This window comes from Anas acuta, chromosome 1 (assembly GCF_963932015.1).
Source record: "Anas acuta chromosome 1, bAnaAcu1.1, whole genome shotgun sequence".
Lineage (NCBI taxonomy): Eukaryota > Metazoa > Chordata > Aves > Anseriformes > Anatidae > Anas > Anas acuta.
In genome coordinates, this window is record NC_088979.1 from 2,516,854 (window position 1) to 2,802,868 (window position 286,015).

The window sequence follows — 286,015 nt, forward strand, 5'->3', positions numbered from 1 at the left end:
TTTTCAAGCCAGGGCAGAAGAATTACACAGATAGATAAGCTCAGCTTGAGCACAGGCCAAACACAGGCAGTGTCATGCATCCACCCAAACACCTGGCCCGTGGATGAGGACTGAACTCTGATCCCTGCCAGGCTTTAAAAATAGGGCAGTTTCTGCTGTTAAATAACCCTATAGGAACACGCTACTGCTCCGTGCGCCAGCTGCTGGCTCTGAGTCCCGCAGTCCCATCCACAACTTACCTATGATTCCCAAATCCCTGAATGGAAGAAGAGAAAAAAATATATATGTACAACATTCTCAAAAGCTTTAAGAGGCATTGCCCTAAGGAAACGTGCATTAAATAAAAATGTGACTGCATGAGGGTGTGTTGCTGCTTTGCTGCCAGGTTCGGCTGCTGCTAAAACCCAGGAAAAAAAAAAAGAAAAGAAAAAAAAATGAAAAAAGAAAAAAGAAAAAAGAAAAAAAAGAAAGAAAGGAAGAAAAAAAGGAGCCTAAAACTTTTGTGAATTGTTTTGGGTGCCCGGAGCTGGAAGGCTGCCTCCAGCCCATGTTTCTCGGTTCACAGCCCATGTTTTTCAGGCACAGGTGAAGTAATAGCAGGGTATTTGAAAGGATGTTATTGTTGGGGAATAATCTCGCCGCACATGCGGGTTAATAATAGACAGGGTCGTATGGCTGCTGAGCCAAGGGAAGAATGTAAGCACCGAGGAAAACAAACCGTGGGCACTTGCAAAAACATCTTCGGAAAGAGCACCGCCGTGCATGTCTTCCTGGTGGGAAACAATATCTGCGTGGGGAACAGAGCCAGGGTGTCTCTAATCTGTCATTCGGGGCCGCTTTCTGATTTTCCCCAAGCTGAACAGGAGAGGAAAAAATGTCACAAGGGGAACGCTGGTGAAAGGAGAGGGGCAAGGCCTGGGTGGCCGCCAGTTCCCTGCCCGGTTGCATGAAGGCAGACGCTGTCCCAGGGCTCGGCCGTGTTTCCACAGGTCTAGGATTGATTTTTCCTTCTTCCCAAGAAATATAGTGTCATCGTTTGTGCCTCCAAGTCATGCGTCCGAGCTGCTGCTCAGCCGGATGATAGCCTTGGTGCTCTTGCACAACCCTCTGCTCCATTAAACTATGAAGTTTTTATTTTTATTTATTTATTTAATTTTTTTATTAATATATATTTATGAGATTTACTCCCATGTAATGAGCTATTCTCCCAGGCTGGGACCTTACTGTGGCGTACAGAGCATGGAAATGATCAGGATTGAGAAAATTTGCCCCCAGATTGTACAATGAGGTGGGTATCCATCAAGAGAAGGGCGATGGACAACCCTTAACCCTCCAGAGGTCTCAGCTCACTAACAGCAAACTAACACTGACCTGTTCACCTGCCTCATGCTCTCACCACCTGGCAATGTGATTTTTTGCAGGATTTATCCTGGTTATGGTAAAAAAAAAGCTACCATGGTCCTTGCTTTGCTCGTGGGTAACCCTAAGCCAACAGAGTCGTGCAGGAGATCATTCCCCTTTCACTCGGCAGTATTTTTGTCGGTGATTTCTTTCTATTCTGGGCTCCCCTTTGGAGCTCTTATCCAAGAGCTCTTGGGCAAGACCCTTTCTACAGACAGGCTCTTGTAATTTTCCATTTTTGTACCGATTTCGACAGGCCATTACAACCCTTGGAAGACGTTCCCTGGCCAAATGGGGAGCAAACAAGTCCCGGGCCAGCTCAACTCCGAAAGAGGGGATTGAGAAAAGCAAACAAACAAAACAACAACAAAAAAAACTTTTTTCACCTCTGAATCCGCAATTTAAGCTCTCCACAGCTGAGAGTTGGCTGGAAATGTGAATTTTTACGAAACGCTTGGTGGACTTGTCTCTTTGGGCCAAAAAGTGGTGGTTTTGCAGCGGCAACACCGGGAGGCACAGGACAAAGTGCTGCCTCAGCAGGGCACAAACCCGACAAAGGCAGGCAAAAGTTGAAGCATTTTTGGGGGGTGTTTATGTGATTATTATCTGTCTCCTGTGTACAGGGAGCCCACAAATGCTCATTGATTTCAATGGGGTTTTCCTTGTAGGATCCCAAAGCGCTTCTCAGATGTAGGTTGGTTTTATTTCCTCCACATTACAAAAGGTGAAATGAGGTTGAGGAAGGGCATAAGCCTGTCCCAGAAGTGCAGCAAAACCCCTTTAACAACAGGGCCAGACATGACCCCATTATAGTGAACCTGGTTTTATTTTGTGGGATCTGGGATAGACTGACCTGGCCCCATATGTAAAAATACACAGAAATGGTTCAGCAGGCAAGGTAAATTAATACCTTAATTCCTAAATAACACCTGGATGGCTATAGATTCATAGTTCAGCAGTAGATACTTAAAATTACTTAAAATTCCCTGTTAGGAGAACAAAAAGAGTCTTTTTGGGTGGCTTGGGCATACCTGCAGGCTCCCTCCCATGTGATGAAACCCGAGGGCTGCCGGTAAGCACATTTCTAGGATTTTCTCTTAATTTCCTGAACCTTCCAGGAACCCAGATCTCCCCAGTCCCGCCGAAGACCCTGAAATAAGCACAGAGCAGGGCGGGGAGAGCACGGGAACAAGAAAGGGACCCCAAAACCCCAACGGGCACCCTGCTAACGGGGGGCTTGGGGGATTTCCCCCCCGGATATAGGGCTGGTGGCTGGGGGAACGAAGCAGAAAGGAGAAAAACCTTGGGGTCAGGGTGCTCCCCCCCCCCCAATAGCCCAAAGGTGCCAGGGCTGCTCCGCCCCTCCCCGCCCTCTTCCTCCTCCTCCTCCTCCTCCTCCTGCCGGGGCTATATAGGGATGCGCTCCCGGCGCCTTCCCTACGCCCCGGCGGTACCGGGCTCCCCAAAAAATCCTCTCCAGCCCCTTCTGCTTCCATCCCATGGGCTCAGCCAGTACCTGAGCCCGGCTCCGCGATGAAGACCATCATCGCCGCCTACTCGGGGGTGCTGCGAGGTACCCGGGGGTGGCGAAAAAAGGGGTCGGGGCCGGGGGGATGCTGCGGGGTGCGGGGCTCGGCGGTGATTTTAGGGACCCCCTCCGTCTTTTACCTTCCTGAAGGGTTGCTTTGTTAAGAAGGGGGACGGGAAAAAGCGCTGTGCAAGGCCGGGGGGGGGCTTCCTACGGCAGCTCCCCACGCAGTTTTGCTTTTAAGGGATCTTAGGGAGCCGGGCTGCTTCCCTGAAACTGCTGCAAAAACCGGGGCTGCTTTATTTAAGGGAGGCTGCACCCCGCAAACATGCGGCACTTGCTTCAAAACAGGCCTTTCCTCTTTTATTTTCTTTATTTATTTTTTTGCTGGTGGTGGTGGTGGGAAGGGAAGTGCGGCTTTATCAGCGCTGCCGGCAGAGCCGAGTGTGCAGCAATGAATTCAGCCCGGTTTTGTAACGCCGGCGCTCCCATCAACAGGTTTAAATCAAAATAACAGCAATAATAATTAAAAAAAAAAAAAGCGTCGCTGTTTCTTAGTGCTTTGCAATGAGGTGCGCAACGCTCCGTGGGAAAGCGAGGGTTTGGGTTGCAAAGCGCAGCAGAAAGGTTTTTTTTTATTATTTATTTTATTTTTTTTTTTTTTTTTGCTTTTGCACCCTCGGTGACTTCCTGAGTCGAGCTGGGTGGCGGTGGCGACACCCTGCAGACACCCAACGCTTCCTGCTGCCGGCTGGGGAGGAAAGCATGGGGCAGCCCTAGAGATCTTGCAGGAGGAAACTCAACCAGGCTTTATAGGGTTTGCTCGTCAAGGGCTCGTAGCCCACCTCGTCTTTTCCGGAGGAGCATCAGGGCTTGCAAGGTTTTTGCAGGAGGGTTTTTGCGGAAGCTCCCCGAGCAACCCTTGTGCTGCAAAAGGCTGCAAGAGCAAACTGGTAATTCCTCCTGGGCTGCAGAGAGCTGTGCGAGGCTTGTTGACTGAGCAAAATCCTTCGCAGGGCTGGGAGGACCCAAACCTTGGGGAATTAAGCCCTCTGCTCTTGTTTTTACCCCGTGTCCTGACCGGCCTTGCATGTAGTGCTGTGGGTGCAGAGCTGTGCCAAAGAAGTGGCACCCGGAGATGTTGGGGGTGCTGTCAGGTCTGGCTGTAGGATCAGCCATGGACTGATTGGGAAAAGATCTGTGTGCCTTTCCCATACACGCTTCCAGTTCCTAAAGCAATTTAGCTCGTCTGTGTAATGGGCAGGATGAGGCAGGTCGCCCGAATTAACAGCAAGCCAACAGTTAAACCGAGACCTAACTACAGGCCAAGCGCAGAGGATAAATCATTCAGGAGACCTATAAAATATGTAGGGCTGACCCGAGCCCTCAGCGGCCGCCCCGTTATGCGTTAAGGATGGATCTGGGACACGTGCATAATGCAAACCGGAGCGTGGTTTAGGGACAGCGATTGGCCTCATCTCTAGCTAATCCCGCTTAGTGCTGGAAAGCTGCCTTAGCTCTCCTCGGGTCAGTTCCTTCGAGGTGCCTTGCGGGGGTCCTGCGGTGATATTTGTGCTTTTTGCCTTGTTTCTGTGTGTGTGCTGTGGGATCCCGCAGCTCTCAGGTGGGCAGGGGCAGTGTGGTACTGTGATTTGTGCACAGGACCTTTGACGCTGCTTGATTGTGGGTTTTAACCTCTTCCACCACCCTGAGGAGTTAGAAGAAGCCTGCCAGGCTTCTCGCCACCTCCCTGGCCATCCTTTCCAAGTCCCTTGCCTGTTCAAAGGCCTGCTGGCCTCTGAGTCCTGCCCTCTGCTCTCCAGCCTTTATGCTCCGGCATCTGTTGCTGTCCCAGTGCCCCAGCACGGGGCATCGTCACCAATCTGTCCTCATCCCGATGGTTTGGCAAAGTGTGAACATCAGTGACCCTTCCTTAAAAAATTAAAATAATAAAAAACTTGGGTGATGGCATCTGCCTTTAAAAAATGCTGATAAAAACCTGGGTGCTGGCATCTGCCTGCCCATCCATCCCTGCAGGGGACCTCGCTCAGGCACCAGCCCCGTGTTGGGAGTGGCAAGGAGCAGTGCCCAGGGGTTGGTGGCACTTTTGGGTAGGAGGGCGTTGTCCCCTTCTCCTGATGTGACCCACTTTGGGCAGAGGCTGCCCTACTTCCCTGGCAGGGCATTGAGGAGGTGCTGGCTCTCAGGAGGGATGCTAGCATGGTCAGAGCACTCGAGGTTGTCCTTAAGTGTCTGTTTTTATTGTGCTGTCACACGGCCCCCGCTAGCTCTGTCGCTGACCTCCAGAGGCGTTATTTACTGCAGCTAATACAGGATTATTCAGGTGCACATATAAAGCAGGACAGGATAACTGCACCCCACGTAGCAAAGGTTCGTGGTGGTAGATGGGGAACCCACAAGGCTGGAAGAGCAAAAATCCCATGTCCTGCAGCAGGCAGCTGAATCAGCCCAGCCCTGGAGCAGCTTTTGTTGCTTGAGGGGGGTTTTTATAGACATCATATTCGACGTGGCAGCCTGCCGTGCAGGATCCTGCTCTTGGACAGGAGGCTGGCTCCTCTCAAGCATCCTAGTACTGGTTTGTTTAGCTTAGCTTTGCCAGCTTTGTTGCTGAAGTTGTAGCTCCCAACGTCCACTCGCACCTTATCCTCAGCCCCGGTTTTCATCCAAACAAGCCGGGCGATGCAGCGTAACTCCTGGCGGAGAGTTAACGGGCTCAGTGTCTTGTAAACGTCGTGGTTAAAAATACCCCGAGAGCTTGTTAAAAGCCAGGCTGTATCTGTGACATTTCGGCTTCCTCTCATCTAGCTCAGCCCGAGTGCTGTGGGCTGGGTTTTCGGGTGCCCAAGCGTCGAGTTGTGTTGATTTCCTCTCCTGGAGCCTTTGGGTCTGCCTCGGTGCCTGGATAAATGGCAGTGCTCAATTTGCAATTAGCTGGGGTGGAAGCACTCCAGGTGGTGCCCCTGGCTGGGTCCTTGCTGGGGTGTCCCTCCTTGGCCAAATTCTTCGCTGTCTCCATGAGCCCCTTGGTAGCATCTCCTGAGCGCTGCTGGAATTAAATAAATGCACTCAGCCCATCACCAGCTGGGACACGGCTGCCTAACAGCCCCGAGCTTCCTTGGATGGCTCCAGATTGCTGCTACCACTCACCAGCAGCAAGAACTCCCATGGAGAAATCACTTTTTTTGGCCATCTCGCCACGGAGCATCCTCCCGAGCTGCCACCGAGGGAGCTCAGCATCACCCCCCAGGCCAGGGATGGTGGCGTTGGGATCTCCGCTGCATAGGAACGGGTTGCCAGGGGTGTGAGCCCAAACAGGCGGCTGTCCCGTTCTGGAATGGGCAACCATCCACCAGGACAGCTGGAAAAGGTGCTGGGGCTGGCAGCAGAGGAAGATGGGGGGGCTGCGTTGCCCCAGGATTAAACATCTTCCCTGGGGAAAGGACTGATGCGGATGGATGCCAAAGGCTGGGGGGTGTGGTGTCCTTCTGCCTCAAGGTTCATCACGGGTACGTCTAATAGGCCTCATTAAACTTGGTTATGAAACTAATGAGCCCCCCGATGATTAGAGAAATTGCATCTCCTTCGCTCATTTACCCTTTGGGTCTTTAATTTGTGAGCAGTGCTGGGTGAGCCCTGGGAAAGAAAGGGTTTTCTTCAAGAGCTGTACCCAGGTACCAGAGTGGGGTTTTTCCCCTGGGTTTAGTCCTAAAACCACATCTCTAACTTGTCAAGGTTCTTTTGCTTCACACCAGGTCTGGAGCATCTTCTCCAGCACTCCTGCTGGCTGCTGAGGCTGGCAGAAGGGAGGTGGGGGCTGCAAACCCCATGTGTGAAGCCTCCTTATCCTCAACCAGGAATTTAGTGTTAATGTAACGTGGATGCCCGCGGTATCTACTGGCTCTTCTGGCATTGGGAAGCTTGACTGCTGCCAAGGATGTTTTTGCTTTCAGCAAATAGCTGCCCCTGGGGCACCACTTGTCCAAGGCAGGTGCTCAGCAGCCTGCTCAGAGCTGTCAACCCTCTGCAGGGAGCAGCAAAAAGCTTGATGTGGTTCGAGAAATGAGCCGAGATGTTGACTTATGCTACCCAATCCGGTCTATTTGTGGGGCTAGCGATGCCTATGATTTGTTAAGCATCTAGAAAATGCTGCAGCCCAAATGCATTCGGAGGGTTAAACAGTTGTTTGCTCCAGGGGAAGGGGATTTAGGCGATCCAGGGCTGGAGTGTTGGGTTCCTCAGTCCAAAGATGTTTCAGTGCTGTAACTGCAGGTGCTGGAAGGATCAATTACATGGAGCTGGGCTTTTGTTATGGGTCACAAACCAGCTCTAAGACTCTGGGCTTATTTTGAGGATGTAGTGGTGTCACTGGCCATATCCCTAAAAGCTTTGCTCCTAAAATCAGGCTGGCCAGACCTCGTCAGAGGCATTCCCTTCTAGCTGGGAAACTGCTGTAAAGAGAAGGGTATGAGTGACAGCATCCTTGACCTCACCTGGGAAATGGGTTTAATTATTGCTAGGAAAAAAAGAAAAAAGCTTTCTTGCCAGCTGTGCAATAGGGATGTATAACTGCAGAGATGCAGCTTGCCTGATACTGCGTTCAGGTGGCAATGCAGGTTAATAAAAATAAATTAAATTAAATATCACCTAAGCAGGGGAGAGCTGGCTCTGAATTTAGGCTGCAGCTCCCTGTTGGTGTCCTTTAGTAGCAGAAACGCTCGGGAAGGCAGCTCTCAGCCCTCAGGACCATGTGGCACTGAAGAGGAGCAGCAAAAGGAGCTGCAAGCAAAGATGGTAGAGGTGTTTTGCATATTTAAAGCATGCCTTGGTGAAGCTTTCTTTGTAGAAGCTACCAAAGCTCTAGAGGCTCGTCTCAACCAGATTCTTGCTGCATGAGCACTTGCATGGTCCCCAACACCAGCAGTGTACTTAGCAGCACTGCAGCCCTCCTAATAACAGGGAAGAAAGGGAAATATGTAAACACCCATCCCGACTTGCTCATAGGCCAGCAGCTGGATTTGCATTTTAGCCTGTAATTAGGGTGCTCGTAAAACACAGTAATGTTGAGAAGTGAAGGAAAACCCACTTGCAGGTGCTTCTTCCTGGAGGTTGTCTGCAAACCCTGCAGTGGGAGGTTCCTCAGAGAGAAATCTGGTCTTTCACTTCAGTTTTTTTATGAGGCTTCTCCCCGCTTGAATGGTTGAAAAGTGCTTGGAGGCTTGCTCAGGTGGGAACTGACGTTACCCATTAAATCCCTGCCAACATCCCCAAAACAGCTGGATGTTTTCAGATGGCAGAGCTTCCAAGGTGCTTAAACTCCCTGGGAAATGTCAGCCCCTGACAAGCCTTGCTCCAAAAGCAAATGGCATGGATACTGATTTTTAAAGTCCGATTTTTAAACGTAACTTGGTTATTATTTTTTTTTTTCTGTAGGTACAGGATCAAGTATTCTGTCTGCTCTGCAGGACTTGTTCTGGCTATCCAAATCCAAAGTAGAGAAACAACTGCAGATCATCTCCGTGCTGCAATGGGTCCTCACGTTCCTTATCATGGGTGAGTAGCACCTCGTGGCCTGAAGCAAAGCTTTTTGGCTTTTAAATTTTAATGCAGAAAACATTGACTTTTATATAAGTGTCAGTGGCTGAGGACAGCTCCTGGGGCACGTGGCTCTCAAAGAGCACACTCGGGGTGATATTTTGGCAAGGATGAATTTGCCTGGCCCTGGAAGGATCACAGAATCTGTGGATATCTGTGGTGTCTTCCATGCAAGCAAGACTGAATTCAAGGGCAAAAACTGCAGTCTATGAAGCAAGTCTTGCTGTTCCTTCCCCATTTAGTGATAAAAGCCCAATATTTGTGTGTGGGATCTCTGGGAACCTGGTGGGATGGTTGGTGTAGAGCTGGTGTAATGCGCAGCAGATTCATGTAGGTGAGGAAGAAACACCCGTGGTGTATGGCCACGAAGAAATCTTGGTGCTGGTGGAGTTTTTACACTTGCCTGGTAAAGCAGCTGGATGTATTAGGAAAGAAATACTTGCAGACACCAAAAATTGGGTGTTTGTGCACTTTCTTCAAAGCAGGTAGCCTTGGAGGAAGCGCTCTCCATCCCAGATCATGATTTTTTTTAGCCAAATCCGATTTGATTGAGGATTAATGACATCAGGTTGAGACTAAGACATCATGGAAGGGTCAAAAGGCAAGGGGCTCTTAGTGCAGGGGTAAATGCCCTCTGCAGCCCGAAACCTGACACCTCTTGGCTTTCTTTCTTTGCCCTATCCAGGTATTGCTTGCACTTTAATCCTCATGTACATACTGTGCACAGACTGCTGGGCCATTGCTGCTCTATATTTAGCCTGGCTGGTGTTTGACTGGAACACACCAAAGAAAGGTAAATAAGACAGAATTGATCCCCGATACCCACATCCTTATCTCCCTGTTTGGACAAAGCAGCGCTTCCTCGTGATGGGTGACTTCTCTCCTTGTCATCACCCACTGGGAGCTTTGCTCAGTGAAGCGTGCAAATGCCAGCCCTTGGCAGGAGCAGCGGCTGCAGGCTTTGTAGGCGCTGCTGCTCGTGCAAGACGGTGCTCACAGCACATCGCTGCGATGGGTTTGAGGCTTAGGTTTTCGCTATCAGGAAGATCTGTGTCAAAATGCAAGGGCTTGCTGCCCTACGGCTCTTGCAAGGTGCAGGTAGTGGCATGGGCATTAGGATACGGCTCCCCTGCAGAAGCTGTGTTGCTGTGAATGAATCAAAAAGTTTTATTTCTGCTTTCTGAAACCCTGCAGAAACCAGCTCCGAGACCCACTGCAGCGATGGCAGGGAGCTTTGGCAATTCCTTCCATGGCCACATTTAAGAAATGGAGATTTTTTTTTCTAAAGACTGCTGAAATCTTCCAGCATCTCAGCCTCCCTTCCCCAGCGGGGCAATCTGAGATTAACCTTGAGCTGTTCTGACCTTGACTTGTCCAACACCCAATGACAGCAGAATACCAAGTCTGACCCACCCCAAATTTGTCATCAGGCCTCGCTCGGCTTGTTGAAGTACCTTGAAGTGCTCAGCACTGCTGGTTTCACCTGATCTTAGTGAATGATGGAGGTGTCACACTCCCTTAGAAAGAAGCTGTTTATTTCCCCAGGGAGGCAGCGACCTGCCCAGAGCCCTCTAGGTTTCTTGGTGGGCACCCAGGTGGAAATGGCTCTAAAAATGACTCTTAAAAGCATGGCTTTTTCTCTCCAGGTGGCAGAAGATCCCAATGGGTGAGAAACTGGGCTATATGGAGGTACTTCAGGGATTATTTTCCTATAAGGGTAAGCACCACCTTGACTCCGTGCAATGAGATTTTCTGGTTTAGACTCAGTTTTAACAACCTCTGTGGAGATGACTTTGGTCACCCGCTATTTCTATCCACGACACTGAACTTGAAGCAGGATGTGGCTTATCTAGCATTGCCCTAGCACTGCTTGGAGCAGCTGTGGTTACAAGAAAATCTGGAACACGTGGCTCGTGATGGTGGTAACATGATTTGCAGAAGATTTTTGCTTCTGATTTTATTGCCAGACATCTTGAGGCAATCTAACTGAAGAACAGGGAGCCTGGGAGCCTTACTGCTGCCTCTCTAGCTTTTTTTTTTTTTTTTTTATTCTGGTCTCTGCTTGTAAACCTAGCTCAGCTCTGGTCTGTTTTCCAGTTATTCCCATAAGACAGCAGGGAGATGGGTCAGAATAGCTGGGAAGCCCATGCACCAAAAGCCTTATTTCATAGCAATCGGTGAAATTAGTTGTAAATTCTTTGGTTTGGGGTGTTGGGGTCCAGTGGTGGGGATAGCTCCAAGTCCCTGGATTGTGCTTGTACTTTCCCTGGTAGTTCAGGCATCCTGCAGACAGGACGGGGCTGCCAGCCTGCTCTGGGGGTTTCCAAATTCACCAAAGGACTTGGAAGGAACCAGAGGGCAAATTCAGCAAGGGGGGAACTCGATGCTTCTTTGGAAGGACACACAGGTGGAAGGTCTATTATATAAGGCTGTTGGCAAGTGTTTGATCAGGCCGAGCAAAAGGGGGGCACCTTGGATGGCTTTTTAACGAGCCGCCCTGCTCCAAGGGGGTTGGAGAATCCCATTCCTGCAGGAAGCCAAAGCAGCACAGCCTGGATTCCTTCTTCCCAAGTCACTTGAACTCCCAGGGGCATGACCACGCTGCCGGCCAACCAGCCTCTTGCCATGCTCTTGCTTCTCTAAATGGGTAATTCTGGCAGGTTTAGGTGTACGTGGAAAATATTGCAGCTGCACAGGCTGCCAGGTCGGCTCCATAGCTAAAGGGGAACAGGGCAGGCTGTGGTGTGGGAGATGAGATTTTAAGGGCTTGCCACAAGCCTTAATACTGCAGAAAACCAAAGCAGGCAGGTTTCTCCTGGAGACTTTGAGCCAAGGAAGCCACCAGTGGTGGCTGGTCCCTTTGCATGGCACCCATCTTCCAGCCCTGTGGCTCAGCCCCACTGTGGCTATTAAAAGCTCAGCAAACACTGGGCTGCTCAGGTATGTAAACTCTGCAGTTTTAGGTAGATAAACTGAACTTTTCTGCAGTTTTAGGTCAATCCTTGCTAGTTCACACACTTCCAAAGTCCCCTTCTGGCTGTAATTCCTGTTGCTGAAGGGGTGGAGTTGTGCAAGGTTTGCAGAGCCAAATGGTAAATGGGAGCTGAAGGGCAGGACAGGAAGGATGACAGCTTCTATTTGGGCTCATGAAAGGCCTGGGAATTCTTTAGATAAACTATTTATCTGTCTTCGGTTAAGTGGGAGACTGGTGTAGAGACAAACATTGAATCTGCTGGCTGCAAAATTCATCTTGGCTGGATCCTCAGCTGCCCGTAAGGGCTCTGCAGGGCTTGGTTCCTCCCTTGGGCTGGATTTTGGGTTTCCCAAATCACTAAAGCCACCTCCCAGGACTGGAGAGCCACCTCCTGTTTTTACAACACCAAAACTGTGGGTGTGGAGGCCGAAAGGCTGCTGTCCTCGGAGGCTGCAGGTCCGGGAGCTGAGATTTCCTCCTGCCAAGCTGCTGTGAGCTCCAGCTGGAGGATCAGGCAGGATCTGGCCAGGCTGAAATGTAACTGGCATCCACCTGACAAAGCTGTGTTGTAACTCGGGGCTAGACCTGCTGCAACCCTCCGTGGGCTTCCTTTACGGGAGGAGCTGCAGGAGAAGCAGGCTCTGCTCTGGTCTGGTTGTTCATGATGATTTGCTCAGTTTTACGCTTCGCTGAGCAGCATCTGCCTCCTGAAACACCAGGGCTATCGTACCTGGAGGTACCCGGGTTGTGTTTTGTAATACCAAGCAGATTTGGGAACCAGCCTGAGTTTGCAAGAGCTCGTCCATTCTCACTGGGGCTTCGCGCGTCTGCTCTGGCAGTGATGAGCTATTTTAGGGCACCAGGAGCTTAAGTTCGTCTGCTGCTTAGTGGCTGGCCTTGCAGAGAGTGCCTTAAGCACTAAGCAGTGCACAAAGTAGCTGAGGAAGCTGCCAGGGAGCTAAATCCTGCTGCTGAACAGCCAGGTGGGACCTGAGCTCTTGTAGACGTGGGCACGGTGCTGTGCCTGCCTCGACCCTGCAGAGGCAGGAGAGGTCCCAGCAGCTTCCCCAGCACCTTTCATCACCCAAAGGTCTTGTTTAGGCAAAAAGGAGCCCTCCCCCATGCGTGTAGGAGCTGCTGCTGTTTACCTCCAGGGGAAATAACGCTTCAGATAGCGATGACTGCAGACCTTTGGCTCTTGGTGATGTCAGGCAGCGAGACTTTCTCCGTCTCCTGCTCAGCTGGAGGCTTTGCTTCCCATGGGGGATGTCATATATCGGTGATACCCAGAGCCTGGAGGGGTCTCCAGGTGCTGGTTTGCATCGCTGGGAAGGGGAGAGCAGCTTCTTCCACCGTGCTGCTGGACAGGATGCAGCCAGCTGCAATCCTTCCATCATTTTGCAAGCTCTACTTGTGGATCCTGAAGGAGAAGCTGTAAATTTGTGCTTTTTGCATGCTTCAGTGGTCACTGCAGCTGGATGTGAGCCCTCACCTAAACAACTCGCCATCATCCTGCTCTCTGCTGGCTCCATCTCTGCAGCCCCCTTTCTCCACGCTTGCACACATTATTTACTCCTCCTGTTCCTGCAGATGCAAGGGGCAGTGCCGTTCTTCGGCTCCGCTTGGCACTCAAATATTTAACTCGGCGTGGTTTGTTTACCCCCATTACGCGGCTTTATGGCTGCTGCAGGCAGGCTTAGATCTGTTTGAAGAAATTTGCCTGGGCTAATGGGCGAGCAGATGGATGGACCTTTGCTCCCACTGCGGTGTGCTCAGCCTCGGGCTGGGTTTCCAGCAGCTGGGACGGGTGCGTTGGCGCAGTGGGAAGCGATCAGCCTCCTAAGGAAAGCTTTGGTCGTGCTCAAGGCCAGGAATAATTGCTTATAGCTCTTAGATTTCTGCTTCTAGACCACGTTTAGGGAGCCATCGGGGTTCTGCCTTTGCTGGCAGCTCAGCCCCAGGCTGAGTTTATGCAGCAGCAGCTCTAAGCACCTCTTGCAGGTGCTGCACGGGCAAATTTGGCTGGTGCCTGCGGTGTGGGGCTGTTCTGGCTTGAACTGGCAGGAGGAGGATGTTCTCTGTTATGTGGATCAGACACAAAATGTGGTCACCTTCTGCTGGCCCATCCCAGGGGGACATCCCAGTGGCAAGTGCATGGGACAAGCTGCTGGGGCAGAGCATCGATCTGAGAGGCAGAATGACTCCGAGCCTGTAAATCCCCATTGTGAGCCTCGGGAAAAACCTTCAGAGAGTGAGAACCTTTCTGAAAAAGGGCTCCCGAGCACTGAGCGTATCCTTGCCAAGAGAAGCACAACCCCACGCCTCTGTAACGGGAGATGTTGGCAGGCAGACAGACAAACAGACAGGCTGGTCTGGCCAGGCTCATGCAAGGAAGGAGCTCCACGTGGGAGCCGGGTGTCCTTGCACGTGGCCGAGGGGCTGGCAGCAGCAGGACAGCACGCATGGTGTGCCTCCTGCTCCAGGGGGACAAGGACAACCCCTCTGCTCCAGGGACCTTCCTCCGAGAGCAGCGATACCCAATGCAGGGGGAGGATGAGGTCTTGGGTTTCTCCTACAGCTGAGCAAGAGGTGATGGATAACTCGGGTTACTTGTTACGTTGCTTCCTTTCCCTCCTCTCTTCCAGGGAAAGAGGTTTCCAGTCTGTGGTCTTGGAGCCCAAATTGTCCAGGGTGGTCAAATACCCCAGAGGGACACCCCTTGCACCCTGGGGATGAAAAGCAAATTCACCTCCTAATTAAGCAAAAACAGAGAGGGATAAATGTGTGACATAAGCCACGGGGCTCTACGGAGCTGCTGCAACCCCAAGCATCTGCAGACACTTCCCAGAGCCCTACGTGACCCTAAATCAAGACGAAAGTGTGCAGGGGAAGGGCACCCAGCTTGGTGAACCCCCTGCAGCTGCTGTCCTAAACCCTGCAAATGCTGCAGGGAGCAGCAGGAGCGTGGGGAGAGGAGGAGGAGGAAGGAATGGCATTTCTGGGCACTCGCTCAGCATGTCGCAACTGGGCTCCAGCTCCCCGTAGCATGATTCAACAAAACCTGCTTGCGTGCTGCTGCTGCCAAAGCACTTCTTGGCCACGGTGCCGGGGTGCGTAACGCGTGGCTTTCCGCAGCGTCACATCAAGTTTTTTCCTCCAGGGGCTGACACAAAGCGTGACCTTTTCATGTACAATCGGGCTGCAGAGATGGTCAGGGAGTCGTGCTGAAGGGCAGCCAGGGCTTGTAGGTGCTGTCCTGGTCTGTGAGCTGCTGGGGCGCAGCAGCCAGCAAAAAAAAGGTATTATTGCAACTGGAAAAGCAAGAAATTTTGATTTAAAATTCCCTACTCCTATATAAACAGAGGAAACGAGGCTAAAATCTGGTTTTTCTCTGGGCTATAGGGTACAGGGTGATGGAGCAGTCCTTTAATTTGCTCACTTGCCCTGCTTGCATACAGGGAAAGATGCTCTGCTGCATGGGACACTGTTACTTACAGTAGGGGGGAAATTTCCTGGCCCTAATGGAACCAGGGCATGGGTTGTGCTGTGCATGGTTAAGGAAAATTCAGAGCATCCGTGGTGTGAAAACAGAAGGGAATATTAGGTTGGGAACATTGCACAACCCCAAACAGCACGGCCAGTGCTGCTGGAGCGCATCCTGCAGAAACCTGAGCACTGCTGTGGATGGCTCGAGGTGTCTTGTTGGCTCTTTTGGTGTGTAGATCAGCGTGAAATCTCCTACAAGGAGGACAGTTTCCAATGGTGAGCCTCCCCTCCATGCCTTTTTCCATCTTGGAGGGTGACCAGAAGGCGTGTTAAGCAGCTAGGTCTCTTTTCAGACATTAAGCAAACTTGCTCGTGTTATAGGACACTAATTATTTTTTTTTCCCTTCTCACTGGGGTGTGAGCCACTAATGTGCCGAGACGGGGTTTGGAAGGAGGCGTAGCTGTGGCTAACAGGACCGTGAAGAACTGGGTTGGCTTGGACAGGAGGCTTAGAAGAATACCTTTGGGAAGAGTGGAGGAACAAAGGGCACAGCCTGCTGCAACCAGCCTTTGTTCCTGCTTGGCTGCCTGTCCTCTTAGTGACTAAGATCAGTCTGTTTGTTCTGCTCACTCAGTTTTAGGAGCCAATGTTTAACTTGCAGCCCTTAATGCAGCTTCTGAAATCCAGGATAGCCGATATCCTCAGCCCTTGGGCTGTCCTCGGTGGGAAGGGGGACAAAAGTGGTGGACTTGTACTGGGGACTTCTTTATTATTTATTTACTTATTTTTATTTATTTTTTTTTAATCATTACATTACATCTGCCTTCATGTGAGCTCGCTGTGTTTCTATCCTAGCTGGTTAAAACCCACAATCTGCTGACCACCAGGAATTACATTTTTGGGTACCATCCACATGGCATCATGGGCTTGGGCGCCTTTTGCAACTTCAGCACAGAAGCCACAGGTGTCAGCCAGAAATTCCCTGGGATCCGACCGTACCTTGCTACCCTGGCTGGGAACTTCAGGATGCCCATTTTGAGGGACTACTTAATGTCTGGAGGTAAGTGGAGGAGCTCTTTGCTTCTCCAACCCATGCCTTTGCCCCTCTTTCACAGTGATCTAGTGGTGGTGATACTGCCCATGGCAGGGGGTTGGAGCTAAATGATCTTTAAGATCCCTTCCAACCCAAAGCATTCTATGATTCAAGTGAAAAAATGTGGGAGAAACCTGCACAACCCCTTCTCCTTGGTAGCATCACGCAAACTATGCTTCCATAGTTGTCAAGAGGAAGCTGTGAATAAATGCAGCAGGGGCTGCTGCTTCTCTGCATTCATCCTTAGTTCAAAGATACTCTGGTCCAAGGGCTATGCCCTTGGATATCTTAGAGATATCTTGGATATCTTAAACATATCTGGTGCTTTTCTAACATCTTTCACATCCACAACTAGGTAAAACAAGTCATCCTAGTTAGCAGTAGGAGGTATGGCTAGATGAAGTTGCACTATGTGAAAATATCAAAAATTCCCTAGTCTTTGAAATATGAGCTCCTGGGTCTGATGGCACAAGGTGGCATGAAGCCAAGCTTCATGGTGATGGTAGATGCCCTCTTCATCCAATTGATTTTAGATGCCTGCCAGAATTTGGGTTATTGCATGGTTTCAGCTGCTCAGACAAGCCCTTTTCCTGGGGATATTCCTACAGATGGGTCACGGAGAATAGGCAGTGATATAAATTGCTGAATGACGTTATTAGGTGTTGTGGTTTTTTGTTTTGTTATTTTTTAATGGACTTCGCTATTTTAATGATGGAGGGTTCATAGGTTATGACTGGGCAGAGGAAGCAGTGCTGATAACCTCCAGAAACAGGTTGTGTGGCCTGAACTTCCCTTTTGGAGTAAGGGTGCTCAAGAGTTAGAAAGAGATGAGGAAGTAAGGTTTGAAAGACCATGACATGAGTAATGAAGTAACCTCTTTGCTGCTCCTGGAGCAATCAATAGATAATCAATACCATTTACCATCAATAAATGTACTTAAAACAAGTATTTTAATTTAGCCTTCTGGCTAAACTTTAACTCATGGCTGGGAAAAGTGAGGAAGTAGCAGCATTTGGCTTGTCTAGGTTTGACTGCTTCTAGACTACTGCCTTAATTAAGTGAGGGAGAGGGAGACTGCTTAGACATGGTGTGGAAAAGATGCATGCACCTGCCCAGGAAAGGCAATATCTGAAGCAAGCTGGTTGCCATCTGCCTGCATTAGATGGAAATAATTCAGAAATTCTGCAGGACAGCAGTGCACGAGAAGCTGGGATCTGCTTTCTGGACTATTGCACAGCTGTAGACTTCATTTGGCTGTGCATCATCAACCATTCTGCTTAAAAAAGACCCTTTCAATCTGCACAATATGAGTGGTAGGACAAATCTTGTCTTTACTCTTCCTATACTGAATCAGGAGGGTGTCAATGCAAAGGCTTGGAAGTTGTTGCTTGCAGAGTGGTGACAGTTCCCTAAATCCTTTGTTTTTGTGGACAAACCACTTTGAGTGAAATCCTGGCAAATCTTACTGTACCAATACACAAACTTAGCCATTTTGCAACCACTGTTGCATATTATAGTGTTACAGTGGAGATTTAAGCTACAGCAAGCCTCCTCTGAGGCACAAGGAGATGACCAGAAAATCCTATATACTGTATAAATGTGCTAAAGAGCACAAGTCTGCCTTCACCACTTGTCTGTATGTCTTGTCGCATTTCCTGGAGGAAGGATTTCCATGCTCAGTGCTGTGAGCAGCAGTAATCTCCTTCTGCTGACAAGTGTGAGGGGGATGAACGTAAAGCAGAACTGCTGTTAGCTGGGGCTGTGTCATTGATGAGCCTTGGTGGGCAGAAGTACCAAGGCTCTCATAGAGTCATTAAGGTTGGAAAAGCCCTCCAGGATCATCTGGTCCAACCAACCCCCTACCACCAATGTCACCCCCAAGCCCTGTCCCCAAGCACCACGTCCAACCTCTCCTTGAACACCCCCAGGGACGGGGACTCCTCCACCTCCCTGGGCAACCCGTCCCAAGGCCTGAGCGCTCTTGCTGAGCAGAAATGTCTCCTCATTGCCAACCTGAGCCTCCCCTGGCACAACTCGAGGCCGTTCCCTCTGCTCCTGGCCCTGCTTCCCTGTGAGCAGACGCCTCGATGTCCTTCTGGTAGTGAGGGGCCCAAAGCTGAACACAGTACATCCTACTGGGCAGCCAGCACAGCTGAGCCTTTCAGAGAAACGTGGTCAGGGACAGCTGTAGCTGTGCCGAAAGAAGTTGGATGTTTTTTCCATCTTCAAATCCAGCTATCTCGAGAAAGGTCTACTCCCCTGTGGCCTGGAGCTGGGGTGAGGTGGTGACCTTGGTGTCCTGTACTTAAAGATACGCACAAAGGCTTGCAGGCCGGCCCTGCGTAATTCCAGGGGACCCATTCATCACTTCAGTTCTTGCCTCAAGTGACTACCATGAGATGTGCAGAATCCGTTTCTAAAATTAAATGGCATGTACTACTGCCCTTCGTGGGGCAATGACCTTAAGTACTCGGCGCAGCTCAGACAAGTTGCGTGGATGGGAATGTAAATGATGGCATCTCGTTTTTCCTTGGCTTGTGCTAGCCAAAAATGTGAGGCATGAGCAAGCTCAGACAGTAACTGTAGGATAAAGCCATGACTTTCAGAGGTGGAAGTTAGCACTTCTTCATATTTTTAGAGCAATAATGGAGAAGTCAAAAGGTCCCTTTTTCATCTGGCTGAATAAGATCAGCAGAGTGAGGCCTGGTGCTTCAGATTTGCAGAGCTCTCCCTGCCCTGAGGTGCTGTGGGTGGTAGTACAGCCCTGTCCCTGCCAGCACACAATAGAGGGAAGGATCTTCCCAGGCACTTATCCCAGAATATGGACTTACCTAAGCACCTTACACTTCTCATGCAAGGGCTTGAGATGTTATTTTGGGAATTTGAATTATTTTTCAAATTAATCCACACTGGATGCCTCAGAGAGGCTTGTCTATTTGTTTTCTTTGTATCACTAAAGCATCCTCACAGGCTGACTTATTCCTCTGGTTGCTTTTGCTGAGAAACTGGTCAGATTCAGACTTGTATCCATCAAAATCACACATCTGCTTTGCTTCTACCCTAAGGATAAACCAACTCCAGTTTGCATGGAGGAAGTCTTAAACAACTGCCTTGCACATCACTAAGCACAGAAGGAAATCCTTGCTGAAATCTTGCATTTAAAGGCAAAGTTTTGAGAGATGGTGGTGGTGGAGTTTGTCTATGACCAAGTCTAATGCTGTCCAGTCCTATTAAATGCTTGTGTAGTCAAGGAACAGGCTGCCTGATAATACACCCAGCCCTTTTCCATGACCACGGGGAAATTTGGCAACTCAACTAGAAGCAGAAAGTTTGTGCCTTGATTGCAAGGGTGGCTGGTGTCTTCAGGGTCATCCAGGCTGTTCCTAATCTTGCAGCTGGTTCTTTTGTCTCCCCTGACTCTGCAGGTATATGTCCTGTGAATCGTGACAGCATAGACTACATCTTGTCCAAGAACGGCAGCGGCAACGCCATCATCATCGTGGTGGGGGGAGCAGCAGAGTCCCTGAACTGCACCCCGGGGAAGAACTCCGTGACGCTGAAAAATCGGAAAGGATTTGTAAAACTGGCTCTACGGCACGGGTAAGAGGCAACCTCGATGTTCGAGCAGTAGTGTTAGCATACAAAAGGTGGTCTCACCCCCTGAAGGAGTTGATGGATCCTTCTTTCTGCAGTCGTGCCACGTTGCACGGCTCCATGCCCAACGCCTCAAACACATTGAACCTGTCCCATCTTTTGCCAAGCTCTGGGCAATAAAATCTGAGTGTGCAGCCTGGAAGAGTGCGTGGCAACGTGTGGTGCTGCAATACTGACCGCAGCCCAGGGGCACAGGGGTCCTAACACCTCTCCATCCTTCTAGTGCGGACCTGGTTCCTGTCTACTCCTTCGGGGAGAACGAAGTGTACAAGCAGGTGATCTTCGAGGAGGGTTCCTGGGGAAGATGGGTTCAGAAGAAGTTTCAGAAGCACATTGGCTTTGCTCCGTGCATCTTTCATGGCCGTGGCCTCTTCTCCTCCAACACGTGGGGCTTGTTACCGTACTCCAAGCCCATCACCACTGTCGGTAAGGTTTTGGGGTGAATATGTTGTGTGCTTCTCTAGGTAGCAGCATACTTGAATCTGTGCCATATCTTCACTCTAGCTTGGTCTTGGGGTGTTGAAAAACTCTATTTATAAAGCTCCATTTTCCCTTTTAAACAAAACCTCCCAGCACAAGCTGAGAATAAGCCACAGTAGCTTCAAGAGGCTGCAAGACTCCAATCGTATTCTACCAGCCAGTTGAGCCAGTGAGCTCATTTTGGAAAAAATGCTGTGGCTGCTACCTTCTCTAAGCCAAAATAAGAAGCAACCTGTTATGTCTGATAGCTGAGCCTTAATACCAGCCCTAACGAGTGCCTCTGAGTCTTCCACTCCAAAGAAACGAGGCTTTTAGGGAAATAAGCATTTCTTTGCTTTTGTGTATAGGGGAAGTATGAGAACCGCAGCTTTTAGCCTTGGTTCCTGTTAGCTGGGGGGGGATTTATCATTAGGCTGCAGGCAGCAAGTGGGACTTCCCCACCATTTTGCACACAATTGGGGAGGAATCAGGCAAACATCTACCACGATGGCAAGCAGGGTGGACATGCTGAGCTAATGCATCTGTAGCCCTAGAGGACAAATCTCCAGGGTGTATAGGAGCATTTAACCTAACCTGTGGGTCTTTCCCTTTTTTTTTTTTATCAGTTGGCGAGCCCATCACCATCCCCAAAATCGATAATCCATCGCAGAAGGAAGTGGACTTCTACCACAGCATGTACGTGGACTCCCTGATCAAGCTCTTTGACAAGTATAAGAGCAAATTTGGTCTGCCAGAGACTGACGTCTTGGAAGTCAACTGAAGGGACTGGCTCAGCAGCAGCACCTCCTTCTCTCAGATTCAGCCCATCTTCTCCAGGAGTCCAAACTGTCATCACGCATTTGAAAGCATGTGTGGGTGTATGTGTCTTCTTAAAGAAAGTGTTTAAAGTATTGCTAGACCACTTGTAAAAGTAATAATTTAAAAGAAAAAAAAAAAGTCTTTACTTAGGATAAATCCCATTACAAACATCTTTCTGTCCAAAAGAGCACAACTCCCCATTGCTGTGAGGATTTGGGTGGGGGAAATGATTGCCTTTGTAATCTGCTCTGTCGTGCTGTTGGATTGCCGGTGGTGGATTAGAAGCATTCCTACAACTACTGCACAAGCTATTTTGGGGAGGGCAGCATCCAGCTGGTTCTCAACCAGAAAGCAGCAGGCTGATTTGACCAGGAGAGCAGTATTACAGGCACGTTGCACAAGAGCCATGCTGAGAGATGCTTTACCTAGCACAAGGGCTTTTCTGCTTTGGAAAAGCCCCTTCTGAAAGCACCAGCAGGCTGCCAAAACAGGGCAGGGCACCTGCCCTGCGTGGTGCGGGGAACCAAAGGATGTGTGAGTCTAGAGGACCTCAATCCGTATCGATATACCGGATACTTTGGTGGCTGTAACTTCACTCCTTGTGTCTGGAAAGTCACTTTAGAAGCAGGTCTGTCCCAGGTGCTACTCGCACAGTGGTACGTAGCAGGAAAGACAGGACTCCTTCATAGCCACGAAGCTCCGAGGACAAGTTCCAGGAGCGGTGGGACGGTGCAATGGTGTGGCCCCAGTGTTGCAGACCCTTAGGGTAGCCAGTAGGGGTAAATGCAGCAGGACTGTTCGTGTTTTGGATCCCAAAAAGAAGCATTTGGGGAAAGCTTAGGAGTTATTTCTGCCCAAAGATGGCTTTTAAATATTCTGTCCAGTGAATGTAAAGGAGTAGCCTTCTCACGCATAGGATCCGAAGTGAGCGACTTTTTAAAGTGTTTATAAAATGTTTACGTGGCTGCTAACAGTGCTTGTAGTGAGATTTCTTCAGAGTACAGCGTGTTTGTGTAAACCTGAAACATTGCACTACTTGCATGTCTGACCTGCCTTTGCAAACGTTCGGTGAGTGTGTTTGGAGCTCTGAAATGTGCCTTTCTGCCATGCAAGAGGACGGTACTTCACATTCCTGGAATCTTGCCTCTGACGACAAACGTCCATCTGTCACATTTGATAGACTTGTTGTGTTACAGAGTACCGATTTTTGTACAAATTTCTAGAAATAAAACTTGAGCAAAAACAAAAGCGGGCTGCTTTGGTCTCTTCCGTGTTGTGGTATGTGGTTGGGTTTGTCTATCCAAAAGGAGACCCGTGCTTACCTGCGTGATTCCTACATGATATACCCATGAGATTAAGCAAATCTTTGTGCTTTAAGGGGTGTGGGTGTGTAAGGAGTTATGCCTGCCTACTTACACCTCTGGACCTCGTTTGCTGAGCAGGTAAAATTCATGCCCTCTTGCTCCTTCCAGCAAGGGGCTTGAATCCTCCCAGCTCCTGTCTGAGCCCCCAGCCTCCCTCCACAGGAGGTACAAACACTCCAAAAATAGCACACATTATTTTTTGCCTTTTTTTAACGCTTGGCCATGGGCTTTGAAAGCCTCCTGGTCTAGATGATAAACCTGGCTACCTCCTAGTAAATTTGGTCCTGGTTTCTGCTAGCAGATCTTGACGCTGGGTTGCTGTGACTTGGCTGGAACAGCCCAGGGAGGAAAGCCATGAAACTGGGAGCAGAGCCCTGGGATGCTCTTCTCCAAGCCCTCCGTGTGACCTGGAGGAGGTCGGCTCTCTCGGAGCTTTCTCAAAGCTGTGTGCTCGGTTATCAAGTTTTATATCAAAGCACAGCTGCAGCTTACAAATTCCTTAAAACAGAGGAGGGAGGGAGCTGCTCCAAACAAAGACCCTCTCCTGCGCAGGGCTGTGCTAACGAATCTCCTGTAATTGTCCCTTCTGCAAGGTGGGGCCAGCTCTGCCCAAAACTGGCTGTGCTTGAAGGGGACACCCAAGTCCTATAAATTAAGCTGTAATGTGAAACCGCTCCTGAATAGTGTTATTTTCTAGCTGCTTACCACCGATGTAGGAGGATTCTTTCCTTTGATCTCATCTTGTGCCCAAGGTCTGTGCTGGGCTCATGTTTCAAACCCTGCTCTGGGTTGATCTCATGAACAAATGACTCCCTCTGAGCTGGTTTATTTTATTTTTTAATTTAATTTAATTTTTATTTTATTTTATTTTATTTTATTTTATTTTATTTTATTTTATTTTATTTTTCCTGTGGTTGTTTTTCCCTTCTCCAATGGATAAGAGCCTTATCTAAAATTCACCCGGCTTGTGTTTTGCTTAAGGATTTTAACTGATTTAGCAAAACACTATAGGCACCTATAGAGGCACCTGTATCTCCTGCTTCCACCCCAGCCTACATAACATGTGCACTTCTTGGGGAGGGGCTGCCTTGGATACACACAGCATCAGGACAAGCGAGATGAAAGTGTAAAACAACCTAAGCCTTAACAGAAATTGAAGTTGCCACCTCTGGCTTGGTGATGGCACAGCACGTGTTGGTGGAAGGATGGAGATGGTGTCAGGAGCACTGTGCTCTTATTGCCTTCTTGTCCAGGCATCTTTTGTTGGCCACAACAAGAGGTGGGATTCTGCTTCTGCTAGACCAGACAAAGCTGTTCTTATTTTTTTTTTTTCCTCTTTCTTTTTTTTTTTTTCTTTTTCTCTTTCATTTTTTCCTTTTCCTTTTCCTTTTCCTTTTCCTTTCCCTTTCCCTTTCCCTTTCCCTTTCCCTTTTTCCTTTTCTTCTTCTTTTTCTTTTCCTTTTTCTTTCTTTTTTTTTCTTTTTCTTTCTTTCTTTCTTTCTTTTTTTTTTTTTTTTCTTTTTTTCTCCTTCTTTTTCTTTTTCCTTCTTTCTTTTCTTTTAAAGAAATGCGCATCTTTGCTCTCTGGTGGACCTGTCTTGCCTTTAGCCGAGCAACTTCCTTTCCTCTGCTCTTGTTTAGCTTGGTGTTAAAGTGAATTTGCACTTTCCTGGTGCTTTTAGACCTCCCTGCCCTGCTCACATACCTTGTTATACCTCCAAGAGTCCTGCTGCCCCCTGTCCCGGTTTCAGTCTTCCTGCTCTCTTTGTTCACCCCTTTCCAAGGGTGCTCTTCCCTAAGGGAAGTTGCCCTGCCTCACAAATCTGCCTGTTCAGAGGGGAAGGAAAGCAGCTGGGGACCTTTCAACCTGTTTTTGTGCCTGTTTGTGCCTCCTTACAGGCTGAAAGCAGGGGGATTTTCACCGTCACCTCTTCTTCCTTGTGCTTTTAAGTAGCTTATGTCCTTTGCCTCAAATCAGAGATCTCCCTCCAGCAAACAGAGCTGTGAAAAAAAAGGCTAGGTGGCTAATTTTATGGAAAAAAAAAAATAAAAATATGGGAATAAGATGCAGGCCACCTGCAATGATTCCCACCTCAACTGCCAGGCACAGGGCATCCCGAGCATGTTACATGGGATTATTTAGCTGCTTTTTCCCCAGCTGCAAAGCAGGGTGGAGATTTTTATTTTTTTTTTTATGGCCCTAGCATGTCAGCAGGAAAAATGTTGGGATGTCACCAGCTTGCTTTGAGACCCTCCTTAACTCAGACTGAATAAACAAAAGTGTCATTGGCAGGGCACAGCCATTTGGGTTGAAGGAGCTTTTTTATTAAGTCTGGAAACAGAGCAGGGTCTAAGGAAAGGGGTGGGGAAAAAAAATAATAGAGGACATGCTGCCCTCCAGAGGTGCCTGTCAGTAACTCCACGATAAGAAAAACGCATTTTGGGGAAACGCCAGGTAGTAATGCCGAGAAACCACGAAGCCAGCCAGGAATGGCTTTGTACTAGGCAGAGTGGATGCATTACCCTCTGGATAAATATTTTGTCAGGTTAGCCCAAGCAGCAGCGCCACACGGAATAACAAATGAATCTCTACAGGGCAAAGCCTCCTGAGCTTCGCACAGTAAAATGATCCTCGGGACAATGGTGCTAGTTGGCAACAGTTCAGTTAAATGAGGTTTTCCCCTTTCAGGAAGAATCCTGGTATCATGAAAATGGGCAAATTTCTGCCAGGGGTTCATGAAACCACCTTTTGGAGCTGAAAGGGCAAGAAATAAAAAGGTTGATGCAGAGATTGGTGGGTTTCTTTTCTCCTTCTGTCTTGGGAACATAGGGATGAGGATGTTTTAACAGGCTGTAAAAGGCTTTAAAAGAAGCCTGGTGAGGATCTGAATTCTGTGCATGGTCTGATCATTGTCTGGTCCTCTGTTTTTTTCCCAGATCTGATCCACTCATACCAGCTGATGAGACATAGGGAGTTTTTCCTGGCTTTGCTCCATAGAGCTGGGGGTGCCCCAGCCCTGGCAGTGCCCAAGGCCAGGCTGGATGGGGCTGGGGCAGCCTGGGCTGGGGGCAGGGGGTGGAATTAGGTGGGCTTTAGGGCCCCTTCCAACCCAAACCATTCAATTATTCTATGATTTCATTTGTGTGCTATCCCCAAAGCATTCTTGCTGTAGGCTCCTTAATAAATAGCCACAGTTCTCCCAGTCAGGCATCAGAAAGAACTGGAGTCACATTTATTTCTATTCTTCCTGCCCTGAGAGCATGAGTTTGGGCAAAACCAGCCTGTTTTTTGTTGCCTGTTACCCCTGACCAAGTGGCTGGGCTGCTGAGTGTCTTGAGACACGTCTCGTTCAATGAAAGACCAGGAGGGTTAGGAGTCCTTATCAGAACAGGTATCAGAACCACAACATCCATTCATTCTCCCTCCTTGTTGTGTTGGGGGGCCTGGATGTGCCTTCCAACCACCTGGAAGTAAATTGTGCTAAATGGATGTATAGGATGTATGTGCTTCATCCGTGAAGAGTCAGTCAAAATGTTTTGACCTAGAAATGATACCTGGCGAGTCAAAGATCAAGAAAGATTTCAGTACAAATGCTGCCTTGGGGATGCTTTACAGCCAGAGGGCTCCCAGCCAATGCCTACATCGATTTTTTTTTTTCTTTCATATTCATTAATGGATCATCCTGCAGAGGCTTTCAACTCAAAAGGCTTGAAAGAGCTCTATAAATACTCCACACAAGGATTTGCTTTGCTCATTGGTGAAATGCAACCACTTACGGGGTGGGAAGCACCCTTACCCATCAGGGAGGCAGAACAGCACCTCTGCAAGATGGAAACGCAGTAAAGGGAAAGGACTTGATTGAAATCAAGCAGAAGATAAATTTCTTTCGGAGACTCCTGTCAATGTGGCAGGGGATATTTCATGACCATGCTTGTGCAGGAGCTTAGGTATTTTTGCATCTTGCTTGGATGAGTTGTTGCAGTGATTTAGAGACCCAGTACTTCTTCAGTGGTGACTTGCTAACCTCTGGCCTTGATGTAAGGTTCACTGAAATCAGAAAAACTCTTCTGCTTGGTTCACATGGGCTTTTAGTGTAGTCCCCAGTGAGTGATTTGGGAACGAGCACTTTGGGGTGGCTGGGTGTGATGGAGCCCATGTGCAAAATGGTCACGCAACTACTTCGGTGCGGGTGTCCCTGTGCGGACACAGCATCCTGCAAACAAGCAGAAACCTCCAACTGATTTAATTTCTCTCAAATTAGCAAAGTTCAAGGTGGTGGATTTGCTTTCAGAGCAAAGAAGCTGCCTGTTGTCAGTTCCTTCTCCAGAACAATGGTTCGTCTTCTAGATCCACTTAAATTTTCTATTAAAGAATAATTATCCCAAGGGAAAATAACATTTGAGCTTTTTGTGTCATGCATTTAGGCTATTGGACGGTAACACTTCAGCTCGATGTATGACCCTGTAGCAGTGCTTCCAGCTTCTTTTCCATCTCCTACCAATTAAATCCCACACAGGAGACGTGACGTGTTAGCGATACCATCAGCACACGTGTTCGGCTGGGGAGCTGCAGAGGTGTCCTGCTTTCACCTGCACAGCCCTAGGACTGCCCCCAGAAGGATCAACACCACGGTATATAAGGGAAGACCTGTAATTCCTCTGTCTGCTGTGGTCCCAAAGCATACAATTTGGTGGATACAGATACAGCCTTCTCCTATAGCCAACTGAAAACCCTGAGGGAAAAATACTGGTAAACACCATTCCTTATCCCAAGCTGATTAATTCTCTCCCTTATTTTTTGTTTCCTGCTCTGCCTTTTAGTCCGTGACACATTCATTTTCTGTAGGGTGAAATAAACCTGTTCAGCAGTCTCTGTTAACTTACCAAACCTATTCAGTAATCATGTCGATTCATCCAGCATCTTCTATTTTGGAGCACATCAAATGGCTTTGCCTGGAATTTTGGTTTTATATCTGAGTCAAAACAGCACCACGTTTTCCCAGCTATTCTGCAACAGCATTCAGAGGGCAAAACTCCACCTTGCCAAGCCCTGATCGAGCAGGAGGCAAGCCATCCTTCACCCTAACCTCATACATGGGTCCTGGGAAGCCAAAAACTCATGTGAGTTTAATGCAGACGTGTCCCTGAGTAAGCATACCACAAGCTCATGGCTTTAATCCCAAGTGCTATTTCCAGGAGGCCTTTTTCAAACATCTCAAGCTGTCTTGGCCCAATTCTGCCTTGCCTGTGAAACCTGCTAAGATCACAGCATGACTTCACGTGGCAGCAATTCTCGTTTACCACCCCAAAAACACAACGTATTATCAAGAGCTGGCTCTCACTGCTTCCAAACGGAGAAGGTTTTTGTGAGGTTCTTTGAACATTTATTGAACTCGTTAAACTTTTCCTGTTAAGAGCTTTTCTTTACGGCAACAGTGGTGAAGCAATAACATCCTTCTGAAGGGAGTTTTTACAACCCCCTGCCACTTCGCCCCCCTCCAGCTCTGTCAGACAATAAGCTTTTGTTTGGATTTTTTTCTGCCAGCCAACTAAAACAACTTCTAAACTAACCAGCAACACTCTGGCTGGAGTAAATGGGCTGAAATGTCTTCTCCAAAATAAAAAATCAGGTTCACATACAGTTTCTACTGTAACCCAGTGGGTGAGGTTGTGTCAGGGCTGATGGATGGACTGGTACTGTTGGAGCATCCCCCATCGAACTGGACCCCACCACCCTCATCATGTCGTAGCCATCTGGTAAACCTCATCCCAAGCCAGTAGGACTGGATGAGGTGTGTTTTTTGTTTGTTTTTTTTTTGGCAAACCCTCCCTTCATGATACACCTGATCCAAAAAGCACCAAAGGTGTTCAATTTTGATCTGTTGACTTCGGTAGGTTTGAGATCAGCCTGTCTTGGCTGGGTGGCTTCAGTCTGTGAACGCATTTCTCGAGCTGCCCAGAAAAACCAGCAGGACAAACAACACCCTTTCCCCCAAACCACAATGTTTTACTATATTGAAGGCTTAAAGGAAATAATACACGCACGTTTTTAGAGCAGTATGGTTGAAAGCATTGCATGTTTTCCCAGAAATAAGTTTTGTTTTCCTGGCAGTTACTCTCTATTTAGTGATTGTGCTGTGAAGATGGGAGAAGAACCCTGGTGCCAAAAGCTAACATGCCCATGGCAAAGAGACACTCACAATTACAGCAATTACAAAACAATTCTTCTTCTACAACCTTGTCCATATGGGAACAAGGGCAGTTTGTAAGGGTTGAAGCAGGGATCCCCTTGTTCTGGGGTGCTGCTGCTGTTCTCCCTCAAGAGTTTATCTCATTTAAACATCTGTTTGCTCTGTGAGTCTGAGCAGGAAGTTTTTCCATGAAAACAATGGAAAATAATGTAGATACTCTACACACCAAAGCACCAGGAATCCCCTTCTATGCTCTCCATGGAAATTGTCTATCAGTTGTGAGCTGACTTAAAGATTGCTTTTATTGAAAGGGGACTTTGTGCACATAATGTGACCAGAATAGCTTGATTGCATGTCAAAGATACAATGAAATCTATCGGATATGGGGTTTATTTGTATTGGGACACTCAGGAAACTTATGACAAGTTAATGAAATCAATTAACAAAACCACTTATGCATCTGACAGCGACTGTGAAGTGCAAATGAATGGCAATTTCCTTGCAAATTAATAAACTCTCCTTGGGATTTAATGTGGTTTAACTCACCTTTGCACATTTTCAGCATTTTTCTGAACATTTTCCATGTCGAGCAGAGCCAGCACGTACCCTGACAGCCCTTCAGTTGATGACCACAGATATACGTTGCTATTTATTCAAAAATAAACATCCTCATTAGGTAGCTGCAAATGTCCTACAGCAGTTTAAGATAAGCTCTGGGGACAGTGCAAGCGTATCAGCCTGCAATTAGAAACACAGACTCAAGAACACTCTGTACATACCAGGTCCAGGGTTTTGCACCCACAAACACAGCCCCTTACGTTAGTCCCTGTTGCTCAAGCTTGATGTCTTCAAAAGCAGAGCTGGACAAGCTCTTTTAACCCCCACTGCTGTGGTTGTAAGTTACATTATTTAACAGGCATTCGGTGGCAAAGCTCAAGCTTTTCCCACTTCTTTAAATACATCGAAAAAGTTAAGTGTTTAGCTCTGCACTTGGAATCCTTTCATGTGTCAGTGAAGTGTGTTTGCTCACTTGAGTGGTTTTGCAATGATCTAATACCCCATAGAAGTATAAAAAAAGCATATTTGAGCCGATCTAAGGCAGGGGTAGGAATTAGCCACAAGGCCATTGCTTCCTTTCCCTATGGTTCTGGCATGCCAAAATTTGCAAATAAATAAATAAATAAAATAAAATAAAATAAAATAAAATAAAATAATAGTAAAATAAAATAAAATAAAATAAAATAAAATAAAATAAAATAAAATAAAATAAAATAAAATAATAGTAAAATAAAATAAAATAAAATAAAATAAAATAAAATAAAATAAAATAAAATAAAATAAAATAAAATAAAATAAAATAAAATAAAATAAAATAAAATAAAATAAAATAAAATAAAATAAAAATAATATATTAAATGGAAATGACCTGCAGTTAGACCCTCTCCACCATGTTTTGTTTTAAAGGACACCATCCCTTGTGTCTCACACTGAGTGCCACCAAGTAAGAGCAGTACTGAGACAGGAGTGTGAAGAAATACAACACAAAAAGTTGCAAACAGCACTTCTGGCAACACTTACGTCTTCCTGAGTGGCCTTTCATCTAGCTTTCCACAGAGATTTTTGAAAATTTGCTTTATTCTGCAAGGCAGTTTACCTTATTTGGTTAAAAATACATCTTAAAATTCTCTCCACGATAATTTCAAGTATTTTCTGGCCTTGCTTTCCAAACAAATGCTCAGAGGAAACCATTTCTAACTTTCTAAAGAAGTGAGTGGCTGATGATGTGAATTCAGACCACGTGTGAAGACTGCGTGTGCAAGTTAGCATCTACACACTTTTCCGAGAAATGAGGTGATATTTCTGAAACCTCCTTCTTTCCCTGTTAGCTTGCTGGATTCACTTCAGCAAAGCAGCAGCTGGGCAGGTAATGGGAGCGGGCTGCTGCATGCATCGGTGCATTTTGCTGCAGCCGCAGGAATTTAATCTGTTTTGCTAAACAGACCCAAGAACATCCACTGGGACGCAATAAAGGTGGTGCTGTCATCTTCCAAACTATGCGGACAGATAACACTGGCCTTTTCATGTGGTTAGAAATTCAAATGGCAAGTTCCTAGGGCGTCACTAAATTACACAGGGTCCTGCGTAATGCCGGGTGTGCAGCTGAGATTTGCAGGACTCTTCCAATGTGACCGCTCCTGTGGGACTGCTGATGCGCCAAGGATAAAAGAAGCCACGGCCCTCCCCAGGTGCAGCTTGCAAATACTCTGGTTAAAATAATCCGCCAAGCCTTATTAATTAGCAAACCAATTATTTTAAGCCCAAAAGGGATGATTATTTTGTTTGCACTCGGACCTTATCCAGGTTATTAAGTGTCTCCAGATTTCCTGATTAGGTTCTTTATCATGTTGAATGGTGACGTGAACTAGGCAAGGGCTGGACTTAACCTGTCAAAGCTGATGGAAATCAAATGTAAAATGAAAACCTTAGCCCTGGTATTCCCCAAAAAGACCTCACTACTGCTGTGGGTATGGTATTGTGTTTAAGGGCCATTCTGTAATGTCCTTGTGTGAACAGGTCCTTGTCACAATAGGGCAGGATAATAATAATAAATAAATAAATAAATAAAAATTTAGGGCAGGATAATAATAAATAAAGGGCAGGATAATAGTAATAAATAAATAAATAAATAAAAAGTGTAAAATATGAGGCCAAAACCTCAACTAGCATGATCTGGAAATCTGCAACAAGGACTTTTTTTTTTTTTTTTTTTTTGGAGTTATATCAGTTCCACTGCTATGAAATGAACATGGGCTTTGCTGATTTGGGCTTATGTCTGAATTTTCCTCTGGGGGAAATTTTGCTCTTTAGTACCTGAATTAAGGGTTAGATCTCTTAGTGCATGTTAAGCAGCAAATTAAGTGCAATATCCATATACAGGGCATGAGAGATGCTATGTTGAAGTAAGTCACATTACTTTGCTAAACAAAACCTGTATTTCAAAGGAAGAGAATTCAGAGGATTTTCAATGAGAAATTCATTAAACTGAATAAAAATAGGAAAGCCCTGCTATTGCTCTCCACAGCATGGGAGTCTTTCTGCAGGTAATGCCTACTGTAGTGTAGCGTGGACTTTGAATTCATGAAATCAGCATAAATTGGTCACAGTGCATTAGTTTACTGAGGACAGAAAGCACTTGAAGTTGCTTATATCCTACAACACGATTAATTTTTTTTGTGCAGTGGTTGTGTTTCATTGTTTAGTGTTTCTCTGGAACCTGCAGGGGTGTCACAGCAGCTGGGTTTGTGCAGCGAGGCATTGAATTTCTGCTGCGAGTCCAATTGTTCGCGTCTGTATTAACCAAGCCCAGAACAACTCCAACTTATGACACCCATCATCTCAGGATTCAATGATTTTTTTAAATCCTCTGATGCTGTGGGCAAACAAGCAGCAGCACGTTCATGCTGTTTCCATAAACCATTTTAGTGATTTATCTAGGAAATAGCTCTATTCCTACAACTGTGATTTTCTCTGATATTGTACGTAATTCTGAGCTGGGTTAGTTTTGCTGGAGGAAGCATATCTGAAGAATTTCTAAGTCATAAAGCATTACTAAGTCTCTTGATTTTATGAACAATTTTGCTGTTCCAAATGTTTTCACACCTTTGGAACAAAGATTGAAACAAAACAAAACAAAAACAGATTTCATTCTAGAAAGCGAGTTTCAATCTTCCATCATAGAGTTCAAAAGCAAGGAGCACGTGCATCGTAATGAACCAGAAACCAGGAGGTGAATAAAACTGATACAACAGGTCCAAAATTACTATGTTTAAACCTCAGGCTTGAGAACATGGATCAGGAGTCTGAACGCTCGAAAATAATACACTTTACTATAGTAAATACTGAAACAGAAAATATTTTTTTTTTTTCACAAGAATGAAAAATGAGATTTCACCAGTTCCCAGAAGATTTCCCAAAAATACATCACTGTTTGGAAATAATTCTTCTAAACAGAAATGGCAGCATCCAGAATTCAAACACAGCTCCAGGCTCACGGTGTCTGAAACTCAAGCTCAAGGTATCAAATTTGTTGGGCACCCCCACACAGAATCACCCGATTCAGTTAAAGTTTTGAAGAAAGTCCCCACTCACATGTCACTGTGTGGTGAAACCACCCACACTAATCAAGGGACAGTCTGTCAGCTTTAATTTTCACTCCTAAGAAGTATTTTGGGGAAAGGCAGAGCATGCAATGGAGGGTGGAGTATGAAAGAGCATGAATTCTGCAAGGATGGCCATCAAGCTCCAGAAAACTTCACTGTCCACTTCATTTTTCCTCTTTAAAAATGTTATTAATGCATTCTCCATAAGCTATCCATGACTGAAATGCATGCTATAGAGAATATTGGTATAACTACATCAACACAGCATGAATATTGCACAACCACGAACGGTGGAGGTGCATGAAGACACGATGGTCTTCCACCGGAGGTCTTCCTGGTGAGGACATCTGCACCAACAACTGTGGCTGGAGGCTGAACGGGGCCACGTGGAGGAAAGGACAGGAGTTTCCAGCACTGCACGCTGTGCTCAGCCCTTCCAAAGCCTCCCGGCCTGGTGGGAACAGGCATTTCCAGTGCCGCGGCGCACTGGGGACAGGCATTCCCAGTGCTGCTGCTGGGGCGGCAGGACAGGCGTTCCTGGTGGAGCGCTGCGGTGACGGCTGCTTTGCTGCAGCCACACTGGGGTCCTGTCCCTGCAGTGATGGGGACGAGCATTTCCAGCGTGGCTGCCTACACTGGGAAGGCGTTCCCAGCTCTGCAGGGTGCCGTGGGGACTGGTGGCACCAGTGGGACGTGGGGACAGGACTGGCGGTCCCAGTGCTGCGCGGTAGGTGGACGTGGTATGGGGATGGTGGGGACGGTCCTCCTGTTGGGGATGGAGGTTGCCCTTGTGGGATGGGATGGGATGGGATGGGATGGGATGGGATGGGATGGGATGGGATGGGATGGGATGGGATGGGATGGGATGGGATGGGATGGGGTGGGGTGGGATGGGGTGGGGTGGGATGGGATGGGGTGGGATAGGATGGGGTGGGATGGACAGCATGGAGAGGGTTGTGTCAGGCTTCCATGTCTTGGTGTCAATGTTGACCTGATGTGGGGTGGGTTGGCATGATGTGGGATGGGTCAATGTGGGGTGGGTCGGTGTGTTGTGGGTTGGGTCAATGTGATGTGGGGTGTTTTGGCATGGTATGGGGTGGGTTGATGTAATGTGGGGTGGGTTGACATGGTGTGGGGTGGGTTGATGTGATGTGGGGTGGGGTGACATGTTATGGGATGGGTTGGCATGATGTGGGGTGGGTTGGCCAACAGTTGGGTTGGTTAGTGTGGGTTGGCCAACTGTTGGGTTGGTCAGTGTGTTGTGGGGCATCTTGGTGTGACTTTTGGAGTACATAAGGAGTGAGCTGGTGTCATGTGGGACAGCTTGGCACAACATGGGGTGGGCTGGTGTGCATATGGGGCAGACTGGTGTGAGCACTGGAATGACAAGCGGCGGGTTGGCGTCCTGTGGGGTGGTTCAGCCAGCTGTTGGGCTGGGCAGGATAATGTGGGGCAGGCTGTCGAGAAGAAGGGGAGGTGGATATGACGTGGGGTGGGATGGCGAGTTGTTGGCGTGACGTGGGACAGCTTGGGGTGGGCGAGCATCGTGTGGGGCACTTTTGCACAACATGGTTGGTGCATATATGGGGCAGAACAGTGGGATATGGTGCTTTTTGCTGGGATACTGGGTGAAATGGTGGAATATGAGGTGGATTACTGGCTGAACCAAGGGACCGTGCCCTTTAGGACTCAGCACCCACCCCATAAGGGACCCTAGGCCCGGCCGCCCCTCACCAGGGCCTAGGCCGCTCCCCGTTGCCATGGCGACACCTCCCCCCTCCCTCCCCGCCCCCGCCCCCCGAGCAAAATATTTTCGTCCCCCCCACGTGATATAAACAGCTCCCCCCCCACCACCACGTGACGCGGGCGTCAATCAAACCCGCGCCTCCACCAATCCCCAGCCGCTCCCGCGGGCGCCGTCCCGCCTTCCGGCAGCCAGCGAACCAATCACCTCCTCGCTCCCCCCTTTCCCAACCGTTTGACAGAGGCGGCCGGAGCGCGGCGGGGATTGACGCGGCCGCCAGCCTATAGAAACCTCCGCAACCCACCCGCCCTTCCCGCCTCCGGGGAGCTTTGACCAATGAGAGGGCGCGCTGCTCTCTTAGCCCCGCCCCTCGCCCCGCCCCCCGGCACTGCGGTAATATGGCTCCGTAGCGAGCGGCGCGGGTCGCTGGTGCCGCCGCCATTAACCCCTTCGTGCCCGGCGGCGGCAGCAGCGGCGCGGGGGGGCCCCGCCGGGTCCATGCACAGCAGAAGCAGCCGCAGCAGCCGCCGGTCGGCCGCCGCTGCTGCTGCTGCCCCGCCGCCGCCCCTAGGATGATGATGAGCTCGGCCGCCGGCCCCGCCGCCTTGCCCCCGGGCTCCGCCAGCCGGGCCTTGCATGTGGAGCTGCCCTCGCAGCAGGTAAGGCGCGAAAAGGGGGGAGTTTGTAAGGGGGGTGGGGTGCCCTGAGGTGAAAAGGGGGGATCCATGAGGTGAATACGGGGGTTATTGAGGTGAAAAGGGGGTTTATTGAGTTGAAGGGGGGGGTACTGAGGTGTGAGGGTGCTTTGAGGTGAAATGAGGGGGACCCTTGGGATTTGGGGGTGTGTTGAGGTGAAGGGGGGGAGCTCTGAGGTGAAGGAAGGGGAACCTGAGGTGAAAGGGGGGGTTCCTGAAGTGTGAGGGTGTTTTGAGGTGAAATGGGGGGGGTCCCTGGGGTTTATGGGTATGTTGAGGTGAAAGGGAGGTTCCCTGAGTTGAAAGGGGGGCTCTGTGAGGTAAAAAGAGGGGTTATTGAGGTGTGAGGGTGTTTTGAGGTGGAATGGGGGGTACCTGGGGTTTATGGGTGTGTTGAGGTGAAAGGGGGGCTCCATGAGGTGAAAGGGGGCTCCCCTGTGGTATGAGGGTGTTTTGAGGTGAAATGAGGGGGATCCCTGGGGTTTGGGGGTGCGTTGAGGTGAAGGGGGGACTCTGTGGAGTATGGGGGAGCTCTGAGGTGAAGGGGGGGACCCTGAGGTGAAAGGGGGGGTTCCTGGGGTTTGGGGTGTGTTGAGGTGAAGGGGGAGCTCCCTGAGGTGAAAGGGGGGACCCCCTTGGATTTGGGGGCTCCCCTGAGGTGAAGGAGGGGGTTCTACGGGGTAAGGGGGAGCCCTGATGTGAAAGGGGGCTCTCCTGAAGTGTGAGGTTGTTTTGAGGTGGAATGGGGGGGGTCCTTGGCATTTGGGGGTGTGTTGGGGTGAAGAGGGGTGGCCCTGAGGTGAAAGGAGCGTTCCCCTGAAGTTTGGGTTATTCTGAGGTGAAGTGGGGGGGATCCTGGGTTTTGGGGGTGTATTGAGGTGAAAGGGGGGCTCTGTGGAGTATCGGGGAGCTCTGAGGTCAAGGAGGGGGACCCTGAGTTTAATGGGGGGTCTGCTGAGGTGAAGAGGGACTTCCTGGAGGTGTGAGGGTGTTTTGAGGTGAAATGGGGGGTCCCTGGGATTTGGGGACTCCTTGAGGTGAAGAGGGAGACCCCATGGGGTTTGGGGGGGGGGGTTCTCCTGGGATGTGGGGGTGTACTGAAGTGAAGAGGGGGGCTCCCCTGAGTTGTGGGGGTGTCTTGGGGTGTGAAGGAGGCTTTACCTTAGATGTGGGGGTCCCTTGGGGTGATGAGGGTGCTCTCTGGGGTACAGAGATCCTTTGATGTGAAAGGATGGGGTCCCTGAGGTGAAGGGAGGGCTGGGAGGGCTGACTGTGGGGCGTATTCTGGAAAGGAGTGAAAACTTCCCTCCCCGGCACATCCTTCCTTTGCTGAGCTCCGTTTTTCCTGTTTGCTGATGCTTGGCTTTTGGGTTACTGGGCAGCTGTCCCATGGAGCCCGGCGCTTTCATTTCGGGCAGTGTCGGGAGCAAGGTGAAGCGAGGCAGCCTGGACTCCGCTCGAGGGTTTAGCAATCTTTTGGCCTGTGCCCTTTCCCCTCCTGTGGCTCCAGCTGTGCTAGAGGGGGGGTAGTGACCTAGCACGTTTTCGTTTTTCTGCAGAAATTCAGTGCTAGGGAAGTCCTGGAAGTTTTGGGGCGCTGTTGGTGGTGTTACGATCCAGGCACGTGGCCTGAGCTGCTTCAGCTGGGTGCTTCCAGGTGTGAAAACGAAGCATTCCTGGAGGAAAAAATCAACAGATCACCTCATTTCTAGCTGCCACAACCTCTCCTGGGGTGGGAGCGACTTACCAGGCCCTCACTCAGGGGCAGAGGAAGGATGGAGGTGGCTCTTGGCCGCAGGAGCAGCGCCAGTACTGACCCTGAGTTGAGGGTCTCTCTTCTGGGTGAACTTTGCAGGGTGCTGAGCGTTGTTCAGGGGATCAAGTACTGCCTTCTGCCTGCTAAATTCCTGGTTTTATTCTTTCCCAGGCTTGTGCAAGAACCGAGTGCACGCTGCAGGGAGAAGCCTTAGTATTAGTCACTGGAATTCATTTGTGAAAGTGAGACCAAAACAACCTTTTTTTTTTTTTTTCTTTTTTTCCTCTGGGAGTAGAAACTCTTGTAGGAGTTCGTAGGAACAGAAACTGAACCGTCAATTAGAGGCTGCTCCAGCCAAGTAAATATTTAGTTTGAGATCTGTAGGATGCTGGTGGAGATGCTGCAGAAATGTGAATTGTAGCAAGCAGCAGCCTGCAACAGTCTGAAGTGTTTTGTCGTGTGCTCTGCAAATCCACGGCCTGTGTGTCTGTGTTTTGTGCCAGTGCTTGCCATCGGATTGAAAAGCTCTGAAATTACTGTCTCATATGCAGATAATACAGGGAAAGAGGAGGATTTGTTATCTGAGCTTAAAAGTCTCTTACTGAACTGCAAAATGCCTTCGAGGGGCTGTCTCCCGGAGGGTGTTTTACTGCAGAAATGAGAAATTGAATGGAAAAGTCATTGCAGTTCAGTGCTCCACCTGAATAATGCAAGAAATGTGTCTGATCTGAGTGGGTGCTGTGTAATACGAGGTAATGTTTGCTACCTGCTAGCACAGAATGTGACCCAGTGATTTGTTTCACTAGGCAGTTTTTGGCAGAACACCTGGTGCTGCCTTTTTGGAGTATAAGGATGAACGTGAGGTGGTTGAAGTCATGGTTATAAATCTCTAAAGAGTAAATTCTCAATTTGTGAACTTGAGGTGAGTGCTTTTAGTGGCCGAAGGTGTGATTTCAGTTTAGATTTAATATGACCTGTAGATGTAGATCTCAGTTTAGACTTAATATTACCCATATCTTAATGTGATTACAGGTAGGATGACCTGGCCTAACAGTGCATTTTGCTTTTTTCTCCCTTTTAAATGGGAGAAATAGATGGTGGAGCTGTAAAGAAATGCATCTGGTTAAGCATAATTCCAGTTTGTGTCCTTAATTGTTCCATGATGTCCCCTGTTTTTTTTTTTTCCCCTCCTGAAGTATCTTGAAACAACTGCAGTTGAAAGCAGAAATTCTTCAGCATTATCTCTTCCCAGCTGCTTGGTGCAAGAAAGCCAGGAGCGTCGTGATAACTTCTTACTGGTTTGTAAAAGCTTAGAAGAAACTTTTCTGTCCTGTCTTTATAGATACTTCAAAGGAATGGGGGGACTCAGACCTTTCAGGCTTACCATCGAGGTGGAAGAATTTGGTCAAAAAATGCAGTCTTTAACGTAGAGCGGGCAGTCACGCTGCAGTCAGATGATCTGCTGGATGTTACTGTGTTAATTACTGACCAAAAAAGATATCGTGTGGTTGGCTAGGGGCAGGAGCTTGCTAGAGCAGCCTGCTTGGACTTCAGCACCAGAGCTTCCAGCACTTAAACTTCTCCTTCGTGCTGAAATTGAGAAACTTTTGCTGTTGATCCCAGCTTTACTCCTTTCTTGTGAAAAAGGAGAATTACGATGGGGAGAGGCAAACAAAACCCAGTGTGGATTTTAGTGTAACAGGCGGGTGCACATTCAGATGTGCCTCTTTGCCTGGGACATGAAATGGCACTTCTGAAGTGATGCTTCACAGCTCATCCCCGAGCAGTTTCACTCTACACCAGCCCCAGGGGGATAAAAAGCTCATCAGCTGCTTGACTATCATCCAGCTAGGAGGTAAAAAGTTGGGGCTGCTCCTGTCATGATGTTCACAGGTCTGACTGAGCAGCTGCAGGAGGCTTTCTTCTGGAGAACACCTGTGAATTACTTCCGAATTATTGGAGAAAACCACGTGTGGTGTCTTGTTACTGTAATGGGACCAAGTAGCACTTCCATCTCTAGTAGCAAGACCCGTGTTTTCCCTGGAAGTTGTTCAGCTCTTGGGCCCCTACTATTTGATAACTTGATGTAGAAAAGAATTCTGCTCTCTGGGTAATGGACAGGGGAAAAAAAAGCCAGCTGTTACAGTTACTAGGAGCTGTACTCAGTTAATTTTCTTCTGTCAGAGGTTTTAATTCCAACTCAGTGCTGGAAAATTGTGTTTCAGTGTGCCCTGTTGTGCTTATTAACTCCTAGGTGGGTTTCAAAGGTGAGTGATTTAAAGGCTTTGGATGTGTTGCTCAGGAGGGTGCGTCTGGGGGAGCTGTGAATGTGGACGTGGTGGTAAGAAGGGAAAGGGTGAGCTGTGTCACTCTGCGTAGCCATAAACGTTGTCAGGCCAAAATCAGGTAACCCAGCATCTTCTGTGTCTTTCAGCGTGTAGCCATCTGCTGTCAGGTGACGAAAGCCTCTGTGGAGTGGAGCAGCAGAGAGTTTTCAGCCCCAAAGCTCAGAAGCAGGTGCTCAGGCAGAGCAAACGTTCAGTGAAACTTCACAGGGCCATTCTGTAGCCTTCAGTCACTGGACTAGTTCCATGTTGAGCCACATGAAGCTTCCTTGCTCTCCATCACCTCTGTTTACACCCGGTGCTGATAAGGACTTGTCAGGCTAGATGTGGGCTGGTTTCGTGGAAGGCACATTGGTATTTCTAGTAGTTGGGTAAAACCATCGTGTGGCCAGGACATATTTTCTCTTATCCCAGTATTGCTCAAGCAATTGGTTTTCCCTGTTCTAAACATTCTTGGCAGGGAAAAAGTCCCTTGTTTTGACTGCTGAAGATGAAAACCAGACTGAGGAATTGAAGAACTTCAGCCAGCCAAACGAGGCTCTGAAGCAAACACCTAGTGGTAGGAAGGAAGTCCCCCAGAAATCTTTGAGTGTGAAACCACATCATAAGCTTTCTCTTCCATAACTTGCCTGTTATGGAAAGGGATTGAACTCGAAGACCATGAAGGGTTTTTTTTTGGGTTTATATTTTTATTCTGTGGTTCTTGCTGTAAAGAAGTGGGTAGCTGTACAAGAAATTTCCCATTGAGCTACATTTATTTAAATAATGTATGCTAAACATCGAGGAGTCGTGGAGCTTTTGGTGTTTCTAGTAGTTGGATGAGCTTGAGATACTTACCTCAGAAACGTGTTACTGTGCTGTGTGAAGCCAGGATACAAAGGAATGGAAGTCACAAGTGAAGTGAACGGCAAAGCAAGAGGTGGAAAGAACTTTCTAGGAACAAAATTAATTCTTGACTGAAAGTATTTCTGGCTTTTGGTAGTAAATCCTGGCTTACTTTTAGCAGTCAGAAGCGGCGATCCAGGGTAATTAAATACCTCAGGTACGCACATGCTTTTGATATTTGATGCCATCAAAGCGAGTTGAGGTAAAGCAACATGAGGTGAATTGGAATGAGCTGAAAATTTCCAAATTCCTTGCTTTAAAGATGTATGCAGCTCATAAATAACGTGGGCACTGTGGCATAGACGGGTGATTGAAGGTGTTGGCAGCTGAGTTTGCGAGGCGTTGCACGTGGGAGAAGTGAAGAAACCTGCTCCTTGGGTTTGTGGCCGCACACGTACCAGTTCTGCAGCGAAAACAGTCTGGAAAAAGCATCTCTTCTGGAGGCAGCTTTCTGTTGCTATTGTTACATACTCCAGTGAGTAATACGAAAACAAATCTGACTCTTAAATATTTGACTTCCTCTTTCCTACGAAGTGTGCTGGGGGAAATTTGAAAGGCAGATGGAAAGTGGTGCATTTGAATGCTGCTTTCACTTCTCTCTGACACACACGGTCTACAAACATGGAGCGGGGAGGGAAGAAACCCTCCAGTAAAACACCAACGTGGGAGCGTTGACCTGGTGATCGCATACACCGCTTTCTCCAGCTGCATCGAGGTCTGGCACTTGGCAGAGACAGATGCCAGTTAGGGGGAAGTAGCTGCTGTGAAACTGGGAGTGTAGCCGTAAAATTGCAACTAATCTGGTTTAGGTCTGCCTGTTAATCTGGGGCTAGATTATTGCTTTGTATAATGTACATTCCTCCCCAACCCCCTTAGGGGTGTGTTTTTTGTAGGCTGATTTCTAAATATGATCTGTAGGAGACTGCTCCGTCAGCTGTAGTAAATCAGATTTGATGCTTTATTTAGGAAATATAGAGGGGGGGGCATCAGAAAATATTCTTAACCGGGTGAAGGAAAGGTTTCCATAATTGATAAAGACTCATACTGTATTTATAAAGAGAGGCTTACTGCTTTGCCCTCGGTTTGTCATCCTCTAAGATCATAAACATTAATAAGCTTCAGGTTATTATTAATCAGCACGTGCTGTTCCTTGTGTAACATGTTGCATGTCTAAAATTAGGCGGTCCTTTAGGGTCAGAAGGGCCTTTGCTTTGGTTTTGTTGATGCTCGGCTCCATCAGGCCGTGTGTAATTTTTTTGGGTCATCCTTCTGAGCATCATGTTCTCCTGTGGAATACCTGGCTCGTTCTCAGAACTCCCGTGGGCGAATGCTGAGCTGCCTGAGGTGAGGTTAAAGGCTTGAGATTTCTCCAAAGTGTCACAGCCATTGTTTGTGGGGTGAGGATTGTACCTCTTCTTTCTCCTACCCCGTGGTAGGGGTCCCTTCTTGCATCAAAGAAGTGGTTCTGGGTTTGGTCTCTCCTCTTGTGAGGGAGTAAATATTTATTTAGGCAAACTCCTGTAAAGAGCAGCGGTCCTTTTAGCTGCTTCTTAAAGGTGTTTGTTTAAGATGAGAGTATTTTATGTGTGTAATCCCTTGTTATTTGTACCTTAAATAAGCAGCCAGCAAGAGGGGCTTTGTCTGGCCAGTGGGGTCAGTGCCTGTAGGATTTTCTCAGCCTCAGAGCAATATTTTTGTGCACACCAGGAGTTCTTGCTCTTTGGAGTTGGGTTGTTTGCCAGCTCGCTTGGGCTGTTGCTGTTGTGGTGACCATAACCAAACACAGCTGTTGAAATAATACAGAGACAGAGCTTGATTTGCCTAAGCCCCTGCGTGGCCTTAGGATTTTGATATTGAATCCTTCCTGCTAATGTTAAATTGAAGTGAAGTGTGTTTTTGTCACACTAAACCATCCTCATTGTATCCTGAGACTGAACAGCCATGCCTTCTGGCCCTGTCCCTACCTCACCTTTTAAATAAGAGGTTCTTTCAGCCTCTTCCTGCAGCGATGAGCACAGATCGATTTGGGACGTGGGAAGAAGGATGAAGATGCAGAGGACCAGCGAAAAAGCATGAACAGTGAGCCTGCACTGCATTTCCATCCTCTTCTTGGTTGTCTCCTTGGTTCTGACTCTAGGAAAGTGATGTGGATTTTCGGTGTGAGATAATGGTGTATAAAAAGGAAGTTTCTTGCTGCTGCATGGTTGCTGGCTGCTCACCCCATCGCTCTGAGGTACAGCTTGGTTTCTGAGGTGCTCCCCAGGGTAAAGTCAGTTACTTAATGAGGAAAAGTCTTCATGGCCTTGCTCAGGAGAAGGGTTGAGGTGAGGAAAGACCAGAGGGCTTAGTTCCTTTTAAAAGCAATATATAGCCATTCTGAAATTAGTTCCCCTAATTGTTTTGTGATACTGCTGTTTTAATTGGCATTAGAGGCGTATTAGAGGTTGTGTCACAAACTGCCACGTTGTGTTGAGATCGTGAATGGCTCCTTTGCTTTCCAAGAACAATTTTTCTCCATCTGTGTCTACATATGCCGTGTCAAATATGGAGCCTTTCCTTATTCCTCCTTCATTTTCTCCCTGAATCAGCAGGGGAAGACTTGGTCTTTTGGACAGCATCTTTAATGTCCTGACTGCTTGTGCTGAGCTTCCCAGCGCAGGGACAGGAGGAGCTGTTGCAGAAATGGATGAGTGGAAACCTTCAGCGAGTCTCAGCATGCTCAAACGAGAGCTTCAGAGGTTTCAGACCCTTCAAAAGTCTTTCAGATGCTTGCAAGTGGTTTAAATCAAAAAAAAAAAAAAGGAAGCACTTTCATTTAAGGAACTGTAAACTACAATCCAGAATTAAACAGCTGTGCAAATATTGAGGCCATGATGAAAGTAGTCTTGTGCTCATTTAGTGTAGGTAAATAGCACTGCACAGAGCCAGTGTGTCTCGTTCCTTCCATCACATCTCGAAGGACATGAGAGAAGAGTTGTCTTTTATATATGTTTTATATATGTTTTATTTTCACAGGAAAAATGCAGCTACAGTCCTGCAGTGTCTATGAACTGGTGCGGGCCTCAGGTGTTACTCATAGAGGTATAAAAGGCAGTTGTCAGAAGGAAATTAAGCATTTAAAAAGGCAAAGAAGCTCCTGAACTGCTGCTGGATCCCATCATTTGTCACGAGGAGACTGAGATACGAAGGGGGTGCAATTATAGGGAGATCAGCAAATGGCTTGCTGACCTATTGATGGTTTTTGACCTAGTGGTGGTTGTGTGAGGGCCTCGCTGCCTCCAAGTGTGTGCTGAAAAGACGTGAAAACAGAATTCCCCAAATTCCTTATGGTTTGGCCTACAGAACTGAGTAGCAAACGCTTCTGCTTTGCTCCTGAAATAGACCCGAAGTCCTGTTTGATTCTCTTGACTCAGAGCTGTCAAAAGATGAACTGTGGAAAGTGAAGTTGCAAAACCTCTACGTAGATCTTCCCAGCAAGCGTGTAAATCAGAAGACAGCATTTTCTTGTTCAGTTTATTGAGTGCTGTAAGCAGGAGTTTTAAGTAGCCATGCAGCTGAAAAGCTTTGCTGCTAGAGGCTTTGCCTACTACTGCAAGCTAGGCCAGCCCTTTTGGGAGGTCTGAAAATTTAAGGCAGGCTGAAAAATTCATGTGAAATTGATGCTGTATGAATTCATGTCTACCTTTTGACTGCTGAGTACTCGGGTCACACGGCTGCTGCTCACTATTCACACTGGTGCAGGTAAGGGAAAGCAGGTGGATGGTGAAAATCTGGGGAATCAGCATGTTGTGATATCAAGGTGCTGTGATGACATAATGCCCAAATAATGCCCATGTTGGCTAAATACAGCTTGTTATTTTGATAAACTTGTTAGAACTCAAGCTTTTATGCTTTAAAGGAAACGAAAATATGACTGAGAGCCACACAAGTGTTCAGCCCCACACAGCTGATCTGAAAAGCTCGGTTCTGTCGAGTTTGAAATAATGAGATTTGCTGCAGTGACATTTCTGTTCCGAGCTAATCTTTGCACCCTGCTTTCATGCTAAAATAGCTGGAAGGATTTTGCTTAAATTCTTCCAGAGTCACTGCGGGTCATCAAGCATGCGAGCTAGGAAAATCTTAAGGAAGCTGGGGGAAACAGGGAATGTGTGGCAGCTTGTGCAGAGGTCAGGCTTGATCCTGGCCTGGAAAGAATTCATGGAATATTTCTTTTAAAGAAAGGCAACAGGCTGAAAACCGGAGAGAGTGTCTGAAGGCAAAGACAGTATCTTGGTGTTAAAAATTCTTACAGGTAGGGCACCCTATTCGTGGCTAAATACACAGAATTGGTGCTGAAGCTGTAGCCCCTGTTGAAAATCTTTTATAATTAACTTTTTGGAGAAAAATGGATCGCTTTTCAGGTAAGCAGGCTGCTGGGAGAACCCCCAGGGCTGAGTTGCTTTTGGCAACGCCACGCTCCTGAAGTCATTTCTGTAAGTTTAGGCTTTGCTTGTTCAGGATGGCTTCCAGCCTTGTCATGCTGGTTTCACCCCGGTGTTTACACTATGAAAAGACAAGGTTGTGCCCTCCCTGTCCTCCCCCATCTGCTGGTCCTTTCTTGAATTAGGCAAAATTGAGCTTGTAAGATGCCTTGCCCTTGATATGGGCTATGTGGGGTGTCACTGTGGATTATTTGATAGCATCAAAGTGGAGGGGCTGTGAGGAGGACTTTTTTGTTGTTGTTGTTTTTTATAAACCCATAGCCGGTTTGGAAAAACTCTTCCTGGCCAAATTTAAACTTCCTTCAGGAAGATGTGTTCACCTTTACTGGGACCCGGAACAGTTAGATTATCCCAACAACTCATGAATCCTGCTCAGGAGCGTGGATGCAGCAGGATGCTGACATCCCTGTAACATCTGGAGGAGTGCTAACGTGTTTGCGAAGAGCAAGAACTCCTGAGCAGGTTTGTTGAAAGAGTGGATGTGAGAGAGGGCAGTAGGAGAGAGGTGAGTGATAAAGACCAGCAAAGCCTCTTCCTTTTCCCAGCAGCTCATCCCAGGGCTAATAAAACAGTAGGCTCCACGGCAGGAAGAATGGGCTGAACGTTGCCCAAATTTATCATCTGAGCTTCACAGTTCATGGCTGGAGCCGGAGCTGGTGTAATAGATCAGCAGCAGAGACAGCAAACTGTCTGCGTTCTCCTCCAGCCTGCACAGAGCTGTGTTTTCTTCTGGGGTCACCGGATTCTTCTGGGAGAATAACAAAGTGATGCAGACGGGGCAGGAGTCGGAACTCTGCGTTCCTGGTTTTGCTGCCCATTGTGTGACCTTGAGCAAATAATGAGGAAATGCCAGGAATGCTTGAGGTGCTTATAGGTAGTCCCTGCTCCGTGTGGCTCCCTGAGCAGCTGAGTTCAGGCTACAGCAGCACACGGCTCCTCTGTTTTTTGACTCTGTCCCTCTTTTCTGCTGCCCTCTCCCCCATTTCTGCAGGGATGTTGTTCATGGTAAGGGATTGTTAGCCGTATTCACTTGTGTTTTTGTTGGATTAGCTTTATCGTTTCAGCTCCTCAAGCCCAAAGGGAAGCAGAGCGTGGCGTCTGGATCAGTTTAAGCTGCTGAATTAAAGAAAAAAAAATTATCCTTCCTCTCCTCCTGCTGTTCACTGCTTTTGTGGTGGGTGCATCTGTGGTGAGCTGAATTGGAGGAACCTGCTCGAGTTTAAAACTAGCTCTTTTTGCTTGTTTTACCTTGGCTGTATTCTCTGACCCTCACCACGAAACAGCACAAACCCACAAGAAAACACTGAGGGACGGGGGGGCAAACAGCTGGATCTTCGTGGTGGTATTTTAGGTACTTCCAGATCATGGTATCTGTGTGTGGAGGGAAGTGAAACGTGAAGGGACTGGGTGTTTTCAGGCCTTGAAAGCTCAGAAGACTTGGTAGGCTGAAGAGCTGTGGGATCATCTGGTGAAAAAGCAGAGCATTAACAAGGATGTTGGTCAAAACGCTTTATTCTGCAGCGGCCTGACTTGTTTATGGCCTGCGGTAAATCTGGAAGGATTCCCGGAAGGTCATTGAATAGGAACAGCAGATACATTAACCAGCTGATAATAGTTCTTCAGAACGATGAAAACAGAGTGCTTTCCTTAAATAAAACGAGACCCCTGACTTTTGAGAGGATCTGGTCATCACTGTGCATGGAAAGTCCCGTGTTGTAGCAGCTCCAGAACTAACTTCTTTTGTGTAGGTTAAAGAAACTGAGGACCGGTGGTCCGTGGTGCTGCTCAGGGGTTGGTATTGGGACTGGAGCTGTTTAACAGGTTTGATGTGGACAGTGGGATTGAGTGCACCCTCAGCGGGTTTGCTGATGGCACCGAGCTGATGACATGATGCTCAGGGGCTGGGAGAGCTGGGGGTGGTGGGCCTGGGGAAGAGAAGGCCCCAGGAGCAGGAAAGCTGGGGAGGGACTCTTGGTTAGGGCTGGGGGGCCAGGATGAGGGGCAGCGGCTGGAGCCTTGCAGGGGAGAGGCTTCGGGAAGAAATTGGGAAGAAATTCTGCCCTCTGAGGGCCTGGCCCAGGCTGCCCAGAGGAGCTGGGGGTGCCCCAGCCCTGGCAGTGCCCAAGGCCAGGCTTGGGGGCAGGGGGCCCTGACCATGGCAGGGGGTGGAATTAGGTAGGCTTTAGGGTCCTTTCCAACCCAAACCTTTCTGTGTCTCTGTGGCTGTAGAAACACTACGTAGCAGCTGCTTCTACTCAATTACAACTCAGGCTAGCAGTTAAATCAAATGATAATAAGGCCTACCGTGCAATTTCACTGCTTCGTTAACTTTCTTGTGAAGTGCGATGGCTGAGGACAACTGTGGCAATCAAATGAACTCGCATGTCACAAACCCTAACGTCAGCTGCTCGACCTGCTCCTGCTCCACCACCGCACCAAGCAGCGATCCAGACTCGCCGTCACCGCGACTGCGTGTGCCAAATCCAGAGCTGCTGGAGAAGTCGAATTTCCTTTCTAATGCTGTCACTTCTGCCTGTCAGAGCTTAGCTAAATCAGGGCTCTGCTGAAAAAATAATATTTTTACAACAAGAGATCTTATTAAGATGCCTAGCGTGGTGGCTGAGATCTTCGGTGCTGTGTTGCTGATAGACTGTGAGCTGTTTGAGGAGCCCGTGGTGAGAATTATCTGTCCTTATCTGCATATTTTGCTTATCTTATTTTAAGAAAGCAAATCCTGAGCAATCAGCTTGTGAGCACAGCTGGCCTCTTCCAAGTTTTGTGACTCAGGAGGTTGCCAAAGCCTTTTTTTATATCTTATTTTTTTTAACGCTGGTGTTTTGATTTTAAATTGGGCTTTTTGGAAGGGCTCTTTTGGAATGGTTGCAGAACATCTCATCTGCAAGCGATCCCTTCTTGAGATGAAGATTTTTTGGCACTTCTATAAACAGAACAACTAGCTAAACGTATCTCTAATGAGAAATGACTACTTTTTCCTGCTTCACCTGAAAATAAGAGAATTATTTGCACCTGTTGTATTCAGGGTGAAGCGTAATGGGTCACTTCTTTATAAAAACTGGCTTCTGTACTTCACAGTGCCTGGCTGTGAGCTGCTTTTCCCTTGGCTTCTGAAAGCCCCAGGCTGTAGCCTCACCTGTAGCTGAAGCTATTTCTTGTAATAAAAATTACGAGACAGATAGGAGGTAAAACTTAGCAGAGACCTCAGAAATAAAGGTCACTGTCACAGGACAGCTGCAAGGCTGCGAAGGATTTTAGCGCCGGTTTGACTCGTCTCTTGGATTTGCCTCTGTAGCTGATGATCTCCTGGCTAAAGCTAATTATCTTTGGTCAGGAGAGGTTAATTAGCTCCGAGAGCTGCCTCCACAGAGCTCCGAGGGAATCTGAATAATGCGATGTGGCATCAGTGATGTCGTGGGCAACTGGGAGGTGCAACTGGGAAGTCGCACAGCACGGAGATAAGAACTTGGCTGAGGTCTTCAACATGCAAGTGCAAGTTATGATGCTTGAGAGCTTTTTGAAACTATATAATAGAGGAGGAACTTGTTTGACTTTACTCGAGGGTTATTTCATTGTAATGCACTGCTTGAACCAGTCACGCAATGAGCTTGCAATCCTAAAAGGACCCAGAGAAAGTTGCCCTCCTTGGGTGTTTTGGTATCAGAGTTGCTTTTAGGATTTAGGAAGTGGGCAGGAGAACTGCACAGCTTTGAGGTTAGATCTGAAATAATGTACAGGGTCCATATAATTTTTAAGTGAACCTTATTCTTCCAGTTGACATTCTTTATACCAATTTCTAACACACAAAAAAGTGTAGCCTTGCAATTAAGCTGCTTACAAGATTACTATTTTTTAAATTTTATATCACATGCATGTACTATCAAGCAGTGGTGCTGTGATGTTTCTTGGCATCCTGTCTCAGGCCCTGTTGTTACAGTCTTAAGTCGTAAATAGACTCCAGAAACAAGGCTGGAGCTTATTCACCAGTGGCTGTGGGTCTGTCATGTGAATAGAGATGTGAGAGTCCTTCCAAACGTGATGCTGGCCTTTCAGCCCTTGTTAAAAACCCAGGACAAGCTGCAGGCAGACAAGTTGCTGTCTCTTGGTTTTGCGAGCGTTTTGAGTCCTCTTCTGGCAGATGCAGGAGGGTTTCTCTGAAGGTAGATCCAGACAGGCAGCCTAACACTGTTTTTGGGGAGAAAGAAGCATGCTGTGAAAGGAAGCACGTGGTAAAAGGACGTACTAAACCAGTTGTTTGAGGCTTGTAGGTGGTTTGTGGCCATCCCAAAAGGACAGGGAGCCATTTGTCCACATCCCTGGGGTAGGTGGGGTAGACACTGGTAAGCTGAGAGGTTGTCTGGGGGAAGGGTTTTGCAACACCATGCTGGAGGGTTTGGGGAGAGCTTCGTGCATCCAAAGTGGCATCTTGCTGATGGTCTGTGCTATGCACGCACAGGTTTTCAAAGCTGAAACAAGAAGCAAACCTTAAGCAATAATTTTAGAAATACTAGACTGCCCTACAGAATTGCTTGAAGTAGTTAAAACGAACGATAACTTGGTAAGGATCTCTACGTGCTTTGTTTTTTATTTAGGGATGCTCTAACAGTTTCTGGGATTGCTGTGACTTCAGGAAGCCTTATTCAACCAATTTCACGTGGTTCTGGACTTGGTGGTGGATTATGTTAGAGATTTATCTGCTAGTTTGTGTTGGAAATAATTAAAAGTATTCCTAATGTGCAGAACACCTGGGTGATATTGCTGCCGTTCAGTGCTACTGGTGTCACATATGGGTGGGAATTAATTAAGAGTTGAGATGATTTGCATGTTTTGAGTAGAAGTTACGTACAAGACACGAAGAATAGCTTGTTTTGTGTATCAGCATTGCTTAATCTGAGCTCATGGGGGATTGTTGTTGCTCGCCCAGACAGTTTATTGTGGCTTTGCTGCATGCTTAATGTTCACACTAGCTTTTTGCCAAAAAAAAAAAAAAAAGTGAGAAAGTGGAGCGTCTGGTGTTTTTGTGACAACAATGCTTTGGAAATCGTTAAAATAATTAAAAAAAAAAAAGTAAATAATGTGATCTCACACCAAGAAATTTCTTTCTTCTTCCTTTTTAGCGCCGACTTCGTCATCTTAGGAATATTGCAGCACGCAACATTATCAATAAGAATGGCTATCGCCTCCTGGACACGTACTTCACTCTTCACCTGTGTGATAACACCAAGATATACAAAGGTAAACCGGGCTTCTTGCCAACTCTTTTACCAGGTGGAATTCTTATGCTGCTAATTTTCTGTCCTTTTCAGGTCTCGATAACCTGCTGCCATTATTTGCTTCATCTACACTAATGGTGGAAAAGAGCTCTTTAGCTTCTTGAGCCTCATAAAATCTTACAGGGTAGGTAGGGAAGGAAGCAAAACAGATGGCAGCTCTGGTAGAGCTTCTTAGATAAACCTATTTTTGTTGCCCTCCTTTCCCCCAGCCAAAAATTGGAGTTTAAGGAACTTCGGAGCTTCCAAGTGTGCAGAAAAGCAAAAGCTTTTGGAGCAGGAGTAGCTTTGTGTGGGAGAGAGCATTCTGCTCTGTGGGTACCAGATATTTTACAGAGCATACACCAGTACTTGCTACTATCGAAGACTGACAAAAATAGCATTGTCAGCCAGTGGCAAGAATCATCCAGTCATCTGTGCTGCTTTTGATAACTGAGTGTTAGATTCCATTTTTCTTTAATCCTTTTTTTTTCCATCCCAGCCTATAGCTCCTCATTATGGAGAGATGTTATTAAAAATATATTTTCATGCTTTTTTGATACTAGTAATGCTTGGAGCTTTGCAAGTGACTTTTGTTGCTTCCACATTTTATTTCCAGGACTAGAACCTTGCTTTTTGAAGATGCTGTTGTAAGAATATGTAACTTTTGAGCCTCCTGCTTGGACTTTCTTGTGGTGGTTGGTCGAACCTGTAATAGATTTCTGCATCTGAAGTGTGGTTGTCAGCCTGTAGTTGTCCACTTAAAGGCTTCAAGCTCTTTTTGGCTGGGAGAGCCAAGGTCCATGTGTCAGCAGTTGCTTATTTCCACTTAAATACAGGGTTCTTTGTACCTCTGTGAGGTGATTTGGCTGTTCACTTTCTAAGCATCCGGAACAGGTCACCCTTGCTCTTCAGGAAAGGAGTGCAATTAGTTTATCCCTTCTGCACTCTTCCAGGAAGATGTCACGTAATAAACTTGTCACTTTGCAAATGGCAACCAAGTGTTGTGAAGTGCTAAACAGTTTTTTTTTCACAGAAACCAAAGGCACGGGAATTCCTCAGGATCATCTTGTGTATAAAGATGAAACTTTTACATTGAAGTAATGACTTCTAGTAACTAAGTGTCAGTGGGTAGTTTAAAATTAAAGAAGTTTTTGACTTAAAGTTACTTGTTCTAGCTTTTTTATTTCAACTATTAAGATTTATATCAGTGTTTAAACTAATTTAAAGGTATTTTTTACTTTTTTTTTTCTTTAGAATTTTATAAGAGTGAAGTGATCAAGAATTCTCTGGTAAGTTACTTTCATATAAGAAAACCTTTCCTTTTGAAATTGTTGCTTGCTGCAATATATAGGTTTCTCTGCTGAGTGCTGTGACCATTAAATGCATATTTTTACTCTGTTTCTGTTAGGAGCATCACGTTCTCATCCTCCCTTTTCAGGTTCTTTCCACAAGGGTTGGAATAGAGTGGGTGACTAGTAGAAATGCATGGTTTTTATTCCAGCTGTGGAACAAGGGCCTGTTGATACCTCTGCATTTGGTACTAAACACTCCAAAGGCAGAGCGTTTTCCTGTGAAAACTGATCAGTGTTCAGGTTAAGCTTTACAGTATATCAACCCTTTAAATGCTGAGAATGCCAAATAAGCCAAGTAATGTTAGCTGAATTTTAACTCGTCCCAGTAAATCTATTTCTCTCACTGAAGTATTCTTTCAGTGTCTGGGAACTGAATGTGTCATGCCTAAGGTCTGTTTACAGTTCATCCTTTTTTTTTTTTTTTTCCTGTTCTCCCTGGTGTTAGCAACAGAAGCAGCTGCTTTTATTTAAATGTCTGCAATTTGCTTATTCAAGGATGATTGTATATCACTTGCTGGGTGTACAGATTCATTGGAAGTGTCGTGTAGTTTAGCAACCATGGTGTAGAAGCAGAAACAAGGCATAATGTCCCAGATAAAGGGAGAATCAGACAGTGCTGTAGGATATACCACTAGATTCTTTAAAAATCTTTGTAGTGTAGGTGAATGGTAAGGAACATCTACCTGCATGTATAAATAAATATATATTCTTTGCAGAGCTAATAGGTTTAAAACTCCAGAGTATAGGATCATCTTATTTACTAAATTCTCCAGTTCAGAGCAGTGGAAGGACCAGAACTGAACAGTTTACTACAATGGAGGAGGGGTAGGTCTCTGGGAGTAGGATGTTGCAAGTGTTGGGCAAGGCAGTCTGAAAACCTGCTGAACAGTCTCCAGTGTCTGCATCAACGAGGTGGAAGTGCACCGTTAGAGCACACTGAGCTATAAATGCTTCAAAAGCCTCCTGAATGGAGGAAAAGCTGTCTGCATCTGCAAGGCTCTTACCTTGCTCAGGCTTGTATTTCTTGAGACCTTCGGATTTTCAGTTCTGCCTATTCCACATCAGGAAAATAAATAACAAGAAGGGAATCGAACCGAAGGAAACAGGATGACAGAAATCTATATAACGTGTAGCACTGAGCAAATTCCATACATCTTCTGTGGGCCTGGTGTTAATAGCCTGGTGTCTTTGCTGAGTAGCTACCAAGCATCTCTTTTCCTTAAGGAAACTTCCTTAAGTTTATTCCTTCTGTGAAACTTACTGGCTAGCTTTGCTCCTGCTTTTGTTGTGGAGGAGTTTTCATCTTTGAGACCAGGAAATCAAGCAAGAGAGGGATGTATATATTTTTTTTTTTTCCTATTTCTGCGTTTTGGACACCCAGTGGTTTAAGGCCTGGGGAAGTCCAAAAGTTGCATACTGGCTCTTGCCCCTATCAGTGTTGGATTGACTCTGTTTTGGTTGTAGCTTGAGCCAATTACAACAGATTCTGTAAGTCCTTATTTAAATGTTATCAGACGTGAGTCAGTTCTTGGAGTGCTTCGTGTTTGCAAATCTGGGTCCAAGTGGAATAGGAGGAAGTTCATCATTCAGCTTAACATATGCTACTTTCTTGCTGAGATGCAAGCTTGATCCCTCAGAACAAAGAGGAGCTCTTTGTGGCAACACTTGGGGATTGCCATCAGCATCGGTCAAAGAGGAGGAGAATGGAAACAAATCTGTAAATAAATTATGCCAACTTAATTATTGGGGGAATAGATCAGAGTTTTAATTCAACTCTTGCAATGGAAGTTATACCTTGGCTTTCAGAAGCTAAATTGTAACATGGAAAATAATGTTGCTTCCAGTTTTAAAGTTCTCAAATTGGCTGTACTCAATTAATGAAGTAATTCTTCAATGTTTTATAATAGAAGGCAGCAGAGCTCATGGAGTTTCTGCAGTGCTTTACAGAATATAGTATTTAAGATATTTCATTTTCAATAGACAACTAAGGAAGCAGTTGTTAACCTTGTTAACCCTGAAATGGCTAATGTTTAAGTGTCTTTTTTTCTTAAAATCCATGTTTGATATGGGCTTTGCTACATTCTGATATTGTGCCTAGATGTTAAGTCTGCTTTGAGCTTAAGTTGTTCTTATTTCCCTTTGCATACCACCAGAATCCAACGTGGAGGAGTCTGGACTTTGGAATAATGCCTGATCGTCTCGATACATCCGTCTCGTGTTTCGTTGTGAGGATCTGGGGAGGCAAGAAGGAGCACTTCCAGCTTTTGATCGAATGGAAAGTCAACCTAGATGGCTTAAAGTACTTGGGACAGCAGGTAATGTGGAACAGTTTGTCTCTACTTCTGACTTAGAGAAATGGAACGGCTAGATAAATATAGAATACTAAGAAAGGAAATGTACACATTTGAAAGGTGAACGTTAAAGTCTTACTGTCTAGATTTGCATTAGTTCACTTCAGGGCTTTAAATCCTGACTGGCTGAGTATTTATTTAGTTTGCAACCATTGCTGAGTGAGCCTCCAAAATGATACTGCTAGCACTTGGTGCGTTAAATTGCAATGCAGAAATTGATTCAAGGAAGTAGCAGTGTGATTGTACACACAGTTAAATGAACACAGGTCTTAATATTTGTGTATATTACAGTTTCAGTTCATTCTTCTGGGAATGGCACTGTCAAAAATCTTCATTTTGCAGAGTTTACCTTACAAGATTTAGAGAGTTGATAAAAGTTTGGTATTTGTCCCTTACTAGGAGCCTTTTGAAAGAGGTGAACAGTGTTTTCTGTGTTAAGTTTACGGTAAAAGTGGCTTAAAAGAAACCTCTATCACACAAATAATAAAACCACAAAAATCTGGTGCCTTCTGAATCATACATGTTCTAATTCCAACGGGCACTTCTGGACTGATTAGTTGATGAGATCTATCAGAAGAGCAAGAGTGAGGAAAAATTCGTGGGTTGAGATGAAGACAGCTTAAGTGAAAGAAAAAAGAGGAGGGAAGGTGGAAAACAACACAGAAGGGATGCGAAAGTAGTCACCACCTCCCACTGACAGACTGATGCCCAGCCACTTGAGCAACAGCTGCTGTGGACAGACTAAGCCCTAATTTTTATTTCGGAGGGTGATGGTTGTGTGGCACGCAACTTCCCTTTGGTCACTTCAGGTCAGCTGCCCCCTCCCAACCTGCTGCTGCCTCCCCCAGTGAGTAACTGCAGGGGTGGAGTGGGAAACAGAGGTGGCCTTGATGCTGTGTGAGCACTGCTCAGTGATAGCTGAAATATTGCTGTTACCAACGCTGTTTTAGTCACAGATCTAAAAGACAGCACCATATGGACTGCGAAAAAGAAAACTCCCTCCTAGCCAGACCCTGTATGCCTCAGTGTAGTGTCTTTTAATATTCCCTTTGTTTTTACTCAACAGAAGAAATGGCTCCCTAAAGAATATTCCCTAGTGCATGCTTTTATTTGAAATAACGTTCTTTACATGAACAGCAAAATATTAGACACAAAACTAGTGTATATTATAGCAATTATGACCCCAACAGCCTATTTCTGAGGTTTTAGGTTCATATCACGTACATGCCAGTTACTCTTGAGGCTTCTTTGATTCATTTGCTGGTCTCTTAATTTTTTTTGATAGCTTGAAATGCAACAGTAGGAAAGATGCTCTGGCTGCTGTACCTTATCTCAAGGTAGAATGGCTGAACATAATCTGTGACTGTTACTAAAGCTGTAAAGCAAATGTTTTTTTCTCTGGTTAAATTCACTTTTCTGTTTCATCTGCTCCTGGAATTACAGGTGCTGAGAAACTGCTTGACCATCAGTCATGCAGAGCAATTTATGCTCAGCTGGAGTGTAAAACCGTATTAAGTTGACCTTAAAATGATTTTTCTTCTCTTGTAGATACATGCAAGAAACCCAAACGAGATTATTTTTGGTCTCAATGATGGTTATTATGGAGCTTCATATGAACAGAAGGTGAGGATCTCTCTTATTTGTTCTGGCTCGTTAGTGCTGGTGACAAGCTGAAATTCAACTTCTAAACTTAAATTTTCACACTTGAGTGCTCAGAACATTAAAATGCTTTGTTTTGAGGAGTGTTTTTTTTGACATGACAGAGCTGTTATCTCACTTCTGTTGCTTGGACAGTTGGAGCTATACATGGAAGACTTAGAGCTTAGCATTTTAGGTCCAAAGAAACCCCGATGACTGCAAATAAGCTTTGAGACTTTACTGCTTGAGGCAGACACTTCATTCACACTTAAAGCATCTTGAAAATGGTGGGTTATTGAGACTGATTTTCATGGTGAATATAAAACCGCATTAAGTGGTGGTTATTGATCTTAAAACCAGAATTTGTAGATCTTCAATTGAAGCTATTTGACCTATTGCAACCATTTCACTGTAATATATGTTTGTCTGGCTAGTGAATGCAGCCTAATTATTGTATAGCAGTGCTGATTACTACACAGATGATGAAAAAGTTTAAACTTACCTGATATAAAGGGCACAGCTAACAGCTTTTTTCATCCCAAATTGCTGGTGGCAGTGCTATTCTATGGATAGGTTGTGTAAGGAGTCTGTGGCTGGAGAGAAAATGATTTTTGGCATAGTTTCTTCGTGTACTGGAACCAGCAAGGTCCAGTCTTGTGGGGACAGCCAACCCCATGAGTAGCCATTCCTATATGGGGAGAGTGCAGCAAGTGGCAAGGTGGCTGCATGTGCAAAACTCTGACCATGTGCAAGCCTTCAAATTGTGTTTGGTATTTTGGTGGTTATTCTTCAGGTACAAATGCTGTGGTAGGCAGCTCGGGCTCTGCTTTCTGGTGCTGTTAACTCAATTTTGCTGAAGCAGGATGCAATTCCAGGTTTTCATGATTTTATTGTTAGTAATCCAAGCCTGTATTCGGTGTTGGTAACGCCGTCCTTAATCTTGCTCCCAGGTGCATTTTGGTTCTTGTATATGCTCTTAGCAAAGTTGCAAGTACTGTCCTAGCGTATGAAGAACCCATCTCTTTTTTTCTGTCCTTCCCTATAACTTATTCTAGCTGCAAGAGCTAGAAACTTATTTTGTCATCCTGTTCTTGAGCTTCTGGTTGCCTTTTGTCAGTTCCTCAACCTAAATATCTTCTGGTATAGTACGTACCTCCTGTATGTAAGCGACTTGTGTGCAGTCCAAGCCCAACTTCTTGGCACAGTCTTCCTATATCCTTCAGAAGCTCTGTGTTCCTAAGGGGTACTTCTGTCTTAATCTCTTCTGCTTTCTAATTTCGCAATTATTGATGCTGGCTATCCCAAATACAGCCTCACTTTGAGTATACTGACTTGTGTATAAAGCACTACCTGAAACCTTCTGTATGGAGGGTTTTTTTTTGTGTCAGGTGTGTGGCTCTGTCACTGTGGAAGCTGCACGACACCGTTTCTGCTTGGCTGTGTCAGTGTTTTCTGATTTCTTGGGATGCTTTTTATTTGATGGGGGGGTTAGGTCTTCATAATAGTTCAAGACATAAGCCTCATATTGAAATTTTTGATGTAATAAGTGGATGGGATAGCAGTTCTGGTTTCCTTGCACTGGCACATAATAAGCCTTGTGAAATTAGATGTGTACAAATGCTATTTTGCAAGTCTAATGAAAACCCTGTGCACAAAGACACTTCAGTGTTGGATGTGTCCTCTGTTCTTACACATCTCATTATGAATAAAGTTATAGCATTGTACTCTTAGCTTATTTTTTCTGTGCATTGTTCCAAATAAGCCCGATTATTTTAATAATCCTTTGAGCTACCATTTAAATAGCCAAACTAGATTGATGGATTCTTACAATTAAGTGACTTTTAATAATAGGGAAACTAAGTTTTTATGGTATAAATGTCTTTTTCATTCATTAATGCCTTGTATGGGCCAAAATAAGGAAATTGTTGGAAGCTGACTAATATTTTGGAGACTTCATGAACTCAGTTTTTCAAAAAGCACCATGGAGGTGCTACTGAGCACTACTGGATCCATAAATACAAGTTCCTATTTGCTGTGTTATCCTTTTATTTATAGTGAGAGGTGGGAGCCTGAAAACAATTGTAGCAGAGCAATCTGAAGTAGAACAGGAACAACTAGCATTGTCACAGCTATTTTAACACTGGAGATGCATTGATCAGGTGGGTGCATCCCTGTTAATCAAACAGCAAGAACAGCATGCCCGTGTAGGAATGCTGTAGTTGCTGAATTGTGAACTTTGAAGTGAAAAAAGAAGGTTACACCTTCAAAAAGGAAGGTTACGTCTTCACTAGGTGATGCATCTAAGTCGTTTAGAACCTTTAAGCCCACTTTTTTTTATAAGGTAACCTCCAAAATACATGTGTGTATGCTCAGAAAGCTTGCTCTGTAGGAGGCTCCTGTCCTGTAAAGGAGCAAAATAGAACTGGAACAGAAATTGTAGGTAAACCAGGCACTTACAGTATAGCATTTGTTGTGTTAGCAGGATAAGAGTCCTATCTTTGTTGTTAATAGAACTGACTCTGTAATATTTAATATATGTTAATATAACTGACTTTTTTTTTCTTTTTTGCACTGAATGGCAGAGGGCCTTTAAATTCTGTATTCTTGAGAGAGAGATTTGGGATTTTACCACTCTCATCCCTTCTGTCCAGCAGCAACATAGCTTTTCCTGGTACCCAAGGAGAAAACAAACACTTCCCATGGGTGATGTTCTTAATCAAGTTGTTGTTTCCTTTTAACATTGGATACTCGGATCACAATGAGAAAAAGGTTGGGAAATGAAGTTACAAAAGCCTTTCCATGTGCCTTCTGAGCCCTGAGGGTTTTACTTCTTTGCTGTAGGTATCTCACAGTGCTCATATAACTCCTAGCATTTACAATGAGGTTGGGTAAATGAATGTGTGCTTAAGGTCAAAGCAGCTATTGCAAGCAAATAAGCTTTGACCTTAATCACATTTGACTTTCCACTTAAGCAGAAGCTGGAGGTACAATTTTGTTCAAGATTTTTATTATTCCATACTAAACCATGCAGTGATTTTGCTATAAGACTTCACTAGGACTGTTCCTTTTGCAACAACCACGTCCACCTTACTTTCCTGTTTCCTTAAATTTTGATACAGGACCATTAAAACATTTGTTCATTATTAGTTCCATTCTCCCTCAAAATCATACAGAGAAACTGTCTGGAATTGCTTGAGCTGAACCAACATCTGAGTAAGAAATAGATGGGAACTTCAGAGATCTTTGAAGCTGTCAGCCTGGATTTAAAGTATTCCAGACCCTTGAGCATTCTTCTGAATCCTCTTGGTTTTACCTGAGACTGCATGTTTCTGTGTAGTACTGCTTTTTGGACAGCTTTGATAAAATAAAGTCTAGGTGCTATACTGGCTTTCCTAAAACCACCTTTTTCCTCCTCTTTTCCTCAATGTCTTCCTGGCTTTCAAAAATTTTCAACAATTTTATGTTTACTCTTGCTAGCTAGTAAGACTTTCCCTCTCTCCTGTGGTGATACCTTTTCAGAAAGTGCATTTAGGGAAGCAGGTAAAGCTTTTACTTGGACCAACTTTCTGTTGGTTCCTTAAAGAAATAAAGCAGGAGCTAGCCTGTAGGGCTCTGCATAACTCAAAGCATTTGGCTGTGCTCAGGGACAGACCAAACAGTAAGTTATAATCCAGGGACACTGAGCTGTAGCTACATTTTCCAACAGTCAAGCAGTAAGACTTTTGAAAAGCTGATCTCTCTCTCTCTACAGCACGTGGTCTACATCACGTACATCTACCTACAGGTCAGAGATACCTACATCTACCTACAGGTAGAGGCTGCACTGACTATATTTAGTAGCTAAATCCTGGCCAGTTTCCAGAAGGAGGGCTTTTATGTGTGATTGCAAAGACATGTGCCTGTATCTAATAAATACTGCTGCAGAAAAGTAGACAAACGCCACTTCTAAAGGGTAAGCCTCTGTGATAACTAAACTTGAAACCTTTCATTTGCATCTGCAAATATCCTCAAGATAGAATAGTTTAGGAGTTTGTTTGGACCACTGTATCTTCTTTGTTGGGCATTTCTTTTCAATACAGTCATACAGCAGGAGGAGAGGCTAAAACATGCAGCTACTGGGAGCTCTTTTCTTCCTGCAGCAACTTCTAGGCCATTCCACTTGTTCTCTGAAAAACTTCACTTTCTGAAGGCAGTGTTTGATGAGAGTGACTTCATGGTACAAAATGTTTTCAGTTTTTCACCATCCTAACTGATTCAGGGATTATGGTGTCTTCCTTTTAAGATTTTTTTTTTTTTTTTTAGGGGATATATGTATGGATTTCACCATGTAAGATCAATCTAGCATCTTGAGAACAGGATTGAGGAGCTGAGGCAGTGCTGCTATGGTGCCTCTATTGCAATATGATTCATATGTAGTGTATAGATCTCCTGATTTATTTAAGTGGAGCATTATTTTTGGTGCAAAGTCATGTCAGCTGCATGGCCTGTGGCTCATACAGTTGTCAGGAGATGTTGACATGTAACTCTGCATCTCAACATCTTGAAATGGAAACAGCCTGTTGAGGCAGGCAAAATATATCTAGGTAGGGGTTGCTGCAGTCATATCAGAGCACATCCATATCACCATTTGAAGAGTTTGCTGGTCATGTGTACCACCTCGGGCTGTTTCATATTCTAGAATAACGCCTTCTTTCTGCAATCCGTTAGGTCTCTGGCAATGCTGCTGGCTTGTTTGACCTAGTTAGAATTCACTTCGTCATGTGAAGAACCAGTTCTGAGCGTTTGTGGTGTTTCATGGAATTTGGCATATCAGGCATAGCCACACAAAGTATGATATTGGACCCTTGTGACATAAAGAATGGCTCTTGGCCTGTATTGGTGTCATGCTTCTAGTGCAGCACGTAGGCTTTGGTTTCCTAGGGATGACGCAGGGTGTTTGTAACTTCCAGAAACTGGTTCATATCTTTCAAAGCTTCAGATTGCTTTGATCTTTTAAACACGTGGAAGCATGAGTGAAGAACAGGACTTTATCTAATGGTCTTGTGCATCTCTGGCACGGTGCTGAATGCGTAATGGGCTTTCAGCTTTGAAGAATGGCAGTACTGTAAATCACATCCTACGTATAAAATGACTTTATGCAGTAATGGATTAGGAAGTTCAAATTCTGTGTCTCGAACACAGATCAATATGCTACTGACCTATCCTTTTATAGGTAAGTGTTCCTGTAGGCCAGACTTGAGCTGCTGCTGTTGCCTTCTTTAATTGCTTCTGCCAACAGTATGTGAACTTGTATGAAGACAGATTTAAAATGCATTAAATGCAAGGTCATTTATTATCAAAGTGCATGCTCATAGTCCAGATGGAAGCTTTTTTGATTTCTAAATTACCATTTTTTTCTTTGCCTTAAGGATCACTCAGGTGCCCTGAAGAATAGTCTACTCCAAGTGGATCAGAACTGCGTTCGTAACTCTTACGATGTCTTCTCTTTGCTTAGGTAAGATTTTGGAGAATATATCTGCATGGACATTTTAACTTATCTGGGTATGTGGAAGGAGCCTTTTGAAATCAGTAAAATTCTGAACTGGACTGTGCAAAGGAGCTATTTAGGTAGTGTGGGTTTGCTACTAGTGATGAGGAGGTGAGTCTTGATACGTGTTTCTTGGTATCCTCTGGGCTGCTTCCAGTGGACACTGACCTAGAGCTGGCCCAGGGACTGCCTTCCAAGTGTTGAAGGCTTCTATGTTAGGGAATCTCTGTGGAAAGCCCTTACTCTGTGTTCCTCAACAAAATGAGAACTGATTTAAATAAAATAATGAAAAGTAGCATCTTGCTAAAAGCTGCTTGAGTGATGGTATAGCTTATGCAATAGCTGCACAATAAGGACTATATTTTTTCTGTTAAACCACTGAACTGAACTTACATTTTGTGTACTCTTCCCCTGTAATCCAGAAGAGAACTGCTTAGTGAGGAAGCAGTTATTCCATGGCGTGTAGTACATGACGGGTATAATAACTGCACTCTTGTTTTAGCTGTCTCTGGTGAAAAACATGAAATACTGGTACAAATGTAAACACAACAACCCTTTTCAGATAGGTTTTAACTACAGCTGTTCAAGAGTGTTAGCTGTGGGGAGGTATAATAGCATTAAAAGGAGTAGGTTGTGTTTAAAAGGCATTTTACAGCACAGTTTGCAAACTCCAGTTCTGAAATTACAACAGTAGGTATGTTACAAATGAACACTTTTAGAAGCAAATGTGTAGTATTTCAGAAGTCGTGTTTGGCTTTCATTTGTAGAAGTTGTCTTTCGGTAGTGCTAGCAGTAGATGTCACTGTTGGCTGTGTGAAGCAGTAGCCCCAATTCTACAGTGAAGAAAGTGGCAGGGAAAGTTGGCTCTAGATCGCTTATTCGGAAGTCAATCTTTTATAAGTTCTCTTAAAATTTAAAAGTGCTTTTTCTTGATTCTGTAAAACACTTCAACATTTAGAAGGCAGTCTGTAGTTTGTCTTGTTTTTTAGGGGAAAACAACCAGGGGACATGAAGAAGTTCTGGTTACACTCAGACACAATCCATTGGAAGAGAACTTTTATATTACATTTTCTCTTAACAAAAATGTAACATTAGGTATGTTGGTCATCCTGATTGTTTTGTTCGTGAATATTTTCCCTGTTTCCTTTATTTCTTTGTAGTGTGAAGCACAAACCAGAGAAAACATTCACTATGATACCAGCTGGTCATGAACGTGACCAACTGGAGCCCTGTCAAATCTGAACTTTTCTTCTGAAAGTGTCTGTTATAAAGCTGAATAGAAATGAAAACATCAGCTTTCCTAAACCTTCCCTTGCTGGGTGCCCATCAGTGCTCTTTTGAAACCTGATTCCTGGAGCTGTGTGCTTTGATCAGGTCTGGGGAGGTGAGAGTCCAGGTGCATTCTTGCAGTTTCTGGGTATGCTGTTGGGTGTAGCTCCTGTTTAGCTCTGCCTCTGAGCTAAGAGGTACTCCTTTATTTTGGCTTGTCCTAAAAGGAATATTTTTTTCCAGTCCTCAGCACCAGGCCTGATGCTGATTATATTTCAGTGGATTCTGTGTGCCTTATCAAGGATATATTGCATTGTCTAGTTCCAGGAAAAGCTGAAATTTTTAACTTATGGCCTTATATAGGTGCTTTTTTTTTTGCCTGTTTACTTGCTAGCTGGGAGAATTCTTTGGGAATGGAAGAGAGGTCCTCCACGTAGTCCTGAATTCCCCTCTCATCTGTCACATTAACTCAGCTTTTTTTTACAGGTCCACTTTCTCTACCCTTGCTTACCCTCAATACCTATTTCAGAAGCCTGGTGATAGCATTTACTACTTTCTAATGATCTCAGGTCTCTTTTTGTCAGGTGTGCTTTTTCTCTTCCCACCCAGTCTGGTTTGTCACCTCCTCCAGGAGTCCAGACTTGAGTAACAAGACTGTGAACTCTTTCCAAAGATAGTTCTTTTTTTTTTTTTTAAGTGCATGTTCCTCTTACAACCAGAAGAGAGGTACAGGCATAACTTGAGTTGTGAGTCATTTGACAGGACATGCACGTTGGGAGGAAACGTATTGCTGTCTGCCTGCTTCTGTCCACTGGCTCTAAAGAGAGCAGGGAGGTGTCTACACTGTAAAGGTTTGCATCTGGTTGTATAAATCCCATGTTTTGAAGCCTTTCCCATGATGTGGTATATTTGTAGTAAAAACTCACAAATTGCACATGTGGTTTTGTAACGTTTCTGTGAGATTGTGAATGTGAAGAGCAGCTCGTACTGGCTTTTCTTACTTCTCACAGCAGGAAGCAGGTCCCGGTGCTGGTGGTATCCATGTTTGAGTTACTCTGAACGAATTGTGCTGCCAGGTAGCCACAGTGATCAGCTGTACGATGTGAAGACTGCGACCACGTTCTAGTTCAGCCCTTACCTCTTAAAAACTGCAATAATCCATTACTGCTCTGGGGTTAGTCTCTGTCAGCTGTCAAAACTGCCTTTTGGGGAAGAAATTATTTTATTTTTTAGTTCTCAATTGAAGAATAGCTAAAACTTAGGAAGCTTGTGAATATGCCTTTATGGAAAGCATATGCTTGGCTCCAATTACGTTGATTAAAAAAGAATCAATTAGGAATGCCAGAGTGTGTGAACAGTAGAAAAACTTGAGTGTTAGATTAAAATGGTGCCTGTGTGCTCCGATGCTTAATTAACTCGTAAACCCATATAATTAAGCAAGAGGAAAAGTTTAAATACCCAGGCAGCTCAGCTTTACACGAGGAAGTTCTCAGCACCCCTGTAGCTCACGAGCCTTCATGTTTTGGGGCAGGAAAAAGAACCTCAGGCAACCACAGAGCAGCTAACAAGTTGCTCATGCCATATGGAGATGACGAACGTTCTTCCAGTCGGTTGTTTTAAAAAGGCTAACAAATTAACCACCCCAACTGGAAAGCTAAAATTTTGACTTTCCCACCCCCCCTTGGCCATATTGTCATATTTCCTAGAAAGAGGTCACTTGAAGGCTTTCTAAATATTATGTAGCTGGTAGTAATAGGTTGTACAGAAACACGTTTCACCTTTCACATAACACTCAGGACGGGCCAAATACATCTGAGGTCATGTTCTGGACATGTCTCCATAATCAAGCTCTCGGCACATTTGCAGTACGAAAGGCAAGAGATTTATATTTAGTATTCACTGAGTTTTCTCTCCTTGTTTTCTTTAATTTGTCAAAATAGACCTTCCAGTGTTAAGTGGTGTTGGGAGGATGGGATATGCTGACGAATCACTAAAGAAAAGACATAGTTTTGTATGTTAAAATTTTACTTAAGTCCCTAAATAGAATACAGAACATTACTTTTTCTACAACAGTTTTTTTCAGGGTATTGTGACACTTCGAGCAGTTGAGCTTCTGGTAGTATTTATGCCTCTAAATATGTGAGTGCATGAAATCCTCTCAAGGTCAGTATGACACAAAGAGTAATGGAAAGGCTAGTCAAACTTGTCCCTTTGTGGTTTTCCTTCCTATATCCTTCTCTCCAAACAAAACCTGTTTCTCTCTGAGGGCGCTGAGGCCCTGGTCCAGGCTGCCCAGAGGAGCTGGAGGTGCCCCAGCCCTGGCAGTACCCAAGGGGCTGGGGGCAGGGATTGGAATTAAATGATCTTTAAGGTCCCTTCCAACCCAAACCATTCGGTGATTCTCTGGCTTTAACCATTCCTTCAGCAGATGTGATGGCGTGTTTTTGCTGTTTGGCAAGCCCGTTAGAGCAAATTGGAAACATTTTAGCTGTATTTTTTTTTTTTTTTGCTCGGAATAAAATGAAAAAGGTTGTAGGAAGAATAAAAAGAAAAACCTGAAGGTAGTACCACATCAGTGCTGGAGATGTGTGTAAAACAGCAGCTCCGGGCAGCTGCTGTAACGTTAATAATATCGAACCTAGGTGATACTGATTTAAATGAACCTACCAGGGTGTGAAAAGGCTTCTGCTGCTAGTGTGGCGTGCATCTGACCTGGAGGATTAAATATTGAAATGAAGAGTAGCTCCAGAGAGCATGTAAGTTGTGCCTTTGTTAAACAAAACAGCTTCTCACAGCTCTGCTGATAAGAGAGTAAGTCTGGTTGCAGTGTCCCAGACAAGATTTATCCAAGCAGGGTGAAAAACCCAGTGAACAATTGCCTTGTGCTTCACTTTACAGCACTGATGGCCCAGGTTTGCTGATGTTAAGTGGCCCAACATGGCCAGTGACAAGACATTGCCCTGCAGAAGAGCAGAGCTCAACTTTTGAACTGAATTAATTATTACTTTCTGGTTGGGGGTTCAAAGAAACCTGCACAAACCACATTTTTCTTGGACTGAGTCAACTGCACAGCTATGCAGTATTGAGCATGGTCGTGTTGATACATGACAAGTAGAAATAGGAGTTGTTACGGATTTCTTCCATCTCAGTGTTGTGAATATTCTCACTGTACTTCTCATGATCTGTCATAGTGCAGGGATTTGCTGGAAGTGAGGCTTTGTTGCAGGATTTGCTGTTTGAAATGTAACTTAATTTAAAGAAAGTAACTTAAATTGAAGAAGAATGCATGACTCAGGGCTGAAGAGAATTGAAGAACACAAATGCAGGCAGTTTGTCAGCAGGCTGAAATCTTGGGGATGTTTGCAAAATCAACTACCTTAAGAGATCAAGACTAAAATGTCAGGACTCTGTATAAAATCAGGTTTTGTTTGGCTCTACCTTGCTTAGGAAAGAAGCTTTTTAACAAACACGCTGCTTGCTGTTTAGATTCTTCTGTCTTTAGCAGTGGCCTTGACTAACAGAAGCCTTAAGCAAGTTAATCCCTGAATCTAGGAGTAAAGAGACGAAGCGTGCAGCCTGTGTAAGCAGTTACAGTGTTGAAAAACTCATTAGTAGCTGGGAGTAGTTTCTCAGAAACCACAGAGTCTGTGGAAATGCACATGCTAAACGTGGTAATTGACTCGGGGCAGCTATTTTTAGCTGGAAACTATGAAAAACAGCCTCGAGCTCAGCATAAGCTCTACGAGTGGGGAATGATGGAGTGAGGGAGGCCTTCCTGTGCTTCAAATGCTTGGTGCTAAGGTGTGTCATTGGGGCACTGGCTTCTTTCCAGCCAAGGAGATGCACGAGGCAAGCCGTGAGCAGTGCAGAAGCGTCCTGTCCTGACAGCCAGCAGCTCAACCAGACTTTGCAGTTGTGTAGTTGCTGTAAGCAGGCATTCTGAACTTCTGGAGAGGTGAAAATGAAGAAAAACGGTAAGAAAACAGCTATCAGCTTTCCCAGCAGTGGTAGAAATACTCTTCCGAGTGTGGAGTGGGTTGTAAGCTTCCTCTTAGCCTGACTTGTGCTCTTAAATCAGTAGGTTCATCCCCTAAAACATGCTTTTGCTGGTGATAAGCGTGGTGGTTTTTCTGCGACGGCCAGACTTGATGTTTCGAACCGGGAAAGATCTCCACCTGGAAGACTTGGCTGTCCACACTGAGTAGGCAGCCAAGAGCAGGCAGGCATCCCCTTGGCTTTGGACGTGAAAACCCGGGTGGCTGAAGGCCAGCATAAATAAATAGGGACTGTAATCGGACCTCTTGAGTGCCTCTGTGTGCTTTTAATAAGCAGCCCTGAAATGGATGAACAGAGCAAGGAGTGTGAGCTCTTCTGGCTTGGAAATCACGTGGGTTGGAGTCGCAGGGTGACGTCTTGTTGGGAGGTAGTGATGGAGAAGGAAAGAGGGAGCTGATTTTTTTTGAGAGGCTCCTTGGGGATTTTGATCTGTAGAAGCAGACTTTCAGAGAAATTAGTTCCCAGGCATTTTACTCGCGTGGTGCTAAGCTATCCGGACACTGAGGCTAATCAGTCATCAGAAAAGCCAATTTCCAAGCCTGATTTTTGCCAGAATCTGTAGGAGAGAGCAGCGTGGGTCACAGCAAGTTGAAACAGTCCATGAAGCACAAGAGATTTGAACGTAAATGGAGGCTTGGTAGCCTTCCTCTGCTGTTGGTCTTATCTTCAGCTTGCCTAATGCACCATGCAGAATAAAACACCCCTACAGTAGCAGACCTTCAGTGTGAGTTGGATAGGGATGCTGCTAGCTTTGGATCAAATCCAGTTTGAGCACGCTATTTAGGGGAGAAATTACAGAGTCGTGCAGAACTTCAGCAATAGCTTTCTTTTTTTTCTTTTTCTTTTTATGGCATGTAAAACATGATATCAGTGAAGTGGATCAGTTCAATTAGATCAGAAGTCATAAGCCAGTCCTCGTCTCTGTTACAGTTTTACTAGAGTTGATGAAAAACAGAGTATGTCACACCTGAATAACTTTCTGAAAGCATCTAAGAAGGAGGATTTTGTGAACAGTTGCACTGGGGTCTCTTCCTTAGTTTTGTTACACCCTTATTCGGGGTATGGCTGTAAGAGTGGTAAGATAAGTTCTTTATCTGTCCCCCTGGGCAAAAACTGCAGTGAATGCATGTCTCAATACGTAACCGCATCAAGGAAGGTCTATAATCCATTGTGCTTGTTCTCAAAGTGTAATAAAAATGCTCTTGATAACCAAAAACCCAGCAGGGTGGGAGCAATGCACTCATGATGGAGAAGTAGCAGAATATCCTGTAAGAGTTAGGATCATCCCTCTGCCCTTTGATGGTAAAGCTCTTCTACTTCAGCCCCAGCTCCGTACTTCTTGGAATCAAACTTTGATTTATCAGATTTTGGGGATTGCTTTCAGAAAAAACACAGCAATATGCAGCTTGAAGAAAGGAGTCACCTGAATATTGACTGTTTTTTTTCCTCCTCCCTCCAGAGGGTAAGGCCTGTGCTCAGCTGTTGCAAACACCTTATCAGGCTTGTGGACTTTGTCTGGAAGAACACAATTAACTTGACAGCAGCTGTTTCCCTTTTTGGGTGGAGCCTGTAATCTATTAAACCTAAATTAATGCATCTTCCTTTCACTTGTGCAGTGAGCTGTAGTCTTAGCCTTGTTTACTGCCTTGGAGCTACAGTTGAAACTTAAGATTTGTTGGCAAGTTACATGTCAGCAAAAGCCAGCAGGCTTCTACCAGCATCACTGTCCTTCTGGTAGGGATCATCTTTACATGTTTATGCCCTTAGAAATTTTAGATTTTCATGTGATTTTACCTTTCTGCCATGTGCAGCATCTGGAATGTGATCCTGTCTGTTGCCCTGGCAGCAAGGTTTTTGCAAATACAAACAATAAGCGTGAGTATAAAGGAAAAACCCACAAACTTTCTACGTTATTTGCCACAATTTCATTTGTTCTTTGAATGAAAACAATAAGCTGGAAATCCATCCCAGCGGCGGAGTCATATCCGTGAATTGGAATAAGAGGACTGGAGACATCTCAGGTTTTGTGACATCATTTCTGGAGGTTTGTGCTTCACTTCAAGACTTTCTCCTTTTCTGCTCATGCCTGATGTAGTATTGAGGGTGATCTGTATGTTAGCTCCTTCAAATGTTCCTCTGCTGGAGGCTAAGACCTCCCCTGCTGCCAGTCCGGTGGATGTCTCTTTTTCCTCTTCTTCTCCCTTTGCGGATAGCTCAAAGCATTCACTATTGCAGTGTCCACATTCAATTCAAGTCAATTATTCAGAAACTTAATTTGTCCTACCTACGTAAGTCAATTCAAAACTGAAAGGGTGATGGAAAGTATCTGTGCTCCAAAAGCTTGGTCTTCTGTGAGTTCCTTCCTGCACCGACTGCTGGAGAGGTTTAATGCCATCAGTGAATGAGTCAAACATGATTTAATTCTCTGTTTACTCCCTACTGTCTTCTCTCATCCTCCATCTGCTTCCTACAAACTGTAGGAATGGGTTTCTGAGGGAAGTGGGGAAAGGGAGTAGATGAAATAAATCAGGAAAATTTTTCTTGTGGGAAAGTAGATGTAGCAAATGGTGGTTTAAGGGGCTGTGTAAAAAAAAAAATCTATATATGCTATAGCTGGCTGGCATTCCCTACAATATAATTTCTGGACTGATATAAGAAGCGAGCATTCAATTTTTTGTATTTATTAGGAAAGTCTTGGCTTTTTTTAATAATAGGATTGGGTATTGTACTTCCAGGATCCTGCATCTCGCTCGTCGCCAGAAGTGTTCTGCTCCGTTTTCTAAATCCCTGCTAATAATTCTCAGTTTAAATTTAGGCTCATTGTAAACCGAGGTTGTTCTGGCAAATGGGACTAGAGGCATTTGTTTCTTCTTGGGAGAAGTAGCCATAGTATGTGACTGCTGTAATTAATGGATGTATTTATGGCTTAAAGTTGTGTACACGAGAAACCCAGATGTCTGATAGAAGCAGAGAGATACTTGGAGTGTATGATAGAACTACGAAACAGCGTATCAAGTGTCTAATAAAGCTGAGATTTGATTAATGTGAATATAAACTTATGTTAGCTTAATAAGCACAACTATCACAGGACTCCAGCTTTTGTTTTTTCAAGATTGTAGCCAGGAATGAACTTGCTGTGTAAAGCAGTAAATCAGCAGAGCAATGCATGACCGAGAGGAATGCCTCGCTTACAAGAGGATACAGCAGTGTCCTAAAGGAAAGGGGTTCAGCTGAAGCTTCAAACGTTGCCTCGAGCTTGTTGCAAGCTGGAAGAGAGCAAATGTGGTGTTACAGCATGTTCCTGAGCTGTAAAATCATGTCAGACCCCTTCCTTGGGAAGTTGGGAAAACCGCTTTATTGTGCAAACAAGACAAGGGTGATGTTGCAGAGAAGTCCTGTAACAGTGAAGAAGTCCCAAACTTGGCAACTTGCTTTTTCCAGGTCGATACCCAAGCAGAATCGATTGCCAGAGCAATAAATCCAACCCTAAAGATGTTCAAAGATGTGAAATTACTCAGCTTTTTCTTGGCAGGATATCATATGCTAAAAATGTTTCACATCTTACAGCCAAGGTAAAGAGTAGCTTTTTTGGGGGGAAGAGGAAACACTTATTTTAGACTTGAAAAGCGTTGAAGAAATACCCCAATTAGCCCATATTTCATCAGCTCGGGAACTGGGAAGCGATGAGGGTAGATGTTGAATTTTTGCCTGCGGGTTCTTGTTAGATCAATTAGGGATGCAGATTTTGCTGGTCTTAGATTACAGCACGGGGCTGATGTTTTGGTATCCAAACTAGTTTAGGGTGGCCTCCCCCTGCAAGGAATTTTAATGTTTGCTTTGATTCCAGAGCTTCCCCAGGCAGCAGCGTGCGACTCACCTGAGCCTGGACAATTACGCAGCAGCTTTCGGGGCCCCAAGCTCCAGCAGTAAATCTGCCACGGTTACGTCCCTCTGACTCTGCTGCAGGGACACCAGAACAGCCTGCAGGCGCAGAATGACGACACTTTTGGCTAAATTCTCCTTAAAAAGACCTGCAGTTCTGCTGTAACTGGCTTGGCTTTCCTGACCACTGAAGGAAATTTGATAGCGAGCCAGCGGTGGCCTCTCCAAGCTCTAAATTAGCTCTTAAAGTGCTGTGTAAGTGCTAATTTTAATAACAATAATACTAAAACTCCCTCTTAAACGATGTAGGAAGAATCCTGCCTTGGCTGATAGCATGCAGGTTATGCCATCAGTTGGCTGGGAGCTGTCGATTACTAAACCCAGGCGGATTGCACTCAAGGCACAAACTGTGCTAACTTCAGCCCGTGGCCTTGGACGTGCTTTCAGGCTAGAAATGGAAACAATATGTGGACAATTAGTGTTGAAACTTCTCTCTGCTAATTATATCTAACTTCTAATCCAGATTTATGGCCTAAACTTGGTGATCTCCGTTCACTGGTGCAGGCATAATTTATTCCTCCAAGCCTATTGTGCCTGTGAAGATGACAGATTTTCCAGTTGATGTTCTTCGGGCTTAGCTTGTGATCCTACAGTTGGATGACCGCAGATTTCCATGTGGGTGCAGTTGGGTCTCTCTTTTTTTTTTTTTTTTGGCTGGAGAAATAAGATTTCTGACTGTTCTTGCTTTTGCAACATGAAGTCCCTGAAACTTTCAGCTTGGAAGGCTGAGCTTCAGATGTGGCTGTGACCTTTTTGTTGCCATTTTAAAGTCCTCGCGTACAGAGGCTGCAGGAACAAAAAACCTGCTGATACTGGTCGACTCAGTGTAAATGGCTCTGTTTGGCATCAAGGCAGCCAAGTTTAACCGTAGGACACTTTTAATCATGCAAGGAATGTCAGGATGATACTCAGCTTAAAAAGAAAACCCATTTAATATTAAAAACGAGTTTGATTGCAGAATTACACTGTACAGTAGTCTATAGATTGGGAATATACTTTTAGATAGAGATTCACCAAATTATAGAAGCATCCTAAGGTATGTACTGGTGTAAAAGTCAGTCCAGGTAGGTATTTGTTCCTTGTATTTGGGTGTAGGTAGGACCTGACGGTGTTACAAAACTTCAGGTTGGTAGCCAAGCATTGATTAAAGGAAGCAATATGGCAAGCGACCCTCTAATAAGTTTTCAGGTTCACAAATGCTTTTTCAATGAGTAGAAGGCTTCTCAGCAGTGGGATTTTGCTACCTAAGTGGTGTGATGTTGATAGTGTACCACAGTGCTTTCTTGATGGCCTAGCAGACTTGACGAGAATGCTCTTCAGTGTAGAATGAGATGAAGGGAAGAGAAAGGGAAAGGTACGTTTCACTCAATTATTGCTCTTTCCATGTACATCTTACGTCCAGGTAAGAGTTCCCAGTGTCTGGAAAGAAAACATTCCAGAGCTTCCCAAAAGGACAGCTGGAAACCGTTGGAGTAGGGAACCTAAGCCCTGCTGTTTGATATGGCAGCAGAGCCCTGGGTGACCTTTGGGACAGGCAGCAAGCCTTGGTTTGGGCCCATGTAAGCACATGTTGGGTAGCCAACAGCCTCAGGATATTTTGGTGCCTCCGCAGAAGGTCCCAGGGCTTCATTTATGATATGGGACTGGCCTTCAGGTGACCCAGTGTTAGCCTCAGCAGTTTCTTTTATTTTTATTATTATATTTTTTTAAGCCCCCCAGCCTGGTGGCAGCTAGCAGAGCCATTCTGCTTTGTATATAATTTAGGTGGGGTACAGCTGCCCCCCAAAAGACCATAAGTGCCTATCTTCTGAACACTGAGAATCCTAGAAGCATTAGGGTTGGAAAAGCCCTCCAAGATCATCTGCTCCAACCACCCCCTACCACCAATGTCACCACCAAGCCCTGTCCCCAAGCACCACGTCCAACCTCTCTCCTTGAACACCCCCAGGGACGGGGACTCCCCCACCTCCCTGGGCAACCCGTCCCAAGGCCTGAGCGCTCTTGCTGAGCAGAAATGTCTCCTCATTTCCAACTCTTTAGTAACAATTTGAAACAAAAATCTATTTCGGAGGGTGGTGTGTAGGAGAAGCAATGGTGTGAAGGAACTGAAGCTAGCTCTGGATTTAATGTATTCACCATGAATGTTCTTGCACAACATGCAGGAGTCCGAATTGGTAATGACCTTGTTTAATATCACTAGCACTAATTTTTCCCTGTTGTCTGTATTATCTCTGTGTACTGGTTTGCTGGGTTAGCTGGTTTGGGTGATGTCCTCACGGTGATTAAATTAATTCCTAATGTCTGCTGTCGCCTAAAGGTAGGGCGCTAAGGGGAGGCAGTGTGAGAAGGGCAATTTTTTGGGGTTACTTCAAGCACGTAGCCTGGCTATCTCAATCTAACTGCATACAGACCATGAAAAACCTCTAGCCAAAAGCTTTAAATAGCAATGCCTCAATTGCTCGTAAATCTGGAAGGTATTAGAAAACGTATAAAGAAGGAGCTGAGCAGCCTCTTCTATATACTGCAGTGCCTTGGTCCTTGGCTCACAGAAAACGTGCAGCCTTCCTTTTAGTAAAAATTAATGTTCCTATAAGGCAGAGTTTAATTTTGGCTAAGCAGAGGTGGTCATTAAAGCTTGTATTGGAACAGGCTTGGTCCGTTGGTTGTGTTTGCCTGGCCAAATGTTAACTTCGTGCCGTGGGTTCTCTGACTGCTTTTCTTTTTTTTTTTTTTTTTTTTTTTTTACTGTTCTGACCAGGCATTAGCGGAGTTAAATTCTTACTCCAGCACCAGGGCTGCCTAAATAATGCTGTAACAAAGGGAGAAAAACTTAATTGTAAAGCTGTGAATGGGAAAAGTGGACATTGTGCTTTCAACTTGGGTACCTCTGTGTTATCTAAGGGATGTTTGCACTTTAAAATAAAGTTAGGTCATGTTAATGATGCTCATGGTAACTGCCACGTGTGTACCCATGTCTTCACTCTATTAATTGTGCTATAGCCTAAATATTACATGAGAACCCTGTAATTATAGCTCTGCGTGATCTACATCTATTGAATTTGACAAATGAAAGACATCTGTCACTTTTGATTGAAATTAAAGACTCTCTGGTTTCTTTTGACTGCTTATTTGTAAAATATGCAAGTTGTAACTCCTCTTCTAATGTTTCATTCATTTCAAAATAGAGCCTGGCAATCCAAATTCCCACTGCCGCTGCTGCTTTTGACGTGCCTGATGCATTCATCACCAGGACATAGGGGGAACCTTTAGTACAGGAACCTTTAGTAACAGCTGTGACTTCTCTTTACAGGCTTCACAGAGCCCAGTGTGCAATTAAACAGACTCAGGTAACTGTTCAGAAAATAGGAAGGGAGATTGAAGAAAAGCTGAGATGTACATCGACAAGCAATGAACTGGTAAGTTTGATCATTTAAAATCTTATTCTACAGGCTTCTTAAAGCACCGTGATGTACTGACCATAAAATTGCTTTTGTAAAAAACACGCGTGTAAAATCTTCACTTAAACCTAGCATTTCAAAAGGAAACTTAACCGAGAAGTGTAATGTAGCAGATTTCAGGTTTGTGTGAGCTACTCAAATGGGTTTATAGATTGCTTGTGCTGCTTTAGTTGTATTATAATTGCTCTGATACTCTCAAAGCATAAAAACTGTATAGGAAATACAAGAGTTTTATCAGGAAAAACAAGCTTTTAATGATAAATCTTGATGGGTTCTTGTGGTGGATTTAAAGTGGAATGAGTCTATCTTGCTGTATCCTGCTCCCTATGCAAAAACAGAGCGTATTCAGCTAGTTTTAAGAGGTGTCAAACTAAATTAAGGGTTTGATAAAATGGAAGAGTGGGGAAGACCCCTAATTGCAGCGTTGCTTTGTAGATGAAGTCAACTCCCTTAAGAGCAATATAACATCTCCTGTCAGTGACTCCAACCTGGAGCTTGTTTGCCTTCTGCTGGTATCTTGGCTGTTAAAAGGCTTTTAATCATCTTCATCATCTTTTTCCAGTTATGGATATCCTTGTCTTTCCATATGAAGGCTTTTCCTTTATAAATATGTGGAGCAAAACTACACGAACAACATTAAAACCAGAAATGACACTGATAATGCATGTGATACAGCTTCTTAGTGAAATGGCACATGGTATAAGGAAATGATTACCCATTTTTCTTTTGTTTAGCAGTCAAAACTCTTCCTGGGCTTCCATCCCTCTTTATAAATGTGCGAGCTGTAGTTTCATTCTTTAATCCTGAGTCACGTTTCCTGCTGGAGCCTTGAACCAGAAGGCTGGGCGCACACATGTTACTGAGGCGAGTAAGGAGAGGGAAGAGTTCAGGAAGAGCTGACTTTTTCTCATGCAGTTAGCGTTGAAGTAACATTATCTCCATGAGCTGCTGGGAAAAAGTGAAAGCTGGCAGCGTTGCATGAAGTGACAGTGTCTGGTGCTGCTTGCAGAAGCCGTGCTCGCAGAGATGTCTTCACATTTTGAGCTCTGTCCAGGGGTATGGCTGGACTAGAGGGATGCAAGTTCTTTTTCCGTTTTGAATCAATCTTCAGTTATTCTTAACAAGTATTCCAAACTGAAAATGGTGGGGAAAAAATATAAATGTTATATTTTCTCCCCATCTCTCCCCCAAAAAAAACAACCAAACAGGAAAACCAACCCACCCTTTAATAGAAGAAAATTCTGTTTCACTGTTCTCATGGAAGCGTAATTTCTTAGTGAAGAAAATGCATCAAATAAAATAAATCTTTAAAGACACAGGAAAAAAAAGCCTTAATTTTAAAGGAGAGATCCTTCTAATATAACTATGCATAATGACATAATCTGTTCCCTGCTCTGTTTTCTTCTCATGTGGATCCTCTTTTCTCATTGCTCTGAAGCTGGGAACAGAATTTAATAGCGCAGCTCAGACACTTCCAGCCTTTTTCCTGTTCCCTATCTCAATTTAGCCCAGGCTCCTCATTGCTCAGCTCCTCTCTTGTTACCAAGCCCTTTGCCAGGGAATTCTCGTGCTGTTAGCACTCTGTTACTGTCCACATACTCATCCTGCAGATATTTCCTACTGCATCTCCTTCATCTCTTAATTTCTGCCCTGGGCCAGGCTGCATCACTGAGCACAGGAGAAGGGATATATCCTATAGGACGAACAAACACTCCAGACCAAAGCTGAGGGTTTTTTCTTCCAAAGCAGCAAAATGATTCAGGTCCCTCGTTATCTGTTGTCTCACTTCTTAGTCTGCCAGACACTAGTCTTGTCCTACTTTTCCCTTTCTTCCTATCATCGCTTTTACAAAACTACTTATATGAAGAAAAACTTGAAGATGAATAAAATACTTTAAATTTTTACCTATTGGAGTCTGGTTTTCTTCCGATAGAAAAAGGAGAGTGAATGTTTACAGCTGAAGATCCTGGTGCTACGTAACGAACTGGAGAGACAAAGGAAGGCCCTTGGTCACGAAGTAGCCTCGTTGCATAAGGAAAAAAACACTTTGCATGACCGAGGTGAGTGTACAGGTGTTACTGCTTCTGCTGCAGGTGTCTGTAATCCATTGATCAGAAGTGTAGTAGCCTAGCTGTGGTGGTTTTACCCAACTGGGCAGCTGAACTCCACCACAACCATTCCCTTACTCTCCCTCCTCAAAGGGGAAGGGGGAGAAAATGGGATGGAAAGGGCTCAAGGGTTGAGATAAGGACAGGAAGATCGCTCAATTATCATTATGGGCAAAGCAGACTCAGTATTGGAAGATTCAAATAATTTATTACTTATTGCAAACAGGCTAGAGCAGTGAGAAACTAAAAGCAAAGTAAAAATACCTCCCCACCCCTGCCCACCAGTTCACCCTCTTCCACCTCCTGAGTGGCTCAGGGGAATTGGGGCTGCAGTCAGTCCTTGGTGCTTCGTCTCCACTGCTCCTTCATGGTCCTTCTCTGCCCCTGCAGGATGCTGTCTTCCCAATCTGAGCTTGTGGGATCCTGTTCAAGAACTGCTCCCACATGGCTCCATCCCATGGGATCCATCCCCCAGGAGCAAACTGCTCCAGCACAGGTCCCCCATGGGTGGCAGCTCCCCCCAACCTCCTGCTCCTGCGTGGGCTCCTCTCCATGGGCTGCAGCCTCCTCCAGACCACATCCACCTGCTCCACCAGGGGTTCTTCCACCCATGGGGGGGCTGCAGTGTGGAGATCTGCTCTATGTGGGACCCATGGGTGCAGGGGGACAGCCTGCTCCACCAGGGGCCTCTCCACGGGCCACAGGGGAACTGCTGCTGCGTACCTGGAGCACCTCCTGCTGTACTCACCTTGGGGGCTGCAGGGCTGGGTCTCACTCCCCACTCTCCCAGCTGCTACATCACAGCAATTTTTTTTCCCTTAAATCTGTTCTCACAGAAGCACAAACAATATCAGTCACTGGTTTGGCTCTGGCCAGTGGCAGGTCCCTTTTGGAGCTGTCTGGAGCTGGCTCTGATCTGACATGGGGCAGCTGCTGGGCTCTGCTCACAGAGGTTGCCCCTGCAGCCCACTGTTACTAAAACCTTGTCCAATATAACCACTACACTATCTTATGATGAAGGTGCTGTTTGTTTTTTTTTTGATCAGGCTTTAAAGTGCTTCTGCCTACCTTTAGTTAAACTTTACAGTCAGATAAAATCTCTTCACCATCTGTTATACCGAATTCTGGACAGCCCTTTCTTTTATTCTGTCTCTAAACAATTTCTTATCGTGATGCCTCTCTAAAGCAGCCTTAAAACTGTGCTTAATTAATTTTCTGAAGAAAATGAGAAGAGTTATACTGTAATGCAGTAAACAGTGGCATGATGCAGCCATATTTTAATGTCACAAGGGATTTTAATGTACTTGTTAGCCTAGGATCCCATTCTAAGAGTTGGAAGACAAAAATCAATCTTAAGAGCTTATTACATAAGTGAAAGGTGAAATGCTTGGCCTTTTTGGCATTTTATTTTACCCTGGAAGTGTTTTACAGTAAGACTCTACATGGTTATGTCTTGGTTGGAGCTCACCAGCGACCAAACTATGTGGCTGGCTGATCTTGTTGCAGGACTTTTTTGAATTCCCAGTAGAGTCCAAAAATAATGAGTCACTACTAAAAACGAAGTGCGTGTGACTTGCTTAACTCTGCCAGTGCATGTACTTGAGCTGCCTTAACGGAGTTACATTACTGTGGATGTGAAGGGAACAGGTGTAAAAGGAGAATGAGCTTTCATAGGTTGTGCTTGGCTGGGTGAATGGTGTATGGGGCATGAAGGCAGGTGTGCCTCCTGCACTGTCATTTCCCAGCTTGGCAGCATGTCAGAGCAAATGGGCACCTGAGACTAAATGGAGGGTTACTGCCAACACTCGTGTCAGTATCTACTCTTACAGCTTCAGATTTAACAAAATACGTGATGCTAATTGTGTTTTTCCTGTTTCCTCATATAGAAAATGCATTTGAGGCTGAGTACCAGAAGCTTCAAGAGTATAATGAATCCTTGTATGAATTAAGAAAAGAATGCACTGCTAAGAGGTAAAAGGGCCCGTGATTTTTTTCCACTAGTCCACAATCAGTAAAGACATACAGGTTTGAGAAGGGACTTCTGTTGCACCCAATTCTTCCTTACTGTTGCCCTAAAACTTCTGTTAAGACCTCTCTGCTACAGTTTTTAGTTATCTAAAGTGATAATTAACAGTAGCAAGTCTAGAAGCAAAGGAAATGGGATCTGGTGCAGGTGTAGGTTCTCTAGGAGAGAACCTATGTTTATTTTGGTGAAGCAGTGCTTTGTAATTGTTAATTGTTGTAGTCCAAATATGCTTACAATATAAGATAGAACTGAAAATGTTGTTTTGTCCCTTTAGCCATCCTTGTAGAATTCTTTTTGATGGGGGTGGGGCTGATGGGGGTTGATGGCTTTGCTTAAAGCTTTCCAAGAAACTAATGATTTTGGTTTCTTTTCCCCTGCAGAGAACTGTTTTTGAAGACAAATGCCCAGCAGACCATTCGATGCAAGCAGTTGCTGTCAGAGCTGTCTTACATCTACCCTATTGATCTGGTATGTTTCAAATGGTCTAAAATGTATTCTTGTTGTAAACAGGAAGCTCGTTTCACACCTGGAACAAACCTTGCTTTTCTGTAGGATCAAACTTTTCCCTCATATTGCTTTTTACAACCTTTTCTTGGATCTGGTCCTTAAGTTGTAAACCTCACACAGAGAGGACTTATGCCAGCATCGTTCAAATAGCCTCAACTATAGGAGTAGAATGTATATAACTACAACTTAATGGATACTTGCCACTTTGTATGTAATTATTATAAAGTAACCTTGACAGTAAGCTAGCTGAACTTTACTAGAGTGCACAAAAACAGATGGCAAAATACAGAACTCCTAAACCTTTTTCTGCAATGAATTAAGGTAAAGCTCTTCCCTTAAAAAAAAAAGTTGCTTTTGTTTTTGTTTTTTTTTTTGAATTATTTGAAGTGTTACTAAAACATTATCTCGGTCTGGGTTTCATTGAATATTTAGTTTTTCTTTACGAGATGCTTTGTTGTCATTGGGTTTTTTTTTACAGACTTCTGGCTGTTGTCTCATTCTCACTTTCCATTGTTGGTTTTAAACTTGCAGAATGATCAAAAGGATTACTTTGTTTGTGGAGTCAAGCTTCCTAATTCTGAAGACTTTCAAGGTAGCTGGATATTCTTAACTTAGTTCTTACAGTTAACACTGCTTCTAAACATAATAAAATTAAGTAAATTGATAGTAATGGCTACGGATCCACATTTCTGATTGGAAAGGTTTGGACTGGAAGAAAGCTTGCTCACTATTTATTCTTACAAACTGCCTTCATGCTAGCTAGGAACTGACTCTAAAGTACTTCTGTATTCAAAGTTTAATCAGTGATATGCTGTGGCAGGTTATCCAGAGAGGATGTGGAGCCTCCTTTCTTAGAAATACTCAGAGCTCAGATTGTGCTCGTTGGTACCTGCTGTAGCTTATCCTGCTGAGAGCAGAGGGGTAGGAATAGGCAATTTCCAGAGCTGCCTTCTAAACTCAGTCATTCTAGGGGGGAAAAAATTGCATTTTCCCAGTTTCAATCTATAAATAGTGCTCAGGCAATGTGCATGAGTCTCCATTTAGTTTGTTGCAGTTCCTGATGAACATACCAATAAACATCTTGCATAAATGACTTAAAACTTCCTGACACTAATTCCTGCTGTGGTATGGCAGGATTTTACGAGTCGGCTTCTACTGTAACTTTGCACATCATCTTTTTGCAGAAGCAAATCCATATGCCTGCCTGTGTAAGGGTCATACAGGTAACTGTGTGCATTCACCTGTAGGTGTTGGACATGAATTGGAACTTCATTAAAATCCCCTTGGGAATTTCTTGCTCTTAGTACTTGTTCACTCTGCCAGTCATACGGTTTCTTGGGCAAAAACCTCAATTGATTATCTAACATCCAAGAGGAGTTAATTTGTACTAACAGCGGGTATATCGAATGCTCGAATAATGGAGGAATAATGTTTAACACATTAATTTGTTTTCCTGGTTGCACTTGTGAGAATGAATTCAGTTCTGTAATTCTTGAGAAGGCAGTGGTGTGTGTCTTTTGGCCTGTTTTCAGTTTATTGCTATTAACTCCTCACAAAAGGATGATTTAATTCTTTATCGAAGTCTCTGGAAATACAGTTTTACAGGGAAGAAGTACTTAGCATTCAAATTAGTGAAATACGGAGTTGTCTGAGTTGCTGTGTCTTGGTTCAAACTCTTGGTAGAAAATATTAAAAAATAAAAAAAAGGCATCTCAAGGATCAGTGATTTTATTTGCAAAAATAGTGTTGCTTCAAAGGTTGAATGTTTAACAAAATCCTTTTTTAAAAGGATTTAACATTTTAAATCCATGTATCATCTCTTGTTGTAGAAGTCAGCATGATTTCAGACATTGTTGAGCATCGTTAAAAGCTTTCTTAGAATGCCCTTGGTTATTTGCCCAGGACTCCCTTGTGCCTCAGTAGGGATGATTCTGTCGTGGTGTTTGTATTGGTATGCTCACTTACAAGGAAGAGGGGAAGGAAAAACTGAATCAGAAAGGAGAAGCCTTTACATGGCTAGCATTTGCATTCTAGAAAGGATGTAATTTGAATCTCAAGACCTGTTTATTCCCAGCAGGTGAAGCTTTAAGGCTGCAACCTTAAATGTCAAATTGGAAATGACCCTTTAAAACAATGGGTTAATCTAACTTCTTCGCCTTACTGCCAGACAACAGAGCACAGAACCTGGGGTCAGTCTCTCTCTAATGAGTAAAGCTATGGAGGAATGCAGCTTTTTTCTGACCCTGGTAATATATGTCACCTGCATATTGAGAAGTGCAGAAAGTTTAAGTCTTGAGTTATGTCTTGGGATTTTTTTTCCACTTTTCCATCTCTTCTTCACCCTCCCTGATCCAACGAAACTTTGGAAAGAGTAACTTTAAGCTTCAAAAGTGTAAAATTGGACGGAGGATATGTCATTAGCCACTTTGTCACCTTTAATAAGAGGCAAAGGGTGAACTGAAAATAATTGCAAAGCAGTCTAAAGTTGTTCTTACTTGTATCCGTGTGTTATAATTTCTTATAACTTCCTGAAGTGCTGAGTCTGCACTGAGATTCAACTGATTTATTTAATGGATTTTTTATTATTATTGACAGCAAAAGATGACGGAAGCATTGCTGTTGCCCTGGGCTACACCGCTCATTTGGTTTCAATGATATCGTACTTCTTACAAGTGCCACTCAGGTATCCCATAATCCACAAGGGCTCCAGGTCTACAATCAAAGATAACATCAATGACAAACTGACAGAGAAAGAGCGAGAGTAAGTACACCATAGATACTTCTGTACTTCTTTCAAAACAACAAAAAACACCTAAACTCAAACGATTTGGGGTACTGTGATGGGATACTGATTTTGAAGTTATTTGGTACGGTATTCAGTAGTTGTGGGACAGGAGCTTCTGAGTTTCTGGGAGCTACCTATAGTCCAGTTTTGTCATTCTACATCTATTGATAGCCAAATGCTATTGATTAGGCATCTAATAATGATAGAAAAACCTAATTAGTGGACCTTGTAGGTAAGTTGTGGCTTCTGATTGGAAAATTTGCCTTTTGTGTTTCTCTACTGGCTATGGGAATAAACTGCAGACACCAGAAGCAGCCTTCAATGGGGGAGTTGCTGCAAATGCTGTTGTGCTGCTTGATTCACCACAAAATAGCTGTCTTTAGCACAGAGGAGTTTTTAAATGGTTAGGAAAGAGTTTTGTGAATTGTTACCTGCTAATAAATCAACTTAATATTCAGTGAAAAATTTGTCATCTGGCCTATAATCATTGTCTTTCAACATGGAACTGGGTTATTGTTACTGTTAAGCTACTCGGAAGCTATCTTGCTGTCCTTAAATCCACTCCCCGAATGCCTCCTGCGTTTTGGCACTTTGCCTGTTTTCCCACTGTCTTTGCACCTGTGTGCTCGAATATGAAAATAGGGGCAATTACTGGTTAAGCTTTGCTTTGTAGCCTGCAACCACAGAACTCAAAGGAATGCAGCGCTGACCAGCTGCGGGAGACCAGCTGCTCCACTCCGATCCTCTCTGTGTCTGCGGGCGGTTGCAAAGTCAGGCTTGCAGCACCAGTAACCTTGTTTGTTTTTCACTTGTAAGATTTGAAAAATGAGCGAAAGAAATGGCTGGAGGAAAATTAACTTGTGGAAAATTGCTGTCTCTATTGCCTCAATTTCTTGATCTCTTTGGGTGCATACAATCGAAGTCTTTTAGCGTTTATAGTAGCATTTCTTACAAGTCCCAGTCGAAATGGAAGGGTCTTTTCATACTGTGCATAACTGGGAGGGTTGGGATGCTTGGAAGTGTCTGATTTCTTTTTGAAGCTCAGTGACCTTTGGCAGCTGAGGTAACTTGCCTTGAGTTAAGCTGTTGCTGAGCTTTAACTGTTGTGATGTGATAAAATAGGGACTATAGTAATTCTGAAAATGATTTTGAGGTGAGTTATCCAAGAAGTCTTTGATACTATTTTAATAACTTAATAGAAAGTTAATGTGTTTAGTTTCAGCTTTACTTCTCTAAGCACATGATCGTCCTCTTGCCTGTTCATCACTTTCAGACGGGTATCAAGCTAGAGCACTTATATCTGGAAAACACATTTCTGAGGAGCAGAGCTGCCTGTGTGTGGGAGTATAAAGATTAAACCAATTTCCTGTTGTCTGAGACAAAGTGGAAGGTTTAGTCCTTTAGGCTGGAGCCTTCCAAACCCTCATGACTTAATACTTTATTTCACAACAGTTTCTGAAAAGGAGAAAGTTTGGCTAAGTATATTAATCCCTATTGGGCTATTTACCTGTGTTCTGCAAGATTTTTTCAGGATTAACTCCTGCTTGAGGTCTTCTCTTCCCAGCTATTGGAGAGTCGATCCTGCCAGCTCTCAGAGGACTTGAGTTGCTATAGAAAACCTCAAATGTCTGAACTTGCAGTTTTCTTTCTAAACTAATAGCTCATGTTTCTCATGTGCTCCTAACTGAATAGAGCATAGCAATTAACGTGTGTTATTAAATTTCTTTACTTCAGTAACCTGTCCTTAAACAGCTTTTCTAACTCCAATGTAAACTGTTAAGTAATTACACTGAGGTTTTCTGTGTACTCAGTCTTTATTATAACACATTGCATCGTAATTATTTACTAGATAAAGCATTTGATTTGGCTTCATACTGTTTTCTGGACTTCAGGGTTGCCCTGAATTCTTATTAAGAGATTTTAAAAATTGGGCACTGGGGGGTAGAGCTGATGTTTTCATTCAGGAGAAATTTCAGCAGTACATGTGTTTGTTTTTAATGTTATACTATATTATGAGTGTATTACTTCATGCATCTTTCAGCTTTCTGCATCAGCTTCTTAAAGTCCTTCTAATAAGCTGGTCAAGAATTTTGAGAGCTTTCAGAATGTAAGTTATATTTGGGGAGTATTTTATCCACTTCAGATCCGTTTCCCTGAACAAACCAGGCTACTTAAGTCACAAGATTCTTGTGGAAGCCTTCAGTTTTGTGTGCTGCCATTATTGTTATGTTGGTACTAAAGAATGTACAAAAGTAAGAGGCTGTGGTGAAAATTTCTCTTGCATCTGGCCCCATTACTGATGGTGGAACAAGATAGGGAATACCTGCCAGTGATGTACAATATATGGTCTTGTAGATATTAGTATTTATTATCTATTTGATAGCTTTTCTCTCTGTATTCCATTAACTTATTTTGATACTACTGAAATGCTGTAAGTTTTCTCCCATAAATCTGCTTTTGTGACTTTCTGAACCTAGGGAAGGAAAGAATACAACTTTCAGTAAACAGCTCACATTTCTTCAGTGGTCTCTTTGAAAACCTTCAGAGTACATCCAATATGTGAGAGGAAGGAGTACCCTTTCCAGAAGTTCTGGATTCTGAAAGATCACAAAGAAAATGATGGATACAGAACTCCCAAATTTAAGCTAGTTAGCAGAGCAGCGTGTTCCTCTAGTGACAAACATACTTAATAACCTTACCTTAATTCCTTGGTACTGTTCTTGCAGAATAGGAACATAGCACTTCATCTTGTTCTCATAAACCTGGTAAGAATGCTGAAATTAAACTATTTAGGACATGTTCTGATGCTGTCTGTCAAGCCCTGAATTTAATGCTTCTGTTAGTCTGCTCCCAGATTTTTAAATAAAGCAGTTTTTAATATAAGAAGAATAAGGGGTGGCATGTCTGGAGCAAGATTGTCTACGTTGGCGTTGTTGCCTTTGTCATAAGGTTTTTAGATAGTCTTCCCTTCAGGTCTCTTCTAGTAATACGAGTTAAAATCTTACAAGGTAAATGTCTGCATTTTGCAAGCTGGGAGCTACTGCATCTTTTTAGACAGTATCGGTCTCCTTGTACCTTCTAAAGTAAGTTCAGGAGCATACATATGTCATCTGTTTGGGAGTATTTTTAGCTTCCACGTTGACTCAAAGCTACTTGATTTCTTTATTTTATAATTGAAATTTCATATGACTCTTGTGCAACCTGCCAGTTGGAGATTTAGGAATAGAATACTCGTTTCATCAAATCACATTAGACAGCTTGGATGTATGTATGCTTACCAAAGAAAAGCCATGCTCTTCAGAGTTCAATCCCCTTTCCTTTAGCTTGTGTGTGTCTGGGAAAGTGAAATGCTTTTTCAGAGCAATTATTTGTTGTATTTTCACATTTTCATTCATACTCAATCTTTGAAAAGATTTTCAGGGACTCTTCTCTGTTAGATGTGTGTACATTCATCTCTGATGCTGCATTCAAAGGCTACCTCAGGAACCAAGCAGTTACGTGAAGCAGCTTAAGGAGGAATGAAGTTGAACATACTGCCAGTTACCTGGGGTTTGGCTCCTGGGGGCACTGAAAAGCTCAAGCGTGACAGCTTTGATGGTCAGTACTGTCTTGGGGCTGAAATCAAAATTCAGAAGGACTGAGTATTGAGAACAGTTTAAGCAATTTGTTCAGGGGAAAAAATAGCTGTTTTAATTTCTGCATGCAGTAACATCATTGAGGAGCAATTGAAGGACTTACTTTGAAGCAAATCTATGCAGGTGATGAGTGTTTTTCATTTTTGATGAAATAACTCTATGGCATAGTAGGAATAGGTTGTTGCATGTCAGTAGATAACCATGAGTCATTGGAATTATGTCTATTCTACACCTTTTTTAAATAATGCTAATTCTTGTCCTCACTGAACACTTTCTGTTGTCATTAAACATAGGGAGCATCTGTCTATGATTGTGTTACTGGATTCTTATAAAAAATAGGATTAAAATTGTATGCCTTGTTTGCAGTTTAAAGTGATAGATATGATCCTGAAGAAACTTTCTGGATATTTCTTTGATGGGTTATGACCCATAAGTAGTCTTTTTTTTTTTTCTGGAGGTCAGCTTCATTATTATAGCAAACTTCAAGTGTGCCAGAAGATTATAATTAGGAGTTAGTTTTTATTGTGATGTTTAGGTGGGTATTGCAGAAGTAATTGAGCCAGGATCATGGAGCGCTGCTGGCACCTGACTTGATCTGGGAACAACATCTGAATGCATCCAACCTCTTATATTATTACATATACTTTAAATTTGCTGCAGTTCTGTGGCTGCCAAAGGCTTTAAAGCCTGGTTTTATTTCATTGCTGTAGCCCGTTTGGTAAGTGGCGAATGTCTGAATAATTAAAACCAGGTCATCTTTCACCAGGCTGAGGCAGTCTTGTAGCAACAGAAGACCGCAGCACACAGGAAATGCAGGTGACCTTGTCAGATCTTCAGAATGCTTCTGGACTCCTCAAGGATGTAAAGTTATGAGTGAGTTTTTCCTAAGACAGTTTATTTATAGCTGAAGCTGACACATGCGAGTGCTTGGCCGAGGGTCTGCAGCCTGGTGTACGGTGAACGTTAACATACTTGCATGGCTTGTTGATTGAGCCTTGAATTCGAACCAGCAGGTTGGTTTAGCCTAGTTTGGGGTGCTCTTAATTGGTTGAAGAGGCCAAGCTTGAGAGAAATGGAAAAGTTAAGAATAGTTCAGGCCAAGTGCACTTTTAATCTGCACATGTTTAAGCAGTTCATTTGGTGGGCTGGGGTTATGTTTAAGGCATCCTCATTTGCACTAAGAAAGCAAGCTTCCAGTTTTCTGCGTGTGGTTCATGCAGAACTAAGTCAAGCAGTCCCGGTTATTGCCAGCTCGAGTTCTGATGCAAAAAGTTGCTCTGCTTGGACCTGAATAAAGCAAAACTTACATCCAGACCAGTTCTGCTACGAGATTGCTTCCAAATTCCCTATCTTGATGAACTGTGATGTCTTTTGCTTCAGTGTGAAGAGCTGGATTTGCAAGTAAGAGGAGAAGAGCTGAGCAGGCACGTGGATAACTTTTTGGAGTGTTTGGAAACCACTTGTCGAATGAGCTCAGTCTAAACACGGTCCTCGCTTCTGTGGTCTCACTCCCGTTTCTAAGAATGTGAAAGCTGAAAGTCAGGAGGTGGTTATTGCCTTGTGTCCAGTAGCAGATAAGCCATTTGCAACACAGCAGTCTGAAAAGTCAGGACACAAGTGAGTGAAGAATAACTTTTCACTGATGCTGACATCTTCCAACTCGACAGAGAAATCTTTAATCATCTTTGGTACTTCAGCTGAGATGATAAAATGGCAACTTTGGGAAGAAATCTTGGCAAACTTAAATCAGATGGAGGGAGACGGTTTGTTGAGAAACCTAATAGCTGTCAAAGCAGAGCTGATTCTTTGTGGTAGATTGAGTGTGTGTTAAGCATTCGCCTATTGCTCAAAGAATGCTTTTTGCCATGAACTTATCTTGAACTGTATTTGTGCGCTCCACATTCTTGGGAATATTTAGCTAGAACGCAGGGTTATTTTATTCTTGATCACCAAATCAATACTTTTGCCTTCATTGGGTCAGCACTTATTAAGGTGCAGAGATTATAAATCAGATCAAGTGCTCCTTAGGAAATGCAGATCTTATTAACACTGGCTCTGGGAGGGAGCAGCAGCTTTTGCATGCTTCTGCCCAGTCTGAGAAAGCAGATTTTGTTTACTGCAGTAGATGAGACCACTGACCCCGGACATCTACAGCTGAGAAATGTTTTTGTGAAGACATACTAGTCTTAGCTTACTCCCATTGGAACTCTATCCTCCTCCTGAGATGATTTTTCAAAACATTACTTCATTTTTCAATGAGCGGGGACTTGACCTGCTTAAAGTGTCCTCTGGTTAAAAATGAGCCTTTGGTGGCAGGGAGATTTAAAGCCCTGATAGCGGGGTTGTCTGCTCTGTCCTTACAGATAGCCCTCGCAGTGTGACATCCATCACAGAGCGTCCAGCAAGCCTTGAATTCAAGCTGTAACATGTCAGGGATATGCACAATCGACAAAAAGCCATCAGCGTTGCTAGTTCTGTGGATTGCTGGCTGTGCTTTTTTAGGTGTGTGACAGTGTTATTTGCTGAACCAGTAGAATGATACCTTTATATTTTTTATAAATCAGTGACTATCTTATCAACAACTGCTTAACTTTCCTAATCTGGGTCTTTGGTTTCCTTTCCTGTGTACAGCCTGTACATATTGAAGCTATTGTACGTTCTCCAAGAGCAAGGTCACGACAGTTACACTTCTTAATGGAAAGATGGCAGTGCTTCTGCTTTTGATTATCTTATTGTTGAGCTATTCAGATAGGCATTTTGAAAATACGCTTCATGCAGTTAAACTGCCAATATGTTTTCCTTTCCCAGTAAACTAATTATCTTTGTATTGTGTAAAGTTTGAATGAGGATATGCTTTTTTCCCTTGGCAGTCTGTATTTTTGTCATCAAGTTTGTTTTACAAGTATTTGTTTTCTCTCATGTAGAGACTAAAAACCATAGAGTAATCAAATCTGAATTCACTTGTGATTCATATTTGTGTCTTAATCTCATCTCTAACAAAGCAAAGTGTACACTTGTAATCTCTTTTTTACTGCCATTTCATTTGACTTTCAGTTTTACGCACCAGGTGGGGATCTTACTTTTTCATTTAAAACTTTTCCAATCACGCTGTTTGTTGGCAGCCTAGTTAGCTGCTCCTTGTAGGCTGTTACTGACCCCGAGGTGAGTTTGTGGCCCTTACCATCGACTGGTAGCTTGATGTTAAGAGGATCCATAGCACTCTGCTGCGCCTCTAGTTGAGGAGTCTGGTGGTGAAGGCAAGTTCGTACTGTGGTGTTTTTGTTCCTTCTAACAAGAACCCTTCCAACAAAGACCAGCTGCCTGGGCACATTACTTCAGGCTTGTGCCAGCCTCTACTCTGAAGCTGATAAATCTTTGGTGTAGCTTATCTGAAAAGGAAACAGGTTTTGAAGCTGTGCAGCCAATGCTTCTTGTGCTGTGGTCATCTGCTGGAGTTGGAAGTGCTGGGTATTTTGGTGGCTGTGGCTCATTAGGAACCTGCTTTCCTAATATTTGATCTGAAATGTCCTGGGTAATAGTGGTTTCGAGTGAGATGTCTGCACAATGGTTGCCCTCCTCGCTAAAAGGCTCTCCAGGTTTGCTTTATTCTGGTTGAGAAAGACTCTAGCAGTTGTACACAACTCAAGCTTTCTCTTCTAGATACGACATTCCTTTACAGTGAGCACACAGGATGTGGTCAGGTTGGAGGGAAGACGCTACTCCTTCCTCCCTGCCTGCCCCTCGCAGCCCCCCAGAAGGGTCTGAAGTTGAAACTTAAACTTCAGTAAGTACTCAAATCTTGTTCTTGTACACTCCTCGTGCTTCAGCCATATCATGCAAGAACTTGTGGCTCTTTCAGGCCATTATCTTAGTTGGATTGGGCTATTTAGTTCTATCCTCATATAGGGCATCCTGTCTATGGGCTTAAGCTGGAAATCCATCATTCTCTGAACTGCCCCATTTTTTTGGTAGTGTGTGTGAGGCACAGTTATTCCCTAGGTCTGATGGATGACTCTGCTATCACACCAGGGACTGTTAGAGAAATTACATCAGTTCTTTATCTGTATAATAGTGAATAATTGGGCTTTAGCTGTGTTCTGCCAGCTCTGCTGCAGTCATATCCCTGCAGCCGTTCTGCTTACTGTCCTCAAAAATAGGAAATGAAGGGAACGAAGCCACCTCAGGTTTGTGATCTGTCCCAAATTCAGTGGATGCACTCAGGTAGGATGTAGTCAAAGTGCAGCAAATATGGTGATGTGAAAATGCACTGACATTGGCTTCACCTAATTGTTAAACCAAGTTTCTGATCTTCAGTTAACTAACGGGTAAATACATTGCATAGGAAACATGTAATTAGTATTTTTTTTTAGGTGTTAAAATGCATTTCCTGTCTTAAACTACATATTTTGCTTTTGTTAAGTGTATTGTGTCTCTGACAACAGGCTATTAGTCTTTTTTTTGAGGTGAGCTTTCAGTGAGGGTGTTTGTTCAGTTCCTTAAAACATGCCAGTATTTCTTCACATTGCAAAGCTAAAATATTACTGGTCCTCAAGCTTCTACATAATTCTGAAATTAATGTTATTTAACACTATTCCAAACCAGGTTGAGAATTTCACCTAGATGTGCCAAATGGGATGTATTACGATATGTAAATTGTGCCACGCTTCAGCCTGTGGCAACCAGTTAGATGGCATGTGTAAAATCTTTATTTTACTGATTTCTTCCCCAAAGAGCTTTCTGAAGTAGAGATTAAATTTTGAGACTTCTAATATAATTTGGGATATGGCAGAATGACCGAGCAGAAGAGAATAAAAGATCTAAAACACATGGAGTAATACCAAAGTAGAAGCAGGTGAAAGCAGTTAAAAATGAAGCAAGTTCTTAAACTTTAAAAATAGTTTGTATTAAAGACAGGCGGTTCTGGACAATAAAAATTGGCCACCAATATATTGGTACATATGTGACTTTTTTTTTTTTTTGGTACAGAGGAGTTCATAAATCACAGAACACAACTGAAAATGTTATTTGGGCTTGAATTCATAAGAGATACTTGAGGTCTGAAATAAATATATGGAATAAGGATTCTTTCAGCTTTCCTAACAGTTAACATCTGACTGAAGCAAGAGTCCTGTGGTGATTTACTGCAAGTTCATCGAAAACTGAGGCTGCAGTGTAGAACAGCTAAAGATTAGCTCAGTAACACATATGAGGATATAAAATTAAATGTGATCTTGATGGTTGATAAGTATTTGTCTGAGAACAACTGAAAAAGGCAATTCTTAGTGGGTAGAATAGAATAACCAGGACAGTTTACTTATGAGTTGTTTTAAAAAAAAAAAAAAAATCCTAATGCCTAAAATACACAAATTTGGCTAACCAGAACTTTAGCTTTGATTCTGGAAAAACTATAGGTTTATTCAATGTGTGACATAAGCAATCTTCACCTTTTTATAGTTCTTAATTTTTATTTTTAAATACATCCATGTTCGTGAGCAGTTGGCTGGAGATACAGTAGTAGCAAAGTTCCTTTTAACAGAAGTGATGCTTTTAGTCCATACATCCAAAGGTGAGTAAGAGATGGCATGAGGTTGGAAAAAAAAATCATATTAAAAATAAATTTAAAAGAGGAAGAAAAATACAAACTGTAGGCATCTCATTTTGAATTGTAAATAGAAAAGGGAAGATCCTTGCAAGAAGCTTTTCTTTTAGCAACACAAAATCCTGGTTGTCCCTATTATGCCTTGATTCACAGAAATAAAGCTGAACTGAATGCTGAAAGGCAATTTAGACAATCTTCCTACCCCAAGGAGGGGTGAAGTTTATTTAGAAAGAAGCGTTAGCGAGGTACAGGCTGGGTTGAACATACCTCGGAGACATTAGGTGAGGATTGTTCTGTACTTTGTGCTTTATGGTTAAAAGATGATGTGTTTTTCTCTGTGATGAACAAGTAGTTTCAGCAGTACGGAGTGAAGACTGATGGTCTTGTGGGGCACTTTGCACCTTTTGGACTGAATTACTGCAGGAATGGTGTAGAGATAGCTTCAGCCCCCTGGACAGGTGCAGCTGGCAAAGGTGTTCATTGAAATTCCTGTCTGCCCATCCTGACCAAGAACACAAGTGGTTTTAGACACAAAGACTACAATTTGAACCAAAAAATGAAATCTGCCTTGGTTTTACACGGATATTTCTGTTTAGCTGTTTCCATCTTAATGATTCAGCTGGAGTGGAAATGATGGCAACCAGCCACCCTTAGTTTTCCACACTGACTGGAAATGCAGATATTGAATTTCTTTTTGAAGACTTTTAAATGAGAGGTGACAATTTAGAGCCCTGTCTACATTCTCTGTAACCTTTAAAAATGTGATTTACTGTAGTAAGGCTGTACTTCTCACTTAGGTTTATAGGAAGTATAGCTGAATGTTTAAGATGTATACTTCTTGACTACCACATTAGACAAAGTCTCATTAGCACGAAGACAGACTCCAAATGAGTGGCTTCTGAAGAGTCCTGTTAATTGGTGTAGCTGGAGTTGGGTACTTCAAAGCTTAATACCCCTTATAATGGCATTTCTTTATGCAAATATTCAATATCTACTTCTTTTACAACTTATGAGGTGTTGCAGGATCTTTGAAGAATTAAAAATTACATCTGCCCTTGATGGTGGGGCGCTGGTTTTGTAGTTTTGACTTGGAGAAAGAGGAGACTTTCAGCCCATTTTTATTTAAAAGGCTGCCTTGTGGTTACTTTTCCCCATCAGAGTTGCTGTGAACAAAGCACGTAACCCTGGCCTCGCTTTTTCCTTTTCACAGCCCTTTTGGGAGGCTTTAATGAGGCTTAGTACTCTAGAAACTTCCACGTGGAGTCTACGGTGTAAAATAATACCAATGTTGACACTTCACTTAACCACTCCTGTAGCTGTGATTTCTTCCTTTCCCAGCCCTGTTCGCGTGGGCAGTTTACAAGGAAATTAGTGTCTTCCTTGTAGGCTTGCTCTAATCTGTTCTGATCCTTGAGCACAGGCTTTGATTTTTCAGACTCACTTCAGATTCTTACAAGTAGATGTCTTTGGTTGTGTAGATCAGCAGAACTCTAAGTCTTGACCTCCTCTTTGGGTTTGCTTACCCATTGCCCATCAGCAAAGCCTCTCTATGTGTAAGTTGACTGAAACTAAGTTGCTCTGTACTTCAAAAACTCATCAATTCCTGTCGGTAGAATTGCTCAGCAGCTGGCAAAATCCAATATTACACAGAAGACTTCAGTGCTAAGAATAACAACCAATTTGAATGTTCGGTGCCTTTGATGGAGAGGAGAAGGAGAGCTCTTTGAAGAGCTGTGCGAAGCCAGCTCCATTCTGACTTCTGCACCAGTCTTTCTAGGACCAGATTTAGGTGGAAGCGTTCTTTACCCAGCCGCTCATGTCCGCTTAGGGAGCATGACAGCAATTTATAGGGGATGGGTCGAAATAAAGCAGTTGATACTGACTCATTGGCACTACGATTCCAGCTGGAGACGAGCTCCTAATTACCTTTGGGGATCCCCCAAGTGGGTTGGAAAGGTAAGGTGGAAGCAGGTCAGTTGCCATCTGTCCCGAGCTCTGCTAAAACAAATTAGTCAGAACTAAAAATACCTTGTAACTGCCTCTGTGATTTATTTCTTTTGCTGGCTCCTGGGATAAATGAGATCCTAAAGCTCTTCTTGAGAATCTGGGAAAACTTTGGCTCTTGAACACATCAGTGTTAGGATAAGCCTCGAGTGTGCTTTGTGGCTGCAAGCATAACGTTCTAGTTCACCCTGGAAGAAACTGTTCTGTCATTCTTGTACTTGTGATACCACAATAAAACTTTTGTCCAACACAACGTGCCATGAAAGGGGAGGTGAGCTATGTGTCTAAAAATGTAATGCATGTGTGTTTTGCAATTTATTATGGACTTGCCTCCGTTCCTGCAGCGTGGTGCAGCTGGGTAACGCTGGTCATCTGACTTGTATCCCAGTGAGTCCTATAAAACAGAGCACATGACTCAAAGGAATTAATGAAAACATTACATTTGTCACTCCTTTAGCATTAAATAAGCAAAATGTGAAACTTCTAGAATAAATGTAAGCTTTTAAGAGTGAGAATCCTCTTCGTTTTATCTTAGATCTTAAAAGCATGTATTGATCTTCTGGCTAAATTCAGTCGTGTGCAGTTCAGATCACGCTTACTTTGTGTTCTCCACCTTCTGAATTCAGAGTGAGACTTTTTTTTAAGTTGACAATTGTGCTAAAGATTTTCAGTCCCAAAGCTGCCTGTCTGCGTTCCTGCCAGCTTCTTCCTTTCATCTCTACTAATCCTTGTGCTTTTCCCCAGCACAGGGTCTTACTGCTGGCGTGTCAGGTGTCAGAAGTAGAGCAAGAATAGCCCTGAGTGCACTGGAAACAGATACAGAGACATCTCCAAATTGGTCCCAAATTGGGCTAACTTGTTATAAGTTACTAAATGTTGTGCTTTTATTTCTTTCATCAAGTTTATGTTCTTGAACTACGATCATCTTTATGAGCTACTGTTAAATTATTGCTCAGCTGACATATGGCAGTAATGTGCTCTTTAGATACAGATACAGAATGTCTACTGCAAACTCAGGTTGTATCAGGGCTGTGTTTTATGAAGTCTATGCACTAGTGGAAGGTAATATTTGTAAGATAGATATTAACCTATTTTTACAAGAATTCGCAAGAGTGAAGAGCGAACTGTGAAGAGCAGAAGCTGTTTTGTTCGTAACTTCTGCCTGTGCTTGCATGGTGGCTTTGCCAGGAAAGAATGAGAGGATCACAGAGTAGCTGATGTTGGAAGAGACCTCTGGAGATCTGGTCCCAGCCTTTCTGCTCAGAGCAGGGTCCTTGGGACACGTGCAGTTGGTTTAGAATAGGCCCAAGGATAGAGACTATGGAGCCTGTCCTGGCAGCCTCTTGCATTGTTTCAGTTTCATCATCCTCAAAGTAAAGGTTTTATTTTAGGTTCGTCTGGGGAAGCTCACACAGATCCTTCCGAGAAGCTAATTGAGTTGATAAAAGTTTTTCTGGGCTCTTTGTTTCTCCCCCAGAGTGATCAAGACTTGCACGAAGCATTCAAGCAAGGCCAAAGACACCACATTCATCTTTGTTGGACTCTCTCCAGTATACCCACATCTGTCTGGTGTTGGGAGCCCAGGACTGGACCCCATACTCAAGACGTGGCTCCAGATGGGAAACTTGGCATCTCCCCTTCCTGAGATCTATGGGATTGCCATCTGCCCATTTCTCCATCTGTCAGTCACTCTTCCCAATTCTCTGTCAGCTGCAGAGGTGCTGAGAGTGCTTCCTTGTCCCATCACCTGGGTTGTTAATGAAGATATTTAACAGGATTGACCTGCAGGATCAGCTGCCAGTCTGTCTCACTGCCTCCTTATCTAGCCTATACTTCATCTCTTTGCCTGGGATGAGGCCACATCAAAAACATCATTGAAGTAGATGAAAAGCAACACCCACTGCTCTCTTTTAACCTGCTGAGTCAGGTTGATTATTTACCCTTTGTAAATTTATGGTGACTGCTCCCAGATTTCTTGTTCATAGTGTGATTGGAAGTGGCTTAGGGTTAGTGACTCCATAACCTTCCCAGGGCTCAGGGTGAGCTTCTTGGGTTCTTCTTCTTGAAGATGGAAGTGACATCTGCTCTCTTCTGAACCTCTTCCATCACCTTTCAGAAGATGATTGAGAAGGGCCTTAGGACAGAAGGAAGAAAAACGCATCTTCTGTGCCAGGGGATGATCTCCGTCAACTTTAGAAACCCCTTTAAACTGGCAACTTACCCTACTGCTTGGTAACTGCTCTCAGACAGTCTGTTCTGGTGATTACACAAGAGATATTTGTGGCTTGGTTTTTGTTCTTTCCAGTAAATACATCACACTTATTCTCATCTTAGGTATGTTCTGTTTTAAAGGAGCTTGATGATTTCCCTCCCACCCCACTCAAATGTAGGAATGGAACCCAGGAAGGTAGATACTGGAGGGGTATGGGCAGGCAGATGCCATTCTGCATTTTATTGAGTGCTTTGTGATTATAAAGCTACTAAAAGAGCCATTTTCGAGTGTAACTTTTGAGCAAGCATAACTAAAACCTTACACAGCATGCCAGAGGAAGAGATTGAGCTTACAGTCATGCTTTTCTAAGAAGCAACAATTTCACGTAGGGAGCCAAGAGTTAAAGTTGTATTCAATTACGCTCAGTGAAGCACGATGTAAAATGTCGTGGCTCCTCTCCCTTAAGTTTATTGCTTGTGACCAGCCCTAATGGGCAAGCAAGATAACACACAAAGAAAGGAACATCAAAGTTGGTAATATTTTTCTGTATGTCATAAGCGTGCATATGCAAAGACATCCACTGACATTTTTCGAGGCTTTCATGTAGCTTACTGTGTTATGAAAGCTGACACGAGGATGTGTGTAGCTTAGATTCTTTCAAGATTAATTAATGGCAGTTAGAAATGTGAATATTAACAAAAAGGAAAAGAAAAAAACACACCAAGACCAACCTGATAAACAGAAGAAGCTCAAAAAAAGCTCAAAAAGCTCAATCTTCACCATTTCAGCTGTCGGAGATGGTAGTGAGCACCGTGGAGAAGTTTTATCCTCTTTACTGGATATATCGAAGGGCTCTGTGTCTAATAATAAAATACATGGTTCCCATTACTAGTGACTTAATGAAATGCTATCTTATACCAAAACAGGGCTTGTGTTCCTAATGGCGCTTTTATTGTCGAGCTTGGGAGGGTTTTATGCCGTTAATTGTAAAGGTATCCCTTAAATCTAAATCTTCCTTCATTTGGCTACGTGTAATTGCAGAGATTGAAACTGATTCCTCTTGATTTGTATTTTACACTTAGGGTAACGCGCAGTGGAATTGTTGTAGCATGTGGTCATTTCAAAAGGGTTTGTTTTCTTGCATGGGGAACCAGCTGGATTTATAGATCTATTAAGCAAGGTGAGCTGGATGGGTGCTGTTCAAGGTGATTTTTATATTCCTCAACTTCAAGTGACCTAGCGAGTTTGAAGGTAGCATAAAACTTGAAGCTGACATCTTAATACTTGATCTGCTGCGATCGCGACCTGCTAACCTTTAGCTTTAATGGTGCTATATAATTCTCCTTAAATGCTGCAAATGTACTCTACTGTGGGGCTGCAGTAAAGATTTTCGATTTGATTGATGTTAAAATACACTTTGTGTAATCACCCCTCTGGAGTGCGTGTTGTTTCTAGTAGATATCGATCTCCTGTATTTGTTATCTTAAATTGGAGAGGGACTTTGCTTTCTGTTGTAATGTGGGCTTAGTGCAGATAATATCCTCGGCATCTTGATTAGGGGCTGCAGAACGTGGGGTTCTTTAGAAAGACAAAAGTTGGTTTCATGGTGTAGCTCCCATAAATGTTAAGTTACAGATCCTACTGAAATTACCACCTTGACCACGGCTGACCTCAACCTCTGGTGGTAAGGAAGAGTCACAAGACAGTCCTCAGAAAGGTAGTTTACAAGTATTAAAAGTTTGAACTGCTCCACTTGAGCAAATAATCCATGCACATAATTCAGCAGAGAATGTCAAAGATGCTTTAGGGTCCACAGGGGTGGGTCTCCGGTTTTCTGCAGCAGTTGAGACCACAATAAGTCATTCTTCCCCTAAACTGTTAGCTACACTTCGATACTAAGAGCCATGGTTTATTATAATAGAACAGAATTAAACATTAGGAATCTATTTGCATGGGTTGGGTGAGCTATGAGGCTGTGTGTGTGAAGCTTGTTGAATGGAGAGGCTTTCACAAAGGAATGGAGGGACGAGAGCAGGTTGGGGGAAACGTCCAAGGGAGATGAAAGGTTTTATGTGAGGTTTAAGTGGGATGGAGAGCACACGAAGTAGAATGGTTTGTACCGTTTAAGTGTTCCTTTTGTGTGTTGGTAAATGGGCCTGGAAGTGAGCCTGTAAAGAGACTTGTACTCTTTCAATCACAAAATAACTTAATCAAAAGAGAACACTTTTTTTAAAATGATTTTATTAGGAAGTGAGCTAACCAAATGCAAAAGGCTGAATACAAAGGAGCAAGGTGGAATCTGATATTATGCTGCGTGCTTCTCAAAACATGCTTCACTTACTGAGGGGAATGCTGCAGCACTGGCAGGGTCATAAAGCATCTTCTAAAAACCTGAAATACTTCAGAAAATGCAATTCGTTAGCTGAATTTTGACGTTAGTTTTTAAAAGGCTGACTGGAGTTGCAGAGGGCTCCTGGTAACTTCCTCTGGAGGCAGTTCGTGGGCAGGGGAAGTACTTTAAATCTTTACCTTTCCAGTCGTAGAGTCTCTACCTTTTTCAGGTTCATTTAAGCATCTCAATAACTTCACCTTTAATGCTTTTTTTTTTTTTCCCCATCAGATTTCCTTTATATCCAAAAGGAGGGGAGAAGCTTCAATTTGAATATGGAGTATATCTTCTCAACAAAAATATAGCACAGGTTGGTACACTAAGATTTTATTTTTAATTAAATCTTCCATCTGCTTAGTGTCAGCGTGGCAGCAATGTGCATCTGCTGGCTGGTGATGCTGTTTTCTACGGAGAACGACTGTGAACTACTTGGAGGTGTTCTCCAAATCACAAGCTTCACTTGCCTTACTGCTTTGTGCTGAGACTTTCTCCTGCCCTGCTTAGAGAAGGGCTTGCGAGTTAACAATGACTTTTTTTCCTTTTCCGGTAGTAAATACTGTGAGCATACATGCCCTGTTTGGAAAATGATGAATGTTTTCTGTTACTTTCATCACACTCAGTTCATCTCATTACTGTGTTGTTTAATCTTGCTTTATTATTAACTACCCTTCTACCTCATTACTTATTTGATAAGAAAAGCCTTGCCAATGTATGACTCTTAAATTTTTAAAAGTCCTCTAATCATCCTCATTTTCTTGTTCGTATGTATTTTAAAAATCATCCTTTGCCTTGGCAAATGAATGAGACTTTTTTTTTTTTAATTTTACAAGTTTATAGACTTCTATTCAAGAAGCACTAATACCTGCTGCCCACACATTTGGTATGGAATTCAGAAAATGGCCAAAAAGCTGGTCTCAGGGGAACCTGTAGAAGCTGTTCAGGCTGTTGCCCAACCCTGGGGCAGGGTCAGCTGCTCTGATTGGTTTGACAGTTTTATTCGTGAAAAATCCACTGTGTTTTTTATACTTAATTTCTGTTTTTTTCCTTCCCAGTTCTTTTCCATCACTTCTTTCCTGTTCTACCGCTGAATTAGAGAAATACTTTGGGGCTATATCATTTGGTTTGTTTTTGAAGCTTGGATTGCATTTACCATTTTCCAGACTTCTGGTATTTTGCCCGTGCTTAGTGTATTTTGGAAGATAACCTCCAATGGCTCTGAAATTACTTAAAGGCTAAAATGTCTTAAGATGAAGTTAATCAAGTCGTGCTAATCTTGGAAATTTACTTAACCAAGCTGTTAATATACCTTAAACTGTGACTCTTTGTTGCTGGCATTAATAATGGCAGCCAGCTGTTCGCACTTGACTTCCATGGGGAAGACTAGAGGAAAAGAAGGGATTAATACTCCCTTTCCTCCAAACGATTTGATAGCTTTCTCTCTCCATTAGTATCAAATCAGTGCTGTCCTTAATCTATACTTGTGTAAATACATCAGTTTGTTCAGTGGCTTGTGAGTTGTGATGCTGCTTGCTTTGCTTTTCGGCCTCTTCTGGCTTTTCCCTTCGTGACTCTGTGAGTTCAGTTGTATCATGCAAGTATTGTTTTATTTCTTAATCGAAATTACAAACTATTCATTGAGCCCAAGCTGGTAGTCCTTCTATTTCCTGTAGTCTGGGTTTGTTGGCACTTGTACCTGTAGTCTCATTTTTTTTTTTAAAATTGGAACTGTCACCATGCCACTTCTTCTTCTGTCTTTTTTTCTTTTTGACTCGCCTCCTCAGAGATGTTACCACTGACCGACAGAGATTGGTCATTCTGGTTTTGTTCTTTTCTGATTTCCAAAGGACTGTGAATGAACTGTTGAACTCGTGGTCACTCATGCCTGTTGCCTTCCAAGTCCTTGCAGTAGATTTCCAAAAGCACTGGCATGTTTTTAAACTCATAAAAGTAAATGAAGACTTTTATTTAAGTACGTATTTGTATTTTAAAAGTTTCCAAGCTTGCATGGGGTCACTGGTGCTGGTACAAGCTATAGTGGCCAAGCTATTTGAAGTGGTTTGTACAACACCAGTGGTTCACATGTTATGGGTTGAGAACGTATGCCGTTGAATATAAAAACATAATAAAAGTAATCAGAATTTGTTGTGGGGGGGATCCTACTACTTATTTAATCAGGAAAGTGTTACTGAAGTCCACATAAATTGTTGTAGTCACCTTTGCTTTGATATTCTTGGTCAAACATTGCAGTTTTTATACTTCTGCCAAGAGGACGTTGTGAAAGCAGCGTGAAAAATCTGGCGTAGCAGATGGATACCGTGGAAATATATCACAGAAGTTCTGTGCTCAGGGGCTGACTTGATCTGGAACCTGAGATTGTTCGAATCCTTTGTGTTCCTTTGGAGGCTGGAATGTAAGAGTTGTAGTGTATCTTTAGGCTGCTTTGAGAAGAGCTTCCAGATAGGCTTAGTGCAAGTGAGCGTGGAAAAAGTACGTGTAACAAGATTGTTTGGATGGACAGTGAGAGCTGGTCTCTAGACCATCACAGCCTGTGAGGGGATCTTTTTAAGGCCCCAAAGTGTTGGCTTCAATTCAGGGAACCAGTCCTGCAAGCAGAGTTGCTCTGTCGTGATTTAGTCTGGATCAGATGCTTACCTCCCTCTGGCTGCTGGGTGAGGATCAGAAGAAGATGGGAGCAACAGCACCAGCTCTAGCAGAGTGCTAAGGGAAGAGCTCAGGTCTCCATCGCCTTTCTTGAATGCTTCATCAAAGTCTTGATCACCAAGGGTGAGAAGCAAAGAGCCCAGAACAACTTGAATCAACTTAAATAGCTTCTTGAAAGGATTTGTGTAAGCTTCCCCAGTTTCACAGAAGTTTTCTTGTGTGGTTTTTTTTCTTCCCCTTCTTTCACCTGGAGTTCTTGGGGCAAGGAGAAATGTGAGTGGGGAAGAAGTGCGACTGGGTTGACGTTAACTAAAATTACTGAAATCAAAACTCTTCTAGAGATAAAGTGGTACTGTTTTGTAAAACAGCAGGATAATAACAATGAAAACCACATCTTGCACTCGGGAGAATTCAGCTGGAATTAGAAGCAGCTCAGTGCTAGCTCGATAGAGCAGTTATTTGGAGAAACTTGCTTTGCTGTTACATTCCGAAGTCAAAACAATGTGTGTTAATTCCGAGAGTTCATAATAACTTCCATCTGTACGTGAGCACAAATTGTTTCAATCCCCATATTTTCTATTTGTAATATTGAAGCCCTCATGATGTTCAGAGTAGCTTGTTATGTAGGATAATATTAGGTAAGAGCATAAATTTCCAGCCGTGCTTTCAGCTCTTTGACTGCAACGAACGTACAAGTGTGATATTTTTAAAGGGAAATTAATGACTTGTGCAATAATATCTACAAAAAAAAAACTGGCAGTGAATTGGATGGCTCTCATAAGCATTAGGTACTGGGAGATATTGGGTAGGTAGCTGGCCCCACAGGCTTGTTAGCTGCTCAGTTAGGGATGTGTCTGGAGTATCAGAGGAAGGTGAAAATTTAACAGGAGAATGGAACGAACTCTTGCATTGGTGTTCACACCATGAAAATCTCCCTTCCGAGTGGATAAATATCAAGAAGCACCGAAGAGTTGAGTATTTCTGCTCAAATTGAGCACAACACACAGCATGGGTAAGGTGATAACTCCAGGAAAGCGTTCTCACTTCTCCAAACGTGGCGTGTGTCTCACAGCTCATCTTGATCACGGACATGGGCCAGGCTAAGTTGAGCTGTCACAAGTCCTTGAGCAGCGCTGGTCTTGGTGCTCCAGGCCTTTTGCTCTAGGCTCCCTAAATTTGCTTGCTGGTTTTATTTTTTTGCTATCTTCTTTCTGCATCCCCAGAGTTTTAAACAGCTCAGGCCTGCCTTTGGTGTAGGTTCTTCATTGCAGATGAAGAGAGATGACTTTACTAACCGTGATTTCAGTGATAATCCTCTTGAGGTGAGTCCTTAATGAGCATGCATAATGTCCCTGTTGGAGAAAGCCTGGCCCTGAGTTGTGTACGAGTTGGCATTACATTGCTTCTTTCCTGTATTTATTTCTAACCCATATATACACAACATATAGCCGTTGAAGAGAGCATGAATCTGCCATCTAGTTCATGAAACTACCAATTCCTTTGGGTGTTCACAGGGTTGCCTCTTGCATGATATGTGCCAGTCACACTATTCCTCATCCAGTTGCAAGATTGCTTAGAGAGGAAATAATTTATAGCTATATAGTCAGATTCTTCTGGTCCCGGTCAGCTATTTCATGTCAAGAGGACAATGAATTCATTTGCAGCTCTGCATACCAAATGATTTGGTGTTCCAGTGAATCTCTAAAAGGGATAGAAGTTGGTCATCTTATAAATTCCTTGTTTGGAGTCTCAGCCCAACTTCCCTATAGAATCACAGAATGGTTTGGGTTCAAAGGGACGTAAAAGATCATCCAGCTTCAACCCCCCTTGCCATGGGCAGGGATGCCACCACTAGATCAGGTTGGCCAAGGCCCCATGCAACCTGGCCTTGAGCACCTCCAGGGATGGGGCACCCACAGCTTCTCTGGGCAACATCTTCCAGCACATTATTGCCCTTTGAGTGAAGAATTTCCTCCTAACCTCTAACCTAAATCTCCCTTCTTTTAATTTAAGACCATCCCCCCTTGTTCTGTCTCTATCTGCCTGAGCAAAAAGTTGCTCTCCATCTTTCTATAAGCTCACTTTAAGTATTCAAAAGCTGCAGTGAAGTCTCCCTGGAGTCTTCTCCAGGCTGAACATCCCCAGCTCTCTCAGCCTGTCTTCATAGCAGAGGAGCTCCAGCCCTCTGATAATCTCCGTGGCCTCCTCTGGACCCTCTCTAACAGCCCCACATCCATCTCGTGCTGGATTCCTCAGTCCATCTGGCTCTAGTGGACTAGACCTTGAAACGACAGCATTCTGTCCTTGCCTCAGCTACTGGCTGTTGAAAGGAGGCTCACAAAACAAACCATTTTTGGACTCTTTTACAACTTTATTTTCCCTAGGGCTAAGTGGAGGAGTGAATGTGTCATGTCTTCCCCTGGTTCATCACTGGGGCTTGTTGGAGGCTCAGCAGTCGGTGGCAGTCAGAACAAACCTCCCCAGCCATCGCTCCCAGCTTTTATGGAGTCATCTCAGTTTGTACTGCGTGAGTGTTTTTTCTGATCACGTTGGATACGTGTTCAGGATCGTCTCACAAGGCGAGGCTTCTCTTCTGATCCAGCCTTGATTTGTGTTGTCTGACAGCGCCTGAGTGATGTTAGGCTGATATTCCTGTCCACATTGGCGTGGTTTGTTCAACCCTGGCCAGCGAATAGTTCTGCTTTCATCTGACAGTCATTAGCAACAGATGAACTTTGCTATTTGACAGGAAAAAATCACTCGAACAATCTCCTGTCAGTTCTCCCAAGGAAGCTTGTTTATTTTCACATCCTTGCGTTGATCTCTAGTGCAGCGAACTTTGTCTAGCCCTCTTTTTTCATGTCCAGAGTCGCTGTGTCCACATGGTGGCAGGCAACATTTACATGCTTTATAGAGATGTTGCTCAGCTATCGCTGCTCTCCTGGGATTTCTGCTCGGTGTTCCTGTAGCTTGACTAATGCACAAGGTAAGTAACCTTCCCAGAAGCATGGAAGAAAAGCAAAATTCTTCATGTTTGTGGTAAAACTGGTATCTTTTCTATTAGCTGCATGAAATAAAAAAAAAAAAAGTCGAATGCTTATGTGCTAGGGCAATAAGTAAGAAACTGCTCTGAAAATGAGCTCTTAAACATGAAATGAGGCAAGATGTCCAGCTCCTGGCTCCGTTAGGCTATCTACCATGTGAGAAAATCAACTTTATAATAGAAACGATTAAACTTTTCCATGGGAAGTTGAACGGCAGAAATGTTAGGGGTAGAAATTTGTTTTGGCAGTAAACACTACCGAGCAGAAGTGTCTTAAAGAGTTCTGTGGGTATCGGTGTAGATGCAGTGGTTATGACCCCTAGAGCGTAGGATACTGTGACTTGCACACTACATCTTTTATGAGGCCCCTAAACTAGGATCATAAAACGTACAGTTCAGAAAGAATGCACTGTCTGAATCTGTGGCCAATTTAACTGCACAGGGAAAAGTGTTGTTGAAAGAGCACAGGTTGAAGCCAGAGCCGAGTCCTCGTCTCGCGAAGTGCCAAGCATTCATTTTAACGTTAAGAGGAAGGGACTGCACCTGAAAAACCACAAAGTACCTTCTCCAGCTGCACAGAGCCAAAAGCTTTTAGGAGAGGTTTCATTCCTGAGAGTCTCGGAGGGCAGCAGCGGGCTGATACCTAGCCAGATCATTTAGAATTGGGGAATTTACATATGTTTTTTTGCAAGCTTGTTGGAAGGCTTCCTTTTTTTCCTTTCCTATCTCCCATGCCAAGATAAAATAGGTTGAAATGAGACTGGATTAGCTGTAGCAGCAGTCACCCTTTCATTCAGATGAAAGCCTGCCTCTCCTCGCCCGGAGGCAATCTGCAGTGATCAGTGAAGGCTCACCGAGGAGCAGACCTTGGCTCCCAGCTCGTACTGACCGCAGCACCTGCAGCAGGAGCCTGGGCAGCATGGCTGGGTAGGAGGATATTGCTGGCACCACCTGCTGTGCCTGGAGCCACTTCTCCAAAATAATTTTGGGGACACATGCTGGCAGGCATGCTCCGTGTGTTCGATCACTCGTGTTCTGCGCAGCTGTCGTCGTCTCTGCATGTTAACTCTTCCTCCTAAGCAAGGATCAAAAAAAAAAAAAGAGTAAGTGATTAAAATAGAACCAAGATTTAGTAATCAAAAGGCAAATGGGCTCCTGATAGAGTTAAGCTGACATGCACACATACGATTGCCAACTTAAACTGCTTTGTAGTTCATGTAAGCGTTGCTTTATGAAATTGGAAGAGATAGGAGAGCGGGAAGTCTGTTATCAAGCCATGGCACAACGTATTAGTGTAGGAAAAAGATGTGGTTTTATAATAATTTCCTAACGAGTAGGGTGTGTGCTCTGGAGACAAAGCTTGACTTTCAGATATAAAGCATTAGCACCTGTGGAATTCAGACCTTGTTCCTGTGCCCGTCCCTTCCTTCAGGAGCCTTCTCACTTTCTGCTGTGCTGCCATCTCTCCGTGGAAGGAAAACGTGCTAGGACACATACAGCCACTGGCTTGTCCTTTCCTGAAACCTGGCTTGCTTAATGCGTAAGAATTACTTTCACCTGTCACAAGCAAGTGACAAGTTGTGACTTCTTTTTCGCTGAGCTCCTGTTGTTTTCATTTCTCCATCCGCCCACGTCCTTTGTTCTTCTGTCGTTCTGTGCTCCGTGGGGCAGGGTCTGCCTCATACTTCTGGATAGGATTTGGCACATCAGGGCACAAATCCTGTTTTGAAAGCTGCGGCTATGACAGCTGCTTAATCACCCATAAATGCCTTTCAGGCTTGTTATGTACCGTGGTTGAAATTTCAAGCAAGTCATTTTCTGACAAAAGGAATAAAAGTGTCTGATATGTATTGGCTCGTTGAGTTTTTGATCAGTCCAGAACGCTTAGAAATACAGAGCTTGAAAGTATTTATTTTTCAAGAGACCTGACATACTAAAGGGAACATAAGCACCTTTCCTTGACCTGGTGTGTAATTCACACAAACATTTCTCAATATTGTGTAAATAGTAATAATAAAAGCTGTTCCAGTTAGCTAAATATAAGGCGTTAGTTGTTCTCAAGGAGAGAGTTGCTTAATAGCTTTTGATTTAGTGACCCTGGCTTTAGCTTTTAAGTTCAGAATATGCTCTATCATATAAGAAATTATTTCCAGTATTGGTGTGGCTTAGTGTTTTTTGGTGTTTGCTGAAGGTGCTGAAAGGAAACCAGTCTTACACAGGTTAAGCTATTGATGTTATACTCCGTGAATGAGAAGTCTTTCCACTTCATCCTAAATGTAGTATTTTTTCTCAGAAATCAGTCTCTTTTGCCTGCTAAAAGTAGAGTGATGGATGCCTGGGAAGACACTCTGAGCTGAGGTGATGAAACATGGGGCAGGGAGCTGAGAAACCCCAAATTCTCTGCTTGGTCTCTGGTACAGGCTTAATCACTTTCTCTTTAAATAATGCTTTCTAGAAGCAAAAGTGTTTTTGCTTTGAAGTAACAGGTTTTAGAAGGAACAAATCTGGATCAGTGCTGTGGGAAAAACTGCCAAGAAACTCCATTTCCTCCGTTTCATGTCGAAGGAGTGAGTAGGACCACATGCAAATTTCCCCAAACTTATTTGGAAACCGCTGCATGGCTCTGAACTGTCATCAAGTGAGGAAACCTCGTTGGTGGCAGAGGCGTTCACAGGCATGTGCAGATGCTCAGCCACCCCCTGGCTTCTGGAGTAGCCCTGGTGAGGCCACGCAGCCTCTCAGCTTCTTGTCGCTCTGATTTCCAGCCTAACGAGGTGGGTTAGTTCCCTGTACTTACCTGTGCACTCACAAAACTATTATACTTTTCGTGTCTGTAGGTCAAAAGCAAGCTTAAAATGTTCTCGTGCAGTCAGGGAGCTCAAGGCATAAAGCAAATGGTACGTGTAAGACAGAGGTACAGAGCGTTACTTGTCTTTCTCCTGGCTTTTGCACATCTAACCTTTTGTTCTGTGCCTCTTGCAATGATTTTTTAATCCAAACATTTAGGCTGAATGAAGTCATAGGAAGTAAGTGTGCCCACGTCTCGTAATCCAATAAACATGGCTGTGATGCTGAGGTGTTTTAAGAAGTTCTGACCTGAACCTGGAAAGGTTATGCTGCATAGTTTCATCTCATCGAGCTACAGCACAGCAAAGAGCTGAGCAGTAAACGTGGTTTTAGTTATTTGAGTGCTTCACTGGGGAGAGGGGGAAGCTTTTCTGAGGCCAGTAACTGCTCTATCTTCTAAATTGCTTTTTTTTAATGTTCTTTCTGTAAAATGGTCCTGGTATGAGAGGCACCTTTATGGGCAAGGGGGCCCACCTATGTTATTTTTACAACGAGCCCACTAACCACCAAATTTTACAGGAATAGTTTACTTCTGTAAGAGGCTGTTTCCCCCAGCCTGTCCCTGACACTGGTTTCCCATATCCTTACTGGGACAGGGGACTCAAACCACAAAGGCTAACGTCTGAGGCCTCTCTGGAGAGGTATTGTGTTTACTGTCAGGAAGGGCTTCACTAATACGAGCAAGAGAGTCCTGGAGGAAACGCAGCTTTTGGCTCATCGAGATGTTTAGTTCTGCAGTGTGTTGTGCATGTACTCAAACACGTACTCCGATTTCCTTATTTTCTTGTGGTCTATCTCCAATAAACACTCGTGCTGCGAAACCAGAATCCAGGGTTGAATATTGCCTATGATCAGACTTCGGTTTTAAAAAATTTGGAGAAAACTCGTAAATTTCTGGTGGGATTTTACAGCTTGCTGAGAATTAATGTTCAGGCTGCTGCTGCTTGCAGATAATGGTTAGGCTTTGTGTTTTTTGTGGATGCGAGGTGAAGAAGCAACTTTCTGTAATTCTATGGTAAATCAGAAGGTAGAAGGAAGTAGATCTGTCATCAGTAGAGAATATCATCTCCCTTGTCACTGTTGAATCGCTCCTGTAATTGCATTTCATGCCTGAATTTCTCCTCCCTTTCAGATGGACATGGATTAAAATCCTCCAGGGCAAGAAGGGAGGAAAGAAGGCAGATTGTTTATGGGATAGCAAGAACCAGTGGTGAGGAAAAAGTTACTGTTTGAACTTGATGCAGTTTGCAAAAACTGAATGAATTTGAGCTCCATGCTAACCTAAGGTGTGCAGACACTTAGCCACAACATCAACGTTTCCCAAATGCAGCATTCACCCTCTTGGAGCAGTGACCTTGCAGCATTTTGGCTGTTAGATGTCACTGCTACAGACCTAAGTAAGAGAAGAGGTGAATATCTAGTAGCTAGAAGCTTCTCCCTGATCAATGGGATGGGATCAGCTTGTTTTAGACCGAACATGTTATAAAATTAAAGTGTGATTGTAAGCAGCCTTTGAAGGGACAGCATAAAACAGTTGTTATCCTATTGCTGCTTTGATTCCTGTTTTGTGTGCTTTGTTATTGCTAAATGTGATGGGAGGCCTTGAAGATGGTTTCCCTGAAGGCTTTTTTTTAGGGCAGACTGGGTCAGCTTGAGGAATTTTGTGTGCTCACTGCATTAATGGAGGTACATAGGTTTTCAAAATGGTTGATGTCACTTATTTCTCTTGTTAGTTTAATATTCTTAGGAAAATTGTGAAATAAACATCTGCTTTTCAAGGTAGACCTCTGAACAGCATTGAAATTCACTTGGGAGAGGAAGGCAGGTGTTGGCATATCAATATCCAAGTCAGCATTACTGTAAAAACAGCCCTGTAGCGGAGCACTTCTTGTTTTGGATGAGGATTTTGGATGAGGGCTGTCGCTTCTATGGCAGTCTCTGTTCCTTCCAAAAGTGAGGCTGACAAGAACTTGAAGACTTGTTGTAATCTCAGTACTTGCTGTACTGCTCTCTTTCTTCTATTTCCTAAGAAGCTTGGGGGAGGAAAACCTCGTTAGATTTGCTTCCAATCTTGATAGATATTAATATGCTGCCAGTCTTTTAAATATGAAAAGTCAAAATGGGTTTGAAATGCTTAATTTTGAGATGGGCTGTCTAAGGAGCTAATTGATACCATGATGTGTTTCGCTAATGTTGCAGCTTTGGGGTTCTGCAGCAAACCTCCAGAGGGGGGAACAACCAGCTAGACTTAATGAAACAAAGGAGAGCAACACGTTAGGAGTGCAAATAATCTCAAATTTTATAATTTCCCCCAAAAGGTATAAACACACACAACTGTTTATATAGCAGCAGGCATTATTTCACTGATCCCCCAAGGTTGTTTATATAGCAACAGGCATTATAACAACACTTTCTGTTTTCATTATTGCAGTGCTTAGTCATCTGAATCCCAGCCAGTGCTCCTTCATACTCGGGGAAAAGTCATCCAGGATCTTGTAAAACAATTAACTATGTCATTTTATTAAAACTTGCTTTTTATATTTGTGTCCCAGCATTTGACATCCTCTGAAAACCTTATGTAAATGCTTGGCTTCTAACCAGCGCTGTGAACTTGATTGAAAGAACGTTTTTGCTTCTATTTTTGTTTGTGTGTGTGTTCGCATTTGTCGAGCAGATGGCCTTTCAAGTTCTTGAAGCTATTAAAGAAAAGCCTCATTTAACTAAAAATAATTCAAAAACTGCTCAGCTGCCGTAATAATACATGAACGTGGATAGTGTAATAGTGGCTTGGATACCTGTCTTGTGTAGATACAGGTGGTTTTACAACAGCATGCTGCCACGTTGATGACCTGCTGCCTGAAGTACCCCTGTCTGAGACCAAAAAAGCACAAAAATGCTGCAGGTTTTGGTGCAGACTCAAATATTACGCACAACAAGCACCAAAGTGACCGGTATCCTGAACTTGATGAACACAGTCTGAGCTACGAGACTGCTCCCACGTGTCTTAGAACAAGATGAATATGGCTGGGGAAGCAATGTGGGAAATGATGAACAGATGAGTTCGGGATTGGAGTCGTTGGGAGCTCCTAAAAGAAAAAAAAAAAAAGATATTCCAGACCAGATACTCTGTGGTTTCTCTTTGGAAGTAAACGCATGTGCTCGTGTACCACTCGTCATTAAATAATCTTATAGGCATTAGGATAGGAAATGGCCTACTCTTTGCACCTAAATGCAGGATATCATTATTTTTCTTAAGAGACAAAAGCCCTAATTTCGATCTTGGGTGCAACCTGATACTACACAGAAATAGAAAGATAACAAAGTGGTTTCTTTTTAAGCCAGTTTAAGTGGAAAAAGTTTAATAGCTACAGTATTTCCTAACTTATGGAGTTTGTGAGAGAGTGGCTGAACCCATGCAGGTTTGTATTTTAGTTTAATAGCAAACAGGATGCCCACGCTTGCCATGACCTGGTGAATGAATATTCATCTTTGAGCTGTTATCTTTAAAGGGAGGTAACCTTTTTGTATTGTCTGATGTGATTTTAATTACGTATAGCTGTCTGATTAACAAGATAAAAGACCTGGAAGATGCTTGGGTAGCAGCAGTGGATTGTGGAGGTTCTCAGGATGGAGCTGATCCCTGCCAAGGCACAGGCAGCTTTGATCCAGCCACTGCACAGAAGGAACTTCAGGTAGAAGCTGGAGCAATGCAACACATCCCTTCTGCATAAAGCAGTGAGTTTAAACCAGTTGTGCCCTGCTTGCTGCAAGTTCAAGTGAACTTGTTTGTCGAGCCTCACCTTCAGCTAATGTTGTGGTGTTTTGTTAGCTGGAACAATTTTCTCTGCCTTTGATGGAGTTTAGTAGGAAGTTAATGTGTGCTTTAAGAAAAAAAGCTTTCACCCTGGGAACTGTTGTTTAACATGCAGCTCGTTTCTACGTTTATGGTTCTCTGCTGGAATAAATAGCAGGGCATGATATAAAATACCCACTGGTACGATAGGCCGGTCTTCCATAAAGATAAAGTTGCCCTTAATATAAGTTTAATATCTTTAGATTCTTCTGTACAGGCTCTTTCTGAAACTCTTAGGACAAATCAAAACTTGGAGACTTTACAGGAGCAGACTCTAGGCAGCTACCTACCAGTAGTTACAAATACTGTCTTCTCTTCCAAGACTTCTCATAATGCTGAAATTTAATTTATCATACAGGATTTCCAGTGTCAGAGGTTACAGATACAAGTTTTCTGAAAAAAAGGATCACATTAGATGAATTTAGGTTTGTTTTTAAAGATCTTAGAGAACTGTACTCTTCACCATTACGTTTTCCCTTCCCTCTTTATATCTTGAGTTAGCTAACTTGGAAAGCTCTCAGTTACCACAGAAGCCAAGGTAACAAAGCTCAGTGAAATGCTGAAACTTTCTCACTTGGAGAAGGGTAAAAGGAATTTATCTGTGATTGAAGGCAATTAGAAGGTGAGTTGTTTTCTTAAATATCAATACCCTTAAGCTCTTCTGTCTTGAACTCTTCCTAAAGCATGCTGCATCCTGTTCATTGCCTCTTGCTGCTGGGGGGTAAGAATTGCTGGTGACTGGTTTGAGAGCAGAATTAGGATGCTCTCTGACGTGCCCGATGTCTTCAGCTCGTTTGTTTCCCAGTACGTTTGCTCTGTGGTTTTGTTCAGTCTCACAGCATTTCACACAGCACTTGGGAAAATGAAGCTGCGTCGAGGAGCTAAATATTAGTAAGGAAATGGCAATTAATATTTTATTGCCTGAGCATCGTTAATGATTTACTTACGGTCCCGTGGTGTATACACAGTCATAAATGGGAACACAAATCTTGGGTGCTTGTTCATTCAAATTAAAACAGGCACGTTTTCTTTGGATGGCTGGTCTGTAATATCCTGGAGGAACAATCTAATCTTTAAATAAAACGCTGCTCTTGCGAGTGGTGCTTGGTTCCTCTGGAAACTTAGCGTGGGGTGGGTGGAAATGGTGTTGTTTAACAGCAGCAATTGAAAATCAAACTCTGTTTCTTAGGAGAATCAGGACAGCATGCAGGCACCTCCTGCAGCTCCTTTTCCTACCCAGACTGTTTCACTGCTCCTCTTCTCTCTGCCTTTCTCTCTGCAGCCTCTGACAAGCAGAGGGTGGGAGCAGAAGGAAGAGAAGTTCTGTTTTCTCAAATAAGAGAAATCTCAGGGTTTCTCCTTCTACATTTGTTTTTACTATGGGCTGTACATGTAGTGAGTTCTCCAGGACAGAGATTTTTTAGGTTCACTTTGTAAATATATCATCATCAGCTGGTATTGATAAAGCCACCTAAGGCAATATCCCTTTTCTTTAAGCAATTACAAAGATGGAGTAGAATATAATTTATGAAGTTCAATCCATCATTTTTTTTCTAGAGGCTTCACAAAACTTGCATCCTAACTTTGCATGCTATTTACACTATATTTTTTTTAGCAGAAGCAATGTTTCTGTACGTGTCTTTTGATACAAGTGTGTCTCGCATGTATTCTTCTGATCTTGGCTGTTGGAAATAGAGATCCTTTAATCCAATTCTTTTCATGCTATGAAACCTTAGAATTTAAGGATGACTGTAAAAACGGGTATTCTATAAAAAAAAAAAAAAAAACAACTTTGTAGTAGGAGGAACAAATGTAATGGTTTTAATTTTATTTTTTTTGCTTTTTTTATTTCTTTTGCCCCAGGCTAGTTCTTTGGTTAACCAAATCCACTGTAATCCCATCAGGAGAATGTGGTGATCATTTAGTAATTTATATTGTATGCTTGTCTTAATCCAGGTTCTGTCACTGTAGCAGAAAATATGAACCCAAGCCCACCATATGACTCGGCTGTGTCCATATGGAAATAATAAACTATGTAATAAATGGCCTCCTGTTGTACAATGCAGTGCCGCGGATGATTTTCTTCCAAAGCAATTTTTCTTTCTAAAACTCAGACAAGCACAGAAATCATTCCCAATTTCAAGAGCCCTTTTCTACGGAGAAATTGTTTAGGTCTTTGTTTGGGAAGTCGCGTGGGCTCCTGGTTCAGGTCAGAAACCTTTCTAACTCAGAGGATGCTTACACCTTGCTTTCATGACTTACAGAAACAGGTGTGTAGCTCAAAGAAATATAATATTTAACTGGTACTATTGAATGTTTTAGCAGCTAGCTTCATCAGTACCGAATTTGTACAGGTCTGAGGCAAGGTGCAGCTTCTAGAGGGTTTTAATATCTGTTGACAACTACCTATCAATTTGGTACTGCTTCATTCCAATATTATTTTCAAAGATGTTTGAATTTAGGGATATTTTCCATATTTGAACCACACGAGGGATAAATTGCCCTGCAGATCTTCCCTGAAGTTTTGGGATTCAAACCTGAAGACTTTTCCTTCTTTCCATGTGCCCTTTTCTTCAAAGGCAATTTTAGGTGGGGACTTCTTAAGTGAGTAGTTTATTGTGATAAGCAGTGAATTAATTCGTGTGTACTTCATTTTGATAACCTGAGGGTAAAAACAAGTTGCAGTTTCCGTGGAGTCAGTATATTGAAGCTTTTAATTTCTGGCTGCATCTCCTTAATTCCAGGTAGGAATTCATACATGGGCTAAAGCAGGTCGATGTTAGAACCTGCTCTGAGCCACGTGACACTGGATTCAATTATGAAAATAGTTTATATGCTGATACAAACAGTTAAAAGAACCCAGATTTAGTTCAGCCTTGTGACAGTCTGTATTTTTACCAGTTGATGTTGCTGTAATAATTCCTCTACTGATTCCAGCTAACGCTGATACACTCAGGATGACAGACGACACTTGCACAGAAATAAATTTTTCAACTCGGTGAATGTAGGACATTGTGTTGAAAGTCAGTCTGCTCCCTTAATAACTCTATTTTTTTTATTAAGCTGTGAGGCCACTCTCCTGGTACAGATAGGAAACGGAAAAAGCGTAATGAGGTTTAACAGTTGCGTTGACTGATCATTTTGTCCCTGTTCTTGGGTGGGTTTTTGCTAATCTGAGGTTATGAGCATTAAATGGAATATTTCCTTAAGGGCAATAGATCTCCTGGAGCTGCTTGATTATCCTACGTTTTACTTGAAAACCTGACAAATTAACTGAGCATATTACTATATCCGTTGGAATCTGGGGTTTGGAAAGCCTTCCTAATTCTCTTTTTTCCTGTTTTTGTAGCTTAGATATCAACACGGGCTGAGTACTCCAGACCTAAGGCAAACTCTTCCTAACCTGAAAAATTTCATGGAGCTTGGGCTAATGGTTAGATGGTAAGTATTTTTCTTTGATTGTGTATTTCTTTTTCCTTGTAATTTAACCTTGTGATTTAAAGGAGGTGGATGCTACAGGAAACATCACTGTAAAGATTTTTCACAAACAAGCAGCTCCTCTTGACAAGTGAAGAGTGCTCAGTGAAGGTAATTACTTTCTCAAACTACAGGTTGCACGAACAGTAGGATCTTTTTGGCTTTTACTTCTGGTTTTGTAACATCTTTTCATGTGATGGGCCCGTGACACTTGGGGGGGAATTATGGAAGGAGAAAAGACTGTTTAAAATGCAGTGTTTTTACCAAAAGGCAGACAAGTATTCTGTTAAGACTGAGTCTAAGGGCTGGCAGTAGATGTACCTTGTGTATTGTAATACTCCAGGAGGATGGGAGGGCAGAAAGGTGCTAAGACATTAAGTAAATCAGGTCTTACAGCCTGATCAGTGTCTGCTCTCCCATTTGTTTTAAAGTTTAATCCAGGTGAGCTGCATGGGAATCTGAATTAAGAGTCAACACCATCTGAGCATCCTCGCTGCTAAGGAAAATAGCCATTGCATGTTGCTATGTTAGCAGCATATTGCTGCTAAATGGGAAGCTCTGTTAATCAGGAATTGAGCATTATTGAAGCCTTCCAGGGAAATCTTAATCGTTTCTGCTCTGATTTGCTCTGGAGGATCCAAAATCTTCTCTGCTGTCTTTGTAGAAAATCAAAGCAAATTGGTTTCTACACTACAAGACCAAGCTAGCATAGGGTTACCTTGCAGAAGCTGCTTGAGCGTGAGATTTGAGAAATTCTCCTTAAAACCACTGAGATGATAAACTTCAACTTCCAAAGGCTATCCACTGCTGGGTGTATTACTGCAGGTCGTAGATGCTTCATATTCTTACTTTTTATCTATGGTCTTTGAATTATGACTGCCTGTACAGTGTCTTCCTTAAGCAATTCTTTTGTCCTGCATTCCCATCCTCAGTCTTTGGGTGCCTGAATCCCACCCAAACATAGCACTGTGTGATTTTAGGAGTCCTAGATCAGTTATTCACCCCTGCCACAAGGTTGCAGAGGTCACATATGGTCCCTGTGTCATTGCCTGGTCTTGTGCAGATACTCTGGATGCTCCAAGGTGTTGAAAATACCATCCAGTATGAGGTAACCACTCCTGGTTTTTGGTTTTTGATCACTTGATTATGCCCTGGTGATAGATATGGACTCCATCACTGATTCAGTTCACCTGAAAAATATATATTTTTTTTTTGGTATAGATACTCAGTTTGGGTGGAAGGCTGTTTCCAGCCTTCCTAGAGGAAACTAATTGATTTGAATGGGATAATAAAGTACTAAGCACTAATAGGCAAACCTGAATATTTTGAGGCTTGTATGTGGCTTGTAGAAAACTCAGAAAACCAAATTGGAACAAATTTTAAAATCTGATGTGAAATCACAGTAAATATTGTGACAGTGGTAGTCACAAAGCTAAATTCCTTGCATGTTAAGCCAATGGAAGTAACAAGGTCTCTAGTAGCAGTATGATGCAGACTACTCTGGTTACACTCCTCATGACAAGAATAGGGGCAGCACAGCATAAGCTAGATTTTTCTGGTGATAGAAAAACCTGTCTTAAATTGATGCAGGAAAAAGTGTTTTGATAAATAATCCTATGTTGAAATCAGGGTACAAACCCTGCTGATACACAGCCTTCTCAATTATGTTCCCACTTCTACAACTTTTAAAGGATTTTGCTTTTTTGAAAAGATTCTTATTGCTGATTTCTAGTAGGCTCCTAAAATGTTGCTAGGCTCTAAGAGTATTTTTTTTTCCCTGCAATATACAGAATGTGGGAAGGAGAACACTTCACTTGTAAAGGCAGTTTCTGATCACATGCATTTCAATACAAAAAAAAAAAAAAATTTGCTACTCCAGTTGAAAATTACAGGAGCAGGTTTCAAGCAGGGTTAGTGCCTTAGAGAAATGCTGCTCAGTATCAGACCCTGGAACAAAATATCTACTGCAGGGGGTAACAGCAACTAAAATCCTATGGGATTTCATTGTGCCACTGCACTTCCCAGCTCTTATTTCTGAGTTGCTCTTCAACTTTATCCTTCATCCCTTGTATAGAAATGCTGATTAATAGGAGCTAATTTGGTTTATGAATCATTTCCTTTGACTGGGAGGATAGTTTTGGCAAAGGAAAACAGAGGAGGAGAAAAATCATCATCTTTGACTAATACTGTAAAAAAAAAAAAAAAAGTGTTGTCTAATAGAAATTCAGCTAGCAAAACAGTGGAAGTAAGCAGGCCCAAAAAAAAATGAACCTCAGTCCTTGCATGGTTTTTACCATCAGTAATTTGAGCTGAAAATATTCTCACTACTTTTCTTATCCCCTAGGAAGATGTGTAAAGCAAAGCTTTCTTCATCAGGAAGATGAGTGTGTGTGTGATATACATCGCTGTGATGTACAAATCCTTAGATGCTGTGTGGTCCCCTAAACAAATCCAAAAATGAAGGGCTAGAATACCTAAACTGTGCCTTCTGGCACACGTGTGGGCACTCATCTGTGGGGTGGGAGAAGTACAGGTGGTAAATGTCTCCTTCAGTCCTGAATAAGCAGAGCTGTGATGTCTCTGGGATGTGTTAAATGGACAAAACATTCACAGTGTAGGTACCTGTTCTTCCCTTCTGGTGTACCCTAGCCTGGAAAACTGTTAATGGAAGCTTTAGTTAGGCATTAGGGCTTTTGCCTTCATACAAGCAGGGTTGTTTTTTTCTCCCTGTTAGGTGAGACGCCGTCATTAGCAAGACAAAATACGTTTTTGGTGGGACGATATTTCAAAACGTGCAGGAATATTAAGCATCGGTCTCCGGGAATATCGCCTTCCCTCCTTGCCCCCATATGAATGTCTATGCCTCATTTCCTTCTCACCTCCAAGCCTTGCATGCACAGTTGTTCATTTGTAACTTTTTTTTTTAAGGCTGATGATCCTAAACAAGGCTTCTTAGTGCTTCCTAATAATACAAATGGAAATGAGCCTTTACAGGGAGTCTAGCTCAGGGGGAAAACTGGCCAGGCTTTCATAATCGGGCATTGCAGTTGAGCCCCATACGTAGCGGAGTACAGATGCCCACTGTCTCGTGAATAATATCTGCTTACATATATTTAAGCAAGCATAAAAGCCACCAGCTGTTAAAATGAAGATTGGAAGGGATTTTTCGTTTGCAGGCTACAGTAGGTGAGTAATCCAATCCCCTCTGCCACAGACCGTAGTCAGCAAAGTATTTCCAGGTTATCCTTCATTTGCAGGAGGGGAGAGCAGGAGCACATGAGGTAGTGATGAGTTTTTCTTATTTACAAATTCGTTTGCACGGACTAACTTTGTTTTCTGTCGCTCAGTTGCTGGTCTTCATCTTCACTTTCCTGTGTTACCGCTGCAGAGGGTTTTTGCTGAACTGCTGTCAAATCACAATCTGGTAAACACCAGCACTCAGGTTGTACTTAGTTTCTCTTTCAGCAGGACATACTCATCATTTTTGCTTTTCTCTGGAGACATCTGTGTTTCTTTGCAGCCTGGAGCGGAATTGAATCCCCTAGATAATTGGGGTAACCCAAATCCTTAGTTATTTCAGGCTTAACCTCCTTCTCTGATAAGTATCAGTTTAGATCTGAGTACAAAGGAGTTTCTTCACTCCTCCAGATCATAAAATAGAAATAAACAAACAAAAATCCCCACAACTTCAGTGGATGAGCCTACTATTTCCTTTCTACCAGAGCAAATTTGGCAGTTGTCTTTTACAATCCCTGCCCCAGGCTTTCATGAACTCGGTTGTTCTTCCTGGAGCCCTGGGGCAGCCCTTGGCCCCGCTGCCGATCCGGGGAGCCTGGAGCCTTTTATCAAGGTTTAATTGCGTTGCTGCTGGTTCCCTCTGCCTGGTGAGATTTGTGTTGTTTTGGTTTCTCAGGCACGACGCTGAAATGATTAATACATGTTTTCACATCCCAACTTGCATGATTTATTGCGTCAAGCTTGCAGGTCTACAAGCTCTGCTTCCCTCTTCATGTCTCTCCTGGCACCTATATTCTGCTGTGTTTACTTTCCTTTCCCTTTACCCCTACTGCAAAATATTATTTGTATTGTATGTAGATGAAATCAAGAAGAAAATCAAGCATGTTGGTTCCCACACATCCTGTTATGGAGGCTACAGAAGTGCAAAAACTCATATTTCAGGTATCAGGGCTGGCTGTTGACTTGCTTTTAAGGTAAAAGATAATGAACCAGAGTTGTTAATTTAGACTATCCCAGTTGTGGTGCCCAGAATCTTTTTCTTTTGGGGAATAATTCTTCCCATGCCCAGTTCCTTAGTCGTGGGGTCTCACCAGCTTGCAGAAAAACACTCACTTTTAAGACCAGCTTTTGCTAATGCAAAAGGCTCTGTGCAGTCTGTCTCTGAAAATCTCTCTCGAGCATTTTCCAGCTATTGAGAGCCTAAATCTTTGCTTAGACTGCACGTTTTGAACTCGAACATCAGTTTATTCCTTTCTGCATGTTCAGATTTATCTTTCACAAGTCTTTGGATCATGCTTGCATTAAATCAGGAGACTTTCAGCTTTTTCTGGTCTTCAGCTTAATTCAATTTACTCTAACTTTGAGGGTTAGTATTTGTGGTTATTAGTAGCAATTACAGAGCATGCTGCAAATTTGAGCTGTCCAGTGAGCAGGTATTTTCCTAGTGAATAAATTAATAAGCTTATCTAATGAAGGCAATTACACACATTCCTTTAGAAATTCACATCTGTAGTCAGGAGATGTCTTTTGGAGCCCTCATTAAAAAAGCTATACCCCAAAATACTTGTTATGCCAAGGCTTAATCATCATTAAATTTGAGTTTTGGAGGTATCTCTTGATTCATATACTGCTAGATTCAAGAGGAGGCTAAAACTTAATGTTTGAGTTAAGCAAACTCTGGTAGCTTAATTTATGATGATTTTTTTCATGGGGGAAAAAAAATGCGTGTCAGAATTTCTCAGCTGCCAAAAGACGCAGTTTCACCTTAACTTCGCATTGGCAGCCTCCCCTTGCAGCCCTGTCACTATTGTGCATTATTTAAGCCGTAATCTCTAAGAAGGTGAGAAACTATTATTGCTTTTTAGCACAGTTGACACGATATTGGCTCGGAGCTGCGCTTGGAGCTTCAAACATTTCAGATGGCTATAAACCAACTTAAACACCTTCATTTAGTGTTCTTACTGCCATGAGGTCATAGTTTGCAACAAAAAAGATCAAATGGTGTTTAAGTTATTTTTTTGAAAGTATTCTCATACCAAAGAGCTGTAGCTGTGGATTTTGGCTCTTGGCCAGACAATCAAGATTTAGTATTTTGACCAGCTGTGATCCAGTAATGTTCCTCCGAGGAAACATTTTGTGGGGAGGAAAAGATACATATTTGAGCCTGTGAATTGTGTTCTGTCTCTCAGAGTGCTTTACAGTTTCTCCGTGCCCGTTGCAGACAGATTAAATAATCGCAAGTGAATCTGACCGAAGGAACTTTCTTTTTATCAAACCTGCAAACAGATTACAACGGGAATCTGTTCTCTAGGAAAAATAACTTCAGAAATGTTCATGTCCTCTTTCAATTACTTTGTGCTTACAGCAAAGGGTTTGTGTTTTGCACCTCAGGTTGGAAGTATCCCCGAATGGACTGACTATTTTAAGTGAAAATGAATATTTTGGGGAGAAGGCAGCTTATTTGTAGTTATGTTGCCTTGCAGCTGCAGTTAGACCACGTATGAATTGGTGTCCTCGATTTGGATTCAGTTGAAACACTGAGGCTGGTGATGATGTAATTCTCTTATCTGTAATGTCCAATAAATCTGAGTTTCCCTTCCTTTTTTGTTTTTAATTTAGGAATCCTGCGTCCTAAGAGCAGTTCAGAATACTTGTGTACGTAACTTGCTCTAGTCTGATCCAACTTGATGACTTAAAGCCATTAAGGCCTGATGACAGTTCATCAAACCAGGTTTTTATACTCCACTGGTCGCAGGCTGTTCCTTTTTGGACAGGTGTCCACATCTGTTTGCCGTCTCACAAGTTCAACCACGTAATTGTGGCTGGAAGCTGAACCAGCTCACCCCAAGTAATTCAGGTCAAGGTAGTGCCTTAGAGTAAAGGCCTGCACTCCTGCATGCCAAAATTTTTCCACTAGTGAGGTTTCCTTATAGTCTCTAAAGTTTCAGGGCAATTGGATGTTAGTTTTTTAGCATGACGTGTTTTTTCTTACTTGTTCCATGAGCCGTGAAGCTGATAAAGAATCTCCTTCTCTGGGCTCTGCCTTGATGCAGTGCTGTGAGTTCTGGTAACGATGCAGCCTTTTCCTTGGGGAAAATGCAGACCAGCTAAAGACTCTCCATCAGCTGCTCATTTTTGTAAAATTTAATAGCAACCTCCTATTTCTGAGCTCTGTGCTTCTCTGTGAACATTTCTTCTGATTCTAAACCTCAGTTTGACATCTCATTCTCACCTGGGGGAAGGCGAGGGAACGGGTTAAGATCCCTTGACTTAAATACTTGATCCCCTCTAGCTAAAAACTGTTTATTTTTTTACTTTACTTGCCTGCAAATATGATTATTGTTCTATTTTAAAGCACACAGAGAGCTGTGCAGCTTACCAGCCTTGCCTTCTAGATGTTCATCACGCAGCCCAAGCTGGTTGCCCCGTGGACAAGAAGAGGCACCTGGAGAGGGTGACAGTGCCATAAACAGCTCGCAGGGTGGTGTTGCCCACCCTTCTTTCCAGTGCTTGCACTTTTTCTTTCTACCCAGTGATTTGGAAGAAGTCTAGGCAATGAACTCTTTAAGTGGCTGGTCTCCAAAGTCCTCCACGCACATTTATTTTTATCTACATGCTGCGGCTAGTATTTGATAAGCAGTTAAGCCATTCTGCTGACATCATTCCCACTCTCCCAGCTTTGGGCTGTTATCCCCATATTTATTCCTGACTGAAGCAAAGCCCATCCCAGTCACATTGGCAGCAATGAATGCTTCCAGAAATCTGCCTGCATATGTCTCCAGCAGCTTAAAACCTGATCTTGCAGGCTGAAGTAAGGCCCTTTTTAATCACGTGTAGTTTAAGGAGCCTGGCTGTGAGTGCTCTTTGTTTTAATTCATTAGTTTGAACGCTTGCATGATAAATGAAGATGATTCCTGCTGCATTGCCCTACGGGGCAGCCCTTCTGTGCTCTATTAAAGAACTGGGAAGTTATTTTGTAAACGAGGGAGATTAGCTCTGCATTGCTGCTACATTTAGTCTGTTGGATCACTTAGTGTAGATCATTCTGCCAGTTCAACTTACGAAGGAAGGGAAGATTTTTTTGGCTGCGGGACTAAAGAGGTATTGTTCAGATACACATAACGTGTTAGCTTGAGTAGCCTTGTCATAACAAGTTCTTTAAAACCTCTCCTGGTCCCACACGCTAATTAATGTCTCACCCTTTTACCCACAAGGCCTAGATTTACAAAGGAATTTAGGAATGTTTCTTTTTCGGAGGAACTTAAATTTACATGCCCACCAGAACGATTTATTAAGCTGCTTCTCTCAAGCTAATTAGACACCACGGGTTTTCATGCTGGTCTACAGGGACGCTTAAATTGCTGCTGCTACTGCACCTTCATAGAAGAGTTGCTGTTGTGCCTAAGCTGGACTGATCAGCACTTGCTGAAGGTAATTTGGGGTTTGCCAAGCAGTCAGTCCTGTGCCATACTTTTTGACATGAGTATTTTTGTCCTTTAAAGAGTCATTTTTGACCTTTAAAGAGTCTAGTGTAAGAGAAATGCCTTCGAGCAAGTTTAAAGCACAGTTCAGTGCATCAAACAGAGCAGTGGCAGATATTCATCTATTCGTCACTCATATAGCAAAAGCTTTGCTTTAGTTTTGATGTTTCCAAGAATTACTTATATTTTGTATGATAGTTTGGCTCTGCAGCTTCAGGAGCTAGGATTAAATTTAGGACTGCTTTCTGCTCTTCTCTCCCTACATGACCTCCTCATCCACGATGGCTTTTAGGCTTTTTAGATCACCCTGCAGCACAAAACATGAGCTATATTCAGCAGGAGGACCCACCACAAACATATCTGTAAGCTGCTGGTCAGGTCACTGTGGTTGTCATGAGACTTGTCTGGACCCTTTTCTGCCTGCTTACATCTCAGGCAAGAACTTTTATCACTAAAATACCATGAAAAGAGTCGATATCCTTATGACTATTCTGAGAAACATACATCTGTACTTAAATTCACAGCGCACAGTTGAAATTCTTCCAGGATTAGGTTTTGATCTCTTAAACGCCTGTCCCAGGGCTGTGGATGGTTGAATAAATTTCAGAAAAATGGCAGACTTTCCCATAAGCCTTTCTCATTGTTGTGCCTGAATCAGGACATAAGAAGCTGTCACTGCTGCAGATCTGAGGCTTTGGCATCAAAATCTTCCTGCAGAGGACAGAGGATCTTGTAAGTTCTGCACCTGTCTTATAGACTGGTCCAGCTCTCGCTGCTGAAGTCCCTTGGTGAATCTGGACCCAAACCGCCAACAGAAAAATTAACAAGATTAAGCTGTTCTGCATGAAAAAAAGTTAGCCCATTTTGTTTGTACAACGTGAATTATTCTGGCTGCTCCTCGTCTTCTATTTCAAGTGTGTGGTTTGTTCCCCTGGGATCTGCAGCCCTCCTGGGTTCCAGTTCAATAGGAATAAAGTCCTGATTGATTCATCCCTGGCATCTTGATAGAAACCAAGCACAGTGGTGGCGTTATTGTTGTTGCAGGGGGTGTTGTACTGGAATTGGATTTGAAAACAGCCCATTTCTCTTGGAAGAAGAAAACAATAAATGTCCTTTAAGTTTGAAGAGTAGCTTGTATGAGAAAGGCTTCCCCTTGATTCCCCACCTCCTTTTTTTGAAATGCATCCCTGCTCAGCATTTTAAACGGTGCTAGGAATAAAGACAACAGGTTTTCTAACCTAAAACACTCAACTGAGCATGTAACCCACCTCTCCTCTTTGCCTGTCTCCTTCTGAGTCCCCACCATGATCCCAGGCTGTGCTTTGGGCTCGGTTTTGTAGGGAGAGCAGAAAGAGGGAAGCCTTCCCTGCCCAGTTCCACAAGGTGCAGCCTTGTTTCTACTCACCCAGGTGTGAGGTGCATTTTGCAACATCTCTTCAGTAAGACATCACAGCATTGCAGGTAGGAGGGAGGTAATTCAGCTCACTATGTCTCTGTCTGGAGTGAATTCTGGAATCAGCAGAGCCTTAGTTATCTTGTACTGAAAAACTTAATGAATAGTGGCCTGTAGTAATCAGATACCACTGGTCTTTGAGGAAATCATTCACATAAAAGAAGGATGATTCACCCTTTGACCCAAAAATGCATCTTGAATATGGTCTGGCTTTATGAATCTCGGAATTTGTGGATCGTGGATTCTGGGAGTAAATCCCTGAAAGTTACCATTTGATAGTAAAGACTGCAGTCACTTGATAGAGCAAAAGACTTACTGCATTTTGCTATTAAAATTGGAAATGTGCTTCTCTCTTTTCTTCCATGTGCTCTTTCTTAAGGAAGATTCAGCAAGCCTGGAGGAAATGTGGACAAAGCTAAGGCTTGAGATAAACAGAATCCGATCAAATTTGTAATGCTGAGTGCTCATTTCTGAGCCAAGGCTGAAAGGACAAAGCTGGAGGAAGGGAGGGGAAAGCAAAGCATCCCTGCTATACATCTGCAGTGCACATTGCCTAAGCAGAGCTTGCAGGTGCCCTGCCTCAGATTTTTGGTTGTCATATTTATTTGTAAGATGTCTTATTTATTTGTAAAATGACATAATGGTTGATTGAGCAGGGGTTGGATCAAGTATTTAAAAGCCACGTATAAAAGTCTCTGGTCAGAAAGGGACTGAGGGCTAATCCCTGAGACTGCTTAGGAGCATCTGTGCCACATGCTGCTTTTTGTCTGAGCATCTCCATGCTCTGAACCTTTGCAGACAGAGCTGTGAATGTTGTTAGTTTGCGTTTTAAAGGCCAAACTGCAGCTGCAATCCAAGAAGAAGGCTGTTGGGTTTGCTGCTGGCTGCATGTTGGGTGCTTATCTCTCTCCTCCACTGTCTGCAACTGTAAATTCTGACGAGCAGCCTTTCCTGAAGGTAATTGGGGTGGTTAGAGGAGAAGAGCGAGCCCGACACGTGTTTTAAGGGGCAGCCTGGGAGGAAGTGAGATGGGAAAGGAAATTAAAGAGCAGCAGTACCGCAAGCAGCCCTCCCGTGGGGACGCTTATTTTTCACAGAGGGACCTTTTGCAATCTAGCTTATCCTATTTACAAGTGGAGGAAAAAGACTGGGATGGAAAAGGATCCACACGAGGGGCTATTCATAACCGCCGTTACAGGATTTTTCCCTGCAAGACAAATCCCAAAATGTATCAGGCGTTGAGTAGAGGAAGAGTTCCTCTGAAACGAAGCTAATGAAGGAGACTTGCACTGACAGCAGTTGAATTGTGGTTGTGTATTCTGAAGGTTAGTAATAGCTGTGTTAAAATAGGGAAGGAAAACGAACTGGGCACTTAATACACAACATATAGTTTGCATACGGGGTGGTGATTATATTTGGGTAAGGATTAAACCTCACCGAACACGCCCCAGATGATGTAAAGCGGATGTTCCCAATTACAGACCCCGAGACAGCGTTAGCGGTCTGGGGAAACGGTCTGAAACTGTAAAACTGAACTTGTTAAATTGAAGCTTGATTACTTCGTCTTCCTCAAGAAGCGGAGGTTGACAGTTGTCCAAAAAAGCTTCGGAACGGTTGGCACAGAAAAAGCAAAAGATCTGGCAAAAATCATCCCCTGCAAAATAGCCAAGTTAGCGTGGCTTTTCTCCTTTGTGCAGCTGTCGGGGAAAGTCCAGTGTTGGAAGGAAGTTGTTCGTAGAGGATTCAACCATTATTACTCACTTTTTGAGGAGTTTATGATGGCCCAGCACAGGCCATAAATACATAAATACATGGTCAACAGTAATAATTCATAAAGTGCAGCTTGGTCCTATAAAATGGTGTTAACAGTCCGAATTAGCATAATGTGGTGGTTTCTTGGGTGATTGACTCTTCAACCATGGAGTTCTGTAAATGTTCCCCGCACGGTCTTGCCGGCTTTCAGTAAAGCTGTCCTCTGGGGTGTCTTCTGCAGTTCATACGGCATTAAACACGTTTGGGGTTTTAGCACTTCAGGATACAAGTGGTTGGCCAAACGGAGCTCGGGGTTGGGATAAAATAATTGCTCCAGCCTTTGGTGAAACATCTGCGCTGCTCGCGAGCACGCCTGACGGCTCTGATTTATCCTTCCCTTCCTTTGTAGTGATCGACACCATACATCCAGTGCAATTCCTGTTCCAAAGAGACAGAGCTCCAGCTTCGGCAGGTTGGACGTCGGCTTTTCCAGCGGGCTTCCTTCTCCGGATAAAGGACTCCGAAAACGAGCCAGCACGGGAAACGAGAGACTGCAGCACAAGACTCCTCCTCCTAGTTACAACTCCGCTTTAACTCAGCCCGTAGCCATCGCAGCCCAGGTGGGAGAGCCGGATAAAAAACCTGCCTCCATACCTTCCTCCTTCGATACCTCTGCGGACTCCTCGAAAGGGCTCGCCAAGGAAGGAGAGGACTCGTGCGGCGGTTTGAACGGGGAAAACGGGAGCCTAACCGGTAGCCAAGACCGGCAGGAATCTTTCGTAGGACATCCTAGTGCAATAAACGGGGCGTTGCTGCCCGCTGAGTGTGCCGGCACCGCCAGCAGCGAGCAGCCTCGCGAGTTTCGGCCCCCGCTCGGCCCCGTTCTCTGCTGCACCGTGGAGCAAGCGGAGGAGATAATGGGGATGGAAGCGACGGGCTTCAGCCCGGGAGATCAGCTCGAAGACTTTAACTCCATCCCGGTGGAGCACGCCGTGGCGGTGGAGTGTGACGAACAAGTCCTCGGGGAGTTTGAGGAGTTCTCTCGAAGGATCTATGCACTGAACGAAAACATGTCCAGCTTCCGCAGACCGCGGAAAAGTTCGGACAAGTGAGCTTGGACAAGGGGGAGGGGTTGAGAGCAGACGTTGGGGTGGAATCAGTGATCTGGAATAGAGATAAAATTGCACTTATTCTTTATATTAATTATATATATTAAAAAAAAAAGAAAAAACCTTAAAGCTATTCCTATGGTGTTAGAAAAAATGACTTGTTACTGAGCACGATAACACAGGATCACGGTATATTCACAGCCCAGGTAAATTTTGATTCTTCCAGTCCTCTTATGTCTGGTATTTATAATTTGTTGCTGTTTTTTTTTTTTTTTTTTTTAAGGCAATGGAGTCCATTTCTAAATGCTTTCCTGGAAAAAAAAAAAAAAAACAAGTGCTGATCAGGCCCTCCTATGAATATTTGTTTCATTGATTATTATTTAGAGCTAAATTTATTTTTGCCGTTTCAGAAGGAAAAAAGTTAATTTAAAATTACAATTATGGTAAGACCTCTTTATGTTTTCCTATGTCCTCCTGTGTTTGCACCCATGGGTCTTCAGCTGGCAGTGGTGAAACCTTGCCCAAGAGCTGAGCACCTGGGGGATTTCTGCACTTCCTTGTGCAAGAATCAGCTTTATTCTTTCCTCCACTCTCACTATTTCTGCCAGCAGAGCCCTTGAGGGCTAAATCTCCTTAAGGTTTCTCCCAAAAGCTGTGGCCGTTCCCTTGGGGGTTGGAGTGCCCTGATCCTCAGCACCCACCACAGGCCCTGGGCTTCCAGGCCCTGTGCAAATATCTTCGAAAAATAAAAAATAAAAATAAAAACCAAAAACCCAGATGGAAAACACAGCACTTTGGAATTAGGTGAACTTGGGGAATCGCTCCACCCTCTGCAGAAAGGGAGGCGCTTCCCATTATTCCTCAAAATTAATATCCTCCTAACTCTACCATATGTGCTTTCAAGGAGGAATCTTCCTGCTGGAGGTGTGGGTTGGTGTCAGCTCGTTTCCCCCCGGCACGTGTGTTCAGCTGCACTAACGGGAAAGCAAATTGCAGCCTGCTTTGTGATTCCTGGTATTTGTTTGAGTTTGGATTTCATTGCTCTTGCTTTCTATATTGTATACCCAAGAATTTGGGCTCGGTCATGAGCTCAGAAATATTAAAAAAACAAATATATAGCAGAATAAAAAACACTTCATCACTGGCTTTTTTTTTTTTTTTTTTACCTCCCTAGTCTCTGCTTTCTTTTTGAACCAGCGACCTGGTCTTTCTCCTAACTGCACCGTAAGGCTAGCCGAAATTAACTCCTCAAAACATGGCTGTGTATAATCTCAACTATCTGTTGTCGAACCAAGATGTGTATGTGAGAACCAGTATCCATAATAGCACTGCTCTAGAGTATGCATTCTCCAGGTAACACCTTAATGATTGTATTAAAGCTCTATTCACACTTCTTCTGTTAGCTCTTAACAGCTCTGTCTGCAGTTGAGTTATTGCATTGAGCCTTTCTACGGTTGATTCCTGATTGAACATGATTCCAGTTTGGGCATGAATTTGGGCACGTTTGTGATTATCGTCTCATGAGAGGAGACTTTTCTGTTCTAGCCTCATGCAAAGTCCCTGGAGGAAGCCCTGCAGCGGCGCTGAGCACTGCCATCATCTTTGTAGGGAGCTTTCCCTGTGCTTTGATGTAGGGAGAGCCAGAAAGGAAATGCTTGAACCAAGCACAGCACATTTCATTGAGGTGAGCAGAAGCTGTTCTGTCCCGTAACTCGATCTCTTCTGAGAGCAGAACAATTTTAGGCAAAATGCAGCATTGAGGGGTAAAACCTGGCACACGAAAACAGCACAGGACGGGCTTGGGCACGCTGCTTTTCCTCCGGTTGTGTGCGGCGGTGACTTTCCAAAGCAACCCAAAGAGCAGCGGCAAAGTCGCGATGCCTCCTAGGCAGACACGGGGCGTCTCGGTGCAATTAAGCAACCCGTGTAATTAGGTTTGTAGAGCATCAGCCAGACTCGGGCTTCTTCTCACTAGCTGCACGTTTTCTCAGGTGGCACCCAACCAAATGAAGTTGAGTTCCCTTGTGTTGCCGTCCCTGTGTGAGCCCTGTCACTCTTAATGTGTCACACAACAGTTGGCTTTTTTTTCTTTTCTGTGATTTTTCCTTTCCCCCCCATAAATTATTTGACCATAGCATAGTGGGAGGGAAACAACAAGCGTCGACTGAAGGTGAGATGATTTATCACAGCGTGCTTTAAACTGGCAAGAGCCTCTCGGTTCCTGCACAGCTGTGACACTGTTAAATGTCTGCAAAGGGAGCACACATTTCATTGCAATCTTTTCCCCTCGCTAGGAATTCCTGAGATTTTTGAGAATATTAGTTTTGGAAGATCATATCCCACTCTATTTTTATAGCAAGCACAACAGCGTCAGCTTATCCTTGCTTGGCCAGGTATTTAAAACAAGCGAAAACAAAATATCCCGTAGTAAATGACACATTAAAACTATGTTGGTAATTGCGGGAAAGCTCATCTGTATTTATAAAATAAAACTGATTAGTATCTCTCAGAAGTTGTGCGTCTTCTCTTGGTGGCTCCTCGCTGTTTGTTTTCTCTACGAGCCTGATTTCAACCTCTCAGTCCTCCCAGCCCCCTCGCCTAAACCCTTTGGCTTGCCGTTCAGCAAGCCCCTATTGATCCAAACGTGAATATTTGGGCAAGGAGCCTTGCTGGAAGACCCGACTGCCTCGCTGGCTCCGTTTCACACGAGAAGGTGCAGCGGTTGTTTGTCTCCATCGTCCAAAAAGATGGCACGCAGCTGGAAAAACAGCCACGGCCGGCACTGGGGCTGGGAGGCAGCTGGGTCCCTCCAGCTGCGTTCCCTCCTTGGGGAGGCATCACTGCTCAGATGGTACCTTCTGCATCGGTAGCATCTGCTCCTTCCCTTCCCTTCCCTTCCCTTCCCTTCCCTTCCCAAGCAGCCAAAGAAGTTATTTCTCCTTCGGTTATGTCCTAATCTATGTCCAAGAAGGCTGTAACGTGCCAACGAGCACATCAGCTCCTGCGAGATTTCATTGCTGGTTTGTTTATCAACTTATTTTGTAGAAAGCAACACCATTTTACATTTTGTTTTACCTTTTCCAATTTTAAAAAAGGAGGCTCAGGGGTGACCTTATCGCTCTCTACAGGTACCTTAAAGGAGGCTGTAGTGAGGTGGGGGTTGGCCTGTTCTCCCACGTGCCTGGTGACAGGACGAGGGGGAATGGGCTAAAGTTGCGCCAGGAGAGTTTTAGGTTAGATGTTAGGAAGAACTTCTTTACTGAAAGGGTTGTTAGACACTGGAACAGACTGCCCAGGGAGGTGGTGGAGTCACCATCCCTGGATGTCTTCAAAAGACGTTTAGATGTAGAGCTTAGGGATATGGTTTAGTGGGGACTGTTAGCGTTAGGTCAGAGGTTGGACTCGATGACCTTGAGGTCTCTTCCAACCTAGAAATTGATCCTGTGATTCTGTTATACCAGCTCTGATAGATAAACCTAACCCACTACCCACCAAAAAAATAGAAATAAATAATCACAATAGTCGCTTTCTGGGGGATCACAGAGGATTCACTGATGCAGCTCCGTTAAGCAAAGCACTTGAGAAACTTACACAGACTCTGATATTGCGCTCTGATATCAGAGAGCTGATATTGCTCTCTGATATTGCACATTTTTTGGTGTCTGTTTATAAAAAGTGTCTGCAGGACGGTGTTTGTTCCTCTGGTCTTGCTTTCAGGAGGCTGCCTCATGATCTGAGACCACAAAAAGCCTCGGTGGACTTTGGGGATGTCTCCTGGGGTGTCTCCTGTTTGGCTGAAGGGCAGGGGGGCATCTCCAAAACTGGGAGATCCCCACGTGTGGGGTGAGGCCCTGAGTCATTCTGCTCCGTGGGCCTTCTGTTGGAGGGGTATGGAAGGTCCCTGCAACGCCTCCTGTTTCCACTCCCCATCCACATTTACCACAACTGGGTGGGTCTAGGGCTGGTCTGAGTCTTCAGGCTGGTCATATCCAACCTGTTACGCTGTGTGGGCTGTGAATTTTAGCTAGATTTGTCAGTTTAAGCCTCAAGAGCCTCGAGTGCTGGGTTCAGCTTTGGGCCCCTCACTCCCAGAAGGACATCGAGGCCCTGGAGCGTGGCCAGAGAAGGGCTCCGAAGCTGGGGAAGGGCCTGGGACACAAGTCCTGTGAGGAGCGGCTGAGGGACCTGGGGGGGTTTGGGCTGGAGAAGAGGAGGCTCAGGGCAGAGCTTATTGCTCTCTGCAACTGCCTGAAAGGAAGGGGTGGGGAGCTGGGGGGCGGCCTCTGCTCACAGGGAACCAGGGCCAGGAGCAGAGGGAACGGCCTCGAGTTGTGCCAGGGGAGGCTCAGGTTGGCAATGAGGAGACATTTCTGCTCAGCAAGAGCGGTCAGGCCTTGGGACGGGTTGCCCAGGGAGGTGGGGGAGTCCCCGTCCCTGGGGGTGTTCAAGGAGAGGTTGGACGTGGTGCTTGGGGACAGGGCTTGGTGGGGACATTGGTGGTAGGGGGACAGTTGGAGCAGGTGATCTTGGAGGGCTCTTCCAACCTTAATGATTCTGTGATTCTAAGAGAGGTGTGGAAGCCCTTTATAGCACCGCAGGTTGCAAGGAGGAGACAAGAACCACTCGGAGCATTAACTCAGGCAGCTGAAAACTCTTCTCTGCAGCCACAGCAGCTCGTTGTTGAACTCCCAGTTGAGTTTGAGCTCATTCAGCCCTATTCCTGCTGCACCTTTTTCCTGGTTGTAACATCCAACCTTTGGGTTTCATGCCCTTCACCTACCAGAGGGAGCCCTCCTTTGGAAGATCCCAAAAATGGTTTGCCAATTTGGGGTTGAATTCGTCCCGGGTGAGAAGTCCAGGGTGCTGTCAGCTTGGCTGGGAAGTGCAGACGGCCTGAGGGGGAAGCTCTAATCCTCCTTGATGTTCGATGATATCAGGCGCTGGAGGACATGGGCTGATCACCCCAGGCTGATCACCCCATTTTTTGTGCTTTTTGGCTGAGCATCTCTGCAAGCAGCAGCCTCAGCCACTGCTATGATTTGCAGGCAAGTAAAACAGACACCAGCAAGGTCTCCCAAAGCAAAGACAACCCGAGGCTTTTCATACACTGTCCTCCAGAGAAAACCAAAGTAAATAGGTCAGTGGCTCTAGCCTGAGCCAATATCCCCAACTTTTGGGGCTCCTCATGGTCCTGAACATCTGCAGGGAAGAGAAGAGGCTGCAAACCCCATCCTTCACCTTGATAAACATGCTGCAGCCTCCCAGCTGAGTGCATGGGCAAAGCCAACGTTCCCTGCTTCCTTCAAGCAAATAAAGGTCTGATCCTGCTTCCAGCCTCCCAGCGAGGCTGGGGGTTTTGGGAGAGAGAGGGGAGGTGAAGGAAATTTGGGTTGGAGGCTCCAATCCCATGTCCTTTGGTTGCAGAAACCAAACCTGAGCTTCTTGTCTCCAGGTTGCTTCTCCCTCCAGCTAACCGTAACCGGCTGTGCAGCCTCCACGGGAAGGATTTAGGAGGAAATCTCAAGGAATTGTGGTGCAATTAATGAGGGAGAACATAACGAGCAGCACAGTTAATGGGGAGAACACCAAAGAAGGAGCTGACGTGGGAACTTTAGTGAAACATTTGTTTTTGGAGAAATTATATAGCAAAATCAGAGGAATGACTTGAAAATCCAGACTCTGGTGTGCAACCAGGACATTAATTTTCTGGTTTTTGGTCCCCTGAGCATCCCCTGGTGGGATCCCTGTGCTCACCCCCATGGCAGCACCACCCCTCCTGCAGCAGGAGCCCCCCATGCTGCCTCCCTGCACGTAATTCATCCATTTATCCTCTTGCATGCTTTCCCATGCACCTCTCCTCTGGCACCCCATGCCCCAAAATAAATTCCCGTGCATCTTGAGCCCAGGGCCAGGGAGCAAGGGATGTCTTGGATGGGTCTCCTGATTTCTTCCTGGGGCTGTGGGATCCCAAAATGACACAAGTGGTGATTTAGATGCGTTCAAATGGAGGGATTTGGCCTCCCAAAGTGTATCTGACTGGTCCTGGCCTCTTGTGGCAGCCTCTCATGAAGCATCCCCAGCCAGGTGAAGTGGGAGAAGGCTCTGGGGAGAGGAGGAGGGGGCTCATCTCTAGGCTGCAGTAGGTTCGTTCAGTCCTGGCTGTTGTATTTGCACAGGGAAAAAAAATAAATCAAGGCCGTGCTGGTCTATATCTGGCCAATTTCAGTCTGGAGTTCCTGACAGGTGACCCCAGGGTACGGTTGCATGCTCTCAGTGCTTATTTTTGACATCGTAATCCAAATTGACGTTCGGTGCTTGAATATACAATAAGTTCATTACAGCTAAACCCTCCGGCTCAGGGATTTCCTGTTGGTAAGTCTCGGAAAATCAGGATTCCCAGTGGTATCGGGCTGAAAACGCTCGCAGATAAAATTCAAGTTAGCGAGTTATGCCAAAATGTTTTGGGAGCCGAAGCGGAGCTGCGTTTTCTGCCCGGCACGGCGATGCTTTCCCCTTCCTCCTTGCTTGGGCCTGGAGATGGAGGCCCCTGCCCTGCACAGCTCCCAGATGGGGTCTCAGCATTGCTCCCGAGAGCAGCTCATTAAAAAACATCCATGATCCTATTAAAAAACAGAGGAGGAATCCACGATCCTATGGCCAAGCACGTGTCTGAGTGTGTTTCTGGAGCCTAAACTGCTGCCTCTCAGCCCATTTTCTAAGGAGCAAGGGAAAAATCCACACTGTGTGCGAGGGAAACAGCCTCAATAAGCTGATTTATCGAGATCTATAAGATATATATAAGATATATAAGATATATATAAGATATAAAAGACTTATAAGGCTTGAGATGCGCACGTTAGCGCCGTCAGCGGGTTGCATCCCCCACATTTCCCCATCCATATGAGGGTTGCAACACAGCAGTGCTGCTGCCCAGGCCCTTGACCTGCCGGTTAATAAGCTGTTATGATGAGGTGAGAGCTTGGCTTGGTTTTATCCGTGCCCATCTGGCACACGGACAGCATCTCCTCCACCTTCACCTCCTCCCCGCGATGAAACCGATGCCCCGCACAGATACCATGCTCTCTGCCCGATGGGTCTCAGCTGGGGTTTTCAAATGACCGGTGGAATTTGAGGCTGTTTTTTTTTTTTTATTTTTTTTTTTCCCATAAGATGAGTGGAGACTTTTTAGAGTCCCAAAGGGAAGCATGAAGTGGCTCCTCTTGGGAGCTGAGTGGCAGGAGATGAGCAGGGAACTTCCCTGAGGCTGTTGCAAATACAGAGATGCATCTGCTGCAAAGCATGAGCAAGGCAGGATGCACAAGGATGGGAAATAATTCCTACCTTCCTTGGGAAGGTGTTAGCAGTCAGGAGTTTCAGGTCCACGTAGTGAAAAGTTGTGCAGGAGCATCCCGGGAGGAGACAAGGAAAAATTAGGTTTGGAAACAGTGAGCCCCAATGAGAGCTCCTTTAGCTGAGAAAAGAGATGTGGCAGTGAGGATTAAGAAATGTGTGCACACAACAAATTTCAACCTTGTATATTTTAGAAAAAAAATAAAAATAAATCAGAACTGTTGAAGAAGAGAGTATCAGCAAAGTTGATCCAAGACCATAATCCCTGCTCCTGGAGGGTCTGAGAAGAGGTAGCATCATCCAAAATTTTTTGGATGATGCTAGCCATTATCCAAAAAAACATTTTCAGTTTGACCTGAGGTTGCTCAGGGCTTTGTCAGGAGGGTTTTGAAGATCTTCAGGGCTTGAGATACCATGACCTGTTCCCCTGTTCCTGCCTCAGCAATGTAGGGTGGTCTTTAGAGGCTCCCAAACTCCTTTCCAGCTCGGTGTTTTTGTTCCTCTAAATCACACGTATCCGCAATTCCCCCAGAATTCAATAAAAAAAGCTTAGGAAAAAGGAAAAAGGTTGCTATTCTTTCCTCCCCTGGTGGTCTTTAAGTTTTACACATCTTAAACCCAATTAACTCGCTAGTCACTGGAAGTGTAGCATCCTCTGTGGCTCCTGTGAGAAGAGCGTGCTAAAAGCAGGATTATCACTTGCAAGAGCAGCACAACGGCACGAGAACAAACACAGTGAATTTCCTGCTGGAGCACGGGACCTTCTGGGGAGGATGAGCTCTGAGCTCTGCAAAAAGAACCATCAAGGACTTGGAAAGTTCCTTGCCCACAGGATCTGGGGAGTAGGAGAGGGGTCGGTGGGTAGAGAGTCCTGCAAAGCGTGCTCTTTAGAAATGCCGTGGAGGGAACAGAGACCTGCCCAACCTGGGGGCTTGGAGCTCCCCTGTCTGCTCTGTCTTTGGTGACTTGGTCCTGGGGAGCTGGAGCCTCCATCTAACATGCCCCATGTGTTGATCTTACTGGTTGGTGTTGGTCTTACTGGTTTTTGTTGGTCTTACTGGTTGTTGGTGGCCATAGGGGTGGAAAACCAAGGGTGAGCATCCACCCCGTAGCATTCCTCAGAGCATTCCTCTGAGGACCACCACCCACACACCTCGAGGACCTCCTCATCTCCCGGGGGGTGCATTTTGAGCACTCAGCTCTATTTTGAACGTGGGAAGACAGAGCCAAGTTTTCTGGCTGGTGCCACAGCGCTGGGGTGACGGGCTGCGGGGAGAGGGACGGGATGGAAAGAGCAACTTGGGTCGGCTCCATCGTGTTTCCACGGGTGCTCGGTTTATAAATAGTTTGGGTCAACCCTGTGCCTCGTGCTCTGACGCTTTTGCAAGGCTGAAGGCGCGGTGGGTTTTATACTTAGAAAGTTTCCTTTGCTGGCTGCCCCCGGCTCCCTGCCTGCCAGGAAAGTCCAGCACCAGAGTCAAGGAGGTGCCTGGCTGGATTAACCAGGAGCTGCCACCAGCACCAAGGAGCCAGCAAAGCCGCAAGAGTCCTGGGTGAGGGCTGGTCCTCAAACGAGGGAGAAGATGGGAGCAGGGCTTGTCCCTTGCCTGTCCACACTCAGCAATGGGGAACCAAGATGGGACGCATTGCAAAAATGCTTAAATATATGGTAATTAGCTGCAGAGTCAGCAAAGCACACAGAGACATCTTCCTCCGCTGAAAACAAATAATTTTCACCTGCCATCCTTGTGCATTTCTCTGCTGAGCTGATGGGCACTGCAGCACCCAGCTGCCAGAAGCTGGGCTGGGGGCACGAGGTTCTCCAAGAGCTTTCTTTTAGGGTTTTTGGGGTGTTGAGCAGCCAACGCACTTTGTGCCATCATCCAGGTGAAACACACATCTTGGAAGCCATCTCCTGAGGATGGGTGAGGACGTTGAAGCTGGAGGGAGTGCTCGCTTGTGGGGATGTTTGCACTGCAGGTCGCTAGAGTTTTTGAACTGTTCTCTCTGGGCTCCAGTTAGAGATGAGGAGGAGGAGAAAGCCTAAACAAGGTAAATCTTGATCTGAAAGCTTTATTTCTCCTTGCAGCCATAGGATTTTGGGAGGAGCAGCACAAAGAGCCATCCCCCCAGAGCTGTGTACCTAGCCAGACCTAGAAGGATTTATTTTCCCTCTTCCTCCAGAACAATGCTGTGACCCCACGACTCAGACAGCTCCCCAAAACAGCCCCCAAATCCTGATGTAGGCAATGGACAGGCAGAACCAGACAGGGCTTGACAGTGCACACATTTACCTAAAGCAGCAACGCTTCTCATTTCTCTATCTGAACGGCATGAGAGCTGGAAACACTTGGAAAAAAAATCATCATTTTGGGGAGATTCACACCACTCGCTTGTGAGTGGAATCAACCTTTTTGCAGGTGCTGTAGTCCAAGCGAGAGCACAAGCTGAAACTTTCCTGGAAGTCCAAAGGCTTTGTGTATCCTCTCCACAAATCACAGCAGATGAGATAATTGTGTTGATCCGGTGACTCTTACTCTTCTGTGCTAATTGTGTGATGGCTGGGTGTGATTTCTTACCATCCACCAAGTCTTCCTTGAATTTATTCAGGTTTGGGGGGGAAAGGAGAGAAACCACTTGACTTTCCTCAAACCAGCTGATACACCAAGACCAGATTTTTTCATTTTTTTTTTTCAAGCCTAGCAGGCTTTGTCTAGAGACAAAGTATATGGGAGAGAGGTGGATCTTTCTCTGCCTCCATAGCTCAAAGATAGTGGGGTTGATCTTCTGCTTTGGGGTGCATCTACATCTGGGGTGCATCTCCATTTGTAGATGTCACCAGACTTAGGCAGGGAGCCATCGATGTGCTGGAGGGCATGGGTGAGACTCAGGGGGCCCTGGAGAAATGGGCTGGCAGGATCCTGCATATTCCACCTCCTGCCTTTCCTCCTTCAAAAGCAACAGAATAACGCACTTAGCAAGGAGATGAGGCTCTCAAGCCAACCTGAGCCTGGGATTATTCCTCTTAAATGATGAAGGGAGAAAGCAAAACTTGCAAGTCCCATGTTCATGTTTGTGTTCTGCCCCAGAGCTCCTCTCTATTAACTCTCCCCATACAGCAGTGCCATAGAATCACAGAATCATTAAGGTTGGAAAAGCCCTCCAAGATCATCTGGTCCAACCATCATCCTACCACCAATGTCACCCACTAAACCATGACCATCTCAGGAGCCTTTTGGTCAAGATCCATCAGAGATATCCAGCAGGGAAGTTTTCCAGGGATGTGGGTGCTCAGAATCAACAGCAGCGAGGCAGGGTGTGTTATGTCCAAAAACCAGGACAAGCACGTGTACCAGGGCCACTGCTAAAATTTGGAGCAAGCTGTGGGGGGTTTCCAGCTTCCTCCACCCTGCCAAGATGCTGCAGAGGGGTCAGCCGGAGCGGCCGTGTTGCTGAAGCACCCAGGTTGCCTTTCCAGTGCCAGCCCAAATAAAGAGCTTGGCCACTTCTCTGCCTTGGCTGTTGGCTCTGAGACCCCTCTGGGGATGGTGCTGGTGCCAGCTCGCTCTGCCCACGGTGCCGGGGCTGGAGAACACCTCCTCGGGCTGAAGAAGTGAAAAACGACAGCAATTTCCTGCCCGCGCCAACCAGGCAGAAACGTTCTCCCATGAAGTTTTATGAGGCTGCGGGTCTTGGAAAAGTATGAAAGGCAGAAAGGGCTGATGGGCGGAGAGGGAAAAATTGATTGAAAGGAAATTAATGTTGTTGAGTCCTCGTGGAAATGTTAGAATCCCCCCCCCAAAGACCCAGCAAGGCAGTAAAACCTCACTGAACCCAACACTGCAGGTTTGCTGAACCCATCACAGAGACAAAATGATGCTAAAAATGTGCAGAAGCATGGACAAACAAAGCACAGACATGAAATAGGTGGGCAGGAGAAGCTGGGAGTTGGTGTCACCTGCCCTTATGCTATAAAGTGTGTGCTGTAGCCATGGGCTGAGTCTTCTTCCAGCAGTGGGAGGCATCAGGACTTGTTTTTTCCAACCCTGACCCCAATTCCAGAGTCCTGTCCCTGTGCTCCAGACCCAAAACAGCAGGTCTTGGCTTGCCTTGGCCTCGAGACACCAGCTGCTTCCCATGGACACAACATCCTCTTGCAAGAGCCAACAGGGAAAGACCCACACTGGGGGTGGCTTTCGGGTCCTTGTTTTGCTCCTTGCTGCTGGGAAGCCCAAGCAGAAATGCAAGAGAAAAGGGAAAAGAGAAAAAAAATGCAGAAAGGGGAAAAGAAAAAAAAAAGTTTTATTTTGCATGTTGTTTTGGGTATTTGTTGCATTCAACTCTTCAAAATGCTGTTAAATTTATATTGACTGTAGCCATGCAATTTTTTTTTTTTTTTTTTTTTTTTTTTTCAGAATCTAAAGAATGGCATTTAGGAATAACCACCTTTTTTTCTTTAATTATGTTTCACTCAGAAATTACTGACTTCTGATAGGAAAATAATGCTTTTACGGAAAATATTGCTCATAAATCAGCCTCTCATTACTAACCTCATCGCTGATGCTGGTGATATTTCTCAGACAACATCCCTACATCTTGAACTCCTTTTCCCTCTGGATCCCCACGTGCTGCTTGGGGATCTCTCTGCCTTAGAGATGGGGAAAACAAGACAAAAAGATGGGTTTGGCCTGGCAGCGGAGAGGTTTTTACACCTGAACGAGTTGCTTGAGGCTCCCTTTATCACCACCCGCCACCAACAGACACTGCTGTTCACTTCACCCTAACACAGATGATTCAAGAGGTGGGACCACCAGCTTCAATTTGTTTATGCAGTGTTTGTGATGGACACCTAAAAGAGGAGGAGAGATGGAGTAGATACAGCCGTGCATCTATTTGAGTATTTCTTAACTTCACGTGCCAGATATAAATATCTAAATACTCACAGGCTCTTTCCTGTGCTTGTCCGTGATGATGGATGGATAGATAACCTTTCTCCATAAAAATACACACAGTTAAGGGTAAATTTTTCATTGTCATCTCTAGCTTGTGTTTAACAATTTCTTTTCCTCCTCCATTTTATTTTTTTTCCTGGAATATTGTTGTGGGTGGAAAAACCCGACCTGTGTCTAACATAATATTCTTGGATTTTTTTTTTTTTGAGTAATGGCACTGTTATTGTACAACCTCCAGCAAGAACAATTTGCAAAGTGTTGCAAACTTTTCAAAATGACCTGACAACAGCTCTCCAGCCAAAGTGGTTTTGCAGGGATCTGTTCCAGCACCACGGGAAGGAGGGAGGCAAAAAGGCACCGGGGGGCTGTGCGAGCTCTGCTTTTGCTTCGAGTTTGTAATGTTGGTAAAGGGGCTGCAGAGCTGATGCTGTAACCCTCAGTGAGAGAAACCATTCCTTTTGGGGAAAGAGAGGCTCAATGCTGCTGGAAGTGCCAAAATCTGGAGATACAAGGTCGCCGTTAGGGTTATCTCAAGTATTTGTACTAACCCATGGCCAGGTGTGTGCAGAGCAGGGGTTGAACCTGGAGTGGGCAGACTTGTGCTCAGACCTTGCAAGGGCCCTACAGACAAGAAGGTGGTCACAAAAAATGTAGATGTTGATGCTTCTTTCATGGGCATGCTGTTTCTCCTCTGGCTTTAATATAAAAGAGATTAGATATAAGGAGGAAAATCTTTAGTATGAGGGCGCTGAGGCCCTGGCCCAGGCTGCCCAGAGGAGCTGGGGGTGCCCCAGCCCTGGCAGTGCCCAAGTGCTGGATGGGGTTGGGGGCAGCCTGGGCTGGGGTAGGGGGTCCTGGCCATGGCAGGGAGTGGAATTAGATGGGCTTTAATGTCCCTTCCAACCCCCAAGGCTGTGTGAGCAACACCCCCTTGCTCCCCACCAGACCCCGCAAGAGGCAGTCGATCTCCTGCCCAGGTCCCCTTGCGATGAGCCCTTCCTCCTCTGTGCTAGCAGGCTCCTCTCGTTCCTTTCCTCTGGAAGCAGTAAAGCTGGCTCGAACCGTTATTAAAATAATAGAGGGACCCCAGAGGATCTTTAACCAGGAGATCTTTAATAATTACTACCTCCTAGACTCTTGCTACTCCGTTTGAACCAGGGTTTCTCATGCTATCTGAGTCCTGGAGCAGAGCTCAAGCCCGTTCCCACAGGGCTGTGAGTGCCATGTGACTTAATTGTCCTCGATATTTTTCTGGTCACGTCAAGGGCTTCCTTGGAAATGTTATATAGCTGAGAAAGAGTTTATTATTTGCTGTCAGGGGGCAAATAACACCAGGGCATCTCTGAAGACGTCTATAACATATCTGCGTAATGTGAAGGTTAAAATAAATCAGTAAAAAGAGTCGCTCTCCTGAGGGCAATATACTGTAAAATATTTCATCAGAAGGCCTGGATAGTATTGCGCTTGTAATTAATCTTCCTGGTAATAGCACGGCTTGTTTTCTCCTGCCATGTTATCTTGCTCAGTGTCTATGCCGGCCGCTAGATGTCGGGGAAAACCCTCTTGGCATCGGATTGCCAGCAAGTTTCTCCCAGTGCTGGAGGTTGCAGGGTTATTTGTGGGGATTTTTTTGAGGTCCATGAAGATGCCCAGTGCATCTGGGAAGCGGAGGTGCCTCGGCTTCTGCTTTCAGCCATCAGCATACAAGCTGCAAATAAACTTACTCCCAGCCCCTGCCCTTGCTTACAGCCTCATCCAGCTGCAGAGGCTTTGGGCTAATGATGCTGTGCCCCCAGCAGCGATCATCCCACACCCGCCCCATGCACATCATCTGCAGCTTTACCTCTCCCGACTTTTACCTGGGTTTTAAACCCAGGCTTCCCCGAGCATTTGCAACCCTTCTGTTCTCAGATCATCATGTTGCAAGCGTGCCGAGACCTGATTTTTATGACCGGAGGGAGTAGTTTGTGTCTGCAAAATGAGTGATGGGGACAAATCTTGTGCAACAGATACATGCCTGCAGCAGCCGCGGCTCAGAATGGACTTTGGGAGCCTGTGGCTGGGGAAACGTGATGGGAGAAGACACGCTGTGGGTGGTGCTTGCATGCGAGGAGGTGCAGATGTTCCCCTCCTCGCATGCACACCCAGCCGAGGCACGAACCTCCTCCTTGGGAAGGGTCAAACTCCTTCACCGAAAGCATCCAGCAGGAAGGTGCCGGAGATCCCCGTGTCACTCCCTGTCTCCAAGAGTCACAGTAACACATTTTTTTTTTCCACACAAGGGAAAGGGGAACAAATGCGAAACGTTGAGTCCCACGAAACGTAAAGGCTATCGAAATGTCTTCTTGTTAATTAGCCCCATCAGCCCTGCGCTTCCTGGCTCTTGAGCAAGAGCTGATTGCTGCAAATAGCACTGCCACTCACAGCCCCGACCTGCTGGGGAGTGCCAATGCTCTCCTCAAGGGCCGTGTTTGGAAAAAACGTGCTCGGAGGCAAGAGGTTAATGCAGGAGGACAACGTGTGGCATTTGGAGCCTCTGCTTGCGGTGTCCCCTGGGAATCCTCCCTGCCCTTGTTCTGCCTTTCCGTCTTAGCCCAGCCTGCTGCAGATGGAAAGTGGGCTTTGTTCCCTGCTCTAGCAAGCAGCAGGTTGGGGAAATCTCCCTGGATTTGGATTTCTAAGTTTCCTCCGTCCTTCCCAAGCTGAAAAATGTGTAGCTGGGTCTTCTTCGGAGCATGTCTTTGACTGCTGTGGTGTGTGGTTTGCTGTGATCGAGAGAGGCTGCAGCCATGGTCAAGTTGCCCGGAGATGCTTTTTATAAACCCACTTTAAAAGTGTGACCCATGGCTTGTCAGGGTGTTTGCTGTGACAAGGGACCTTGGATCATCCTTCCCCTGCTCAGGCAATGCTCCTCACAGGATCCCTGAGTGGCTGATGCTGGAAGGCAGCTCTGTGTCCACCCTGCTCCAGCAGGGACACCCCGAGCAGGGGTCTCCATCCAGTTTGGAAGGTTTTAGTGTATTCTGATACTGAAAAATGCTGAACATTTGCCACAAATGAAACAAAGCAATCCTTGCTTCTTTCTGTCTTCTCTGCTGGAATTCCCTCAGCAAGGACAAACTCTCATGGAAGATGCTCATGGAAAGGCTTTAAAATTGTGTTACAAGAACAGGATTGACCTTCCCCATGCCTAGCCATGGAGAGAAAGCTTTGAGATAGAAGAAAGCCCAAGAGGGCTCCTAGTCCATCCACCTACACCAAGGACTGTGCTGCCAGTTCACAAAATCCCACAGCAGAAATGAGTTCAGATGTTACAGCATTTCTCTTCCATCAAGTTAGAAAGTTTCCTTCGAAACCAACCTAAATTTGCTGTGCTGTAAATTATGCCAAGGCAATCATCTCATGCCCTTTGTGGTCTTCTTTTCCCTAGGCTGAGGAGTCACCACTCCACCAGTCTTTCCTCACAGGTCATATTTTCTCCAGTCTCTTATCATCCTTGTTCTTCTGTGAGATTTCTCTGTGTTTGCTCAGCATTTTTACTGCCCCCTTTCACAGCGTTGATGGTGTTTAAAAATGTTATGTTTCATATCTGTGGCTGGATTCTTAAGATGAAACTAAGATGAAATGAGAAAGGGTAAAGATGATTGAAAAGGACTCTCTCTTTCCCAGGGCTGATCTAATTCACGTCTGTCATTCTCTGCCTTCTTTCTCCCAGTTAATCTGGACTAAAGCTGCAGAATTTAGTTAAAGACTCATTTTTTACTTCTTTTTTTAACCCAAGACACAAAATAGTAATTGTGTCTGCTAAGTGCCTTAAAAGGCACAGTTGATTTCTTGCCCAAACATGAGGTGCTTTCCCCGGAGAAGCAAAGATCTGTCTCGTTGCTGGGATCTTCTACACTTTTCCTTGAAACCCCATGAAAATCTGAGTCCAGCAGAGGCTGGGAGGCTGTCATGACAAAATGAATTGGAGCAAAAGATAATCACCTATTGTTATGCTGCAGAACTCCTTGACCAGTTGGGATTTCTCCAAGAGCCAATTGGACATGATGAATAGCGGTAATTTCAGAGCTATGCATATTCTCAGGGCTTGCAGTTTTCCACATCTACTGCATGATGGAGAGTGGAGGAAAAAAATATAAAAAAAGGTTTCTAATCAGCTCCAAGTCAGCAGCCTGGACTCTATCCTGCAGCATTCAGCTGGTGAGGTGTTTGCAAAGGAACCACTCATGTCTGCAGCACGTATAAAGCCATTGTCCATTTTCCAAAACGTTAATTCAGTTCTCTGTCCAAAATGCTAATTTATAGAGTCTTTCCTAGAGAAGTTGGAAAGCAGGTGTCTCCTTCATCTGGACTGAAAGACATCGCATTTTTGCATAATCTTCCCTACAGAACTTTTTCCCCTGAAGAAATTTTCTTTGCACGTGGCATCCTTTACCATGGAAGTTTTCTTTGGTATTATTTTGCTATTGTTTTTGTATAGAACTAATACACCAAGACAAGTCCCAAGTCCCTTAGTGCAATCCCCCTGTAATGCAATGAGTACCACACTGCCCCATCCTTAGAAAAGGAATTCCCCTGGGGAGTGGGACATTGGACCCCACTGTCACCTACTGTATTCAGGCAGAGACTCCAAAGCTAGAGCCAGGGATGTGAGAATTAATGTAAAAGTGCCCTCTCGTGGTAAATAGAGCAGATATCATTAGTCATCCTTTTGGGGAACTCCATTGCATCACGGGGGTGGTGATTTATGTATGGTCTGTAGCCTGGACACACCTTCAGGGGAGGGACATTGTCACCATGAGGTCTTCAAGCTGATCTGAAGTCTCCCTCCAGGCACCCAGACTTCAGGGTGAGCATCCCTCAGCCACCCACACCTGGGAGGGAAGATATCTTCGGGGGTCTAGAGTGAACCAGGAATGGTCTTGGGTTTGTGGCAGGGTGGTGGGTGGGAGCCTGGCCCTCAGGAATATGTGGCTGGCAGTGCTTTGGAGTTTTCTTTGCTTCATGTAGACCTGCTGGGATGAGGTGTTCGCAGCTGCAGAGCAGAAACCAGACTCGGGCAACCCTCATGCCTGAAACCGTGAGCCAGCTTGACACGACAGTCTCTAGAAGAGATGATTTAATAACCAAAGCGTAGCGAAGCAATGTGGGGCTTTTGTTCTGCCTTTTCTGAGGGCTGTGATTCCGTGCTGCCTGCTGCATGAGCTGCTCCTGCACATTGTCTGGAGCAGCCACGCGTTAGGTACCTAATTAATCAGCAGCCTGCGCAGAGCTACGTCCCTATGACACGAGGAGTTTTATGGACATTTTTCCTTCATCCCCTTTTTATTTTGAGAGGGGACATGAGAGAGGTTTTTCTTAGCACTAATGAATATTCTGGAACACCAGTGACTTCTTCCAGCTTTCTCTGCCACTTCCCTTGCTCCATGGAAGACAGATTTATGGCTGGGCTCGATGGTTCTGCTTTCTGAGGAATTCATCATGTAAAGGAGACAAAAAGCAGAGCAGGAGTGGGATTCAGGGCTTGTAGCCCAGCTCAGCCACAGGAGTGAGGCAGGTAGATGAATGCTGCAGGTTCCTTGGGATATCAGCTGCCCTCGCTGCCTCATTTGGTTTTGCCATGCAGCACCACAGTCTCTGCACCTCACCTCCATTTCCAAGGAGTGCTGGTGGGTACAGCTGGGATGTCATCTCCTTCAGTGCTCCTATGATCAAAGGTAATGGAACTGAAGACGTTTTGGTGGTGGTGGAGGAGAAATGAGTGAGGGTAAAGCCGTGGTGCTGCTTGGGGACTGCAGCTCAGAGGCACTGTGGGGTATGGGGAATTCCTGAGATGAGTCCTTCAAGACAGGACTGAGGTCCTGGTCACCTGCTGTTGTCAGTCAGTGCTTTTTTGAGGAAGAATTGTCTTTTGTCTGTGGATGTATAGCAGCTAGGACAAGGCACACTTGACCCAGCTCTGTGCTCTGAGATCCTTCTAGAATACAAATGGCAACTGTGCATGCATATTCCTGTGTGAAGAGAAGTAGCATTACAGCTCTGTGCTATGTCAATGTAGGTAAAAATAAAAAGTCCTGAGTACTGTTATTGCTTCTACACAGTAAGAAATAAAAGGGAAGAACCAAAAAATAACAAAATGCCCAGGCCAGGAAGGAACAGAAGGAAATGCCATCAGAGCCTGAACTGGTCAGAAACATGCCAGCCCCCAGAACTCGGCCCAAAGTTCATGAGATTACAGCCTTGATGGTCATATTTTTTTCAGATGGGCTTTCAAGCTTATGGTTTTCAAACCCATGGTTATGACCATGCCAACTAGTTAGTCCATTTGTCTGGAAGTTTGCGGTGGCCTGGCCTTGAGCAGGAGGTAGGCCTGTAGGCCTCTGCAGGTCCCCACCACCTAGCACTGCTTTGACTGCATGAGCCAAAATAATCCCGCTAATCAAAGGGTATCTGGATTTGGTTTAGTCCCAGCTGGAAGGCCTTGTGCAACTCATTTCACTTCAGTGGAGCCTTCCCTCCCGTGAGGGTCCTGTGAGTCCTACAGGACAGTTTCCTTGTGAAGGTACTGGTCTCCAAGGGAGCCTCAGGATGCTACTGCAGTAGTCATGATTGATAATAACACTATGCTGGGGGGCCACTTTATCAGGAAACACCATGACGGGAGTTATAATCACCATTTAAAGGCATTTTTTCCCTTCCTCTGGTGGGTTATCAGATTACAGGAAATGAGAGCAGTTTTGCTGCCTTATTATGAGAGATGGATGCTACTGTTTGGAGCATTTGCCCATCGATCTACTTCCCTGCCACCCTCCCTCATCAGGGGACACACTACTCATTTGACGTGGAAAAGCTTCCAAAAGCTCTCTAACTTACTTTGCTTCATCATTGCTGGTGGATTTATCTCTGCTTCGCAAAGCCCCAGTATTTATTCTGCTGCTTCCCCCAGCTTTCCCCTCCCAGCAGCAGGCCCACTTGCACAGAAAGATGGATCTCTATTTTCTTAAATGCTCAGGCAATTATGCTCGTTCAGCAAGTGGTCCCGGAGGGGAGCTCTCCAGTCAGCCCTGCCTTCGGCTGCAAATCCTTTTTCAATATGGCAAGTGCCTGTAGCTGACCCCTCTTCAACCCAGCCTGTGCGGCCGACACTCCCCGACCCCCTGCAGGCCACCATTTAGGGGAGCTCATCATCTCTGTAGGCCTCCTGATGGGTTTCAGCATGGCTTGCAGCCCTCTCCCCATGCCTTCTCCATCCCTCCCTTGGGTGAAATGGACCCTCCAAGTCAATCCCAGGTGGACACAACCTCTTGGGTTTGTGCCAAGCATGGAAAGCAGAGCACCAAGAGGATCTCAGATAAAAAAAGACCTCATATAAGACATGATACGGCACCCAGCACCATCTATCCATGTCCTGACTTTTGTTAGGCCCACTCTTGTGCTTTGACTATACTCTAACTCCCCATCCAAGCACGAGAGGTGAGACTCAAACCTACTGCTCTCAGGGACCACATGGGGGCCTTGAAAGAGACAAGCTGCTTTGGTTTCTCCTCTGCTTTACCATCCTGCCCACCCTCCCTAGTCTGTTGTCAGCACTGCTCTGCTGTGATTTGGGGGTCCTGGTGCTGTAGGGTGGATGTACTTACGGTGATTTACCCTGAACCACCAGTAGCAATCATTAATCTGAAGCCAAATCCTGCTCTCAGCATGCAAATGCCTTGGCTGGGACCCTGCAGTTCTTATGGCTGATATCACCCACGTTCGCATCACTGTTTATTTTAATTTACCCAAGAGTTGCAACTAGCCTCACAGCTCATTTCTCCTTGCACTCGCTTAATCCTCATCACAGTGATCACCTTCGTGAAGGTTTCTTTTCTAAAGGTGTTCTGGGTTGAAATCATCTGGCTTGCTTTTTACTTGGCTCCCTAAGAAAGCACAGCTTATATGATCATGTTCAGATCATGTCTGTGTCTGTTTATCTCTTCAAAACCATTAAGGCTGTTGGCCGGTTTAAGCCACAGAGAAGGAATTTCCAGTACGTTTTGTGAAACCAAGAAAGCAAGAAGTAGACAGAAACCCTACTAATACTCAATGGAAGAACAGGCTGAGGAGTGAGCACAACCCTTGCTAGGCATCAGAAAACTCAGTCTTGAGAAATGCAGTTATGGGGAACCTCCAGTTGCACCCTTGTGGGAATGACTTGCAGCATTTATAAAACTTGTTATCCAAACATTACAGCATCTTAGAGATATGACCAATTAACCCCAAAGTAAACTGAGGCAGCATATGGGTGTTTTACAGGTACAGGCACAAACATCTCATAGTGCTTCCTCTCTGCGTCTCCTCGCTAGGAAGACTGGTGTGAAGTCACTAGGCAGGTTTTTTAAATTATTATTCTTATTATTAAAAGGCTGGCTGCCGTGGCAGACATAAAAGAGATATCATGTGCATTGCTCATTCCTCGGGCTGCGATGCACATGTTCAAGAAGGAGCAGATACTGCCGAAAAGGAATTTCCAGCCTAGCTAGACTGATAAATCGGTGCTTCCCCACAGAGACTCCTGCTACATGTTTTGGCTTAGCGATAGCTTGGTCTCAGAAGAAAGATGCTTCTCACCACCAGCTTGAGGCACAGCGACTGCCTGTCGCAGGACAGAGGTTTGCCTGGGCATCTTGGTGGCTTTCCAGGAGGCTGCATATTTTTTGTGCACAAATACATGTATCTGCTTGGGTAGGTGTTGGAAGGGATGGTCAAAGGAGTCTGTGGTTTTTCCCTGCCCTTGCCTGGAAGCAGAAATTGGGAATTGTGTGTCCTTGTCTCAGGAAAGGATGTGCTCCTCTAACTCGTTCTGGTGAGAAGCACCCTGTGTGCTTTCCTCCTTGAACCCCTGAGCTACGTCTGCTGATCCAGCCTGGCATGAATTTAACAGGGAGACAAAGAAAATGCTTCCACTCACATTGTGTCTCGTGGGTTTTTTTTCTATGTCATCCAGGTTGGGGCTGAGCAGTGCCCGCACACCATGACCCTTATTTTTGTGTGCTGCTATCCCTCCTGAAGCTGGTGGGTTTAGTCACCTCCAGAAGTCAAACTCTGGCTGAAATTCAGGATCTTTCAATAGCCTGTACTGATTAGAGTGCATTAATCAGGGCTGGATTTCATGCTTAAATTTTGCAAAAAGAGAAAAAGCAGAGCACTTCTTTTGGAAGGATGGAGATTTGTTTTTTGCAACTAGTAAGAAAGCATAAGCTAAGACTATCAACAGCAACTCAATGTCAATAACAGCTGTAGGTAAAGGCTTTGGTTGTGTACATGGCCATTTTTAGCTTAGTGAAAGGAGTAATTAACACCTCTCATATTTTAGGGACAACAAAACACAACATGGTCACCTGAACGAAACAAACAAGAAGTGAACAAGGTTTCAGCTGTTTTTTTCCAAATGGATGATGCCAGCTGTGTTGGTAATACGCTCTTCATGTGGCTTTCAGAAGACCCTGATATCTTTCCAAGAGCAAGCCTGTACCAGCAAGATGATTCAATTCTGTCTACATATGTTATTTTGCAGGATTTCTGCTTGCTTTTTCATCCTATCTCATCTTTTCATCCTATCTCCAATATTTATGAATATTTGCTACAGACAAACATGTTCACAAAAATTAGAATTGATTTGTGTCCCCTGATTTTCCTCCTGCATGAATCCTTTTTATGTCCCAGCATGGCAAAAGGATGTTTTTTCAGGTGGATCAAACATTAGTGTATTTGCATAATGAAAGAAAGAGTTAAAAATATTGAAAAATGGGAGAAAGAAAGACCAAAACCTTGGGATAAAGATGTGTGGAAACCCACTGGTTTGGGAATTCAACCTTGTAGACACACATGACACAGATCTTTCCTGTACCTCAACAAGGAAGGCATGACTTGGACACCATGGCTGGGACAGGACAAGAAAAGCTTGGAGCACTCCAAGAGGAAAAACAGAACAAGACAGATGGATTCACTCATCTACAAAGGCTTGGCTGGAAATGTAAGAATTTAAATGAACTCTCCAGCAGGAGAAATGCACCAGGCCATCATAACAAGCAGCAGGAGATACAAGTGCAAATTCACTCCGGCATTGTCCTGCCAGACTCAAGCAATAAAACTGAGATGGGTGGGTAGGAGGAGGCAAAGGTACAGTCCGGATGATATTGAAGTGTCCCAGTCTTCTAAAAGGGGAGCAGAAGAGCAGGGAATATTACAAATACTTAATCCATTAGGTGAGGAGAACTTGGGAGCTGTTCAACCCATCGCAATTAGCAACGGGGTCTCATGGTCTCTGCAAGGATTGCAGTTTTGGGAACTGTGGGTAGCAACACACCCCAATTTCAAACCATTTCTGTTTGCTGTTTGGAGTCTCCAGTGCCTACTAGATACGAACCTTGCTGAAGCTCTTACACTGGCTGAAATGTCTGCAGCTTCTCCAGTGTAGATCTTGTAGGGTCTAACAGGGACAGAAACCATGCACTTGCTTTTCCTCAGAGGACACGCATATTGCCTCTCTCCCTCCTTAACCTTCTATTAACAAAACATGCTGGAGCTCAAGTAAATTGGAGACTGCTGCTTTTCTGTCAAATTGACTGGAAATTGGTGAAGGCACTCAAAAAATTCTAGGGGGAACGCAGACTGTCCATCAGACAGACATGTAAACCCTCCCATACGCTCAGAGAGCCATTGTACAAACCTCATCTCTCTGGGATGTGGCAAATTGCTCCCACCTCCCTCAAACCCTGGCAGAAAGGAGAACGTGCAGCCATCAGCCCTGCAGCATGTTTTTCCGATATCTTATTTCTGCAGAAGAAAGTGTTAGAGCTTGCAATGCTGTTTGATTTCCTGTCGTTCCTTTGATGCTTGCTTCAGGGTGGCGGTGATTTCTGTGAAAATCTGTGCAAACGATTGCCAGTTGTGAACGGCGTGGGTAGGAGAGGCTGTGGAAAGCTGTAATCTCTGCTGTGACAGCTAGGGGAAAACAGAGAGCCTCGGGAGGAGGTTTAATATCTCCGCAGCGTGTCTGCAAGTAGTGTTGGCTGTACCTTGATGGAGAGCTGGGTTTATGTGTGATTTGACCAGCTTAGACACCAGGGAGTGTCAGCGTGCTTGGCCCGTGAACGGCCCCACAAGCGGGAGAAGCCACAGGGAGCACTGCGGGGCTGTGTCTTGGCATAGCAGGGATCTGTGAGCTTCTGATTACGACCTGAGAAAGGATTGTAAATGGCAAATCTCTGTGGAGTGGGAATTAGGCCCATCTCCGTTTCAGATCTGGAGTCTTTGCGCATAGACTCTGTAAATGGGAAGAATTTGCGTGCTCCCCACAGGGCTGCCTCCATGCCAGTGCCTAATTATTTTCTTGGCAGAGACCTTGTCCATATGGCATGGAAAACATCAATTGCAAGGCAAACCACTGAGCCGGGGTTGTTCTGCTGCACTGGAAGTGACGGGAGAACTGGATTCCCAGCAAGGGTTGTCCTAGGGTGGTCTTCCCCTTTCTTTTGGGGCGTAGATAGGGAAGGCTCCCAGGGAAGGCCCTTTGATGGCACTGGGTGCTTTCAGAAGGGACATGCAGTGGGTTTGACCCTCAGTATGGAGAGGGAGGCAGAGAAACTTGGGCCTGGAGATTGAAATTTGCAACGTATATCGCCGAATTCAGTCCCTTGCTTCCACAGGCAACTTTTCAACAGGATCCCAGTGCAAAGAACATTTACTCTTCACTTTCTCTAATCATCCTGTAGCACACATCAATACCAAACATCAGCCGTAATGTGCCATAGGACAAGGATAAGTGAGACCAGGGCATTGCTAGCTCCTGAAAGTTCCCAAAGCAGAAAAAGTCCCCAGATATGCGTGCCTCTGGAGAAAATGTGCTCTCAGAGAAGCCTGCTGCACAAATGCTCTGCTTTCGGAGGGTTTCCATGGGAGGTAATTTCACAGCTCAAAGGCACCAGCAGCCGGAGGAATGCCTGAGCCACGGGGAGAGGCACCACAGCTTTTTTATGCATCTTTACAGCCTGGTCCTGCTTGGGGTGCCTGCTGAAATACAGTCATGGTGGTCCTGGGATAAAAGCAAGGGGTTTGGTGTCTTGATTCAGCTACAAATGCTGTGGTTCTCCCAGGTGGGCTTGGGTTTCTACCCAGGGATGTCATTATACCCTGGAAAGGCAGGAGAGGGCTCCAGGGGCACTGATGGAGCTGCCCCATCCTGGGGGCTGTCCCTGATCCCATGCCATACTTCAAAAAGACTGGATTTCAGCATTATGGGACCTTCATGGTAGCTCCCCAAGCTGTCTGCTCTGAGTCTACGTGGAGGACTCCATCGTGCTGTCTGGCAGGCTGGACGTGATCTGCAAGCTGCCAAATCAAAAGCCTGGTCCCGGAGAAGAGAAATAAACTCCAGGGGTGGGAATCTTCCCCAGGAGGAGGCAGGAGACAAGCAGATGGGCTCTGGGATTTTTCTTCCTTCCTTTTTTTTTTCTATAAACATAAAAAGAAGTTGGACAAGGCTACAGGTTTATAGCCGGTCTTGGAAGAGCTGATATTCATTGTTTGGGGGGAGTTTTGCAGTTGTTTCTCAGTGGGAGACATTCCCATAAAGCTCCCCCGGACTTGGACATGGATATCATCGAAGCAGGTGTCTCCGTTTTTAAGAGATGCTGGAGCTCTGATGTTTCTTTTGAGCCTGAACCGAGCGTAAAATTGTCAGTTCGTCTTCTCTGAGCTGTTCAACTCCTCCACAGAGGAGTACACAGACCTTCCTGGAAGGTGCATGCAGGGTGGGGTTAAAATCACATCCTATTTAGTAAAAATAAGGATGGGGGAAACTCCCTTTGCCTCCCAAATAAATCTCCACCCGTACACAAACAATCATGAGCCTCCCTCTCCTCTTTGCCCCCTCTGGGCTGAGCTTCTTCAACCAAAGAGCCCATCAGTGGCCTTTTGCTGCTTGATTTAAAGGGAACCATAATGGGTCATCGCATCCCTGGGAGAGGACTGTTTGTTCTTCTCACACCTCCATCCCTCCTCCCTCGTGGTCCCTGAAGGAGCCACTTTGAAGAAACAGCCCCCGGCATGTGCAGGGGAGACCGGCTCCAAGCGTGCCGGGCGAGGCAGACTCATTTTTTGGGGCTGGGGCCCAGCAGGGCAGTTTGTTGTTCAGGCCATATATCACCCCACGTGGACCGCAACATGACAACCCCATCATAATATTTGTGAGGAATCGCTTCCTCAGCATCTTATGTTACACTAACATCAACGCTTTAGAGTTGCAAAGGGAGAAGGGGGGGTTGTGTGTTGCTAGCTGTAGGTCGGAAAACATAACAATCTGAATTCCTCCTTTTTTTTTTTTTTCCATAAAAAAATAACAATTTACAGTTAGCAGACTCTTTCATTACAGTGGGGGCTTGGCAGGGGAGGACTATCATCGCTTTGAGCAAACGGACTGGTGTTCACAGCTCGTTGCTCACCCGGATCTTGGCATCGCTGTTAGACAAAGGGAGGCTGTGTCTCCTGGATGTCCCCCATCCTGGGGGCTGCAAAGAGTTTTGCTCAGCTCCTGGTGATTTGTGTGGAAGACAAAGGTGCTCCACAGCTCACAGTCACTCTTATTTAGACACTCTAATTGAAGTCCTGTCTCTGCCGTGTAAGGTACGAGTCATCTGCCCAAGTTTAGGTGTCTTCGGTGTAGTGGTTGACACCTGAGCTCATCATCTAGACACCTGCTAAAGTCAGTGGGAAGGATCAGCCTCACCTCAGCTTCTTCATCTGATCCCAGGGTTGGGTTGGATGACCCATGATCCAGGCCTGCCTCTTCTTTCCTTGTGCTACAGCAGACTCCAGACACCTCGTTGAGACCTCAAGGGCTCTTCTATCTGCTTACGGACTTCTAGTGCAAGCTGATGCCCTAAAGCATCCCCCTCAGTCTCCAGCTCCTGATATAGGATGACATTGGTGTCCTGTAGGTGTAGGTTGAGGAAAACACCCCAAGTTTGCTGCGCAGATGTATTTTTCCCTTCTATGAAAGGAGGAAGCTCGTTCTTCCTTAGCCTGAGCCATGATAAGGTGGTGGAGCCAAAGGGACCACCTCTTTAGGTTGCTTTCAAGATTTCAGTTATCCAAGCATTTATAAACATATCATGCATTGAAAAAAACATGCTTCCAATATATCATTTCTTCACTTTTCCTCCTAGTACCTTCCATTTTTTCTCTGCATTGTAGTTCAACTTAGCCCCTCTGGAGGAGCAAAGGAAGCCACCGTTGGGTGGCCCCTTGACCTAGCACGGGCTTACCAAGGACTCAGATCTCCATTTCCATTTTTCCAGCATTCCCATGGGGCAAAGGCGAAGAGGTGGCAAGACCCTTGGCTTTTTACTCTGTCCCCTGTCACAAGCTCCTGGAAATAACGTAACCTCAATTTCCTTATCTGCCGCGTGGCAAAGATAGTGTGACTTTGCCCGGGGTTAGCGGCAGTTCTAACAAATGTTTGCACAGTGTTTGGAGATATTTGGATGAAAGGCACTACAGAGCTATTAAGTAGTCGTGTTATTTATTGTGCTTTCCCAAGTGGATCTCCTTAGCAATGTAGTGTGTAACGAGAGTTGTTATAGCACCCCCGTCGACATGCAACCTACCGCACTCCCCTCGTCCCTCTGGATCCGAATTTCCTCCGTCTTCAGACACTTCACAGCACTGCATGTAGAGCACTCATGCTCATCTTGTTTCATAAAATACACTCAACTGCTTTTCCACTCTCCCAGGCTGGTTTCACCCCAGTAAATCCTTTAAAATGAGGTTCTGTTGAGCTGTGCTTCTGGAATTGGACAGGACTCTTCTGTCTGATGCTCTTGAATGCTGTGCTCTAACTTCTCAAGGGCAGCAGGAATCAAGAAAATGTGTTTTTCTTACAGTTTTCCTGTTGGAATGATTGTTCTTTTTAATTTTTCTTCTTCTCCTTATTATTATTATTATAGTCTCATTTACCTTTATTACTTTTATATTTGGTATAAGGGAGAGAAACAGGCACTTGGTGATGCAATTAATTTAAATTACTGAGACAAAGTCTAGGCTGAGATGAGTTATGTCCTAAATATGCTTTTGGTGACATCACCTAGCAATTCAAGCCTGCAGTCTGGAGGGCTGCATCCTACATTTTCTGGATAGATGTCACTGTTAGGAGGGATTATGGTTCTGAAGGCACCACAGACTGTCTCTGGCCTCTGTTCTGGGCCAAGTATGCACTGCACCTAGGGGTTGCAGCATGTGAAACAACAGGAAACGATGTCAAAATGTGCTTTCTGGAAGAATTGCCAATGCTTTCTTACTCAGATATTTCAAGACTAAAAATACCAGAGGAAATCACCTTTCTAGCAGGGTTTCAGCAGTTTCAGATTCACACAGAAACCAAGAGAACAAAGAATGGCAGTAAGAACAGTCTGGTATTTATAGATTTATGTCTCAAGGTTGATTGCTTGCTAAACTGATTTATTTTAATATTTTCTGTTGTCTTCTGTTACATCTCTAGAATCCCTTTGCTTTTCTCATACTTCTCTACTGTGATTTCATATGTAGAACATTTTCCATATAACGATCAGCTAATAGGATAAAAATTATTAAGAAATTAACTATTTAAACTGAAGTCATTCCTTGCTCCGGATCTTTATTTTAGCAAAAAATAAGAACGTAATTTCTTTAGAAACTTCAGCTTTCTGTCAAAGAGGGCTGAAAAGTCAACAAGTGGAGAAGTCCATGGGGGACAGATAGATGACAGTCTGAATGGCCACATAAATCTAATTCCCAGGAAAAAGAAAAAAGAAAGTTACATAATAAAATTGTACAGTAAACTCCTGAGTGGTTCCCCCCTGTATTTCCTGTACTGAATGCAGAAGAAGTGAGTAGTGGAAAACTTCAAACCAGGCTTGACTCTTGGGCTTTGAAACTATCTTTAAAATGAATATAATGGGAAAAGGGAAGGGGAAGGGGAAGGGGAAGGGGAAGGGGAAGGGGAAGGGGAAGGGGAAGGGGAAGGGGAAGGGGAAGGGGAAGGGGAAGGGGAAGGGGAAGGGGAAGGGGAAGGGGAAGGGGAAGGGGAAGGGGAAGGGGAAGGGGAAGGGGAAGGGGAAGGGGAAGGGGAAGGGGAAGGGGAAGGGGAAGGGGAAGGGGAAGGGAAAGGGGAAGGGACTATGATTTGACAAGCATTTCATAGCTTTCAATGCAGTTCCTTTAGTGCCAAGTGTAATCTGTCCATCTTGTGCTCATCACTGGAAGAAATTTAAATGAGTTCTCCGAGTGGTGTGGGAAGGGAGGATATTACAAAATCCCAACATAAAATCTTTAGTAAACATCCTAAAACAAAGGATTTATCCTGGCAGAAGATATCAGCAGTATTTAACCTTACACAGCACAATTTTAGCAAGTTCTAGGAGGGCTGGGGCTGGAGCATGACAGTGGCCACAGAAACCAACAGTACAGACATTTTAGTGCTATGTCCCTCTCCATGATAAACTGGGAAAAGGCCTGATTTGGGGTTTGTCCTCTGTGCAGTGTGTGCTACCATAGGTTAGTTCATTGCAAGGAGAAAGATGTCAAGCTAGGAGGCAATCTGAGGGGCTCGTAGCAGAAATAATACTGCAAAGAGAGACTTCAGACCTTTGGGTTAAAGGAAATGCAATTTCAGCCCAATACTGGCCATCCAGAGGTGTTTCAAACTTGTGAGGACCAAAAGTTTTAGAAGTGGAGGGAGATGCCTGCAGGGTTTAGACCTCTCCAGCCAGGTGTCCTATCTCCTGGGACCACAGGTGTCATCTGCAGCAATGGGAAATGTGCTGGGTGCAGAAAGCTTTATTTAGATGCTCAGCAAAATGATGTTTGGGCAGATAAGATTACCTCGTTGCTCCTGGTATGTGGAGTTCATACCTTGCGTGGCACATTTATCACCCCCTCTTCCCTCTCGGAGGAATGGGAAAGGAACAGTAGGAGGGAAAAGAAAATGGAAGGCAGAAGAGGAGGGAACCCAGACAAGGGAGGAGGCTGTGTGGGGCACATCTTCCCAGCCTGGATGATTTATTTTTCTTCTGGGAAGCATTGAAACTTCCAAGGCAAAATTAATGGGACAAAAACACTTTCCAGGTGCTCAGAAGTGCAAAAGTACGATAAATCAAAGGGGTAGATGGAAGGAGGAAGCTCGTGGCCGAGGGAGAGAAAAACAGGCAGAAGAGCAGACTCCCAAAGCTGTGTCTCCTTTGACATGCTGGATGCTCAGCCAAGGAAGTCATTGTCCCAGCTCTTGTGGTACATTAAAGGCACTTTTGGGGCTGCATAAAGGGTTTTCTTGGGTTGCTCCATCTTGATGGTGGAGGATCCTGATGGAGGAGCTCGTGTTTGTCTGAAGTTCATTGAATAAGACATGACACATCTGGAGAAGGCCAGAGAGGTCATGGGAAGGATGGAGAGGAAAAATCAATAAAGCAGAGTGACAGATTGACCAGTTCTCTCCCCATTTTCACCCTGGGCCCCCAACTGCTGTACGCCAGCTCCATGCATCCTCCCAGATGCATTTACTCACCTCTTCTTGAAAAGGGACAAAGCCAACCTTAGCAGAGATACCCCTGAAGTGAGATCTGGCTCTGACTTCTAAACTGTTGTCCTCCTGATGGTGAGGAGGATGAGGAGTTGCATTAAGCTGGGGCTTTCCATCCTTGTGCAGGACAGCACAGTTCCACCCTGCCTCACTGATGGACCCAGGTCAGGGCACCCATGGCTTCATCTCACATGGGCAAGTGTGTGAATGCATAGCTGATGTGCTGAGCGGGTCCTTGGTTGAAAGCTAGTGGAAAATCTCTTCTTCTGCCAGTTTATGGCACCATGGTTATCCCATTTGCAACTACCCATCACCAGAGAGACTCCTGATCCAAGGCAGTGCCAGCCTTTTTAATCTCTAGCCATCATTTCACAAGAGTTTTCTCAGTGCCCACCACCCCAGCAGCACTGACCTTGTTCTGATATTTTCATCGATGATTTTATTTACTTTTTTCAACTCAGAAAAACTTGGTTCCTCAGTAGCACCTGGGATTTCCATCAGAAGAATTTGCAACATCACGTGGAAAACGGGTCATCTGCAAACTTGGAGAATGGAAGCAGCTAGACAGTGCTTTTGTGGAAACACTTCCCCATCTTTTTCATACATCACCATTTATTTTTACTTCTATTTTGGTAATACCAAGCAAACTTCGGGGCAACTCTGGCCTATGTTGTACTAGGTGCTGTGCAAACACACAGGAGGAACCCAGCTTTTTTGACTTTCTTTTCTCTCTCCCAGGCTTAGCTGGGCTTGCCCGCGGTGCTTGTATTAACAATTAGTCCACTTGCTGACAGCTCCAGTGCACCATGAGTCAGTTCCCTACTTCAGATGAGCCATCGGTCAATTAAACTAATAGTGAAAATCTCTGGGCATAAGAAAGGAAACGTTTATGAGCTAATGTAAAGCGTGCGAGGGCTAAGGGAAATAAAAGCCCTCTACAATTATAAGGGGGGAAAATGAGATCGCAGGCTCATTAATAAACAAAGAGCAGGATGTAATTAATAAATGCCTCTAAACCTGCCAGAATATGGAATTCCTTTCCAAATATGTCATTAGCAAGAAAAATAAAGAGGAAAAATTAAGCTGATAAGGATGGGCTTGGAAACTTTGAACGTATACAAATCACAGGATCTGGCTGACATTTATCCTGCTTGTTAAAGGAATTGAACTAAGGAGTTAAGGAATCACCGAGGAGTGGCGGAAATATGGCCAAGGGGTATGAAAGCAGAAAGTTGTAGTTTGGTTTTTATATACAGCAGAAGTTGCCCGCTGTGCTGGGAGTGGTGCAAACACAGCACAGGAGATTGTCCACACATCACCGTTTCTGGTCTTTGACATAATACTAGGGTGAAATTTATAATGTGCAAGGGAAAAAAAAAAAAAAAAAAGAAAAATGTCATGGTCTTCCAACCTTTAAAATAACAAAAACATAGCTGGCAGATGTATAGTGGGGAACAATGATACATAGCAAGGAAGCACACTAAACGTCTTACAGTTTAAAACTACTTCTAAATATCAGGAGGTCAGCCGCTTCACAACTTTTTCATGTCTTGGGCCTCATGTTCACACTCACTTATGGTGCCCCTTTGCTGCAGGGGCCCCAAAAGCTCTCACTTTTATCTTCTTGAGATTCAACCCGGGAGGGGCAGGGGGCTCCTACTGGCCCCAGATGTCAGAGCACTTGAGTCGTGCCGTCTCTTGAACTTTAGTTGCTCACGAGCCTTGATGAATCCAGGCTCTGGCTAAGAGAGAGGAATATTTTTTTGAGAAAGCTGGGAAGGGCAGCAGATGCAAAACCTGGCATTGGGGAAATCCAAAGCTGACTGGGGGATGACAGGCTTTGAAACCGAAAGGAGGAGCCTTAGGTCGGATGCTGCACAGATGGGGGAATCCGAGAAGAGCTGTTTGGGGAGGAAGAGACGTGATCAAAGCAGTCCTCGTGGAGGATGGATATCAGCAAGATGAGATGGCATTTATCAAGAGCAGAGAAAAAGAGGTTACTTCACAAGGGTTCAGTTGTGCAGATGGGTAGGGGAAGTCTGCAGAAGTGGTACGTGTGAGGCGATGAGCCAAAATTTGACATAAATCCAGAGGCTGGACAGACTCCCCACTAGCTAAGTTACTTAAATCAAGCAGCTACTTTTCCCTTCAAAAGGCATGGCTTTGCTTGACCATGAATTACCCATCCGTGGCTTGGAGTTGTGCAGTAAGATTGCATGATCCTTAAAGTCCATCTCTGGTCTGCAAATCTATGCATTTGCTGATGTTTACTGCCCTGCTTGAGTCCTTCTCGTTTTTTCTTGTTTTCTTTTGCTGAGAGCAGGATCAGCCCCACAACTGTCTAGTCCAGCTTTTTCCCAGTACACAACACAAGTGACAATATTTTGGCAACCTATCTGGGATATTTTTTCGCTGCCTTGTTCTCTCTCCTTTCTGGACTTTAATATGTGTTTCAAATCTTTGCTGCAAAATGCAGAAAGTAAATAAAGAGACAATTTAGATGGTCAATAGGCAGACCTAACAGAAGATGGAGAAGAGAAACAGTAACAAATAAACCTAAATAAAGAGTCAAGCTCTTAATAAATTATGTCCGACCATCAGACAACTATAGCAAAGCAGCCAAATTAGCTGCCATACCCCGATGCTGATAGTCTAGATAAAATATTAAAACAAATCTGGACCAAAGAGAGTCTCTCAGCAATGGCACAACAGTTTGCTTTCTAGCTGAGGTAAAAATAACATGTAATCATTTAATACAATTTCTTCAAATAAACTTCATTTTGAGATAATGACTTCCAGATGGATGAAGGTTTATAAACATCTCTGCCACAAGATATGTTCCCACTGGGTAACGGATGGGGTAAGAGAGAGATTCAGTCAGTGGGTCTACACTAGTACTCTAGACGTGCCCGGCACTGCTCTCTAGCCCCAAAACCAAACATCAAGAAAGGTCTCGTGTCCAACGAGCTCCAAGGAGCTCTCTGCTCCTTCTGGCTGTCCAAAACCAGGTGGCTGCATCCAAATTGCCTGTTGAGAACAGGCTACCCCCTGAGCCATGCCTCAGGAGGTGTCCATGGAGTGGTCCAGTGGTCCAGACCCAATTGGTGCCAAAATCATATCAAAAATTAAACCATTTGGAGCAGGGAGCTCTCATGCCTGGGGATAATCCTAGGCGCTGTATGATTTAACAATTTAGACACAGCCTAAGAGTAACTTTGCAGAAGAACCCACAACCCTTTCTGTATCAACCAATACTCTCATTGAAATGATTCTGGAAGCTCATCTAAAGCTTCAGGGCTAGATGATCATGTCCAGCTTTGGAAATACGTAAGCCCACATCAAACATCATCACTGATGGTCATACTCAAGGTCAAGGCAAGAACCTGTTCAAGACATCCATACGGTTAGTCAACTAATAGCCCAGCACCTTTTTGGATGAAATACTAGCCTCGAGCTCCTTGGAGCCAAAGCTGCTAGTCAGGCTGTCAGTGTTACACATGTATTTGATTGCTTTGCTGGGTTGGGGCCCTGCAGAATCAGCACAAGGAATGTGAAGGAAACAATGGCACTTCGCGCTCAGTGTGGAGAATTTTGAGTGTTATTAATTATTTCTCGTTTTGCTGGTTAGCATTAAGAGACAGAGGGCTGAAACAAATCCAGGCAGAAATCAGCCACAGTTATTAGTGTCTCAAATCTTTGTCTTGTAGGCTTCAGTCTGGTTAAAACAACAGGAAAAAAAGCTAGACATTTTTCAGATGAAGGCCCCCAAGGTATGTGGGATTTTAGATAAATGACCTGGGTTGGGTCCAGCAATAATTATTTCCCTTTAAATCCTCAGATTTTCTTTCTTTCCTATTTTTTTTCCTGTTTACAAGGGATTGTTGGTTTGTTTCTTTTTGCCTCAGTTTTATCCATACCTCCCGCCATGACAATGTAACCTACCCACAGCTGAAATCTAAATGATTCATAGAGACAGTTGGATTTTATCAAGGACATGATGGAAAGTTGGCATGTTTCTAGCTCATCTTGCTTGCTTTTTCACCTGAGGGGTTGAGAGAGGAGCCCTCATCTTCCAAGATTCCACTTTTTGGGCAAATCTACTGCTGTGGAGCTGAGCCCCTAAGCTCCTCTCAGCCACAAATGTTCCTGCAGTTTATGGGTGTCTTTAAGGACTGAAGACATGGGTGATTTCAGGGACATTGCCAGGTCCTCTTAAGCATATTTTCCAGGCTCCTTTTGAGGCAGAAACTGTGTGAAAGAGATAGAAATGACTTGAAGCTACAGTTTCCAGGTTCTTTTGGGTTGCATGTTTCTGGAGCTCTACAACAGCTTCTTGGTGTTGAAGGGGTCTATGAGCTCCTTTGCTCTGAAACCCAGCACATTTCACAGTGTGCAGGAAATCACCCAAATAGGAGATAAGCTTTGTGAGGATATTTTTAACATGAATAGACGTAAAGGACAGATCTTGAGGTAAAAGTTTATTAGCTGATTACATCCCTATCTAGGTGTGAGGAGGTGGTAATACCCAATCTATCTGACCCATCCTGATTTTGAGCCTATCAGAAAATGGGGTCACTGCCGATGTTTGTTGAGAAAAGATTAGAAACTCATTTTAAAAGATTAGAAACTCATCTTCCATGTAAGTCAAAAGCAAGGCAAAGGATAATAAAAGATAGGTTTTAGATTAAAAGCTCCACACAGTCTAATAACTGTAGGGTTGTAGTCTTTGGGCAGGACGGAAGATCTGAATTCATGCCAGCTTAAATGGTGCTATATAACCTGAAGTTATACAGTCCCCTTTCTCAGAATCATCAATACCATGAGCTTCAGAGGAAGTCAGTGTGAAGAGGACAGGTCTCACAGTGGGTGCCTAAAATTTCTCATTTAGGTATGTCTCAGGATCCCAGAATGTTTGAGACTGGCAAGGAACCCTGGAGGTCATTTGGTGCCAGCCCTGCCCCAGGAGGGCCACCCCGAGCAGGGGGCCCAGCCCCACGTCCAGGCAGCTGCTGGAGATCCCCAAGGAGGAGCCCCCAGCCCCTCTCTGGGCAGCCTGTGCTGTGATGGTTTTCTTCTCCATCATGTACCTGGAAATAGTTTCCAGGATTAGCTGTTCGGTCACCTTCCCAGAAATCATGGTGAGGCTAACCAGCCTGTAGCTCCCTGGGTCCTCCTTCTTGACCTAGAGTATAGGATCTCAGATCCAAATGTGAAGTTTTGGGGCCTTGCAGCAAAGAAAGAGAGAGGATGGTTTTTTAGAGTCAGTGATATTTGACTACTACATGGCCAAAGTGTGTCAATCCAAAATTATTTAGAGGCTCCTGGATATCTAAAGGGAGACTGACGAAACTTTTCAATGCTTGAATCCCCTCCCTCCTCTGTTTCAGCTCTAAAGGCTGCAGGTTTAGAGCACCTAACAAGTATGTGCTTTTTTCTCCTTCTTCTTAACTGAAGAGAAAACAGAGGCTGAGCTACTTCATTTGGGATGAGGTGGAAGCCCTGTTCCCAATCTGTCCAGCAGAATATCACCAATACCCAGTCTGACCCTGTGCTGAAATTCAGGACCATGCACGGATTGTTTCTCAGAAATGTTAGCTCTTGACTGTAAGAACAGCCACAGATAAATCCCTATTACCAGTTAGACACCAATGTGTTTCTCATCAGTTCATATTCCAGTAACATTTAGCAAGCATCTCATTAAAAGCTAAACCCGGCGTGTTTTTGTCTCAAATCCTTTGTGAGAGAATCGGCTTCACCATTGTCAAGCTGGATGCCAGGTCTTAGGCAGGTGGGAGAAGCCACAAGCCTATCGTGCTGCCCTTGATCTATACATCCCAGCAGCCCCGTGGAAGTCTTGCTCAATCAGGTCTGCACTCCAAAAGCTCCCCAAACCTCCTCCTTCACCCTCCACTGACACGGCAGATGCCTTTGGATGCCTTCCCAGTTTCATCAGGTCAGTTCTCAGAAGGCTGGAAATCTCTGTTTCCCATATAGTCTCCCCCCCACCCTCAAAAATAAACAAATATCATCTGTGTTGGAGCTGAAGAGTGGAAGTATGTATGTCCTGTTATAGATTCATGTTTACATTATTACTGGGAGCAGATTGAGTGGTTTAATCTTCTTATGTTTTTTACAGTATTCTTGCAAACCTCATGGTTTTGCAACAGTCAACACTGGGACTCCTTTTGAAAAGGACAAGCAGCTTAGAAGGACCTCAAACCTATCCTACCCTGTTGGGATTTTGCAAGCCAAAAGTTATCTAGCTTCTAACCTAACGTCTCTTCCATGACCAGGGTTCTCCCCTCATGCTCTTCTCTCCACCTAACCTCTGCTAGGGGCACAATCCTGTCCTATGCTGGCAAAACAAAGCTGAGCATTGAGGCTGGTTGCACTGTGCTGCTACAGATGCACTGGATGAACTCTTTCCTGCGTTTCATGTTGCTTCCCTCTGTCATGAGAGAATCCGCTGCCCATGTGGTGACAGCAAGCACATGTAGACATTGTTTAATGAACACACAGCCAGCCCAATGTACTTGTTAATCAAGCCAGCGTCCCAAGAGCTGGCAGAAGAACTGAATGCTCTTGCTGAGTCAGCATGTGGGCCACGGTTATGACTTTCCATCAAACGCACGCTTTCTGCTGCCAAGTCTGGGCCAACTCTTCAGCATCACTGAAGCCAGACGAGTATCTGGATTAAGGTTCCACATGGAGGGGAGGGCTCTGCAGAGTTTCTTGCTTGTTTGTTTTGGTTCTCACCAGCGAACCACTAAGCCCCTGCGATGATCTTTCCAGTTGGAAAAGGACTCAGCTGATCCAGTTTGTGCAAGAACCTTTCAACCCAGCAACTGGTATGTCTCCTGCCTGCCGAGCCAAGCTTGTTGCAGAGCAGAGCCTGTTGTGATGCTGCAGGGCTGGAGGGAAGGGGAGCTGTAACTCTGCAGGACTGCCCTTGACCTTCAGAGAGATGGGGAGTGGGGAACGATGGGTTTTGCCTTGTTTTGTTTTCGTTGATTTTGGTCTTGATCAGTCAACAGTGCTACCAAAAGGGTCAGAAAGTCACCAGCATCACCAAACTTCACTGGGAAAGAAAGAAAAAATAAAATTGCATCTTCTGAGACATAGATCAGCAATGTGAGATCAGCTGCCAGCAGCTGGGTGACAGAGCCAGAGGGAGGGCGAATGTGGCAGAGGCAGCACGACCAGGTCATGCTCCCAGGCTGACTTTCACGGCTGTCAGCTAATCTCGCTCTCTTTGGGGAGCTCCAGCTCAGGTTACCAGCAGTAGGAGGTGAGAATGACCTGTAACTGGAGGCTGACAGGGGCCCATAAACTGGCTCTCCTGACAGCTTCCTGGAATCAGCCCCTTGTCTTTCGAAAGGAGGCATCTCGAGGGGAGCTCCTTCTTTAACCAAGTGCCCACTGACTTTGTCCCCTGGTCTGGAAGAGGGAGGCACACAAAGAGAATCCCCTCAAACTCAACCTTTTTTCTATTATTTTTTTTTGATAAAATTTACTTCTTTAGGTGAAGCTTCAGAGAGAAAGATTTCTCAACTTCAGGATTTCTCAGCTCCACAGAAAAATAGAAGCTCAAAACCAAAGACAGACACATATCAGCCTTGGAGTAAGTGATCACCACAAGCCTGGGGAGGACAGGAGGGGGTAACCCTTCTTTACCAGCTTCTAATGGGACCCTTGTTTTCCGTTTCCCTCATTGCAGATGGTTGCCATTCCTGCTAATCCGGGGTAGATTTTCTTGTTCTTTTTCTAATGGTGTTTCATAATGTATAGGGAAATATTCATTGGAGCAGGACGAATGGAAAATTTCAAGAGCGATCAGATGAATTCTCTGCCCACCCCTTAAAAACAAAACAAAACAAAACAAAAAAATAACACAAAAAATGTTAACAGGGAAATTTCATGTAAAATATTTCATTTGGGGGGAAAAAAGTCAGTTTCTAGCTGAAAGCTTTGAGTTAAAACTATTCCCATTCCTTACTCTGCCCCTGTCGCTGGTGTTCCTGAATAAGCCCATCAGCTCATCCCAAATCCCTTTTGTTTCAACCGTGTGCACATCCATCCTCAGGATCTGCAGGGATGGCACCTTAGAAGTCACCTTCCTCTGCACTCTGCTGACCATCACAGTCACTGGTAAGGGGGAAATGAGGCTTCTGTTCTTTAGGGGAATACCACATGTGGGTAGGGTTGACCCAAAGATGTTTTCTTCCCCTGGGGATGCTAAAATACGTAGGTTCTTCCATGCCTTGGCATGAGGTGAAGAGATTGCGTGAACAGAGACCTTGGATGGGGTCTGACTCTACACATTTGGTAGAGCTGACAATTCATCTGCTGTTGGACTGGGATAATAATGCCTGCCTGCCTCACAAGTGGAGTGTACGAGCTCTCCTGTGGACCCACTGTCCCAGCAGAGTGTTATGCGGCTGTCGGGGTCATTAAAAATCTGATGTTTTTGTGTTTTGTCTTTGCAGGAGCACGCGGGGCATTACCCCAGGCGTCCTGGCAAAACTTCCAACTTCCTTGCCGCTGTCTTGATGAAAGGGGACATGTCAGCCCTCGAAAATGTGTGTTAGGCAAGAAAGAGGAGACTTCTGGGAAAGCACTTCTTTTCTGCAAAATTAGTTTTGCTGAGTTTACAAGGTGTCGAAGGCTATTAATACCGCACGCTTTGGTACCATGAGATTGTAAACAAAGTTTCAATATGCCTTTCTACAGAACCATTTATCAGCCTCCATCTTTTTCCCTCTGGCTTTTTTCCACCCTTTGCTTTCTTTCTTTCTTTCTTTTTTTTTTTTTTTTTTCCTTCCCTTCCCTCTCATTCTTTAGCTTTGTCTCCTGGATTTATTCCCATTCTCTAGGTTGTCTTATTAATTTTCCTCTTTCTCAAAGAAAAAAACAGGCTTGTGGCCTGGAGACTTTACAACATTCTCTCATAGTCCTGGATTTAAAACGCCTAGCCGGGGGTCTATAATGTACTGACATGGAAAGACTAGACTTATTATTAAACTAATAATCTTGGAATTTTTATGAACTACAGAGCTCTGCAATCATTCCTAACCACATGGCACGGGTTGCTGAGGTATTAGCAGCCATTGGTGAAAAGCTACTGTGGCTGGACACGCCAACTTTGTCAACACCTGGGAGCAGGGCTGCAGAGATGAATGAGCCGAGGAGGTGGTGGAGAGAAATGGGATGCTCTCAGAAGCCCCAGGTGAGACTTGCCTGCTTTCGCCCCAAAGGTTTGTATCCGGTGCATTAGTCAAGCTAGAGTCCCCAAAATATAACATGGGGTATATCAAAATATGTTGAATTAAATGGGAATGCTAGGAGTTGGGAGTGTAGTTGTGTAACTGCCTTAATCTCTACTTTTACCACCACTAGATACTAAGTCAGGCGGATCCTTGACCCAGCCCAGAACAACTATGCATGTGTTTTTATGACTGAGCAGGTTAAGATGGGACAGTTTCTCCATCTTTCATTTTAAACATCTTTTCTCATGATGAAGACTAAAAGCTAGAATTTTCTGATCTTTTGGAGCATTTGTCTGGAAGGCCTTACAAAGATTGCTCTTTTAAGGGTGTTTTGTTATGTTGGGTTGGGTTAAGGATCCATCTAACTCACTATCTAGCAGAACCTGCAGTATTTTCCAACTACAACATGTGAAGATGCTCTGTTGCTTATGAATATATTTACCAAACACTTTAAATTTCATAGAACTGCAGATTTTTAAATTTGATAAAAAAATTTTACAAGCAAATATACCAAAAATTTAAAATTTGATGCAATTAGATTTGGTACAAAGTGTATTACACCAGCATTCAGAATCACTGCACTGCTCACTTTGCCACCCAGTAAAATGAAAAATCCCCTGGCTTGATGCTGCTCATTACATTTCCAGAGCATAATTTCAAATGGTGTGTGAAACATCTCACTTCTTGCTCTGGACACCTGGGCAGCTGTGTTGTTCGGTGCTAGGCAGCCCCATGTTTCATTCAGGAGATGGAGGTACCTTCGTGGCCATCTGCTCATGGTTTCGCAAAGCTTGTTAATGCTTTTCAGGATGCAAATTACCAGTGGAAAGAAAGAGAGACAATCATTTGAGTTGCAGTTTAAGGCAGAGTTGATCTTATTATAGGGGATTATAGCATTGTGTGAGCTGCCGTGATATGAGAAGGTTTTTTTTTTTCCACTGCAAGGCATTTGTGAGACCTCCACTCCTTGAATTTTCTGCTTGCCTGTCAATCTGCTCATCTTTCTGTTTCATTTAATTAGAAACACTGGTTTTAATGATGCCTCTTCTCGGAGATTGAACACACCAGGCCACAGTCTCTGTGTGCCTCAGGTGGTAGAAATACATTGGCTGCACTGAAGTCACCTGGGGGAAAACAAAGAAGGGGAAAAGCTCACTATCTCCTTGTGATGGATTGCTAACCCATCCCTGGGATATTCCAGAGAGAACAGACGTGCAGCCCATGCTGAGGATGAATTACTGGATCCTATTATAACGGGAAGAATTAAAAAAAAAAAGGAGAACTCCTCTGGATAATCAGCACCAGCTGCCACTTGCGGGGTACCCCATCCTCCAGGCAAGCCGCAGCTGTGATTCATGCCACGTCCTACGTTGTTGCCTGCCCTTAACATCTAAACAATATGACATGTTCTGCCTCAGTACATACATATTTCGTCCTTACGCGTGAGTTTCCGGCTGCTCAGCAAAGCAGGCGGCCGGGGAGGATGCAGGCTTTTTTTCTTTCCTTTGTACTGTAACTCATCCACGAGGAGGATGGGGAACGAGGGTGTCAGGGGGGAAGCTTCCAGCGAGTCTCCGGATGGGAGGCATGGATCTTTGTTTCTGCGTCAGCTCCATGTCAGGGTAATTGGAAGCAACAAGGCAGCGCTGGAAAACACTGTCATGGATCTTAAGTGCAAAGCCTTTGTGGGAGTCACTCCTCGTAATATATGGAGTGCTTACAAGGAGCCGTGACAACTCCAGCACACGGCTGACACACTGAGCCTTTCACCTAAGCCAGTAAGGCAGGGAAAGGAGCTGAGAAGTCTCAGGCAGTCACTGGGAGAAAAGTTGTAGGGTTTTTTTTTTCTGGAGGAGAGGAGGGCAGGGGGGTAAGAGAGTAGTTTCCAGCTGGGGAGGCCAAAATTCTTCAGATAGCCTGCATTTCACTTGCGAAAGGCTCTGTAGCACGTGCTTGCTGAGATAGAAGTAGACTGGGTTTAGGAGGGCTTTTCTAGTCCCATGTGCTCGAGATAATCCCCACTGATGGCACAGGGAAAAGAGGCACAGTCAGAAGTGACCGTGGGACTGCAGGGGCACAGCAGGAGATCCTATAGTACAGCATAACCACAGCTCATGGCCAAAATCTGGTAAGCACGCAGGCTGCTGCTCCCCACAAGTTGCCCCTGTTCCCTCTGCACCCTTCCACGGACCAGTGTTAACCTTGCCAGGTGCTTGGTGGGGTTTTCTTCCCCATTCCCTTTTAGTTTTTGGAAGTTTTGTCTGGTTGACGTGGGTTTTCTATGTTTCTGGTCCTAGCCATCAGTCTGGACTCTACTGCACACCTTGAATCTGGACCCTGCTTGTACCCTGAACCTTGTAAGGCCCCAGACACGTAGTCTTCACCTTTCAGGAGGTGATGTACCCATGAAAGATATTTCTTTCTGCCACTTGCAGACTCAAGTTTCCTACATCCAGGAGGCCAGCCCTTCCCACCCTGTTATTGCCACAGGGAACCAGAGCTTGGCATCCTCTTGCCCGGCACCCATGGCCACACTGGCAGATGAGATGCCATGAGACAGGGGCAGCGTGTGCTCATCTTATTGGATCCCAGTGGAATTCCTCTGCCATAATTTTTTTTTCTGGATGCTGTTCGGTCTCACCTCAGCTCCAGTCTGCTCAGTGACCTTGTTTAGAGTTTGGCAGCTGGCTGTTTTTTTTGATGTCCCATGGAATGACAGCTGCTGCAGAGGGGGAGCCTTACTCACCACCAGTTTGCAGCAGGCTTTTTGGCTGGAAATTGCACCGGTGTCCTCTTTTTGTGCCCAAATCACCCCCCTGTCCCTGCTATGAGCACTCCTGCTTGTGGTGCTGGGAGGGCAGTAAAATGAGCCTGATCGAGGGGGATGAAAAGCAGGAGCTCTCAGAGAGTGTCGTCTGCTCCGGCTGGGCTGTAATCCCATCCGGGAAAGCTGACGCCGTTCCCGATCTCACCCTTTGATCACTTTTGGAAGGGCGGTGGGTTTGGGACTCCACCGATGACCTGCCGCCAGGGCCCAGCAGGGTGGATGGACAATGATGAATAGGTCTGAGGTACGATGTCCTACCGCAAAACACATGTGGTACGCAGCTTCCCTCCCTCCTGCTCCTTGAAAGCCATCGCAAGAAGCGCGTTTCTTCTTATTTTGGCTCGGATCCAGTGAACAAAAAAAAAGGAAAAAAAAAACACTTCAGGGGAGGATGGGATTGTGCTGGTGTGCTGGAGTGATGCTCAGCAAACTTGGTCCCCAGATGGGCACGAGCTGGTGCTTGGGATCTGCAGTTCTGCTCCAGGACCAACTCTTGGCTGCTGCAAGGAAAGGTGTGTGAGGTTTTTTTGGTGGTTTGTTTTGATGGTGGTTTTTTTTTATTTTAATTTATTTTTTTTCTGACTCTGCTAAATGCCTCCATTTTTGCAGGAAAGAAGGAATATTTGCAGGTTTATTCATCTACCTCTGTGCTACAGCACTGTAATGCTTTGATTCCAAGGGGTTCATCTCATGGCGAGAAGTAGAAATGCAAGGAGAAATCCATAAGAAGGATGTGTAAAGGTGCCTCTGACTGACCAAACATGCTCTAAAGACATTATTTTTACTGCAATAAAGCCTGTAAAGGGTAAACAATGTCAGGATGTCATTATGTCAAGCAGTACACGTGTAGGCTGAGACCTACTGAGCTCGTTTTTTAGGCAGATGAAAAAGACAGTAGTGGGGAGAGGAAATATTACCATGGGAAAGCAAAATACAGAGAAACTAAAGTTCTTGGACTAAAGCTTCAAGATTTGAGTAATCTAGACCTCCAGTGCCATCCCAGTAATTGAAGTGATTTCCTTAATTAGTACATTTCCATAATCCCTTATGTTATTGCAGCTTGATACGTTCTCCCACTGCTCTCGGAGGCTTTGGCTGTTGAGCCATGAAGATGAGCAAGGAAGGTGGGAAACATGGAGGTGCTAAAGAAATACAGAGGATACGGAGAAATGGGCTTTGTCTGAATTTATTCAAGAGTCTGAAAACGGTGAGAAAAGTGCTATGGTTGTGGAGGACAGCGCGAGCTCAGGGTGCACGGCAGAAAGACAAAGAGGAGCTGGGCAACCCTTGAAAGCCCCAAAGGCTGTCAGCTCCCATGGAGAAGAAGCAGCAGCAGACTCCCTGCAGATGCCTTTCTGGCAGGCAGATGTTTCGATCGCGTGTTTGGCAGCCACTGAGCGCCCAGGTTTTGGCAGGGGATGAGTAGAGGGAAAGAGGCTGAGTGAGAGCAGAAGATGCAGCCAAGGGCCTGGTGAGGCTCAAGTGTCCTTGTGCACTTTGGACATGCAGCTCCCACAGCCATAACACAGTCAGCACGTACACACAGAGACACACACACCACTTCCCATAGCAGCAGTTTTCAACAGAGTTGCCCTGAACTGGTAGATAATGCACCTAATAATGGTGTTAGGTATTTATTTTATCCATGTAACCTCTGCTAGCTTCCGTGCCATTTTGTAAAAGCTCTTCAGGGTAAGGTGCTGTCACTTTATTTTGTGCCTGTGCCTCATCAAGCACTGTGAGACCTTGACTCATGACTGGGAAATTTACACAGTGATCACTGTCTCGGGAGATACGAACAGAAGTCCTTTGAAAAGGTAGGGATAAGTCTGAAAATCCCAGCCATTGATAAGGTTCACGCTGTCCCAGAGGGAAACTACCAGCCTCAATTCAAAATGGAGATAATCCTGGTGTCAAGGGTGAAATGTTTCGGGGTTGGTGGTGTTTTTACTTACTTACTTACTTATTTTGATATATTTAATCATCTAACCTAAACTAGAAAGCTATGTTAATAGAAATGAGAAACCAGACACCAGTTTTGCCATAATGTGGTCAAGGCAAAGCTAAGTAGCACAAACTGTTGGCATTATACTTAATGTAGAAAAGTAAGAACTCTCTCCATCTAAGGCTTTCTTGCCTGTCATCTGTTCCTTCTATAATATTTCCTTATGGTTTTGCTTCTTGAACTAACTTACACTAAATTCTTTCTACTAAAGGACTCAAAGGACTGCTAAGATGTTTACAGGGACCTTACCAGTTGTCCACTCTTTTCATGGCAACTTTGGGCTCTTGAGCTCAAATATGAGAAAGTTTGTATGACAGGATGACATAAAGAGCAAAGACTTAACTCAATGCAAATAAATTAAATGTGCCCAAGACTGTCCAGTAACTCTGAGCCCATCTGGGTGGAAGAGCCTGCATCCATCCTTTTAAACTTGGGTAGAATCCAAATCTAGGTAGCTTCACCCAAAATGCTTGTTGGGAACAGTTCTTGGCTTCTGTTGGATCCCAAGCCACAGTGAACATGTTCTTGTGCCCAGAAATATTCAATGATGCTTTAATGAGCATTGGATAGACCTTTTGTTGCTTACAGCTCAAGGCACTTGTGAGCAGTCTCTTGGTGCACAGGGTGTCAACTCACCACAGATGGTCACTGGCTAACATTTACTAGCCCAACTCCATGCAATGGGCTACTGGGTTTCGGCAGGAGCAGGAACAAAACCTTCACCCACTATAAACCAGAAAGAGGCATTGGGAATAACAATGGCACTGGGAAAGTAGTTGTGCTGGAGTGATGCAATAACTTCACTTCCTTTCTCATTTCAGTCTGGTTTGAGAAAATCACCCGTGGCTCTTCCATTCTTCCTGGCCGCTTAATGCTGGTCCTGTGAGATGAATCACAGAGGCAGCAGCTGGACCCTAAAAACAGGAAATTAGAAAGCACTACTTCTTTCAGCTATAAGTTCAAGGGGAAGAACAGACACCTTACATACGAATACCTGCAACGGCTTTGTCCTTCATTGCATATTTTTGATAGTAAGCCCTCCTGAATGGTAGTGAGCAAAACAAGGTGGTTTGATCTCCAGGCAGTAAGTCACAATCAAGCTGAATTGAACTAGAGCAGTCTCAGAAAATTGTGGATTATCCCAGTGGTGTCATTTCATCCCAGGTTTACAGTAGTGTATCTTTTCTCATACCAGGACCTTGGCATTTCCCATTCCCAACATTTTGCAGGGACATTAGCCTTCATCCTCTGATCAACCCAGGCAGAAAGCTGAATTGCATAAAGATGTAACCAAGGGCAGATGGAACAGGCTTTTAACTCCTGCTAAAGAGAGATGCAGGTCTACATCACGTAGATGGTGATAGTGACCTTTCCAGGGTATGACACACTAATGTTTTCTCTTCTGGAGCCACTTTATATGCCCAAGTGCAAGATGAGGTCTTGGAGGGGGCTGCCAGTACCTCTGACAGGGAAAACAGAGTGAGGCAACCAGGCTGCAAGGCAAATAAATTGCAGGAATGTGGCCTCTGCTGTGCTTCCCACTCCCTGCTGGCCTTTGAAGTGAAAAAACAGTCTGGGGGCTGGAGGGAAGTCTCCTGCCTGGCAATGTGGGCTGATAAAGAAAGGCTACCAAACTTGTACAGACCTCGATAGAGAGGTGGTGGGGAGGGGGTGCAGAGAAAATTAAAAAAAAAAAAAAAAGGAAAAAAAAAGTGGTTATATTCACTGTGAGACAATACTCCATGGCTCTTCTAAAAGATGACAGCTACAGAAAGTCATTTATAATTTGTCGGAAATGTCTCTTTCTGACTACCCTTGCAGAGAGGAGGAACGGGAGCAGCTGTTGGCCTCAACCCATCTCATATATTATCTGTCTTCAGGACCTGCTAGCAAAGCTTGGTTGTTTTTCCAGCATAAAATGTAATGGGATTCCTCAAGGTTTTACTAGATTGTCTTTCATCATAGAAGGAGACATGGCTATGGGCAAACGGGCTGGTATTTTTTCTAGGGTGTTTGTATGTGCTCAGAGAGACAGTACAAGGGGGGCTGAAATGATAGGCACTGGATGCTGAGGGTCAAATTATGGCCATTTCAGGCTGAATGTTGAGGATAGGAAGAGAAGAGGGCAGTGTGGGACCTCTTGTGAGATGTGTCTACCCACCGTGCTGAAAGCCTTCTTGTCCTTATAGCACCTCTGATTAACACACCAGCTCTCCAGTGAAGGAGACTTTAAGTAGGCTTGGATGGAGGCTTGTATTTTCACAAACAAGACATATATCTGTCATGGGTGAAGCAAAACATGTTGGGCTATTGAGTTCCCCCATGGGATTTACCTAGATGGGAACCATAAAGGCTGATGGGCACGGATGTGCACAGGAATTACATAGATGTGTTAAAGCTTGGTCTTCACTTTTGGTAGTGGACACAGATGGTAACGACAGTCTTCAAAAGGCATTGGTTCAGAAGAAGTGAGAATAAAGCTTCAAAGCCTTCTGTAAACCCTACAGGAATAGATGGGAGCTCATCCTGCAGCCGAAGTTAGCCAACAGCCTGGACATCAAAAACGCAGTAAGAGAGGATTATCCAGCATTCCTCACAGCAGTCTTTGACTATATAAAAAAGGCTGTAAAGAGGAAGGGAATAAGCCCTTCTCCATATCCTCAGGGAGCAAGGCATGAAGTCATGGTCTTAAACCATGCCTGGGAGAGCCCTGGGAGAGCCCTGTTAAACCTGAGAGGCAAGTTACTAACAATAAAGCCAGTTAATCACCGGGGTAGATTGCCTGGGGAGGCTGTGATTCTTAAACCAATTGAGGTTTTAAAAACATATTAGACAAATATCTGTCAGGAATGGCTTAGAAACAGCTGATTCTGCCTTGAGGAAAAGAAAAGGCCTTGATGACCTCTCCTCATCCTTCCAGCCCTCTTTTTAATGATTCCATGGCTTGGCTTTCAGGCTAATCTTCACCATATTTCACCCTCAAGAAATATACCACTCTCTCAGGGCTGAAGAGATGAGTCTCTCACAGCTCAGGTGGATGGCAAAGGGATTCAGCAAAAAACCTTCTGCAGAAGTTCCTACACCACTAACATGCTCTTTGCAACATTGCCCAAAAGAACCATCTTGATGCTTTGGCATTGCTGGTGTGATGTTTTGGTAATGCCAGTTGTGTAGTGTTGTCATATAAGCATCCTCTATGAATTATGACCCAAATTGTTCCATTTCTTTCCAGCTTTATGAGACCTCATCCTGCCTGAAATCTAGCAGAACAGTTGAGGATCTTCCCAAATGCTCCTAACTGCTCTCAGGCAGAAACTTAAGGACACTGTGCTCTATTTTCAGACACTGCTAGCTCAAATCACCTTTGTGATTTGAACCTGGAGGAAGGCAAGCCATGGTGCTGATGTGCATTGTAAGGCACGTTTTCCACCGTCATTAGTTTTGCAACGGAACTGTCTTAGAAGAGAAACAGGTAACCTGAACCAAGGTTGAGGCACTATTCTCTGAAAATTAAAAAATAATTAAAAAATTAGAATCTCCAGCACTGATAGACAAAATGGGCAGGGAAGGAGAGAGAGCAAATGTTACCAGTCTAATTTTACAAACCATGTTATTATGCACTGTGGGTTTTCTTGCTGCTTTCTCTTGGAATTGTGGGTCTCTGGAAGATCTCCATCAGGGACCTAGGGTAACTTTAATGCCATATAATTTTCAATATGTAGAAGTTAGTTTGTAGTCTTAAAAACTCCCTTTACTGTTCCTGGAGAGAAATAGACAATTCCAGAGTGCAAGTCACCCGGCTGTTTTCAAACACTTATATTAGAAAACTGATAGAAGACTATTTTAGTCATCTACTTGAGAATGACACGGATAGCCTTAAAGTACCTACTTGTGACCATGGGCCTCTTCAGGTGATCTATGGAAGTAAAGATACTGCATATACTCTTGAAGTATAAATTATTTTTTCCCCTGATTTCTAGCTTGAGGAATCCCTGAAAATGCTTTTACTGCTTATATAGGGGTCCCTGGATCTAAAATATGGAGGGAAAAGAAGAGTGAAGAAGAAACGTGGACACACGGCAGTCATTTTACAGGTGGTGAGTCCCCCACGTAGGGGATCTGTGGTTTCCCATGAGGGTCACCTACACAACACAGCAGCTGTGGTTCCCAGCTATCCCACTGACAAAGCCAACAACTGCCCTTTCTTTTTTCCCTTCCTTCCCTTGCTGGTGAAACTTGCCAAACTAAGACTTAGAAGAAAGCCAGGGTACTGTCAGGAATGATGTCAGATGGTCACCGTCAGGGGTGCAGGACTGTTTGGGACCAAAGGACAACTGTGAGCAGGAGGTCTCTGATTCCAGACCACCCCAGACCAGCGCTGTGCTCCAGCGAGTTTGTTGTTGTGTCTCTGCCCGTGATCAGTACCAGATGCCACGAAAAGAGCTACAAGAAGCCCTGAAGTAGGCAATGATGAAAAAAAGAGAGACATCTGAAGAAAGTTACTGCACCACCCTGTTATGGTTTGAATTCAAGAAAAAGGAGACTGAAACAAGGTGAAACAGAGCCAACATTTGAAAGATCCTTGAGATCCCTGTCTGAGACATGGCAAAGGGATGGAGTTAATAATGTGGAGTTAAAAACAACTTCAAGTTACCTCGGGATAGGGACCCCAAAACTCTGAGGTACTGAAAGTTGCTTTCCATTTTTACAAAAGTGCTCTTTAATCCTCAAAATTTAATTTTCTTTCTGCTTTCTTATACATGCTTATAATTTAACAAGCAAGCAGAGAACCAGCCAGGACCATGAGAGCATAAGCAGACCACCAGTCAGGGAAACAAACATAATTTTTGGTGTATTTAGTTTCTGTCTACTAGGTTATATATATATATATATATATATGCTTTTTCCTTTTTTAATGGGGTTGGGCCAATATGAAAGAAAATGTTAGCAAACCCCTGACTGATGTATGTCTCAGTGAGTTTGAAATGGCAGCTCCCATTTCCTATGTTTTCTGTTGCTTTTGATGTTACCTAATGAACGTAGATCTTCTAAAAGATTCTATTTAGGGGCTTTAAATCTGGAAACCATTTGACAATTAAGCCAGAAGACGCAACAGGGTGTGTTTTATGGGCCCCATTAATATGTGCCTGGGGGTGGTACTGCAGTGTGGCAGTGTGAGAGATCTCAGCTTTCCAGGTGAAATCACATTCAGTGGTTTGTAGAGTCCTGAAAACACCATAGACTCAGCTCATGATGGGGGTCCTGAAATGCCTCTGTAGCTAAAGTAAAAATAAGACGAGGCTGAGGCTGCCAAATTCAGAGCTGTGAGGACTTGTCTCTCCAGGGCCCTTCAACAGGCATTGCTTTCAGACCCCATGCTCCTCCAGAATATTATCACCATCAAAATAAAAAACATTGTGGGAAGGGGCACAGGAGCTTTTCCAATCCAGTCCACTCTGCTTTATGGCTCCTAAGGTACATGGCTACAGACTGTTACTCATCTCTGAGCTGAGGACATGAATGAGCTTTCTGTTTGGAAAGCTTTCAGAGACGTGCTGAAGCTGGTTCTTATACAGCCAGCAAAGGGAACCATCAGGGCAAAACATGCCTGAAAGGAGAAATTGAAAACAGCCTTGGAAGAAAATGTGTATACATGTGGCATGACATTTATTTATTATCCTGGGCTGCAGAGCTCTTGCCCAAGCAGAGTTGAAAGCTTAGTGAAAACGGTGGATTTTTCTAAGCTCTACCAGGATTTAGCCCCTCCAGCAAATGTATAAACAAGGAACATTTTCAAAGTCTTCTCCTACTAATGGTTATTCATAACTGTTTTAGGGACCTGCTGTTCCATCTGACTGACAGCACTGGAAAGGAAAAAGATCCCAAATGTGGTCTTTCTACTCCATGATTTGCCTAACAGCTGGACATAATGCAAAGCCCATTTTCTGCTCCTGCCACAGCTGCTTTGACATCTGTGTGATGGAGGAGAAGCAATGGGGGCTGATTGGGCTTGGGAGATTAAAGATAATTGTTTTTGCTTCCCAAGGTTCTGAGGAAGAGGATGAAGGACCAGACTTTGCTGTAGGAGACCCCATTTTGCTGTTTTGTTTTTTTTTTCACAAATGAAATCCTTGGCAGCAAACGAAGAAAAACACACTGATACCTGACTTGAGAGAGGAATGGATGTAAGGAGACATTGAATGCCAGGACCAGCGGTCTCCACACCTGGCACCCCTTCCCTTGGGGAGGTGAAAGTCTCTAGCAAAATAATCTAAATTTCCCTGTGCCTCCATTTCCCCTCCCACATGTGGATGATTGCTCTTCATCACCCTCACAGGAAGGCTACAATTCCCAGACCACTGGTTTTGGCTAACCAGCAACCTGGTGGGAGGGAGAGCTGATCTTGCCTTGGTCCAGGGAGAAGAACTGGGCAAAACTTGCTATTTCCTCCAGACCTATCTTTTGTGATATTATAGGAATACCTGGTGGAGGACGATTGTCAGAGATTCAAAGATTTGACCTTTTAGGGAAGGGCTCAGATGCTTTGAAAGATCACCATGGGTTTTCCTTTCACTTTCTGTGGATGAGCAGGGCACTTCAACTTCCAGGCTGGAGGTCCACCACTTTCTAAGTTGTTCAGGAATTCTTCAGAGCCAGGAGCTGCACATTATAAACATTTTGAGAATGGGCCCTCCAAAAATGTTGCTTTATGATGTGCCACAAAGTCTAACCAAGGTCTCTTAAGACAGGATGTTCAACTCGGTATAATCAGAGCCTCAACACACTAGGTACAGCAGTCTCTTATGAAAACCTTGTAATGGTGCAGTTCCCTACACGTTTTCCTGTTCCCCATGAGCAGGGCCTGGGACACAAGTCCTGCGAGGAGAGGCTGAGGGACCTGCGGGCCTTTGGGCTGGAGAAGAGGAGGCTCAGGGCAGAGCTTATTGCTCTCTGCAACTGCCTGAAAGGAAGGGGTGGGGAGCTGGGGGGCGGCCTCTGCTCACAGGGAACCAGGGCCAGGAGCAGAGGGAACGGCCTCGAGTTGTGCCAGGGGAGGCTCAGGTTGGCAATGAGGAGACATTTCTGCTCAGCAAGAGCGCTCAGGCCTTGGGACGGGTTGCCCAGGGAGGTGGGGGAGTCCCCGTCCCTGGGGGTGTTCAAGGAGAGGTTGGACGTGGTGCTTGGGGACAGGGTTTGGTGGTGACATTGGTGGTAGGGGGGTGATTGGAGCAGATGGTCTTGGAGGTCTCTCCCAACCTTAATGATTCTGTGACTGTATTATTCTATGAAATACCTACAAACAAACTTGGAGCCAGTCTTCTTAAAATTCCCAAAGCCCCCTCACCGCCATCTCCTTTTCCCCCTTTTCTCCCAGTTGTCATTCCACCCACTCCTCTGAACATTATCGCCACAATCAAGGACAAAGTTGATCTTTCTAGTGATCTTGAAACATCTTTGGATCCAAAACTTACATACTGACACTCATTGTTAGCTCTCAGTATGAGTACTACAACATGCTGAGCACATCTCAGGAGGGTAACAGATCTGGAAAGACAAGGCGAGCATTTCTCAGACTCTCCCCTGCATTTTATTTATTTATTTATTGCATTTGTCTCAAGAGCAGTAAGTGGGTATCTTGCATTGACTTATTTGTTTATTTAAAAGGGGAGGGGAGGAGGGGAGGAACATTTGAAATGAATTTCACAGAGGTTTCTCTCTCTGCCCTTGACTCCAGCCCAGGAGAATGCTTTGCTGAGATGATGTGAATGCAAGATTTTATTAAAAGTAAACCAGCATTATAGGAAAGGAAGCCATGAGTTGTTGTTAATGCCAACCAAACAAACCTGAGCATTAGGCAATATAAATATAATCTACATGATGAGTCACATATGTTTTCTGTCTATCTGCTATAAACTGCAACACCCCACTCAGGGTATAAAACAAAGCACCTTTTTCTGTTTATGTGTATCAAATGCTTCTTTCTTTCTTTCTTTCTTTCTTTCTTTCTTTCTTTCTTTCTTTCTTTCTTTCTTTCTTTCTTTCTTTCTTTCTTTCTTTCTTTCTTTCTTTCTTTCTTTCTTTCTTTCTTTTTTCTTTCTCTCCCTCTGTCCCTCTGTCCCTCTGTCCCTCTCTCCCTTCTTTGCTATGAAATTCTGGTCCCTTCCCTTCCCTTCCCTTCCCTTCCCTTCCCTTCCCTTCCCTTCCCTTCCCTTCCCTTCCCTTCCCTTCCCTTCCCTTCCCTTCCCTTCCCTTCCCTTCCCTTCCCTTCCCTTCCCTTCCCTTCCCTTCCCTTCCCTTCCCTTCCCTTCCCTTCCCTTCCCTTCCCTTCCCTTCCCTTCCCTTCCCTTCCCTTCCCTTCCCTTCCCTTCCCTTCCCTTCCCTTCCCTTCCCTTCCCTTCCCTTCCCTTCCCTTCCCTTCCCTTCCCTTCCCTTCCCTTCCCTTCCCTTCTTTCCCATGTGTTATGTGGCTTTCAGCAGGTATTTTCCATGCCCTGATCAAACCTGCTAGGTTATCAGGCCTGACCTGTCAGCTCCATGAATTGTGCCTGACATTTTACAATGTATTTGTCTTTCTGCACGAAAGGTAAGATTATGAATCAATACAGCCATGACTTAAGAGGGAATGGCCTGTGGCCTATGACTTTATCCAGAAATACCTCAAATCTCTTGTTCAAACCTCTTGCATTTGTGCCATGGAGGTATGCATGCTCCACACTCTGCTCGTCACCAAATGGACTTTCAGCTTTGCTTATTTTCTGTAAGTGGAAGAGATGCATTCAGCTCAATCCAGCTGCCTGACCACAGTTTTCTCAAGTGACTCAGGAGCATGTGCCTGCCCAGCCAGTGCCTGTGGAGGTGCTGAAGCTGGAAGAAGGAGTGATGCTATCCTAAAACCTTGCCTGAGTCAGGCTCTGGATGGCCAAAAGCCTTCAGTTGTGAGATCCAGCCATGGACATGACTTATTTAAGTCACCATTTGAGTCATGGCAGTCTAAACCAAACCTTTTAAGTTTGGAATTCACCCCCAGACAGGCAACTACCACACCTCATCTGGGACTGTGCCAGTTAATACTTTGAAGATGCTTTGCTATTGTTTGAAGCCATTGTCTGGCCAACAAGACTCAAAGAACTATTGCCAAAAACTGTGCACTTTCTAAATATCCCTTACTCTGCTAGGGCCAGGTTTTCTGACATCAGTGTTAGTACATTGAATCTCCAAGGAAATCTGAAACTCTGCAAGAACCTGGAGCTATTTCTCATCAGCTGCAGTACAAGAAAGGCAACCCAGCATGATGCTTGGAGGTATTGTACTGTTGCAAAGACCAGTTTCACCTTAGGATGTAAAAATCAGGGTGTAGACCACGTCTGATCATTAAGCATGGTATGGGATATAGGAAATGTTGGCGTTCCCTCAGGGAAAAAGGCCATCTCGTGTGGATTCATCCCATCTAACTTCAGGAATTAGATTAATCTCAAATTAATTTTCAGTGTTTTCAGTGTAGATACTCATCCCTTATTTGAGCATTCAGGCTTCCATGAGAGTAAGTGGAGATCTAGTTAGTACAGAGAACAGGGAGCAACAGTAAATGAAGTATGTTAAGTAGACAATAAATAATACACATAAAATCTGTATCCGTTTGGCTGGGTTGCACCCTAAAATTCCATTTGCTACATCAAGTAGGGTTTGCACCATGGACTCTGTTGACTCGAGTGGAAGCCTGGATTTCTGTCCCAGAGGAAAACATGTGCTTTGTAAACCTACAATGCACGAGATAAATCCCACCCTATATGTTTATGTTGCGAGTAATTATTCATTTAGACTCTCTGCAGTCAAGAGAGGGAAGCAGGGGCATGCAGGATGTGATTCATCTCATCTCAAACAGATAACAAACAGATTAAATGATCTGTGTGATACATGGTCATTTCTTTCTTTTGACTGAAATGAGAGCTCAGGGTGTCCAGTCTGGATGGAGACATACACACTGCTGACATCCAAACATGAGTGAGATGAATCCCGCCCAATCCACCTTCTCGAGGTTGGATTGCCTTTTAACTAAATTTCATCCTGTATTTGCATTCCTTCCTGAAAACTGCTGTGTTACTGACAAGGCTTGGCTACTGTCCCCTTCCCCAGCTGAATTACGAAAGAAAATGAGTAATCACAGTCTGTATCTTAAAGCACTTCAGGATATAAAATGCAGTATGAGTTTAAGTTATTAGATGACATCTCCAGAAGCCACCTTAGTTTGACTTGACAGTTCCTTCTGTCTTTCAACATCGACATTTCTCAGATTGTGTCTCCTCAGCCTCACGATCCAAAAGAATTTTCCAGCTTCCTCTACTCACTCTTTTGGCACTGCATAAAATAATGTTAAAAAAGACATTCTTGGTGAGTGTGTGTGTGTGTGTGTGTTTGTATGTGAAATATTTAATAAGCCATTAAAAGACACAGTTAATGAAGACACTTTATATGCCAGATTTGGTTTCTTTTGAGTTGTTAGGGCTTAGCAGTAATCATTACAAAAATCTTTGCCTTCAGCTTAGGGTAGAGAGGGGGTGTGAGCAGGAAGGAAGGAAATGGAAGTTTTATAATTGTGCTAATAAGAAAATGAGCTAGTTTTATATGACATTATGTTAAGAGCTACTGCCAGTTTTGTCAAAAAATGGGCCATAGTTGCTCATACCTATATCTATGTATATAAAATAGAGTGGAGAATAAAATCCCTCTATTGGGTAGACAGGATAGGTGAGCTTTCTGTGCTGTGCGTGATAAATATGCAGGAGGGAGAGGAGGAATTTACATTTCAGGTCTTTGTTGGCACAAATGTAAATGGATGTCAACTGGGCCGTGGGTACTTTGAAGTGGAAAAAGGCATCAGAGGAATGCGGTTCTGGGAAAGACTTCTAATAATATTAAAGGTGTGAATGGGAACATATGGCAGGGTACCTGTGACAGCAACATTTAGATCAAATGACTTGAGAGGTCCCTCATTTTCCATGGTCTTCTTTCATGTATCAAGTTATAACATAATGATTTTCCTTTCCTCTTGGCTCCTGTGTTAGCAATTCCAAAGGGATTCTGTGAGGCATAATGTTAGGGCCTCAGTCCTTTCCCTGTGCTGGGATCTGAATTTGCAGGTATGTGCCATTTCCTCAGTGCTGGGAGGCAGAAAATGGTGTTGGTGGTCATGCAGTGCATCGAAGAGGATGCTGAGCTCTTGTGGGTTGAGCTTATCACCGAGGCCTCTGCATGCTCTTGCACAATGATTGTCTTACAAAGGACACACCTGGTCCTGAAGGTGGCCTGGAGATGCTCTTCAGAAAACAATACAGACAAGTCCCATTTCCTCAAGCCCAGCCAGACTTCCCAAAAGGGCTGCATAGGTCTGTACACTGTTTTATGGGGGTTGGCAGGACTTCGTGCTACCCCTGAGGAAATTTTGTGAAGCTATAGAGAAAGAAAATGAAAGATCCTGAAAGAACTCCTGATTTCTCTTTCTAAACCAAGAAAGGATCAGCTGTCACTATGCCATTCCCTGCAGAGGTTGATCTTAATTCTATGCTCTAAGAGATTCTGCTTAAAGACTTGTAGTGTTGGAGACTACAGAGACGTCAGACAGCTGATTCCAGAGTCCCCCTCTCCGTTAGTGAGTTTTCCATAAAAAAGATCAGATCAGATGATCAGATCAGATCAAATCTTTGTCTGATCTGAATCATCCTTCCTGCAAGGGAACTTCACAATTTCTTACCAGGTCTACTTTTGCCTTTGCAATGCTAAATGGACGATGCTGTTCTCCCTGCTATAAAAAAAAATGGTCTTTAGTGGTTCATATGTGCTAGAGTAGAAGATAGTTTAGATTCTCATCTGATTTCAAGGATTCATCTTGAGAAGGAATTAAAAATAACCATTGTTATCCAGGAAACAAAGCACAGCTGTGTGGAAGGCAAAGCAGAGAAGGGAAGGATGTCAGCATTGGGCACCAAGGATTAGAGTGTGATGGTATCAGTGCTACAGATGGATTCTGCCTCTTGCCCTCTGCACTTGACAAGCTACTGCTATAGATAAATTCAGTAGCTTGTGATGGATTATTTCCCTGGAATTCCTTCCCTTCATGCCTCCATTAGAAGGAGGATGGACACTCATTTTTGAATATTCAATTGCTCAATGGCCATTTCAGAAGTCCTGTGATTTGCAGGTCACGTCAAGAATGGCTAGTTAGAAATGATACCCCAGCTTTCCCAGTTAGAGGTATTTATGAACACTGAACATCATCCAGCCAAGTTTTACAAGCATTTAAAAATATTTCTTAAAAACAAGGTATCCCTTCACAAATTCATCATTTAAACATGTCAAATGAAACTATGGAGGGGAAAAAAAGGCTTTGTCTCACACTGGAGCTCACGCAGAAGTCATGGCCCACCTCTTTTAGTGGGCCCTGCAATGGGATGGGGGTGGTGGCAGGCATGGGATTCCCTCCTGCTGGACCAGGACTTCTTTTATTCATGTTTTTTTGAGGAAGAGGGCTTTGGAAAAAAACACCACCACCAAAACAACAACAAATACACTTCCTTGCATACAGAGAGGGGTCAAGATTCAATAGCAACTGATCACCAGACTCTGCTCTGCAGTAATCCTCAGGATCTGGTGGAACTGTGGACAGGGAGGATGTGAATGCTGATTATGAACTCTTGACCATGGCAAACGAGGCACAACATCAGGAGTGTGCTGGAGCTTCAAACATGGCTCTTGAGCCAGCCTTGGGCTCCTTCTCTCTCCCACCCACTCTGGGCTCCTTCTCCAGGTCCTTTCCTCGTGTCCCTTCTTGCTCCGCTTGATTTAGAGTTTGAAAGAGCCTCGCCTTCCAATGGCTTGGAGGAGTGTGTCCTTAATTAAGGACACACATAATTAAGCCCAAACCTGTCTGCTGAGACAAAAGCATATCCCAACGAGCATGACAAATCCCGCTTCTCAGCTGCTGCGAATCCATACTCCTCCTGGTTTCCCAGAAAGTGCCCACAGAGCCTATGTGCAAAAGATAAGCCAAAAGTCGACACTGGAAGCTTGCAGAGGAATTTTTGGACAGAGCGCAAGCAATCTGGTTCACATCAGCCCTCTAGCTTATTCATTCCCATATCAACAACCAGATGTCTGATGCTCGGGGCAAGGGCTGGTGAGTGACTCCGTCTCCCTGGCTTACAGGAGCTGCTGTCCGCTTGTCCTATGGCAGTGAGGGAAGTATTTTGGGTCAACGGGGAGGCAAACAGAGTAATAGTGTTTCCCGGGACCCTTTGCAAGAGGTATCTTGGCAGGTATATTGTGCTGCATCCATCACGCATCCTTGCAGAGTTCAGCTGCAGTCCAGAAGGGACATGCACATGTGGGAGAAGGGGGTGTCAAGCTCCAGGACCACATAATTAATTAGTGGTTTTGCAAGGAGGTTGAAGAGATCCTGGACACGAGTCTCAAACCAGTAGGCTTCAGGCTCAGGAGAGAAACGACTCCCAGCTACCAGAGATAGAAGGTAAGAAAGTTCAGCTATATGGACACAAGACATGTGCCAGTTGCATTCAGGGTTGGAAAACTGTCTTTAGCTCATTTCATGGAGCCAAGCATCTGTAGCTATAGGATGGCTCAATGTGGACCCATAGATACTGCCTCACGTGGGCTGTGGATATGGGATGCTTCTAGAAGTTGTCTGAACCACTTCCAGCCTTTTGGGGTGAAAGAATCCCCAATCAACATTCAGAAGTAGGTTCCCTAGCTTTTAATTAATTAATTAATTAATTAATTTACTTATTTTATTTCATTTTTTTGTCCTAAAAAGTCCATTTTTAGTGAGCTGTCTGACCTCCTCTCTCCACTTCTGCTGTGTTCCCTCCTTGTCCCTACTACTATCCTCCAAAATTCAGAGCCTACGCTTCATGCTCCCCTATCTTCTCCCCTTCCCAGTGAGCACCACCACCCTCCCAAATCCCTGCAATCTTTCTGTAAAACCTCCCGTCCTCTTCTCATCTGGAAATCTGCACTCCAACACCTTCCCAGGTGGAACACAAAACATGTTGGAGTACAGGGAACACCAGATCACTGCCTTACATGCTATCAGATGCTGGTGGCTCCAGCATGGATGTTTATACATGCTTTTACCTCGGACACCTCAGTGGCCACTGTCTCTGCCTCCAAGTGCTGGAAGATGACCTCTTTCATTTCTGAGAAGGCGGCTTTTCCTCTCCCTGGCTTAACAAGTGCATTCCCTTGCAGACAGAAGAATGTCCCTGGGGACTGTGGTTTCTGGAAACGTGTCTGAACTGCCCAAGCAAACGTGTGGGAAGACCATAGTCCTTCAGCACTCATCTGCTTGCCTCTTACACTCCGTATTATTTGGTTTGGATAAGGGCCCTTGCACCAGAAAGCCTGAACCTGCTTCTGGAGGACTGCTGGAATACATGCTGGGGAATACACAGCAAAGGGGTAAATCCCCCAGGAGAAGGAAAGCTTTTCCAGACAGTCCTGAGATGCTGCTCCTGAGATTGTCAATGTTTAAACCCAGAATATAAGGATGGATGGGATGTGATTTATTTATTTATTTTATTTTATTTTATTTTATTTTATTTTATTTTATTTTATTTTATTTTATTTTATTTTATTTTATTTTATTTTATTTTATTTTATTTTATTTTATTTTATTTTATTTTATTTTATTTTATTTTATTTTATTTTATTTTTTAAAGCCTGTTAAGAAGCACAGGAGATTGGAGAGTGCAGGAAAAAAGGCAATGAGCTAGGTAGGTGTAAAGCTTTCTGAGCTCTGTCCAGATGTCTGAGACCTGACCTCCGTGGGACTGCAGGACAGCCTACCTGCTCTTACAGTCTCCTCAAACAGGAACTTACAGTCCAAAATCCTGTACAGAAATAACATTCCTGTGGATGAATGAGGTGAACTCTTATCTCAGTGATCTTTTGGAGAGCACCCGATGACGGCTGATGTCACGATCCCGTGTTATGCATCACCAGCCACCCAGCCAGCACTGCACAGCCTCAGCACCGCGCCTCGGTCCAGGCTGAGAGCTTCGAGCTCTTCAACTCAGCCCTGCAGCCACATGTTGTGGGAATGATGTATTTGCTTGGCACCGGCCTTCTAGTTCCACTGATGGAGCAGCCAAATATGAAGACAGATTTCTCAAGGTAGAATGGAAGTGTCAGGACTCTCTGTGCAACCAAATGCCCCCAAATCACCGTGCCAGTCCTGCCCACAGGTGTTTTGGAAAGGCTTTCAGCTACCGGGAACTCCTGCAGCCTTTTAATCACAGGGGTCTGGGTTTTCCAGCCATGCAGGTCACCCCAGAGACCTTTTTTTTTCATGCTTTGGGGCCTGTTGGATTCCCAGACATGAAGGGATGGAGACAGCAGCTTGGGAAGTCTCACGGCAGCAGACTGCTCCAACAACCAGAGTCCAGAAGTTGCAAGATTCTAATTTCTTTGCAGGAAATATGAAAATCCAGGAGGACTGGCCCACAGCAAGCCTTCCAAGCTCAAGATTCACATCATGGGATTTTCATCCTCCCTTCCATGCATCTTCAAGCCTAAGACTCATCCTGCCTAGCCTTAGTAGTCCATCAACATCTCCAAAGTCCCATTTGCCCATTTTCTTGAAGCCTGGGGGAACTCAAAACTTTGACATGCAGAACAGAAAAGAGCTTAATTTAGCCGTGGTGCCCTTGGCCCCACAGAAGTCATGCTGTGGATCAGCTCTGGAGCTGGAAATGAAGCTGCTTGTCTTCAGGCAAACCAGATGGCTGTGTAACCTCAAAGCTCAACGTCTTCATAGCCCAGACACTGATGACGCCGAGCAGTTCATGTGGCAGCACTGCCCAGGAGCAGTAGAGCTGGAAACCCTGCCTCTCAAGCAATGTTGGCAGGAAAACAAGAAAAAAAAAAATCATCAAAGCAGAGAGGAGTGAATAGAAGAAAGAAACTAGTGCAGAAAGAGACAGATGAAGCACATATTGTGCAAAGTTGTACCACCGAGCACACCACCCCAGATGCTTGCTGTGTAGGGGCACATGGTGCATATGCTAAGCATCATCATCATCGTTTTCTTTCTCTCCCTCCCTTCCCCAAATATGAAGGAGGAAAATTTGGAAAAAAAATAATAATAATAAAAAAAGTCAGTCCATTGGGTAAAGCTAAGGCATAAGCCTGGAAGGTGAGATGCTGCAAGGCTGAAGTGAGGAAGAAACAGCACTGTAAAACAAGGAAAAATCATATTGTGCAGCTTGGAAGATGGTGTGCTCATTAATGTTCCTTCTTCCCCTAGTCTTGCAAGGAGAGGGTTTAATGTGCATGTCATCTGAGCTTGACTGAAGTTAAAATGAGTGCAGATGAGGCTGAACAACTCCGAGAAAAGCAACCAGGATGATCAAAGGATACACGTACATGTGTGCTTGAGTGATGCCTGTTACCCCTGCAGCCATACACAAACGTGTGTGTGGCAGGGGGAAGCTGTGTGTGTCCATGCAACACCTACTGCAGTGGCTCTCTGCTTCTTTTTGGCGCCCTTAATCACTGCTCAAATGCAATTAGACATGATTTAGATCACCTCGCATGGAAATATTGGTCTTTCTCTCCTCTCTGCACTGTGATTTAGCCCTGCACAACCAGCAGAAGGAGGTGGAGATTGAGTTATTTCGTGGCTCACATATCCCAACTCAAAGGTTCAATACCTGGTGCTAGCAGCTCTCTGACCCATGCCAGAAACTGCACAGAAAAAGAAACTGCACAGAAAATAAATAAATAAATAAATAAATAAATAAATAAATAAATAAATAAATTACATGAATAAATAGGTTGTCATGGTAGGGACAGACAGACGAGCTCTTTGGTCTTAATTAGGGCTGGCCGAGCATCTCAAGGATGCACTAACTGGCTTTTTCTCCCCTGCCCATCCATCTGCCCAGCTGCTGAGGCTGATGCTCAGCTGCAGCAGGAGCAGCAGAGCCACGCTTCGGGGGAAGACACCATGTGTGCCCTGCAAATAAGCAAGGTGTAAAGACTGTCAGCACTGCAATCCTCTAGGGACGTTCATGGACTTGAGGCAGTTTTCCCTTTTGTCTTTTATTAACTAGGCGAGGAGTTCCTAAGCAGGAAAATGTGTTTTGGAGTTATTATAATTGCATTTATTATAATTATTGTGATTTTAATTTCTGATTCTATTTTTGTGTGAGTGTAAACAGACAGCGGGTTTACTGAAATCACTGGAGCATCCCCAGTATCCATGAGGAAAGTCACAGTCTTTGGTAAATGTGTTCTGGAAAAAAAAAAAAAAAAGAATAAAAAAAAAGCTGCTTCATTGTTTGTGCTCACAGAAACAAATGTGATGCACCAGACTATTGCTATTGTAAGTCAGTGAAGCTCCAAGGATTACATCAATTTCCATTGGCTGGGGATCTCTCTCTCATGTAGCACTGTGTATGACCTGTGTTTGCCGTGCAAGTCCAAATTCGGACAACCAGAGACACTAGACTGACTGATTTATGTGTTCTGCTTATATGTTGCCCTTTATGCTCTATACCAAGTTTGCAGTAAAACCAAAGTACCTCTTCTGCGTAAAGCTGCTACATTTCACCCCTTCAGAAAATTATTCGTTCTTGTAACACACACTAAGAATTTGGGCAAAAGTCCTCAAATGTAAACTGACATAATATTTGCTACTGGTTTTCAGGCAGTAATTCTAAGCTCAGTATAAACCCTGAGAAGTTATTTGAGTGTTTCTCTGCAATCACACCAGCACAACACCTGGCATAAAGCTAATCAGTGATGGAGCCTTGACATAATATCGTCATGTCAAAGTCAAGGATGGTCTAAGCCCAGTGATGGGAGGGATTTTTCTGTGTCTGCTCGGTCATGTTTGCTTAGGACTTGATCAGTGCTGTTTTAGCTGCTGCTTTTGGTGCCATCTTTTCCTACAGCTTGCACGTTTCTTCTCCTTTGATGGTGTTTCTCTCATGATGTTAAGGCTGCCAGGGGTGCTCAGCCATCCAGATGGCTCAGTTGCTGGAACATCAATGGCAAAGATTCAGCTCGTGCCAAGTGGGATGCTCTCAAGTAATGCTCTGGATTTTCCTGTAGTCGACATGGATCATGGGCTGCCCTGTTGGCAGAATAGGTATAACCACCCTGGTGGATCTCACTGTCAGAGGGATGGTCCTCATCTTGGGAATTTTTAATAAACCTGTGCAGATGGAACCTATGAAACTACTCATTTTCCTCAGCTGAACAACCCAGGCTCTTACCAAACATCTTACTTCAGATACATTACAACTGCAGTTGTTCTTTTTAAGGCCCCTGTCTTCAAACAGACAACTTCAGGTCCTTTTTTTTTCCTACTGTTACCTACAATCAACGAGTTTCTACCTTAGCCCCTAAGTGCAGTCTCTTACTCTATTACTGCTAAAACACGCCCTTTTCTCTCACTCAGCCTTCCTCCAAGGTCATCCATCTCATATTCTGATCCTTCTCTGCAACAGCGATGCAGTCGCTCAAGTTTGTGTCATCAGTAGATCCCATGACCAGGCGCCTACGTTCTTTCTGCCAAGTTCATTAAGGAAAATATTTAATAAGATCGGTCCCAGGACTGATTATTAAGGAACACGATGGAGTTTCTCTGGATTTACTCAGAAGTAACAGACAGCAAATGTTGGCCCCAGATGGTATTTTGTTCAAAACAAAATAATGACTTCCATCTGTCTCATCACTTTCCAAACTGAGGTCTGTGGAGCACTTGCTGGTGGTCTGCAGAGTGCTGGCTCTTTGCAAGGTGCTGGCTCCTCCTCGTTATTTCCAGCTGCTAAATTCTACTAAATTAATCTAAAGCTTACAGTAAATGTTTTCATAATATTATTTTCACGTGTAAGTAACTGTGGGAGTTGCTGGTGGGACCATATGTGATCGGAAGGGGAGCTCACCTGTGAGATAATTCCTGAACTGGGATGTAGTCCAAGTGACCTAAGACCCAGGGAGCTTCTTATCTGCTTATTAATAAAGAGTTTACTATTTATGTCACAGTAGCACTGAATAGTCCTAAGCAGGGAAATGCCTATAAATAGGCTGAGCCTCGCACAGACTCCTGCTGAAGGCAGTCCCCATCTCCGAGTGCTTGCAGGCTGCTTTACCAAGGGGAGGAAAAGCAGAAGACAAGTGAAAAGAGATGGCACATCCATCTAGGTGCAGCTGTTTTGTCACAGTTAGACTTCTCGTATCCCCTGTGGCTGTCACGTAGCCGTCATGCCATGCAGCTGCAGCATTGGGGCATGCATCTAAGATGCACATTGCTCTTAGTATCTCTGCACAGCTTTAGGGCTCAGTTTGCAAACACCCAGGAACTCTGTCACTCGAGCCAGTCCAGGCATCTGCTGTTTTGAAAATAATATCTGACTTGCCTGGAGAGGATGTCGGGATTTGTAATACCAGCTCTGAAAAAAAATCTGACAATACAAGGCATGGAGATGAGCCCGGGACAAAGAACTGAGCAGATGAAGTCTATCACCTGACCCTTTTGTTTCTTTGGTTGTGAGGTTGTGGAGTAGGCACCGGGTTTGTGCAGAATCTATCCCAGTGCTTCTGCAGTAAAAATAAATAATAAAAAATAAATAAAAAAAAAATCTGAATTCCCCAGTGGCTGTTCCAGTGGAGTCTGTGCACTTTCAGCACCAGGACAGCCAGCTACTTGTTGCAATATTCATTTCTTCTCTAGTGTCGATGAGCATTTAGCTAATTACCATGGTACTTTAACTCAGCTTGCTGCTTTTATTACCAGTGTGAAAAGAAAATGCCATAGTGCCAAGGGAAATATGTTTTTCTCACTCCTGGCTCCTGAGCCACCTTGCAGTTCCAATGGCAGCATCTGAAAATCTAGAGGAAGGAAAATGTAGATTTTGCTCTGTTTATGGTTTATGAGTCAATAGTGAAAGAACAAGGAAATTATAATAAAAATAAATAAAAAAAAAGAAATGAGTAAGGAAGGTTTGAACAGGTTTTTCCTTGCTCTGCTTTACTTGTGTCTTAAAGTGAGGCCAGGTAGAAATGCACAATGGTTTTATAGCAGTTGAAGTAAAACTTGGTTGCTGTGACTTCAGACTTAAGTATTTCTCAACTGTTGTGTTCTTTGGATATGCAAGTTCTTGATTTTTGCATGATACTTGTTTAGAAATGTGAGCTGAGATCAAGGGTCCATGATGCTAAGACCTAAATTAAGATGAGTCCTCATCCCGAAAAACCTGTAATTGCCAAGACAGATAAAGGAAATATTGAATTTTCTGCTTTGCAAAGAGGGAACTAAGAGACAGAAAGATGAATTGACTGCTTCAAGGGCCTCACAAGAAGCCTGATGCAGGAGTCTGGTCAGCTCTTTAACCACAGAACCATGCTAGCATCATTTCAAGCTTTTTCCCATATTTCCAGTTTCTCCAGAGATCTTTCAATTTACAAGGTGTTTACTTGCCAGTGGTCATTTGGACATCCTCATAACAGTCCTTATACTGGGAAAGAGTACCAGGGTCTAGGTAATTTCTGCCTTAATTAGTTATTTTTATATTACTGATACAGCTGCTGGGGTCCTAGGCAGAGGAGCCAACATGATCACCCTGGAGTTGAACCAAAGCATTGACTAACCAACAGGCTGAAATTCTGCTGAGCTTCTCCAGAGCTCTGTCTACCAGTAGCAGCAGAGATAAAGACCCCAGACTTCTGGAAACAAGATTAAAAAATTATTCCCTAGAAGAAAGACACAGCAAGATCCACTGGTCTCTAACTAGATCTCTCCAGGTTTATCATTCATTCCTTGGCAGACAAAGGTTCTATGTGGAAAGAGCATTAAATTGTCCGGCAGTTTCCCCGTGGGTAGAGCTGCACAGCTCTGGGAGTGACTAAGATGACGGAATACAGGACCACAGGATCCCCAAAATAGGCCAGACAATTCTTTGGCTAAAAGTGCTGACTTCTCACTGAAGCACAGGGTGAGCAGCTCGTACCAGAGCAGGCTTTAAGAACTGGTCCAATGACCAGCCCTGAGTCACCATTTCCACAGTAAGTACAAACTGGAGTAAGACCAACTTGATTCTCTGCATCCATGTGCATTAGAACAGGGATTGTATTTTGTAACCAACAGGAAGAAAGGTGGCCAGAAGAGAGGCAAAATAAGCTGCTCTTTTAGTCTGTATCACAGGACAATTTGCTTGACTATATTTCAGGAGATCTATTGCATGCCACCAACCAGGTTGCTGCCACATTGTCTCCAAATCCTCCTAAGCAAGTTCTTCCCCTTGCCCAGATCAGTCTCAGTGACTCCTTGTGATGGGAATCATGGTTGTACAGAAGTGCAGTTGCACAGCTATGTTAACTATCAATATCTGAGGCTTTCCTCCTGCTTTCAACCCGCTTTGCAAAGCAGAAACTATTCTGGGGCTGAGGTTGCAGTGATTGTATTGGGGGACACTCATGGTCTCTGACAAGGGAAAAGACCCAGAAGAATGGCATGGAAAAAAGGAAGGGCAGGAAGACTGGAGAGTCAAAAACGATGGGAAGAAAGAAGCAACAGCCAACAATTGTCTCTGCCCAGAAGGGCTGTTTTTTGCCCTGGAGTGCTACAGTGGATCGATTGAACAGCAGCCAGCAGATCTGATCTGATGAACGATCTGTCTCACAGTTTCACTGGCAAAAAAAAAAGAAAAAGAAAAAAAGAAAAAAAAATGGGGGGGAGGGGCTTTCTTCTCTTTCTTCTATTGGGAAGAGTGTCTGTTATCTGAGCTGCCATGCAGTGATTTTGGCAGGATCCTTTGAATGCAGACTGGTTCTGGAAAATGTCTTTAGCTGATGTTGCCCTCAGTCACCGCCCTTCAGACTCTCTGCACAGGACACTCAGCATCACTTTAGGAAATATTTCTTGGTTAACCTTGAGCGAGCAACACTTGATTGCAGTTAGCAGGTGAAGACATGACCCTGGAGCAGCTATCTTGTCCCCACTGTGACAGTGTTGGTGTGCAGCAGGTTTGTTTCAGGTTCTTTTTGTCTCGGCAGCCCACATATGTTGAGTATGTGCCACACACTCAAATGCCTGCACACTCTCTGGTTGCTAAAATCTAACCCTGAGAGCCTTTCCCAGTCTTTATTGGTACCCAAAAGTAGGCATGGACAATTTGGAGAGGGGGTTTCCTGAAAACAGGTGGGTTTTGTTGGTGTCCTTCATCAGACCCAAACATGAAGACCTCAGGAGCCAGTGCAAATGCCCCTCTTGACTTCAATAATCTTTACTTAAATAATCTTGAGCTTCAGCCCAGGCATATAACGGGCAGTGTTCATGTCAGAGGAAGCACAGATGCACCAACTATCACATAGGTTTTGGTGTGCAGATGCAAATTGGCTCTGCAGAGCGTTTTGACTGGACAGATGTCACATCAGCTGTGAGGCAGAAAGTAGCTGAGCTAAGAGCACAGCTGAGATGGAACCAAACTCTAAATCTCAAAGTCCCACTGGAGATAGCAGCTTGGATTTGGGTGTATATTCCTAAAGCTATGTAGTTTTTAGGTAGCTAGATGTTTGGGTTTGACCATGCCTCCTTGCATGAGACTCTAAGGTAAGAGATCCTGAACAGAGGTGGACCTAGACCAGGATGTTCCATACATGTATGGATTATATAAAACACCCTTTCATGGACATTCCCTCATTTGCTCCTTCACCGAGAGAAGATGAGACTCTTTATTTCACCAGCACTGTGGAAGAAGCACCACTGTCCTCCACAGCTACCCAGTGACTACCCGTCCCTCTTTGTCTGATTATCGACCCAGTTCAAAAGAGCTGGATGTCATCCACATTCCCACTCATTCTCTGGCCGTGTTTGAAGCTAGACTTCCTCGCTTAATTTCCGTGAGCCAAATTGTTTGCACTGAACTGGCAAAGGATGAATCCCAGAGCTCATGCTTTGTTTTGACATCTGCGTTAGCAGCGTGGTGGTGTTTTGGTTTAGCGCTCCGTGTCTGCGGATTTCAAGCTGCCTGTGTCTTCTCATCATTCTTCCATTTGGTTTTTGCTGGCCACCAGAGACACATTAAAAGACCCTGAGCTTTGTGGTCCAGGTTGCCAACATTTGCACCTTGTCATTACCGAGCTGATGATAGGTCATGCTCAGCAGAGGACACCGAATCCCCAGCATGAACACACATGAGGCCAAGTCTGCCATTGCCTATGCTATGGAATTGCTTGAGTGACGTGGCAGCTTTCTGCAGGAATCGTCTGCACCATGGCTTCTCTTTGACCCATCTTGTGCTTGCCATGAGTCGCCAAAGCAGCAGCCAAGAGGGTCTCGTGTCATCAAGTTTCATCAAAATTACAGCAGGTTCATTAGCCTTTGTCGGAGCCCATCTGCAGCTGCTGCAGGAGAGGGGTAAATTAAAAATAATAAAAGAAGGTAAAACTCTAAAATCCCCCCAAAAAATAAAAATAATAAAATAATAAGGCTGAGTGACTGACTGACTTTTTCTCAAATTGATTTACAGAACAAAAATTAATTTCACCTACCGTAGACGTCTGCATGATAGAGGCCTCCATCGGAGCCACTCACCCCAGGCTCCCTTTACAGCCACTGAAGAGAAACAGAGCATGGTTCTGACCTAATAGAAATGTCTACATGAGGCCGAGATGAATTGCACCTCCGAAGTGCCTGTTTTCCTCTCTTGACTCTCACGTCTGGGGAGGGTATGCAGCTCAGATGGAGATGTCTGCAGGCGCGGGGCTGGAAAGCCAAGTAAGATGGATTTCACCACGATGAATTCCCCCAGGGTGACAGTGAACGCGTCTGCTGGCAAAACATGCCAGATCCTAGCTCTAATATATTAGGAGTTAAGAGCATTCTGTGCAGTGAAAGGAAAAAACACGGAGCAGGGAGGGGGCAGCACACGGTAAAACAAACTCGGAGGCAAAAGGGAGGTAAATAGTGTAACAGAGCTGAAAACCAGAAAGTACTTCGTGTTAACCCAGTCTGACCTTCCCTGGGACTCTGGCTGGAAAACCAACACTCCCCCCAGCTCAGGGTATGTAAAAGCCAGGACAGACAACGAACTGCAGGAAGGAGATGCCTTAAAGGAAATATTCTGGTCACTGCAGTGTCTTGTGATAACTCACTAACACGGTGCATTGCCAATTGCATTTTGGAAGTACAGAACTCTTCCAATTTGCAGCTCCCCCTGGACTTTTTTAATCAGCTAATTTCTCCCAGGGCTACCCAGACAGGCCAGAGTTCAGGCAGGATTCCCATTAGAAATAGGAAAGACCTGTCTGATCACTGAGTTTATCCAGCTGTGCAGTTTGCAGTGAGTAATGACCACTGGAGCTGTAGCAAATTGTGGGGGCAGTGGGGCAAGGGAGGGAAGTGACTGCTATGAATCATTGCAGGGTCATTCTGAGCTTGCTGGCTACAGACACTCAATACATTTATTATTACTATTATTATTACTATTACTATTATTATTATTATTAATTATTATTATTATATTGATGAGGTTTGTCTATATGTGCTTACACTTGTATTACATGTTTATGGCAGATCCCCCTGATTTGTTTTCTCCTTCGCATAGCAAACACATTAACAGAGGTGGTTTGGAGGAAGAGGACACTTCTTGGGACCAGGGAAGGTACAACCCTTTTTTAGGATAATTGCTCTTTACCTAGGAGTAAATCACACTCATTTCAGCTTTGTAGGGAGTCTGCGAGCTCTTGGCTTCCTCTGAAGTCACTGTGTGAAGAGGAGCATCTACAACCACTCATCCCAACCAAGACATGAATGTCCCTCTGGAAGGGTCTCTCTTCTCCAGAAGAAGCTTTGAGTCTCTGCATGCCTGCTTTGAGCATCCCAGTAAAGCAGGATGAATCCCATACAATAAGTTCTGGTTCATTTTAAAGCTGTCTCACTCTGGGCTGTGCCCTGTGAACGTGTGCTCAAAGCCCTGCATGGAGTAACCATCAAAAGGTCTGCATGGAGTAATCATCACCTGGTCCTCTGACTGTCTGCATCCCTCTGTTGTCCTGCAGAACAAGGATAATAGGGTCCTTCATATCCTGGAAGGTCTTAAGGCCCCATTTCAATGAACGTGATGAGCTGTCATGAGCTGTCACCACCATGGAAAAAGGAACCTCAGAATCACCTCACCGCCTCATTTCTGCTGCCCCAGAACAAGCAATTCCGAGCGTCACACCAGGCCGGGCAACCAAACAGGACTGAAATGGAAACTTCTCTTCCTGAGCTATTTTGCAGGAATTTCATTCCCTGCAACTACATGAGTGGTTGTGCAGGCTCTGGGGAACTGGAGGGGAGGGGAAGGGGGAAAGCATCCGTGGCAGGAGGAATGCAGGACTGTTGCTCTCCAGCATGGTACTGGTGTAATGTGTTTGCTGAATGGCTGAGGTGTTTCTCCACTATCTGAAGTCACTATGAAAACCAGGCATATATATATATAATATATATTTTTTAAAGTATCTCAATTACTCTTTCTTCACTGTTTGAAATTTCAGAGCTTATGCTTGTGGTCTCAGTAAATCAGCCTACAAGTAACTGCAGAAAACAGCCTGGAAACTGAATATAACTGAAAGTGAAAGCAACAGGAAACCAGGCAGTATGAAATCGGTGGTGATCAGCCTGCATTTCCCTTGTGAGTTGATAAATGCAAAACAAGCACTGCAAAGGGACACAGAGAATATTCCACTTTAAACATTTATTGTATTTTCTGTGCTATAGACTGTACTCTAAGAGAAATCTACTTTAAAGACATTTTTGATATGAGATAAGCTCTTTGAAACATTTCTAAACTCTGCTAAATTAAAGTCTGAAAACTGCTAATGAAAAAGCATTCCAGGTGCAAAGGGGAGCTGGCAAAGCCGAGTACAGAAACAGTCAAATGCCTTGGAACAAATGCATCTGGTATAGATGGGAACAGGATCCTAAAATCAAATAATAGGCTTATGTCACTTCTGTTGTCATGTTGTAATTAAAGAATGAAATGTTCTGCACAGAGGGGGTTGTTTTGTCCCCGCTAATAGCCTGTGAGTGCTGTCAGGGCTGGTTCTCACGTGTCGTGTTTCTGAACTGCAGGGCACAGCTAAGGCTGCTGAGTGGAAATTGGTGGTCCTGGCTTGTTGCTTGCAATTAATCCCTCACCATACTTTGGCTCTCCTGGTACTTGTGTGGTCTGTTCACATGTTGTTTAAAAGACAAATGATACAACATCAGTGGGACAGACCCTCAGCTAACATCAAGGGGCCTGTCTCTGCCAACCTTGCATTGCCCTGATTGCAACTAAGCTACTTAAAAGGGTCAACACCAATTTAGTTGTTAACTTCTTGAACTTTTTCTTTTTGGCAGTAGGCTTCCGCACCAAATTAAATAATTTAGGTCCATCAAGTTCACTCCATAGGATTTTTGTTTGTTTGTCTGTTTGTTTGCTATTGTTTTCCTCCCATAGCAAACATGATAGGAACAGACCGTATAAAAGGAAGAAATTGCTATTGGAACTTGAATGGAGCTGAAAGAGGGGATGGTATTTCAAACAAAGATGGAAAAAAATCATCCTTGAAGAACAAGCCCAGCTGCCAGAGAATTTATTGGATTTCCCCTCTCAAACAAAAGGATTTACTTCAATGACATTCCTCCAGCTCTGATTTGTGTCAGCAAAGTTACATGTGAAGTGCATTTGACAGAGGGTATTTTGATGGGAAACCTCCCCCCAAACACCTCTCTTCGGGCATTAGAACCCGAGAAAAGAGGAACATAAAAAACCATTGGGATGGATTCTCTAACAGCAGCTTTATGTGGCTCTGGAGGAAAGGATCAGCTATGGGAGACCAAGTGTGTGTTGAGACTGCACAAGAAAAAAAAAACAAGGCAAAAAAAAAAAAAAAAAAGACAAAATAAACTTGGACAGGCCAGAGATGTTCTCCAGGGAGTGTTTCAGTTTTCACCAGCCAGACGTTTTAATTCCTAGGGGACAAATTGGAAGCAGGCTCAGGGCCATGCATTTCCACGCTGAACTTGGTTCCTCCTCTCATTTGTTGTTCGGAGCAAGAGGAAATCAACAGCAAATCAGTTGCAAAAATAGCAAGTCATCAGTAATTTCATAAAGGGCAGAGGTCTGGTAGCTCGAGGGAAAGCTCTGAGCACAAGCCTCAGCCAGGTGGTGTCAGCAGCAGGTAGCGTCCCAGCACCCTCTTGCTGTCCTTCAATCAGCACCCCTGGCCATCACCTGCAAGATGTGACCCCATTGCAGCAACCCTGCAAGAAAAAATGTCCCTTGGCAGGCACTGAACATGCAAATAAGACAAAGGAAAATCCAAAGCTGAGTGGAATATTGTCAGGGTTCAGTAAATAAATCAGACGTTAATACAGACAGGTGATGTACCCTTCTCCTCACACAGGAGTAACTGGGGTCTCAGTTTCCCTGCAAGAATATCTGGCTGAAAACTCCTCCTTCCAAAAAGCACTCCCTCAAAAGCAGCATTACTGTCAGCTTTCTACTGAACCAACTATTTCTAACCTGGCCCTGTAACCTCTATCAGCACCCTACCGAAACAATTCAATAAAATGTGATGCACACAGGCACCGAGGCATCCTCTGCTCTGCATGTAATACAGACCTTTGCCCCTGCCACTTGCATTGTGGAGCAGGGCTGGTCCGAGTAAACCTCCTCTTCTTCACTGTGCCATGCCCTCAGTGTCTCATGGTCAGCAAGCTCCACGTACATAGACTTCAGCTTGAACTCCAGAGTTTCCAAATATGCCTCAAAAACAGTACTAGATTAGGAAAAGTTGTTGATGAGGTGATAGCTATACTGGGGAGACACAGAGTAAGAAAGGCAAAGTTGAACTGCCAGATAAGTAGCCCTAAAAAATCTGCCAAATTCACCTTAAAGAAATGAAATTACTGATGCATCACCCCAGTTTTCCCCTGTAGTTTCTACAAGAGTTTCTAGATTTCTGCAGCAATATCCTTCAGATTGTTGTCCATTTTGTATGGTGCTAGATGTGCCGTTGTTGCCACATTGAGATAAGGAAACGCAGGAGCCAGACTGTTGAGGATCAAGCAGACGAGAAGCAGGAATGGGGAAAGGTGAGGATGGAAATGCACTTTGCATATGAAGTCAGGTAACTGGCTTCCATCTATGAGAAAACAGGGACAAGACATGATTATGGATCTACAGGGAAAAGGAAGGAAAGGAGCAGAAGACCGGAGCATCACCAACAAATAAAAGCTACTGGCTGTGAGCTGAGATAATGTCGTCTGGGGGAATTCAGTTATGATCAGCATCTGCTTTGTATTCAGTTTCACTTTCACCAGTGTCTTCAGTGGAGATGGTTCGAAAAGTTGTCTTTCCAGCCATAAGTGTGTGTGGGAGTCAGCGCTCCGATCTGGTGGGTGTTAGCCAGGTGGACGAGGCCAGATGCAAGACGCAGATTTACAAGCGGTTCCCGTTGCCTTGCAAGGGAGGACAGCTGGGAGGGAGGTGTGAGCACGCTGCTTTGGCCTGAGGATAGATGCAGCATGTTCTGATCTGCTAAACCACTGTGCTAGGAGTCAGGAACTCCTTCGAGCTTTGGCAATTCCCTGTCCGGCCATGGATGTGTCAACGAAGCAAAAAATGTTCAAAGCTGACAGCTTAAGATGTAGCCCCACAAATATGGCATGGCTCGAACTTCAAAGGAACTGAGTAATCAGCAGGTTTCATTTGTTTTGGCACCTTTGTAATGAAACAATGTAGGAACCAAGTGCCCAAGAGCATTTCCAAGAATTTGTTTAAAGTTTTCTTTACCTTTTCTGCCTCAGTATCCTCCCTAGTAAAAAAAAGGATTATGCTTGACTCTCTCATGGGATCATAGTGAGGAGTGAGATGATAAGAAAGGGACAGGTCACATTTTTGGCTTAGATTTGAGAACCAAAAAGGAAGCATAGTTCAGGCAGTGAACCGTGAGATAAATCTCATGATTGCAAAGAGAAGAAGCCCTGTTTTGAGTAATGCAATCCGTGGGGAGAGTGACTTACCTTTGGGGTGTCCCAGTTGGCATGGTGGTAATGGAGGAGGCGTTATATTATATTATGTTATATTATTATATATATATTACATTATACTATATTACTGCAGCATCCATCTGTGATGCAAAACACATGACAAGTTACTATATCTCATTTTGCAGTAGGGGCAGGTGAAGAGCAACACAAAAAGTGAAAGGCAATTTGGTTTGCTGTCTCATTTTTACGGCATAGCTAAAGCAAGGGACTCTGCAAGGCATTTTGGAAAGGTGTAGTTTGGTATGGAGGAGATAATTCTGAAATATTGATGGCCACCATCTTAAATGACAATAATATCTGTCTCCCATTTTTACGATTTGCCTTGATATCATACCAAAAGGCAGAGAAACTCCCTCAAATGCAGTGATTTTCTCATGGGTGGGAAGAAAACAGTGATCTCCAGACTTCAAAACAACCAAGTTTTAAGGCAGATTAGATCTAGAGCTGGGTCAAAAATAAAGCGATGGGGCCATACCTCTTAACAAGCCACACCAGACTCTTAGGCCTCGACACATGGGGCTTTTGGAATCATTTCACAGTTTCTAAGACTAACCTATGGCTTTTGCTTTAGCAAGAGACATTTCCAAGAGCTGAAGAAGCAGCACTTTGGCTGTCTGTCAGCTTGAAAAGCCCTGCGTTTTGTCTGCCTTCGGCTGGAGGGAGAAAATGAAGGCGTAACAAGACAGTAGCTGTGCTGCTTCCACTGGGGCTGCTGAGCCCCAGCCAGCCTGACAAAATGCTGCAGAGGTTCCTCCATTGATGGTGTCTGGCTTTCCTTGCTGAGCAATGGAGAAAAAGTGGTTTTCTTTCTGAATTTTGCCTCTCCAGAAAGTCATCTGCAAGCACGTCAGGGATTAGTGAGAAATCTACTTGCAGATGAACGACTGAAGAACAACCCCATTAACCAAAGTCCCTGCTTCATTTCAAGGAATGAGCTGTTTGATGGAGAGTCAGCTAACACAGAAGAAAATGTTCAACCTGCTTCTAGCTCTTCACATATTTATGTCATGGCCTTTGATGGGAGGTAAAATGTGATGCCTGCATAAAACAAGCATCCACTCGTATGTGCAGAAACCATAACTGAGGGTGATGTCTGGCACAGGGAGCTGAGGAAAAGCCCTTGGGTCTATCTCCCTTTCTCAGGGAGAAAATTCCCGTCTTCCTGGGGAGAAGGTTCCTTTCTGTTTTCTGTTTTTAGATACTAAAAATCATAGGTAACCCCTATTTCTGTCCACCGTGTGAGACAGAAATGCATCTCCAGGTCATCGTCTGTGAAACATGGTGGGACTTCATGGGTCTTCTTGGACATAGCTAGGAGATAAAGTTTCTCTGGACAGGGACCGTCTAGGCAGTGCAGCACAGGGCTCCAAATCAGTGTCTCCCTTCTTCATGCAGCCAATGTCTGTGGTGATCTGTACAAGAGCTGGATACCTCTGGGTTCAGCATTTCTGTGATTTCAACCTCCATCAGACAGCAGAGTATTGAGTATTTGGATACCCTTGGGGGAAAGGAGGACAGGGCTTTTTCTGAATGTCTGCTGTTACTTTCACCACCCAGAGAAAGCTCTGGGTTATGGTAGGGAGAAGTCTAAGTCTCACTCAAATACCAAGAGAGAGAACTTGGCAGCTTCTTCCCTTTGTCCTCTCCCAGATGTTTGTCATCATCACAGAGACACCATCCTGGTCTGGCAGCTCCTGCTCTGAGAAATCCCCATGGGCCTGCGATAAGTGGGGCTGAAGGATTTGAAGTGGTGTAGGGTAAGGCTCAAACTGGCTTGAAGGGAAGTGGTACGGGTCAGAAAAGCACTGAGAACTCCTGAATATTCACCTGAACCATCCTGTGTTGAGCAATGAACATGAGACTCCTGGAGACAACTGACTGCACGGCTGAATTTTTGTAGGCTTTGGGGTCAATGAGCAAAGGCCACAAAAAACAGGTTCCCAACTGGAGCAATGTCCCCAGCCTGACAAACTGCTCATCCTGCTGCCAGGTAGTTTTGGAGAAGATCTGGTGGGACAGAGATGACCAGAACTCTGCAGGAGAGATTTCCTCCCCTGTGCATAAAGCTTGATGTGTTCAGTTCTGGCATAAAGGGGGCAGGAGATGCTCCCCAGATGGGTGCAAACAGGTCAAATTCTGGGACATTACAGCTTGTATAGGATCACCCTATCTGCTGAACAAGCAGATGGTCAGAAGATGACAGAGCTGGCTGGGAGCTGGGTTTGACACCTGGGGTCACCACCAGTAAGAGGCCTGGATGTCATGCATAAGTCACAAGCATTTAAGCCACACTGAGGAAAACATTTAGCCATGTGCTCTCATCTTTCCTTGGCTAGGGATATGCTGTAAGTGTAGGTTTACATACATTCCTGCCTCAAATCGGTGTGTTAAGTACTATCTGTTGGTAGACATGAGCAGGGAATGCCAGAATGCATTTGACCTTTCCTTTTTATTTCCTCTGCAATTTTATTCCTCTTTTTCATGAAATTCCATTCAGCTTTGCTCTTTGAGATCAGATCCACCCAGGTCAAGTGAACAGCAACCACCAAGATGACAGCTGCTGAAACCATCCATCCCAAATGGGGCTGTCTAGCCGAAATGTACATGCATTAGCCAGAGTAAAGCCACCCTGGTCCATCAGGGAGACTTAGTAATATAACGAAGGGAAGGAATGAAATCACCCCCTCATCCTTCAGGGTTTCCAAGTAAACAGCAAGAACAAAGATTATTTTTTTCAAAATTTTCTATTTTTTTTATGATTTTTAACCCTTACTGCAACAATTCAAAAAACAGAAGAAAGGTTAAAAAAAAAAAGAAATTACCAGAGCTCCCAAATCAACAACAACTAAACTTACCGGTTTCAAGGTGGGTTAACAACGTGCAAAGCACATGCCAGAACATGTGTTATTAGCAATAAAAAAGTCCTTTATTTGTCTCTCTGGGGAATTTCTTTCACACTCACTTTTTTTAAAACTATCTTTATTTGTTTCCCTTCTCCCTCTCTCTCTCTCACACACACACACAACCAGATCACTTAAATAAAACAAAGTTTTATATTCATTCCAGGCAGGGATTCCTGCCAAAATTTGTGCCTCTTTTTTCTCCCCCCACTCTTTTTCTTATATACAGACCAGTGATGAAAACACAAAAAAATCTGAAGCCTATGAGGTGACAGATGAACAAGATGTAGAGGCACGTTATCCAAATGGTGCTGTGAAGGAATGGCTTTTACTGGCAAAAAGGAACATATTTTTTGCAAAGGTTAGAGGAATTTTTCTGTTTCAGTTGGATTTTTCCAAGGCTGGGAGTTTTAATTTCAAGAGGTCAAAAAATGCTGTATTTTAGGTATTCTAGACAATCTTTCCATGGATTTGCTGCTTTGTTTGTTTGCTTTTAATCACCAAAGGGGATCTCTGGGTAATTTTATTCCTATTTCATGTTCTGAAACCTTATTTGCTGAGAACTCAATTGCCAGACAAGCACCAGAGGTTGGCACCACTGAGAAGAGGGTGTTGGCTAAACATTGCACTCAGAGCTTTGCTTCCAAGGACAGCCTTCCAGTCCTAATTGTACTGCTTTGTCCCATGTCGGTGTGTTTATCTCCAGACCTTTCCACCCCATGAACTTCTTCATGGTCCGTGGATGACCAACATGCATGTCACGTTCTTCTCTATCAGGCCATGCAACTAAAAGCTTAGTCCTGTCCCCATGAGGGGACAGGATGAGGGGCCCCCACTGGAGCCTAGCAGGGGGGAGGCTTCGGGGAGGCCTTGGGAAGAAATTCTGCCCTTTGAGGGCGCTGAGGGCCTGGTCCAGGCTGCCCATCAATATTAGGGGTCTGTAGGCTCAGGCACTGGCAACTGCAGAGACTGGGTGCATGAGCGTTGTGTAGGTGTGGTCTATAACCACTGGCAAATTTTGAACCAGACCAGAACACCAAGTAGGAGAAGAGGACAAGGAGCCAGGTATTGGAGTGGCCATTTCTTGCTGGACCAGATTCTTGAGAGACCTGGGGTTCTGTGAATTGGTTAATGGAGGAAACTGGGGAATCCAAAGCAGCTGCTGGGCAGACTGAGTGTCTAAGGCCAGTAGGTTTGCATATACATGTGTATATTTTCCACTGATAGAGCTTCACCCTGATTAGCCACATACAATAGGACCACTGACATTGGTCACGTTCATGTGAATACTTCGTTTTCCATTAATTTTTCTGTATGGCTAGACATGTTTTTGTGTATATGTGCATATACATACCTATATATTGTGTGTATATGTGTATGCTGAACCTGGAGGACATGGAAACACAGAGTTGCAGCACTCTCACCCCTATTGGGCTACCACACTTGGCAGCTCCTGACATTTTCCAACCCCACGCAGAGACTGGAGTGTTCATGGCCACAAGGAATCAAGACTTAAACCACGTCACCTTCAAGAGCAATGTTGGGTGAAACAGGTTATCTGCTAGACATTGCTGCCCTTGAGTAAATGAATGTTAGGGACCAGTGAATGAAAAGGCAGTTGTACCTGTGCATCCTGCCTTGGAGCTGTTATTGTGCTTTGTAGAGTCAGTTGCACAGCATCAGAAGTTAATGGAAGACTCCCTCTGAGTTCAGTGGGCTTCAGATCAGCCCATGTTTGCAAAACATTCTTATGGAAGGGTCCTAATAGGGACCTCTGGCCAGTGCAGCACTGTAATTATTAGATGATAAAGATAGCTCCTGCCAGCTCCTGTCATAGCACGTAGGGTTGAAATATTCACAACGGAAAGTTAGTTCACATTGCAGCAAACTCTACTTGATGTAAGTAGACAGGACATTCATGCTGAAGCTTGAATTATTGTTTGCCAAGTACTTGGACTGAAGGAACTACCAAAGTGCCAAAAATGATGGTTTATGGCCTTCTTTTAACCTCCTTTGAGACTTTAGTCGTAAAAGAAAATGGCACTCAGATGACAAAAAATAAAAAAGGAGACTGAATGTTGAATGACAGAAATCAGCAGAAACATGGGAGAGAGCAAAAGATGGAGCTGATTTCTAGTGAGGTTGCAGAGAAGTAGAAGCTGTTGAGTATGGTGCCACTTGAGTAACAGCCAACGTCTGGTCAAAAGCCGTAGAAAAGAGCAAAAGGAAAGATCTGAAGGCAGAATGCATCTCAAACAAACAGAAATCACAACATGACTGGATTTGCAAGGCATGGGAGGAATGAAATGTTGGAAGAGGCGATGCGAAATGTTCTTGACCTCTGCTCAGCTGACTCGGAGGGAACGTAAAATGCCCAGAGGAATCTTGATTGTGATCTTAGAACGCACGGAGATTTTTACTGCAGAAAACTAGAAATAGTTGGAAGACTTTGCAATTTAAATTCGTCGTTGTAAAGCCTCAGTAGGATTGAAGGGCAGCACAGGCCAATATGGGGCCTGAAAGGAAGGTGAAGATTAGCATAGGAAGAATAATTTGGAGGTCTCTGAAAAGAAGCAGAAGCGAGTTCAAAGGATAATTCAATAAACAAATAAAGAGATACACCAGGGAAAGAGCAGAACTACATGAAAAAGGAAATAATACTGTGCTACACAGACCACTGAGGGAAACACATGGTTTAAGGATATTTTAAGATGAGTGAAGGCAGATGGATAGGTTCTCTCACTGTGGGGGGATCCTGAGTGAGTTTCAGGGGTCTCTTTACAAAGGTCTGAGTTTGGGAAGGAAAGACAGAAGAATGATACTCTTTGAGAGTCAAGTACTGGGGATACACTAGCAGGCATATTTTTTTGGGATCATGGGGATGGAAAGCCTCGTGTCTTCCCTTTGCTTTTATACAGGCTGTTAGATGTCAACAGGTGCTTCTTGTTGATTCACCAGAACCTCTGAGGTACAGGTCCCTCATGTCTGGAGAAGGTCAGTGGGAAGCTGTAGACCTTCAATGCTCCTCTTCACAAAGAGCATCCTGGACAAGAAGTCATCCTTTCATGAAGTCAATCCTTCTTGCTTATGCTTGTCCTCAAACATAGCTTTATCTCAAAGCTTCCTTGTCCATGAGGAAAGGTCTGACTAAGCCATAGTGAGACACTTCTGGGGTTTGTAATTCCAGCAAGGCTGGGTTCAGGCCTCTTTTTGGCTGTCTGAAGATCTGGGGTTTCAACAGAAATCATATGAATCTTTGTAGTGCTTTCTTTTAAGTCTATCATCTGTTGAGCTGATTGGAAAACGGTGCCAAGGAAAAAGAGGAGGGATGAAGGACCAGAGGAGAGGAGATGTGATTTCATTTTTTCTTTGGACATGAGGTATATAGCCATGTTTGAAGTAACTGTTGTGGCATGTTACTCAGTAGGGGAGTAAAAGGCTTTATTTCTCTGGCACAGCTTTGCTCCTTTCTGTCTGAGAAACCAAAAGGGTGTTGATGACCAAGTCATACCCCAAGTGGATTTACTTATATGAGGTTTTTAGGTTCTTCTCTCTCCATCACTAAGATCGTGAGTGTTAGTTGTGCTAGATAACTGAGCAGACTTTTATCTTGAATCTCTCACTACAAAGCATTTTCTTTATTACTTGCCTTTTTCAGCCCTGCAGGGCATTTCATAAAGCCTCAGGAGTGGGGTTTATCCCAAGAAACATTAGCCACACAGCAGGCAAATGTTTTGTCCTGAACAAGTAATGATAAACATATACAGATGACAAAAATCATCCCATTTGGAGACGAACTCTTTGTCCAAAAAAGGGCCTGGACTACTCATGTAGAATAGAGGCTTGACTTCTAGAGATGGCTGAAGATAGCAAAGAAATTATTCTTGTAATGCTGAAAAAGCAGGAGAACAGGGAAATATCTTACAAAGAGAAACTTAAATATTTCTTGTGCTCATCCATCCAGAAGCAAATACAAGTGTGACTTGGATGCCATGTAAGAAATCTTGCAGAACAGAGCACAGGGTGCCAGGGGCTCTCATGCAGTGGAGAAAGAGCAAGGCTAACAAGAGCAGGTGTCTCCTAGACAAGTCATGGCAAATTAAAATTTTAAAGTATGGACGTGTGGAAGGAAGTGTTGTTAGTGCTGGTGGAGTACACCAAAGGACGTGGAAGGTAGCTCATGTTTTCAGCGTAGGGAAGAGAAGGCCCCGGGGAGATCTGCCAGCGGCCTGCCAGGGCCTGCAGGGGGGGCAGGAAAGCTGGGGAGGGACTCTTGGTCAGGGCTGGGGGGACGGGACGAGGGGCAGTGGCTGGAGCCTGGCAGGGGGGAGGCTTCGGGAAGAAATTGGGAAGAAATTCTGCCCTCTGAGGGCGCTGAGGGCCTGGCCCAGGCTGCCCAGAGGAGCTGGGGGTGCCTCAGCCCTGGCAGTGCCCAAAGCCAGGCTGGGTGGGGCTGGGGGCAGCCTGGGCTCAGGGGAGATGTCCCTGACCATGGCAGAAGGTGGAATTATGTAGGCTTAGGGTCCCTTGCAACCCAAACCCATCTGTGATTCTATGATTCACGTGCCTTTGAAAACAGTCAAGTTTTTCTACTCAGGATGAGCTGTGTTCAAACACGAGTTACTGGACTTAATATACAGGTAACCGGGTAACATTAAATAACCTGCAATACACAGGTCAGATGAGCTAATAGTCCCTCCTGGAGTTACACTATGATCTAAAACTGTTTATTAATCTAAACCCGGTCTGTCTGCAGGCTTTTTGGCGGGTTTCTAGTTTGGGATATTAGCCCAAAGCGTGTGGATTTGATTACGATTGTTGAAAGGCTCCAGAACCAGAAATAGAGGCTTTTTTTTCTCTCTTTTTTTTTTTTTTTCCCTTACAAGTACACAGTGCACAACAGAAAAACCTTCTCCTTTTGCTCCAAAATGTACAATAACCCACACCCTCAAAATATTCTCTTTCCAGAACTACAAAGCACAGTATTCAGTCTGGGACGTGACTTTAGTAGTTTCCAGATTTTTTCTTTTCTTTTTGTGAATTCAGTGCTGTTATGTAGTGTTTCTGAAGTCCAAGATGAACAAGTGGAGACATTTCTTGAAATATATTATGTTTGAAGAGATCTCAGACCTTCATTTCTGGACAGAAGAGCTTTAAAATGAGAAACAAAGACTGGTTTAAATGATTTTCTGTCAATGAAAGTATAGAGGTGCCGTCAATACGGCTTGTTGTGGGAATCACTCATCACTCAAACAGAACCAAGCATTCATAATGGCAGAGGTACAAAATCTCAGTCTGCAGTCAGCTGATGCTCTGTAGAAACCAGAAGGCAAAAGAAAAGCAATACGTGTCTTGTCTCAAAAACACCTCCCAAATCTTATGTTGATTTCATGACTTCCTAGGGTGGGCTCATGGTTTATTTTTGGATGGCTGTGCTGGATAGTGCTGGCAGGTGATGACACCAGCATCTTGAAATATAGGAGGAGTGAGAAGTGGAAGGAAAATGCATGTTGTCCTTGGATAAACAGTGTCTTTTGTCTCAAGTCTTAAAAAACTCTCAGATGTTGCCTTGGACATATGGGAAAGCTATGTCAGTTATTTGTGGATGTTCAGAAAATGCATTAGATGTAAAGATGGAGCCTGGACTTGGAGTGGAGAAGAGAAAGACATCTTTTCAAAATGTTAGTAGTGTGAAGATCCCTAGTATGTTGGAGCTCAGAGGACTGAATTCCCTTGGGTTGTCCAGTCTGGGGAATGGGAGGCTCAGAAGCGACCTCATTGCTTTTGAAAATGCCTTTGGATTAATACGCTTTAATGTTTAGCACGTTCTGAAAGTGGTCAAGCAGTTGGACTTTTCACTCCAGAGCCACAGACAAGATAACAGTGCTTGGCTGAACAGGAAGTTTTGCTTTACAAAAACAGAGGCAAAGGGCTTCAAACTGAGTTTTGGCTCATTTCATTGGGGGAGCAAGGGGGGTCAGTCAAAAACAGCTTGTTGAACACCTCCTGAACACAAGGTCCCCCAAAAGCCTTCTGATCTATAAAGCCAGAGTAATTTTGAGGTTTTGTAAACCATAGACTTGCAGGGCAAAACGCACTCCCCACCTCTACTTGTTGACATGATATTGTTTTAATGCCTTGATGAATGCTTGGAGCATGCCAGCCTGTGGATGACCTGAGGAACACCCCCAGTATCCAGTCAGCAGACTCCATCCTTTAAAGTAATGGAAACCTTTCTCACTGCAGCAGGCTAGTAACAAGAAAACAAAGCAACAAAAGAGAATAGCTCCATCCATCATTTGGCAAGAGTCAGTAGTTCCAGCTGCTTCCAAAGCTGCTTTGGAACAGTCTTTTCCACCCAGAACACCACCAAAAATTTTCCATTCAGGGGCTCTCCAGTCTATATCATCTCAGATCATTTCGAACCTCACTTGGAAGTGCTTTGCAGATATTTTTGATTTAAAGCTACATAAAATACCCAGGACACTTGAGGCACCCACCATTGGTCATTAAAAGTGCTGAGTGCCCCTAACCCCAAGAGAAGGCAGGAGAAACAGGGAAATTTTTTTTTGTACTTTGCACAAGCCTCTTTTCAAAGTTACTTGTCCACGTTGGGGCTATAAATACAGCCCTTGTCTCCTTCTACCTCCTTGAAAATGGCTGTAGGCACTGAAAAGTCTTGGCAGAGGCCTGGGGTCAGTTAGTTTGGTCAGTAGATAGCTGGCTTCTGACCAGAAAATACAGAGTAGATGAAAATGGTAATTTCTGGATAGCCAAGGCAATTTTCAGATGGGGAGATAAAAAAAAAAAAAAAAAAAAGAGTGAATAAGTGAATAACAAAATGAGGTATTGTGTCAGCTGAGATGGAGAATAAAGTTGGATAAGTCACTCTTAAACTTAAAACTGACCTTCCCTTGGTAGTGATTCCTTATGATCTTTTAAAGTCATCTCCATCATGCCGGAAGCTTTTTAAGGGATTTCTCAGCACACAGTGCTTTCTCTTTCTCTTTCATCCTAAAAAGCTAGCCATTATTCCAAATGGATCCTCTTAACTAATTAACGCTCAGCCCTATGAGGTGAAAGTCGATCAGAGGCTGGGGATCAGGCCCACCACTTTGCGGCAGTCCCAGTGGTTTCAGTTTTGCGTGGTTTGCTTTTCCTGCCCAAGATCTTGCATTTTGACATATTGATTCAATACAGTACATTTTATGACACCTTTGCTGGAGGGCCAAAGGCTACATTCCTTCTATCCATCCTGCATGCAATTTTCATTCTCTTGTCTTCAATGCTTTATAGAAGTTTTTCTTTCTCTCTCTCTTTTTCTTTTTTTTTTTTTCTTTTTTTTTCTTTTTTTCTCTCCTCCAGGATATTGTGGGTTATTACCTCAATCCTTTTTCAGCTGAGGAAGGTTTGAGGTAATGACCTGAAACTTCCTGGAAAAGATCCCAAAAAGCCCCAAATGGAAACCACATGCAACATATTAGGGACCCTCATTGCATAAAGAAACATTAGTTCAAGTAACGAGAATGTACATTGATCAGCTACTTATGTACCACCTGGTAAAAGGCATGTATGATCAGCAGTGCACAAGAACTGGGTGGGGGAATTAGCTGATCTGCTAAGTTATAGCGAGAAAGGTGTGAAATATATATTCTCTTTTAGGAAATTGTTTTCTTAATCACCATCCTCACAGCTGGGCCTGGGATCTGTCTCTTTGTGGTAGCGAAAACCTGGAAGAAATCCACGGAACCTGCATGATGCCAAATGTGTCCGTTTATGAACCCATGGAGCCCCACCGATGCTGTAGCATCAATTGGAACTTTTTATTGTTACCGCGGGGAGAAAAGAGTTTTCTTTTTCTCTGTGTCCAGTTGAAATAATTTCCTTTTTCATCAGTGACAAGAAAATGTGTCATCTCCTCCTGCCCCCCAGCAATCCTATATTTCTACAGGGAGACGCAGGAGGGGATAATGATAAAATAGCCATTTTGGCCCACCTCCAGGAAGGTATTTCAGCTCTCGATTTCCACTGAAGTCAGATACACTCATGGAAGTGAGGGCAAGTTAATATTGAGTGGCTCTGGGCCTTCAGTGTTGCAAAGCCATCTCGTCATCTGATGGAAATCTCGCTGTGCTCTATCATGGAATCTTGACTTGTTCTTTTTTGGAGCATTGTTTTATTTAACCCAGATGATGCAGTTCAGCCCAGAGCCCAGTGGTATCCATTCTTCTTCCAAAACAATGACAGCATCCTGCCATCAAGAGATGCAAAGTGTTAAGAGACCTGAAGAATTAAGAAGAACTTGGGTGCACCACACTAGGGTAGGAACATAAGTTAGGACAACTGATCTACTGTTCACCAAATGACTGCGATCCAGAGCCCTCCAACACCCCAAACCTAGGCCAAAAGGGGCCAAGTTCGCCTAGGAAATCACTAAGAGGATGCTTATGGTGGGGGAAGGACCCTCATTTTTACTTTCCCTTCCAACAACACCACGTGTCACATTAGATAGCATAAATTAATGAGGGCAGAAGAACGACTTTCGAAACATGAAGTCCGGACAGTTGCCAACTCTCATGACTTTATTATGTGGGTCAAAATGTTTATTGTTTTTCTTAAGGCCCCAGTTCCAGATGAATATAATCTGGGCTTTCATTTCTCCCTCCTTTGGGAAAAAATATTAAGAAAAAAAAGAGTTTATTTTAGTCCTCGTGAACATTGAAAAAGCTAGAATATATGTCCTAAGTGTGCCTAAATGTGCCAAAAGCTAGGATTCAATGGAAAAGAATCCACAGTACATTAATTCTCATTATTTCTAAGCCAATCTCAGAATTTATGAGCCTGCTGCTTCATGATTCATCATTTCTGTATGATTGGCAGGGGTGCAGTGGAATATAAGAAGCAGCTCAGACAACTAAAAGGAAAAGACTAGGTGTTTGTCCTGGATATCTGTGGTGGCATGGGGTGGGCAATTACTGACAATACAAAAACTTCTGCACCTCAATATAATATTCCAGATGTCCTTCCCTTCATGCTTTCATGTTAAAGGTATTAATGCCAGGCTTGATTAGGAAGAGCTTGATAAAAATCTCAGGAAATATTGGAATCAAGATATTATTCCACTTTCATTTCACTCTGTGATTCTCATCTCTTTTTATATGCCCTGCCCAGCAGAAGTATTGCAACAGCTCTTTGCCCCAGGCATGGCCTTTTTGCACATTAAGAAACACAAAAGACACGGAGAATAAAAGGCGACCTCATTTTTGTTTGCACAGGTTTCTTAAGAGAAAGGGGTTGCCATCTGGGTGGAAATCTGACAAAACATCACAGGAGGGGTTGGGCCCATCAGCCAAGCTGAACAGCTGTGGGGAGACTACATGAAAACCGAACCACTCCGCTGGAGTAATTTATTGCGGCTGGCTTGCAGAGATAATAACAAAAAGAAGCTCATCTCTTTTATCTGCTGTTGCAGCGCAAGGTCTCATGCCAGACATTTGCAAAGCACCGTTTTCAGGCTGTGGCGAGAGCTTCACCTGGGACATTGCGCAGGACTCAGCTAGGAGGAGGTAAATGTTACCTCTGTGGCTCCATGGTGTGATGTCTTAGGGCTTCAGTCCATCCCTTCACCACATCCTGATGGTGAAGCCCTGTTAATCATCCCATGCTAGGTCTAGATTGCAAAATGGGGGCGTTTTTGGCTGGTCCTTGCCTTGTTGTGGTCATGTTGGGTGAAGGTCACCCAGCCAAAAGCACTGTCCTGATGTTGCTGCAGCTGGGACAGGGGACATCTCAGAGCATCTCACCTCCTCTCTTACAACAGTGATGTGTCCCATAGGGCTTGTTTTCATCAGTTGGGTCCTCCAGGAACCTGAGTGCCTAAAAATGCCCAAACTGTTTGTTTTCCAGATCTCCTCTGGCTCAAAATGCTCTGCCAGCCCATGACCTCCTTGCCTTTGGTTCTCAAGCATACAGCAGTGCCTGCCTTCTCTCTTGGATGTGATGATTGCAGTGACTTTACTACTGGTGGTAATTTACTTTTGCAGGACTGACAATTAGCACTAAAAGCACTTCAATCAAGTTAACCAAAGAAACAAAGAGCAGGAAAAACAGAGAGAGAGAAGGTCTGCTGGGAAACCATTTCCAGTTCAACTGGGTAATTCTCAGGTATGTTCAATAATATTTCACTTAACTTTGAAAATGAAACAAAATCTGATTAATATTATTCATACAGTCCAAGAAATACTGGTAGAAAGGATCCTCTGGAGGTCTCCCATCCAGATGACCACGAAAACACCATAATCAGGTGCCTGTGGTATTCTTTGCCAGTACAGAAACTGGCTCAGCTTTGCCTACATTTATTGCTCCCAGGTACTTGGCAGCTGCTCTTAGATCCACCCTTAAACAAGCCCAGCTCCATCAAGCTCTCCTTGTAGGTCTTGCACCCCAGGTCTCTGACCACCTTGGTAGCTTCACAGAGTTTTGTGGGTCTAGTTTTAAATGTAGGAAAGTGGTTTGGGATGCTTATAAGGGAGGCAATGCAAGGAGATCAGAAAGCCCTCCCTTGAAGGAGTGATAGCCCAGCTTTAGGGCCTTGAGGAGTTTGCACGTCTCAGAAAAGATGCTAAGTGCAAGAATGGATTTACTGGCTAGGCTGGGAAAATCCATCATCCCTTCCCTTTTAGCACCATCCCATCCATCACTCACTCAGTGCTACAAGATGAGGAGCCAGACCATTGCCTTTCTTCTCGTTACAGCTCCCTGTAGCCCTGGAGCACTTGAGGCTGAATTTAGAGGTCTCCGAGACTGTTCATCGGCAACGGAGCATAACACACGGTGTGTAGCTGGTTCTGCCTTTCCATTACAAACCTCTTTTAAGTTGCGTGTGACCCAGTCACACTTCAGCAATTCAACGAGACATTTCCTATGCCTTGGGCTGGTTTCTTGGTGTGAAGCCTTCACAAAACCCGTCCCTCAGCCTGTGAACATTAAGTGGCCTTGCCAACATCTCTTTATTATTTTTTTTCTACCTTTTTTAATACTCAGGGTCAGATTCTCAGCTGGTGCCTACAGTTCTCAACACTGTGTACCAAGCCAGCTGCTGCTGCTATCTAGGCAAACTGCAGTCTGTGCAGAAACCATTATGTTTTCTTGGTACTGTTAATTCTCATTTAGGCGTGAGACTTTTTTTCTTTTTCTTTTGTGAGTCAGGGCTTGCCTCACACAGGATGGACCTAAGGATGCAAAGCCTGAGAGCTGGAGATTGTGATGTGCCTGACCCAGGTTTGGCACAAACGGTGCCAAAACAATGCTGATGCTTGGATGCTTCTGCATGATGCTGCAGCTCTCAGAGCTGGTGGGGTGTCTCATGTGAATGACTTTTGCTTGAGTGCACCTTTATTTTTTTGTGCTTTACTCTCAGCTTTCATTTAAAGTGTTTTTTGCCTTTTCTCTAGGCAAGTGTCTCTTGCCTAGAAGCTGATGTGTAACAGCTTTACCAAAAACTGGTTTCTCAGCCCAGGTTCTGTGGAATCCCAGACACCAGAGGAAACTCCACCTAAGTCCTTGCAGGGGAAGACCTAGCTCATCAGCCAAATCCAGACCTTACCTTGCATGTGGCTCCCCTGGTGCCAGGATTTGGACTTGCACATGGGTGACAAGTGTTTCAGTGACGGTGTGTTGGGTAACTTTTGAGTTTGCCTTTCCCAAGCAGCCCTTTCATTTCTTTTGTTCACCCAGTCAACCCATACCAGTTATTTCTGCTATGCTTTGTTCAGCCTAAAAAATATCCATTTTCATTGCAAATAGCTGTGTGTCATCTGTTAAAAATAATCTTGTCTAGGCCTGTGCAGGGCTCAAGAAATGTGCTAATATTAAGCAGATTTTCCTATTAAAATCCCTGTGTCCCATGCAAGGTCAGACAGTTCAGTTCACACACTCCAGGAAAGAAAAATAAAGGCATTAATGACCAGAACTGGTAAAGAATTAGCTTCAGCCAATAAGTTTCTAAGGCAGTCATGGGGTCAGGGTTGTTACGTGTTAATTACCCACATGGGGTAGTCCTCCTTGCTGAGTGGTTACTCTGTTAGTGTGGTGCACATCAGAAGTTTGCAAACCTGAAGAAAAATCAGTTTTGGGCTGCCTGTGGTGGCTTCTTTAATGACACGAAGGGCAGCAGAGGCTCTGGAGGGGTCTTTCTAAGCAGATGGACCTGGGGACTGATCCTGCTGCCACACCTGGGTCTCTGTGAATCACCTTGCAGGGATGGTATGGGGCACATAGGATCAGCCCTTTTTTTTTTTTTTCAGGAAAAGAGAGGGGTGGTTTTCTCCAGTACAATGTCTGGATGCTGCACTGAGTGTTTATCAGTTCCTCAAGACTAGTGGGTGAAAAATACGCTGCATAAGAAGTCACTGTATTTACTGTCACTTCCAAAGCAATATGTTAAATATTTGGGTTATTGGAGCATGCTGGTGGTGGTGGTGGCTGGGTTCATTACCTCCATTCACAACACAGCCCCTGTGGCTCCTGGCTCCTGGCGAGTTGGACTGAGAAAATTTGCCTGTTTCTAGGGTCACATTTGGAGCAAGTCACCAGCAAAGCAGACAATGAGGAACTTAAATTCTGCCATTTGGCAGAATTTAAATTTGCCAACCACTGCTGAGGGCAATTCCAGTTGTGAGCCCACCTCTAAGTGCCTTGGAGAAAGTGACCTGACCCTCTGTCTCTGAGGTTGGCAATAATTAGAGTGATGTTTCTTTCCATCACATTGGGAAGAAACACTCCTCACGTTCATGCTGGGAAGGTGGCTGGTTACTGGCCTCTAGCCAGTCTTGGAAGGGACCTCCAAAGATCACCAGGTCCAACCTTTTTTGGGAAAAGGGAGCCCAGATGCTAGCTTATCTAGCACCCTGTCCAGTCACATCTTGAAAACCTCTGGTGAGGGAAATTCTACCATGTCCCTGGGGAGTTTGTTCTTGTGGACAGTGAGCCTCCAAACTCTTTGAAGCCATCCTTTAAGCACTGGAAATATGGTGATGAGGACCCTCCTCAGCCTTCTTTTCTCCAGGGTGAAAAGACCTACATCCTTCAGTCTTCCTCTTTGGTCTTCCCACACTCTTCAAGTGATGCTGAGATTGATGGAGAGGGTTTGGGTGCTTTGTATGCAGCTGATGTGTGCAGAGGAGCACTCAGGGGGCGGTGACCAAGCACTGTGAACACCTCCACGTCTTGGAGATAAGTGGATGGGGCCATGGGAGACCACCAGCCAAAAGTAATTAACAGCCCTGAACCTCCAGTGTATGGGTGGTAAAATGACAGAGTCCTGTTTTAGCTGCTTCTGACAACTTTCCTTGTGGCTCCATTTCTACATAACATCTTTCCTAGCCCCTTATTCAAACATCCTTGCTTTAATGGGTTTCTCAAAAGCAGGCTCTGTTCTCTGCCTGCCACACGAGACACTGAACAGAGCCACGGAGCAGCTAATTGCTAAAGGCGGGGGAGCACAACTCTTTCAACACCCCCAAAAGGGCTTGTTTGTAAGTATGAAGAATGAGGGAGGAGTAGGAAAGGCTGCATTACCCTCGTGTCACAAATCCTGGTGGATTTTGCCTTCTCACCTTTAATCCATGCAGTGTGTGATGACTTTGGTTGTCCCTCAGTCTCTTGTCCTCTGTGCATCAGATCTCAAAAGTCAATGCAGTGGGTACCTTAGTGAGAGAGCATTTGGGTAAATGACACTCTGGCTCATGGTGTTGGCAGCTCTGAGTTGGCAGCCCAATTGCAGTTTGTTGCCCTGGAGTTCATTATACTCCAAGGAAGATGATGAATAATTCTCTGGAGAAAGCAAAGTGTTGAAAAGTGCAGTCAAATTTTCTTCCTCACCCACAAATTTTCTCTGGAAAAACAAAGCAAAGCAAAACAAACACACAGAAAGCAAATATCTTGTGATTTCTACCAAAAGATCACAATCACAGATACCACAAGAAAGGCATTTTGTCATTTCTAAATCATAATTACATATTGGCTTGATATTTTCCCCTAGCTACATCTACATATTTGAAATTCAGATGCCTCCCCGAGATTGCAGCAGTCATTCAATCTGTTGTACTGTTAGTGCAGACAGAAGTACTTCAAGCAGCAATTCCTGCACCAAGCCTACAACTCGTTTGCTAGCTAGGACCTTATTTTTAGAAAGGCATTCAATCTTGATTTAGGGACTTGATGTGATGAAGGACTCGGCACGTCTTTAGATAAACCACCCGAAGGGTTCTTTGTGCTTCTCATGAAAAAAGAAATGTGCCTTATCACATCACCCTTCTGGATTTATCTGCTCTCTGCTTCCAGCTGGTGCATCTGGTGACATTGCTGATGGCTGTGCAACCTCCCCTGACATCTACGGAGGACATGAAACGTGCTGCTTGCTGGTTCTGGTAATTCACATTAAAACACACAGAGGAATAAGGGATTTGGGTCCTTATTTGCATGGAGCCTTATCAAGCCTGAGTGAAAACAAGAATTAGACCCAAAATGTGCAAGCTTTTGGCTCCTGGTCAAGAGTGGAGTGCTTCAGGGGGCCAGGTTGGGTGAGGGCACGTTTGGAAATGCTTTATCTCCAGGAGGGTAAGAGGGAGAGCTGTGATCAGGGCAGGCTGCAGACCAGCAGCAGGGGATGCCGACACACCGATCCTTCAGTTTTTCCCAGACACGAGCTCTGCAGTGCTGTTGTTTTACAGAGATTGTGTTACTTTACATCGTTGTGGGCTCCTGAAATCCAGCCAGCTCGTTGGTGCCTGGCCAGCTCCCTCAGCTTGTCTCTTCCCCACTGCACAGACCTGGAGGGGACACAAGGGGAGGCACTGAGGGATTTGCACCCATGAGGTGCTGCGAGACGTGGCAGGAAAGTCCTGCCCATGAAGCAAAGTCCCATGCACAACTGATGCAAGGGATTTTCCCAGCTTTCCATCACCAGGAGGTTGGGCACGGGGAAGGAAGGGATTGTATCATTGTCCCTCATCCACCTGGGCTTCACCTCTGGCCACTGGGCTGAAAAATAAATGCCTTGTGAATGTCTCCGGAGGTGATGCTCTCAGAGTTTGTGATACCCTGAGCTGTGTTTGTGTGCAATGCTCACGCCCACGTCGTTAGGTCTCCTGGAATTCGTTTTTGCTGATAAGCATTTGGGACACATGCAAGCTTTTAAAAACACTCTAATTAATAGAAAGAAAAAATAAACACTACAACTGAAACATTAAAATATTGAAATGAAATTAGCGGGGGGAGCTGAGCTGAGAGAGCAGGCTGCCAGATTTAAATCCCCAGAGACCGCAGACACGGCACTGAATCTATCAGCAGCTTAAAGAGAAATGAGACAAGCTCCGTGTGCTGAGTTTGATGGGTTTGAGTTGTTTTTCAGAGGCAGGCAAGTGTGCCCATGTGCATCTACCTCCAAGTACAGGCGGTGAGAAAGAGCAAACAACAGCAAAAGGACACGGGCAGCAGGTTAATGCATCTGCTGAGGCTTTGTTGCTGCAAAAGGTCATTGGAGAGGCCCCAAAACGAGCAGTGCGAGGTTGCTGTGCATTAATGCCCTCTCTTATCCCCTTTGGCCTCTCCTTCTCCTCCCTGGGGGCTGAGGCTCCAGTCTCTGGGCTCTGCCTTGAAACCCAAACCTGCCCCAGAGCAGCCCCACTACGTGCAGGCACTTTCTGCTCGAGGTGGCTTTGGCCAGGCACTTAACACAAACCAGAGCAGCGCTCTTGATACCGAACAAGCTGCTGAATTCCCGACCTCTCACCCTAAATCTGCGCTGGGCACGTTCGTCCTCACCCTGGGACCATTCATTACCATCTAAATTCCTCAATCAGCGCGGCTCCACGTGCGCAACCTCGGGGAACCCGCTGATGTTGCTTTTGCTAATTAAGTTTAGATGCCAGAGCAGGTGGTTCAGGATAAGGGGAATTTGGGATTTAGGGGCACTTCACGTGGTAGATGGGGTTCTGCTTCACCCCCCTGGGTCATGATGGGTAGCTCAGGTGCTCGGCCATGGGGTGACTCCAAAAAAAGCATCAGTGCCTCTTTGCTTAATGGAGACAGCTTCCACCAAGGTCTGTCCATGCAAGGCATCCTGCTAGTCCTTCCTTCTCTCATGGGAGCAGGAACCTGCAAAATCATAGGATGAAGAAGGCCCCATGGAAGAAAAGCTCGTGCACAGCATGGCTACAAGCAGGGCAAACATCCAGCGGCGGAAATGCAAACGCCTCCTATAAAAATAAGAAACAAGAGAGCAAGTGAGAGAAATCATTTCTGCTTTGGAGAAGTTTCCTCTCTGCTCAGAGGCACGGGCAGTAAATGGTTTCTGACACTTTCTGCAAAACGAGCCATTACGTCTTTTCTGTCAGGTCTCACCTGTTGTTATTTCTAATGTTTCCTCTTCCCCAGCCCGAGCAGGGCTTTGCAGCGAGGTAATATAGTTGCTTTTGTTCAGGAACCAGACGAGTTACCGCATCTTGTAACCAGGGCTTTGTCGTAAATGAGCAAACATCTGTTAAATTGAGCTGTGCTCTGTGAGAGGGTGCTCAAAAAACATATATATATAAAAATAAAAATTAAAAAGGCACAAAAGAAAATCAAGTGGGATTCTTGCAGAGTGTGGCCAGCAGGATACACTCAGGTGAAGGTAGGGAACTGTCTGGGTGATTTATAATCTGCAATGCATTTTGGTTAAGTGTCTGAAACAGAAGGGGAAAAAAAAAAAAAAAACAGGCTGAACCGATCTGTTTTTTGCCTGGGTCAAGCTTTGTTTGGGGAGAAACATCCTCATTGCAGCTCAGCTCTTTACAAGGCAGACAATGAGAGCTGTTGGGAAGAGCTGATTTTTCAGGACAGCTCAATGAGTGCTAATTGCTCTGAGAGGTGATATCCTTCTGATGGTTTGGGGGTTTTCAGCCGCAAAATCCCCAAAGCTCTTGGTCAGGTTCTCAGTTGGTGAAACTCAATCGAGCCCTCAGGACTACAGCACAAGTTTCCACAGTTTGCACCAGCTGAAAAACACTCACCCTGAGTGCTTAAAAAAGAGCAGTTCTGAATCAGAAATATATATGCATACACATATATGTATATAAAATTAACTCTGTGGAGTCTATTCCCTTGAAAGTCAATAGGAAAGCTCCTGATTTCACGGGCAGTCTGGCAGTGCGAGCTTGCTACCTTCCACTTCAGTGCTATTCCTAGAAAGCTGCTTCATGTTTTCCACAGGTGAACCTCTGCCAGCTCTTCCCTGGGTTCCTGGTGAAGCATCAACCTTTGGCATCGCAATTCAGCCAACAGCTTGCGCTACAGAAAACTTTGCAAAAACTTTGCCCTACAAAAAAAGAACCTCTCCCATCTCATCTTGCCAAAATCTGAGGTCTCCTAACGCTGCTTTTAGGTGCAAGAAATGTAAGAGAGAGTGTTTTAATCTCACCTACAGGAAAGGGGGAGGTGGGGAGGGAGGCCGGCTTTGACCCCGTTTCTTGTCCAAGTCTGTTTTCATTCCGCAGATGGAAAGTCCCGATGGGCAGGGGGACTCACCCGGCCCCCAGGCTCTGGCTAAGGGTGATTACAGAGAGACCTTCACCTTAATGAACACTGACGTAAACCATTTGCTGAAGGTTACGCCGCGACGGAGGTTGTGCCTTCTCCCCAAAGGGCCACGATGAGATATCTGACATGCAGCCTTGTTCCTCGTGTTCGGTCAGGAACAGATCTGAGGGCAGCTAATAAACTTATCTGCATCAGATTAAATTGCTGATTCTGCCCTCCCTCTCCCTGCCCGCCCTCCCTCCCTCCCCAGATCAGTTACACACATCAAGCCAAATAAAGATAAATGCATGACAGAGTTCATTCAAGTGATTGAAAATCAAGATGGAGCAGCATATTTTTCATCAATGCTATCCCAGGAAATAAAGATAAATTCCCCCACTTCATATTTTAACATAGCTTATCATAATCACCGGTAATAGCAACCAAATGTTTTTCATTTGTTACATTTTAAAGGGGGCTGGGGGAACAGTTTCCTGGTTGTAGGCTCATCGAGCCTAATTTTAAGCTAGTGTCAGGGGTCACTTCCACTTTATGTTGCATTTCTGATGAGCGGTTTCTGCTGGAATACCTGGTTTGGCTGAATGACTGCAGGAAAGAGCAGGAAGGCAAAGTGGTGGTGGTGGGGAATGGGACTTGTCCACGGGGCTTCTAAGAGAAAAACAAGATAATGCCCCAAAAGAAGGAGCAGTTTTTATGCCTGTAGAGCCAATTGTACTCGAGTAGGGCTAAGGAAGGAGGGTGGAAAGAGGACAGGCACGTGTGCTCTTTTGGGAGATGTGATATCATATCTTTCCAAACAGCTTTGAACTCTAGGAAGATTTGGTTCCCTTTTCTATGAAATGCCAACATGTAGTGGGAGAGCATCCAGCAGGCCTTTCCATCCGTAAGACACAGATTTAGGCCAAATCTGAGCCATTCCCAAGGATCTATTGGTGCTTCTACTCTGCACGCCATTCCCTTCTTCCCTGGGTCCCCGAGTCTCTGGATGGGCTGCTGATCAGTGCAATAAAAAGTGGAAGGAGAAAATCTTCATTACCCCAAGTAATCTGCACCTACTGGATACTGATTTACGGTCCAGCAAGCTCCAACACCTTGTTAAGCAAGCACCAATATTGTCACACTGATGGAAACCTTATTTTCTCACCCAAAGGTGAAAATGTTCCCAGAGGAGATAATGTACTGGTTGCAAACTCTTCAGGTAAGTGGGGAGAAGAAGGACACAGAGGGGGTGGTGAGGCCATGAAGAAGCCCACCTCCAGGTCCAGCAAGTAGATGAGCAGAGTGCATGAGAAGTGGAGAAGACCAGGAATGAGCATCCCTGAAAAGCAGTGTGTTGGGACACAGACTTAAAAAGCATGGAAGTTCAGGAAAGTAAAGAGGTCTGGGTTTGTTTTTTTGCTTGTTTGTTTGTTTTCCAGGAATCCCTGTTTCTTCAGAGATAGTCTCAGGGATAGAGTCAACAGCAAAAGTCCCATAAACTCCAACACAGACTAAGAGAAAAACTTTTGGACTTGTTGCCCTACAAGCTGGCAAATGGTTCCCTCGTTAGTTCTTTTGTTTCCCCTTCCTTCTGCAAACATAGCCCTGATTTTTCATCAATAAAAGCATCTGAGGAGAGGAGGTTAAAGTTGGGGAGTGGGCTCACCTGCCAAGCTCCAACCCATAAATTTTGGTAGTTTCTAATATAATCATAATAGCAATAAAAAGGGGCTTTGGAGCAGAATGTCTCTCGATTGCAACAACATCTGGCGTGTGTGTGTCCTGGTGGCGGATTGGCAGCAATATTCCATATGGGACAAGAAAGGTCATGGCTAGCCTTGGGAGGGGAGCTCTTTCCTAAGGTCTAAGCAGAGAAAGTTGAAAGGTAACATCATCTGGTGATAAGCTACCAGTGCCTTACCCTCTGGCAAAACGCACACAATACAAAGGGAGGGAGAGGGGAGAATAATTAAATCTCAGGAATGCAGCTGGAGGGCAATGGGGGAACCCAAGTGGCTTAAGGAATATTTAAGCTTGAAACTTTGCTGTGTCAAGCTCCATGTTTTGAAGGTGTTGGGAAGTGGGATAACGAGAGGGGAAGTAACATGTTTCATGGTCTCCAGGGAATGCAAGTTAGAGAGGTGAGATGGGCTCCTGGTCACTCGTGGGCACAGAGCTGGGCTTCTGCCCGATCCATGCAGCATCTCCACAGAGATGAGAACAAGGGGAGAGAGATGGGAACGTACAGGGTCACATTTTGCAGGATTCTCTAGTGGCTGGTGGTGTCGGGCAGCTGTGGGTCCCTGTGGTGCCAGCCCTGCTCCAGCAGGGCCACCCCAAGCAGGGGGCCCAGCCCCACATCCAGGCGGCTGCTGGAGATCCCCAAGGAGGAGCCCCCAGCCCCTCTCTGGGCAGCCTGTGCCAGGGCTCCAGCACATGTTAGTAAAGGCAGATAGGTCAGCATGGAGTTTTTGGCTCCTATAGCTTGTTTATTTTTCTGCAGTAACATTTCCCATAATACAAAATGTGTAAAAATGGCTTGAAGCCACAGATACCTCTTGAGCTGCATTTCTTGTTCGCCAGTTTTACTGAATTTTGCATCTACACAGCACCCACACTGTCACATGGTGCGATGAAATACCACATTTTTCGCCTTTCTTTCTATGGTACAGCTCAGGACGTGCCCCTTTTCTGTGGACCAGGAGGTAAGTGGGTCCTGAAAAGCATTGCTGGCTGAAAAGGAACGTGTCAGGGAGAGCAACCTGCTGTTGCTATTATTCACACAGCTCGGTAACGCTGGAAGAAAGCGTGGCGTGAAGCGAGGAACACGCAATGATTGCTAAAATCAGCCAGGCCAAACACTGGGGGAAGGATCTCATTCCCTCTCCAGCCCTGATGGAGCACATGCGCTGAATTCACAGCGCCAAGCCTGACCTGCCTTTGGGACGAGGGAGGAGAGCCGCACGTACGCTGCTCCTTGCATCAGAGGGACTTTGCTTCGGCATGCACAGAGGCACAGGTTGGCCTGGCTGCAAAGGAGACGTGAATCTGCAGATTTATGGGTGGGGAGATTTTGCTTGGAAGAGAAGGGATGGAAGGAATGTCGGGGAGGCGAGGAGCAGGGCACCAGCCGGGTGGGACGCCTCGCCAGGAAGGGCGGATGGGTCGCAGCCCCATGAGGATGGCTGTGCCTTGGCAGGGGCTGAGCGAGCTGCAATCCTGGCTCGTGCACCCAAGGCCTGTAGGGAGAATGAGTGCTTTACCAGAAACGGGCTGGCTCCTGCTCTTGGTGTTAATCTGAAGGAATGAATGCGTTGCAAGTGCCGGGCGATGTTGCCCAGACTCATGCACCCGTTCCCAGCAAGTGGGAAAAGTACTGACTGTAGTAGGAGAAGGTATCCAGCACATTTTGGCCTTCTGGACGACAGTCTTTTGTTTTGGGGGCAGTATGGAAGATTCTTCCTATCTGCTTCCGAAGGTCCTGGTTTAAATCCCTAGTTGTTTAATTGGGATCTTAGGCAGAGAGCTGCAAAGACTCTACCATTTTCCAGGCTTCTGAGAAACCCTGTGGGGATGTGCCAAAAATGTCTGTGTCCATCTCCAGAGGGAGGCAGGAGAGAAGCTCACATCACTGCAACCCTGATAACATGCCATAATACCATAAAAATCAGGATTTTAATGGGGTCAAATGAAGAAACCTCACCAAGGTACCTACACTAAGCCTTCTGGGGTCGGATATGCTATCACCACCAGCCCTCAGTGGGGTCACACATGGGACATCTCCATCCCTCTCTCAGCTATGATGTTACCTGATTAAAGCCTTTGAGGCAGAGAGACAATTTGGTCCTCATACCAGAGGAGGCCCCGTACTGGTGAGCAGAGAGACACACCAGTGAGGACAATTACCTTTGAATCCTAGGTTATAATTTTTGGATACTGAGCTCAGAGCAGCTGAATTGTCATTCTGCAGCAAGACCTTGAGCCAGGGCCATGGAGGTCAGAGAAAATAAGCAAATGATTCATTCTTTCAGTCACTCGGTCCTCAGGAGCAATAGCTATCTCAATCTTCAGCTTGGAGGCTGATGATGAATGGTTTTATTACCAATGATAATTTAAACCATGTGCGATGTTTACCATATTACCTGTTTGCCTCCTTGCCCTCAGCTAGGGGAGTTCTGCCTTAAGGATACTTTTATCATTCACCTCTTGTGCTGGGATGGGTGAAGCAATGCAGCATGACAGAGGACTTCCCTCATCCCCTTTCCAGAAAGACCTCACAGTTCTGGGGTCTATTTCTCTCCTTTAATTTTTTTTTTTTATTATTTATTTTTATTCTCCTGCTTCTTAAGAAACTGCCAGACATCTTAAACACATTTAAAAATGCATGTCCTCCACTGTAATCCATTATCTGAGGTTCCCATGTGGGCTCCATCATCAGAGACTGCCAGATTGATAGCGTGGTTTGCATGGGGCCCCCAGCATGGGACGGGTTGGAAGCAGGATTAATGCACATGGAACATCCTCTTTGTTTCTACCTTTATTGGAAAGGGGGAACGGGCTGTGTCAGGTGAAGGGCATGAGCAAGATACAAAGCAATGATCTACTGACATGAGATAACAGATGGCAAGATGGAGACTGGGGAGGTGGAAAATAATCGTGAGGAGGAGAGTAGAGGTTCCTCTGACCGAGCTGAAATGGCACTATCCTTGCTGATGGCTTTCAGCTGTTTGGGTGCATCTGGAGATTTCTGTTTTATTAAAAAGGGATCATGTTTGAGATAGGCGCAGGCTGAAATCTGAACTCTCACACACCTTGGAGGGGTTTGGATTTAGACCTGGATCCAAACCACATCTTGCATATCCAGAGGCTGACAGCAGAGAAAGGCGACGTGTCAAGAGGTAAATGACGAGGACTCAGAAAGTCAGGTTGTACTACTCCTGTTACTGTCAGCCAGCTTAATCACAGGGGTGTTGTTCCCTTGCCAGGCTGATCAGCAGCATGTGTTTCTGGAGGAAATACAAATTTTCAAGTGTAAAGTATGCTCTGTGCATAGCCTCGTGTTCAGCTCTGCAGTACATGGTGTGCTGTGCCTCTGAAGTGACCCAGTAACACAAGTATTTCCATGAACAACAATGACTGCCTCAGAAATTGCCACCTCTCCCAGAGATAAGTAATTCTGATAGAGTCAAATCATATTATTCCAAAGCTGATTGTCCTCATGGTTGCTATGAAAAGCTTTAGAAGACCAACCATAATGCCTCAAAACCAAGAGCCTAAACAAAGTGTTCACCAAGCACGTTGTATTGCTTAATCTCATGATTTGGGTGCCAAAGCCATGTTTTTAAGTGGCTAGGAAAGACAAATCTTTGGCCACTTGGTCTGGAAAGGGAGGAATGGGAAGAACCCATCCACCACATGGGTTCCTACAGGTCTAACAGAGACAGCAGCAACATGACTGGGGTGTATCTAGGCCCAGCGTTCAGTTTGGGGTTTCTACCAGCAACAGGGACATCATGTTATATCTATGCCATCAGAGAAAAGCTTCCAATTCCAGGATGCATTAGTCAAACTCATGCTGAAGTAGCTCAGCCCAAGCTTTGTACAAAACCAACAGCCCCAGCTGAGGCCTGCTGAAGGTCTCTTGCAGGTCAGCTCCGGCCTAATAGCAAGCAGCTGCACGTCCACCGAGACCTTCACAGCCACTTGCCTTGGGTCTGGCTTCTCACACGGCTCCATTTAACTCTGCTTTTGTCCCTGTAGTGAGAAGTTTGGGAAAAGAGCCCACCTAAGGCGAAGCAGGATGCGGAAGGACTTTTGTGCATCTCCTGCCTGAAGTACAGGTACGGGCGGCCTGTCTGGCCTTGGGAAATCATTAAGTTTATAAAGTTTCCCCATCAATGTTACAGCAGTTAATGACTACATAAATAGTGCAAGAGAGCCTGAAACAGGGTGAAGATGGAAAACAATGAGCCATATAAAGCTTTTTTTCTTCCTTGTAAGCCACCATCTCATGAGAGGGGAAGTCGTCACGAGAGCTGGCCACGTCAGTAGTTTCTGCAGCTCATTCTCCCAGCATTTTCACTTAAACCCAGGGAGATGTTTCTCATTCCCACTATTCTCCGGTGCATGTTTTACAGTCCCAGTGGGAGACGGGTGGCTTTTGTGCTGAGACGTGTGACAGCCATGTGGCAAGCATCATTTGTTTATCTTGCCAGACGTGTGCTGGGTCTGGGTGGGGTCAGGCTGTTGCACACATTTTTCAGCTTTGGAGCTTCTGATGTCCTTCCAGGTGTCCCCCAGGTCCTGAATTCGGGGAGGTCCCTGTCTTGAGAGCCCATTTGTCCGGGCAGGATAAAGGATTAACTATCCTGCCCTGTTTGCAAGCAAGCTGAGGCTTTCTGCAGTGATCTTGCTCCATAATCCCCTCTCAAGGTTCTGCATGCAACCAAACACATTTGGCTACCCCTAGTGGTTCATTAATAGAGTTCGTAATGAAACACTTGGAGAGAAAGCAATAAAGTATGATCCCATAAAGAGAAGTATTGCAAGGGGGAAAGGGATTCAACCCCAAACGCAAGCTGTCAGTCAGACCTTTGAAGGTGATGAGGCATGCAAACACAGCCCTAGGCACTGGGTAATGGTTCCTCTTATTTCCTTTATATTTAAGTTGTTTTAGAAGTGGAGAGCACAGGCCCCTCGTGCACTGCACATACGTGTAATAAGAGATGATCTCTAAATGGAAAAGACATACTAACAGCAGGGGAGAAAAAGGGAGGAAGAGATTTGCTTGCTCTCATCTTTTGTTTCTGCCTTAGATCAAGCAATAAGCTGAGGTCTCCCGAGTCCAGCTCAGTGACCCTCTTGATCTCTGTTCTGGTAGAAAGTTGGACCAAGGGGTGCAGCTGCTTTCCCTCATCCTCTCCGAAAAGCTACAAGCCGATCCAGAGGCTGGCTTTCCACCCAGAGCCCAGGTCTGTTCCCTGGGAGTGCTCCTGTGGGGTATTTCCGACCTCTCCGACACACTCCCAGCACTCAGCAGCCACTGCAGCCCTGCGGTGTGCCGGGAAGGAGCGGTGTCAGGATGCAGGAAGGCAAGGGAAGGGAAATTCTCTTCCAGAGGGTTATGGTGTGTGTTTTCCCCAGTGGGGCCATTGCTGCATGCGGATGCTCAGACAACATCTGGGTATGCAGGCAGCTCACCTTGGGGGAAGCGTTTCATGAGATGGGCCTGTGTTTGAGGCAAAAGGAATAAAACAGGGCTGTATCCACGTCTGGGGTCACTGTTTTTCTACTTTATGACCGTAGTCCTAGGAGCAAATCTAGGAAATCCGAAGTGTAGACTACTGCAAAAGGGAACAACAAGCAGAGAGAAATAATTTCCTGGCGCTAAATTACAGTCCTGCCCTCATCAAACTCTGCTTAGCAGCATGAGACTTTTTGCCCTGGCATTAAAATGGTTAAAAATAAAGCTAAATTTAAGCTGTTGCATTACTAGCTGTAGTAGGCAGTGGCTGTCATTTGCTCACCCCTCATCTGGATGCATCGACAACTCACCAGAGGACCCAAATAAATGTTAATTGTTCTCGAAAACCACTGGCAGCCCTCAGAAAATGTCATGTATGAAAGATTTGTGGCGGAGGTGAAAAATCTGGAGAAACAATAGATCAGACCACTGCCAAATTACACAAAATTTGTAATAGGAATGAAAGATGTGGGAGTCCGAACAAAACGGCTCTCTAGACTTACCAACTGTCAGGGTTTCCTCCAGCCTGTGCAGATTTTATTATTGCTCCCCAGCATGTAGAATTTGGACAGCAATGGATTTCTGAAATATGAACAGCAGGTGAAAAAGCTGAGGACACTGCTCCAAAGATACTGGAAGAAACCACCCACAGCACTGCATCCAGGGCTAGTTTGCCAGGCACTGCAGCATACGGACTGGATTTTTTCTATGCACCTAAGTAAAGAACAAAAGATTGTATTCCCCAAATATCTCCCTTTATGGTCAGTGGGAAGAAAAGGCTACTTTCAGCAGAATTGGGCTGAAATGTCCTCTGGAATCGTCTCCACTGGTTGCAATGTGTTGAGGATGCTTCTGACTGCAGCACCTCATTTGGCCATGTGAGGTTAGGTAAAATGGTGTCTTTAGTTCTAAAAATTGATAGGTGAAGAAGCTACGAGGAGGAGTGGAGGTAAAGAAAAGGAGGTGGAGGTGGGCACTGGGTGGCTGGAGGAAATGGAGATCCTAAGAGGCAGATGGGGTAGAATAAGTCAAAAGAAGGAAGATAATGGGGTTGGGGAGTGAAAGAGGCAGAAAACAGCTCCTTTAGTGAATTCTTGGAAAAGAGGAGAGTGGTTCTTCACAGCCATCCCCAGTTGTCCAAAGCAGTAAATCATCAACCCTTATGCTCCCACAAGAACTCTACCAAGATCTGTGAGCATAGAAAAAGCAGCTCTGCAAGAGAGAAAGTTCAGGACAGACATAAAGTTCACCAGATATCAACAGGACACACGAAAAGCCATGGAAAAGAAGACACAGAGAGGCTCTACCAGCTGGAAATAGCGGAACGATCTAGTCGCATGGGACAGATGGATCAGACAGAAATGCAGCTGAATCACAACACCCAGATTTTTGGGAACGGATGCACTCTCAAGGACACACCATGAAAACTAGAGGTGCCTCGTACTGGCCAAACGTGATCAAGGATATCTGAGGTCTGGTGAGCAGATGTTGCACAGGCAAGGAAATGCTGGCCAAGCAACAAACAGAGACAAGGAAAATATACAGCATCCCCAGTAGATTTTGGAACAAACTAGGAAAGGACCTTTTCATCGCAAACCACACAAACTACCTCATCGCTGCAGACAAGTGTTCAGGCCGAGGGGAGGCAGATGAGCTGCCAGATGAAATGCAATAAAGCAAAGCAGCATTTCAGCAGGCACCTTGTTTGACTTGCAGTAACTTTGCATGATTTAACCAGGAAGAGAAATCCTGTCCCAGCGTGTCGCCCTCTGACCGTGACCAAGCAGCAAAGCTGAACCAGCAGTTTTATTTGCTACGACTGTGCCGAAGGAAGCAAAGACAACGCTTGGCAAGACGTTTCCGAAGGGAGAAATGCTTTCTTTAAAGACCAGCATGACACTCTGATTCAGGCACCCATGTCCAAATAGCTGCACAGCATGAAAGAAGCAAAAGAAGTGGAGAAAAAAATATCACAAAAAACAACACAAGATGAGAAGGAAGAAAGCCAAAGACCAGAGCTTACCTTTCTTACAAGCTAGAGACCGTGTAGAATAACTTTCCAGGTATTTTTCTGAGGACTGGACCATTTCCTTGGAACAAAACGTGAATGTGGAAGAGAGTTCCTTGCACTGAGAAGTAAAGGACATAGAAGAGAAAGCATTTCTTTGAAGCCACAAGTGCATTTGCCCATTGCGAGTACGAGCTCCAGCCACAGATGTAAGAGATTACAGATCTACTGAGACTTGACCAGAGGGACACGGAAGGAACACGGGCCATGAGCCTGCAGCAGATACTGGAATATATGCAAAATATCGCATACCCCCAGAAGAAATACATTCTGGATGGTTTCCTGTTCTAAAAACAAAGGTCAGCCCCAGTTCACTGCGAGACGTGCATGGGAATTTAAAAATAGTCAAGGGGTGAGGTCTCTGGTCCAGCCCACAACCAGACCTCGTCTCTGTCTGTTCTTACTCCGTGGGCCCTACATTGCCTACACGTTCAGGAGCTAAGCTATGGACTAGATGAAGAAACCTCTCCAAACCCAAGTTTGTCTCATAATTCTTCAAAACCAGTAAATGTTTGGCCAGTCTTCCTCCAGAAAGAGTTGCTGTGAAACTGGTAAAAAATATATAACATAAACACAGATATTAAAGGGAAAGAGATGGAATGTGGAAGGGGAAAGAGATTTATTACCATTAGCTATTTGTGCTTTTGATTTTCTTCTTAAAAACAAAACCAAAAAAAAAAAAAACACATGGAAAAGGGGACAGGTCTGAAGGTAGCATCCACACAGGGGAGGGTAATATGATATCCTGCTTATGTTTAAAGCATTTTTTGGAAAGCAGGGACCCCTAATTGTGGGAAATAGTCAATAGGGGAGGACTGCAATGGAAAAGGAAGGAACCAGGTCTGAGCATTGAACCTCCCTGTTTATGCTTGAGCTCTGGCATCTGGTTCTGTAGATTTGCTTGAGGGTAAGTGAAGGGGGTTGCAGCACGAAATCAGAGGAAAAATGTATGGTCTGGGAGTAATTTCTTGGTAGTGTTTTAAGTCTGGGGAGATGGGACTGATTCCTCCCCTGAATTTCCTTACACCAAGCGTAGGTTGTTGGTAGTTGGTGTAGAAAAATAGTCTCACTATCTAATTGGTATTTTACTAGAAAATTCATCTTCCTGATCTGTTGATCACTGTCTTTATATCTAACCTTTATTTCCTTATTCACCCAGAGGACAGGGTGCACTAGAAAAGTGCTCATCTGCAAGGCACTGAAAGCGCACATGGCACTGAGAAAAAAAAAATAATAAATCCCCTTCCTTTCCCTTCCAATCTGTCAGATTCATGGACCAGAAAGGATATCAAATCAATCAGGCCTGGCTGTGTGTTTAGTAGTAACGGAACATAAAACACATTTGGGGCTCACCTGTTGAGAAATTTGGATAAAAGTTTCCCTTCAGAATGTCTCGTTTTCATAAACACCCAGACCCTGCGTGGCGAGGAGACTTGCAGAAACTCCCCCTGCTAGGCAGCAGGAGGATTACACAGCTGGGTTTAGCTCAATTAATAAACACCCTGCTCAGAAAGTCCTTCTCTACAGGGCTCTGTATACTCTACCGGGAAAGCGAAGAGGCCAAGGGCTTCAAAACTGTGAGTTATTATTTTGAACTGCTATAAAACATGGTGCTTTGGTTGTTCTCCTTCCCTTCTTGGTTTTACCTGGCTGAAATTTGTACAGTGTGGTTTCTTGTGATGTTTTTGGGCCTGTCCCTGCCAGCCTGGTGTGTCTCAGATTCCCCAGCTCATCTCCAAACATCTCAACACTTACCTCAGGGCAGCTCTGTTGAGCCCAATATTTTGAGACTTAATCTGGCACAAAGGATCCCTTGGGTTATGATTTTCTAAAACTGCTGGGCTCTATCATACAAATTTCCTGCTTTTCTAAGTCAGAGGGTCACTGTCAGAGGACTGGTGAGTACCTGAGAAATGGATATGTACCCAAATTTGACTTATGCACGCAGCCAGAGGGAAAAGTGTGGTCTATTGCTGCCCCTGTCAGTGTTTAAGACAACACTTCCAGGGAGCTGTAAGCTGGGAGAAGTTGGCTGTGGCTGCCTGCAGAGGTCTGTAATTTGGCTATGATCCCAGCTGATACAAAGCTTTGACATTTGTGGTGGGTGCTACACCCTGTAGATACACACAGCCAGGCCTGGAGCTACACCCGGGGGTTACACCACGTACAGCCAGGTCTGGTCCTGTTTCAACAGTTTCTCCTGTCACCTTTGAAGGGTTTTATTCCAGCCTCAGCTATTAAAAGCCCATTTCATGGCAGGAATTTGTTATAAGCCTCTTTAAAACTTTTATTCTTTAAAAAATGTAGCTAGGAGCAGCCTGAAATGTGGTCACTGGGGAACGAGCTCAGCAGACACGGTACCTCATTGCACGTGTCTCTAGCATGGTCAGAGCCTCCCTACAAAAACAGAGGGCTCCTTCCATCTCCCCAGGGCACCAGGGATGGTGTGAGGACCAGCCTGGTTTATCAGCAGCCCACCAGCCCCTCACCTAGGTGTGACCTTGACCAAAGCACTTTGTCCCAGTCTCCCCACTGGGACAACAAAAATAAAAGCCAAAATTTTCAATACTTGCAGAACTGGGGCCACAAAAGGACTCAGGGACGTGGCTCCAGTGCCCACTGTTCTTACAGCACAAAATGTGTGCCTTGCTGAGGACTGGCGAGTTGCTCTCCATCTCCTCTTGTCCCTTACCTGCCCAGGCACCTGGTAAAAGTGGCAGAGGTTCATCTCACCCAGGGTTTGCCACCTGAAGCTCTCAGAGCAGGACCCTGTGACAGCCCAGGGCACATCCAAGGCTTGGTTCATCCCACCAGCCTTCATCTCCTCCAGCGGGATGGGACATTGCTCCTTTCCGCTTTGTCTGGAAGCATTTAGGATCTACACAACCAAAGGACTGGGTGCATGGCTGCTAGCATCCTAGGATGGTTTTGGCAGCATTGCCAGAGCACCACACAGAGTCTGGGTGTGAAAGACCATGGAGACCTAGTGACCAACTCAGGCGCACAGGGGGTGCTGAAAATGCATCTTGCTGTCTTGACTTGTAAGTTTTTCCTGCCCTCATCTGAAGAATAAATAATAGCTGCAGCATGGAAAATTGAAGTACCCTTCCCACGACGCCAGTGCTGCTGCATCTGCTGACACAACTCTCTCTGCTTCAATGTTTATGTGGGGCTCTGCTGTCCCTCTCCCTTTATTTCCAAAAAAAAAATTAAAAAAATTGTTTTTCCATGGCTGGTGGTGTAAGCATGAACCACAGCTGTATTAGGGCCACCAGGCAGACTGATGCTAGCAATAACGCAGCTGTGTGACAATACCTTCTTCTGCGACAAAGGCTCCTTCCCTGATTTCAGATAATGACGGTGGGTTTTATTTATGAATAAGCCATTTTCCAGGGGATGAGAAGCAATGAAATCAGCCCAGGCTCAGCCAGCTTTCTGGGGATGCAGGAATCCACAATAAATGGGATCCATCCCATGACTGTTAGCCTCAATTAAGCCATGCCTTGTTTAAGTGCCCGGAGATGCACATGCTTGTCAGATACTAATAGTTTTAAGTACATGACGACCCTAGTGTGTCTTAGGTAAGCCATATCCAAACCCTTACATGTTTCAGAATCCTTCAGGCCTTGATCTAACATCCGCTAATTGGAATAGTCTTTCCGACAGACTAAATATTTGCAGATTCCCTTTCCTCGGCAGCGCACTGGAGTCTCAGCACTGACATCCTCCTGGCGCTGCGTCCTGGGTACCGTCCCCCGGGAGGGCAATATTGGACTTTTAACATTATCTGGAGCTGATTAGCATCAGATCTTCTGGCATCCATCCCAGTCTTCTTCTCTGTCCATTTTGTGTTTTCCCTTTTGCTATTATTCTTAATTTTATTTTTATTTTTTTAAATAAAAGGAATATATTTGACCAGCATCAGATTTTGAGGGAGACAGAAATACATCAGGGGGCACTCAAAAGATTCAAGGCAATGCTGAGGTTGTTAATTTTTTCAGGTTTACTTCTGCTGGAGGGAGGTTATTGTGAATTAACTGTGGCAAAGACTCCAGCTTGACACAATGCCCAGCCACAGCTATGGGTTGAGGTGGTCAGCTGCGTGGAAAGGTGCTACTGGAATGACAGATAGGTGGTTAGACTCAAAATAATTGCTTTCTGCCCCATTTTGCCCTCCTTTACAGCCTTCTCTGTCTCAGCCCCCTGAGAGCAAAACACAATGAATCCATCCTTTTTTTTTTTTTTCACTCTTAGACCTGCACTTCTTACCGTCCATGAGTTTTCCCCATGCAATAATTTAGCAAAGGCTGCACTGGGTTAGCCCAGAGGTAGCCTCTCTGTTCTACTTCTGAGAAGATGCAGGAGCTCAGGAAGGAACAAATGAGCCTGCATACAGCAAGACCAGTTTCAGATCTGTCCTTGTTCCATTCCAGGACCTTAAAAGACATTTATTTTCCATTCTCCTTCAGTTCCTGGCACTTTTTCTTGAGGCTGTAGACTCAGTTTCTGAGGCAATGGCAGTGCTGACTGTTAGAAATGTAATGGAGGCTACCAAAGATACCTTCATGCCAGCAGCCAGGCAGGGCAGTTGCTTTCTTGCCCCTACCAAGCAGGACACACATTCCATATCTCCTTCCTACCTCGGCTATATTTTTCAGGACTGTGTCTCAACTATTTCACATGCTGATTGTTAAATACAAATGCACAACACCACTGACAAACCATAAAGCAATTTGGGATGGCTTAATTTCCATTTTCACTATCAGCTTAAGAAGTGGATGAGTGCTCCCTGGCACTTCTCTGTGCAGAGATTTTAAGGGTGGCAGAATCCCTCACACCCTTAATTTGATCTCCTGCCTAGCACACACCAGGCGCTTTCACCTCGTAACTGGACTGAGCCCAGTGACCTGGATTTGTTTAAAGTACCTTTTCCTGAAGGTACCCTAATGATTGGCCAACCCTTTAACCATTCCTTGATAGATTGCCACAGGCTGTCAGCTCCCCCTCCAATTTACAAGGCCCACTTGCTCATAACCAACGTTTTTTTGGCTGCAGCTCCCAGCTGTTGGCTCTTGCTGATTTATTTATTTTTTTTCTCTGACCAGAGCCCTTTATTATTCCCTTGTGTTAAGATAATATGATTGTAGCTCTTGCTGGAAGCATGGATGATTTTGCTCCTCTGAATTCGTGGCAGCTCTTAGCCCACGTCTATGCTTGGATAAGTCAACCAGCAAAAGGGGAAGGCTTGAACCACCATGGCCCAGGTTGATTCTTCTCTTTTCCCAAAACTATTGGGAAAAGGGGGTGGTTGAACAAGTCTTGAAGCACTCTGAAGGCAGTAAACTTGGGGCAAAGCTAAATCCCTGCCGTGTCGGAGTAATGCTGAGTGGAAAGCACAGCAGTGGGAGGAGAAGACAACCCTCAAGCTTCTTTGCAGTGAGGTCCCACTTCATCAGCTCACTGCGCTTCAGTGATTTCCCAGATAATTTGGCAATGACTGATGGTCAGACAGGGGTGGGAGGTGTTTATCCCTCCATCTGCCATGCAGCATGAGGTTTTGGAGAGCCACGAGCTCCGTAGCTCCACCTCAGACTGCCTGGCATCCGTACTGGGAGTATTTCACTCTGTCCTTTTCCCCATCCTCCCTCTCAGCTGCACCTCAAGTGCCACAGAAGTGAAAAATGTTTTTCCACCGACTTCAACGGGCCCCAGCTCCGGCTCCCAGCGTGTGCATGTGTCTCACTTCCAAGCGCGGCTACCCCGGCTCAGACGCGGCGTGTCTGAAGGCTCCTGGCATGCACGTCCCGCAGCTTTCCTGCTCAGCTCTCAGCCACATGGCCAAGGACTTCACGCCTTGAGTGCAGGCCATCGCCTGGCTGGATGTGTGCTTCCATCCAGACTGCCAGCATTAGCAACTTGTCCATGTGCAGCTTCAGCCCTGACCGGCGTGGCTGTGGCTGATGCTTCTGGGGGCCCACCTAGAGCTCGGCACCCTCCTCCCTCCCATCATGCACACACAGACACCCCTATGTCTATGCAAAGCCATGTGCATTTCCTGGCTTTGTTTCAACAAGCAGAAAATAAAAATAATAATAATTAAAAAAAAAAAAAAGTGGAAACCTCTGCTCTAATCTGTAGGGACAGGATTCCTGAATTAGTATGTCACCAACATCTAATTCACCTCCCTGTCCTTAGCAGCAAGCGTAATGATTCCCTCTTTGCCTCTAACAAAAGCAATAAAAAGAAAAAAAAAAAACAAAAAAAAACAAAGAAAAAAAAAAAAAACAGAGAAAGAAAATTCCCGAACAATGCTTCCTTTTTGTGCTCCTAACTTCAGCAACTGGGGGTACTTCCATGATCTCAAAATTAAAACAATCCAGACAAACAATATGTCGAGCTCTGTCCTACTTCCTGCTGCAATTATTCCTAATGTTTGGCCTCAGATCAGAGGCAGCAGCAATCTCTATAAATACGACAGCGGAGCAGAGAGCTATTTCCAACAGAAACGCCTCCCGAATCATGTCAGGAATTTATGAGGCTGAGAACGGGCCAAGATTGAAATATGTTCTGGATCAAATGGCATTGCATAGGTGGCTCTGATCAGCTTGGCAGTGGTGGGATGAAGGAGGAATCCTCCAGATGGAGGAGTGGAGGGATATTTATTGATTTAAAAAAATAATAAATTAGAGCTGAGAGTGACAAGAAAAGGCATTGGTATTTTCGAACTCAGGCTCTGCCAGACAGGCCCTGCAAGGAAAAGGCTTTAACAAGTCTAAATTCCTCTTCATCTTTTTTTTTTTTTTTTTTGTTGTGTGTATGTGTGTGTTGTTCTTATTCCTAAAGCTCCCTGGACCACGTTGTGCCTGGTACATAGGAAGAAGCAATCCCTATCCCTTTACCTTTTCCTCTCTAAATCTCATCTTCCTGGGGGCATGCTTGCAGATTTGAGCCCCCACTCACTGCAGACTGTTTGAAGAAGGCATCAGCTGGGGGGTTTCACTCAGTGTCTGCCTCTCCTCAAATATAAAGCAATTTTTTTTGCTGGTTCCCCTTTCTGCTGAGACCATGTCAGGCTGGACAGAGTCCTCCTCAGAGCCAGCTCAGGCACCTTGGCCTAAATAAACCAGATGGGGAAGGGAAAAGAGAGCCATGGAGATGGCCTGGCACACCGTCTTCCCTTGCTGGCTCTCAGAAACCCAGAAAAGAAGCACCAGCCTCTATTTTATTTCAGTGCATTCGCTGAGGCTCAGTATGAACATTTTCACCCCATTTTCCTGACCCTTGAGTAGACTGGAGGTCTCACCTCTGCAGAGACACAGGGGCCAGCATCATCTCAGGCAGAGCAATGTTTCTTTAGTAAGCAAACTGAAAACCTATAGCAGCATCACAGCCTCAAACCAGGGGTTTTCAGGGGCAAACTCCTTAATAGGTTTACACCTTAATAGGGCTTCTGGGCAGGGACACCAAATAGGATGCCATGTTTTGTGAGTCTCAGCTATGCTCCATGAATTTCAGGCTGTTTTTGAAGGAGCTGTGATGTTCTGAAATATTTTTTTTTTCACTGAAAGCACTCCCAGATGTCAAACCCTACAAGCAGTTATCATTTATTGATCAAGGTGGTATCACACGATTGAACCCAATGCGTAGACAGGTAGTACAGGGGTCATGGAAAGCTCATGCCCTCTGTAAACTTTTGGACCAATTTAATACTTGTTATGGCAAATTAGTCAGCATTTGGAGCAGCACCCATCTGTACTGTCTCTGTAGCCAAAGGAAAAAGTCTGAAAACCAAAGAATTTGTCTACCACAGTCAGATATTGAAGATGAGTTGCTGAGGGTGCATGGACAGCTACTTTTGTCTAGGTGCCAACATTTAGAAGCAATACCCATTCTTGGCCTCGAAGCTGTGATATATATCCTATTTTCCACACTGTCCATGCTACTGGTAATATGTATGATAAGGGAAAAATTAGGGGAAAAGGGAGAAGTCATTTTTGAATAAATAAGGAGATCACACTGAGCCAGCGGGAATTGTCTATACTGCTAAGGAGAACATGGCTTAGAGCTGGCATGTCTAACAGAAGGAGAAAAGTAGCCAGAAAAACAGTATAAATTAAAACAACCTTCATCTCAGGGCTAAATTCTCCTTTAGCTTCTTTGGGAATTCCAAAGGATGAGATGTGGGACCTGTATACTTGCATTTGAATACAATAAAATTGTACCTTAGGCTGGTGTCAGAATCTGGGAGGATATTGCAAAGAAAGAGGAGTCATTACTTGCTTTTATTGCTTTTATAACATCTTTTTCAAACATTTCTGCCTGCCTATGTCTGGGCACAGGACACTACCTGTGACCTGGTCTAAGGCAGTCATTCTTACATCAGTGCGTTTATAAGGACACATGGATTCTGGATAGAGATGACTTTTCAAGCGTGTCCCCCCAGCTCGTGAAGATTTAATTCAGTTCTGCTGTGGTGGCAGATGAAGTCATTTTAAGGGCAAGACGTTGCCTTGCCTCACACCTACACAGCCTGAAGGATTCTTCTGTATCCTCATGTCTTCTCCGGCCCCTCTGCACATAAGCTGCAAATATTTAGACTTCTTGGCTCACCCTCACCAATGTGTAACTTAAACCCTCATCTGTGTGACCCCTGACTTTTGCCTCAAACCTTACAACTTGTATATCATTACTGAGTTCCTGCTCCATCATTCCTGGGCCTCCTTTTGACTTTTCCATCAGATTCACTGGAGGTGGAGTTCCCATCTTTTTCCAATATTCTTCCACCAAGCGCTCTCATTCCTGGGGCCGCTCCATAATGCATAATGCTTCTCTCATGTTCCTGCCAGGTAGGTCTTTATTAGTTTTGGTTCTACGTGTTGGATCATTGTTTGGATCGTTATGTGACTAAGCCCTGGACAATAATAGGATTCTGTGCATTCACTGGGGTTTTCGTCATCATTTCCAGGACCAAAACTTCCCTAATTAGAATGAAGTAACAAGAGAAAGAAAAGAAAGAAAAGAGAGAAAGAGAGAAAGAGAGAAAGAGAGAAAGAGAGAAAGAGAGAAAGAGAGAAAGAGAGAAAGAAAGAAAGAGAGAAAGAGAAAGAAAGAAAGAAAGAAAGAAAGAAAGAAAGAAAGAAAGAAAGAAAGAAAGAAAGAAAGAAAGAAAGAAAAGAAAGAAAGAAAAGGAGAGAGAAATGAACACAGAACATCCACTGTTACCCTCTATTTGCAAAAGCCATCTAAGCAGAGAAACAATGCTCCCAAAATTTTCCTTTAGATGTTACAGCCCAAACTCACTAACTTTTGTCGCCTTTGACAGTTTTTTATTGCTGTTTCCTTCAACACTGGTCAATATTTGCATAATAAAGTTTCTCTGATGCTGGAATGCAGCCATGTCTTTGGAAACAAGCCCTGGCTCTGTCAAGAATGCCTCTTAGAATGAAAGAAATATCTGAATTTCCTTAATTTGTGTAGGGATTTCCCTTTCAGTAGCTTGGCTAGCCCTGGTGGAATAATAGTTAAAGGAGACATTGTGCCCTGTTATTTTCTTCTTTCTCTTTGTGCTTCAAAGGTCAAGATAATATAAGCTGCAGCTCTGCAAAACTGAAGGAAAATCTTCAGATAATCACTGCGAAGGCACAACAGAAGATGCAGCTGGATTTCTGCAGGGGAAGCAGCTGTGGGCTCTGTTTCGAACGGGTAGGATTTGGGAAAATTCCTAAAGGCTGGGAATACGTGTGGCATTTGTAAAGTACAACATACCTGGCAGATACAGAGCTAACATCAATGTTTATTATACCAATAACACCTGTGGCCTCCAAGAGCTGAGTGCTCAACAGAAGAGACATTCAGGGGCTTGTTAGTCTGCTGTGACTTGCTTTAGATGCTAGTTCAATTCCAGCCCGGTTTGACAGCAGTGAAAAACTGCTATCTCCTCCCTGCCTGGAATCGGTAAAAATAGTTATGTCATTTTACAGAAGCCATGGTTGTCCCTGGTGATTTCTTGTCATCAGTGAGGTGGGTGGTGAAGGAGCTGCTTCTTCCTCCAGGTTCACCGATAGCTGATTCCCCTTCTGTTATCTCTGAAGACCTCACAAGCCTTTCATATTATTTGACCAAGGCATGCCACTCCCAAACTTTGTAGGGTGATATCTGACCTGGTATCTCAGCTGGCAAGCCTGACTTCTTTGCCCTACCTGACCCACCATCTCCAGAGTAACTTCTTGCAATGAGATAAACTCAGAGTAACTTATTGCAGTGAGATCTACATAAAGAGATGCAGATTCCTCAAGTCAAAGCAAGGGATGGCTTGTTACGTAGTGACCTTTCAGTCACTTACTTATTGATTGCACAGAATCCAAAGCGTGTCCATAATTTTATGCTAACTTGATGCCCGAGGCACCTATTTACTCCTTCTTACGCAGTCAAGTCACTCATATTCCCAAAGACCACATCCAGGCTATCAAACAGATTTAGACCACAAGTATTTTGGCACGAGATCTTTATGTATATATAACAACATATTCGTGCTCCTGCTGCGTAGGGACCTAGAGGTTTGCTCTAATATTTGCTGCAGTGTCAAAGTATGCCTGGAATGCCGAACCCATGCATTCTGGATTAAGGACAAGCTGGGTTTTCTTTCTCGTAGAGCAGTCAACATCTGCTGGCCCTTGGTGGAGATGCAACCCATCATCTGTGAGCAGCTGGGTGCCGGGGCTCAAACACACAGCCTGGTTATGGCAGCTGCACAGATTGCCACATGTTGGCTGAGATGGAAGAACTATCCCAGCACATATTCTCCATGCAAGGCAGGCAGAAGTTGGACATTTCTGTGTGGTAAACTGAGCTGATGTGAATGACCTCACCTTTGGCTGCCGTGGCTCACCTTGCGTTTGATAACCCTATTAAATGGCTCTGTCGTGTTCAGGACCTAACCAGAGGTATTTATGGAGACTTGCTGGGTTTTGACTATTGCCATGTGTCTTTCCAAAGGAAGATTTCACTGAGGCATGACTTTCATCCCATGAAGGTGAGCAGGGAAGTCGGTCAGATGACTGCATGTCTGACAAAGTATTTCCAACGTCTGCACTGGCAAAGATCTTTTTGCCTCCTAAGGGCACAGCTCCCCTTAATCCACAATGAACTCCCCTGTAGCATTAAAGCAAGGAGGGTTGTGCTCCGATCTAGCCTTGAAGCCCATTTGCACGGCCTGGTTTGCATCAGCAGACTGCCGGGTCCGCAGTACATGGCATTTGGCCTCGGGCCTCCTCTGGGCCCTGTGTGATGCCCCATGGCCCTAGTTCATAGCAATTATTGGAGGGGTTCAGTTCAAAGTGTCTGAAATATTAAGTGGGTTGTGCTGCAGCCTGCCAGAGCAATGTTTTTATAGTAAGAAAGTGAGGGTAGGTGTTACGAGCTCTGAGATGTGGCATAAAGACTTGTGGGGGTGTTTGAAGGTGCAAAGCCTGCCGGGACAGTGTTGAAGGCTTGTGCTGGGCAGAGGGAGCCAAAAGTGGTGCAGTCTCATCACCAACACCTCCTCTACTAAATAAAGCTGGCCGGGGCCTGTTCGCTGGCCCTGAGGCCAAGTGTCACAGGATGGCTTGTGTCCAAACACCTCGGCTCTCCTCTCCCTGAAAGCAGGGCTTGGGAGGGAGCTAACAATGAGGCAGTGTGGACAGCCAGAGCTCAGGCTTGTACTCTGGACCTCTGTGACTTAGCAGTGAAGGTATTCCTTGAGATTCTGGGAAAAAAAAAAATCATGGATTCTTAGACCAGCTCTGCTTCATGGCTTAGAAGCAACAAGGACCTTCTTATGAGGACTACTGCAGCTTTTTAATGCAATCTTAAAGTAGGTGGTGGCCCAGCTCTCCTTCGTCAAATGCAACAGCAGCAGCATTGCCCACCTCCCAGTGCAAGGGCACTCCAGAAAAGAAGCCCACCATGTCTTCTGGCTTCCCCTTCCATAGGTCATTCATGCAGGCAACACCATTCCCAGACAAGGTTATTAAAAAAGTGTGTTATTCCACATGGGAGTGGCAGACGCAGCACTGCCAAGACTACAGGGAAACAGCCCCTGGTCTCATGTCACTGGAAATGGGCTGGGCCCAGTCTCTTGGAGGTAAGTGTCTGTCTCTCATTACGGTAATATCTGAATGATCCTCATGCTGAGAGGGGAATAGAGACCTTATCTTGCAGATGGGAAAGAAAGGGAAATACAGATGAAATATCATCAACAAATGTCACGCCCCAAATCTATGCATTTCACATGTCCACACTAGTGACAAGGGTCACCTTGTTAAAGAAACTCAAATTTTCTACCATGTAACTCAATAGTTTTGTACAACATAATAATAAAGAAGTTATATCTTCTGAAAATCTTTGTGCATAGGTTATGCAAAAGTTGGCTAATACATCCCAAATGTCCCAGCTGGTTTATGACCAAATACACATTAGCCTGGCTAGCAATCACTCAGAAAAAGGCTTGTTAGGCAGCTCTTTGCCATTATTTTTTTTCCTCAGACATTAAACAGCCTCGTCCACCTAGATCATAAAATGTCTTCCTAGCCCTGCAGACTGTTAAAAGTGTGCCTGCAGACATTTACTGTCACATCTGGAAAAGCCCATGCTATCATAATGACTTCAATACAGATTTCATCAGAAGACACATGGAAATTAAGTTGGATTCACAAAATCCCTTGCAAGCCATTCCACGCTAAGCACATAAGAGCTGATTCCCTCCGTTTTGGGGTCTGTGTAAGGGCTGTACAAGCTGGTGGTGCTCAGCTTGTCTTGCTGGTGAGTCTCCAGGACTAGTGTTGGATCAAGCTGCCACACTATACTTATGCCTTTCCCTGATCCAGCAGTCCTGTCGCTGATGGGCTCTGCATATTTTGGATTCCTGAGTGCCTCTGGGACTCTGGTGCACAATTCCTTCTCTGACACTTGCTAGCACGATGAAGTCATGTCTCCTTCTCTTGAAAAACCTCTATAAAATCATAGAATCATATGGCTTGGGTTGGAAGGGACCTTAAAGATCATCTAATTTCAATGTCCTGCCATGGTCAGGAACACCTCCCACTAGGTCAGGCTGCCCCCGGCCCCATCCAGCCTGGCCTTGGGCACTGCCAGGGCTGGGGCACCCCCGGCTCCTCTGGGCAGCCTGGGCCAGGGCCTCAGCGCCCTCAGAGGGCAGAATTTCTTCCCAAGGCCTCCCCAAAGCCTCCCCCCTGCCAGGCTCCAGCTGCTGCCCCTCGTCCTGTCCCCACAGCCCTGACCAAGAGTCCCTCCCCAGCTTTCCTTTTCCCCCTGCAGGCCCTGGCAGCTCTCCCTTGGGCCTTCTCTTCTCTAGGCCCACCACCCCCAGCTCTCTGCAGCATTTGCTGAAGTTCTGATAGGGGCAGGGTGTTCCTGAACTATCTATGAGCCTGCTAACTCATCTTCTTGTTTTCTAGTTGTCTGCAGTCTGTGGTGTGGTGTAAAGGCTGCAGTGGATGGTCCATGGTCTAGGTCACATTATAACGACGTAGTGCCATGGGAGCTCCATGAACACAGTACTGCACATCTTACAAGGAGCACTGGCTGTGGCTGGAGAAGAGCAGGCCCAAAAGAGTCCTTGGCCTCTGGTTGTGCTGCTCCAGCACATATCAGCTGGAAGATGGCCATGCCTTTTGTAATGCTATCTTCAAATGGTGGAGGTGGCAAAATTGTATTGTGATTATAAATGTCTCATTCCCTCCTGGGACTGGCAGCCTGTGGCTTTGGGGATTCTGCCCACAAAAAGGCTGTTTCCACACAGGAAAATGTGTGAAACATGAAATTTTGCATAAACACAGAGAAATGTTTCTTCTTTTAAAAAGCCTCCAGTGTCACAAACCCAAGTATGGGAAATCTTGCCGAGAAAAAAAAAAAAATCTTTTTTCTTGTTGAACATAGACCAGTTTTACTCCCAAGTTTATTTTCAAGCCAGGAAGGACAAAAGTCCTTTTCATGAAACTTTAAAATACTGGGAAAGAAATACAAAGTTTACAAATTCCTTTCAATGCTCCTCCCTATTTTACCATCATTACTGGAAACTCACTGGACCTGAAACCTTTCTGGCTTGAAAACCAATCAGGTGACATTTTAAAATACAGCCTTGAGAGGCAATCGGTGACCTCATTCCCTTCTTTCCCTTGATTGTTGCACTTTCTTTTCTCGGTGGTCCCCAGCCCTGCGCCTTCCAGCCCACTTTGAAACCCGCTGCCTGCCTTTTTGCACACACAGAGCAGCACGGTCATGTCAGGCCCCTGGCTTCCCACCCAGCTCTACACCCGGGTCATGATTGACTTCATATGCTTACAAACCCCACACAGGCTGTGCAACAAGCTCTGCCTTGAGCCAACCAGCACTCCTGAGCCCATTGCAGATACTTTCCCATGGATGCAAAGCATGATGAGGTGGGTGGCCATGCCATCAAACCCATGCTTTTTCACCTTCTTTTGCAGGACATTCAGTGCTGGATGCTGGTGAGGTTTGGTAGTGCCATGAAGGTCTTGTGGGCTGTTTCCCCAGCCCTCCATCCAGCTGCTCATGATGGAGATGCTTCTGCTTCCCCTGCAGCCCTCACCTTGCAATACCTGAGCATGTTTCCACTGCCTCAGACAAGGTGCAAAGGCTGAAGTAGAAACCTCTGTGACCTAGGTGAGCACCATGCAATATACCTCTAAGGAGTCTGTTCTTGAAACCCTGTGCCCAAAGCTAGCTGAGCTGTAAAGACAGCGAAGCTACCAGCTCCTGAGGGATTTGGGGCCAGCCTCTGATCCTCATCATTCACTCCTCTCTCTGAGCAGCATATTAAGGGATCTTGTACATGGTACAGAAGTGTAATGGAGGTACAGAGTTTTCCTGACATAACTAAGAGAGGAAAAACAGAAGTTTGCTGCTAGTCCTTCCTGGTTAATTGTCCTATTCTCCTGTCCCATAGGAGATATAGCAGGAAGGGGCTTTTGCGACCTCTGTTACTTCCTCCCAAGAGTGATACATGCTTGTTTTACTCTAGCAGATTTGTCTCTCCTTCCTGTAGACCTTCTAACTGCATGCAGGCTGAGCCCCAGTCATTGGTCGTAGGCTTACCAAAGGGTGTCAGGGCTTGCCAGGACCTCCATCCTCTCTGTTTGTTCATCAAAGTGGATGGAAGAAAGCTGTGAAGGAAAAGCAGCAGCTCAGGAGAGCCTGAAGGTAGTATGGGACCCACCACTTCTTCATCTCATCCCTCAGACTTCAATTTATTGAGCAAGAAGGTAAATGAGTAAAGCAAAACCAGACCTGGTGTCACCAGTGAGGATGAAAGTAGTTCATTTCCTGCGGTCAACAACTTAGTGTTTTTGTGAGATGAACTTTTTTATATTTATTTATTAATTGGAAGAAAAGGCTGTATCTCTCTCTATGGATTCGTGACCATGTTGTGGCCCAGGATCACTGCCTGAGGTCTATCTGTTGGGTATGTCATCTTCTGGTTTTCTGGAGGGCACTGGAGAAAGAAAAATAAGTAAAGGGGACGCAGTCCTAAGCCTTCAAAGCTGTGTCTGTGTTAATGAGCCAGCTACAGCCAGAGCAATGGCTCCAGCTCTGTCCCATGATCTTCCAAACTGCTCAATTATTAACTTATTCCTTAACTTACTCTGTTTGAGGTCCACACCAGCTGGTGCTACCAGACAATGTCCTGGCTTGGTCATCCCAACAAAGGGCAAGGATCATTGACAAAAGTCAGAATGAGCAAAGTTATCTGTTTGGGGGATAAAAGCCATCTGTTTGCCAATTCTCCTGTGCCACTTGCCCTGGGGAGGGGGGGGGGGCAGTGAAACGGCTCCAGCCTGTTTTATTTACTGGTCAGATGCAGACAAAGACACAGGTATCTTGGGGCTGTACTTTTCACTCGAGTCCAAGAAAGAAGTGTGATTTCCAACACGTCTCTCCCTTTGGCACGGCCTGTTGGCTGGGCTGAGACATTTCGACATGAAACCTTCAGGCTGCTGTGATGCTGAGATGCCAGTGGTCCTCATTTAGGCATGTCCATCTGGCCTTACCCCATCTGCTAGCAGGGCTGTGTCTCCTCTAGACCCTTCCCCATTCCTCTGATCCAAGGAATGTAAGAAAAAAGTACAATGCCAGCTGGGACAGGTACCAGAAGAAGCATGGCACCGGCAGCAGGAACACAATAGCTCATTAGTACCTCACACCTTCCAGGAGCAGCAGACCTGTTCTTGGTCGAAACAGTTTGTCTGATAGGGTTCTGTAAGTGAGAGTAATGTGGTCCATCTGGTAGCTCCAGAACTGGGATCTAAGCCCAGCACCTTGGTCAAAGTCCAAACAGAAAGTTCAGCTGTAGCTGAGACTCCACATTTGAAGAATAATTTGGTTTTCCACTCTCAGGCACACACTTAAGAAGCCCTGGTTATAAGTGAACATAAAGGAGAACAGGAAAATGAATTGGTGTTTCATAGAGAAATGCCTTTCTTTGACACATTATGCTGATGATTTAGCATATTTCAGTGACAGTTTAGCCAGAATAGAGACAGGGAGTCAGCTCCAAGAGTTTGGGGTTATTATTGCTAAATGAATTTACCTCACTCTACTAGAAGCACTGTTACTTTGTTTTTCCTCGAAGTACAGCAAGTGTAACTGGAGTACCCTGACAGTGTGCTGTTTTGGAGCATTTCTGGGCTATTTTACACCCGGATGAAACAGGCACACAAATGCTAATTTCTAATCACTGATTATAGAGGGACTGCAGGGTGAACTGAGTCAGCAACGGGGATACCTCCCACCTTTGATGCTCTTGACACATCAATCCCCTGCCAAAGTTCACTGGAACTGGCCACTGAGATCAGGAGATATCAGAAGATATCAGTGGAGGACAGACTTACAACCACTCATGAAGACAGAAGAAGAACATCCGAAAAGGCTTAGATATTTAGAAAATCAGGGTGCAAACTGAAGTCCTCACAGCTTACCCGAACTTGCCACCTCTCCTCCAATTCTCAGTTCTGATAGACAGAATCTGGGCAAGTTTACCAGGTGCTTTAGGCCATTGCCAGTACCAAGTGTTCTCTCTTTTTCTAACCCTCTGCCAGTCATAGGTAGCCTCGTGAGAAGAGCAAGAGATGATCTCTGGGATCTAAGATGTCCCTAATCAGAGATCCATGTATTTATTGTCACTCCTTTAATCCATGTGCCCCAGGAATAGAGATGTCAGTCTTCCTGAGAAAATGAAATACCTTTCCAATGTATCCCCACCTTCTTCCTTCTTGAACATCCAACCTGTAGGCTGCATCTGTCACAGCTCCACTTGCCTCTGGAGGCCCCTTAGATCCCCGTAAAGCACTGTGGGCTCCAGCTGGGCTTGTGAGCTGTCAGTACCTCAAATAGGATACTCAGCACCTCAGCTTCCAGACTCGCCCATGATATAAGAGAGAGCTTAGACCATTATCACCCAGTTCCTGCTCTGTTCTGCAACAACAAGTCCATCTTTCCTCTGGTTTAACCACGCAGACAATGTGGGGATATAAAGGATATGAAAAAAAGATGGTGTCAAACATAACTGCATTTTTACAAAATGTTCCTGTAGCTAATATAATGCACAGTCCAATGCACTTTACAAGGTAAGCCTTCTAAAATCTGCTACCAAACACCAGAATTCGTATGTCCAGCTGGTATAAATCACTGCTGCTGATTTGCACCAGCTGAGAACCAAGTCACAATTTCTTAATTAAATAACTTCCCTCTGAGCAAAAAAACCCTGCACTTTAAAAAATTGTAACCGAACTACTTCATGTCATTGAAGAGAGAGAGAGAAAGAAAAAAAAAAGAGAGAGAATGAAAAAGAGAGAAAGAAAAAGAGAGAAAGAAAATGAAAGAGAGGGAAAGATTTTTTTTTTATATATATATAAATATGACTTTGGAGGTTCAATTCCTTTCATTGGGAAGGAATGGGGAAGTTTGGGAAGCCCAGACTAAATCACTCACAATGATAACAGGGTGATAGTGAGAGCAGTAAAACTAATTTATTGGGCTGAGTTTATCTGATTCCAGAGAAAGTGAGTACTGCTGAGTGCAGCCCTGACTGTGCTTGCATCTGACAAGACACAGTTCAGATGCAAAATTACATTAAGCAGATGTAGCCCATTAAGAAGCTGAGTCTGAAAATGTACTTTATCCTGTCATGGCAAATCCTAGTTGAAAACTTTGGTCCTTAAAAAAAAAATAAGAAAGAAAAAAATAAAAACTATAAGAAGATGTTCTATTTTGGGTTTTATTACTTTAATCTTTTTTTTGTGTGTGTCACTCCTAGTTACAGGGCAATGATAAATATAAACCCACCTCCGCTAGATTTGTAACATATCATAGCTTCATAGCTCTGTTACCTAGCCTCAGCTGAAGCATTGGAAAATCCCTGAGGAGGAAACCCAGCAGGACCAGTCTTGGATTCGGTTATAATCCAGAATTAGTCTAGTTGGAGCTCAGAAGTAAACCAGGTAAAAAACAATTCATATATTCCTACCCCACAGCAGGGTAAAAAACAGCATTGTAAAGGGTATGGAGCCAGTTTGTGCCTCCCTGGCACACATCCATCAGCAAGATGATGCCGAGTTAGCTCAGTTGTAGACATCTTCACTGCAGTCACCTGAAGTTTCATGAGATAATTCTCCAACCAGGTGCCTGTCTGTACGGGAGCACCTCATACAACGTGGGACCCAGGCAAGAAGGAAAGCTTGGAGGAGATTTTCTTGTGCCAGGAGAGGGTGGGATTGTTGTTAAAGAAAAATTATGGTGAATTCCTGGACCCATTCATTTACATCTACCCTAATTATACATTTACGTCAGTTGTAAAGTTGGGAATAAACAGCTGTTCTGGGCTGAAAAAGAATAAAAAGGCACAGAAAGATATCAGTCACTCGGACACTCAAGTCTCACTACTGAATGTAGGTGCCTGAAAGGCATTTTGAAGTGCCAGCCCCTGCGTGCAGGATTTTTGGCTTCGGAGTATTTCAATTTATTCTCTGTGATTCCCCTATTCTCCTGTGCTTCATCCAATATACACACCATTGAGAGAAGCTTTCAAAAGCATTAGCAGGATATAAGCAACAAGAAACAAGGTCAATCTCATTAGACTGACCAGGATCATTTTGAGGAGAAAAGGATGAAATTGAGAAGAGGATCAGTGTATTTCTATGCAGGGAGATCTCTCGGCTTATCTAAGTCTCCTAAAGGTAAGCCAGGGCACTTAAGCTGTTCACCAGACCACATAGAGTAATGGAAAATATTTTTCAAGGAGAAATCCTCTACCAGCAATCCAGTAAAACACAGTTACTGTATGGCATTCATTTTGTTCTTTGAAGTTTCTCTGTTTACATTTTACTATCGGGAATAGCCTCTTTAATGGCTGGGGGAAAAAAATTATGCTTTGTACCAGAGCAATTAACAATATGGGTCAAGTTCAGGGGACTGGAGTCTGACATTTGGTTGCAACCACAAAGTGGACAGGGTGCATGGATGGTTTGTTTTTCTTAGTAAACTCCAGGAGAATTAACTTCTTTGGTTATCTCGGAATTATCTGCAAGTCCCGAGACGAAAATGTTCCCTCTAATGGAGAGAAGAGGAAAAAGTGAATCTAACCAGCCACATTTAGATGTTTACAGTACTTGATATCACCTACTGTGTTTTGTTGTTTTATTTAGAAGTGTATTTAAGCAATTTATGTAAAATAACAGATGTCAGCTGCAATCATCCTGGGCACAGCAGCTATTTAGGATCATGCTCTGGTTCTAATAGTCCAGCTAGGCCTAACATCTTATTTGTTTGGTTCATAACAAAACCAAACATCAAAACAGAAGGATCTCTACGCTGAGCATCCAGATAAGGATAAATCTCATCTGACTTCCCAGGATCTGGGGGTGTTTTACTCAGAAATCTGGGTGCTGTTAGAAGAGGTGAAGAGCTTTCAAGAACCCGGGACTTTGCACTGAAGCCCTTTTTTAACTCAGAAGCCCATCTTGATGATCCTGTGGTCTGGAGGTCTGAGCTGGCCTGTGCCAGGCAGGATCAGCTTACAGATGGCTTTGCAGAGCTGATTTTGGAGTGTCACCCATCTTGTTAGTCCGTGATGGGCCCGTCAGAGCCTTTGGGACCAGTGCTATGGAGGGAAGAAAGTGTGCCTGAGTATCCACAGATGCACAGATGTAATCCAATTGCATGAATGCTGGAGCTATTTGAAATACCCTGGGGTGTCCCCTGGGCTTTCCCCTTCCAGCCTAGGTGGACAGGGGTCTTCTGTGGGGCCAAGGTCCTTCCTGCAGTCCTCTGCAGAGCCTCAAAAGGTACCAGATGCTTCCCTGCAGGCTGCCGAGGGGAGCCCTGCATTCAGCAGAGGAAGAGTTATGCGTGGAGGTCAGGGCGAGCTGGGGAGCTGTGACTGCCTTAAATCAAGCAATTCTTTGCAGCTGTCAGGTTGACGCTTTTACGTCACACCAAGGGCTGCTCCTCAAGCGTGGATATGCAGGTTTTTGGTGTTTTTTGTTTTTTGCTTTTTCAGTGCAAGGATATTTCCAGCCTGTGCTCACCCGCTGCCTGCAGCAAGGAAGGAAGCACCTGCAGAGGTGAGCAGGGAGGTGGTATTTTAATCTGTCCAAACCAGATGAGGAGAGCAGCCCTGGACAGAGCATTTGGTCTATCTGGAGTTTCGAAAAGGAAACGTTTTTCCTGCCTGACCTCGGCCCTGGTTGACACGTGCAGCACTTTGTAAAGTTAATTGCGTTTCGAACAGGTAGTGGAGTGGAAAGGAGCTGCAGGTGGTGCATGCTTGCAGAGTCTGCTCGTAGCAAAGCAGGGTTTGGGTCTTCCTTTGCATGATCAGCCTGCCAGAGCCGGGAGGAATCTGCCTTGAGCTCTGCCCACCAGTTGGTTTTCTTTGTTGGTGCAGTTGCTGCCATTAGTGATTTTTATAATCATCCATTTTATTGCAGCTCATCCTAAACAGCTTGAAAATTTAGGATAAGACAGAGGGGAAGAAAAAAACCTCCCTTTCCTATGAAATTCCACATTAATTTAGAGAAAGCAGCTGATGCTTGGGGAGGGTGAGGCGGAGCTGCCACATGCTCCCAGAGCCTCCAGATTAAGACAAAAATGGGGTTGGGAGAGTTGGCAAGAAATGGGGGAGACAAGTGGCTCTCCATCCCTCGCTGATGTCCCCACACTGTTCCCACAGCTACAAAGCTTTTCCAATGGTTTATTTTTCCCCTTCCCTTCCAGTTTTTTCTGCCTCGACTCAGACCCATGGAGATGGCATAGACCCCTACCTGATTTCACCTGCTTTTATTTTCATCTCCCACCTTTGCTCCAACCCAGCTTCATAGTCCATCACCACCAAGCAATGCCACAGCTCCGATCCCAGACCAGATGAATTTGGGGCCCTGCGTTAACCCTAGAAAATCAGAAAGAAATGTGCCTCTCCATTTCAAAAAGCCCGTGTTTGTCAGCAGTTACCACTTAGAGAGATCTGAGGTATCGATAACCGCCCTTCAGTCCTCCCAAGGTTTTCAGCACTTTGGCCCTGGTCCAGAGGAGCACTTACACACGTGTTTAGCTCGGAGAGGGTGAGCAGTCCCCATTTGGGTTGTGGCTGTGTGGTGTGGGTGGGCATATTCTCCGTGCACAGCGACCCACAGCAGATTTCTTGCACCAGGTTCATCCCCACATGCAGAGGGGATGTGGTGTTTGCAGCATTTCCCCTCCTGCCCCAGCTCCTGGTGTCGTTCGATTATGTGACACCCTCTTCTGCTTTTTTTTAATTATTTTTTTTAGGAGACATTTCCAGGCCATGTGGTTTTGGTGAAAACCTTGAAAATTTCCACTTAAAGGAGTAAAAAACCAAACCAAAACAAAAAACAACTCCACATAACACAGACATGATCTTTAAAATAACTCATTTCATATTTACAAGGCAGACAAAAGCACATTTTCACTTTTAACAAAAACAAACAAACAACAAAATAACGATCCACAATGCATACCATTGTTATTATTTTTTATTATTATTGTTGCTCTTATAATTAGGAAACAAAGCGAATGCTGCGTCCCTGAACAGGGGGTAACTTTTGTTCTAGATGAATAAACCATAGCTCTGCTGAAATATTTAATCAAACTCCATCTGACTGATGAAACTGCTCCTGAGGGGAAAACAAAGCAAAACAAAACATGTTGTGCATGTTAAAGTCATTAATCTCAGGTGGATTTCAAGTTTCCTGTTCTTTCCCCCCTCTCCCAAGTCTTGTTTTCTGCTCTGTCTCCCACGTGAGGAGGACAAAGTCTGGGTCCAGTCTGCTCTTGGGGACAAAATGATGGTGTTTCCACACAGGGAAGGCAAATTCTTTGTGGTGGGGTGAGGGAGTCAAGGATGAGGTGGTAGAGTGCATGGTAAAGAGAAGGACTGGCTAGGATTTTGGTTTGGGAGAGAAAAAATGACTCCAGACCATGCAGGATGGCTTCACTGCTTCCTGCTTGGATTCTGTTTGATTCCTGGAGTGATCCCATCAGGAATCTGTTTGCAAATGAAGTGCAGGAGAAGGAAAAGCCCAGGGCTGAGCTTTCCTCCTGCTACCCTCATCCCCTTGTACCTCCAGAGCATCCTCCCAGCACCTTCCCCAGGCTGGTACCTGGGGTGTGCACTGCATGCATGGCTCACTGGGAGGATGCTCATGGTTCTGTTTTCTAGCAGAAAGCAGCCATGGTCCCTTGAGGACTCTAATATCTCTTTCCTGACAAAGGCACAATTAATTGTATTCTGATTTGTGCCTCCTTTCCCCTCCCTCTCCCCTCACCAAGGGCTTTTGTAGCTGTACATGAAACACTCACAGGGTGCCTGCTTGAGCATGATGAAGATACTTTCCATTTTGCAGACCAAAATATAAAAAAAAAATAAAAAATTGGATGGGAGTCTTCTATAATGAATGTCATTTGCCTACCTTGGGGAGCAACCTAAATGATATAAAGCTGGAAGGGGGTGAGGATGGGGGAAATTCATCAAAAAGTATAAAGCCAGCTGGATGCGTGCAAGGTTTAAATCCTCAGATTTGGAAATAGCATTAAGTACAAGCTGTTTTATTAAACCACGGATTTTTGGAAATTCATTTTTTTTTTCCGAACGAATAAATGCTACAAAGCCACCAACATAATACTTTTCAAGATAGCTTGTCTTTTTTCCCTCAAGGGTAATATTGCAATATTTTGAAATGGTTTATGGGAAATGTTTATGGGAATATATCAGCTGAATTTTCCCAGCTAATGTAACAAAGCTGTATAGTAGGATGTGGAGCTAAGCCAAATTATGCCAGCTGCTGGGACCTAGCAGGGCATGTTAGGAGAGAGGGAACTGTAGCATCACCCTACAAAGACATTCACATTAATTAAAGCCATTTCATTCAGAAGATGAAAGACCTTTGTGTTTTGGAGTGAAGTCTTGAAGTCTACAACAGGGTTGGTATGTGAGGTGTTGCTCTGCTGTTAGGGATACATTTTCCTTGCAAAAACCTGCAAATTTGGTTTGTGGCAAATGTTCTTTCAGGCCATACATGCACAGAGAATTAATTGGCAGCTGCATTTCTGACTCTCATTGCACTGAGCATTGCAATTGCAAGCAAGAGCACTTCTCCCTTCTGGCCTCTTTCATAGAATCACAGAATGGTTTGGGTTGGAAGGGACCTCAAAGATCACCTAAGTCCAACCCCCTGCCATGGGCAGGGACATCTCCCACTACACCAGGTTGCTCAAAACCCCATCCAGGCTGGCCTTGGGCACTGCCAGGGATGGAGCACCCACAGCTTCTCTGGGTAAACCTCTCTCTGCACTTTGATGGTGATGCCAGGAGAAAAGCACCTAGAGCACCAGGAACTCGATGGTCCTAATTTGTGGGATGAAACAGGGCTGTGCAACAAAGGGTGCTGGTTAGGGTTCAGTCACTGAAGAGAAGAAAAAGGTTTCTGAAACTTGGGAGTTATGGTAAAAGGAGCGTAGCAGCATTGATTCATACATCAACAGCCTAAGACATGGGCTGGGGCCTCAGTGACTCAAAGAAGCAAAGCACAGATGAAGCCAGTTGTGAAGGATTTCGGGAGGAGCAAGAAGAGATTTTGAGCCTGGATGCACCGAACCACAATCCTCCAAGCACTGCAGCCATTTCAATTCAACATCTAGAGGTCACTTCCCACCTTGGGGTCTGAGGACGTGCAGATGCCTGGTAGGCTTACTCACATCTTCTCTCGTTCTGCAAAGATAAGATTTCGCCTGACATGGGAAAAGCAGCTGAGGAACAAGGGCCTGACATTGGAGGAGTGAAATGCAGCTGAAAACAATGTGCATACGGAGCATTTCTTCCATCTCGCTATTTTTTGCGCCAAGCCCAAAGACTCAAGACATCAGCAAGGGAGCAAGAAAAAGTCATTACAGCACAGAATTGAAATGCTCAAGTTTTCCTTCAGTCAGAACATCCCTTGGCTTCGTCAGAAACTGGAATTAAAAAAAGAAAATTCCTTAAAAGAATGAAAGCTGACTTTGTCTTTACAATATCAAACAAAGCCAAATTCTGGCTTTGGAGAGCAGTGGGACCCGTGCCACCGACCTGTCTGCATGTCAGCCTAAAGACACCCAACCGCTCATCACACCGTGCTGCGGAGACATTTCAGTCCACCAGCTTTTATGGGGTGACAATAACACAAACCACTGACAAAGTACCAAAGGCCTCTTTTTGCCTCCTCGGGGCTGGGGGAGGGAAAGGCAGGGAGGAGACCAAACCCATTACAGCAAAGCAAAGTAGCTGAGGAGAACAAAATATCTCTAATTTTGCTTGCACGCAATGCTAGAGAATGAAACATCTCTAATTTTGCTCTACAGCCCACCACGCTATTTTGTGCTAGCTCCCTGGTGCTGTCAGAGGCAAGTCAGAAGCGGTTGGCTCCTAGAGAGTGGCTGGTTGGGAAGAAAAGGAGAAGAGTGTTTCCCTCTAGGGAAGTGCCACTGTCCCCACATTTGTGTAGGAGTGAGTTGCTGGCTGCTTACATGACTTTGATTGCAGAGCAGGCTCCCCAAAAATGATCTGAAGGACCTCACAGCCTTCTCCTGGAGCAGACATCCCTCTCCAGTGTCCCTTTTCCTAACAGAGGCACAGAGGTGAATGCCCGTAGCAAAAAAAGAGAGGTGAAGCAACTGAACTTGAGCTAAAACCTCCACTGCACAGCATCTCTCTGCACTCAGGAGTGAGAAACAAGCCACCCATGAGAAGCATCAGTCATGTTTGTGACTGCACTCCCTGAGGGCACTGGGGTATTTAACCAATGAACAACAACAACAAAAAAAAGGAACAAGAACGGTGAGTCTTCCTTCCTCCAAGTGCTCCATTTCATTATCTTGACTGTATCTTGGCTAATTCTGCTCAAAATAAAGAGGCTGGGGAAACAGGGAATACAGGAACTTATCGATCGCACGCCAGCGAGTGCCTCGAGCCTTGCTCTTCTCCTGTCCTTGGGAGGGAGACCGGGGTTTGCTTTCCAAGTAGGAAACAATGTCCTTGAGTGAAACATAATAAGCTAACATTCTGCTGATGCACCAGTAACTTCAGCATTTATTTCATACTATTGTTAAGGCTTGTTTATAGTATATAGATATATTTACGTAGGAAGAAGAGTAGAGGAAAGCGCAAGATATATCTTATAAATATTTTTGTATGTCTGCATACAAAAGAAAATATGTACAGCCACCCATAGTGGTTTTCTCTGCGCCAGGGCAGGGCCATGCGAAGGACTGATGTGTTCCCACTCCTTTCTGCAGGGAATAGATGCTACCCTGCATGTCTTCGTGCCAGGACTGGACCTGCTCTGCTCTCTGTGTTTTTTGGGGCTGGGTCAATAGTTTTGCTAGGGGGAGAGAGGCAGTGGCACCTTTCCCTAAGGACTGGATGGCCCAGTGTGGCAGAACAAATGTGAGTTGCCAAAGGGCAAGACAGAAAGAGAGCAGGAGCTTTCTTCTTATTTTTTTCCACTGGATTTTTACTTCACTTTTGTACTTTATCCTAATGGACCCACTGCAACCCAAGGACCCCATTAAATCCTTCTCAGCGTGCCCTACTCTCACTGTCTCTGGCATCCCATAGTTGTTTTTATTTTCCATGGCTGAGTGTGAAGCCCCATCCAGCCCAGACAACTCAGGGACAGCTTTTCCCGTAGCAGTAACTGGGAAGTCACAGACCTGCTTAAAAGAAAGGTTAAAACGGGTTAGTCATTTCAGGGCATGGACCTGAAATCTTTCCACCTTTACCATCCTGAGTGGATGCTTCCGCGCTAAAAATTAAGTCTTTGGCAACAAATGCAGTTATTGCTGAACAGTTGTAGCGTTTTTGCTTCTGGGATGGTCCTAAGGCAGACTTGGTACCTCTGTGAGAAGGCACAAGCAGGTGTGAGCCTTGGTTATTTTCAGGCAGGTGTTGCTTTTCTTCCCCAAGGAAAAGTTTCTAATTTTGCTTCTCAAAACATTAAGGCACTTGATGGCTGGACATAATTGGCAACCACAGGAAATATTTTGGAAGAAGATACCATCCCAAATGAGTTTTTGTCTTCTCAGAGAGCATTTTATTGGTGGGGAAAAGCCTTCTGGTTTTTTTTACATTTTTAAGGGTCTCATTTTTATGTGGCATGATTGCTTTTTTTTTTTGCCTTTTTTTTTTTTTTTTTTTGCCCTCCTACCATCTGTCTTCAAGTCCGTGTCTTTACAAGATGAACGACGTCTAGTCGGGGAAATGTTTTCTCTTCTCTGAATAGTGCTGGGGTGCTGCTGGCGTCTCAGCTCCCGGGCGGAGCGAGGGGCTTTCACTTGCACACGTATCTCTCGACAGTCCTCTCGCACTTTTTACAGGTCACGTAGCAGCACCAGTGGTATTTGCAGTGGCACCGCTCCACCACTTTGTCCATGTAGGGGTTGTAGCCTCTGCCGCAGCACATCAGGTCACAGCTGTCGCTCCCGTTGGAGGTCTTGTTGCATTGCCTGGAAGAAAGGAAAGGTGGTGAGCTGTTGTAAACGCCAGCGGGGCTTTCCCAACCAAGGATGGGGCAGTGTCTGTGGTGGTGCTGGGGTCTGATGGCTCTGTGAGGTGAAGGCAGCATAGTGGAGAACCAGGGTTGCACTTGCATTTTTCTGGGCAACCTGCTTAGGGCTGAGAAGAGCTCCAGTTGGATGGGATGTGACCCAGTGAGAGGTGTTCCTGACCATGGCAGGACATTGAAATTAGATGATCCTTAATGTCCCTTCCAACCCAAACCATTCTGTGGTTCTGTTTCTATGACCATAAAGTCCCGTTTGGGCAGGAGGTTTGGGCTTAATGACCTCCAGATGTCCCTTCCAACCTAAAACACTCTGTGGTTCTGTGATCACCTGCTCCCAAAATAACATTAAATTCCACTTCTGCCCCTCAGTTCAGGCTTAAAAGGATTCAGGCTGCCTGTTGTCCGAGGTGGGCAGGAACTGGCTCCAGTTAGCCAAGAAGCAAAGGTATCGTGATACCTTCACCACACCATAAACTCATCATCCCTACCAAAGTGTATCCCCAGGCAGGCTCTGAGGCTTTCTGAAAGGAGCTGGGGTAAGATGATGCCCTAAAGAAGAAACACCGGTGTTTGTCCAGCACGACCTAACCTGAAAATCATAGGGGACGAACCCTGCAGCCAGAGAGTGTTTGCACAGGCTCCGTGCCAATGATCCCAGGCAGGGAAAGCTCCTGAGCAGACTCCTACAGCCATTATTCAGCCCTGAACCTCTCAGGGAAATTACAACCGATCCTAGCAGGGCCAGGACTCTGCATTTTTCCCTCCGAGTGTGTCCCAGCCCAGCAGAAGCAGCCGGGGAGCTGCCCCTGTCCCACCCCGAGCCCTGACCCAGGAGCAGGCAGCACAGCGGGAGCGCAGCGCAGGATGACAAGTCGCCAAATATCACACGGCCTTTCACTGCTTGTTTTGCTTCTGCTTTTAATTAAAGCCAGGCTCGTCGGGATAAGTCGGGCATTGTGTGGGGTTCCCTTGCTTCAAATGCATGCAAGCAGCTGGCTTGAGGTTTTTGGAAATAACCCACGAACTGGGGAATCTTTTTCCTTGATCACCAGCATGGAGAAGCCTCGGAAGGGACTGAAGAGCTGGATCCTCAGCCAACCTCAAAGATCAGCTATCACACTCTCCTAAAATACTCCAAGCTGGTAGATGTGAAAACACAACAAGCATTGACTTTTGGATGAAATGAACCACGCCCTGGAGATGCCATTTCTCCAGGGGCTGTAAAGATAGCCCAGGGTGAAAGTGTTCATGTTTGGTCAGATGCCTGGCTGGACACTAATGCTTTAGGGTAAAAGATCTCATTATGCACCCAACACGGTGAGCCTGTGAACTTGGTGGAGACTTGACATTGCTGCAAGAAAGGCGATTTGAAGATTGCAGGGAGATTGCTGACATTTCTCCTAAATCTCATCCTGTCTGGGTATTTTGGACAGAAACAGTTTGAGGCAAATTTGGGGCAGGGAAAGGAGAAATTCGGACTCTTGAGCTGAGCACTCCATTAATAGATGAAAACAAATCCATGAGATTTATAGGAATTCCTCATGAGGTAATGCTTTAGGAGAAGTTATGGGATTAATGAGGTGTTGGGATTTTGTTCTTGTTCTTCTCTTATTTATTTCTGACTCAGGCGGGCCTCCTGTTTGTTATTTCTGACTTGCATTCCTCCCCAGGTTCAGTTTTTAAAGGCTCCCCCCCTTCTCCCCTTCATTCGGGAGTGTGTGTAAATATTTACAAACCTTTGAAAGCCTCTACCGAAGGCAAAGTCTGCAACCACACCAAGTGTGTTTGCCTAATGCTGAACCAAAGGCGTTGTTACTGCCCTGGGGGCCGGGGCCCCTCTGCCAGGAAACCTCCGAATGACTCCTCATAAATGTATTTGTAAATGCATTAAATATTCAGAGCAAAGGTTCAAATATAGGGATGGTGACATTAGAAGAGGGGAGGGAATTTGACAACCTTACTCAGCTTTACCGGTGGCTAGAAAAGTTGCTGCGTGGAGGTTCCCCTGGTGAGGACTGGGAATCTGCAGGAGCACAGGGCTGGGTGTGCGGTGTGTCCCTGCCCCCTTGTGCAAAAAAAAATCATTAAAATGGCCAAGGAAAGGGACATGGTGCCACTCTGGCTCCAGTTCACCACCAGAGAGTCAAATTTATCCTGTTTAGAGAGCAAAGCCCTTCCACCTGTTGCCTGGGTTCAGGGAATCACCCTTTCCTTGCACCCAACTCCTGTGGTTTGAGGGGGGAAAAAATGACCTAGATGGGCTTTCCCATAGCTGTGTCCATCCCTTTCAGCCTGAAATATAGGAAAAGAACAAAATCTTACCCAAAATCTCCAAGCTTCCCTCAGTTTGGAATCAAGGAACAGTGACATTTTGGAAGGAAGAAGGAGTAAGGAGCCAAAGCAAAGCTTTTGACTCTATCCCGAACCTAAATGTGTTTCTAGAAAGCTTTTCTGACAATGCCACTAACCAGGCATATTGTTCTCTGTTTTAAATTATAGTCATGGGTGAATTATCTTGATTTTCTTTTTTCTTTTTAAACAAACTGAAACAAAGTTAGTTTCTCAGCTGTAACTAGCCATACAAAAAGCAAGTGGAGAAAGACAAAGGAGCCCGAAGACCAGAGTTTACCCACAGAAGCTGCCCCCAAGCATCTGCTTTCAGAGCCCACGGCTGCGATCTCAGCAGGCTCCCTGCTGATGGGTTAAGTTCAGTCTCATTTGTTTTGGGCCCGGTCCAGCACAATTCCAGCAACTCGGAGAAATGCCCTCCTCCCGAGTCTCGGAGAGAAAACATGAACACAGGCGATTGCATCTTAACACAACACCGTAACCTCTAGCAGCACTTGGAAGACCGGTGAAAAACGATGCTTCGGCCACAATCCCAGCCAAGGTCCTGGCTCAGGAACAGGCTTTCACGTTGCCACGGTGCTTTGTCCTTCTTCAAGCAAGAAGGGAGGAGGTCAGCCCTGCTGACTGGACAAATCCTGCTCAATCTGCTTGTCCAAAATTCCCCCTTCCAGCCCTCTTTGTGAAAACACTGCCGTGCATCACTCCCTGAGCCCCAACAGCCTCATCACAGGGGTGGTCTCTGGCATGGATGGGTAAGGACATCTTGGCACCTCTAAGAGTCTTCCCCGTCTCACATCTCTAAGCCATCTCACTGTTACCTCCAGGGGGATTTGCATTTTAAAATACCCATTTTTCTCTCTTGCAGAGGGGGGGAGGAGGTTTTCTGCTTTGTTCTGCAGTGAGCTGCAGGAGGAATTTCAGCTGGAAATCTTAAGTACAGCAGGCAGGAGCACAAAGTGAACGGCAGCTTGCTCAAGCTCTCCTTAAAACCACCCAAGCCATGTGCTAGGAGAACTCGAGTGAGATTTTCTAGTCAAAAACAAGATCAGTGAGTTCTCTACCTGCAAACCATCCACCTTCTACCATCCTGTTTAGGATTGTGTTTTCAGATCTTTTAGGGCCTTGCAAGAGTGAGATGTGGGAGCTGCTTACAAGGACCTAAGAAATGTCCTGCCTGGCCCAGCACTCTGCAATGGCTGTGGGAGATGCTATTTAGAGAAGAAAACACAAATCTGTCCACTTTCTGCAGTCTTCCCCCTCGTACTCCACCAGCATCTGGGCTGTTGCGTTAGGGATGACAGAAGAGACATTCCTGTTTGACCTCAGAGGATCCCCCTGTGGGCATGTTGGCCATGGGTTTGTCTCATCCCTTTCTGACCGCAGGGAAACCACCTGTCTCCATGAACTCCAGCAGCCACAAGTCCCAGAAGACACTACTGCTGTGTAAAGAAATACTTTCTTTTCTCTCTTTTAGATCAAGTTCCTCGTCGTCTCTCTAGTGCCCTTTGCTCCGGTAATGTCATGCTGCACAGCAGTACATAAAGGAAAGAAAAATAATTTGAGTCCCCCAGGAAGCATGTAAAACAATGGGCACTGCTAAAAATACATCAAAGTGCACAATTTCATGTATGATTTCGAGGGCAGGATCTTAACTACTTTTAAATTGCTTTTTCATCCATGAGGAATATCTGGAGACTGACACTGAACAACTGTACAAAAGAGAGTTATCAATACTTCATGTCAGCAAGGAGATGTCAAGGGAGATCCTGGAACCAGCCTGTATTTTCATTAAAGAACAGAGAGCAAGCTTACAAGCCTGTGGATAATGCCGGGGCAAAAGGAACCGAGAGCGTTTTGTGAGGGTGGATTAAAATGCAAAGCAAGCAACACACTTTGAGAAAGATCCAGATAAATGTGGGAACCTTCCCAGGAGAGTCAGAGGAGCAGTTTAGAAAGCAGAAAAGGTTGAAGGAACTGGCTTAGAGAAGTAAGAGCTGACTCCCCATCTACAAAAGATTATTGCAAAAAGGAGAGAACAAATGTTCTTTATACGCAGAGGAAAGAGGACAAGAAATGACTGGTTGGATTTGGAAAAATAAAAAATAATAATAAAAAAAATCAGGTTAAGACAAATTTAGCCCTAAGGACAGTAAAGCTCTGGAACGGGTTGTTCCAGAAGCTGTTTTTTAGAGAGTAGATAAACACCTTCAGTAACGGGCCAGGTATTCTCAGTTCAGTCTCACTGCTAAAATGATCAGGCTCTGTGGAGCCATTCCCAGCCCTAGTTTGAGGCAAAGGGACTAAATATGTTTAGGAGAGCTGGCTTTTTTTTCCCCCCCCAAATTCACTATCCACTGCAATTTTACTATGTGAAATTATATTTAACCACCAGAACGCTCATTATTTACAAATGATTTCGGGTCAAATTCAGGTCTCTCAAAGCAGGAAGGATTCAAACTTCCCTGGGGCTTTAATGAGAAAAAGCCCAAGAAAGTACAGCTGGCCCAACCACTGAAATTGGTGCCAATTACGAACATGTTACCTTGGGAAGGTGGGAATGGCAGGTGGAAGGAACAGAAAGGAGCTATTTCTCTGACTTTTCTATGGTTTAAACTTCTGGAACACTCACAGAGGATTTTTTTGTTGCTAGTTATTTGCTATTTGTTGAATCCCATGAACATCAGTTCCAAAAGTTACTAAACCATCACACAAATTATAACGAACTCGAAGTCAAAGCTCAGCATATTGTTCCTTGTGCTCTCACTGAGTGATGGAAACTTAAGGAGGACCTAAAAAAAGAAACACCAAATGATGTTGTCTACCCATAACTACCACTCATCCCCCTCTAAGTGTGGATGCTTCTGCTAAGAAATTTCATTGCCCACATAGTAACACAATGCAAAGCACTCAGGAAGATGAAAAAAAAAAGCAGAATGACTGGACACTAACAGGGTCAAAACAAAGGGCTGTCATTGAACATTGAATAACATTGGGTCCTTTCTTCATAGCATTTAAGCAGCCTGGATATCTGGACCACCAAAATGGCAAAGAGGTAGCCACCAGTCACTAACTCCTTGCAGCATGTTCAGGTAACTCCATGCATGTTCCTATCCAACAAAACAAATCAGCATGAGACACCTCGGGAAAGAGTTAAGACCAAATATTTTGTATTGCAGAAGTAAAAGAGCCAAGACATAAGCAAGGAGCTGCCACCTAAGGATGGCCACGTTCATGGCCAGAGTCAGCTAAGGAGTGGTGGCTGAGCAACCTAGCTTCAGCACGACATTGCAGCCTGATTTCTGCGGCATTAAGAGAGATCCTTCCCATCTTCAGCAAGGAGGGAGCCGCATTCGCTGGGCTCCAAGGCTGCTCTGGGAAAGATCAGTAATAAACAGCTCAGTAATCTCTGCAAGGCCTCGGGGGCTGGAGACTTTTGTATGCATGGCAGAGTTTCCCTTGCCTTGGATTCCTTATGGGACCTTAAACAGCCTTTGAAATACGACACGTTGCACCCTACTGATAAAGAAGGTTAATACTTTTGCTTCTTTTCTCACAAAAGAGGTCCCATTTTTATAATCTACTATTATTTATCTTCTGCTTGAAGCTGATAACAAATTCTTCAGGCAGGAGAAACTGAACTACCTTGTTAAAAGATGAGTTATAGGGTGTTTTCTTCCAAGAAGGCTCTGAAACAGGAATATATACAGGATATGCATTTCCCTGTGGTTGACTTGTATTGAAAGTCATACAATCCACATGCTGCTCCACAGATCAGCTTCTTTAGATTTGTCTCCAGATGATTTTTATTCGCTACAAAAGCATGATGGTGGCAAACAAACACACGGAATTTGGCTGCAATCAGTGCGGGTTGCAGCAAGCCTGTTTGCAGGAGCCTTGGACACCAGTTGCAAAACCCAGCTCCTTAATCAGATTTTGAGCACTTCAAAGAGTTGTGAGGCTTCAAATCACAGGTTTGGGTTCAGCTCCCTGGCTTTGAAATCTGGATACACCCCAACTGCTTGGAGGCATGCAGATTCCCAAACCATTTCTAATTTCAACATGGAATTAAGAGAGGCTGGGATGTCTTAGAAAACACTTCAGGCTCATTCTGAATAAGGCTTTGAAAAGAAGCGAAGGGAAGAGCCCTGAAAGGATTTTGAGTAATTGGGCTCACGTTTTCTGAGTGGATTTTCACGCGGTTGCACTATAAAGTTACTTGATTCCCTTTCCTGCCTGAGAAACGCACAATATGCCTGAGCCATGTGAGGGATAATTACAGAGATGGAAGCAACTGATTAGATTATCCCTTCCACCCACCTGCCAGTGCAGGATTGTTCCCTACAGCATACGTGGAAACCCAATATGTCCAAGGTGTTGCAACTAAGCCATCAACCCTTGTCCTGCTTCCAGCGTGCTCCTAGCAAGCACCAGACCTGGGGGAGAGGGAGAGCAGAAAGGAATTTGTCTCCGTGTGATATGAAACAACTCACATTGTGTAATGAACATGCAGGAATCTGAATGTTTTAAATCCAGTAACAGGGAAATGGGTTGTTAATCGTAGAATCATAAAATCACGGAATCAGGGAGTGGTTTGGGTTGGAAGGGACTTTAAAGCCCATCTTATTCCAACTCCCCTGCCATGGTTAGGGATATCTCCCCCCAACCCAGGCTGCCCCAAGTCCCAACCAGCCTGGCTTTGGGCACTGCCAGGGCTGGGGCACCCCCAGCTCCTCTGAGCAGCCTGGACCAGGGCCTCAGCACCCTCAGAGGGAAGAATTTCCTCCTAACATCTAATCTAAATCCACCCTCTTTTAGTTTAAAGCCATTACACCTTGTCCTATCACTACAGTCTCTGAAAATGTGTCCCTCTCCAATGGGAACCTCTGCCCAGGCTGAGGTCTCCTGGAGCACAGTGAGACAGCTCTGCACCATGGCACCCTACAAGGAATCCCCACACCCGTGCTCATGACCAAAAGGAGGTCAAAGAGGGAACAGGCAGGTGGTGGAAGAATAGAAGAGAAGAGAGAAAACAAACTGAGGGAGCACCACTAAAATCCCTTTTTGATTATGTTTGCTGTAGAAGACCTTAAAAATTAGCCCAGTAGGAAACAGCAGGATTTCCCCCCAAAAAATTTTGATGTGCACAAGGATAAAATCTTAAGACGCCTCCGGGACTTGGCTTATAAAATAAAAAACATCTTTGGGCTATTTCCATGTGAGTGTTTTACATCTTTTAGGGTAAGCATAAGCCATGCTTTTTTTTTTTTTTTTTTCCTGCCCTCTCCCACAGCAGTCTGTTTGTGTTCTTGCTCCTTGTCCCTGTCATTAGCCACTATCTACAGCTGGAACAGAGCCACTGCGTTTAAAATACATCAAATGCCCTCTCCATGAGAGAAAAAAATGTAGAAGGAAAAAAGGCTTCTATGGGAAAAGGAGGAAGAAGAATAAACCCGACACATTGTGGAGGTTTTATACTTCTTTCCTCTAATTTCTAATTGTGGAGGTTTTTTACTTCTTTCCTCTAAAACAAAGGGCTGCTGTGGCTTGTGTTACACTTGCCAATTTTGAGACACCAGGCATCTTCTCAACCGCACTGAAAATGCGTGTAACTACACATGACCTTATAGCTTGGCCTGAAAGAGACCTACAGCTCAACACAGGTCTATCTCGCCCTCCTCCCCTGCTTCATCATCATCTTGCACATCCAAGAGTAAGGAGTATTTCTTGACAGGTTCCTTCTGAACGTCATCCCCTCCTGCCTTAATATCTCACTCCTCTAAATCCTCACTCAATCTCACTTCCCCTGGACCCTTGCCTGGAAGGCTCACAATCACTGCTGTCGCCCAGCTCAGGATAAACAGATGCCTGCAATACACATTTTCCTATCCCCAATAAAAAAAAATAAAAAAAAAAATAAAAAAACCACATTCAAGATCTTGACATATTTTTCATCACTAGTTGGGATAAAAAGGCAAAATCTGCTGTAAAACGAAATTAGATGAATAGGAAGTAACGCCTCGCTCCCCTCTAAAAGGATTTCAGCTCATGGAAAATGTTTCATTTGGCAGATCTCTAATGAATTCAGTTTGTTTTTGACACAACCTGTTGATTTCACGTGATTCCTATAAAACCAATTTCCAAATAACCTCCCCAATTTTTTTCGTTGCGAAACAGCATGTCCCAACAAAGAGGCCTTTTTCAAGACACGAATTTGTCAAAACCCATGCAAATCCACAAAAACACCACTTCCACTTATATGACATTTTCCTTCAGAAAACAATCTCGGCACATGCAGTGCCCTACAGTCTTCAGTGACTCATAAACATCTTCACTGCTAATTACTGCTCCACCACTGGACTGGGAATGAACGAGCTATTGTACGGCAGTCCAGCCATTGCCTGCAGTCCTGGTGAAGGGTACAAAGCTCTGACTGTCACCAAACATCAGAGGAGAAAAAGGACACACTTCCCATAAGCTGCCTCACTCAACTGTCGCCTTCACCAGGCCGGCTTCACCAGATAAGTGTTAATTTATTGTCTATAGAATTGTGGTTCCAGATTAAATTTGGCCATTGCCAAAGGGTATCGTCTAAAAACCATTCACCAAACATTGCTTGAAAGAAAAGTATCCCAAAAGGATGTCTCTTTTGTGCATTTAGATGATTTATTTCACTTCTGTGACAGTAAAAATCTTCTCTCCACTTAATTTCTCAATACACGATGGAAAGACCACTGTGTCCAATAAGAATTAAAATAAAGACACCCAAAAAAAGACGAGGTGGATGCACCTTGTGACTGCCTGAGACTGCACCACAAAGCATCACAAAGAATGAAGAATTAAAGGAACTATCTGAAGGAAGCCAAGTAAGCAAATAACAACATTAAGCCATCTTGAAATCCAGCTGTTGCATGCACTTAACAAAAATCCTGAAAATTCTGCAGAATGCTGGAAACACAACTATTTGTCCAACAGTGGAACTGATTTGTCAAAGAGGGAATTAAACAGATGATGGGAAGACACAAGCACGTCTGCGTCCTGTGGAAGGGACAGCATGGTACCCACTGGAGGTTTGGGTGTGATGGCCTTAAATCACCAATGTTAATGAGATGAAGATATACCTATGCATAAACACGAGACAAAAATACCAGGATTTTTAAAAGGCAGCGGCAGAAAAATCCTAAATATTAATCTTTGTAGGTGGCAGGGCCTTTTTAAGGCTGCCTGGAAGCACTGGTCCGAATTGGGTTAACACATGCCTGCTTAGGGGAACCTTCAAGTAGAGTAACACCTCATCACACAAGCAAGGGTTGCAAGAGGGACTCAATAAAGTAAAAATAAGCTGCTAGATCATTGCACCTGCTGAGGTGAGCTGCACAAATGGCTTTCTGAGAGGATTTCAAAAGGTATCCCGTACCTGCCAGTATAATGGAAAAGGTGTCTACAGCCCTGTCTTGGCTGCAACACCACAAAAAGCCTTGAGCATCTGTGGACCATACTGTTCATTCACATGTTCTGTACCTGCACGCACGTGCAACCTCCCCAGTTATTTACCTCTTATTCATACACGGTCCCCTCTGCCCCTTCCTTCTTTGGGGTGCAGAGTGCAGTCAGCACCCGCTGCGGAAACCCTCACCTGTCCTGGGTCCCGTGCGACCCCACTTTCTCGTTCTTCATGCAGAAATCAGGCGAGCTCTGTAGGTAAATCAGCTCTGTCTCTTTCACCGGCCTGATATCAATATCCTTTGGCACAAGGTATTTGCGTGTGCCCATGGGCCGGTGAACGACCTTGGTGGCCGATAAATACTTGTTTTTGAGGTCCAGTGCGATGTCTCGCAGCTCTTGAAGGCCTTTCCAACAGGTCTTGATAGAGCATGACCCAGAAACTCCATGGCACTTACATTTCATTTCAAGAGAGGCTTTTAAGACCTGCAAAAAAGGAAGGAAGGAGTTAGGAAATGCTCTTAAGTCTAAACATCTCACAACCTTGCTAATGAAGATTCTTTCTTAATGGAGACTGGTATAAAAAAGGACTGCTGCTCTGATTTCTGCACATGCTAGGGCAGCTACTGTGCAGGGGGAATGAAATCCCACAGCTCCGTGGTGATCTCTGGCAGCTCAGGACTGCTTTCACCGGGTGCTTTTCACACCTTAGCAGCCAGCAGACCAAAGAGTACTTTGCATTTTGATGAGATATCTACATGAGGCTGCATTTACACCCTCTAAAATTCTTACGGAGCTGAAACTCAAAGCAATCCATAAATAGATATATAACATGCATTTTTGCCTCCTGCAGATTTAAGCATTAGGTAACAGATGTCAAGGCTTTGATGAATTCAAAATGCCCTCACCCTGCCTTTCTGCTGGCCATGGGGCCAGAAAAGCCTTTTACTTTGGTACATCTCTAATTTTATGACTGTAGGAAATGGCAGGGAATGCTGCCAGGAAAGGGTGAATCCACCAGCCATGACAACACCGTCCCAAATGAAAATTTGCCCATTGCAATTAAAACGAAAACACAAGACATTGTAATAATAATAATAATAATAATAATAATAATAATAATAATAATAATAATAATAATAATAAACAGACACAGAGGGAATGCAGGAAATGGTAGAGAAAAATACCCAGAGGAGGCAGGGTTGTGCTCTGCAAAGGTAAATTCACATGGTAGCTACAGAGTAAGCTGCCAATGAGCTCAGCATGCTCCAAATTTTATCTGCTTCAGCACCTGAGAGCAAACAGCCCTGGAAGGATCAAGCTGTGTGGCAGGACCAGAGCTGGGAATTGCTGAAGCCTCAGAGATGGGTGCAGGGCTCACCTTAAAGTCCCCCACCCCAATTTCTCCAGCTGCTCGGAGGGCAGCTGTGGGGATTTGCTCCCTGGTGCACGCCAAGCACCAGGCATGGTAAGCGTTATCCCTGCGTTGGCACACCCACAGGATGCAAGCTGTTAAAAGCAGCTTCTGCCAGATATGGGAGTAATCACTAGCGAAGCAGTTTGGAAAGGAACAAATCAGCCCTCCTGGCTGCAGGAATGGCTGGGAGGCAGCTGCTGCTGGACACGTCTGGCAGATGATAATCCTCCGTGCTTACACAGCACTTTGCATGTGCAACGCCCTTGGCAGAGCACTACGGGACCCGTCCCCACCACACCTCCTGGGGTAAGCAAGCCAGAGCCATCCTCAGCTACGGATACGGTGGCAATGGGACATCCCACCCATGGTTCTAGAGAGCTGCTGTTAGCATTCAGGGCCTCCTGAGTCCCAGCATGAGTTATACAGCCAGAGTCTTCAGCAGGCCAAAGGAGTTCAGAGCAATCTGGGAGAAACCTGCTCCTTTCGCTAGCTGACAGAGACACTGAACCTCACAGAGCGACCGACCCCTACAGATGGTTGTACAAGTACAATAACTCTCGTGGATTTGTTACCTGTCTCCCTACTTCACTGTTGTGCAGATGCATCAGTTTATTGGCTTGTGATCCTGATTTTTTCATCTTCATGGGAGCATCTGAAAATTTGGACCCCATGATAAGACCATAGTTGAGGTTGTCTGCACATCCTCCCCATCGATACCCAGGTCCAGGTGTCTCACCTGGGATGGGACCACAGGAACAGCCAGGGAGGTCCCCGGTGGTGCAGGCTCTGGCAATGGTGTGACTGATGGCAGCAGCAGAAAGGGCATACACAAAGGCTGACTCCCTTGTGCCTGGAAGAGACAAGAACTCCAACTCAGCCTCCTGGGATGGCTAAATGTCTCCCCAAAAGAGATTCGCATAATCTCTGCCCCACAGAACACCAAACACACCAACTCGCTGCAGCTGAGATCACTCATGGCATCATCGGCTTGGAGAAAATATCCCCCAAAAGCTCTTCAACTCGTGAAACAACATCCCAGCAGGGCAAGGAGGCGCATGGACTCATGCGACTTGTCCATGTGGTGAGATCTGCTCTTGGAGCATGTGAGGAATCACAGAATCACAGAACAATTGAGGTTGGCAGGGACCTCTGCAGGCCACCTGGTCCAACCCCTGTTGAAGCAGGGACACCCCAAGCAGGGTGACCAGGACCATGTCCAGATGGCTTCTGAGTTTCTCCAAAAAGGAGGACTCCACAGCTTCTCTGGGCAGCCTGTGCCATTGCTCAGCACAGCAGAGAAGTGTTTCCTGATGGAGGAAGCCCCCCGTGGATTCTCCTCCTTCCTTTTGACCCTGTGTGCAAGGATGCTCTGACCCATAAGGGCTGCCTGGGCAGCCTCAGGGGTAGTATGTGCTGTTTGTTAATTTGCATGCCCTGAAAAACAGCTCCACGGCTGTTAGCAAGTGCACCCCAACTTCTTGGGGGCCAGCAATAGTCAGAAGTTCTGCTGTTCACTAGCCTCACAGGACTTCCCATGACTTTTGGTGCAGGTTCAAGCCCACAAAGTGCTTGCTGGACCAGCCGTTTTGGAAACTACAGACTGGTGAGCCTCACCTCTGTGCCTGGGAAGATCATGGAACAGATCCTTGTGGAGGCAATGTCAAGGCACGTGCAGGACAAGGAGGTGACTCCAGACAGCCAGCATGGCTTCAGCAAGGGCAAATCTGGTGGCCTTCTATGACAGAATGACTGCATCAGTCAACGAGAGAACTGACCCATGTCTTCCAACTGGACTTCTGCAAGGCCTTTGACATGGTCCCACATGACACCATAATCTCCAAACTGGAGAGAGATGGATTTGAAGGGTGGACTGTTCAGTAGATAAGGAGTTGGCTTGAAGGTTGCACTCAGAGAGTGGTGGTCAATGGATCTATGTCCAGGCAGAGGCCAGTGACAAGTGGTGTACCCCAGGGGTCTGTCTTGAGACAGGTCTTGTTTAATATTTTATCAGTGACATAGAGAGTGGGATTGAGTGCACCCTTAGAAGTTTGTAGATGACACCAAGCTGAGTGGTGCAGCTGATACACCAGAAGAAAGGGATACCATCCAAAGGGACCCACAGGATAAGTGGGTCCATGTGAACCTAATGAGCCAGCAGTGTGTGCTTGCAGCCCAGAAGGCCAGCTGCACCCTGAGGAGTGGCAATGGAGGGGATTGTCCCCCTGGGTCCTGCTCTCTGGAGGCCCCCCCTGCAGCGCTCTGGGCCCAGCACAAGGACACGGAGTTGCTGGAGCGGGCCCAGAGGAGGCCACGAGGATGCTCAGGGGCTGGAGCAGCTCTGCTGTGGGGCCAGGACGAGGAGCAGCGGCTGGAGCCTGGCAGAGGGGAGGCTTCGGGGAGGCCTTGGGAAGAAATTCTGCCCTCTGAGGGCGCTGAGGGCCTGGCTCAGGTTGCCCAGAGGAGCTGGGGGTGCCCCAGCCCTGGCAGTGCCCAAGGGCAGCTGGAAGAGGCTCTGGGCAACCTGACCTAGTGGGAGGTGTCCCTGACCATGTCAGGGGTTGGAATTAAATGACTTCAAAGGTCCCTTCCAACCCAAACCATTCTGTGATTCTGTGATTGTAATGAGACCAGCAAACCAGGCTGATGTCATGCACCTTAGGAGCTGTGGGAGCTGTCTCGGACTCAGGAGCTCCTGTGCACAGCTGGCAGCACAGAGATGAACATGGTCCTCAGAGAGCAGGACAACCACACCATGCAATCCCTCCACATCCCCCCGACAGCACAACCCTTCCCCAACACGCATACACACACGCTGGCCTACTCTACTCACTCATGTCCCTGGCTGAGCCCAGCAGTGGTGTTTACCTCTCTCTAAGTCCAGCAGGTAGTTTGGAGCCAGCTCAATGGATGAGCAGTTCCACCGCATGTCTGAGAAAGTTTTACGACAGGTCTTTATCACTTCCCGGGCCGCCTGGATGATGGTCTGCATCAGCTCCAGGTTGCTGCGGCACAGCTGCACCTGGGAAACCACCAGGCCTTCGAGCTGCTTGCAGTGCTGGGTTTGATTCAGGGCCAAAGCTGAAGGAGTCTTGGACAGAGCTCTGAGGAGACAAGCACATGCAAAACAAAAAGGCATTAAAACCCACGAAAAGTTAATCTCCAGGTGGGTATTAATTTATCCCGTATCTCTGACCCAGCAAATGTTTTGGCCTGCGTTTGTCTGACCTAATATTAGCTACCTACAAATTATGTGCCTAGTTTAAGATGGTAAGGGAGGTGGGCAACTTTTTAAAGTGATTTATCTCAGCTAAAGTAGGTGTTGAAGATGGGTGGGAAGATTCACCCTCTAAACCTGTGCATTTCTCTCTGTCACCTAGAGCAGCCTGAACAAAGCTCCTGGGGCATATGCCAAGTTGACTAAATGCGTAAATCCTTGTGGGAAGGTGGTTTTTTTTGGTGAAGAACAGAGAGGACAGACCTCCCAACAGAGTGAAAAATGACCCATCAGTTCCACGATAACAGAAAGCTGGGTCTTCCAAGACTGTGGTATTCAGAGAAAAAAAGTCAGGTTAGTGTTATCAGTGTTTTGCATTCAGCATCTGTCTTGCACACTCTCTAAGGATTATGCTAAATGTCATGTGATTAATTATGGAGAAAATCCTCTGCAAGGCCTAGGGGAAAGCCACCAAGTTTGCAAAACAGATGCTTTCCCTTAGAGTTACCACCAAGGGCCTCCACCAATTCCATTGCTGTTACACTTAGATAAGTCTGTTTCTCTAGTCTCCAAAGATTTCGTGCAGAAACGCAATGCAAATATGTGCAATGAGACTATCAAGATTAAAACTAAGAAGGATCTACTAAAAGCAGTAGGCATATTACCATTGAAGAAACCATTAATACCCCATAGACTCCACTGGTTCTCCTAGGGTGCAATTGCCAACATTTCACACTCCAGGTTAAAATAAAATAAATAATTAAAAATAAATAAATAAATAAATAAATAAATAAATAAATAAATAAATAAATAAATAGTGGTGCCATGCATCAGACTATTCTGTGCTCTTCTTTCCCAAGCACCCAGAGAGATCAGCAGAAGCCTGGTGTGTAACTCTCTTTGTATCTTTATGACCTGCTTAGGGCAGTCATAAATGTTATTCGTTCCCATAAAACAACTTTCGAGCTGGCTGCATCAGTAACTGGCATATGATCCTGGCAACACAACTGCCTTAACACATATTTCCTTCTCTCCTTGTTAAATGTGTTGCCTTTCGGTTTCATCCTAAGCCATCTTGGTTAGTTTGGCATACTAGCAGACACATTTCTGGGCATATTTCACTTTATTGCTGTAACATCCCCATCCTTCAGAAGTTAAATGAGATGGAAATGGAGCTAAAAATGAGCCCTAACCAAGATTGGGGATATTAGCTCTGATCTCCAGCTTTCAGGAAAACACATCTATGTTCCACCGACTCCCTCAAGGTTGTCTTGAACCAGCTGCTGTGTATGTTGGAGCTCTCCCCGGGCTGCACATAACTGCTAACCCCAACTCCTTCTTGAGTGAGGAAAAGCTCAAACCCTTGCTAGTGCCGAGCAGGGCTGCACTGACAAATTCCCAGGCGGCTGGAATCTGGCATTTCTGGCACTAGATAATCAGTGGCAAACTTGGAAGGGAAACCACCACTCTGCTAGCAATGTAAACTTATACATCATACATATATTTAAAGAGGTCTATTAAATATACAGAGAGCAGAAGTTTGGGCCAGGGAATTTCAAGGGAAAAAAGAAAGTTGAGGATCTAATTGTCGGAAATTTTGCCCTGTTGTTCATCTCTGTCCCTTGCTCACCAGGGACAACATTGCCTGCATGGAGGGGGGCACCTCCAGACGGCACCTCACCCTGTTGTAGATGTGAATCGGTGCTGGACTTGACCTGGTGGTGAGTGACAAAATATGTCGGTGATTTCTTGGGTGTTCAGGGAGCTCAGGCATATCACATCTTTGAAGGCATATCATATCTTTGAGGCTTGGGACCGTCTTGGGACTGCAAACCTCCATAGTGTGGCCTTCACGCTATTCCTCCAGAATCCTTCTTTAGTCCATGGAAATTAAGAGGTCCTAGGGTGTAATTAGCTGATGTTCATCAGAGAGCTACAGTAGGATAAGATGGTAAGCCCTGGAAGAGCCCTTTTTTTGCACTGGCTACAGGGGGAACCCAGGCACTGAGCTCGGATGCAGACATCTGGACTGTGTAAGCACAGGGATGGGTGAGATGAGTCCAACTCCTAGCTCTTGGCTCCAGAAACCTGTGAAAACTTATCCCCAAAAAACTATCAGCAACTCTCAGGAACAGGCTGAAATGCAAATCAGGCAAGAGGCCAAAGCAGCTCGCCACTAATAGAGTAAGAATGATAAATACTCCAGCACAGTACACGCTGAGCAGCAAAATAAGCAGGCAGGGTGAGGCAGGCTTCACAGCCTGAGCTTTGGGAGAATGGGGAATGCTCCAGGTCTTGGAGAGAGACCAGACCATTGGGAGCCGCTCTAATCAGAGGTGCCAATGAGGCTGCAGAGGCTTTGGGTTGTCCCACCTGGCCCTGGCTGTCCCTCGAGGAGGATAGATCCTGCACCACATCTGCTAGCCCTGTGTAGAGGTCTTGGGTGTCTTTAAAGGAGATGGAAGCCTAAATTGATGCACCTGCCTCTTACCAGTACAGATAAACCAGGAGCAGCAAATAAAACCACCTTTGAGTTGGGATGAGAGCTGAATTCAGACTGAAGCTCACCCCAGATGTGAAAAAAGGGAACTGTGGAGAACTGTACAAAGAGATCACTGTAATATGTTGTTATTACAGAAGGCCTGAAATGGTCACCGTCAGAGAAGCAGATTTGCAATGCGACAAGAGAGAAATTTGCTTTATGGAAGAGGGAAAAAGATCTGCCAGAAGGTCGGGAAAGGAAGTACTGTGGCCCCTTTGGGAAGAATTCGGTAAATGGCAGCAGTGGCTGTTCCTTGTCGAATGAGCCGTGCTCCAGGGAGCCCGCCAAGAATAAAAAAGCACGACGCAAGAAGGTGTTTTCTGAACATCTCCCAGGCCTGAACTTCATGCCTTTGCTTGTGAGAACCTATAATTGGAAACATCTCCAAGCGTCGGGAGGAAAAAGTAAAGGGTAATGGGGATGGAAAAGAAAACTCACAGTTATTGGAGTCACTTGCTGAGACCGAAAAGTGCGTTTATAAATCACAGATTAGGAATGTGAGAGGCCTATTAGGTCATCTAGTCCGTGCCCTGACAGCCCAGGTTTGCTCAGTCTCTGTCCTATATTCATAAATGTCTTCCCCCATCCCCTTGTTGCTTTAAATGCTCCACGTGGAAAGGCACCAGCCCTCCCTGCTCCCCAAATTCTGGCAACACCATGGAGGGATGCTCACCACTTGCAAAGGATAAAGTTGGGGTGTCCATTTTTGGGCAGCAGAAAGGCAGTTTGGTGGTGGTGGTGGGTCTCTACCCCATCTCCCCCAGCCCAGGGAGGGAAACTGGAGCCAAAGGGGCACAGGCAGCCCAAATAAAGGGGCAGAATTAGGACAACAGCCTTTAGTCCTCAATCTAGGGAAAAAAATCCTAATTAAACCTTTGTTTGGACTCCCACAATTCATCTGAGATGCAGCATACAGCGATTATACCTGCTGCCATCCCATAAATGTCACTTTTCACATTTTCCTCCTGCTAACATCATGCTCCCCTCCCTTGACTCTCCTCCATCCCTCATTCTCCAAGTGGTGAGGACAACTGAGGGGTGGTTGTTTTTTCTTTTTTTTCCTTTTTTTTTTTTTTTTTTAATAAATATATACACATTTGACCCATCCCCTTAAATAAACAGGCTGCAAACCAAACATCTCCTGCTTTATATATAGCATAGCAGGGCTTTCAATTGAAGTTATGGATACTGACAGAAAACCATAAACGTAATTACAGAGGAAATATGATGCATGGATGGATCATGACTTTCGTTTACCCTTTTAATTATCTCAGGCAGTTAATAAATTCATTTGGAAACATGAATGCTCTACAGTGTTAGGCCCTTTGAGAAGCATAGACCCGGTCCTGCAGATCTGGGCTGCATGAGAAGACTATTCATAGGAGCAGCAGCTTGGGAGATGTACCTTCAGCTCGGAGCAGACATCAATGAAGGCCATACACGAGGCTTTACAAGGACAACTCTATATAGGACACTGCTCCTGGTCAATTCAAAGGGAGAAAAATTCCTTGAATTGAGCAATGAAGCACTGGTGCCCATTAAAATGTCCTTAAAGGGTGGAAGGATCTCCGCTCCTTCTGATGTGGGCTCTCTCTGGAGAGCATCTCCCCATCCTCCCTTGTGCCAAGGAGACAACGCTGGTGAAACCATGAACTTCAGCTCCAAATTGTCTGCTTTGCTTTCCGTGAAGGCACCCTCAACCTTTAATTTTCCAGAGATTTGGGTGAAGCAAAAAGATTTAGACAAAATTACATCACTTTGGGGAGTGAAGTTGGTGGTAAGCTTAAATAAAGAGAGGCAGTAATTGCTTTTCTGTGTGTGCAAGACCTCATTTAAGGTTTTTAATCTGCATGAGCTTCCTTTTGTCAGGTTTTCAACTAGTAAGGGCTGGCAGGACTGTTATGGGGTCCCCATCTGAGTAGTTGGAGGCAACGCATGACCCTGCCACCTGGCCCTGCTGCTGTTTGAGCAGGAGCAAGGATGCAGGGGAGCATCCTCAGTCCTGTCTTGAGGACTGCAAGTCCCAAAGTGGTTCAGCAAATACCCAAAGCCTTCTCAAACAGAGACATGGGATTTATATAGTCAAAGAAAGAGAGAGGGAGAAAGAGAGGGGGGGGGGGAGAAAGAGGGAAAGAAACAAAAGAAAAGAGAGAAAGAAGAGAGAGAGAAGAGAAAGAAAATAGAGAAAAGAAGAAAAAGAAAAAAAAAAAAGAGAGAGAAAGAGAAAAGAGGTGAGGAGGAGGAGGGAGAGGAGGAGGGAAAAAAAAAAAAAAAGATCCCTGAAGTAAAAGCTTAAAATAAGAGTTGCTTTCAGATACGGTGCCAAATCCAGCGCTGGCAGTAGTGGGCACAAGGCCATTGACTTCCAGCCCAAGCTCGACTGAAGTCGATGCCAGCGGTGAGTTGGCTGCCCCGCCGCCGGAGGAAGGCCGTGGAGCTTTGTCAAGTTTTCCCGAGCTGCCTACGGAGCGAAGAGCGAACTTCAAAGCAGCTCCCCCCTCGCCCCCAGCCCGCTCCCCTCCCGCCGTCCCCGTCCTGCAGTCCTTTCACGGCAGCTCATCTAGCAGCCCCCTTGCCAGGCAGACGGCTCCTCGCCGGCGCCCGTGCCCCGTAGTCCCGGCCCCCTCCCCGGCCAAAGTAGAGAAGCAGGCGCTGCTGGGAAGGACAAAATCTTTCCATTTTCTCCCCGGCTTCTTGAAAGTGGAGGGAGCACGCTGCTGGCTCCGGGAAGGTCTTGGTGCTGCAGGCGTGCTTGAGGTCAGTGAGATGGGGAAAATGTCAAGCTCGCCGCCTTTCGGTCCTAAAGGGCTACGTTTGAACCATGGGAATTGGAAATGGGACACGGGAGGTGCCCTCTGCCCCTCAGGAGCACTGCTGGGCTGGGCGGGTGCCGGAGCCCTGGCACAGGCTGCCCAGAGAGGGGCTGGGGGCTCCTCCTTGGGGATCTCCAGCAGCCGCCTGGACCTGGGGCTGGGCCCCCTGCTCGGGGTGGCCCTGCTGGAGCAGGGCTGGCACCACAGGGACCCGCAGCTGCCTGACACAACCAGACACTCCAGGATCCTATGCTCACAGCTGTCACTGCCACAAAACCATCCTCATTTCTGGGAATGGTGCTCGTGTGGTCCAGAGGGCATGGGACATGTCCAGAAGGGACAAAGGGTCTTCCCAAAGTGTCCGAGCAACACCAAATGATGGCATTCCTAGTGCCACAGCTCACTGTCATGGGCTGAATTTGCAGGAAAAGAAGGAAAACAAAGCAAACCATGCAAAAAAAAAAAAAAAAAAACCCTCACTGTGTTCACGCTTTTTGCAGCCACTCTTGCTCCAAGGGTGACCCTCACCACAGAGGGACTGTCCACGCCGTGCCTCCGCAACCAGGTGAGGAGATTCCACCTCCAGCAGGCAAAAGCACCTTGAAAACCTCTCCATCCTCGGGTGCTGCAACATCTGCAGCGTGCACATCTGGCCGCGGCTCCCTCTAGTGCTCATCTGTTTTCCAGCACGCCCCGAACAAGTTGCTTCAGCAACCTGCTTGGCCAAACCCAAGTTCCCTAGGGACGGGTAAAAGGGGTGCAAGAGGAGGTGGGTAAGGTGGTGGAGTTCCTACCTGTTGGCCCTGAGACATCTCACATTGAAACCGATCGCTGCTGTGATGCAAAACAAGTGCCAAGCACCACAAAGCCCTGCTTTAAGGACGGGAGCGGGTTTGCAAAAAGCAGCGTGCCAAAATTGGAGCTGATACACCCTGATCAGAAAGCTCTCCAGCTCTGATCCTGCAAAGATCTGTCTATATCCTGACTCTACACCCCAGCAGCTGCTGGGGCTGGGATGGAAGAAGGTGAGAAGTGAATTTGCTCTTGCATCACGAGCAGGTTTTCAGGATGCTGAGCATCCATGCACCGTGCTGGGTGCTCGGCGGCGCGCGCCTCCGCGGCGGGGAAGGGCACAGTGCCGATTTACAACAGCTGGGGATCTGGACCACAGAGCTCATAAAAATAAGCCAAATAAAATAAAACAAATAGCTCCATTTTATGTTCTCCCCGCTTTTACTAATTTACAGGGGATATTCGTGTTACAGGAAAGTGCTAAATGGCTGCAAAGCGTGTTTTTCTTCCCCACCTCCCCCCGCAATTACATCACGCCCTGAATCAAAATTGAATTTCCTATCACCCTTCATATCAGTCGCTCCCTCTTCCTCCGACTTGCAGGCCCGGCCCGCCAGGCTTTCTGCCCCAGCCCTCTCCAAGGCCCATAACCATCTGGCAGCAACCACCTCCTTATCTTCTCCCCCCTCTGTCCCCAGTCCTCTTTGAAGCTCGCTTCTGGCACTGTGCCTACAACAACGTCGCGATGGGCAGACCGCGGAGACGAGCCCGCGACCGAAAACGCCTCCTCGTGCTTCCTTCCACCCTCTCCTTTCTCCATCCACCAGCAGAATTTCACCCGTGCCATTTCCAAGGATGGTCCCTGAGCCCCAAGGCTGGCAGCAGCCCCCGTCTGGCATCGCCGCAGCAGTGGAAAGAGAGCGATGGATGGGGGAAAAAAATTGGCTGGTGGCTCCGTAGGAAAACAAGGGTGGGGAAGGGAGGAGAATGAAAAAATGCACTGCCACATTTCTTTGTGAAATCCCTGCTGGCAGCGTCCCTGTTGCACGAGGTGCCCTGGGATGGGGAGTGCGGCTCTCCGCCAGGTTACAAACAGGTGCGAGGGGAACCCAACAGTGCATCTGGATGTGGTTCGTGCTTCAAATGCCACTTTAATCCCAGCTTTCATCTTCCCTACTCACTTTTCAACAGGGGGATGTGTCTGATGGGAAGGGGAGGAGCAGCAACTTCTGCATCTTTCCCCCTCCGACTGCTGCCCCATCCCCAAAAGGAACCCTCGCAGCTTAACCTTTTACCAGCTGGAAGGATGCTTTTGCCAGAAAATAGTTTTACAGACCTAGCCCTGCCTTGCAGGCTTTGGAGGAGATGGCCACCCTGTGCAAGGTGCTGTGTAGGTGCAAAGCTGAAAGCCAAAATGCCCGAGGAAGCTGGCAGAAAGGAGTAGCTGGGCTGTGTGATGTAGCTGTGGTGGCTGCTATGGGGTGTAAAGGCAAGAAACAAAAAAAAAAAATGTGAAAAAGAAATCAGATCCTGGCTCCCCTCTGCTTCCAAGGTGGTTCTTAGAGTATGGAGTAAGTGCAGTATCTGCACATGAATGGTTTTCTAAAGTAGGCAACCTTTCCTTCCACCTGACCGTGTTCATTTAAACACCCAGTGGAGGGATTCATCCTGCTTCTCTATGCATGTAAGAGGTGTGTGAGTGATCTCAACCAGCTCCCCACAGCCCATGGCATCCCCAGAGGGCATCCATCTCCTGATGTTCGTGTTGGATGTCTATCGCTGGGGTGGGTGAGGAGTCACCTCGAAGGTCCTCTCCCCCCTGGCAGCAGGCAGGGCAGCCAAACCACTGCCTCCAAGAAGCTGGATTTGCAGGTGTCCAAATTCAGAAGAGAGAAATCCCAACTTTATGAAAGCTGACGTGGGGAGGGTCTCAAGCAGCACAGATTGGGGCAGTAAAATGAGAATTAAACATGGCACGGGGGCTGTGGTGGAAGGAGGAGCACAGTAGGAACCTTTTGTCCTAATTTCATTGCTATCCCCAAAACCATCACCTAGACACGCTATCCCATGCACGACAGACCCTCCTCGTTCCAAGGGCATCACATTTTATCCTGCCTTCTACACAAGGTGCTCAACTGAGGTTCGCCCACGTCCCACTATTTACTCTGCGCACAGCTTCAGACCAGAGCAAAAAAGGACTGATTGCTCCTCCGGACGGGAAGCCAGATGGGTGCTGGAGGGGTTTGTTTGTTTGTTTTGCAGTAAGCAACTAATTGATTGCTTGCTTAAGCAAAGAAATGAGATAGTGATGTTTTCACTTTGTTTGCAGTAACGTTACCTCCGAGGAAACTCGATCCAGACTTGACCACGCTCCCTGGGTATTCCTTCACCCTCCTCTCCCCCCGTCCCTCCCCGCTTCGTTTTTAACACCCTTCGCCAAGCCCAAAGGTTAAAAGGTCCACAAAAAAAACATGTTATCTGTCAAGCATCCCCTACGGCTGGAGATAGGCGGCATTATCTCAGCTGCCCTCCCTCCTGCTCTCAGCTCCTACTCAGCATGACCAGCGGTCCCAGTGGGAGACTTTCCCAGCATGATAGGAGCTGAGGCTAGAAACTTCATTAAGTGGCTGATGTGAGCATTCAAGTGTGTGCCTTCCTCTGGTAGCAATGAGAAGGAAAAGCAACCCCAAACCATGCATATTTTTGGAAAGATTGAGACTTATTGTTAGCACGAGCCCCCGGTACACCCTGTTGCAATCAATGAATGCTGGAGAAATGCGGCACTCTCTGCTCTTTAAATGGCTTTGCAGCCTGCCTCGAGCAGCACCAAGGGCTGCAAACACGGGTAACAGAGCAGCAAGGACTACTCCAAAAACGTTGAGAAATAGCCAGGTACTTACATCCATTTTATCCCAGAGCAAATCCCCGTCTGCAGAATCAAAGACAGAAAGCCAGCTAACAAAAACTGCGGGCTCGGCTTCATTCTCCCCCACCGTCCCCCACTTTCAGAAGGAAATCAGCTTCTCCGAGGGAAAAAAAAAAAAGGAGTCTTCCGAATTTTCTGCTCAACGTATTTCCTTCGGTGCGGGTCTTGCCCCTCCTTGGAGATGCACAACCTGAAAGGAGAGAGAGAGCACGAGCTCCGGTTAGCTCTGCAGCTTAGCGAGTCACTGCTAAAGAGGGATCTATTATCCAAATTGCAAAGGAGTGGTTTATGAATCACGGAGAAGTTTGGATTATCCCCTCCGAGTCCCCTCCCTCGCCAAGCCTTGATACAACCTTGCGAGTCAACAGACAGACAAAACGTATGGCTTGAATTACACCCTGAGTTATGGTCTGATTGTGTGTTTCCATTTAACCCTGCATATGGCAAGGCTTCGTGCGCTGTTTCACTTTTTTTTTTCCTCCCCTCTCCAAAAGGTTTCTGCAAGTGCTCGTGAATAAGAAAAAGAAAAAAAAAAAAAAAAAGATAAATCTTCTAGGTGAGCCCAAATCTTTAGAAATTCATCTCTCCCTTCCTTCCCTCCAGAGTTTTTCCCCCCTCTTTTTCTGCAGAGGAGACGAATTAGAAAAACTGCACTTCCCGACTTAACACAGGTGCCCGTGCCCTGCAGATGTTTCGGGCTGATCTGTTACAACAAAATGTGTTTTGCTCTTTCCCTTCTGCTTTCCTTCTCACCTCATTAACTCTGCCTCTCACTTCTTCCAAGTCCTCGGGCACCTGGAGCTGTGGCTTGGTAAACATGCAGCCCCACTGCCGCCTCTGGGGAGCAGCCAGGAGGAGACAAAAGCCCCCCAAAATCCCCCCTTTTTCCTCCTCCACCCCAAACAAATAAACAAACCAGGTGCAGGACTCAAACACTTAGAGGGGTCCTCTCTGTCTCCGGGGCACGCCTTGCTTTGGCAGTGGCATTAATAGCAGTAAATGGGTTTCCCTTCACTTATCCTCTTCAGACACCGCTCGGGGCTGTTCTTTGTGGTCTTTGCGGTGGTTTCCCAACAAGAAGCCCACCCCACGAGCAAGCCAAGAGTAAAACAAGCAGGAAAACCTGCCTGCCACATTGCACCAGGGGTTCTCCAGCATCCCAAGCCATGTCCCTGTCTCCCCCCATGCCCCTAAGAAAGGATTTGGGATAGGGAATGTCTGGAGCCATCAGCATCGCTTTGGGAACCCCTTTGCCACCCCTTAGCCTGGGGCAAACACATCCCACCTGAGTCCCAGCTCCAGATTTCTCCCTTTCTGCCTTGATGCCCCCTTTGGGGAGCAACTGGGGAGCAGGGAAGGGAGTATTCCTGGGTGTTTTCTCTGCCATCAGCAGTGAATTTTTCCATTCAGGCTGCTCTTTGGCTATCACAACCCCAGTGCCTGGTGGAAAGGGTTACCAGAGAAGTGCTGTTATTACAAAGGATTTTAATAACCTCTAGGGGCGAGTTCCCGGCTCCCTTGAAGTCCAAGGCAGAACTCGGCTGACTGCAAGGGAGGCAGGATTTCATCGCCACGGGCTGTTTTTCTTTAATGCCCGCTCGGGTTTGGGGTCGAGGTGTCCCTTGATGTGCTCCCAAAAGCATCCAGCCACACTGCTCGGTTCTGGGTATTTCTCTATCTTTTCATTTCTGGAAGCACTTTGCTTTCCCCCCCCCACCCCCAGCTCCGCGAGCACACTGGAAACCTTCAACCCTTAATCCTTCCCATGTCTTTTAGTGTCCATTTAGATATTTCAGACCCCTTATCTCCCTCCCTTGGATTGCTGAGCAGCGCAGAGGCGGGTGTAAAACGTCTCAGATGGTCTCGCTAACCCTGACCAGCCAACATCACACGTCCCTGCCTTGAAAAATAGAAAAATCTTTCTTTTTTTTTTTTTTTCCAGGAAGGAATGGAAATTATCATCTACCCCCCACCCCAAGAGCCGCAAGTTTGGCCAGCGATCGCGCCCCTGTTATTTGGGGAGGCAATAACTCCTTTTTCCACTCTGCTCCAGCACAGGTTACGTTTGCGAGAGGAATTTGCAAGGGGAGGGAAGGAGGGAGCCTCGTCGGGGCAGACGTGATGTTTACAGCTCTGGAGAGCTCTGGGTCACTGATCAAACCAGCAGCAAGTGGCCTGCGGACTCCCCAAACCAGCGCCGGTTTTAACTCTGAGCCCCCTTCTCCCTCCACCCCGGGGCTGTTTGCAGCCAGCCCCGCTCTTGCGTGCAGAAAACCTTCCCTGCACGCAGAAATCGCTCCCATCTGACACCTCCGAGAGCCCGTGCCGGGATGGGAAGAGGCAATGCGAGCTGTACCTAAATCTGTGAGTATCAATCCCACTTTTATTTTTTTTCCAGCCAAGCAGGAAAGGCACCCACCTGCCCCCCGCTTCTTTTTAAGGGCAGGGCAGTGGGGATGGGGAGCAAGGAGATTGAGCAGGGGGTGTGGGGTTGATGCAGCCCCCAGATCTCCCCTTTCCGTGCAGCTTCCCCTCTCCCTGTAGCTCCTGGCTCTCCCCTCTGGCTTTTAACCCTCTGAATCTCCCTTCTCCCTTGCAGCCCCCGGGGGTCCCTGCGACCCCACAGCCTCTCTCCGTGCATCTCCCTCCACGCTTGCAGCCCCGTGTCTCCCCTTGCAGCACCCAGACCTCAGCTGTCCCTACAAACTTCTGCCTCTCCCCATTCCCTTTTAGCCCCGCCAGGTCTCCCCTTTCCATCCCAAACCCTGGGGCTCCACTCTCTTAGTTTTTGGGTCTCCCCAAAGATTCGGAGTCTCCGGTATCTCCACACCCTCTGAGTCTCCCTCGTTCCTTGCAGCCCTTGAGTCTCCCCTCTCCCTTTCCCCCCCTGAGTCTCCCCTTTCCCTTGCAGCCTCCAAACCCCAAATCCCCCATCACCCCACACACCCCAGCCTCCCCTCAACACCCCTATTTCTACCCTTTCACCTCCACGGCTTCAGGATGCCCCATCCCTTACGGGGGGTCCCAGCAGCGTCTGGCTGCCCGTCCCCCATCCGAATCCCTCCTTACCTCCGCAATGGGGTTTGTGTGGGTGCAGCAGAGGCCAGGGCAGAGCGGAGGCCGGGGTTCCTCTGCCTCTTCGCCCGTGGAGCCTCCTTATATGCGGTCCCCGCGGCTTTGATATGCGGCGTGATGTCAGCCCGGATTAGCATAACAAAGGGCTCGGGCCAGGAGCGCCGTGCGCCCCTCACATCCCTCCTAGGGTAGGGACCAGGGGGGGCGAGCGAGAGGCTCCGTGGGGCTCCAATCCCACCCTCCACGCAAGGCTGTGAGGGTGGAGGCTTGGGGGGCACCCCCTGGAGCCCTCCCTCTGAGATGATCCCCCCCTCAGCTTTGGGGGATGCCAAGGGGGGTCCTCGGTGGTGGTGGAGCCTCCGAGGGTCTGGGGGCCACGCGGGGCGCTCCTTCTTAATTGAGCGGTTAATGATTAGCAACAGAAATGGCTAGCTGGTGTTTTCAGCCGGAAACCTGGAAGCGTGGCCTCTCCGGAGGATGATTAGCTAGCGGGGCCGCCAGGCTGCCGTCCCAATTAAAGGACAAAGATACCGTTCACGCACGGGGCTGGCAGGTGGATTGGGTTCTCCTGCGGGGCTCCGAAATCTCGCCGCTGCGGTCGCATGTCTGTCCTGCCTCCCGCGTCCTGACGGCTTTCACAACCTCCCCGGCTTTGATCTGCCTTTAATCGGGGGAAAGTTCAGATGCCAGCATCTGATTTTTCCTTTCATGCCTGTATCAGCGATGGAGGCTTGATGACTGCGTGCCTCCAAAAAAAAAAAAAAAAAACATAATGGGGAAAGAAAAGGAAGCACGGCTGGCTTCTCAACCTCATGGGTCTGAATTTATGACTTGTGTGTCAGCTCTGGCCTGTGAACAAATTGGCACTGGTTGCAAAGGTACCTGTGTCATTTTGCTTCATCATGGGTTTCAGGTGAAAGGAAAGAAGAGAATGAGTGCTTTAACCCCAGCACTAAGAGACTCAGTAAATTTCCTTAAGGTCTATTTTGGGAAAAGCTATTTATATGGGATAATACTTTTGTGTGTGTCTCCCTGTGCTGGAAAGCTCATGTTCATATAGATGGGTCACTAATGGGCTTTCCTATGTGAAATGCAAAGAACCCTGCACACACAATCCCAAATTCCCAAAACCTGAGACCCCCTTTTCCCCAACCTTCTCCCACCCCACTGCCCCTAGGAGTGTGTCCTCCTCCTCCTCCTCACATGTTTCATCAGGGCTCTCCAGCAGGAACTCATTTACATGGGGAAATTGTCTGGAATATCTCTTGCACTTCAGCTTTCTGCCCCAGTTTCACCATGAATACCCTTTTTTTTTTTTTTTTTCCAAATTACCTTAATTTTTAAAGTCTCTGGGGAAAAACGCAGTTGTTATTAACCAACAAGAGCTGAGGTGGGAGACAGCAGCAGCTGTAGGACCCGTGTTTTTGCAGTAGGCACCTGCTGTGCTCGGGGCTGTGCAAACCCAGCACAGCAAGGCACGTCCCACCTTCATGGTCTAGGTATTGGTGATGGGAGTTGGGTGGCCAACGATGATGGTGTGGAGGCAGGAATAAGGAATGAGGGAGACAGAAGGACATAAAAAGGTCAAAAGGTGGGATAAAACACAAAAAAATAGTGAGAAAAGCTATATAGGATACATAAATGGTGTAGGATATATGCTCTAGACTAACCACATGCATACAGGGTGTTATTCAGGAAGAGCTTTAGGGACTTTAAAACCACCCCAAACCTTTTAATCTCAGACAATGTCTTGCACAGACAAGCCCCCGGGCTCTGATGTGCCAAAACCTTTCAGCACGTGTTTAATTCCTCCTAATCTCTATGTGACACGTTGTGCTCTAAGTGCTTCGCTGAGTCGTGGGTGTCACTGCTAAACCGCCGCGGGTCTTTGCCTCCTGCTGCTCACGCACACATCGGGGTCTGGTGGTAAGGCACAGATGGTTTTGGGGCACAGTGGAAATAGGGAGCTGCCTCAATGTGCATGTAGGGGGTTGTTTGACAAGACCTGAGTCCCGAGCAAAGAGCTAAAATCTAGAAGTTTAGCACCTATTAGGTTTCCTAGTGTATTTGTTGGTGGAAGATATTGACACCTTCATCCGCAGAAGACAACTTGATTCACCACCTTCCATGGGATTTTCGTGGAAGAGAGCTGGCCCCACCAGTGCGCCCATAAATAAACCAGAGCTGGGATTTCCCAGAAGCTTTTAGGACTGCCAGCTGAACAAACCCCATGGGAAGCAAGGGGTGGTTGAGCAAATAACCCTCATTGGCACCACAGCCCGTGAAGACATGGGGGAACGTGGGGAAGGGATGCATACACCCGTTATTGGAAGTGCAGACAGGGGGACGTTGTTTTCTGGATTGTATTTCCAAAGAGACATAATTATTAGCCTCAAGGAAATGTCTGGCAAATCGTCTCCTTGGGAATCTCAAGAAGTGTTTTTGGGGTAGTAGAAGGAAATTTCTAAGCCTGTCAGAAAGGCTGGAAATAAGACTTTGTGGCCATCTGTTGCAGCAGGTTTGGGATCTTTGAGCTGTGAACCCCCCCTAAATCTGGTAGGATGCACTAGGAGAGTGCACGGCGAGGGGACATCAGTCTTCAGCGAGGGTCCCTTCAGCCAGCATCTGGTCCTGTCCCTGACCCCAAACATAACGGGGTGAGTCCTGCATCCCCCTGCAGAAGCCCTAATGCTGTTGCAGACCTCCACAACCTCCACAAACCACACATTGCCATTAAGAGAGGGTTACCATTAAGATGCTGAGGAGCTCAACCAACCACATAGATGAAAAAAAAAATATAAAGGCATATTCTGTTACTAATGCCACCCATGCAGCCTTCGGTAGCATCATTTGTCATTAGTTTCTCTGCGGGTGTCTTCTCACCCTCTCTTCTTCTCCCGTTCCCCCCACAAAGAGAGAAGCCCCTCCATGGATGACTCACGATAACATTAAACATGTGCAGAACCAGGACCCCAGTGTAAACTCTCCTGGAGCGGGGGGCCGTGCTCCCTCGTCTAAAAATCTCCCAAGCCCTGTGCCAAGCTGTGGCACTCTGCAAATATTTATTAACATGACATGGTTATGTATACTGTGGGGTGTGGTATTACGGTTTTATCAGCGGGTTTCAAGATGCTGCGTGCTACGAGTGAGCTATGTAAGCCATCACACACGCAGAGGGGTTAGGATAACACTTCACCCAGCATTAGTGTGTGTTCTGCATGTGACAGTCGAAGGAGCCATTTATAAATGTTGCGGATTATTATTTTTTTAATTATTTATGACCAGAAAGTGCCAAGGCATGTGACAGCGGGCCCTGTGACAGGATGCCATTCCCCTCTTTTAAATAATTATCCTGGTCATCTTCAGGCACAGGCTGCAGCGTAAGTATTTTACCATGCCTCTAAGTTTCAATTATAAGCACTGATCCATTTTTTTAAAGGTTTTTCTTGTACTAAAATAATCCAAATTAATGCACTTGTATGGGTTTTGAATATTGACCCAGGTTCTTTGTCTTCTGACAGGGAAAGCAAACAAGGACCATTTGATGCTCACATCTTCTGCAAAACGCTTGAAAGCAGGAACGTCTATGGAAGCAAGGGCTCAGAGACTGAGGTTCCTCCAAATTAAAAGCAAGACCGAGGTAAATACATGAGAATTGTTCCCCCTAGGCTGCCAAATAGCAAGAATTGATGCTCCTGAGGGGCAAATACATCGGTACACAACTGGATATGTCCCTTCCTGGCCTTACTTCTGTACTGCACCCAGGGACAAGTGCCTGGCTGTAAAGTGAGTAACAAAACAAAACAAAGAAAAAAAATACAAAAACACAGATTTCTGTCCCAAAAAAAGAGTGGCACAAAAGCTCAGTGTCTCTCTTTGCAGTGCCTAAAGTATGGTGACATTAGCTACAAGTTACAGAGGCTCTATGCAAACTCCCTTTTACTTAGAGCCAGAACAGGTTTAAAAGGGGAGGAGGCCACCACTTGTCCTCCCTCTGGCATGCACGGCCAGCCCTGTAGGGCTGTAAGATTGCAGCAACCTGAGATTTTACCCCCACCAGACATCTCGCAGAAGATCACAGTGGTATGCAAGCCTGCAGCCTCACAGCTCTGCTTTCTCCTGCCTCTTTTCTCCTCCAACCCTGCCCTTAAATAACTGAGATTTTTGGGCACTGACACCCCATGTACCTGCCTGTTAAGGGGCAGGATTCAGAGCCACGTCTCCTTCTGCCCCCATTTCAGTGGGGTTTCTCTCCCTCATCATGCCTTTAGCATCATCACCTGCACTGCAGGAGCCCCAGCAGGGGCCAGCTCTTCTCCCCCATCACCAGCCAGAAGAAAACCAAAGCAGAGCCTCTTGACTCTTGTGCCATTTGGCCACAAACCGAGCAAGCCCCGACCTCCACAGCCCATGGAATGAGCAGAGCAAGCTTCTCCCTCGGACCCAAGGTCCCACCCCTACCCCAACGCTGCCTTTTAAGGCCTCCATCCTAATAAAAACCAGCTGTCAGCTCCTCTCTCCAGCACTGGATGATCCCTTCAGGGTGGGGTGATGCTTTCTCTTCCCTGTGAAGAAGTCCAGTAACCCCTCCCTTGCTGCAGTGCAGGATCTGGGGTCCTCCTCACAGGGGGCTTAATCGTGGAGGCGTAATTAATAACAGTGACTTGCAAGAGCAGAGAGATGGAGACCAACTGGAAAAGATAAAAAGTCCCAATAACCTTTTTGGAATAGGAGGGATATTGCGAAATGTTCAGGGGAACATCTC

General features: G+C 45.3%; 3 protein-coding genes and 4 long non-coding RNA genes across 13 annotated transcripts; 5 read left to right on the forward strand and 2 right to left on the reverse strand.

The window, feature by feature from the left end:
- The first annotated feature begins 2,808 nt into the window (after positions 1 to 2,808).
- On the forward strand, positions 2,809 to 22,276 carry DGAT2 (diacylglycerol O-acyltransferase 2). Its single transcript, XM_068692308.1, has 8 exons — positions 2,809 to 2,974; positions 8,381 to 8,500; positions 9,228 to 9,335; positions 10,189 to 10,259; positions 15,859 to 16,063; positions 19,522 to 19,696; positions 19,974 to 20,176; positions 20,836 to 22,276. The coding sequence occupies exons 1-8, from the start codon at positions 2,935 to 2,937 to the stop codon at positions 20,988 to 20,990; spliced, it is 1,077 nt and encodes a 358-aa protein (XP_068548409.1). The 5' UTR covers positions 2,809 to 2,934; the 3' UTR covers positions 20,991 to 22,276.
- A 10,168-nt stretch (positions 22,277 to 32,444) lies between these two features.
- LOC137861415 (uncharacterized) lies at positions 32,445 to 36,634 on the reverse strand. The gene is made up of 2 exons (XR_011099596.1): positions 36,344 to 36,634; positions 32,445 to 33,509 (listed from the first exon to the last, which is right to left on the reverse strand). It is a non-coding gene; the product is annotated as an uncharacterized lncRNA (long non-coding RNA).
- On the forward strand, positions 33,345 to 126,097 carry UVRAG (UV radiation resistance associated). 5 transcript variants are annotated; one of them, XM_068692402.1, is made up of 16 exons: positions 34,858 to 35,146; positions 49,782 to 49,899; positions 51,171 to 51,205; positions 53,422 to 53,583; positions 55,168 to 55,242; positions 60,666 to 60,751; positions 73,362 to 73,467; positions 75,443 to 75,569; positions 77,504 to 77,588; positions 78,024 to 78,111; positions 78,682 to 78,742; positions 79,335 to 79,373; positions 80,746 to 80,911; positions 97,006 to 97,084; positions 112,528 to 112,619; positions 123,988 to 126,097. In XM_068692402.1, the coding sequence occupies exons 1-16, from the start codon at positions 35,060 to 35,062 to the stop codon at positions 124,688 to 124,690; spliced, it is 2,109 nt and encodes a 702-aa protein (XP_068548503.1). In that variant the 5' UTR covers positions 34,858 to 35,059; the 3' UTR covers positions 124,691 to 126,097. The 5 variants fall into 5 exon arrangements, with proteins under 5 accessions (XP_068548831.1, XP_068548503.1, XP_068548742.1 ...); XM_068692556.1 differs by lacking the exon at positions 34,858 to 35,146 and adding an exon at positions 42,321 to 42,401; XM_068692482.1 differs by lacking the exon at positions 34,858 to 35,146 and adding an exon at positions 47,238 to 47,324.
- A 34,434-nt stretch (positions 126,098 to 160,531) lies between these two features.
- LOC137850053 (uncharacterized) lies at positions 160,532 to 163,959 on the forward strand. Its single transcript, XR_011092225.1, has 3 exons — positions 160,532 to 161,433; positions 162,108 to 162,206; positions 163,072 to 163,959. It is a non-coding gene; the product is annotated as an uncharacterized lncRNA (long non-coding RNA).
- Positions 163,960 to 246,280: 82,321 nt separating this feature from the next.
- LOC137861704 (uncharacterized) lies at positions 246,281 to 249,434 on the forward strand. The gene is made up of 3 exons (XR_011099799.1): positions 246,281 to 246,807; positions 248,130 to 248,193; positions 248,846 to 249,434. It is a non-coding gene; the product is annotated as an uncharacterized lncRNA (long non-coding RNA).
- A 169-nt stretch (positions 249,435 to 249,603) lies between these two features.
- WNT11 (Wnt family member 11) lies at positions 249,604 to 278,363 on the reverse strand. 2 transcript variants are annotated; one of them, XM_068692984.1, is made up of 6 exons: positions 278,150 to 278,363; positions 268,754 to 268,989; positions 266,625 to 266,738; positions 266,461 to 266,540; positions 264,665 to 264,957; positions 249,604 to 254,623 (listed from the first exon to the last, which is right to left on the reverse strand). In XM_068692984.1, exons 1-6 carry the CDS (start codon positions 278,230 to 278,232, stop codon positions 254,449 to 254,451), a joined length of 981 nt encoding a protein of 326 aa, XP_068549085.1. In that variant the 5' UTR covers positions 278,233 to 278,363; the 3' UTR covers positions 249,604 to 254,448. The 2 variants fall into 2 exon arrangements, with proteins under 2 accessions (XP_068549085.1, XP_068549036.1); XM_068692935.1 differs by having other exon boundaries at positions 266,461 to 266,738.
- Positions 278,364 to 279,692: 1,329 nt separating this feature from the next.
- LOC137861645 (uncharacterized) lies at positions 279,693 to 285,075 on the forward strand. 2 transcript variants are annotated; one of them, XR_011099781.1, is made up of 3 exons: positions 279,693 to 279,841; positions 280,229 to 280,539; positions 284,772 to 285,075. It is a non-coding gene; the product is annotated as an uncharacterized lncRNA (long non-coding RNA). The 2 variants fall into 2 exon arrangements; XR_011099777.1 differs by lacking the exon at positions 279,693 to 279,841 and having other exon boundaries at positions 280,032 to 280,539.
- Positions 285,076 to 286,015: the final 940 nt, after the last annotated feature.

Coding starts and splice junctions, on each gene's coding strand:
- DGAT2 (XM_068692308.1), top strand. CDS start 2,935: ATGAAGACCATCATCGCCGCCTACTCGGGGGTGCTGCGAG. Junction 10,260..15,858: donor GGGATTATTTTCCTATAAGG/GTAAGCACCACC, acceptor TTTCTATCCTAG/CTGGTTAAAACCCACAATCT. Junction 19,697..19,973: donor AAACTGGCTCTACGGCACGG/GTAAGAGGCAAC, acceptor CCATCCTTCTAG/TGCGGACCTGGTTCCTGTCT.
- WNT11 (XM_068692935.1), bottom strand. CDS start 278,232: ATGAAGCCGAGCCCGCAGTTTTTGTTAGCTGGCTTTCTGTCTTTGATT. Junction 264,958..266,460: donor ACAGTGAAGTAGGGAGACAG/GTAACAAATCCA, acceptor CCTTTTTTGCAG/GTCTTAAAAGCCTCTCTTGA. Junction 254,624..264,664: donor TCGCACGGGACCCAGGACAG/GTGAGGGTTTCC, acceptor CCTTTCTTCCAG/GCAATGCAACAAGACCTCCA.
- UVRAG (XM_068692730.1), top strand. CDS start 33,345: ATGGGGACGAGCATTTCCAGCGTGGCTGCCTACACTGGGAAGGCGTTC. Junction 53,584..55,167: donor TAAAGTACTTGGGACAGCAG/GTAATGTGGAAC, acceptor CTTCTCTTGTAG/ATACATGCAAGAAACCCAAA. Junction 77,589..78,023: donor AAAGAATGCACTGCTAAGAG/GTAAAAGGGCCC, acceptor TTTCCCCTGCAG/AGAACTGTTTTTGAAGACAA.